The sequence below is a fragment of the Scyliorhinus canicula genome, chromosome 2, assembly GCF_902713615.1.
Source record: "Scyliorhinus canicula chromosome 2, sScyCan1.1, whole genome shotgun sequence".
Lineage (NCBI taxonomy): Eukaryota > Metazoa > Chordata > Chondrichthyes > Carcharhiniformes > Scyliorhinidae > Scyliorhinus > Scyliorhinus canicula.
This window is the reverse complement of record NC_052147.1, coordinates 3,798,925-4,052,977: the sequence shown is the minus strand read 5'-3', so window position 1 is coordinate 4,052,977 and position 254,053 is coordinate 3,798,925. Positions and strand designations below refer to the sequence as shown.

At 50.4% G+C, this 254,053-nt stretch overlaps 2 protein-coding genes across 3 annotated transcripts; one reads left to right on the top strand and one right to left on the bottom strand.

Annotated features, from left to right (window-relative positions):
* Window positions 1-23,008: 23,008 nt before the first annotated feature.
* Window positions 23,009-102,791, bottom strand: mthfd1b (methylenetetrahydrofolate dehydrogenase (NADP+ dependent) 1b). Of its 2 annotated transcripts, none has more exons than XM_038822012.1 (28): window positions 102,703-102,791; window positions 91,689-91,773; window positions 84,418-84,477; window positions 82,080-82,133; window positions 79,669-79,805; window positions 78,693-78,793; window positions 75,899-76,035; window positions 73,555-73,666; window positions 71,129-71,256; window positions 69,351-69,451; window positions 67,832-68,005; window positions 67,582-67,718; window positions 64,015-64,061; window positions 62,862-62,969; window positions 62,704-62,778; window positions 60,228-60,330; window positions 58,291-58,367; window positions 57,440-57,580; window positions 46,361-46,429; window positions 44,438-44,549; window positions 40,964-41,103; window positions 38,168-38,209; window positions 37,416-37,516; window positions 35,603-35,780; window positions 34,437-34,544; window positions 33,017-33,169; window positions 26,550-26,659; window positions 23,009-23,292 (listed from the first exon to the last, which is right to left on the bottom strand). In XM_038822012.1, the coding sequence occupies exons 1-27, from the start codon at window positions 102,738-102,740 to the stop codon at window positions 26,570-26,572; spliced, it is 2,808 nt and encodes a 935-aa protein (XP_038677940.1). In that variant the 5' UTR covers window positions 102,741-102,791; the 3' UTR covers window positions 23,009-23,292; window positions 26,550-26,569. The 2 variants fall into 2 exon arrangements, with proteins under 2 accessions (XP_038677940.1, XP_038677930.1); XM_038822002.1 differs by lacking the exon at window positions 102,703-102,791 and adding an exon at window positions 91,874-92,118.
* A 17,683-nt stretch (window positions 102,792-120,474) lies between these two features.
* LOC119962492 (coiled-coil domain-containing protein 170-like) lies at window positions 120,475-211,767 on the top strand. Its single transcript, XM_038790438.1, has 13 exons — window positions 120,475-120,510; window positions 132,577-132,642; window positions 132,855-132,931; window positions 134,150-134,201; window positions 146,708-146,961; window positions 148,209-148,353; window positions 150,244-150,429; window positions 153,017-153,334; window positions 158,961-159,161; window positions 172,136-172,309; window positions 189,395-189,634; window positions 200,709-200,945; window positions 211,308-211,767. The coding sequence occupies exons 1-13, from the start codon at window positions 120,475-120,477 to the stop codon at window positions 211,548-211,550; spliced, it is 2,229 nt and encodes a 742-aa protein (XP_038646366.1). The 3' UTR covers window positions 211,551-211,767.
* The last annotated feature ends 42,286 nt before the right edge of the window (window positions 211,768-254,053 follow it).

Below are 254,053 nucleotides of genomic sequence, written 5' to 3'. Positions count from 1 at the left end.
AGAGGGCTGCAGCAGCGAGAGGGCGCAGCAGCGAGAGGGTGCAGCAGTGAGGGAGGCGCAGCAGCGAGAGGGCGCAGCAGCGAGAGGGCGCAGCAGCGAGAGGGCGCAGCAGCGAGAGGGCGCAGCAGCGAGAGGGCGCAGCAGCGAGAGGGTGCAGCAGCGAGAGGGCGCAGCAGCGAGAGGGCGCAGCAGCGAGGAAGCGCAGCAGCGAGAGGGTGCAGCTGCGAGAGGCTGCAGCAGCGAGAGGGTGCAGCAGCGAGAGGGTGCAGCAGCGAGAGGGCACAGCAGCGAGAGGGTGCAGCTGCGAGAGGGTGCAGCAGCGAGAGGGTGCAGCAGCGAGAGGGTGCAGCAGCGAGAGGGCGCAGCAGCGAGAGGGCGATGCAGCAGCGAGAGGGTGCAGCAGCGAGAGGGTGCAGCAGCGAGAGGGTGCAGCAGCGAGAGGGCACAGCACCGAGAGGGCGCAGCAGCGAGAGGGTGCAGCAGCGAGAGGGCGTAGCAGCGAGAGGGTGCAGCAGTGAGAGGGCGCAGCAGCGAGAGAGTGCAGCAGCGAGAGGGTGCAGCAGCGAGAGGGTGCAGCTGCGAGAGGGTGCAGCAGCGAGAGGGCGTAGCAGCGAGAGGGTGCAGCAGCGAGAGGGCGCAGCAGCGAGAGAGTGCAGCAGCGAGAGGGTGCAGCAGCGAGAGGGCGCAGCAGCGAGAGGGCGCAGCAGCGAGAGGGCGCAGCAGCGAGAGGGCGCAGCAGCGAGAGGGTGCAGCAGTGAGGAAGCGCAGCAGCGAGAGGGCGCAGCAGCGAGAGGGCGCAGCAGCGAGAGGGTGCAGCAGCGAGAGGGCGCAGCAGCGAGAGGGCGCAGCAGCGAGAGGGCGCAGCAGCGAGAGGGTGCAGCAGCGAGAGGGTGCAGCAGCGAGAGGGTTCAGCAGCGAGAGGGCGCAGCAGCGAGAGGGCGCAGCAGTGAGAGGGCGCAGCAGCAAGAGGGCGATGCAGCAGCGAGAGGGCGCAGCAGCAAGAGGGCGATGCAGCAGCAAGAGGGCGCAGCAGCAAGAGGGCGATGCAGCAGCGAGAGGGTGCAGCAGCAAGAGTGCGATGCAGCAGCGAGAGGGTGCAGCAGCAAGAGGGCGATGCAGCAGCGAGAGGGTACAGCAGCGAGGAAGTGCAGCAGCGAGAGGGTGCAGCAGCGAGAGGGTGTAGCAGCGAGAGGGTGCAGCAGCGAGAGGGCGCAGCAGCGAGAGGGTGCAGCAGCGAGAGGGTACAGCAGCGAGAGGGCGCAGCAGCGAGAGGGTGTAGCAGCGAGAGGGCGCAGCAGCGAGAGGGTTCAGCAGCAAGAGAGGGTGCAGCAGCGAGAGGGCGCAGCAGCGAGAGGGTGCAGCAGCGAGAGGGCGCAGCAGCGAGAGCGTGCAGCAGCGAGAGGGTGCAGCAGCGAGAGGGTGCAGCAGCGAGAGCGTGCAGCAGCGAGAGGGCGAAGCAGCGAGAGGGTGCAGCAGCGAGAGGGTGCAGCAGCGAGAGGGCGCAGCAGCGAGAGGGTGCAGCAGCGAGAGGGCGGAGCAGCGAGAGGGCGCAGCAGCGAGAGGGTGCAGCAGCGAGAGGGTACAGCAGCGAGAGGGTGCAGCAGCGAGAGGGTGCAGCAGCGAGAGGGCGAAGCCGCGAGAGGGGCGCAGCAGCGAGAGGGTGCAGCAGCGAGAGGGTACAGCAGCGAGAGGGCGCAGCAGCGAGAGGGTGCAGCAGCGAGAGGGCGAAGCAGCGAGAGGGCGCAGCAGCGAGAGAGTGCAGCAGCAAGGAAGCGCAGCAGCGAGAGGGTACAGCAGCGAGAGGGTAGCAGCGAGAGGGCGCAGCAGCGAGAGGGTTCAGCAGCAAGAGAGGGTGCAGCAGCGAGAGGGTTCAGCAGCGAGAGAGTGCAGCAGCGAGAGGGCGATGCAGCGAGAGGGTGCAGCAGCGAGGGAGTGCAGCAGCGAGAGGGTGCAGCAGCGAGAGGGTGCAGCAGCGAGAGGGTGCAGCAGCGAGAGGGCGATGCAGCGAGAGGGTGCAGCAGCGAGGAAGCGCAGCAGCGAGAGGGTGCAGCAGCGAGGGAGCGCAGCAGCGAGAGGGTGCAGCAGCGAGAGGGCGATGCAGCGAGAGGGTGCAGCAGCGGGAGTGCAGCAGCGAGAGGGTGCAGCAGCGAGGGAGTGCAGCAGCGAGAGGGTGCAGCAGCGAGAGGGTGCAGCAGCGAGAGGGTGCAGCAGCGAGAGGGTGCAGCAGCGAGGAAGCGCAGCAGCGAGAGGGTGCAGCAGCGAGAGGGCGATGCAGCGAGAGGGTGCAGCAGCGAGAGGGTGCAGCAGCGAGAGGGTGCAGCAGCGAGGAAGCGCAGCAGCGAGAGGGCGAAGCAGCGAGAGGGCGCAGCAGCGAGAGGGTGCAGCAGCGAGAGGGTGCAGCAGCGAGAAGGTGCAGCAGCGAGAGGGTGCAGCAGGCGGCACAGTAGCACAATGGTTAGCACTGCTGCTTCACAGCGCCAGGGTCCCAAGTTTGATTCCTAGCTTGGGCACTGCTTATGTGGAGTCTGCATTATCTCTATGTGTCTGTGTGGGTTTCCTCCGGGTGCTCCAGTTTTCTCCCACAAGTCCCGAAAGAAGTGGGGCGTGATTCCCCAAATCCCCATGATGGCGCCAATCCCTCCACTGCTGGCCTAGCTGGAATGCGCAGAATCGCCGGCGCGATCCCGCGCATGCGCAGATCGGCTGGCGTATTCTAGAGCATGCGCAGATCGGCCGGCGTATTCTAGCGCATGCGCAGATCGGCCGTCGTATTCTAGCACATGCGCAGATCGTCTGCCGTATTCTAGCGCATGCGCAGATCGGCCGGCGTATTCTAGCGCATGCGCAGATCGGCCGACGTATTCTAGCGCATGCGCAGATCGGCCGGCGTATTCTAGCGCATGCGCAGATCGGCCGGCGTATTCTAGCGCATGCACAGGGCGTCCTTCTCTGCGCCGGCCATGGCGGAGCCTTACAGAGGCCGGCGTGGAAGGAAGGAGAGCCAACACGGCACAAGCCTGCCCCGATCGCTGGCCAGGTCACCGTGGCCCCCACCGGGCCGAATCCCCCCCCCCCCCCCCCACAACGAACGCACCAGCTGGCCTACCAGCCAGGTCCCGGCGTGTGGGACCATGTCCGATCCAAGCCGGTGGGATTGGCCACAAACGGACGGCCTCTCGGCCCACAGGGGCCCAGCGAGGGGGTGGGGGGGGGGGGGGGGGCTGCTGCCAACGGCTCCCGACTGGCACGGCGTGATCCCCGCCCCCACCCGAAAACCAGCGCCGAAGAATACGGCAGGCGGCGACGGAGCGGCTGGGCGGATAGACGACGGAGCGGCTGGGCGGGATAGGCGACGGAGCGGCTGGGCGGGATAGGGGACGGAGCGGCTGGGCGGGATAGGGGACGGAGCGGCTGGGCGGGATAGGGGACGGAGCGGCTGGGCAGGATAGGCGACGGAGCGGCTGGGCGGGATAGGGGACGGAGCGGCTGGGCAGGATAGGCGACGGAGCGGCTGGGCAGGATAGGCGACGGAGCGGCTGGGCAGGATAGGGGACGGAGCGGCTGGGCAGGATAGGGGACGGAGCGGCTGGGCGGGATAGGGGACGGAGCGGCTGGGCAGGCGGCGACGGAGCGGCTGGGCAGGATAGGGGACGGAGCGGCTGGGCAGGATAGGGGACGGAGCGGCTGGGCAGGATAGGGGACGGAGCGGCTGGGCGGGATAGACGCCGTCCCTCCGGGGATTCTCCAGCCCAGTGGGGGGGGGGGGGTCGGAGAATCCCACCCGTGCTGTTAGGTGAATTGGACATTCGGAATTCTCCCTCTGTGACCCGAACAGGTGCCGGAGTGTGGCGACTAGGGGCTTTTCACAGTAACTTCATTGCAGTGTTAATGTAAACCTTGTGACAATAAAGATTATTATTATAATTATAGAAGGTTCGTTGTTTAGATGCATCTTAAATTGACAATTTACATACCGCCCACGTGGATATGCCGCTGCACAATGACTGACAGACAGCCTGAGGTAGTGAAAGGCGCTATCGAAATGCAAATTGCTTCTGTTCCGACCAGGGAACTGAAACCATGGATTTGATCAATCCATTTTTGGGAACAGTCAGTTCTTCATTTTCATCCTCACAGGATCACACCATCTTCAACTGTCATCAGCAGGCAAGGTGAAGATTACGTAACAAATCCTACACTTAATTATCCCGATAATAGACCATTCCGGAGAGGTTGGGAATTGGTCAGGAATTGGCTGCAGTTAAATGTTTAAGTTCTTGCATGTTTCTGCTGTAGATGTTAATGGGCAGTTCAGTATCTACAGAAAGGCATCTCGTCCAGGGACAACCAAATAATACACATTCCTGAAGGTGCTGACTCTCACTGGGGTACAGGGTCCCCTCCTCTCCTGAAGGTGCTGACTCTCACTGGGGTACAGGGTCCCCCTCCTCTCCTGAAGGTGCTGACTCTCACTGGGGTACAGGGCCCCCTCCTCTCCTGAAGGTGCTGACTCTCACTGGGGTACAGGGTCCCCTCCTCTCCTGAAGGTGCTGACTCTCACTGGGGTACAGGGTCCCCTCCTCTCCTGAAGGTGCTGACTCTCATTGGGGGACAGACACCCCCTCCTCTCCTGAAGGTGCTGACTCTCACTGGGGTACAGGGCCCCCTCCTCTCCTGAAGGTGCTGACTCTCACTGGGGTACAGGGTCCCTCTCCTGAAGGTGCTGACTCTCACTGGGGTACAGGGCCCCCTCCTCTCCTGAAGGTGCTGACTCTCACTGGGGTACAGGGTTCCCCTCCTCTCCTGAAGGTGCTGACTCTCACTGGGGTACAGGGTCCCCCTCCTCTCCTGAAGGTGCTGACTCTCACTGGGGTACAGGGTCCCTCTCCTGAAGGTGCTGACTCTCACTGGGGTACAGGGTCCCCCTCCTCCTGAAGGTGCTGACTCTCACTGGGGTACAGACTCCCCCTCCTCTCCTGAAGGTGCTGAATCTCACTGAGGTACGGGGTCCCCCTCCTCTCCTGAAGGTGCTGACTCTCACTGGGGTACAGGGTCCCCTCCTCTCCTGAAGGTACTGACTCTCACTGGGGTACAGGGACCCCCTCCTCTCCTGAAGGTGCTGACTCTCACTGGGGTACAGACCCCCTCCTCTCCTGAACGTGCAAACTCTCACTGGGGTACAGGATCCCCTCCTCTTCTGAAGGTGCTGACTCTCACTGGGGTACAGGATCCCCCCCTCTCCTGAAGGTGCTGACTCTCACGGGGGTACAGGGACCCCCTCCTCTCCTGAAGGTGCTGACTCTCACTGGGGTACAGGGTCCCTCTCCTGAAGGTGCTGACTCTCACTGGGACTGACCATTCTTAATGTCCCTGGATGCGGGGTGTGGGCAGCCTAGTTGACCGTGAAGGGTTTGAGAACAGAGTCCACCCCAGACATTAATTCGGGGGTCTCTCTGACAGAAATCAATGGGTGAGGGATTGAAAGTCTGGCTGCTTTTCCTCAAAGTTTCAGAGTTCTGAGGATAATGCTTAATCATTTATATATCAATAGAACTGTCAACAACTTCAAATAGTAAAAACAAAATAAATCTTTACACTTTGGACGCAGAGGGAGCGCACGGCTCTCACAGTCAGTGTTGTGAGCAATCAGCACGCCACTCGCTTCACTCGCCCTCGCTTCCCTCGCCCTCGCTTCCCTCGCCCTCGCTTCCCTCACCCTCGCTTCCCTCACCCTCGCTTCCCTCGCCCTCGCTTCCCTCACCCTCGCTTCCCTCACCCTCGCTTCACTCACCCTCGCTTCCCTCACCCTCGCTTCCCTCGCCCTCGCTTCCCTCACCCTCGCTTCCCTCACCCTCGCTTCCCTCACCCTCGCTTCCCTCGTCCTCGCTTCCCTCGCCCTCGCTTCCCTCGCCCTCACTTCCCTCACCCTCGCTTCCCTCGCCCTCGCTTCCCTCGCCCTCGCTTCCCTCGCCCTCGCTTCACTCACCCTCACTTCACTCGCCCTCGCTTCCCTCGCCCTCGCTTCCCTCACCCTCGCTTCCCTCGCCCTCGCTTCACTCATGGATTTATACCCATTTGGAAACAAATAGACTCATAAGTGATAGAGAACATGGTTTTGTGTAGGGGAGGTTGTGCCTCACTTTGAGGAGGTGACAAAGATGATTGATGAGGAGAGGGCGGTGGATGTTGTTTACATGGACTTCAGTAAGGCCTGTTTGACAAGGTGCCGCATGGCAGATTGGCACAAAAGGTGAAGTCACACTGGTCAGGGGTGAGATGGTAAGATGGATACAGAACTGGCTCGGTCACAGAAGGCAAAGGGTAGCAGGAGAAGGGTGTTTTTCTGAATGGAAGGTTGTGACTAGCGGTGTTCCACAGGGATCGGTGCTGGGGCCTCTGTTGTTTGTCGTGTACATAAACGATTTGGAGGAAAATGTAGCCGGTCTGATTCGTACACAAAGGTTGGTGGGGTGGCAGATAGTGTTGAGGATTGTCAGAAGATACAGCAGGGCATAGATAGGTTGGAGACTTGGGCAGAGAAACGGCAAATGGAGTTTAATCCTGACAAATGGATGTAATCCGGATAAATGTGAGGTAATGCATTTTGGTAGGTCTAATTTACAGGGCAAATATACCGTAAATGGTAAACCTCTTAGGAATATAGAAAGTCAACGAGATCTGGGCGTGCAGGTCCACAGATCTCTGAAGGTGGCAACACAAGAGGACAAGGTAGTCAAGAAAGCAGACGGAATGCTTGCCTTCATTGGACGGGGCATCGAGTATAAAAACTGGCAAATCATGCTGCAGTTGTACTGAACCTTGGTACGGCCGCATTTGGAATATTGCGCACAACTCTGGTCGGCACACTACCAGAAGGATGTGGAGGCTTTGGAGAGGGTGCAGAGGCGGTTTACCAGGATGTTGTCTGGTCTGGAGGGTGTTAGCTATGAGAGGCCGAATAGACTCGGACTGTTTTCATTAGAAAGACAGAGGTTGAGGGGTGACCTGATTGAGGTCTACAAGATTACGAGGGGCATGGATAGAGTGGATGGGCAGGCACTCTTTCCCAGGGTGGATGGGTCAGTCACCAGGGGGCATAGGTTTAAGGTCCGTGGGGCAAAGTTTAGAGGAGATGTGCGAGGCAGGATTTTTATGCAGAAGGTGGTGAGTTCCTGGAACACGTTGCCAGGGGAGATTTGGAAGCAGATACATTAACGGCGTTCAAAAGGCATCTTAACAAACACATGGATAGGATGGGTATAGAGGGATATGGCACACGGAAGTGCTGAGGGTTTTGGCCAAGGTTGATATCATGACCAGTACAGGCTTGGAGGGCCGAAGGGCCTGTTCCTGTGCTGTATTGTTCTTTGTTCTAATGGGACTAAAATTTCACACTGTGGACTTTTTACAAACTATATCCTTATGGCTACTTCTAAAATGTTAAAAACTTTAAAAATGGGTGTGGCCATGTTTGTCTGTCATCCCCGAAGTAAAGGAGCCACCATGACAGTAGCGAAGAAATTGTACCTTGTTATCTCTGAATCATAGAATCCCCGCAGAGCACGAGGAGGCCATTTGGCCCATCGAATCTACACTGACCCTCCGAAAGAGCATTCTGCCCAGGTCCACTCCTATGCCCACCCGTCCCATCCCCGTAACCTGACCTGTACATCCCTGGACACTAAGGGACAATTTAGCGTGGTCAATTCACCTCATCCTTACATCTTTGGACTGTGGGAGGCAACCAGAGCACCCAGAGGAAACCCACGCAGACATGGGGGGGAACATATAAACGCCACATGGATACTCACCCAAGGCCGGAATGGAACCTGGATCTCCGGCGCTGTGAGGCAGCAGTGCTAAATGATCCCCTCTGGGCCGCAGAGACCAAATTCAAAGGGAACTATACAAAGGCCATTTGCATTCCATATCCCAGATTGGTGAACCAGAGTCTACTATTCTGCTAGGACAAAAGGACCACGGCGTTCCTTTTCGTGGTTTATGGCTGGGACTTGGTAACCCTCTTGGGGACCCAGAGGAAGGAGACACAACCTTTGTCAAAGACATCGTGGAGAGGTCTGAGTCATGTGACAGGGACCAAGCTTGTGGAACCAGTAATATTGCCTCGTGGAGCTGCCGAAGTCAGTCTGCCATTTTTACCAGCCAACCAGCAAAAGCACTGAGACGGACTCTGCCCAGGTTTAGAAACCTGGCCCCATTCGCACTGTTTCTATTGGAACCTCTGTACCACCGTCTACCAGACAGATTTGTTTGTGTGTGCCTATTTCATCGTGGAAATCAACGCCGCTGCCAAAGTACAGCAACAGCATCGGTTTTCAGCCTGCTCTGTCACGTTTATATCTCACTGAACTTTGATTCAGGACTCTGCATAAAACGATACATTCTTTTTGTTTTGCTTTTTGCCATGTAAATCTTTCTTTTCTACATTCCTCTTTTACCATATGAGTGCACAGGGGGCAACGTCGTGAGCCTTCTCCTGTGTCTGAGAGTGCGCAAATAAACTAACCCTATGAGTTAATCCTATCTTGAGTTTGTTGTGGAGTTATTGTTAGGAAACTGGATCACATCAAAACTTAGGGTTGGAAAATATATCAAAGGGGAAACAAATCAAAACAGCTTTTTGTTTAAACACATCGAGCAAGAGGAAAAATCAGGGCTGTTTAAATTCAACCCCTTCCTGTCCATAACGCTATATAAATTAAAATCTTTCTAAGTACAGAGAAAGCAGAAAATTGCTGAAGAGAGAGGGGTTGCGGAAGCTTTTCACTTTACACTCATCACGTCAAAATGCAGGGATTCCAAATTTCAAACAATCACAACACGTTGTACAACTGGAGAAAATGAAGCTGATTGGTTGGCAAGTCGACTCTGATTGGCCAAGGCATTGCCATGGAGAAAGCGACATGGAACCTTTGACCATGGCAAAGGTAGAGACAACACGTCTCTCTTTTCAACCATATGCTTTGATAGTATTTTTATTACATTTCTAACATTTTATACATAAGAACAAAAACATACACCGCCCCCCCCAAAACAGTACAAAGAAAAAGCAACCCGCCATACCCCACGCCCCCCGACTATCCTCCACCCGCTCCCCCGCCCCCCCCAGCAGCTGATGGTGACCAACTCTTTGAAGTACAGAATGAACGGGCGCCGTCATTTATCGAAGCCCTCGATCGCCCCCCCTCCAGGCGAAGCAAACGTTTTCATGCCCTTTTGAACAGTATCCAAGTTTTGCATTACCAAGTGTCTGTCTATACTACAGAGAAAGTACTTTCCCTGATGGGGGAATCTCAAGAACGAGGGTGCAAAGTCTTAAAATGAGAGCTGCACTATCGAGGAGTTAAATTGGGAAGCAGAAAGGGTCATGGAAATCTGGAACTCTCTCCCCAAAAAGACAGCCACAACTTGAATTTTCAGAGTGAGATCAGTATGATGATATCGGATACAAGGATCAGTGATGTGGATATTGATTGATTATAGATTATAGAATTTACAGTGCAGAAGGAGTCCATTCGGCCCATCGAGTCCGCACCAACTCTTGGAAAGAGCACCCTACCCAAGCCCGCACTTCCACCCTATCCCCATAACCCAGTAATGCCACCCAACACTAAGGGCAATTTTGAACACTAAGGGTAATTTAGCATGGCCAATCCACCTAACTTGCACATCTTTGGACTGTGGGAGGAAACCGGAGCACCCGGAGGAAACCCACGCACACACAGGGAGAACGTGCGGACTCCACATAGGCAGTGACCCAAGCCGGGAATCGAACCTGGGACCCTGGAGCTGTGAAGCAATTGTGCTAACCACCATGCTACCGTGCTGCCCAAGGTAAATAGCATTGGGGTACAGATCAGCCATGATCCATTAGAATGGTGGAAGTGGTGCAATGGACTTTACATCCTCCACCTGTTGCTATGATTTTGAATGGTGCAGAATCGTGCATGCAACGTGAGAACTGAACGGAAAAGAAAAGGCTGCACAAGGTGTTGAACAAACCATCCTTCTCTTCAACAATGGACAGCAAACACCCACAACAAACTTCTCGTAGGATCTTAGCAACGGGGGTCAATCGAAGGCCGCTGATTAATTGGCAATGGCGACGAATACAAGTTTAAAATTCGTATCATCTGGGTAACAGCGTAAGGTGGGGAATGCCAAGAGATTTCACACAGGGCAAAATGCATTGCGTGGCTGAATCCAAATGTGCGCAGTCCGACCGACCTCAGTCACTATCCCAGGTCAATGGGGGAAGGGGTGAAATAGGCGCCCTTTGCAAGGAGGACCCCAACCTCAGCAAGTAGGAGACTATTCATTCCGTAACTGTTATGTTTGTGGGGGCTTTACTTTTACTCACAGTCGGCCTGTTCCTGTGCTGTACTTTTCTTTGTTCTTTGAGACAAAGGATAACCAGGTTGCCACACTGTAGGTCACTTAACCAATTGTCAGAGTTTATTTACAGAAGCGTTGTTGCTCGCAGTCAAAGACGGAAGAGAGAGAAAATCTCCCAAGTGGTTTTGATGATGTCACCACATAATCATGTGACACACCACACAGGATATTGGTCTAATGAAAACAGTCCGAGTCTCTTCAGCCTCCCCGCATAATTAACACCCTCCAGGCCAGGCAACATTAATAATAATAATCTATAGTGTCACAAGTAGGCTTGCATTAACACTGCAATGAAGTGACTGTGAAAATCCCCTAGTCGCCACATTCCGGCGCCTGTTCGGGTACACAGAGGGAGAATTCAGAATGCCCAATTCACCTGACTTTTGTCTTTTGGGACTTGTGGGAGGAAACCGGAGCACCCGGAGGAAACCCACGCAGACACGGGGAGAACGTGCAGACTCCGCACAGACAGTGACCCAAGCCGGGAATCGAACCCGGGAGCCCGGAGCCCGGAGCCGTGAAGCAACAGTGCTAACCACTGTGCTACCGTGCCGCGTACTCCCGTACAACGAACACACAAAGTTAGTATGCAGGTACAACAAGGCATGTTGGCCGTTATTGTCATGGGACAGGAGTACAAGAACATACAAGATTTGCTACAATTGTAAATGGCTTTGGTGAGACCACAGCTGGAATGCGGCGTGAAGCTTTGCTCTCCAAATCGAAGGAGGAATATACTTGTGTTGGAGGCGGTCTAGCGAAGATTCACTAAATTGGTCTGTGATGGGAGTGATGCTGTTTGATGGGAGGTTGACTGAATTGGGTCTATATTCTCTGGAGTTCAGAAGAATGAGAGGTGATCTCATTAAAACCTACAAAACGATAGGGTGGACACGGATAGATTGCTGCCATTGGTCGGGGAATCTGAAACACGGGGCACAATCTCAGAGTAAGGGAGCCGATTGTTTAAGTCTGAGATGAGGAGAAAGTTCTCCCGCTCAAAGGGCTGTGAATCTTTGTGAATCCCTGGGGTTGTGGACGGTCCATCGTTGAATATATCGAAGGCTGAGGACAGGCTGCTTTTTATTCTCTCCGGAATTAAGGGATACGGGGAGTGGGCGGGAAAGTGGAAGTGAAGCCCAATACCACACACCAGTGTCCTTCAAACTCGGGGGCGTGACCCACAGGTGGGTCGTGGGCGGGCGGCGGGAGGGTCGCGGAGCCGTCCTTTACGGCGCTCCTGATCGCGTGAATCTCCACGCAGCTGCCGGCTTTTAATAACGCCGGCTGCAAGCGGCCTTCAAAATGGCCACGAACATATTAAAAAAAAATCGGCCGCATTGCGCATTTGCAAAACTGAGCGCACGGGTACCGATGACCGGGCACGCATGCGCAGTGCGGCCGTTTTTTAAAAATGGTCGCAGCTTTTTGTTTTACAAGTCCAGGGGTGTTTTATTCATTTTCTTCATGTATTTTCTTCATTAAATTTTTCTTTTTTTCATTTATTTTATTCATTTTTAATTTAAAATTTTTTTTTGCAAGTTTTATTTGATAAAATTTTACAGGAAAAAAATGCCGAACTTTGGACAGATGGAGACTCCATACTTTCCGACACAGGAAGGCTTCACCTTCATCCAACAGATTCCATTGGAGGAGTGTGTACGAGGGCCAAAGGGACCCAAAACCATTTGCTCTATTTTTGTCAGCAGCAAACAAGGTAAGAGAAAATGGTGGGTCGCCAAGGTCAGCCGGCGTGGGTCGCGAAGGTCGGCCGGCATGGGTCCCGAAGGTCGGCCGGGTTGGGTCCCGAAGGTCGGCAGGGTTGGGTCCCGAAGGTCGGCCGGGTTGGGTCGGGAAGGTCGGCTGGGTTGGGTCGGGAAGGTCGGCTGGGTTGGGTCCCGAAGGTCGGCCGGGTTGGGTCCCGAAGGTCGGCCGGCGTGGGTCCCAAAGGTCGGCCGGGTTGGGTCACGAAGGTCGGCCGGGTTGGGTCACGAAGGTCGGCCGGGTTGGGTCCCGAAGGTCGGCCGGGTTGGGTCCCGAAGGTTGGCCGGTTGGTAAAAATGGGTCCCCGGAAAAAAAGTTTGAAGAACACTGCCACAGACGATCCTATTGAATGGCGGAGCAGACTCGATGGGCCGAATGGTTTACTCCTGCTTCTTGTATTCTGAGGAGTGTGCCGCTGTCAATATTGCGTTCAAGAAATGAAATTGATGTTCAGTGTAGGGAATAGTTGTAGCATCTTGTTTTAAAGGCTTTAGTTACACGGCACAATTAGAACCTGAGACAGCTGTGCTCTCTGGATGTGACTTGACAACATTTCAGATTAATCCACACTGTGGCCAGAAGCAGCATTTAGTGTGAAATGTTAGTTAATGAGTCAGAATTTCCAGAAAACAGTCATTTATATGACTGCAACACAGCTGGTTTGTTCAAAGCTGAAGCAAAACTTGTATTCCAATACCACCTTTCACAAACTCGGGACATTCCGAAGCTCTTTGAAGTAGAATGAGCCCATTCGGCCCATCGAGTCTGCACCGACCCTCTGAAAGAGCACTCTCCCCGTGACCCACTCCCCGTAAACCCCACCTCACCTGAACATCTTTGGACTGTGAACACCCGGAGGAAACCCACACAGTCACCCAGGGAAAGAATCGAATCCGGGTCCCTGGCCTTGATGAAGTACTGTCACGGCAGAAACACAGCTACCAGGGCGGTGCAATGGTTAGCACTGCTGCCTCACGGCCCGGGTTTGATCCCAGCCCTGGGTTACTGGCCGTGTGGAGTTTGCACATTCTCCCCGTGTCTGTGTGGGTTTCACCCCCACAACCCAAAGATGTGCAGGTTAGGTGGATTGGCCACGCTAAATTGCCCCTTAATTGGGAAAAATAATAATTGGGCACTTCAAATAAAAAAAAGAAACACAGCAACCAATCCGCACAGAAGATCCTAAATATAGAAATGAAATAGAACAAAGACCAATACAGCTCAGGAGCAGGCCCTTCGGCCCTCTAAGCCTGCGCTGATCACGTGTCCTATCTAAATCAACCGCCTGTATCCTTCTATAGCCCATCTGTTCATGTGCCTATCCAGATAAGTCTTAAAGGTCGCTAATGTATCTGCCTCAACCACCTCCCTTGGCAGTGCATTCCAGGCCACCACCACCTTCTGTGTAAAAAACTTTCCCCACACATCCTCCCTGAACCTTTCCCCCTCACCTTGAACTTGTGCCCCTTTGTAATTGTCATTTCCGCCCTGGGGAAAAAGCCTCCACCTGTCCACCCTATCTATACCCCTAATAATTGTATAAACTTCTATCAGATCGCCCCTCAGCCTCCGTCTCTCCAGGGAGAACAATCCCAGTTTATTCAATCTTTGCACATAGCTAATACCCTCCATACCAGGCAACATCCTGGTAAACCTTTTCTGTACTCTCTCCAAAGCCTCTACATCCTTCTGGTAGTGCGGTGACCAGAATTGGACACAGTATTCCAAATGTGGCCTAACCAACATTCTTTATAACTGTAACATAATTCTCAAGCTTTTATACTCGATACCCCGCCCTATGAAGGCAAGCATGCCAAATGGTTTCTTTACCACCATTTCCACCTGTGCTGCCACTTTTAAGGACTTGTGGACCTGCACGCCCAAATCTCTCTGTGTCTCTCTGCTCCTGATGGTTCTGCCATTTATTTTATAGCTCCCACCTGAATTGGATCGACCAAAATGCATCACCCCACATTTGTCCAGGTTAAATGCCATCTGCCATTTCCCCGCCCAATTTTGCAGCCTATCAATATCCTGCTGTATTCTCTGACAATCTTCATCACTATCCGCAACTCCTGCAATCTTAGTGTCATCCGCAAACTTGCTAATCAGACCCGTTTTCTTCCAAGTCATTTATACATATTACAAAGAGCCGAGGGAATGCTGTAAATTTATATTGAGCCTCTCACAGAATAAACCGTCTCCATGTGCTTCCCAGGAACATTAGCAAACAGAATTGAATATTGAGCCACATAAACAGATATGAGGTCAGGCGACAAAAGCTGGGTCAAAGAGGAAAGTTTCAAGAAGTGTCTTTGAGGAGGAAAGTGAGTTTGAGGTGGAGAGAGGTAGGGAGGAAATTGCCGAGTTTATGGCCAAGGGAACTGAAGGTTAGGCCTCCAAAGATAGTGATTCATGTCAGGGATGCTCAAAGAGAGCAGAAATCTTGGAGGGTTGTGGGAATGGAGGAGATTGCAGAGGTAGGGAGGGGTGAGGCCACGAAGAATTTAATATCGACGCGTTGCTTAACGAAGAGCCAACATCGGTCAGTGGATTTGGGGATGTTGGGGGTCAGGACTTGGCATGAGTTGAGCGATGGGCAGCAGAAATTTGGATGACCTCAAGTTTACCGTGGGAGACAAGTCAAGAGAGCGTTGGAATAGTCGAGTCTACAGGTACAAAAAGCGGATGAGCTGAGACAAGGGGCAGAGTGAGGTTAGAGGTTGGAAATCGGCGGCCTTTGCGATGGTGCGAGTATGAGGTCAGAGTTCATCTCGGGGTCAAATGTGACAGCAAGGTTGGGAAGAGACTGGGTCGGAGTTTGGGGAAGATACAGACAACAACAGCTTCAGTCTTCCCAATATTTCATTGGGAGAACTTTCTGCTGATCCGGGACTGGATGCGAGATCGGCAGTCTGATAATTTAGCCAGAGTGAAGGAACGAGGCGAGGTGGTGGTGAGGTACAGCTGGCGTCAGTGGGGTTGTGTGTGAAAATGAACGCTGTTCTTTCGGATGATGTCACCGAGCGGCAGCATGTGGATAGGAAACAGGAGGGGCCCTGGAGAGAACGTCGGGGATAAGAGAGATAACGTCCGGGAGCAGGAAGGGAAGCCATTGTACTTTCAGAGGAGTCACGGTCCAGATAAGACATTAACCCGATGCATCACCTCCCACTTTAGGTGCACTGAAAAGATTCCGTTGCCCTATTCGGAAACAAAGGGGGGGGGGGGGGGGGGGGGGGGGGGGGGGGGGGGGGGCTAACCCTGGTCCTCATCCCTCAACAAACATGGTCAAAAAAAATCCCATGGCTTTTGTAGGATCTCGTTGTGTACAAACGGGTTGCCACAATTGTTACATTACAATGATGACGACGCAGTGACCTATATTAAACATATTTTTAAAAATTCATTTATGGGCTGTGGGTGTCGCTGGCTGGGCCAGCATTTATTTATTAATCATGATTGTTGTTGAACTGAGTGTCCTGCGGGGCCATTTCAGAAGGTATTTAAGAGTCAACGACATCGCTGTGGGTCTGGAGACACATGTAGGCCAGACCGGGTAAGGACGGCAGATTCCCTTCCCTAAAGGGCATTGGTGACCCTGATGGGATTTTACAACAATCGTACAACCCCGACAGTGCAGAAGGCGGCCATTCGGCCCATCGAGTCTGCACCGAGCCTCTGAAAGAACACCCTACCTAGGCCCAATCCTCTGCCCCAACCCTGTAGCCCAGTACCCAGCCTAACGTTTTAGACACTGGGGGAAATTTAGTACGGCCAATCCACCCTAACCTGCACATCTTTGGACTGTGGGAGGAAACCGGAGCACCCGGAGGAAACCCACGCAGACACGGGGAGAACGTGCAGACTCCACACCGACAGTGACCCAAGGCTGGAATTGGACTATTAATTCCAGATTTTTATTGAATTCAAATTTCACTATCTGAGTGTGGGGGATTCGAACCCAGGTTCCCGGAGCATTACCCCGGGTGTCTGAGTTACTAGTCCAGTGACAATACCACTATGCCTGTGTCTCGTCTGGATTGCAAAGCAGTTTGGAATCTTTGCTTATACAGAATTGTGGAGCATTGCAATCAATGTTCACTCGAAATTGTTTCGGAGCACGCTGCCCATTTATTTAAGTGAAGGGCCCGGTTGAATTTTGTTTGATGTGCATACCTGGCTAAGTGGGTGGCTTGTGCATGGTCTGTGTGGGGGCTTTCGGGTTGCTGTACACAAGCCCATCGTATTGCTGACCGATAAAGCTGCATAACTGCTTCTTCAAGGGTGGGATAGAGGGGCAAATGCCCCCAAAAACTGCCTTGTGGACCAGCAAAAGAGGATCTCTAAAGATATCGATTGTGACGGATATCAGTCTCAAATTTTCCTGGATGGGTTTATTTAGAGGATGTGCACTGCCGATCGACATCCGTCCAGACACCAGGTCCCAGGGACATTCTGTGGAGAGGTCTTAGGGGAACAAAACTTTAATTCAGGTTCAGCAGATGACATTGAGGACACGTCCAAACAGTTCTTCATTAGTTTCAAACTCTGATCTCTACAACGGAATACCCAGCTGTCTGACAGAATGGGAGGTAGCTGCACAGGAGTTCAGGTCTGAATATTCATAAACCAACTCACGCTGGGCCCGACTCTTTGCCAGGAAATTCTTTGTGTGCGAGGACCCGGATAAAGCAAATAATGATGAGGATGTCCGCTGTGTGGCATAGGTCTTGTCAATATCCACAACATGAACAAAGAACAAAGAAACTTACAGCACAGGAACAGGCCCTTCAGCCCTCCCAGCCTGTGCTGATCCAGATCCTTTATCTAAACCTGTCGCCTATTTTCCAAGGTCTACTTCCCTCTGTTGCCGCCCGTTCATATATCTGTCTAGATGCCTCTTAAATTATGCTATCGTGCCCGCCTCTACCACCTCCGCTGGTAAAGCGTTCCAGGCACCCACCACCCTCTGCGTAAAAAGCTTTCCACGCACATCTCCCTTAAACTTTCCCCCTCTCACCTTGAAATCGTGACCCCTTGTAACTGACATCCCCACTCTTGGAAAAAGCTTGTTGCTATCCACCCTGTCCATACCTCGCATAATTTTGTATGCCTCAATCAGGTCCCCCCTCAAACTCAGTCTTTCCAATGAAAACAATCCTAATCTACTCAACCTTTCTTCATTGCTAGCACCCTCCATACCAGGCAACATCCTGGTGAACCTCCTCTACACCCTCTTCAAAGCATCCACATCCTTTTGGTAATGTGGCGACCAGAACTGCACGCAGTATTCCAAATGTAGCCTAACCAAAGTCCTATACAACTGTAACATGACCTGCCTACTCTTGTACTCAATAACCCGTCCAATGAAGGCAAGCATGCCGTATGCCTTCTTGACCACTCTATCAACCTGCGTTGCCACCTTCAGGGTACAATGGACCTGAACTCCCAGATCTCTCTGTACATCAATTTTCCCCAAGACTCTTCCATTGACCATATAGTCCGCTCTTGAATTTGATCTTCCAAAATGCATCACCTCGCATTTGCCTGGATTGAACTCCATCTGCCATTTCTCTGCCCAACTCTCCAATCTATCTATATTTTGTTGTATTCTCTGACAGTCCTCCTCGCTATCTGCAACTCCACCAATATTAGTATCATCTGCAAACTTGCTAATCAGACCACCTATACCTTCCTCCAGGTCATTTATGTAGATCACAAACAACAGTGGTACGAGCACGGATCCCTGTGGAACACCACTAGTCACCCTTCTCCATTTTGAGACACTCCCTTCCACCACTACTCTCTGTCTCCTGTTGCCCAGCCAGTTCTTTATCCATCTAGCTAGTACACCCTGAACCCCATACGACTTCACTTTTGCCATCAACTTGCCATGGGAAACCTTATCAAATGCCTTACTAAAGTCCATGTATATGACATCTACAGCCCTTCCCTCATCAATTAACTTTTTCACTTCCTCAAAGAATTCTATTAGGTTTGTAAGACATGACCTTCCTTGCACAAAACCATGCTGCCCATCACTGATAAGTCTATTTTCTTCCAGATGTGAATAGATCCTATCCCTCAGTATCTTCTCCAACAGTTTGCCTACCACTGACGTCAAGCTCACAGGTCTATAATTCCCTGGATTATCCCTGCTACCCTTCTTAAACAAAGGGACAACATTAGCAATTCTCCAGTCCTCCGGGACCTCACCTGTGCTCAAGGATGCTGCAAAGATATCTGTTAAGGCCCCAGCTATTTCGACCCTCACTTCCCTCAGTAACCTGGGATAGATCCCATCCGGTCCTGGGGACTTGTCCACCTTAATGTCTTTTAGAATACCCAAAACTTCCCCTTTCCGTATGACAACTTGACCTAGAGTATTTAAACATCCATCCCTAGCCTCAACATGCGTCTTGTCCCTCTCCTTTGTGAATACCGATGCAAAGTACTCATTAAGAATCTCACCCATTTCCTCCGTGTCCACGCATAAACTCCCTCTCTTGTCTTTGAGTGGGCCAATCCTTTCCCTAGTTACCCTCTTGCTCCTTATATACGAATAAAAGGCTTTGGGATTTTCCTTAACCCTGTTAGCCAAAGATATTTCATGACCCCTTTTAGCCCTTTTTATTGCGCGTTTGAGATTCGTCCTACTTTCCCGATATTCCTCCAAAGCTTCATCAGTTTTGAGTCGCCTTGACCTTACATATGCTTCCTTTTTCATCTTAGCTAGTCTCACAATTTCACCCGTCATCCATGGTTCCCTAATCTTGCCATTTCTCTCATTTTCACAGGAACATGTCTGTCCTGCACTCTAATCAACCTTTCCTTAAAAGACTCCCACATTTCAAATGTGGATTTACCCTTAAACAGCTGCTCCCAATCCACATTCCGTAGCTCCTGCCGAATTTTGTTGTACTCTGCCTTTCCCCAATTTAACACTCTTCCTTTCGGACCCCTCTTGTCCTTGTCCATGAGTATTCTAAAATTTATGGAATTGTGATCGCTATTCCCAAAGTAATCACTGACTGAAACATCAACCACTTGGCCGGGATCATTCCCCAATACCAGGTCCAGTATGGCCCCTTCCTGAGTTGGACTATTTACATACTGCTCTAAAAAACTCTCCTGGATGCTCCTTACAAACTCTGCTCCATCTACGCCTCCAACACTACACAAATCCCATTCGATGTTGGGGAAGTTAAAATCTCCCATCACAACCACCCTCTTGCTCCTACATTTTTCTATAATCTGTCTGCATATTTGTACCTCTACTTCATGCTCACTTTTGGGAGGCCCAACAATGTTACTGCACCCTTCCTATTTCTTAGCTCCACCCATATTGCCTCAGTGCTCGAATCCTCCGTCGTGCCCTCCTTAATCACAGCTGTGATATCATCTCTGACGAGTAATGCAACTCCTCCACCCCTTCTACCTCCCTCTCTATCCCTCCTGAAGCACCTATACCCTGGGATATTCAGTTGCCAGTCCTGCCCTTCCCTCAACCAAGTCTCAGTAATACCAATATCATATTCCCAGGTACTGATCCAAGCCCTAAGTTCATCTGCCTTACCTGCTACACTTCTCGCTTTAAAACAAATGCACGACAGACCACCTGTCCCTTTGCGTTCATCATCTCTTCCCTGTTGACTCTGACCCTTAGTCACATTAAGTTTATTATCTAGTACCTTACTGGCTTTAGTTGCTGCCTCTTTACTGACCTCTAACTTCCTAATCTGGTTCCCATCCCCCTGCCACATTAGTTTAAAACCTCCCCAACAGTGTTAGCAAAAGCACCCCCTAGGACATTGGTTCCAGTCCTGCCCAGGTGTAGACCATCCGGTTTGTAATGGTCCCACCGCCCCCAGAACCGGTTCCAATGTCCCAAAAATCTGAACCCCTCCCTCCTGCACCATCTCTCAAGCCACGTATTCATACTGACTATTCTTGAATTTCTACTCTGACTGTCCCGTGGCACTGGTAGCAATCATGAGATTACTACCTTTGAGTTCCTACTTTTTAACTTATCTCCCAACTCCCTAAATTCTGATTGTAGGACCTCATCCTTTTTTTTTAACCTATATCGTTGGTGCCTATAAGCACCACGACAACTGGCTGTTCACCCTCCCACTTCAGTATGTCCTGCAGCCGATCGGAGATATCCCTGACCCGAGCACCCGGGAGGCAACATACCATTCGGGAGTCTCGTTTTCGACCACAGAAACGCCTGTCTACTCCCCTTACAATTGAATCCCCTATGACTATAGCCCTGCCAGTCTTTTTCCTGCCCTTCTGTGCAGCAGAGCCAGCCACAGTGCCATGAGCCTGGCTACTACTGCCTTCCCCTGGTGAGTCATCTCCCCCAACAGTATCCAAAACGGTATACCTGTTTTGGAGGGAGATGACCGCAGGGGACACCTGCACTGCCTTCCTGCTCTTTCTCTGCCTTTTGGTCACCCATTCCCTGTCTCCCTCACCAATCCTAATCTGCGGTGTGACCAACTCACTGAACGTGCTATCCACGACCTCCTCAGCATCGCGGATACTCCAAAGTGAGTCCATCCGCAGCTCCAGAGCTGCCATGCGGTCTAACAGGAGCTGCAGCTGGACACACTTCCCACACATGAAGGAGTCAGGGGCATCGGCCGCGTCCCTGAACTCCCACATTGAGCACGAGGAGCAGAACACAGTGCTGGAATATCACCAGCAGTTTTTCTCTGTAGCTTTTCATTATGTTGAAGACCACAAGGGCAGAGGCAACTACTGTAGATATATTTAAGGATAAAGACAGTGAGTGTTCTGAATGGTAGAATAGCTTTGATTGAACTCTGGGATCAATTAGATAGACCAGGGATCTTTCCAACCCTGTACCACTGAGTTGGGCTCCTTTTGCACCCGTGTTAGCAATTAGAGATTAGTTATAAATACACGCACCTCCCATCAACAAACACAAGAACAATTTGATACTTCTTCATTATCTACTCCTTTCATTCTCTTCACACAACCCCACCCTCCTCTCCCAATGCCAGGTCCCACAGCCTCTCTCTCTCTCCCCTCAGGCTATGCAGCACCCTCTCTTCACTGCCCTCTAAAATCCTCTTTCTCTCTCCAGCACACTTTCCCATGCCGGTGCTTGCTGCTCATCCAGAGACTTTCTCTCCAACACTTGCTGTTGTAAGTGCCTGCATGCCCTTTTAAAGGTGTTGGCACAGCAAGAGTCAATATGGCACTGGAGAATAGCACTGTCCACAGTTTGATGTAAAGAGTCGCATGGTAATGGCCTCAGAACAGAAGCAGCAGAGTGCATGACATTAACTGGGATCTGTAAATAATTAAGGATGAACAATAGTGGTTTACGTTTACACATACAAGTGTCGACTTGGGGCTGTTTAGCACAGGGCTAAATCGCTGGCTTTGAAAGCAGACCAAGGCAGGCCAGCAGCATGGTTCGATTCCCGTACCAGCCTCCCCGAAAAGGTGCCAGAATGTGGCGACTAGGGGCTTTTCACAGTAACTTCATTTGAAGCCTACTTGTGACAATAAGTGATTTTCATTGCATTTCATTTTTCAAGACCTCATCATTAAAACATACGAAGATGGATTTAAAAAAAATATTTTTGGGAATATGGGAGTATTTTGATAAGGAGGTTCTGTGTCTCTGCGTCTATGATTTGATTAAAAGCTGGGAGAAGGTTAATTGAGACAGTTTGTCTGGGGCAGTTGAGAGATAAAAGGGTAAACAGTGCTAGAAGCATGGATTTGTAACGAGAGGCTATAGTGAAGAGGATTTACAAGATGTTTTAAAAATTGCATAAGGAGATGGGGAGGGACTTGGCTTTTCAGCTGTGAATAAGTAAATACGGGAAGGTTATTACATTCTATTTGACCCGAAAACAATAGGAAAACATGAAAGATTCAATAATTTTGGAAAGGTCGAGTTCAAAAGAGGTGCTGAAGACACTGAAGTCGGAGCTAAAAGGGGGAAAGGAAACACGTTGAGCCGAGTTGTGAGACGGTGTGGGAAAGATGTCCTGAGAGAAGCTCTGTGCTGAGAGGGGTGAAACCTGAAACAGACAGACCAGAAAAATCTTGTTTCAGAAAGCAGTTTGGTTTCCGAATTTCCTTGGATTTCCACAGCATAGTGGAAGCGTTTGAGGAGTCACGTGGTATATATTTACTAAAATAACATCAAGTTTGCCCTGGGCAACATTATGGTAATAGTTGATGTTTATAGTTAAAAATATCTAGAAGGGAGTTACTGCTAGGTAGTTTACTTGTGTGTTCTAACACCAAGTGGGTATTTTTTGTGGATGCTTTGTAAGATTGTTCGAACTGTGTAACTTTAATGTTGTACTCTTCAATTTATTTTCTCAATAAATCTTTTAATTTTTAAAGTCCTAAAAGTATTATTACTAAAGTTCCATACTTCTGGGATTAGTAGCTTTATTCTCCTAGTTTTTAAAAAGCAAAAAAAAAAGTTATGATCAGTCAGACAACTTTCCCTCTGGGATTTGACTTTCTCAGCAAGCTCGGTCTGCTGTGGTCATACCCATAAATGACACATGGTGTTCAGTGGCAGCACCAGAACACAACAATTAGCAGCAAACGTGGGGAGTAATGGCCCATAATTGGAAGAGCAATCCCTTTCAGAATTTTCAATTTCACACTAACCTATCTTACCGGCATTTTGACCAGTGGCTTTGGGGGCCACCGTCTGACGCACAGGGCCAGGCAAGCCTGCTCTAAACACCATCAGCTTTGAAACAATGAAAAAAAAACCCAGATGCATGGGTGGGGATGGAGGCAATAAAACCAACATTAGTGGAGGAAAAGTTATGAAACCAATTGTTTATTTTGAGTTAGAAACATCAGAACAGTAACAATAAGTTTTACCCGCACTATTTATTGATTGTCAGCGTGAGATTTCAAATTTCTGTTACAGACGTGGTGCATGATCAGTCAGACACAACATGGTAAGGCAGATTCAGGTATCACATCTTGTAGCGCCACAGTGATCTCTAGTGCAGATATCGGTCAAATAAATCAACTGCCCGCTGGTCTTGCAGCAGTCCATCACAAGCTAGATAATTTTCAACCTTCTGGATACTGTGGGATAGAGAAAAGGTGTGAAAATTACCAGCCGCAGCAACACCTAACCCATTTAGAGTATCCTAGCTTTGAATTTGCAATACTTGATTTTCCTTTCGTATTACAGAAGAGGCAAAATGAAGTGGGAGATAAATAACTGGCATTTGTCCTCGTTCTCCTCGGTAGAGAGGCAGTTGAGAGGAGCTTGGATAAAAGGTGTTCAGAGTCATGAAGGGTTTTTTCCTGAATAATAAGAAACAGTTTCCCGTGGCAGAAGGATCGTTAGCAGAGGACAGGCATTCAATATATTTGCAAAAGAACCAGAGGTGGGGCAGCACGGTGGCGCAGTGGTTAGCACTGCTGCCTCACGGCGCCGAGGTCCCAGGTTCGATCCCGGCTCTGGGTCACTGTCTGTGTGGAGTTTGCACATTCTCCCCGTGTCTGCGTGGGTGTCACCCCCACAACCCAAAGATGTGCAGGTTAGATGGATTGGTCACGCTAAATTGTCCCTTAATTGGAAAAAATAAATTGGGTACACTAAATTTATAAAGAAAAACAAAAGAACAGAGCTGACACAAGGAGTCTTTAAAAAAATATACAAAGAGGAATTAACACAAAGCACGACGCCACGGAGATTTATTAACTTTCAAAAAGAGAAACTGGATAAATTTCGAAGGATAAAAATTCACAGGGTTGTGGAGAAAGAGTGGGAATGATTGGCCATCAATAAGACAGCACAGTTAGATGGGCTGAACGTCCGCTTTCTGCACAGTATCGTTCCATGAATCGCAGCAAACCCCAGAGCTCTTCATATATCAATGACTTAATTTCTTTTGAAATGATGTTGGTTCAGGAATGATCCAATAATGACATGGGAGTGTTAAACACACACTCGGTTAAACACTGAAGTGCTCGTCCAGGTGGCAGGCGTATGTACTCGAGTGGGTCTTAAATCCACAACATTACAACAGAGGGAAAAGTGCCCCCAACTGAGGCTAGCTGACTGTTAATCGCAGCATTCAATACTAAATCCAAAAGGTTGGTTTGGAAGCTAAAGGCCCCTGGGTCAAAGAACCAGCAGAAAGTACAATGACCCCAATGACTTCCTCCGGTGCCTGTACCAGGCTATCAATTGGTTTAGTAACCGGCACAATTATTGATTCGGTGCCTTCAAGTTTAATAGCCTCGTGGAACCTGAAAGTATTGCCTTGCTTTCTCTACCTCAGAGGACAGGAGGGGGTCCTGCTTCGGCTTGTCCAATGCACAGTATTAGAATCATAGAACTTACAGCACAGAAGGTGGTCATCCGGCCATTGGAAAGGGCACCATAATTAAGCCCACGCCTCCACCCTATCCCTGTATCACCACCTAACCTTTTGGACACTAAGGGGCAATTTAGCATGGCCAATCCACCTAACCTGTACATAGAACATAGAACAGTACAGCACAGAACAGGCCCTTCGGCCCTCGATGTTGTGCCGAGCAATGATCACCCTACTCAAACCCACGTATCCACCTTATACCCGTAACCGAACAACCCCCCCCATAACCTTACTTTTTAGGTCACTACGGGCAATTTATCATGGCCAATCCACCTAACCCGCACATCTTTGGACTGTGGGAGGAAACCAGAGCCCCCGGAGGAAACCCACGCAGACACTGGGAGAACGTACTGACTCCACACAGTCACCCGAGGCCGGAATTGAACCTGGATCCCTGGCATTGTGAGGCAGTAGTGCTAACCCGGGTAAGTCTACAGATTTAAATCCCCTCTAAAATGCACGGTTCCAGTGAGGAACCGAGATGAGAAAGCAAAGTCAGTCAGCGCAATATTAGAATTCCATAATTGTGTATCATCGAGACGCTGACCTGGGAACAGGCTGTGCTCCTGGCTGAAGAAGCTGCACATAAACCGGAGAGGCAGAGGACAATGCTAAGTAGGGGGAAGATGGCTCATTGATGTATTGCAGAGGCTTGGTGATAAATGTCACCGTACTAGTAACTCAGAGGGTGGTGAGGGCCTGGAACGTGTTGCATGGGGAGGTTGTGGAAACAGATACATTAAAGGCACCTTGACAAACACATGGATAGGATGGGTATAGAGGGATACAGCACAAGGAAGTGCTGAGGGGTTTGGCCAAGGTTGGTATCGTGACCGGTACAGGCTTGGAGGGCCGAAGGGCCTGTTCCTGTGCTGTATTGTTCTTTGTTCAGAGGCCCAGGCCAATTTTAAATTCAATTAATAAATCCAGAATAAAAAGTTTGTCCCAGTAATGGCGACCATTAAACTATCGATTGTTGTAAAAACCCATCTGGGTGACTAATGCGCTTCAGGGAAGGAAATCTGCCGTCCTGGCCTACATGTGACTCCAGACCCCACAGCAATGTGGCTGACTCTTAGCTGCCCCTCACTGAAATGGCCGAACAAGACACTCAGTTCAAGGGCAAATAGGGACGGGTGACAAATGCTGGCTCAGGCCAGCGACTCCCAAATTCCATGGAGGAATTAAAAAATATTCCTCGTTTTAGTTGGGAAAGAACAGAAAGCATTGGTCTGCTGTTTCCGTTGCTGGAGATACAGAGCCATTGCCCTGTCTCAGGAACAAGTTAGGCAGACAGCGCGAGTCCATCTCCACCTTGGCAGATGGACAATCGAAATTCCGTTCTGATAAACCCGGAACTGAAAAGCTAGTCCACAAGGCGGTTCGATTGCTGCGTCACTGATGGACAGCAGGAAGGAAACCCACTGTCCATAACCGCGCCTGCATTCCCAGACCCCAACGCCATTTCCCCACAAACATTCCTAACTTCCCGGTGTCCCAGAGAACCACTCAGTTTGCGTTAAAACAAAAGAAAATTCCTGCGGTTGCTGGAATCTGAAACAAAAACGGAGAGAGAAGGGGGCTAACGTTTTCGTGTCAGGAAGTCTCTTCGCCAGAGCCATCCAGACTCGAAACGTTAACTTGGATCTCTCTCCATAGTTTGCATCAAACCTGTGCTGCCAGTGGTTCAAACAGGTGATTCACCTTCTTAGGGGCAAAACAATGCCAGCCTTGACCAGTGTAAGGAGAGGCGGCTACAACCGTTACACTGTCTGCTTGGGTAGGACTCATCTTTCTGAAGCTTCATGATGTAATGGCTTCAGGACCAACTTCAGGACTTGTCAGCGTTTCAGTGAGATTCTCATTGGAGTGCTGCATTGCTGGAGGTGCCATCAGCAAAGGGGGGGGAGGCGGTGGGGGGAGGGGGGGGGGGGGCATGGCGTTAACCCTTACCTGTCATTTTGGTTTCAATGTTAGAAAAGTCCATTCACTTCTTCCGTCTCTGGGTCCAAATCGATGTCGTAAAAGCAAGGTCTGGTTGGCAGTCCCGGCATGGTGCTCATCTGCATCACACACACACACAGACTGACTTAGAAGATAATTAGGTACAAGCATAAAGGGCCAAATGATTCATCAAAGGGAGACAGTGATGTAGTCGCAATGTCACACCGCTAGTAATCCAGAGGCCCAGGTAACGTTCTGGGGACAAGCTCAAATACCTCCATAGCTGCCCTCTAAGATAGCCTGACCCGACGAGGCCGCGGATGAGCCGGTTATTTGAGGGGGTTGAGGACGGATGCGATCAGTGTGGGAGGGGCCCAGCCAATCACATACACATGTTCTGGTCCTGCCCGAAGTTGGGGAAATTTTGGGGGTCTTTATTCAGCACCATTTCTGTGATCGTGCACTTGGATGGGGGTGTTGGGCTTGCCGTAGGAAACACTGACAGGAACCGGGTAACACAAGTGGATAGCACTGTGGCTTCACAGCTCCAGGGTCCCAGGTTCGATTCCCGGCTTGGGTCACTGTCTGTGCGGAGTCTGCACGTTCTCCCCGTGTCTGCGTGGGTTTCCTCCGGGTGCTCCGGTTTCCTCCCACAGTCCAAAGACGTGCAGTTTAGGTGGATTGGCCGTGATAAATTGCCCCTAGTGTCCAAAAAAGGTTAGGTGGGGGTTACTGGGATGGGGATGGGGGCTGATAGAAAAAAGGCTGCACAATACATAATGGCTGCAGCATCATCACTCGATGCTTCCTTACAGATATTCTCCAACCAGGGCGTGGTAACAAAACCAAGCATTTTACATCCTCCTCCTTCTCTCCCCTCATTCTCCCGCTCCCCTCGTTTCCCCAATTCTCTCCACCCTCCCTTGTTCTCTCCAGCTTCCCTCCCCTCGTTTCCCCTGCCTTCCCCTCTTGCCTTCTTCTCCCCTCGTTCCCCAGCTCCCCTCCCCTTTGTCCCTCTCTATCAGCTGCCAGGAAATTGCACATCTTCAACTGTCTTTGGGGGTGGGGAGAGAGAGAGAGAGAGAGAGAGAGAGAGAGAGAGAGAGAGAGAGAGAGAGAGAGAGAGAGAGAGAGAGAGAGAGAGAGAGAGAGAGAGAGGGGGGCTCCCCCTCCTTACTGTAGGATTGAGGGGGATGGAACAGGGTTTCTCGCCAATATACTCGCAGTAAATAGAGATTCAAAAATCCAACGTACACCCCACACCTTGCAACCTTCACCTGTAAAATTATCCCTTTACCAAATGCCCCACACCCTTCGTTGTGTAGGTCTGGGCGAGACACGAGAGCAAAACTGGAAATGGAAAGGCATTATGCTACGTATTAGACACAGAAAGCAGGAGCCCATTATACGATTAGTTTGGCCTGTATCCGAGAGGTATAAAGATAGTTTTGAACAGCGGATCCAGTTTCTCAGGGATGAATAGGGAATCTCGTGTAGAATAAGTGGCATCAAGTTTAAGTTACGCCATGACTCTTAAAACAGAGAGTGTGACTTTCCTGATCTATTGTCAGTAAAAGGACACCCAGGCTCTCACGTCACTGCCCAGACAGCTGGCTCCCTCGCGCTTCAACAATGCCCATCAATCACTTTGAGCAATGGAATTAGCAAGCTTTTCAGCATCTCTGCTCGAGCCACTACCTGTCTGCCAGTGAAACAGGAGCCTCAGCCCACATCAATTTGTGCAGCGACATTTATATTGTAACTTAACCTCCTGTTTGGTGTCATCTAATTTGCAGCTCTCTCTCCCCCCCCCCCACCCCCCACCCTGGGGGAACAGCATTGTGCTCGGCCAATTAACAAGTTTCTGTTCTGTTTTCTCGGTGTGATAATTACAAGCAATTATAAGTACACGGCTCGGTTCCCAAACCACCCACTCCGGTCAGCTCATTCCTCACTGCCACTGCTCTCAATAAAGTAACGTGCATTCACACAGCCCACGGTGCTTCACAGGGAGCGGAATCAGATATTATACTGAATAATGGAAGGAGATATTAGGACAGATTGCCAGCGAAAGGCCAAGTTTATGGAAGGACACTAAACAGCTGAAGGCATGGGCCTCCAATGGTGGAGGAGGAGGTTACGAAGGTAGAGAGGAGTGGAGGCATGCAGGGATTCAAAAATAAGGATGAGAATGTACTTCGAATTCCACATTCCCATCTACCCCCCCGATAACCTTTGGTTCCCTTGCCTAACAAGAATGTATCTATTTCCACCTAAAATCCACCGACTCCGAGACAGAGTTCCAAATTCACACAACCCTCAGAAAATAATTCTCCTCATCTCCGTCCTAAAAGGGCGACCCCCTAATTTTAAAACACTGCCCCCTATTTCTGGACTTGCCCACAAGAGGGAACATCCTTTCCACGTCCACCTTGTCAACACCATTCAGGATCTTATAAACTTCAATCAAGTCACCCCCTCACTCTTCTAAACTCCAGCGTTAAACTTCCTCTTCGGCGATCACTCGCTAACGGGTTTGATTGCCCACCTGAGAAACTGTGTCGCTGGTCACGGGTTTTGTGGGTCGGTGTGTGGCTGATGAGCCACATCTTTGACTGCACACTTGGCAGGTGTTTCCGGGAGGTGGGATCGGTCCTTGGACTCTATGTTGCTGGGATTCCGTTCTCAGGCTTCTTTCCCTGGCCTCCTCTTGCCGTCTGGTGTCCTCGAAGAATTGTGCCCTTTCAATCAGGAATTTCCTCCAAGTAGGTCTCTTCTGAACAAGGGTCTGTCACAGTTTTTTAGAATTTAGAACAGTACAGCACAGAACAGGCCCTTCGGTCCTCGAAGTTGTGCCGAGCAATGATCACCCTACTCAAGGCATGGGAAATGTTCCACGTTTTGATTCTCTGTTGATCTTGGAGGGAGAGAGGGAATCTTGCCCTGGAGTGGGTTGGTAAAGAATGTTTGAGGTTGATACCGATTATTTGGGATGTTCTGCAAAAGTGTCAAGCAGTTCTTGTGTGTTGTGTGCAGTTCTGGTCACCTCATTATAGGAAGGATGTGGAAGCATTGGATAGGGTGCAAAGGAGATTTACCAGGATGCTGGACTATCAGAGACTATTTCCTCGGGTGGATGTAGCTGTTACAAGGGAGCATAACTATAAGGTTCAGAGTGGGAGATATAGGAGGGATATCCGAGGTAGGTTCTTTACTCAGAGAGTGGTTAGGGTGTGGAATGGACTGCCTGCTGTGATAGTGGAGTCGGACACTTTAGGAACTTTCAAGCGGTTATTGGATAGGCACATGGAGCCCACCAGAATGACAGGGTGTTGGGTAGCTTGATCTTGGTTTCAGACAATGCTCGGCACAACATAGAGGGCCGAAGGGCCTATTCTGTGCTGTACTGTTCTATGGCTTGGAGATTCTCTTCTGGGAGAGTGGAGGTGGCGATGTCCTCTGCATAGAAGTTCCAGAGCGATGTCAGTGTTGTTTTCTTCTTGGATTGCAATCGGCTGAGGTTAAAGGATTTTCTGTCCATCCTGTAGACAATGTCCAGTCCACTGGGAAGCTCGCTCTCAACAAGGTGAGGGATGGTGACGATGAGAAGGGTGGGGGCGATGACACATCCTTGTTGGACTCCAGTCTAACCGTGAAGATTTCTGTCTGATTTCCGTTGGTGAGGAATGTCACCCACATCTTGTCGTGGAGTCGGAGAGGGATGTTGATGAATTTCTTTGGACAGCCGGCCTTTGACAGTTTCTCCCATAGCATTTCCCGATTGACTGAGTCAGAAGCATTGGTCAGATCGATGAAGACCATGCAGAGTGGTTCCAAACCCCAGCGTAAATATATCCAGCCAGTCCAATCTATTCTCATAAGACAACCCACTCATTTAAGTTTCAATCTGTTAAACCTCCTCCGCACTGCCTCTAATGTATTTCATCTATCCTTAAATAAAGAGACCAAAGTCAATATGCAGGTATTGCAAGTGTTTTATTACACTTCTGGTAGGATGTTACGTTATACTGCTGAATTTACTCAATACTGTTATCGATGAGGTTTTCTGAACCTTGATGAGAAAGACTCGGAAGTCGTTCAGTACTAATAAAGATTATTTGGGTAACTATAACAATAATATTGTGAGTTCTTTACTTTAATATTTATACTAGCAATAAAGTTAACAAGATCTAAATACAGTAACTATATTTATCTACACTAACACATGAGCTAATCTACACTCCTATCCTCTAGTCACAATCCACCCAAAAGAGAGCGGGAAACAGAATGAGCTTGTTTGTATACCCCTGTTAGTGCTGCCCTCTAGTGATCATCTGATTCTACTGATTACACATTAACCCCTTATGTACATGCACATACAGAGATCACTACATCCTCCTTTTTTTTTGTGTTGCATATTTTCTGTATGTTGTAAAGAAAATTGAACAAACATAAAATTGATGCAGTTTGCAAATTCATTACATAAAATCAATGAGTTAATCAGTCCAATGGTCACAAGTTCAACCGATTGGGTTTGCGTCTTTTTCTAGTTGATCTCCTAAGTGGACATGGAGTCACTGAAGTTTTAATGTCCTTCCAGTTCGCTGACAGATGGTTTAAAGTGTTGTTGAGGGAGTGAATCATGTAAATGCAACATTGGAAAGACAGGTTTAGGAAGTTGAACCTTTAGCAAGTCTCGCCGATTTTGTCTAAACAGCACACCCTCATCAGACTTTACAATATAGGAGCATGGCGCTGCTTGTCGTATCACTGTTGCAGCGTTCGTTGTCTGACTGTAACTTTTTCTTGTGCTTGTGGTATCGATTCTGTACGTCATCTGCCTTGAAAACCGTTTTGCTTCTTTGCCTTGGCGCAAATACGAATTTGTGAAATTGGTTGGCATGACATTTGGTTTGTCTGAACAATGTCCATGTTATGTTGCTACTTTGGACTGTGGTGTTTCTTTGTCCTTTTTTGTACCATGTTATACAGGTTGTTGCTTTGTTGTTGTGATCTATAACTTTTCCTTGTGGATAACTCGAGTTATTTTGAAAGTTGTTATCGTTATCAGTGTCCTTTGTGGTACCAGATGTTTTATTGAGCTTTGTGATGTGAGGTTTGGGTGGTGATCTGATGTTTCATCGATTTTGGTGACATCAGTCATTTCTGGTTGAGCTTCAGCTTTGATCTCTTGGTGCTCCTCTTCTGGAGTCATTTCACTTGATTTGAATCATCTGTGATTTCTTGGTGCTTCTCTCATGAGCCAATGTCTTCAAGATTTCAGTTTCTTGTAGGTTGTTCAGAGTAAATGAGGTTTTAATTGATATGGTCTCACTGGACTCGTGTGTAGTTTTACTTTGATTGCTATGTTCTTTCGTACAGTCTCGCTGGGATCTGTCAGTCTCGCTGTGATCTTGCACATCTTGTACGTGGATTGTGATCATATTGTCACTGTTCTCACAGATAGAAGGTAGACTTTCATTGTCTGCTTGTTGTTGATTAAATGAGCGGGAAGACTTTCATAGTCTGCTTCTAGTTGCTCAAATAAGGTGGATAGACCTTCATAGTCTTTATGCAGCGTTGTCACTCTGGAGTCCTTAACTGCTTCCATTCTGGAGTCTGTCAACGACCTCTCTGTGGAAGCTTCAATTGCTCTCTCTGTGGAGACGTGCAGTGTTCTCTCGGTGGAGACGATCAGCACGCTCCCTACAGAGTCGGTCAGTACACGCTGTGTGGTGCTGTTTTCTTCTTGGTTGTGTGACAAGTTGCTGTCATCCAATGCATCAACGATCTTCCATTCCACCACGGTGTTGGATTCATCTACCACGAGTAGAGTCGTATCGAGCTTTTCAACCGTGTTGCTGATGCTGTGATTATCATATCCGAATAACTCAGCCATGTCGGAGTAGTATTCCTCAATAAACAAATCATCTTCTTCCGCTTTGGATTTGTTATTGCGATCTTCATGTTCAATTAACAAATCATCTTCTTTAGTTTTGGATTTGTTAATGTGCTCTGCATGTTGGACGCTGTAAACTGCTTGTTCCAAGATGCTGCAAAAGTTATTTTCAACTGTTTGTTGAAATTCAGGCATTGTTCTGCCGTTCGAGGTAAACAATTTGGGTTCTGTAGCTTTAAAACTCTTATTTTTAATTTTCGGGCAGTTGCCCTTTAAGTGGGCGTGATCCAAGTCGTCTAACGTCATGACGCTGGTGACGTCATGCGTAGTCATTGAATGTGCACGCACAAATCGATATTCATCCAGAGCGCGTTCTGTTTTCAACTGAGCATGTGCGTACTGACGCTATTTTTAAGGTTATTCCCCCTTGTTCGAAATAGTTATGCTCTGTGTACCCGAGTGAATCCCTTTGAACATTTAGATCACCCCTCAAACCTTTAAACTGGAGAGAATCAAAGTGCTCCATCTAAACCACCTTCCCACGTGATTTAACCCTTTACGTCCATTCAACACTCACCGTGCCCACTAGGGGGTACAGGAACCCGGCACCAACACTTGCCCGGATGTCCCGGATTGGCAGAACGAATCCCGTTGGCGCTCCCTTCTTCTCTGGCATGTGGGATAAGGACAGATGAGTCTTGGCCATGCAGATTGGTAAATCAGCGAATCCCTGAGTGTGAAGGACAGAAGACCAGTTACATTGCGAGAGTCGCTTTCACTCACTCACTGCGGATCTAAACAGATCCCTGACCCGTACACCAGTCAGGCTCATCACTGGCTCATCACAGGCAGCCTCCGCCATCAGGGAAGTGGCACTAACTATCTGCAAGAACCGTAGGATTCAATGACAATGGCACCATTTGTAACGTGTTGAGTGCATTAGCTAATTCAGGCAGTCTCCATGTCTGTAGTAAAAGAGATGTGCTGCCAACAGATCGAGCAGTAATCACAGCCTTTCGGCCCGTCTACATCCTTCTTTGCTCCTGTTCTCTCTGACAAGCACCACTCTGGCTTGGGTCGGCCCTGGGAGGGACAGACTAGATTGAATCACAGAATTATCGGAGACACAAGATGCTACTAATTTAGCCCAGGGCTGTGAGGACATAGAACAGTACAGCACAGTACAGGCCCTTCAGCCCACGATGTTGTGCCGACCATTTATCCTAATCTTAGATCAACCTAACCTACACCCCTTCAATTTACTGCTGTCCATGTGCCTGTCCAAGAGTTGCTTAAATGTCCCTAATGACTGACTCCACCACCTCTGCTGGCAGTGCATTCCACACATCCACCACTCTCTGTGTAAAGAACCTACCTCTGACATCTCCCCTATACCTTCCTCCAATCACCTTAAAATTATGTCCCCTCATGACAGCCATTTCCACCCTGGGGAAAAGTCTCTGGCTATCCACTCTATCCATGCCTCTCATCACCTTGTACACCTCTATCAAGTCACCTCTCTGCCTTCTTTGCTCCAGTGAGAAAAGCCCCAACTCCCTCAACCTTTCTTCATAAGACATGCCCTCCAGTCCAGGCAGCATCCTGGTAAATCTCCTCTGCACCCTCTCCAAAGCATCCACATCCTTCCTATAATGAGGCAACCAGAACTGGACGCAATATTCCACGTGTGTTCTAACCAGGGTTTTATAAAGCTGCAGCAAAACCTCGCGGCTCTTACTCAATCCCCCTGTTAATGAAAGCCAACACACCATACGCCTTCTTAACAACCCTATCAACCTGGGTGACAACTTTGAGGGATCTATGTACATGGACCCGAAGATCTCTCTGTTCCTCCACACTTCCAAGGATCCTGCCTTTAACCCTGTATTTAGCATTCCTGAATGGTCGCGATCTGTACTTGGTAACGTGTTCAACTAGCCTATACCATTGTGTGTGTGGTCGGTGGGGGTGTGACAGTGCTTGACCAGCTCTCTTACCTGTTTGGTATAAACCTCCACTTTGTACTGTGCCTCAGGGCTGAGCTCCACATCAGCTGCACCATAGATTTTCTGGGCAATGGTTCGGATTTTGTCCACAATGGGGAGCTTTATAAAACAAACAGATCGCAATTAAAGGCTCTTTTGATAAAAGATGCAGATTTTAAAATGCGTGGAGACAAGAGATAAGTGGACACTTCTGACAACGTTCCTTGTCGGGGCTCTGATTTCAAAAGGAACAGGGCGGCACGGTGGCGCAGTGGTTAGCACTCCTGCCTCACAGCGCAAGGGGCCCAGGCTCAATTCCCACCTTGGGTGACTGTATGTGGAGTCTGCACGTTCTCCCCGTGTCAGTGTGGGTTTCCTCCGGGTGCTCCGGTTTCCTCCCACAGGCCAAAGATGTGCAGGTTAGGTGGATTGGCCATGATCAATTACCTCTTAGTGCCCAAAGGTAAGGTGGGGTTACAGAGATAGGGCAGGGGGGGGGGGGGGCTTAGGTAGGGTGCTCTTTTGAAGGGCCGGTGCAGGCCCAATGTAGCCCCAACAAATAGTTACTTAAACAAAACAAACCAGCAGTTGGACCCATTGCTGCTCTTTCTGTTCTAAATTCACAGACTTTCCCCAGTAACCTAACTCCCCATTCCTTTACCACTGGACTGAAATGCTTCCTAAAACTTTGTATCTTACTCCTAACTTCCTCAACAGTATGTTATGGTTGGAAGCAAAGTCAATGCACCGACTGTGTCAACATTGAGTTGGATACAATCTGAAGAAAGAAAATCCAGGCACCGCTTCTTGATCTTCAGCAGTATTGATACCATCACCCAATCCAATCCTTAGTTTAATAGGAAGAGCCATGTCAAGAGGCTGAGCATTGCCCATCTTCTGACCACCTCAAGGCCTCTCCGCCATGTGCAGGGCTCCGGTCTGGAGTACAAGGGCATGCTCACAATGCTGCCTGGTTTTATCGAATAAGGGCTGTGGACCAAGGCAGGTAGATGGAGCTCAAATACAGGTCAGCCATTGTCTAACTGAGTGTTGCCACAGGCTCAAGGAACTGAATAACTTCTGCTTATATGTTGCGACTGAATTTCACCCAGATACTCTTTGCAGCCAAAAGGGTGTTTGCCCAAAGACAACAAAGCAGCAGCAAAATGAATTTGTACCTCCAAAGGGTAGAGGAATTTGAAGTGGCTCTCCTGCTGAGAAGCTCTCTGTACAGCTTTGGCCAATTCCACAGCTCCCAGCCCTCCTTCAGCCCAGTGGGTGCATTTCACAGCATCAAACGCACCCATCTCCTTGGCCGTGCTGCAAACCAGGTCGAGCTCGGCCTTGGTGTCTGTTCTGTCGGACGGAAGGAACAGCTGTTAACACAGTGCAACTCGGATCAAAGCGGCAGAGAATTGGATATTCAAAATCACAGGCGGTATGGTGATTAAGCACTGCTGCCTCACAGCGCCAGGTACTCGTGTTCGATTCTGACCTCGGGTCACTGTTTGTGCGGAGCCTGCGCGCTCTCCCCCGTGTCTGCGTGGGTTTCCTCCGGGTGCTCCGGTTTCCTCCCACAGTCCAAAGATGTGGTTAGGTGGATTGGCCATGCTAAATTGCCCCTTAAGTGTCCAAAAAGGTTAGATTGGGTAGGGGAGTGGGCCTGGGTAGGATGTTCTTTCAGAGGGTCAGTGTTGACCCGATGAGCCAAATGGCCTCTTTCTGCACTATAGGGATTCTATGGATTACAAGTCCGACAAGTCTTGTAGCAGCAAGCTATCAATGAACGTGGCCTGTACAGAACAATAGTCTACACCAGTGTTCTTCAAAGTCGGGGGCGCGACGCGTGGGTGGGTCAAGGGCGGGGTGTCGGGAGGGTCGCGGAGCCGTTGTCCGCGGTGCTCCCGATAGCGTAAATCCCCGTGTAGCAGCCGGCTTTTCATAACACCGGCTGCAGCGGCCGCGAACGTTAAAAAAAAATTCAGCCACATTGCGCATGGGCGCCAATAATCGGGCACGCATGCGCAGTGCGGCCGCTATTTTTAAAAAAAACGGTTGCAGCTTTTTGTTTTGCAAGTTTGTAGTGGTTTTTATTCATTTATTTTATTCATTTTATTTTTTTTACAAGTTCGGGGGGGGGGGGGGTTTATTCATTTTTTTCACTCATTTTTTTTACATGTTCGGGGGTGGGGGGGGGGGGGGGGGGTTATTTGATAAAATTTTACAGGAAAAAAATGCAGAACTTTGGACAGATGGAGACTCCCTACTTTCCGACACTGGAAAGCTTCACCTTCATCCAACAGGTTCCATTGGAGGAGCGTGTACGAGGGCCAAAGGGACCCAAAACCATTTCCTCCATTTTTATCAGCAGCAAACAAGGTCAGAGAAAATGGTGGGTCGTGCAGGCCGGCTAGCGTGGGTCGCGCAGGTCGGCTGGCGTGGGTCACGAAGGTCGGCTGGCGTGGGTCGCGAAGGTCGGCTGGCGTGGGTCACGAAGGTCGGCTGGCGTGGGTCACGAAGGTCGGCTGGCGTGGGTCGCGAAGGTCGGCCGGGTTGGGTCACGAAGGTCGGCTGGCGTGGGTCACGAAGGTCGGCTGGCGTGGGTCACGAAGGTCGGCCGGCGTGGGTCCTGAAAGGTTGGCCGGTTGGTAAAAATGGGTCCCCAGAAAAAAAGTTTGAAGAACACTGGTCTACGCCCTCACCTCCCAGCAGTAGCAGCATTAGCAGCATACACAAGTACATCCCCCCCCTGCCCAGAAATTCTTACAAGTTGACTATTCACATCTTTAAGTTCGGCTAGGACAGGCAGGCAACGCCAGGGTTTAACATGTCATTTGAAGGATGGCACCTCTATCAATGCAGCAACTTATTTAGTGCTGCAGTGGAGTGTCTGTCTCGGTTACTGCTCACATTGTAGAGCAGTCTCCAACTACCCCGCCTCCCCCACAATGCCTTGTCTGTGAATACTCTGACTAAGGGGTGAATGCTTACTTGAAGCCATTGACTGCCACCACCACTGCAACTCCGAACATGTTTGCGTTCTCGATCTGCTTACGGAGGTTACTGCAGCCTTTCGCCAATAAGTCCAGGTTCTACACAAAATAGAGGAGAGCTCACAGTCTGGATCAAGTAATGCTGTCGCTCAGAAAAGATGGGACAGTGAACTTACCAGCAATTCTTTTTTTTTTTAATAATTTTTATTGAATTTTTCAAAATACAAACATTTTAACCCCCCCTACATTCACATTTAAATTATAACAAAACAAAGTCAAACCCCCCTACTTAACAAGAAAAAGAAAAAAAAAAAGCCCCCCCCCCCCGCGAACCGACAGTCAGACCAACTTATCATTTCTAGCAGCGTCCTCGGGCAGGCCTTGCCCGTGCCACCACCGCTACCGTACTTCCTTCGTCTTTGTCCCCCCCCCCCCCCCCCCCCCCCCCCCCCCCCCCCCCCCCCCCCCCCCCCCCCCCTCCCGGGTTGCTGCTGTCACGGCCTCAGTTTCTATCTCTGACTTACCAGCAATTCTGTGACCTGATTATTCCAGAGTCTGTTTAAGGATCAACCCTCTCATTTATAGCACACTGATAGCATTAACTCAAGAACGTTTAAACACTTTAACCTCTGCCCACTTCAAATTGTCCCAATTCCCTTTGCCCATCCCAAGAAACTCCAATTTGTTCACCCTTATCTGCCGAGAGGTCTCAAACCTGCACACGGAGAAATGTAATCCATCAGAATTTACCTCTTCAATATATTCCTTCGGTAAGGGAACGCCTGCTGTCACCTACAATAAAAATGTTAAAACTTGTTTAGAAATATGGCCATGAGACAAAGATTTGTATTTCATTACCAAAGTCCAAATTGCCCCAAAGTACTCTGCAGTCAATCAAGACGATCTCTGAAACGGACTCACTGCTGGAGGAGAAACAACCACCAATTTGAGAATAAAAAGCTCTCTAAAAACAGCAGTGAGATGCTAATCATACCACTTGTTTTTTTTTTTTAAGTGATGTTCAGGGATAAACTTTGGGCAGAAACACTGGGGAGCTCTCTCTGCATCATCTTTGAAATAGTGCAATAGAATCCATCATCAGAAAGACAGCACTCTGATAGTGTGGCTTTCCCTCCGTACTGCATACTAGATTTTCCACTCCAGCTTCTGGTTTAAACCTAGGGCCTTCTGGCTCGGAGACGAGCGTGCTTCCCCCGAGCCATGTTTATAAATGCCATTAAAACCGCTTTTCTGATAAAGCAGCACTTCAGGGTTGAGCTTAACCCCTTCACTGCTGACTGTCACCCTTGCAGGCTGCTCACAAGCCAAGAATTCTATTAAATCTCAAACTGAGCATTCAAACCAAACCCCCTCCCCTTAGCCTCCATCACAAAGGTCACCAAATGTCACCAGGGGCTGGTTTAGCACAGGGCTAAATCGCTGGCTTTGAAAGCAGACCAAGCAGGCCAGCAGCACAGTTCAATTCCCGTATCAGCCTCCCCGAACAGGCGCCGGAATGTGGCGACTAGGGGCTTTTCACAGTAACTTCATTGAAGCCTACTCGTGACAATAAGCGATTTTCATTTTCATTTCATTCCACCTCATTAATATTCACCCATCGTCTGCCTCTTCCTCAGTTCACGTGTCTCTGAAACCCTCATTCACACCTTTATCACCAGCACACCCGACTACCCCAATGCTTTCCAGGCCATTCTCTCAGCTTAATACCCCTGTAAACTTCAAACCATCTAAATCTCAGCTACCCAGCACCATGTCTCAGTCACCCATCACCACTGCGCTCATCGATTGTCGGTCTGGCAATGCCTTGATTTTAAAATATTCAGTCTCCAGTTTCAATCCCTCCACTGACTCATCCCTCCCCTCCCCGGTGACCTCCTCCTTCTAGCCCAGGATTACCCCTGAATTTTCCATTCGTCTGACCTTTCCATCTTGAGCACCACCGCCATGCCCACCTCAGCCTTCCGGTGGCAGTCGTACCAGACTCCACAAACTGCTATTCTCTCCCTGAGTCCCCTCTCCAGCTTTAAGGCACTAATCATGGACGGCAGGGTAGCACAGTGGTTAGCACTGTCGCTTCACAGCGCCAGGGACCCGGGTTCGATTCCCAGTTTGCATCAATGTTTGTGCGGAGTCTGCACATTCTCCCAGTGTCTGCGTGGGTTTCCTCCGGCTGCTCCGGTTTCCTTCCACAAGTCACGAAAGACGTGCAGGTTAGGTGAATTGAACATTGTGTTAATGTAAGCCTACTTGGATTGGATTGGGTTTGTTTATTGTCACGTGTACCGAGGTACAGTGAAAAGTATTTTTCTGCAAGCAGCTCAACAGATCATTCAGTACATGGGAAGAAAAGGGAATTAACCAAAATTCAAGAAAATACATAATAGGGCAACACAAGGTATACAATTTTTAAAAAAAAATTTAGAGTACCCAATTATTTTTTCCAATTAAGGGGCAATTTAGCATGACCAATCCACCCAAGTTGCACATCTTTGGGTTGTGGGGGTGAAACCCACGCAGACACGGGGAGAATATGCAAACTCCACACGGACAGTGACCCAGGGCCGGGATTCGAACCCGGGTCCTCAGCGCCGTAGGCAGCAATGCTAACCACTGTGCCACCGTGCTGCCTACACAAGGTATACAATGTAACTACATAAGCATTGGCATCGGTTTGAAGCATACAGGGTGTAGTGTTAATGAGGTCAGTCATTACGAGGGTCATTTAGGAGTCTGGTGACAGTGGGGAAGAAGCTGTTTTTGAGTCTGTTCGTGCGTGTTCTCAGACTTCTGTATCTCCTGCCCGATGGAAGACGTTGGATAAGTGAGTAAGCCGGGTGGGAGGGATCCTTGATTATGCTGCCCGCTTTCCCCCGGCAGCGGGAGGTTTAGATGGAGTCCATGGATGGGAGGTAGGTTTGTGTGATGGACTGGGCGGTATTCACGACTCTCTGAAGTTCCTTGCGGTCCTGGGCCGAGCAGTTGCCATACCAGGCTGTGATGCAGCCCGATAGGATGCTTTCTATAGTGCATCTGTAAAAGTTGGTAAGGGTTAATGTGGACATGCCGAATTTCCTTAGTTTCCTGAGGAAGTATAGGTGCTGTTGTGCTTTCTTGGTGATAGCGTCGAAGTGAGTGGACCATGTCTTGTGAAACTAATAAAGATTATTATTATTTAAAACCCACCCTCTATGACCAGGCTTTCTGTAGGCATGTTAGGTTGCATCGCAGATCTGGGGAAAAGCCAATAACCATATAAAACCTCTCAGCCGTGCTGCTGCTGCCGTGTCAAAACTTCTGAATTGGGCTGTTCGACCGGGAAAGGCATCGTGAGCTGGAGTGTGCAGCTCGCACTGCCATGTGGCCATTTTCACAATGACCTCAAGTAGCTGCCTGAAATGTCCCCCAAGAGATCGAGTGAAATGGTCAGTATCTCTGGGATCATTAACCATTTATTTCCCTTACACCTCGACGATGTTATTCTACGTTAAAGACAGGGCAAAAACAAGTCTCGTTTGTCGCTCTTACCGTGGGTCCACCGCCGTGCATTTTCAGAGCCCTCACCGTGGCAACCAGCACGACTACATGAGGACGCAGGCCCGAGTACCTGCATTTAATGTTGAAGAACTTCTCCATTCCGATATCAGCGCCAAATCCCGCCTCGGTAACTACGTGCAAACAGAATAATAAAGAGGTCCGTGGATCGTGAGAGATACACCAAATGAAAACAGAAATGGGGAGATACATCAGATCAATGGACATGAGCCGAGGAGTTTATAAACCAATGTCATGTGTGAAAGGTTCAGGGCAGCACGGTGACGCAGTGGTTAGCACTGCTGCCTCACGGCACCGAGGTCCCAGGTTCGATCCCGGCTCTGGGTCACTGTCCATGTGGAGTTTGCACATTCTCCCCGTGTCTGCGTGGGTTACGCTCCCACAACCCAAAGATGTGCAGGGTAGGTGGATTGGCCATGCTAAATTGCCCCTTAATTGGAAAAAATGAATTGGGTACTCTAAATCCGGAATGTGGCGACTAGGGCTTTTCACAGTAACTTCATTGCAGTGTTAATGTAAGCCCACTTTTTACGATAAAGATTGTTTATTTATTTTTTTTAAACGCGTGAAAGGTTCTCCGTTCTGATGTCTGAGGCCGGTTTCAGTAAATAGCAGTGCTGCAGTAGCAGTTTCCAGCCACCAAGTGGAGCTGGTTGCGAGACGTGCTGACGTTCCACAGCATCAAACTGACGGTAAATCTGCCTGGTCTACCCCCTTCTGAACCATCACCTTACTGAGGTACGGAGCAGGCTGGACGGGACGAGTGACCCATTCCTACTTCTTACGTGGTTATGATTTAGAAGTAAGAAGTCTTACAACACCAGGTTAAAGTCCAACAGGTTTGTTTCAAACACGAGCTTTCGGAGCTGCGCTCCGAAAGCTCGTGTTTGAAACAAACCTGTTGGACTTTAACCTGGTGTTGTAAGACTTCTTACTGTGCTCACCCCAGTCCAACTCCGGCATCTCCACATCATGATTTAGAAGAGCGTGTCAAAACACGAAATGGTGCCATTGACAAGTTCCTACCGCCCGATCAGATTCTTTGAGTTTAAGATGGTTAAAGGAGTTGGATAGGATTAAAAACTCGATCATTAAATACTTGGCAGTCATTGAACTACAGCGTTTCTCCCTTCACGGTTAGTTCTGGACCTGACGACCGTTTCCAGCATTCTCATTTCTTAGTTTCATATTTATAACCGTCACGGCTTTTTGCTTTTCTTAAAGGCACCGACAGGGTAGATAGAGGGAAACTATTTCCTCCAGTGAGGGAGTAAGGAACAAGAGAGAGTGAGTGTAAAAATCAGAAAGCCAGCCTATCGCGGGAGCCCGTCACGCGAAGAGCAGTGGGAAACTGAAATGCTCTCCCGCAAAGATCTGCTGGGGGTCAATGCCAAATCCGGAGCATAGATGGATGAGATTTTTGCAGAGGATTCTCTGAAGAAGCGTCACACGGACCAGACACGTTAATTCTGTTTCTCTCGGGGCAGCACGGTGACGCAGTGGTTAGCACTGTAGTCTCAAGGCGCCGAGGTCCCAGGTTCGATCCCGGCTCTGGGTCACTGTCCGTGTGGAGTTTGCACATTCTCCCCGTGTCTGCGTGGGTTTTACCCCCACAACCCAAAGATGTGCAGAGTAGGTGGATTGGCCACACTAAATTACCCCTTAATTGGAAAAAATGAATCGGGTACTTTAAATTTAAAAAGAAAATCTGTTTCTCTGTCCACAGACGCTGCCAGGCCCACTGGGCTTTCCCAGGGGTTGATATCTTTAGTTATTGTTGATGAGATGGTTGGCTGTTTGGGACATAGGAAGCCAAGGCCTGCTTGGTGGAATTGAGGTGCAGATCAGCCATAAGAACATAAGCAATAGGAGCAGGAGGAGGCCATTCAGCCCCTCAAGCCTGCTCTCCCATTTGATAGGATCAGGGCTGATCTGATCCTGACCTCAACTCCATTTTCCTGTCTGCTCTCAACTTCCTGACAGACCAAAACTCTGCCCAACTCAGCCTCGAATATATTCGTCCACCCGGCCTCCACTGCTCACCGGAGAAGTGAATTCCAAACATTAACAACCCTCGGAAAGAAATCCATCCTCATCTGTGTCTTCAATTAATAGAAAGCAAAGAGTGGGGATTAATGGGTGTTTCTCTGGTTGGCAATCAGTAGCTAGTGGTGTCCCTCAGGGATCCGTGTTGGGCCCACAATTGTTCACAATTTACATAGATGATTTGGAGTTGGGGACCAAGGGCAATGTGTCCAAGTTTGCAGATGACACTAAGATGAGTGGGAAAGCGAAAAGTGCAGAGGATACTGGAAGTCTGCAGAGGGATTTGGATAGGTTAAGTTAATTGGCTAGGGTCTGGCAGATGGAATACAATGTTGACAAATGTGAGGTTATCCATTTTGGTAGGAATAACAGCAAACGGGATTATTATTTAAACGATAAAATATTAAAGCATGCTGCTGTGCAGAGAGACCTGGGTGTGCTAGTGCATGAGTCGCAAAAAGTTGGTTTACAAGTGCAACAGGTGATTAAGAAGGCAAATGGAATTTTGTCCTTCAATGCTAGAGGGATGGAGTTTAAGACTAGGGAGGTTATGTTGCAATTGTATAAGGTGTTAGTGCGGCCACACCTGGAGTATTGTGTTCAGTTTTGGTCTCCTTACTTGAGAAAGGACATACTGGCACTGGGAGGGTGTGCAGAGGAGATTCACTAGGTTAATCCCAGAGCTGAAGGGGTTGAGGAGGAGAGGTTGAGTAGACTGGGACTGTACTCGTTGGAATTTAGAAGGATGAGGGGGGATCTTATAGAAACATTTAAAATTATGAAGGGAATAGATAGGATAGATGCGGGCAGGTTGTTTCCACTGGCGGGTGAAAGCAGAACTAGGGGGCATAGCCTCAAAATAAGGGGAAGTAGATTTAGGACTGAGTTTAGGAGGAACTTCTTCACCCAAAGGGTTGTGAATCTATGGAATTCCTTGCCCAGTGAAGCAGTTGAGGCTCCTTCATTAAATGTTTTTAAGGTAAAGATAGATAGTTTTTTTGAAGAATAAAGGGATTAAGGGTTATGGTGTTCGGGCCGGAAAGTGGAGCTGAGTCCACAAAAGATCAGCCATGATCTCATTGAATGGCGAAGCAGGCTCGAGGGGCCAGATGGCCTACTCCTGCTCCTAGTTCTTATGTTCAATGGGAGACGCCTTACTGTGAAACTGTGGCCTCTAGTTTCAGATGTCTCCAACGTGGGGGGGAAATTACCCAATAGAATGGTGATGGAATGGGCCAGATGGGCCGAATGGCCTCCTCCTGTTTCAAAAGCTCAAGCGACAGACAAGGAGGGTTCTCGATGAAGCAGTTGTCCGGCTTGGTGCAGTGGTCGGGCTGGACAAGTTTCCAATCAGTTTACAAAGAATTAAAACAGGTCAGCCACAAATCTGCCATTACTCACCTACAAAACCATCAGGGCCAACAAGTTTCAACGCTATTTTGTCAGCCAGGATGGAGGAATTTCCATGTGCGATGTTGGCAAAAGGTCCGGCGTGAACAAACACGGGGGTCCCCTGTGAATAACACATTAAAAAGGAATCAGTTGGTGTCTGTGCCTGGCTGAAAACACAGATACCCTGGTCTAGGAGAACCCTGACCACACACACACCAGCAGATGGACCGAATGGCCTGTTTCGTGTGCTGGGAGCTAGGCGACGGGTTATTTCCAGAGATCCAAAACCTGGACAACAAACACAAGCAGTGATGTGAAAGCAACAACAACTTATATTCGTACAGCATCTTTGAACATCATTAAAATGCCCCAAGATGCTTCGGAGAGAGTTATCAAACAAAGTAAAAGAATGAGCAATGTAAAGGGAAATCAGACGACGTAACCAGAAGCTTGGGCAATGGGGAAGGTTCTAACTGAGGACAGTCAGATAGAGGGAGAGACGGGGAAGTTTGTCGGGAGGGTAATCCGGAGCTCAAAACCCAGGCTACTGAAGGCATCAAAGCCACCAATGGTGAAGTGATTAAAAATCAGGTATATCGAGGCCAGAATTAAAAATGGGTGGAAATTGCGGGAGGATTGTGAGGCTGGAGGAGATTACAGAAAGGGAGAGGGGGTGAGGCCATGGAAGGGATCTGAAAACAAGGATGATAATTTCAAAATCAACTGGACCAAAGCTAGTCAGCAGACTGCTCACATCATTAGCAGCTTCGTTTCAAGCGCAACGAACGAGGGAAATGACAGGAAAAGACCATCTGACCCATCTACCCTATCCAGTAAAAGATCTGTGACGGGATTCTCTGTCCCGGGATCCTCCATTTCTCTGGCACTGCACACACGCCCCCCCGGGTTTCCCAACGGCGTGGGAGTGGCCTCGCTGGGAAACCCCACTGGCCAGCTGCGGGAACGGGGAATCCTGGTGCCGGTGGGGGGTGCGCTGCTCCAGAATACGGGGCTGGCGGGACAGAGAATCCTACCCAGGATGTCGGAGTAACTTGCACCCACCCCTTGGCATCATACAGCGGCTGCTCTGTATTACTTTGTGCTCAGGGTGTCACCTGTGACTGAGGGAGTAACATTGCCCGATTCAGAAGGTGACGAGTTGGAAGTCCCACTCCAGAGGCACGGGCACCAATCTAGACGGACGCTCCCTCTGCAGTACTGAGGGAGTGCTGCCGGGGCACAGGGGCCTTCTCTCAGAGAGGGATCTCAAACCCAGCTCTAATCCCGCAGCCACTATTTTGAAAAAGGACAGGGGGATTTGTCCCTGGTGAATATTTATGCCTCACCTGGTCATTCACATGACTGCTGTGGGATGTTGCTGCAATTAAAGCATTGACTACACCTACTTCATTGGTTGCAAAGCACCGTGGGACATCCTGAGGTTGTGACAGATACTATTTCTATAGTCTCTGCCCCTCTTGACCTCATCCTCAAAGAAACAACAGTAAAAGATTATTCCACCTTGATCAAAAAGGTACCACCTGCCTTTTTTATCCATTTGATATTCCCCCTTAGCTCCAAGTCACTCACCACCCTGACTTGGAAATATATCAGCCGTTCCTTCACTGTCACTGGGTCAAAATCCTGGAACTCCCTCCCTAACAGCACGGTGGGTGTACCTACACCACAGGGATCACAGTGGGGGTCAAGAAGACAGCTCACCACCATCTTCTCAAAGGGCAATAAGGGATGGGCAATAAATGCTTGTTTAGCCGGGAGGCCCACATGCAGTGAATAAAAAAAGAAAAAGTTACAGTAACAGAGAAAGTTACACTTAACTTGGAATTTTAATTAAACATTACTCTCACCCCCACCCCGTCAATGTGATTTTGGCAGCTTTCTGTTAGCAGATATGAATGAAACGGCACAAACCTCCAATGTCTGCATGAGGTTGGGTTTGATGGCATCCTTCATCAGAACAGCGAGAGCTCCACTGATGCCCTAGGAGAGAAAAATAATTGATCAGAATCTTTATTAGCATGAGGCAGACTTCCAACAAAGGCAGTGTGACTAACTTTCACTGCTACTTACAAACAGATTTGCTTTTAAATATCACGGCTCCTCTAGTTTCAAGTGTTTTTAAAAATAAATTAAAGTACCCAATAATTTTTCTTTTCCAATTAAATGGGCAATTTAGCGTAGCCTATCCACCTACCCTGCACATCTTCGGGCTGTGGGGGTGAGACCCATGCAGATATGGGTAGAATATGCAAACTCCACACGGACAGTGTAATTTCCCAAAAGGTGGACGGGGAGCTGGTAGAAGGGCTGGGGGCCCCGAGCGGAACCCAAGAGATAGCAGAGGGGCTGAAGGCCATGCAGTCAGGTAAAGCCCCGGGGGCGGACGGGTACCCAGTGGAGTTCTATAAAAAGTTCTCTGGGATATTGGGGCCGATGTTGATGAGGATGTTCAATGAGGTTATCATGGGGGATTTTAATCTACATGTCGATTGGTTTAACCAGGTCGGTCAAGGCAACCTTGAGGAGGAGTTTATAGAATGTCTCCGCGATAGTTTCCTAGAACAGTATGTAATGGAACCTACGAGGGAACAAGCGGTCCTAGATCTTGTCCTGTGTAATGAGACAGGATTGATTCATGATCTCATAGTTAGGGATCCTCTCGGAAGGAGCGATCACAATATGGTGGAATTTAAAATACAGATGGAGGGTGAGAAAGTAAAATCAAATACTAGTGTTTTGTGTTTAAACAAAGGAGATTACAAGGGGATGAGAGAAGAACTAGCTAAGGTAGACTGGGAGCAAATACTTTATGGTGGAACAGTTGAGGAACAGTGGAGAACCTTCCAAGCGATTTTTCACAGTGCTCAGCAAAGGTTATACCAACAAAAAGGAAGGACGGAAGAAAGAGGGAAAATCAACCGTGGATATCTAAGGAAATAAGGGAGAGTATCAAATTGAAGGAAAAAGCATATAAAGTGGCAAAGATTGCTGGGAGATTAGAGGACTGGGAATCTTTAGGGGGCAACAGAAAGCTACTAAAAAAGCTATAAAGAAGAGTAAGATAGAGTATGAGAGTAAACTTGCTCAGAATATAAAAACAGACAGTAAAAGTTTTTACAAATATATAAGACAAAAAAGAGTGGCTAAGGTAAATATTGGTCCTTTAGAGGATGAGAAGGGAGTTTTATTAATGGGAGATGAGGAAATGGCTGAGGAAACTGAACAGGTTTTTGGGTCGGTCTTCACAGTGGAAGACACAAATAACATGCCAGTGACTGATAGAAATGAGGCTATGACAGGTGAGGACCTTGAGAGTCTTGTTATCACTAAGGAGGGAGTGATGGGCAAGCTAATGGGGCTAAAGGTAGACAAGTCTCCTGGCCCTGATGGAATGCATCCCAGAGTGCTAAAAGAGATGGCTAGGGAAATTGCAGATGCACTAGTGGTAATTTACCGAAATTCACTAGACTCTGGGGTGGTCCCGGTGGATTGGAAATTAGCAAACGTGACGCCACTGTTTAAAAAAGGAGGTAGGCAGAAAGCAGGAAATTATAGGCCAGTGAGCTTAACTTCGGTAGTAGGGAAGATGCTGGAATCTATCATCAAGGAAGAAATTGCGAGGCATCTGGATAGAAATTGTCCCATTGGGCAGACGCAGCATGGGTTTGTAAAAGGCAGGTCATGCCTAACTAATTTAGTGGAATTTTTTGAGGACATTACCAGTGCAGTAGATAACGGGGAGCCGATGGATGTGGTATATCTGGATTTTCAGAAAGCCTTTGACAAGGTGCCACACAAAAGGTTGCTGCATAAGATAAAGATGCATGGCATTAAGGGTAAAGTAGTAGCATGGATAGAGGATGGTTAATTAATAGAAAGCAAAGAGTTGGGATAAATGGGTGTTTCTCTGGTTGGCAATCAGTAGCTAGTGGTGTCCCTCAGGGATCCGTGTTGGGCCCACAATGTTCACAATTTACATAGATGATTTGGAGTTGGGGACCAAGGGCAATGTGTCCAAGTTTGCAGATGACACTAAGATGAGTGGGAAAGCGAAAGTGCAGAGGATACTAGAAGTCTGCAGAGGGATTTGGATAGGTTAAGTGAATGGGCTCGGGTCTGGCAGATGGAATACAATGTTGACAAATGTGAGGTTATCCATTTTGGTAGGAATAACAGCAAACGGGACTATTATTTAAACGATAAAATATTAAAGCATGCCGCTGTTCAGAGAGACTTGGGCGTGCTAGTGCTTGAGTCACAGAAGGTTGGTTTACAAGTGCAACAGGTGATTAAGAAGGCAAATGGAATTTTGTCCTTCATTGCTAGAGGGATGGAGTTTAAGACTAGGGAGGTTATGTTGCAATTGTATAAGGTGTTAGTGCGGCCACACCTGGAGTATTGTGTTCAGTTTTGGTCTCCTTACTTGAGAAAGGATGTACTGGCGCTGGAGGCTGTGCAGAGGAGATTCACTAGGTTAATCCCAGAGCTGAAGGGGTTGGATTATGAGGAGAGGTTGAGTAGACTGGGACTGTACTCGTTGGAATTTAGAAGGATGAGGGGGGATCTTATAGAAACATTTAAAATTATGAAGGGAATAGATAGGATAGATGCGGGCAGGTTGTTTCCACTGGCGGGTGACAGCAGAACTAGGGGACATAGCCTCAAAATAAGGGGAAGTAGATTTAGGACTGAGTTTAGGAGGAACTTCTTCACCCAAAGGGTTGTGAATCTATGGAATTCCTTGCCCAGTGAAGCAGTTGAGGCTCCTTCATTACATGTTTTTAAGGTAAATATAGATAGTTTTTGAAGAATAAAGGGATTAAGGGTTATGGTGTTCGGGCCGGAAAGTGGAGCTGAGTCACAAAAGATCAGCCATGATCTAATTGAATGGCGGAGCAGGCTCGAGGGGCCAGATGGCCTACTCCTGCTCCTAGTTCTTATGTTCTTATGAGGCAAGGGAGAGAGGGGTGCTGCCCCGACGATGTCACAGGCCACGATTTTGCTGATTCTGAAGCGGTACAAGGACCCGGAGTTGTGTGGGTCCTACAGGTCAATATCCCTATTGAATGTGGACACCAGACTGCTGGCCAAAATTTTGTCCTCTTAGATTAAAGACTGTGTTCCAGACGTGATTGAGGAGGACCACTCGGGGTTCATTAAGGGAAGGTAGTTGGTGGCCAATGCAAGAAGGCTGCTAAATCCGATCATGATGCCCCCAGAAGGTAGGGAAGTGGAGGTAGTAGTCGCAATGGACGCAGAAAGGCAGAGAAGATCGAGTAGAATGGGAATATCTGTGGGAGGTACTGGGCCATTTCAGATTTGGGCGGGGCTTTATTGACTGGGTCAGGTTGTTGTATCAGGCTCCTGTGGCGAGCGTACGGACGAACAGGATAACATCAGACTATTTTACACTACATCGGGGAATGAGACAGGGATGCCCCCTCTCCCCACTGTTGTTCACGTTGCCATAGAGCCGTTGGCAATTGCACGAAGAGCCTCGAGGGGCTGGTCCGGGGGGTGGGGGGGTGAATGTTGCACAAAGTTAATCTGGCCCGACTAGTATATCAAATGAATTTTTCGGAGGTGGGACGCGCTCCCGCTGTCACTAGCTGGGAGGGTCCAGACGGTGAAGATGACTGTCCTTCCAAGGTTCCTGTTTGTGTTTCAGTGTCTCCTCATCTTTATTCCGCGGTCTTTTTTGAAATGGTTAACAAAGTTATCACTGGCTTTGTTTTGGGCGCGCAAGACCCCGCCAGTAAAAAAGGGGATGCTTGAATGGAGTGGGGGAGGGTCGACATGGGAGCGTATGGAGGTGGCTTCTTGCAAGGGCACCAGTTTGGGGGAGTTGATAACGGCGACTCTGCTGTTCCCCCGGCACGGTATTCCACCAGCCCCGTGGTGGTGGCAGCCCCGAGAGTCTGGGGGCAATGGAGGAAGCATCGATCTGGTCTCCAATTTGTAATAATCACTGTATTGCTCCGGGAAGGATAGACGGGGGATTTCGGAGATGGCAGAGGGCAGGGATTGAGAGAACGGTGGATATGTTTATAGAGGGGAGCTTTCCTATCTTGAAGGAGCTGGAGGAGAAATTTGGATTGGTGAGGGGAAAGTCCCATGAGGTGCGGGACTTCCTACGGAGGCAGGTCTCAACCTTCCCGCTCCTACCATCCAAGGGGGGGGGATACAGACAGGGTAGTTTCCAGACTGTGGGTGGGAGAAGGGAAGGTCTCTGACATCTATAAGGAACTCATGGGGTCAGAGGACACGCAGACTGAGGAGCTGAAGCGCAAATGGGAAGAGGAGTTAGGAGAGATAGAAGATGGTCTCTGGGCGGATGCGTTGAGTAGAGTCAACGCGTCCGCAACATGTGCCAGGCTCAGCCTGATACAATTCAAGGTCGTTCACCGGGCTCCACATGCGGAGACGGACATTATTAGCTTGGAGGGACTCAAAGCCCCCGAAGTCGGAGACTTGGCTATCGGACATGGCTAGCTTTCTCTGTCTGGAGAAATCAAGTTCGCCTTGAGAGGGTCGCTGCTAGGGGTCGCTTGCAGAAAATTAATCGTTAGCAGAAAGGGGGGCGGGGGTTGGGGGTTAGTTTAGCTTAGAGTAGGGGGTTAATAAAGGTGGGACCTGTAAGGGAGGAAGCAGGCTTTTTGCACTATGTTTATAAACTCATTTACGTGGTTTATTTTGTCGTTGTTGTAAAACCAAAAATACCTCAATAAAACTGTTTATTAAAAAAAAAGAAAGTGTGAGGAACTTGAAGAACGGCCTATTTGAGAAACAGAACGATTGGTATAACTCCAGGCATAGAGCCAAGACGTTAGCCCCCTTAATACCAGGCCAGAAGGTCTGGATTCAGGATCGAATATCTGAAGGCACAGTCCTTGAATGGACGAACAGCTACGTTCCTATTTCGTCCAAGGGTCATTGGGCATTTTCAGAAGATTCAGGAAAGCCCTGGCCTTGTTGGTGCCCCTGAGAAGATGTGTTTGCTCACCAGACGCTTTGGGATGAAGGACCGGAGAATACATCAATCAACACACAGAATCCTGACCCATCCAATAAACTGGCCCAGGTCATCACCTCAGCTCAACTCCACCAACAAGATCAGGGAGAGTTGCGAAGGCACCTCAAACACTTAACTGGTGAACATCGGATTTTGGGCGAGGTAGTGTCAAAAGTTTACCATTGTTACAAAAGAAGCTGACATTATACTGGGGGGGGGGGGGGGGGGGGGGTGTGTAGTATATTATAATGGGTTAACAGGCGTGGTAATGAGTCAGTGATGTGCATCATGATGCCGCAGTTTCTCTGTAGGGCAGGTGGAACAGTCAGTACCCAAGCAAGATGCCCAATGAGTAGCTCATCATGTATATAGTGTCAGTAAAGGAGTAAACTTTCTAAGTCAGACCAGAGTTATTCACGACCAACATACAAAACAATCTGCCTCTTAACTCCAACGTGTACGACTAACTTCAATGTGGAGAAACCGATCTTCTCCTCTCATTTCCTATTGGTACACTCGTGCTGGGATGCATCTCCCCTCAAGGTCTCCTCTTCATGTGTGGACAAGGATAGTTACACAAAGAGGCCATCCCTTTGCCAGGGCCATCAAAGCCCAGCTCTTACCCAGGTGCCAGCCCAAATCATCAGCTCAGAGAACTTGACGATAAAAGCAAATTACCGCGGATTCTGGAATCTGAAACCGACAACAGGAAATATAGGACAATCTCAGCGGGTCCCACAGTATCTGTGGAGATAGTAGGGAGCTAACATTTCGAGTCTGGGTGACTCGTCAAAGCCGGAGAGAACTGGAAATGGCATCAGGTTTATACTGCAGGGGGGTGGGTGGGCATGGAGTGGTGGGGCTGGGTGGGGGCAGCGATAGGTGAAGGTAGACAAAGATGTAGAAGACAAAATAATATAATAATAAAAATGGGGGTGATTAAGGCTAAGAAGGGTGGGGATGGTGTCACATGAAGAAATTAGAATTACAAAACCCACTGACTCCCATTGCTCTGACTACAGCTCTTCACACCTCACATCCTGTAATGATTCCATCCCATTCTCCCAGTTCCTTCCCTCAGTCGCATCTGTTCCGATGATGCCACTTTCCAAAACGGTGCTGCTGACATGTCTTCATTCTTCCTTAATCGTGGTTTCCCACCCACTGTGGGCGACAAGGCCCTCAACCTTCTCTGACCCGCCTCCTGCATCTCTGCCCGCACCCCCTCTCCTCCCTCCCAGAACCAGGATAGGGTCCCCCTTCTCCTCACTTTTCACCCCACCAGCCTCCGCATTCAAAGGATCATCTTCCACCAGTCCTCCAACTCCAGCATGATGCCACCACCAAGCACATCTTCCCCTCACTCCCCATCAGCATTTCGCAGGGACCGTTCCCTCCGGGATACCCTGGTCCACTCCGTCGCCCCCAACACCTCACCCTCGTCCTACGGCACCTTTCCCAGCAATGGCATAAGGTGTAACATCTGCCCCTTTACCTCCTCCCTGATCATCTCAGGCCCTAAACACTCTTTTCAACTGAGGCAACGCTTCACGTGCACCTCCTTCAATCTGGTCTATTCCAATTGCTGCTCCCAATGTGGTCTACTCTACATTGGAGAGACTCAGAGGAAACATCACATGGTTTGGGCGGGTATGTGTCGACTCAGCATGTCTGATCCTTCAAAGAGATAGCACGGGCACAATGGATTGAATGGCTTCGTCTGCTGCAAGTTTCTCATGTTCTGTACACAGGATGGCACCAGAGTAAAGAATATCGAAACCACCCCCCAACATCGAGGGAAGCCCCCGCATTGGAGGGTTTCGAAGGTAACCGTTTGGAAACGCTCCAATCGGTACCGAAAGGTAGAGCCCGCCTAGAAGGGGGCAAGGACATTAGAGAGGGGTATAAAGGCAAATTCCCCACAGAGCCCGGTCTGTTAAACCCGTGCTCCGGCTCTGACTGACATCTTGCATCCTGACTCCAGCCGTTGAGCACCAGCCGCCGAAACCGTAAGTTCAACGCTCGCTACGCGATCCAAGCCCACTAGACTCCCAAGTACCAGAACGCTTGCTGAAGGCTGCAGTACAAGACCAGGACGAAGGCCTCGTTCTCTGACCTTGCCTGTTCCTGTTAGATAAGTATTCTGTTTGCTTAAGTTTAGTTATAGCTTGGTCTCTTAGTGTGTGCATGAGTATTTATTATAACTGTATAATAAATATTGATCGTTTGAACCTTACTAATCGGTGTACAAACAAATGTTATAGGCTAGAGTGGGGCTAAATGCTGCCATTTCACCCTCTGTACAGACATCCAGGGCGAAATTCTCCCAAACGGGGAGAAATCGTAAACTGCCGTAAAACCCGGGCGGGTTTTACGGCAGCGCGCCCCTTCCCGACGGGGGACCGATTCTGGTCCCCGGTCGGGGCTAGCAGCCCGACGTCGGAGGCTCCGACAAGTCGGGCTTAACGAAAATCGTTAAGCCCGCTTGCCGGAGTTAGCGCCGGTTGACGCGTCATATGACGTCAGCCGCGCATGCGCAGGTGGGAAGACTCCACCCGCGCATGCGCGGGGGACGTCATCGCGTTTTTGCGCGAAACCCGCGCATGCGCGGGCCGGGTTGCCCCTCAGCCGCCCCGCGTATTGATACTGCGGGGCGGCGGAAGGACAAATAGTGCGCGGGCATCGGGCCCGCTGCCCGCGATCGGTGCCCACCGATCGCGGGCCCATGGCACCCTTGGCACGGCCGTGGTTACTGCCGTGCCAATCGGTGCCATGGTTATTTTTTGCGAGTTTGTCACGACGTTTTTACGAACGGCAGGACCAGGTGTGTTTGCCGTTCGTGAAAACGGCGGAAAGGGCTGGGACTTCGGCCCATCTAACAGCTGTGAATCGCTGCCGGCCGTAAAAAAACGGCGGCAGCGATTCGTGTCGGGACTTCGGCGGGGGGGTGGGAGAATAGCGGGAGGGCGGGAAAAATGTCGGGAAGGCCCTCCCGCTATTCTCCCACCCGTCGTGGGGGGCGGAGAATTTCGCCCCCAGTTCTTAGCTGCTGCTTTGTAATGAAATTTCAACTCTTCAAAAAAAAAGTACAACAATTTACCAATTACATCAGAGATAGAATCGTATTACAAAAATCTCACTGCGTACTGAATGTATTTGTTTTCAATCACGCTCACTTTCTGCTCACTCAGACATAATGCAATTGAATTCAGAGACCTGCACAAATCTCACATCAGGACATGGCCCCAAGATTACATTTTGTCAAAGGTAATTGGTTTTGACTGTCTCATTTTCTCGGTCTCTCGCGCTCTCTCTACATAAAAATATAAAATCCACTTGTGCTACCGTGGGGCAGCACGGTAGCACAAGTGGATAGCACTGTGGCTTCACAGCACCAGGGTCCCAGGTTCGATTCCCGGCTTGGGTCACTGTCTGTGTGGAGTCTGCACGTTCTCCCCGTGTCTGCGTGGGTTTCCTCCGGGTGCTCCGGTTTCCTCCCACAGTCCAAAGACGTGCAGGTTAGGTGGATTGCCCTTAGTGACCAAAAAGGTTAGGAGGGGTTATTGGGTTACGGGGATAGGGTGGAAGTGAGGGTTTAAGTGGGTCGGTGCAGACTTGATGGGCCAAATGGCCTCCTTCTGCACTGTATGTTCTAAAAAGCTGCAAATGCAAACATCAAAACCAGAAAAATGGGAAGCATTGGCTATATCATTCTAGTTATTATAGAGCAAACTTAATTGCATCTTAAATGCCCATCCCATTGATGACAGCCAATATCAAACTAGGAGACCCCAAGCACATCCTATAAATCAGATCCCAGGCATACAGACCAGATTGACGATAATGTGCTATCATATCTCTCAAAACTTTCCAGGGAATGATTTACTGTGGATCACAGTTAGCAGGTGTCGGAGGTCAAGTTACAGGAGAGTGAATACTTCTAGGGAGGGGGTACGGGAATTGGGAGAGATGGACGCAACATTTGTGCCAATAACAGGCCATTTAGCCCGTCAATCTCTGTCTGTCCGGAATCTATGTATTATCTTCTTGTCTTGCCACTCCCTTTCTCCACATGATTCACAACCACCATTCCATTCGGTGCTGTTAAATATTAATCATTCGGTGCTGTTAAATATTAATGGAAGGTCCATATTACATTGTTGGGAGGTATATAAAGATGTTCACATTGGAGACAATGGCAGTAACATCTGTAGTCACAGTGGTTAGACTACTAATCGCCAAAGTCACAGGAAGTTGTTGAGACTGTCAAGTTGCAAACAGTTAGAACATAGAACAGTACAGCACAGAACAGGCCCTTCGGCCCTCGATGTTGTGCCGAGCAATGATCACCCTACTCAAACCCACGTATCCACCCTATACCCGTAACCCAACAACCCCCCCCCCCCCCTTAACCTTACTTTTTAGGACACTACGGGCAATTTAGCATGGCCAATCCACCTAACCCGCACATCTTTGGACTGTGGGAGGAAACCGGAGCACCCGGAGGAAACCCATGCACACACGGGGAGGACGTGCAGACTCCGCACAGACAGTGACCCAGCCGGGAATCGAACCTGGGACCCTGGAGCTGTGAAGCATTTATGCTAACCACCATGCTACCGTGCTGCCCAGTTATGTTGTAAACTGCCCATTTAATTCCAAGAATGCATTGGGGTCCAAGGAATAACTAATCAGTATTTCATCCTGGACACAAGGTTCATGTGATTCACATCGCCATGGAGATGGACTTTAAGGGGTTTCTAGGATATCCCTGAAAGTTACAGACACAGCTGGTCTGCCAAGATCCAGAAGAGAGGGAGCATTGAGAAGACAAAGGTCTCTACGGTTCACCACACGGGATAGTGGGTGGGAAATTCGCGAGGATTTGAAACAGTCTTGGGATCCGGGGAAGGCCATTTAGGACGGACAGGAGAAATTCATTTATTCTTAAGGCTGTGGAGGCCAAATCACCGAGTATACTCAAATAGGAAATAGACAGATTTCTAGACTCGAAAAGTGTTGAGGGGTATGGGGTACGGTGCTGACATAGAGGATTAGCCATGATCATATTGAATGGCAGAGCAGACTTGAAGGGCCAAACGGCCTGCTCTTGCTCCTATTTTCTGTGCTTCTATGAAACAAGGCTGGTAGATTTTCCTAGCTTGGTGTAGAGGAAGAATCTCCAGGAAGAACGCTCACCCTGGAAGACAGTTCTGGGGTTAAAGGTTACCAGGCTGGAACCAAAGTGAATTGTTGAAAGCCAACAACCATTTGTACAGGGTCAAGGAAAATCGAATGTCTACTGAAGGGACAACGTAACGTATATCGTGAAGTGGGTTTTTGGGTGTGTTAAAAGAGACAAGTTATGTTTTGCATTTTAAGTATAGGTTGGCAACAAAAATTTAGTGAAGTCATTTGTGCTTTTACGGTAAAAGTCTTAACACCTAAAATCTTGTTGCGTTTATCTTTTGGATATTAACTGGAAGTTCAGATTTTAAAAAAAAGTTATTGGTCTGTACAGGGGATCGGAACAATGGAAATCCAACAATAGGTAAATCAGCAGCAACTGTTGGGCCCCCACCTCATTTCCAATCTCCCGTCAATCTTTTCCAAGGATGTACTCCTCTCTCAGGGCATGTTGGGGGGGGCTGCGAGGTGGAGGTATTGGCCTTTGGATGGGAGGTTAGTCCAAGGTTTCAAACCTTGTGGGCATTAAAACTCCTGTGGCACTGCTCGAGTAGCAGGAGCCTCCTCCAGTGTCTTGGCCAACATTCTACCCTCTGCCAACAAATAAACCAGGTTAATTGATCATGTACTGCCTGGCTGTTTGTGGGGCCTCGCTGTGTGTAAAATGGGTTTCCCACAATCATTGTTACTCTGCTTGAAAGCAACTAGTTGATTGCAAAATGTTGAAAGATTATTACCGGGGCGGGGTTTGACCAGTTTCCGATCCAAAGTGACATTGAATATTGACTTACCAAATCGTCTGTGGTGACTGGCTCTCCTTTCTTGCTAGAAGCAACCACCATCTTCCCCAGTCGCTCCCTCATGTCCTTCAAACTATCGGTCAATGCCAGCACCGCCATGATCTCACTTGCCACTGTGATGTCGAACTGTGTCTAAAATAAGCAAGTAAAAAGCATCCACTCATCAATCCTTTGACTTTCGGGAAGGAAATCTGAACAATCATAACTAGCTTTCATTTTTAAAAAAAAATTAATTGAATTTATCAATGTAATTTAAATTCTGCCAGCTGCCTTGGTGGGATTTGAACCCATGCCCGCACAACATTGACCTGGGCCCATGGATTACTAGTCCAGTGACATTGTCACTCTGCCTAACCCTCGCCATACTTTTTTAAAATATAAATTTAGAGTACCCAATTATTTTTTCCAATTAAGGGGCAATTTCGCGTGGCCAATCCACCTACTCTGCACATTTTTGGGTGGTGGGGGCGCAACCCACGTAGACACGGGGAGGATGTGCAAACTCCACACGGACAGTGACCCAGAGCTGGGATTGAACCTGGGACCCTCGCCATACTTAAGGGGAAGCTAAATCAATACGAGGTTGAGAGGAATAGGATACTCGGATAGTGAGGTGAAGAGGTGTACATCTGTGTGGAACAGTTGGGCTGGACATCCAGTTTCTGTGCTGTCGATGAGATTTATGATGGAACATCCCTTCTTCATGAAACGCTCCATCTATAACTCACCCAGACAGAAATAGACAATTTGCTGGCCGACCCAAGGAGCAGGCTAGTCTCTCTTGAGCCTGCCTTTCACCGTGAGGAGATGTGGAGAAAGAGGGGAGAAACTAAAAGGCTTACCGTTCTCGTGTATCCCTTCTCAGTACTGGACTGGCCAATCGTGATCTTCCTCAGGAACCTGTCGTTCGTATCCATCACTTGAAAACACAAAACCGGCGTGTGAGAGGCACTGACACGGTGAACGAACATGTCTCAGCGCTGACGAAACATCGCTGATCTACAAACGTTAACTCGGTTTCGTTCTGCTCAGTTGCTGCCAGAGTTTTGGAGCATTTCCCATTCTTATTTACGAATGAGCACATCACACTGTCAGGCAGAGTCAGTGGCGGATTTGTAGCTAAGCCAATACTCCTCGCAGTAAAATCACAATTTAGGAGCAAGCAGGATTTTTTAAATATATAAATTTAGAGAAACCAATTCTTTCCGCCCCAATGAAGGGGTAATTTAGCGTGGCCAATCCACCCACCCTGCACATCTTTGGGTTGTGGGGGTGAGACCCACGCAGACACGGGGAGAATGTGCAAATCCACACGGACAGCGACCCAGGGCCGGGATCGAACCCGGGTCCTCAGCGCCACCAGGCAGCAGTGATAACCCGCTGCGCCACCGAGTCGCCCCAGAAATCAAGATTCTATCGCAGACTGCAGCAGCGACAGAGTGAGTGAGGTGAAAAGCCTGGTTAGATTTCTCTGATTAAGCCCCAAATTTTAGCTCTGGCAACAACAACAACTTGTTTTTTTAATAGCACCCGAAGTGTATGAAGTGTAGCACAGGAGTGTATGAAGTGTTATGGGCCAGGGTTTAGAGAACTCCAAAGTGTTTCATGGAGATCACCTGACTCACGACTTTTACTAGAGTGTGGTATGGGGAGCACACGGCCCACTCTACAGGCGTGGTACAGCAGAAATCGAAAAGTATTTTTTAAAGCAAAACAATGTTTATTCTATAAACTCAGTTAACCTTTTTAAAAACAGTGAACATCTTAGCAACCATCAATTCAAATACAACCTCCAAAGACTACAACACTAAGTAATCCTGAAACTTTCCTTTTAACAACCATAAGTCAAAATACCCTTTTTAACAGAGATCAGGTTTAAATTCACTATTGAGAACAGTCAGCACTTTGAAATCACCCAATTGATTTGGAGAGTCTTTAGTTTGCAGAGAGAGATCCTTTTTGCAGCTCCTTGCTTTGCCTGCAGCTATCCAGCTCTCAAAACTAAACTAACCACACCCTGTAGCAAACAGACTAAAACTAAAGTAAAAGCAGACAGACAGCCCAGCCCACCCCCTCTCTGACATCACTGCAGCTATTTAATAAACACCTATTTCTTCAAGGTACACCCACTACAGCTATGCGATAAAAAAAATTTCTTAAAGGTACTCTCTCATGACAGAAGCAAAATCCAATATCGAGCTGCACAAGGAGATATTAGGTCAGGTGGTCAAACAGATAGATTTGAAAGAAGGAAAGCAAGGTGGGGAGGTGGAGGGGTTTAGTGATGGAATTCCAGAATTTAGAGCCGAGGCATTGAATGGTTTGGTGCAGAAGGCCACACCGCCCATCAAGTCTCTGCTAGCTCCCTCCAAAGATGATTTGTAGCTAGTTCCACTGTCCAACCCCTGAAATAAATTCCAAAATGAATATGTGACTAGATACAGAGAGTGCTCAGCTACACATGCCTGGCTACATAAATAAACTAGGATACAGGAAAACCTGCCAGTAAATGGGAAATAGGGGGGAGGTAATAGCCAAGTAAGTGCAGAGTCGCAGTCAGATGATCTGGCGCAGCCAGGAAGGAGTATTGACAAAATATTATTCACAGTTAAGGGTTCAGGAGAGGCAATTGTGCTTCAGGGGGAGGAGGAGATACAGAGAGAGGAGAGACAGACAGAGACACAATTATCACACAGCCAGCTATGTACGAGGCCACCGTATACACAAGAACATGAAGCACATCCAGAAGATTTCACTTGAACACACCGCAGGGTAATACCTCGTTGCCATGTGATGGTGTCAGGTTGAATATCCAGCCTCACAAAGGAAGCTATTTCTTCATTAGTCAGTGAATTGGGTTCAGTTTTGTTAATTCCAAGTTTCTGGGGAAGGGAAATAAAAAAAATTGCAGATCAACTACTGTAATGCATAGCTAGCCAACTGAGCTGGACATGCGATGAATCACGGTGCAGGTACTGATAAATGAGGGACAACTGCTCGCACCCAGAGGGCTGTGCCTGGCTGTAGTACCCTGTCTGACTGGACTGAGATGAGGAGAAGTTTCTTCTTTGTCATTCTCTATCCCAGAGCTCAGACACTTTATTTTCAGGTCAGAGATTGACATGTTTTGGATTAGGGCATCAAGGGGTATGGGGCTATCGTGGCAAGTAGTTTGAGGTCAAAGATCCGCTGGGTGGAACTCTAGGACAAGGCCTGGAAGCGACATAACCAAAAAGACAGCCAGACCTTTCAGGAGTGAACTTAGGAAAAACTTGTACGCAAGTTTGGAACTCGATTCTGGATCAACTTTTTGAGTTTAAATCAGAGATTGATATATTTTTATTAACCAAAGGTGTTAAGGGACCTGGGGCAAAGTTGGGTATATGGGAGTTAGTTCACAAATCAGCTATCTCACTCATTGAATGCCAGAACAGGCTTGAGGGGCTGAATGGCCTCCTCCTGACAAAGGTAGATAAGACAGCAAGTTGTGAAGAGGAGTAGAAATAGGATGGCTACAAATGGATATAAGTAGGTTAAGTGAGTGGGTAAAAAACTGGCAAATGGAGTATGATGTGTGAAATTGTCAATTTACGCAGGAAGAATAAAAGAGAAGCTTATTGTCTAAACGGTGAGAAATTGCAGAGCTCTGGGCTGGGATTTACCAACCCCCGCCGGGTTGGAGAATCCCGGGGGGGGGGGCATGCCGCCCCGACACACCGATTCTCCGGTGCCGATTTCTGGGCGCCCGGAGGATCGCTGGCAGGCCCCATTGAAAGCACCCCCCCCCCCCCCCCCCCCCCCACCCCCACCCCGTCGATTCTCCAGGCCTTGACGGGCCGAGTGCCCGCCGGTGTGGGTAACGTATGGTCCCTCCCAGAGTTCTGTCTGTGGCGGCCGTCCGGGAGAGGGGGGGGGGATGTGGGCAGGGTGGTTCCGTAGGGGCCTATGTTCCTCTGCGCAGAGACGGGAACCCACGTGCATGCGCAAATCTGTGCCGCCGGCATGCACGTGGGCTCCCATCTCTGCGCATGCGCGAACTAGTGCCACCGGCCGTGACGCACATGAGCTGCGGAGACCACTCCGGCGCCATACTAACCCCCTGGGAAGGGAAGGCTAGCTGCCAGGTGAGGCCTGTTGACGCCGGAGTGGCTCGCACCACTTTTCACGGCTGCGTCAGAACTTGGCTGCAGGATTGGAGAATCCCGGCCCTGAGATGCAGAGGGATCTGGGTGTCCTAGTCCATGAATCACAACAGGTCGGTACACAGGTACAGCAAGTAATTAGGAAAACTGATAGAATGTTATTGCTTTTGGTGAGCAGAATTGATTGCAAAAGTATTGAGGTTATGATTCTGTAATACAGGGCATTGGTGAGACCACGTCTGGAGTATTGTGTACAGATTTGGTCTCCTTATTTAAGGAAATATGTAAATGTGTCAGAAGCAGTTCAGAGAGGGTTTACCGTGAATAATACCAGGAATGGGCGGGTTGTTTATGAGGAACGGTCAGACAGACTCGGCTTGAACCTGCTGGAGTTTTGGAAGAGTGAGAGGCGACTTGATTGAAACATACAAGATGCTGAGGGGTATTGACAGGGTGGATGTGGAGAGGATGTTTCCTCCTGTGGGAGAATCTAGAACCTGGGGTCACTGTTTAAAAATAAGAGGTTGGCCATTTAAACAGGAGGTGAGGCGGATGTTTTTCTCTCAAAGAGTCGAGAGTCTCTGGAACTCTCTTCTGCAATGGACAGCACGGCAGCACAGTGGTTAGCACTGTTGCTCCACTGCACCACGGTCCCAGGTTCGATTCCCGGCTTGGGTCACTGTCTGTGCGGAGTCTGCACGTTCTCCCCGTGTCTGAGTGGGTTTCCTCCGGGTGCTCCGGTTTCTTCCCTCAAGTCTCGAAAGACGTGCTTGTTAGGTGAATTGGACATTCTGAATTCTCCCTCTGTGTCCCCGAACAGGCGCCGGAATGTGGCGACTAGGGGCTTTTAACAGTAACTTCATTGCAGTGTTAATGTAAGCCTACTTGTGACAATAAAGATTATTATAAAGGTGGTGGAAGCAGAACCGTTAAACATTTATAAGGCAGAGGTGGATAGATTCTTGATAGGCAAGGGGGTGAAAGGTTATCAGGGGTGGGCGGGATGCAGATGTGAGGTGACAATCTGATCAGCCATGATCTTATTAAATGGTGCAGCAGGCCCAAAGGGCTGAATGGTCTCCTTATGCTCCAATTCTGTTGTTAGATTGGTACCTGCAATCTTCTCAGCTGAACCTGGCTGAATGCGCGGACTCCTTTATTAGAAGGAACCAGGCGATCATACAGAGCCTGCAACAAGAGAAAGGCAGAGCGTCAGACTATTCATTTCCAACGGCGCTGTGTGCAGACAGAATCTTCGAAGGCAACGATACCTTGTCAGATTGCGTGGCCTCGTGGAACATTCGAGCGTCGATGGCGGCAGCTACCAGGTTGTTGGCTGCAGTGATGGCGTGGATATCGCCTGTCAGGTGAAGATTGAACTGCAAAAACAAAAACACTGAGATAGCTTCGGCAGAAAGTGTACCCGAGACAAGATCAGCTCTCCCTCTGCTCAGCGATGTACCTGATCTCAGTTCTACCAGCTGCTCTGTAAGCAGGGGTGTCTGGATTAAATGTTGTGTCCCTTGGTCAGAAATGCCTCCCAGCACTGGGCATTTCACAAAGCTGACGGTCACCAGGGGGGGTGGGAAGGGGGAGGGTTAAACAAAAGGATACAATTTTAAGGAGGGGATGGAGAAGAGGGAAAACAGTGAAGTTAATGAGAAGGAGACAATATTGGGGAGAAAATTAAATGGTGAGGATGAAGATTGCTCAGTGACTTTATAGAGGGGAATAGAAGAGAGTTTAGGAGGCTACTTCGCAGATTTGGGATTACTCAGCACTGGTTACAAGCAGGGCGGCACGGTGGTTAGCACTGCTGCCTCACAGCACCAGGGACCCGGGTTCAATTCCAGCCTCAGCCTCGGGCAACGGTCTGTATTGAGTTTGCATGTCCTCCAGTGTCTGCGTGGGTTTCCCCCAGGCGCAGCGATTTCCTCCCACAGTCCAAAGATGTGCAAGTCAGGTGGACTAACTAAATTCCCCCTTAGGGTGGGGTTACGGAATAGGGCGGGGGATTAGGGTCGGTCCAGGCTCGATGGGCTGAATGACCTCCTTCTGCACGGTAGTGATTCCAAGGGAGTCACTCTGCTTGCACCTCTACCCTCCCAAAGATGAAGGAAGACAAACTCTCCCTGGGGCTATTCGGAGCATCACTGGGAAAACTCCTGCAACCACGATGATCCATTGTTAATGTCTCCTGGGCACTCAAAGGAGGGGGGGGGGGGGGGGGGGGGGGGGGGAGGAAAAAGGAGTTACAGCTACACAAGGGACACAAACAAATTCTGAAAACACGGGGAGTCTTTTATTACATATACTTCTGTAATTAAAATTGAAGCATGGATTTGCCAATTCTTGGAAGAGTGGCTTCACGGGTACAAGAGATGGCAAGCTCCAAGTCAGCATCCTAACACAGGGATATCTTACCTCTTCCATTGGGATAACCTGGGAATAGCCACCACCTGCTGCTCCACCTGGAACACAGCAACAGACAGATTACAGTCAATGGGGCCAGTGGTTTCGTAGCTCTGAGATTATTCGATTAAAAGGAAAGAATTTGTCTTCAGAAGAAATAGAAACAGTATTAGGCTATTCATTCCTTTGAGCCTGCTTCGCCATTTAACACCATGGCCCACATCATCCCAACCTGTACTCATGACCAACAATTCCCTTCGGACATAGAAATCCACGCAGGCTCGGGGAGAACGTGCAGACTCCACACAGACAGTGACCCAAGCTGGTAATCGAACCTGGCGCTGTGAAGCAACAGTGCTAACCACTGTGCTACTGTGCCGCCCAAATTTCTCCTCATCCCAGTTCTAAATGGGTAATCTCTTATCCTTCTTAGGTGTAGATTGACTATGAACGTATTGTAGGGTGGCACAGTGATTAGCACTGCTGCTCCTCAGCGCCAGGGACCCGGGTTCAATCCCAACCTTGGGTGACTATAGTGGAGTTTGCACGTTCTCCCCGTGGGTTTCCTCCGGATGCTCCGGTTTCTTCCCACAGCCCAAAGAAGTGCAGGTTAGGTGGATTGGCCACGCTAAATTGCCCCTTAATGTCCAAAGGTTGGGTGAGGTTATGGGGATGGGGCGCGGGAATGGGCCGAGGTAGGGTGCTCTTTCCAAGGGCCGCTGCAGACTCGATGGGTTGAATGGCCTCCTTCTGCACTGTCGGGATTCTATGAGTGGTGGAACAGACTCGAAGGGCTGTTCCTCTTTCTATGATCGTCCAGATCCTCTGGAATTCCCTCATTGATTGTCTAGGGTTTAGGTGGATCTCAGGTTGACCGATTGGCCAGAACTCTCCCGGTTGAAACAAAAGGTCATGTCACAGTCCGAGGATTCTGTACCCCTCAGCCCCAGTCAGTGATCACTTTTGTAGAATTTTTAATGCAGGAAAACATCCCAGAGCAGATCACCAGAGGCGCGATCAAAACTAGCGCAAAGGGTGAATGAAACGCTCGGGTGAGTTTGCCGTTTCCTTCCTTTAGAACATCCCGAAGCTGGGGCAGGGATCCAGAACGGTTTCTGATTAATCAACACATTACTTTACGGGACCAACACGCACTTGGAATAATCTGACAGCTACTCAGCACATTCACATCTGACACCCAGAACTGGATGCAGGTTGAAGAAACCTTGCTGAAGAAGCTTGGGTTGTTCCGGACATGTTACTCCGTGTGCCTGACACCACCTCCAGAAGCAACTGCTCCACTCGGAGCTCCGGTCGCAGCAGGAGATTCCCAATAAGGCAGCGGGAATGCTTTAGGGATTTCTTCAAAGTGTTCCTGAAGTGGGTATTACTGCTGCTGGAGAGGAAGGAGAACATCAGGAGGGTAATGTCCAGGCGATGTTTTACAACAAAACACCAACATGACTGATCGGAACAACGACCGAAAGCTTTGTCGGTGGCGTCAGCGTTGATACAGATGAGCAGGCCCTGGAGGCAGTGTTCTCCGAGTACGGCCACGTTGTCGATGCTCGAGTGATCAAAGGTAAGTGCACCTTGACATCCTTCGGCTTCGTCACCTTCAAGAACTCAGAGAACGCCAGCGACACCATGAAGGAGCTGAACGGCCAGTCCCTGGACGGCCGGCAGATCCGGGTGGACCATGCCGAGAAGAATCCGGGCGACGGCGGCTATGGAGGAGGCCGTGGGGGGAGAAGGCGGCTACGGCATCTCCAACTACAAGCAATACGAATACAAGGGAAGCGGCAACTCCCGTGGCGGCAGCTACGAACGATACAGCTCCAGATGGGGATCGTGGCCAGCTAGACATTTTCCAGGTCGTCATGATCATCGGCCGCTTAACTGTTTCTGAAGGGACTTGTATTGGGGGCCAACGCTGTCAAATCGCTTGAATTCAATCTTGCTTATTCGGGACGCTGTCTAACTTCTCCCCACCCACACACACCTACTCTAGAATGGCAGAAAAGTGGTTTTCAATCCAACTGGGGGCCCATGTTCTGAAATTTAAGAGCTATTGTTCAAAAGTCCCTTGCTAGTGCACCTTCCTTAATTCCGCCACAATAACTTAACTGTGTAGCGTTTATTCAGTTCTTTAAGTAAAAAAAAAATCACCATTTTTTGTTTTATTATTTGGGTAAGTTGCACTTAGTACGTACTTGCAATTTTATCCTCTGGGTTTTTGCATGCTTTTCCCAGTATTGGGAATCGATGGTGCTGTGCCCTCACATTCCTCGGTTTTTGCTGTGGTGGTTTTAAAATGGCGCATTCACCTTGCGCACCGACTCCATGGTGGAGTCTCCCTCCACAACCTGCCCCAGCCCGCCCGCCTGGCTGGTTGGCTGCAGTAACCTTCTGGGCCGCCAGGGTGTCTGGGCAAGTTGCTTCCTGCATCAAGCCTTACCTTGGTGCTCCGGTTTCCTCCCACGGTCCAACGGTCTGCAGGTTAGGTGGATTGGCCATGCTAATTTGCCCTTAGTGTCCAAAATTGCCCTTTGTGTTGGGTGGGGTTACTGGGTTATGGGATAGGGCGGAGGTGTGGACCTTGGGTAGGGTGCTCTTTCCAAGAGCCGGTGCAGACTCAATGGGCCGAATGGCCTCCTTCTGCACTGTAAATTCTATGATATCAAACTATGAATAACCTGGGATAGCCCCAGTGTTTCTGCCGATTGGGAAAACACTAGCAATTTCGAGATTATCGTGTGTGAACAAATGTTTCTCAAACTTGTGTCTGCTGTTACAGAAAATACCATGCTTTAGCGATTGCCGGGCGGTAACAATCTGGAGGAGGAGGAGGGAGGGGGTTTGCGACACGATCCATCAATTACAATTTTTACTTGCCAGGCATTTTATGGGTCGTGTTTTAAAAAAAAAAAATCAGACAAACTGCTTTCTGTGTAACCTTTAAAGACGGGTGCCAAGCCAGCTGGGTTGCCACTGTGTTCAGTGTTCTGGCTTTGGTTTGGTCTCTGGCTCATCCAGTAATGAAAATTAGCCTGCAGTGAAATATTATGCCATCCTATTCTAGACAATACAGTATCCTTTCTTTAAACTAATATTGGGTTTTTTTTTTTAAATTGCATACTGCTAGGAAGTTGAAAGCTTTATCTATTGAATTTTCATGAGTTAGCATGGACTGTTTTTGCACAAAAAAATGTGCCGCTTTGGAGACTGATGTCAAATGGAAAAATAAAGTGTTGAAATGTTCAAAAAAAAAAAAAAGTGTTCCTGAAGTGATCAAACATCCCCATCGACTCATGAGAGACTCTGGCTTGTGAATGACAAAAATGGAGGCGGTTCATTTGGAAACATATTGAGAGGCGGTGTTGAAAATGTGTGGAGGTGATGTTGAGGCATCGAGAGGCATCCAAACAACCCAGCTACCCAACTCTCCAACCCACTGGACACATTGGACTTAGCAGGAACCTCAGAACCCACTGAGGCAGGGCATTCTCGATCCGAGGGACTGCTGAAGGAGAGGAGGAGGAGGAGGAGGAGGTTGAGGAAGCGAACGATGGAGATTACCTTTGATGCCAAAGGTTGGGCCCTGCGATGGCTGCCGAACACAAGCAAAAACATTGATGTCCAGGTGGGCGCCAATGGCCTGAGCCAGGCCGATCGTGGTGGTACTCTTGCCTTCGCCAAGTGGCGTGGGGGTGATGCTGCAATTAAAAAAAAGTCATTTTAGAAAGGCTCCCAATATCATTTCACTCTCCCCAGCGTCCCCCCCACAGTAAAGGCTTGACTCGGGAGATTTTAAGACCAGTGTACGTACCCTGTGACAACAACATATTTGCCGTCCGGCTGGTCCTTCAGCCGTCCAAGCGTGGAGAGAAGCACCTTTGCCTTTGACTTTCCGTAGAGTTCCACTTCATCCGACAACAAACCCACTTCCTTAGCCATGCAGCCGATGTGCTTTGGTGTGCCAGACCGTGAAATCACAATGTCACTGGTGGGAAATAACGTGTTTTCAAAATTAAAATAAACCCAAACATCAGGGGCTGGTTTAGCACAGTGGGCTAAACAGCTGGCTTGTAATGCAGAACAAGGCCAGCAGCACGGGTTCAATTCCTGTACCAGCCTCCCCGAACAGGCACCGGAATGTGGCGACTAGGGGCTTTTCGCAGTAACTTCATTTGAAGCCTACTTGTAACAACAAGCGATTTTTATTATCTCGTACTCCATGCTTCGCTGCAGCAACCTTGGATTCTCATCACCGCTAACCGAGATTCTGACACATGCTAGTGGTTACCGGCAGTCCTCCAGCTAGTCACCCACGTGATAGTGGCTCAGTGGGCAGCACTCTTAACATCTCAGCATCAGAAGGCTACACGAAACGTCCGCTTTAATCGTTCTGCTTACCCAAGAGTTTCACATGAATCACTGAACGGTTACAGCACAGAGAGGGACCATTCAGCCTAGCCTGCCATCGTCCACCCTCTGCAATCTAGTTATTCCCACGCCCCCCACCCTTCCTCAGAATCCTGCAACGGTTCTCTCTTCCCTTTCAGGTGCTAATCCAATATTCCTTTGCAAACTGGGCTGAACGCACTCCACACACTGACAGGCAACGCTTTCCCGTTCTTAACCGCTCGCTGCACAAAGACTTTCTCACGTTCTTTTGACAATCACTTTCTGTGTCGGTGGTTCCCTATCCATCTGCCAAAGGAGACGGTTTTCTCCCCATCTACGCTGCGGAGACCCGAATTGTTCAAGAAAGGGGAGCAAACACGGCTCGCTAGTAAATACATAGATTTTGTTTGCTTGTACAGAATTCACTGTTTCCACTTTAACTTTGATCAGACATGGAGACCTACACCATCTCAAAGGACAGGAGCAGCAGCTACTTGGATAGCACAATCGCTTCACAGCTCCAGGGTCCCAGGTTCGATTCCGGCTTGGGTCACTGTCTGTGTGAAGTCTGCACATCCTCCCCGTGTGTGCTCCGGTTTCCTCCGGGTGCTCCGGTTTCCTCCCACAGTCCAAAGATGTGCAGGTTAGGTGGATTGGCCATGCTAAATTGCCCTTAAGTGTCCAAAAGATTAAGTGGGGTTACCGGGTTATGGGGATAAGGTGGAGGCATGGGTTTGAGTAGGGTGCTCTTTTTAAGGGCCGGTGCAGACCCGATGGGCCGAATGGCCTCCTGCTGCACTGTAAATTATATGAAGAAAGCAGCTCACCACCACCTTCCCAAGAACATTTATGGATGGGGAATAAATACTGGCCGAGCCAGTGACACTCACATCTCATGGAAGAATAAAATAAATAAGAGCGGAGAGAGCTTGCACACCTACCTGGGTACCGGCTCCACACGGTTAAGCTTTGTGTAGTGAATGGGCCACCCCCTGCCCGGCTTGCTCTTCTCCAAGTAGCGCTTTGCACCCTCCACCGTGTTCTGTTACAGAGTCAAGAATACCATTTCCATCAACACAGGGAAGTTCTGCACTGTGGTCTTTTCTTTTGTAAAGGTCTACCCTGACCACCATCCTCCTCCAATGGTTGTCACAGGAACAGCAGCCTCCCAATACCTCACCCAGCAGCCCACTCATCTTGTGAGCCCAGTGAGGTGCGACAGGCCACCCGAGAGATTAATGTCTGACCAGACACGTACAGACAGACGCAGTACCCCACAGGCTCAGAGGGCTGAAACCAGCCATCAGCTGTACACTGGAGATCCCTTCTGGGACCGTCCGAGATTGTAGGCTCAAAACTTCAACACGTAGTTTACTCAACCACAGAATGAACAGAGCAGGCACAAGCACTTGTCCAGAAGACCATAAAAAAATAGGGACAGGAGTAAGCCATTCGGCCCCACGAGCCAATAATAGACAGGGTTCTGAGGAAGGACCAGGGAGTGGGGCTAATAGTCTAAGAGTTGTACAAGCACAAAGGACTGAATCTGAGCTTGGTGCTTTTATGAACATTCCCCTATACTTCTCTTCAGCTACTGCTCCTTGTTGCTGAATGTACCCATAGCTAAAGAGAAACAATAAACTTCTTGGCCCAGTGCAGATGCGATGGGCCGAAGGGCCTTTCCTGTGCTGTACACTCGGAGCTGTGCCAGTACTCTAGTATTTGCCCTATGCTGGGCAATGATGATGGCAATTGAAATTGTGCGTCAGGGCAGTGCCGATATCTGCACCACAGGAGAGGGAGTAGAGTTCGTCAGAAAGTTGCAGAGAAATTAGCGGCTCGATTAGGAGGTGCCCTGGGTTGCTACAGTACAAACACTGGATACTCCAGAGGATAGGTGGACTGATCAATAACGTCTTGCAAGACAATGTCTATGATAGGTTGTGACTTTTTTGCAAGACAAAGTGTTGTGGGGAACTTTATCTCCACGGCTTTTATTAAACATCAGCACAGAAAACAGGTTCTTTCAGCACAGCCAATCTGGTCTAAACCGGTGTTTACACTCCTCACCAGCCCCCTCCCATTCTATTTAATCCACCTAACCCTTAGAGCAGAACTTCCTAATCTTTTCTCCCTCATGTGCGCTGTACGGAACGATAGCACAGTGGTTAGCACTGCTGCTTCAACAGCTGCCAGTGTCCCAGGTTCGATTCTCGCTTGGGTCACTGTCTGTGTGGAGTCTGCACGTTCTCCCCGTGTCTGCGTGGGCTTCCTCCGGGTGCTCCCGGTTTCCTCCCACAAGTCCTGAAAGAAGTGCTTGTTAGGTGAATTGGGACATTCTGAATTTTTCCCTCTGTACCCGAACAGGCGCCGGGAAGTGTGGCGACTCGGGGATTTTCGCAGTAATCATTGCAGTGTTAATGTAAGCCTACTTGGACAATAAAAGATTATTCTATTCTATGTGTTTATCCAGCTTCCCCAGAGCTATTTGCACCAACCACTCCCTGGTAGTGAGTTCCACATTCTCACTGCCCTCTGGCCAAAGTTTTTAAACCGCTGACTCGTGTCGTCTCTGTGAAGGAGCTAGAGTCTACGGGATTGCCACAAGTAAACCGTGAATTTCACTCTGGGCGTGCATGCTAGCCCTCGCAGGGGTGGCCGATTCTCTCACTGAACCAATCTCTCCCAAAGATCGGATGAATAAGACGAGCGGACTCACGGCCATCAGCATACAGACAGTCATCGGTCCCACTCCACCAGGCACAGGGGTGATGTACGAAGCTACCTGCTTGGCCTCACTGTAAGCCACATCGCCAACCACACGCTTTCCACTTGCCTTTGTGCTGTCTGAAACCAAACAGTGGGCAAAGTTACATCAACATTATCATTGCTACTAGTGAGGGGAGAAGATAATCAGGACTCGCGGGATTCATACAATTAATAACTGACACTCAACTGTGGGGAATGTAAGAAATTGTCATATTTTTTGCAGTAATGTTACGAAAACCTGGGCTAAAATACATAGACAGTATGACTACTACAGTGGTGATTAAGATGCCATAAAAGTGAGATAAACATTGATTTGCAGTTGAAGTGTTCCACTAATAGATCTGGGGAACCATTTACTTGATTACAGATAGCTAGCTAGGTGGAATATTGTTAGGTTTGAAGGACCCCTTGGGTGTAGATACTTTTATGAGGGGGTATTGAGTTTGGTCCTGGCTAAACAAGTCAAGGGATATCTTGCAAGAAGATACAAGAGAATGCCTTGTGCTTTGGGTACAGATGATGTCGTTAATGGGAGGAGCCAGGTCTGTCTCAAGAGTCAGTAGATCGTAGAACTCTCATCTGAACAGAGGTGTTTCAGTTTGGTCCGTAAAGAATCATAGAATTCAAAGTGCAGAAGGAGGCCATTTGGCCCATCGAGTCTGCACCGGCCCTTGGAAAGAGCACCTTACAGCCCATGGCTCCACCGTATACCCGTAACCCCACCTTACCTTTTGAACACTAAGGGGCAATTTAGCATGGCCTATCCACCTAACCCGCACACCTTTGGACTGTGGGAGGAAACCGGAGCACCTGGAGGAAACCCACGCAGACACGGGGAGAAAATGCAAACTCCACACAGTCGGCCGAGGCCAGAAATGAACCCGAGTCCCTGGAGCTGAGGCAGCAGTGCTAACCACTCTGCCACCGTGCTGCCCACTAGGTTCTCTCTCCAAAGATTCTTCACTGAGAAAAGAAAGTAAAACCCTGGTTATTAACTTCATTAATGAGCGGCATTTAATAGATATTGATTTGCTTAATTGGAATATAGTGGCAGGTTTACAAAGTAAGGTTTCTTCTTTTTCATGAGAACTGTTGTTACTGTAAACTGCAAAACGGTTTCCTTATTGCTAATATGGATAATTCTGTGATAAATGAAGGTGCGTTTAAACATTAAAAGATACTTTTTGGTCAGTGTTATCACTTGTGTGGAGCAGCAGCAAATTGAAAATAGTTGGGTTCCCGTCTGGGATCCTAAGACAACCTGTATCGAGGTTCGGTGGCAGAGTGGGGAGCATTCCTGCCCGAGCCAGAAGCGCCAGGTTAGAGCCCCACTCCAGAACAGATGGCCAAGGAAGGTGCGTTCATAACTGGGGCAAATAGGTTGATTCTCAACCTACAAATCCTTCCAACACACACTCAAGAGCGGAGGGGCATTTAAGGGGAAGCTTGAAAAATAAACGAGGAAGAGGTAGGATACACATTTGGTGAGGAATGTGAGGAAGCTCATGTGGAGCATAAACATCAGCTTGGTTTCTGTGTAATTCTATTTAACAGCGTCATTTATTTACCTAGTGCCATCAACTCAGTAAACCGTCCCAAAGTGCTCCATGGGACATTGGCGGGCTGGAGGAGGTTTCAGGGGTGATGAAAGGGAGGCGCCGCTGGGTTGAAGTCAGTGTCGGTCGGTGCGCAGAGAGCGATGGGGGAATGGGACTTGGTGCAACTTTGAGCAGGGGCAGCTGAGTTTCAGGTGAGCTCAAACGCAGAGATACAAATTCATGGATGAAGAAACGTTTACATTTAAGCAACCTACGGCTACTATTGGCCAAGAGCAGGGCTGATCCTTCGGGCAGCCTAGCCAATTTCTCAATCAACATCAAAAAGAGAGATTATCTGGTCATTATTTAACTGCTGTTTGTGGGAGCTTGCTGTGCAGAATTAGCTACTGTGTTTCCTGAATGACAACAGTGACTATGCTTCACAAGAACTTATATGGCTGGGAAGCACTGTTTCCATTCTAGATATGCAAGATCTTTCAGTCTAACGGGCCATGAAGAGGGAGGTTGAGGTAGTTTAGAGAGAGCTCAATGGCCCTGATCACTTCACCAAAAGGCAAGGAGGAAAGAAGGAAGGAAGGAGAGCAGATCTCTGGCTCGAGAACTGCCCCACTCCCGGAGCAACTACCGTCCCCTCTGCTCAAAGACCTGGGGCTCCAGGATTGTCCAGCCCAGTCGCCCGAGGACACGCAGGTCACCAACTCCAGCGGACGTCATCGTTGCTTCGGGGGACCGACAGTGATGACCAAAGAGAAGTAAACCCCCCCCCACCCCACCCCCGCGCACACACAAATCATTTTCACACCCGGTTCCCCCTCACCGGGAATGTGGTTTATTCCACAGTCGATGACGACAGCTCCAGGTTTGATCCAATTTCCTTTCACCATTTCAGCTTTTCCAGCTCCAACCACCAGAATATCCGCCCTCCCAACCTGAAGACAAAGAGATCGGGAGCATGGGGTGAAAAATCATGGAGTTAGCTGCCCCGTTGGCCTGACTCAGGTGACTCCTGCGATCAGACCTGGTCTTGCACGTAGGCAGAGATAGGTGGCAATTTACCGTCGAACCATTTTCAGCTCCCGTCAACAACAAGAACGTACATTTCTATAGCCATTACTGTCGTTAAATGTCTGAAGGTGCATGACAGGAGCGTTGCCAGCAAACATTCACACTTGTGGGTGCAGACACGAGGGGCCAAATGGGGTTGTTCTGCCCTGTAACAATTCCGTGACTCTGAGGCGTACACGCAGATATTAGGACTAAGGACCAAACAAAAGCCTTGGTCAAAGAGGTCACTTTTAATGAGCAACTTGAAATGAAAAATATGAAAATCGCTTATTGTCACGAGTAGGCTTCAAATTAAGTTAGTTACTGTGAAAAGCCCCTAGTCGCCACATTCCGGCACCTGTCCGGGGAGGCTGGTACGGGAATTGAACCGTGCTGCTGGCCTGCTTGGTCTGCTTTAAAAGCCAGCGATTTAACCCCAGTGTGCTAAACAGCCCCTGGGTTTGAAGCAGCAGAGGGAGGGCTGGAGAGGTTTGGGGGGAGTAGTTACCCAGATTTGCGGAAGGCATGGCCACCAATAGCAAATGAAGGAAGTGGGGGAAGACACAAGAACATTGGAGAAGCACGGAGATCACAGACGGGGAGGGTACGGGGGTTACAGGGATCAAGGCATTAGAGGAATTTGAACACTAGGATGAAAATGTTGATGGACTTTATTTTAAGAAGGAAATTATTTATGTGAGAGGGATGGAAAGGGGAAAAATACAAACAGATTCACAAATAAATCCATTAGTCGTGCCAGCTGACGATTGACAGAAATCAGCTTGCTGATGCCACCTTGTGGTGGAATTACTCAAACACTGTTTATCAACAAGCACCAGGGGACTGGAGTCATTGCAGTCCCTCGCCGGCTGAATCATAGCGTCTGGGCTCGCTTACTCACAAGATGGAGTGCCTGGCAGTGGGGTAAACCTCCTGCGATTAATTTGGAAGGTGGGAACAGGCCCAAGGCGGAACCCCACACACTCACGGCTAACCAATTATCCCCAAGCTCACCGGAATCTCGTGGCTCAGGGATTCAGTGCAAGTGTCACAGAATTACCATTCCCTTGAAGGACACTGGGGAAAGGGGGTGGGGGGCTTTGAAATCAAACTGATCGAGGGAAGGAAATTGGGACTGAAAGGCGCGCCCCACCTTTGCCACTGCACCTCCCCACCCCCCCCCCCCCCCCCCCCCCCCCCCCCCCCCCCCCCCCCCCCCCCCACCCCCCCAAAACCCCATCCTCATTGCTTCCTGTGACCTGGATCCCACTCTCCCTGGCTGCATTACCGACAGCCGCCACCATCCCAGGTGGCGCTGCCGGTGATGGAGGGCTTCCAGTATTCCAAGTGGCTGTCAGCTCTTGGGAGAGGGTAGCATTCCAGTCTCCGTGTCCCCGAATCCCGGTGGAGGCCCAAGTGCCGGACTGGCACCCAAGCTGGTCGGGCCTTCCCCAAAGAAGCTACGCGGAGCTTCCACCAGCTCCCCGGGTTGAGAAAGGATCGGGAACAAGAGGGCACAGATTTAAAGTAACAGGTAAAAGGTACAAAAGTGATATGAGGGGAAATCTCCTTCACACGGCGAGTGGTTAGGCTTCGGAACGCACTGCCCGAGTGTGTGGTGGAGGCTGGTTCATCCGCAACAAATGAAAAGGGAATTAGAATGTTATCTGAAAAGGAAGGAAGTGCAGGGCGAGTGGTACTGGGCGAATTGCTCATGCGGAGAGCTGGTGCAGACACGATGGGCCGAATAGCCTCCTTCGATACTGTACCAATTCTGAGATACTGTTAAACTTTGCTGCACATTTCTCTCCCCAACACCTTACAGGGAAACAGCATTACGACAAAGATGGGAATGGTTCAAGAAGGCAGATCACCACCTCCTCAGGTCCGGCAATGGGCAAGAGAGGTGGCCTGCGTCACTCACAACCTTTATCCCTTTGAATCACTTAACCCCAACAAGCCCATCAGTGTCAGGTACAACCTCCTCAGCTCTTCCAAGACAAGACTCTTCACCACTCCCCCCTTCTCCCCCAGCCCCCTCAGCTGAGGATGGGAAGATTTTGTGCACGCAAGTTTATTTAGTCCCCGCTATCGCCGACGGCAGCAGATTCCCTTACCTCTCCCTGGAGGTCAGCCGTCTTAGAATGGCACGTGGTTACGGTGGCATTGTTTGACAGCAGGAGGTCACGCATGGGAGCACCAACAATCTTGCTCCTTCCAATAACGACAGCCCGAGATCCAGCCAGCTTCACACCTGCGATAGAAGAGCATTCAGTGTTAGAAGACAGCCGTGTTTTTACAGAGGGTGGCGAGTGCCTGGAACACGTTGCCAAGGGAGGTTGAGATACATTAACAGCATTCAAAAGGCATCTTGAAAGCAAACAATAGGATGGGTATAGTTTAAATTGCTATCCTCTCATTACCAACCCCCACTGCCATTGGGTGGGTGTGGAGGGGGTCTTTCGGCTTGTCGGAAAATCTAGAACTAGGGGGTCACTTTCTAAAAATAAAGGGGTTCCCCATATAAGACGGAGATGAAGAGAATTTGTTTATCTCAGAGCAGGGGGTGTCTCTGGAACTCTCTTCCTCAAAAAGCAACGGAAGCCGAGTCTTTGAATGTTTTTAAGACACAGCGAGATACATTCTTGGTTAACGAGGGGGGGGGTGAAAGGTTACCATGGGGGTGGGCAAAAACCTGGGGATGAGGTTACAATCAGATCAGCCACGATCTTATTGAACGGTGGAGCAGGCTCGAGGGGCCAAATGGCCTACTCCTGTTCAGTTCCCGATGTTAAGTGTGTTCCAATGTCGGGTCTGCAGTTTTATCGGGAAAAGTGATTTTCCAGCAATTGTTCTTTGTTTTAATTCATTGAGGCGTGAGATACTTCTGGACATTCTATAAGTCCCAAGGGCTCGATTCTCCGCTCTCGCGCGGCATCGGGAAGCCCGTCGTGAACTCGGCCGAGTTTCACGACGGCCTCGGAGGCCGCTCCTCGCACCCTATTCCCCCCCCCCCCCCCCCCCCCCCCCCCCCCCCCCCCCCAAGGGGCCTAGGAGCGGCGTTCCATAAATCTCGGCCGCCGGGCCTTGACGCTTGCGTCAAAGCGGCGCGCCGAGAATGATGTGACGGCGGCGCCTAAGTGACGTCAGCCGCGCATGCACAGGTTGGCCGGCTCCAACCCACGCATGCGCGGTTGCCGTCTTCCCCTCTGCTGCCCCGCAAGATGTGGCGGCTTGATCTCGCGGGGCGACGGAGGTGAAAGAGTGCGTCCCTTGGAGACGCCGGCCCGACGATCGGTGGGCACCGATCGCAGGCCAGTCCCCTCCCGAGCACGGCCGCGGTGCTCACTCCCCTCTCCGCCCCCCCCACAAGCCACAAACGAACCTTTGGCGCCCATGTTCACGACGGCAGTGACCAGGTGTGGTTGCCGCCAGCGTGGACAGGTCGGGAACGTCAGGGCGCTCGTGAAAAACGGCGAGCGGCGATTCTCCGAGCGGGGGGTGGGAGAATCGCGGGGGGTGCCAGGGCGGTGTGCCGTGAGTCACCCGACCCTCCCGCGATTCTCCCACCCGGCATGGGGAGCGGAGAATAGCGCCCCAAGTCTTTCTTCTTTTAATTTTTGTCTTGTCTGCTTGGAATTGTACTCGTGCCAATGTTAAACATTTACCTGCATTATTTTAGGCTCAGTTTCAATGAGGGTCGAGGAAGTATAATAACCAACTGCAGTGACCACTCTCCCATGACCTCTGCTACAAAGTCCCTAAGTGGTTAACAGGCACAGTTAGGATTGGGCTGGAGTCATTAGCTCTGGGTTTGAATGGTCTGTGCACACCTCACCCAGCGTCAGGAATATAGAAACAGCAGGAATCTGGTTAACCGGAGGGTCTGTTTTCAAATTTGAATTAGATCGTGGCGGGCCTGCCTCTCGTTTCCAGAACCATTTTGTAACCCTCAAGACACTGGACTAACAAAAAGTTTTAAAAAGTTTAACAGACCCTCAGTCTCAGCAGCTTTTGAGAGATTTCCATTCGCCTGTGCGTGAATACTGCTGTCTGTGGGAGCTTTCTGTGAGGGGGTTTGCTGGGGTAGATGCTGGGAGGATGTTCCCCCTTGTGAGTGTGTGTGCGTGGGGTGGGAGGGAGAGAAAGAGTCCAGGGCGAGGCAGACACACTTTCAAAATAAGAAATTTCCCAGTTAAGGCGGAGATGAGGAGGAAGTTCTCTCCGAGGGTGGTGGGTCTGAGGAATTCACTTTCCTACAGCACAGGAAGCTGGGCCATTGAAACCATACCAGGGCGAGTTATATTTTTGATCATCAAGGGAATGAAAGGTTCGGGGGCAGGCAGGAAAGTGGAGTTCAGTGCTCGTTAGTCTGAAACATTGTGGCTTTTCTTGGTAAATATTCAGGAGCTGTGTTTGGCTCAATCTCATCCTATTCAAGCCCCCCGTGGAAAGCTTCTGGTCTCCATATTGTGAAAAAAGAATAGAAGCACTGGGGAAGGTGCCAAAAGGACGATGCTGGAACAAATGTATTTGAGCACACGAGGGAGCAGAAAGTAGAGGTTTATGTTGAACAAGTTAGAGGAAGAAGAATGGACTGAAACTCGTGTAGACAATAAGCACCAACATGGAATTTGAACTAGGGGATGACAAGCTCAGGATAAAGAACTAGGATAAGGAGAAATGGCTCATCTTTGTATCACATCTTTGGAATTTTTTTTTTTTTTTACTGCGAGCACTGTAGTTCCTCAGGTGCTGAAAATATTTCAGACTGAGCTCAACATGGCTTGAGAATCAGGGATCTGGGGTCTGTGGGAAAGTTCATGTAACAATGCAGTGGTGGTCTTAGTAGATGTGAGAGCAGGCTTGGCTCCTGCTCCCATCTCCCCACCAATCAAACGCTGTCCCTACCTGTCAGTTTAATCAGCTCCAGGCAGCCACTGGGTGTACAGGGTATGAAGCAATCGCCCAGGTCTCCTCGAGCCAGTTTCCCCGCGTTAATACTGGTTAATCTGGAAAGAACAATTCGTCAGTGCGGTGTTTAGAAAACAACTGCATCTCCCGTGAATCCAGTCCATTGGACCACCTTAAGAATACCTCACCAGGCACCCTTTGTACACGCGCCCTCACAACCTGCAGCTTCTAACCCCGCCGAAACATTCTGAAGTTCTCAGTAATGCACTCGAGTGTCTGATCAGAATTCAGGCATAGAATCCCTACAGTGCAGAAGGAAGCCATTCGGCCCATTGAGTCTGTGCCAACCATCCGAAAGAGGACTCTAACTAGGCCCACTCCCCCGCTCTATCCCTGTAACCCCGTGCATTGATCAAGACCAATCCACTGAACCTGCTACTTGCCATCATTTCTCTTCTTCCAAACGCATTCTGTTGCATAAAGAAGTTCTCCCGCCGCCCACTCTTCCCCCACACCCCAATATCACTTCTCAGCTCAACTAGGGAATGGTCAATAAATGCTGCCAACCTCTCCAGGGGCATTCACATGCCGAGAATGAATTTATGCTCGTCAGATCATCATAACATATCAACCGGGGAAGGTCTGGTCGTTATCACAGTGCAGTTTGGGGTGGGCTTGCTGTGTGCTGATTGGTTGCTACATTTCCGACATCACAACAGTGACTACATTTCGAACAAGAATTTAATTGGCTGTTTGGGGTATCATAAAGTCATGAAGGACTGTAGAGAAACACGGAGTGTTTTGTACCAGAAGTGCCTTACTAATCCCCACTTCAAACCAGGTCTCTTCTTTATTGATTAGCTCAGACATCAACTGCGCCATCTAGTCAAGCACTGACCCGCACTGGCCATCATTGAAGATTCCACAACCTCGAGGGCACCCCATGACTGACAGAAAACCACTCGATTCTTACCCATCAACGTCCTTCTCAGGGGCAACTGCATTTGTTACTTTTTCAACGTCAATTGGGTTAATGGAGTCCAGAGGGAGCTGAACAATGAGTCCATGCATAGTGGGATCCTCATTAATGTGGGTGATGTTACTCAGCACCTGTGCATATCAAAAACAGGCCGATTAGCAAGAGGACCAGAATCCAGCCAACACAGCAAAACATCCAGGAAACATAGAACATACAATGCAGGAGGCCATTAGGCCCATCGAGTCTGCAACTACCCCTTAAGCCCACATTTCCACCCTATCCCCATAACCCAATAACCCCTCCTAACTTTTTTGGTCACTAAGGGGCAATTTATCATGGCCAATCCACCTAACCTGCCGTCTTTGGACTGTGGGAGGAAACCGGATCACCCGGAGGAAACCCATGCACACATGGGGAGAATGTGCAGACTCCGCACAGACAGTGCCCGAGCGGGGAATCAAACCTGGGACCCTGGCGCTGTGAAGTGACAGTGCTATCCACTTGTGTTACCGTGCTGCCCCAAGAGGATCACTGCCCCACAGATTCCCAAACACACTCCCAACAGGATCACTGCCCTCACCTCCAGACTCCCCAAAGCCTGTCCACCATTACAAGGCTCATGTTAGGCGTGTGATGGAATATTCTCCACTTGCCTGGATGAGCGCAGCTCCAACAACACAAGAAACTCAACACCATCCAGGAAAAACCGCCCACTTGATCAGCATCCTGTCCACCACCTTAAACACACACTCTCCCACCACAGACACGCACAGTGTCAGCAGTGTGTGTTTTATACAAGCAGCATTGCAGCAACTTGCCCAGGCCCCTGCAGCAGCACTTTCCAAGCCTGTATCGCTGCACCTGGAAGGAGACGGACAGCAGATACCTGGGAACACCATCACCTCCAGGTTCCCCTCCAAGTCATAGAACGTAGAACAGTACAGCACAGAACAGGCCCTTCGGCCCTCGATGTTGGGCCGAGCAATGATCACCCTACTCAAACCCACGTATCCACCCTTCTCCGGAACCCAACAACTCCCCCCCCCCCTTAACCTTACTATTAGGACACTACGGGCAATTTAGCATGGCTAATCCACCTAACAGTACGTCTTTGGACTGTGGGAGGAAACCGGAGCACCCGGAGGAAACCCACGCAGACATGGGGAGGACGTGCAGACTCCACACAGACAGTGACCCAGCCGGGAATCGAACCTGGGACCCTGGAGCTGTGAAGCATTTATGCTAACCACCATGCTATATCATTCTGACTTGGAAATGTATCACTGTTCCCTCAGTGTCGCTGGGTCAAGATCCGGGAACTCCCTTCCTACCAGCACTGTGGTGTACAGACACCACATGGACTGCAGCGGGTTAAGCCCTTCAGTAACATGACCCTGCAGTTTTGTCAGTGAAGAACCACCTTGAGTTTGTGTTGAGTTAGCTGATCCTCACGGAGGTGCAGTTTGTTGTGTGGCCTCCTGGATTAGGGAGGGGTTAAACCAAACCTGGATCCTGGGAGTGAGGATGGAGCCAGGCGTTGGGGAGTGAGGATGGAGCCAGGCGTTGGGGAGTGAGGATGGAGCCAGGCGTTGGGGGGTGAGGATGGAGCCAGGCGTTGGGGAGTGAGGATGGAGCCAGGCGTTGGGGAGTGAGGATGGAGCCAGGCGTTGGGGAGTGAGGATGGAGCCAGGCGTTGGGGAGTGAGGATGGAGCCAGGCGTTGGGGAGTGAGGATGGAGCCAGGCGTTGGGGAGTGAGGATGGAGCCAGGCGTTGGGGAGTGAGGATGGAGCCAGGCGTTGGGGAGTGAGGATGGAGCCAGGCTTTGGGGAGTGAGGATGGAACCAGGCGTTGGGGAGTGAGGATGGAGCCAGGCGTTGGGGAGTGAGGATGGAGCCAGGCGTTGGGGAGTGAGGATGGAGCCAGGCGTTGGGGAGTGAGGATGGAGCCAGGCGTTGGGGAGTGAGGATGGAGCCAGGCGTTGGGGAGTGAGGATGGAGCCAGGCGTTGGGGAGTGAGGATGGAGCCAGGCGTTGGGGAGTGAGGATGGAGCCAGGCGTTGGGGGGTGAGGATGGAGCCAGGCGTTGGGGAGTGAGGATGGAGCCAGGCGTTGGGGAGTGAGGATGGAGCCAGGCGTTGGGGAGTGAGGATGGAGCCAGGCGTTGGGGAGTGAGGATGGAGCCAGGCGTTGGGGAGTGAGGATGGAGCCAGGCGTCCCAGGTTAAACATTCTGATGTTCAACATCTGGATTCGCACACGAGGAGGGAAACACTTGTAACACATGCTGTGAAGGAGGAAAGGGGAGAGGGTGAGGACTCCCCCACTATCCCAGCAGGAATCAGTGCCCTCAGAGTGTGGGGAGAGAAACATTTGTTGGAGATAGAGTTAGTTGGAGTTTATTCTTGCCTCATCTTCGGTGGCAGATTGTGGCAGCCGTATATGGTTGGCATTCATCCCGATCTGAAAGAAGAAATAAGTATCAACGCCAGAACAAACAGCAAGACAGAAGTGTGAAACATTACTGATTATAAAACTCAAAACACTGCATGGTGCCGTCACGAGCATCTGAACACACTGGCCTCACCGAGCAGCAGAGCCGGGCTTTGTTCTCAAGGATGCCTAGGTGGCCACTAGCCAACCTCAGCTCTTGGAAATACACGGAGTAGAGGCTGGGGGAGAGGGGAGAGAGGCGTCACTGGCTGGCTTTCTATCATACAACCCCGACCACATCAGCCCAGTGGTAGCAATCCGAGATTACATCAAATCCACAGCACAGAAACGGGTTATTCTGCTGAAATGGTGCCGGATTTAAACTGCACAAACGCCCCCGACCACCCTACTTCATCTCACCCTGTCAATCTATTCCTTTCTGCCTTATGTATTTATCCAGCTTTCCCACAAGTGCACCAATGCGATTCACCTCAATTGTTTTCTTTATTCTTTCATGGTGAGTGGCCATCGCTGGCTGGGCCAGTGTTAACTTTCATCCTCAATAGGGATTTTTAACGACCATAGGTTCACAGTCAGCATCACCAAGACCAGCTTTATATTCCACATTGATTCATTTAATTCAAATTTTACCAGCTGCTGTGGTGGGATTTGAACCCATGTTCCCGGAGCATTATCCTGGGCCTCTGGATTACTTACCCAGTGACATGACCACTACACCAGTGTCTCCGTCAAACACCCGAGGTCGCAAATTTCACATTCTAAATAACTCCATTAGTAGGTTTATAAGTGACTAAAATTTATGACCTCTAGTTTTGGTGTTCCCTGTAAATGGGCATCTCTCTTCTAATGTTGACACCAATAATAATAATCTTTATTATTGTCACAAGTAGGCTTACATTAACACTGCAATGAAGTTACTGTGAAAAGCCCCTAGTCGCCACATTCCGGCGCCTGTTCGGGTACACGGAGGGAGAATTCAGAATGTCCAATTCACCTAACAGCACGTCTTTCGGGACTTGTAGGAGGAAACCGGAGCACCCGGAGGAAACCCACGCAGACACAGGGAGAACATGCAGACTCCGCACAGACAGCGACCCAAGCCGGGAATTGAACCTGGGACCCTTGCACTGTGAAGCACTAGTGCTAACCTTTGTGCTAGCATACCTCCCTATCAAACGCTGCCCTCTTTAATTCAGCCACTCCTCAACTTGGCTCTGTTCCAGAGTAAAGATCTTCAGCCTCTTCAATCTTCCACAATGGTATAACCGCTCAGCCCCGGTGCCATTCACATTTTTGAACTTTCTCCAGTCCCTCTGCATCCTTTTCGCAGTACTGAGACCAGGGGCGGGATTGTCCGGGACCCCAGCCACGTGCTTCCCGGCGGTAGGAGGCGGCACGCTGTTACTGGCCGTGGGATTCTGCTCTTCCCATTGAAGCACCCCCCCCCCCCCCCCCAAGCTTCCGGGAAACCGCGGGCCGAGGTGGTCTCAAAGTGTTGTCTAACCAAGATTGTATAAAAGTTTATTATTACGTCTCTGCTTTTTTTTTATAAATTTAGATTACCCAATTATTTTTTTCCAATTAAGGGGCAATTTAGCGTGGCCAATCCACCTACTCTGCACATTTTTGGGTTGTGGGGGCGAAACCCACACAGACACGGGGAGAATGTGCAAACTCCACACGGACAGTGACCCAGAGCCGGGATCGAACCTGGGACCTCAGCGCCGTGAGGCGGTTGTGCTAACCACTAGGCCACCGCGCTGCCCACGTCTCTGCTTTTTAAGTTGGATTTACAGAAGGAATTGGATTATGCGGGAGTGAGACCCAGAGAGGAGGGGGAAAAAAGGGACCCAGATACTCATAGAACAGTACAGCACAGAACAGGCCCTTCGGCCCTCAATGTTGTGCCGAGCCATGATCACCCTACTCAAACCCACGTATCCACCCTATACCCGTAACCCAACAACCCCCCCTTAACCTTACTTTTATTACGACACTACGGGCAATTTAGCATGGCCAATCCACCTAACCCGCACATCTTTGGACTGTGGGAGGAAACCGGAGCACCCGGAGGAAACCCACGCACACAGGGGGAGGACGTGCAGACTCCACACAGACAGTGACCCAGCCGGGAATCGAACCTGGGACCCTGGAGCTGTGAAGCATTTATGCTAACCACCATGCTACCCTGCTGCCCCTAAGACTCGGGGGAAGATTATTGACACCTGTTTCAATAAAAAGCAAATACACTGGAATCAAAGACGATTATGTGTAACAGAGTTGATATTCCTACCTCAGCTGCAGCCTTAAGCTTCATACTGATGTACAGGTTCGAATCATCTCTGCCCCCAACCTAGAGAGGGGAGAAGAGAGTACAGTGGTGGAGGGGGTGAAAGTGGGGCAGAAAGAGTGGGGTAGGAAGGGGAGGCGGGAGGGTGAGGAGATGGAAGGAATTGAAAGGGAGAGAGATATTAATCTGAAGCTGAAAATAAACCCACACACTTTAAAGCACCTGGCGATGGCACTGGATGGGGCCACTGCCTCTTCACCATTAGGAACTGGATTCACACCAGGAGCAGATTGATATAGCAAAAGTTCCCATGTCTGTTGCTTGTTACATCCTAAGATTTGGAGCCCCCCCTCCCCCAACCATACTGCATTTGAACTGGAATTGTGCGGTGTGGAGAGTGGGCGCCCCGGAATGTTTACATATCGCACCTCAAAGAGACAAACCCACCAATTGTGCTGTCCATACCCGAGCAATGAGCACAGTAAAGGCAGGCTCAATCTATCAAAGATCAAAGAAATGTACAGCACAGGAACAGGCCCTTCGGCCCTCCACGCCCGTGCCGACCATGCTGCCCGTCTAAACTAAAATCTTCTACACTTCCAGGGTCCGTATCCCTCTATTCCCATCCTATTCATGTATTTGTCAAGATGCCCCTTAAATGTCACTATCGTCCCTGCTTCCACCACCTCCTCCGGCAGCGAGTTCCAGGTACCCACTACACCTGTGTGTAAAAAAACTTGCCTCGTACATCTCCTCTAAACCTTGCCCCTCGCACCTTAAACCTATGCCCCCGAGTAATTAACCCCTCTACCCTGGAGAAAAGCCTCTGACTATCCACTCTGTCTATGCCACTCATAATTTTGTAGACCTCTATCAGGTCGCCCCTCAACCTTCATCGTTCCAGTGAGAGCAAACCGAGTTTATTCAACCTCTCCTCATAGCTAATGCCCTCCATACCAGGCAACATCCTGGTAAATCTCTTCTGCACCCTCTCTAAAGCCTCCACATCCTTCTGGTGGTGTGGCGACCAGAATTGAACACTAGACTCCAAATGTGGCCTAAGGTTCTATACAGCTGCAACATAACTTGCCAATTCTTATACTCAATGCCCCGGCCAATGAAGGCAAGCATGCCGTATACCTTCTTAACTACCTTCTCCACCTGTGTTGCCCTTTTCAGTGACCTGTGGACATGTACATCTAGATCTCTCTGACTGTCAATACTCTTGAGGGTTCTACCATTCACTGTATATTCCCTACCTGCATTAGACGTTCCAAAATGCATGACCTTACATTTGTCCGGATTAAATTCCATCTCTCCGCCCAAGTCACCAAACTATCTAAATCCTGCTGTATCCTCTGACAGTCCTCGTCACTATCCGCAATTCCACCAACCTTTGTGTCGTCTGCAAACTTACTGATCAGACCAGTTACATTTTCCTCCAAATCATTTATATATACTACGAACAGCAAAGGTCCCAGCACTGATCCCTGCGGAACACTACTAGTCACAGCCCTCCAATTAGAAAAGCATCCTTCCATTGCTGCTCTCTGCCTTCTATAACCTAGCCAGTTCTGTATCCACCTTGCCAGCTCACCCCTGATCCCGTGTGACTTCACCTTTTGTACCAGTCTGCCATGAGGGACCTTGTCAAAGGCTTTACTAAAGTCCATCTAGACAACATCCACTGCCCTACCTGCATCAATCATCTTTGTGATCTCTTCGGAAAACTCTATCAAGTTAGTGAGACACGACCTCCCCGTCACAAAACTGTGCTGCCTCTCATTAATACGTCTGCTTGCTTCCAAATGGGAGTAGATCCTGTCTCGAAGAATTCTCTCCAGTAATTTCCCTACCACTGACGCAAGGCTCCCCGGCCTGTAGTTCCCTGGATTATCCTTGCTACCCGTCTTAAACAAAGGAACAACACTGGCTATTGTCCAGTCCTCCGGGACATCACCTGAAGACAGTGAGGATCCAAAGATTTCTGTCAAGGCCTCAGCAATTTCCTCTCTGACTTCCTTCAGTATTCTGGGGTAGATCCCATCCGGCCCTGGGGACTCATCCATCGTAATATTTTTCAAGACGCCCAACACCTCGTCTTTTTGGATCTCAATGTGACTCGGGCTATCTACACACCCTTCTCCAGACTCAACATTCACCACAGCTCCAGCCAGGCATCTGCAGCAGGACAGAAAAAGCTGCAGATTCACAGTACCAATAGAGTTCACTGCGAATTCCCACAGTGTACTTGACAACACTGATTCCCCCCCCGACCTGCCTCAAGGAAAATCATAAGAAAAAAATAACAGCTGCTTATGGATTTCATTGTAATGGGTTTCCAAAATGCTGATATTTTTCCCACGTGGCAATAATGATAGCGCAGTGCTATTTATTGCATGATGTACTTTGGGGTGCTCGAGGCAATCATCAATGCAAATCCTTCACTGGAAACGGGTGCTCTCTGGAATTCTGTTAGGGCTGGGCAGACTGGATGCAGGAATGAATATTCCCAACAGCCAGCGGGAGATAGAGGAGCAGATAGGTAGACAGATTTTGGAAGCGAGTAAAAACAACAAGGTTGTTGTGATGGGAGAATTTAACTGCCCCAATATTGACTGGGACTCACTTAGTGCTAGGGGCCTGGACGGGGCAGAGTTTCTAAGGAGCATCCAGGAGGGCTTCTTAAAACAATATGTAGACAGTCCAACTAGGGAAGGGGCTGTACTGCACCTGGTATTGGGGAATGAGCCCGGCCAGGTGGTAGAAGTTTCAGTAGGGGAGCATTTCGGGAACAGTGACCACAATTCAGTAAGTTTTAAAGTGCTGGTGGACAAGGATAAGAGTGGTCCTAGGGTGAATGTGCTAAATTGGGGGAAGGCTAATTATAACAATATTAGGCAGGAACTGAAGAACCTAGATTGGGGGAGGATGTTTGACATCTGACATGTGGGAGGCTTTCAAATGTCAGTTGAAAGGAATTCAGGACCGGTATGTTCCTGTGCGGAAGAAGGATAAATACGGCAAATTTCAGGAACCTTGGATAAAGAGAGATATTGTAGGCCTCGTCGAAAAGAAAAAGGAGGCATTTGTCAGGGCTAGAAGGCTGGGAACAGACAAAGCCTGTGTGGGATATAAGGAAAGTAGGAAGGAACTTAAGCAAGGAGTCAGGAGGGGTAGAAGGGGGTCACAAAAAGTCATTGTCAAATAGGGTTAAGGAAAATGCCAAGGCTTTTTACATGTACATAAAAAGCAAGAGGGTAGCCAGGGAAATGGTTTGCCCACTGAAGGATAGGCAAGGAAATCTATGTGTGGAGCCAGAGGAATGGGCGAGGTACTAAATGAATACTTTGCATCAGTATTCATCAAAGAGAAGGAATTGGTGGATGTTGAGTCTGGAGAAGGATGTGTAGATAGCCTGGGTCACATTGAGATCCCAAAAGATGAGGTGTTGGGCGTCTTGAAAAATATTACGGTAGATAAGTCCCCAGGGCCGGATGGGATCTACCCCAGAATACTGAAGGAGGTTAGAGAGGAAATTGCTGAGGCCTTGACAGACATCTTTGGATCCTCACTGTCTTCGGGTGATGTCCCGGAGGACTGGAGAATAGCCAATGTTGTTCCTTTGTTTAAGAAGAGGAGCAAGGATAATCCAGGGAACTACAGGCCGGTGAGCCTTACGTCAGTGGTAGGGAAATTACTGGAGAGAATTCTTCAAGACAGGATCTACTCCCATTTGGAAGCAAATGGACTACTAGAGAGAGGCAGCATGGCTTTGTGAAGGGGAGGTCGTGTCTCACTAACTTGATAAGAGTTTTTCGAAGAGGTCACAAAGATGATTGATGAAGTAGGGCAGTGGATGTTGTCTATATGGACTTCAGTAAGGCCTTTGACAAGGTCCCTCATGGTAGACTGGTACAAAAGGTGAAGTCACACGGGATCGGGTGAACTGGCAAGGTGGATACAGAACTGGCTAGGTCATAGAAGGCAAAGAGTAGCAATGGAAGGGTGCTTTTCTAATTGGAGGGCTGTGACTAGTGGTGTTCCGCAGGGATCAGTGCTGGGACCTTTGCTGTTCGTAGTATATATAAATGATTTGGAGGAAAATGTAACTGGTCTGATTAGTAAGTTTGCAGATGACACAAAGGTTGGTGGAATTGCAGAAAGCGATGAGGACTGTCAGAGGATACAGCAGGATTTAGATTGTTTGGAGACTTGGGCGGAGAGATGGCAGATGGAGTTTAATCCAGACAAATGTGAGGTAATGTATTTTGGAAGGTGTAATGCAGGTAGGGAATATACAGTGAACGGTAGAACCCTCAAGAGTATTGACAGTCAGAGAGATCTAGGAGTACAGGTCCATAGGTCACTGAAAGGGGCAACACAGATGGAGAAGGTAGTCAAGAAGGCAAAAGGCATGCTTGCCTTCATTGGCTGGGGCATTGAGTATAAGAATTGGCAAGTCATGTTGCAGCTGTATAGAACCTTAGTTAGGCCGCATTTGGAGTCTAGTGTTCAATTCTGGTCGCCACACTACCAGAAGGATGTGGAGGCTTTAGAGAGGGTGCAGAAGAGATTTACCAGGATGTTGCCTGGTATGGAGGGCATTAGCTATGAGGAGCGGTTGAATAAACTCGGTTTGTTCTCATTGGAACGACGGAGGTTGAGGGGCGACCTGATAGAGGTCTACAAAATTATGAAGGGCATAGACAGATTGGATAGTCAGAGGCTTTTCCCCAGGGTAGAGTGGTCAATTACTCGGGGGCATAGGTTTAAGGTGCGAGGGGCAAGGTTTAGAGGAGATAGAACATAGAACAGTACAGCACAGAACAGGCCCTTCGGCCCTCAATGTTGTGCCGAGCCATGATCACCCTACTCAAACCCACGTATCCACCCTATACCCGTAACCCAACAACCCCCCCTTAACCTTACTTTTTGTAGGACACTACGGGCAATTTAGCATGGCCAATCCACCTAACCCGCACATCTTTGGACTGTGGGAGGAAACCGGAGCACCCGGAGGAAACCCACGCACACAGGGGGAGGACATGCAGACTCCACACAGACAGTGACCCAGCCGGGAATCGAACCTGGGACCCTGGAGCTGTGAAGCATTTATGCTAACCACCATGCTACCCTGCTGCCCCAAATGTACGAGGCAAGTTTTTTTTTTGTTACACAGAGGGTAGTGGGTGCCTGGAACTCGCTGCCGGAGGAGGTGGTGGAAGCAGGGACGATAGTGACGTTTAAGGGGCATCTTGGCAAATAAATGAATAGGATGGGAATAGAGGGATACGGACCCCGGAAGTGTAGATTTTAGTTTAGACGGGCAGCATGGTCGGCATGGGTTTGGAGGGCCGAAGGGCCTGTTCCTGTGCTGCACTTTTCTTTGTTCTTTGGCTGCGAAGGGTCCAGGACACGGGGGTCACAGTCTCAGTATAAGGGGTAGGTCATTTAGGACCTAGAAGAGGACAGAGCATTGTAGTGAGAGAGAGGAAGCTGCTGCGATTAAACACAGAGTCAACAGCACCGTGAGGAGCAGCACGGCTGACACGCTGGCTGTGGACGTGCTACTGTGATAGTTAAACAGAGCTCGCAATCCGTGTGGGGAACTGAGCTGCCTTACCCTGCCACTTAGCAGCTGTGTGGGTGCGTTCATGCTGTTTCTAACACTGCCTGCTCACGTTAACGTGATGCAGCCCTGTTCTGAATAGGGTGGTGAAGCTGTGGAATTCTCTGCCACAGAACGCTGTGGAGGCCAATCACTGAATGTATTCAAGGAAATGGAATTCTAGACTAAAGGCTTCAAGGGGAATGTGGAGAGAGGAGTGTGGCAGAGGAGGTGCAAGATCACCTATGATCATGCGGAGTGGCAGAGCAGGCTCAATGGGCCGAATGGCCTGTTCCAATTTCCCATGTTTCTCTCCCCTGGAATAAAGGAGCGAGTTAATCTCCCACTGCTAACTGCTTTATTCAAAGTAGGGCTGTGTCAAGTTAACACTAGCAGGCAGCATGAAAAACAGCATGAACACACCCACCCAGCTGCCCAATGACAGGACAGGGCTACTCAATTCACTACAGATAGTGAGCTCAGTATCAACTTTACACTAACGTGTCCCCAGCCAGCCAGCTTCTCACAATGCTACTGAATCACATCCGCTTCCACTCTCACTAACACACTCCTAAACCTTTGCTCCTTTTCCGAAGATTCCCTTTCCTCAGGTTAAGCTTTTGACAGTTTTCCTGGCAAATGACATGTCAGCAACTGTTTCACAGAGCATCTGTTAAAGCCGAGTGGCACACCCACTGTACTCTGCCACACCTGTAAAACCAGAAGGATATAGGAGCAGAATTAGGCCATTCGGCCCATCGAGTCTGCTCCGCCATTCGATCATGGCAGATATGTTTCTCATCCCCATTCTCCTGCCTTATCCCCACAACCCCATGTCCCCTTATTAATCAAGAACACCAGATTTGTGTTTGAGGTGCTGTTACCTACAGAGCTACAGACCAAGAGCTGGAAGGTGGAATTAGACAGAATAGTTCTTTCTTCGAACACAAGAATTTGGGGCAGGAGTCGGCAATTTAGCCTCTCGAGCCTGCTCCACCACCGTTCAATACGATCTCATCATGGCCTCCTGCCCATTCTCCATAACCCTTCAACCCATTACTAATTAAAAGTTTGTCTAACTCCTCCTTAAATTTACTCAGCATCCCCCGCACTCTGGGGTAGCGAATTGCACAGATTCACAACCCTTTGGGAGAAGTAGTTTCTCCTCAAAATCGGTTTTAAATGTGCTGCTTCTTATCCTGAGATTATGACCTCTCGTTTTGGAATGCCCCACAAGAGGAAGCATCAGCTCCACGTCTACTTTACCCATAGCTTTTATCATCTTATATACATGAATTAGATCGCCCCTCATTCTTCTAAACGCTAGATCGTATGGGCCTAAACTACTCAATCTCTCTTCATATGACAAACCCCTCATCTCTGGAATCAATCTAGTGAACCGCCTCTGAACTGCCTCCAATGTCACTGCACCTTTCTTCAAATAAGGGGCCCAGAACTGTGCACAATACTCCAGGGGCGGTCTCACCTTGTACAGCTGCAACAGCACTTCCTTACCTTTCTACTCTATTCCGTTAGCTAGAAACGCCAACATTCAATTCGATTGATTACCTGCTGACTCACACCAATGCGTGACATATCTGCAATAGCGAAACGGACGGGAGTCAAACCGCCTCTCTCCAAGTAATCGCCATTTGACACTCACCTGCAGAATAGCCAGCCCCGGCCGGAAGTCAGGAGCGTGTTCCTTCATCTGAATCACTTCATTCTTCAATCGCTCCCTGACTTGTCTGTGGACAGGAAAATGATGATCACTCACTTGTTCACTGGACCTTTCAGACAGGACTCGAGGCAAATTAAAACGCTTGGATGGGCACTGCGGTTACTCACGATGAGGTTTTCGCACCGGACAGAACACTGGCTACTGTCCTCGCTGCACCCAAATTCCTCAACGGATTTACCGGGTAGGAAAGTAGGTCTGCCAGCCTGGAGCGCCAGCCACGGTGGGCAGCGAGAGAGAGAGTTCCCCTGTGCATTTCCAATGGAAACGCAGAGAACAACACCAGGAGAAGAACGGTGAACTGTGCCAATATTCAGCTTGAAGAACCGGGTGCACTGGACTATGGAGCTTGTTGGAACAGCATTTAGTTGTTTGCTTGGTCATTGCCTGTGAATTCAGTAACAATTTGCAGATGTATTCCTCTCCTCGTGTCCCCCCCCCCCCCCCCCCCCCCCCCCCCCCCTCCACACGAATCCTTCAGCAGCTAATCGCACCATCGATTAGAAAACAAGCAGTACTTCAGGGGAAGTCAAAAACCTATACGTTTTAGGATTACTTAATGTGCTTTAATGAAGTTTTTGCAGAATCAATCAAGGCCACCCAGCCAGGACGAGGTCCAAATTCCTTTATTACAACGGGCCTAATGGGTTGAACTTTAACAGACTAGCAATAAAACAAACATCTCTGTTCAGGGTCACTTTAGATGGAAGAGGCAAAGGGAAACAGAAGGGGGAAGAGTTTCACAACCCTTTCTCTGAAGGGAGCAGGAGAGACAAAAGGCGGAATTCTCCAGTCCGCCAGCCGTGTTTTCCCGGGCGGCGTGCCCTCATCGTGTAGCCACCTAAGATGGACACTGGGCTAACAAAATGGAGAACTGCTAAGACTGCAGGGAAAAAGCAGTTTAGCCAAGACAAGCAGTCTGCAAAGACTGATTAGCATTCTGCACGTAGCAAAACTAGTTTCTGGCCAGGTGGAAGATCTCAAACCAAAGGTGTTAATAGCAAAACGCTTTGCATATTAATGAGGCAATCCAGATCTGGGCACACACAATAGCAACATTTGGTTTTGAATAGATACTTTAAGTGGAGGCCCAGACAAAACGGCACCAGAAGTATCCATCTCAAAAGACCTTAGAGACCGCCCCACACATCGAGAAGGGACTCTCAGATTGGGGGATTAGTGAGACATCGATTGGGAATTGATCCAATCGATGCATGGCAGGTAAAGCCCGCCCTGAAAAGGCACGGACATTGGGGGCCACTATAAAGATAGACCCCGCACATGGTCCTGTCTGTTCTTGCTCCGGCCTGGTCTGCTGCTGTTTGTGCTCTGGCTTGATCTGTTTTGTTGCTCCGGCTTGCTGTTTCGACTTCGACTCCAGTCTCCAGATCCTGTCTTCCATCACCAGACGGGGATGCGCTGCCGGTGGAACCGGCAGACGGGGATGCGCTGCCGGTGGAACCCGCAGACGGGGATGCGCTGCCGGTGGAACCGGCAGACGGGGATGCGCTGCCGGTGGAACCCGCAGACGGGGATGCGCTGCCGGTGGAACCCGCAGACGGGGATGCGCTGCCGGTGGAACCCGCAGACGGGGATGCGCTGCCGGTGGAACCCGCAGACGGGGATGCGCTGCCGGTGGAACCCGCAGACGGGGATGCGCTGCCGGTGGAACCCGCAGACGGGGATGCGCTGCCGGTGGAACAGAAGATCCCGCCGAAGGAGAATTCAGCCCAATCTGTTTAGCGCGTGTCAGACGTGACTCCGTTGGTAGCACTCTCATCACAAACCACATGGTTCCGCGTTCAAATCCCTCGAGCACACAAATCTAGGCTGACACTCCAGGGCAGTACTGAGGGAGTGCTGCACTACTGCACCTTTCAGTGGGCAGCACGATAGCACAGTGGGTAGCACTGTTGTTTCACAGCTCCAGGGTCCCAGGTTCCATTCTCGGCTTGGGTCACTGTCTGTGTGGAGTCTGCACGTTCTCCCCGTGTCTGCGTGGGTTTCCTCCGGGTGCTCCGGTTTCCTCCCACAAGTCCTGAAATACGAGCTGTTAGGTGAATTGGACATTCTGAATTCTCCCTGTGTACCCAAACAGGCGCTGGAATGTGGCGACTAGGGGCTTTTCACAGTAACTTCATTGTTAATGTAAGCCTACTTGTGACACTAATAAAGATTATTATTATTATGAGGGATCAAACCGAGGCCCCACCTTCCCCCACAAGTGGATGGAAACGACCCTCTGGCACCATTCTAACGAACAGTGGAGTTAGTCCCTCGGTCCTGGCCAATATTAAACCCTAAATCAACACCACAAAAACAAAAAACTGATTCCCTGATGATTGCCACATTGCTGTTTGGGTGGGGGTTCTTACACACACTGGCTGCTGATTTCCCTACATCACTACAGTGACAACATTTAAAAAAAAATTACTTTTTCTGAGTTACAAATCCAGGGCTCAGAGTGTGGACAGGGGCGAACCCCTAATCCCAGCTCCTTGCCTGCCCCAAAAACCAATTCAAATTCAAATTGAATCCAATTCATGTTCCCCACAAGAGAGAGACGTACCAGATCTGAGCCCAAAGGCAGAGCAGATACTACACTTGATCTTAGTGCTCATGTACAGACATGTTGACGCTAAACATTTAGCGACTGCAGGGGCCCCACGCCGTCAACTGTGGCTCTGTCTGCCGTCCATGCTCCATGCAAAACATCAGGGTGCACAATCTGACAAGCAGGGGAGTTAGCCCCAGAAACCTGGGCAGTACATATCTCTGCACCATCGTCACATTGCTGTGTGTGGGATCTTGCTGTGTTTCCTACATTACAACAGCGGCCGTGCTTCAAAAATGCTTTGGTGGTTGCAAGGTGTTTTGGGATGTCCTCTGGACGTGGAAAGCGCTACATCAATACAGGTCTTTGTTTTTTTTATTAAAAGGTACAATACAACCCCCCCTTACTTTGTGCGGATTGAGCTCAGTCAGGGGCTGCTTGCTCGGTCTGCATTCTCATGTGCAATGCTCACACACACACACACACATGGATGAATTGCCACGGAGCTGTAACCCAGCACAATGTCTTCAGGGCCAGCAGGGAACAAACCAGGAGGTAGAGAAAGGCTGTGTGGGGTCCACAGTCTTTGCAGGAGGAAAAAGACCAAGGATTTTTTTCAAAAACGAGCTATTTTAAATGCTTGCAAATGAAATGGAAAGCTCCGAAAACGTGACTACACTTGTGATCTGAAAAGAACTAATTTATAATTAAATTTGCTGATGTAATTTTAGAAGAATTGTCATGTGACAATTTGATAATTAAATTTCAGGCCAACAAGGGGTGGACTGTGTTGAGCACCACCCCCTCCCCCTCCAGCCCCCGTATAGCGTAGATACACTGTCTCTCAAAGTCTCTCTGAAGTTCGAGTCTATTTCACCACTTCTCCCAGTACATCACTGACCAACTCAAGGTCATCCTTTTAAAAAACCCCCGTCAGCTGCCGTGGGCCGTTATAATTTCAGTGTGCAGCAATTCTGCACGAGCAATGCTCTGGGGTAGACTTTACTGATCAATGTTATTCACTTCTATTCACCCCCATTGCCAAGCACCCATTGCTCTTAACGTGACAGGTGAACTTCAAACAAAGACGAAACACCATGACTTCTCCCCTGACTGTAATCAACACACAATGACAGACAGACACGTGCAAGAGCAGAGAGAGAGAGAGAGAGACTCGTTCACACACACAGTGCAAGGCTTGAATGATTTCATTCCCTCCCTGTCTGCAAGAGAGTTGGAGACTTTGGGAGACAAAGTAAAGTCACACCATACTCCGTTGAGCACAAGTCAGGTGAATTTAACACGCCATAAGCAATAATCATAGACATAGAACAGTACAGCACAGAACAGGCCCTTCGGCCCTCGATGTTGTGCCGAGCAATGATCACCCTACCTAAACCCACGTAACCCGTATACCCGTACCCCAACAATCCCCCCATTAACCTTACACTACGGGCAATTTAGCATGGCCAATCCACCTAACCTGCACATCTTTGGACTGTGGGAGGAAACCGGAGCACCCGGAGGAAACCCACGCACACACGGGGAGGACGTGCAGACTCCACACAGACAGTGACCCAGCCGGGAATCGAACCTGGGACCCTGGAGCTGTGAAGCATTGATGCTAACCACCATGCTACCGTGAGGCCCCCCAAATCCTCAGGCCACGAGTAAAATTTTAGCAACCCAACAACTTGTGGCTCAACGGACGTGCAGCTGTCTGACTTCTCTCAACATCTCGGCAGGGTTACTGATTCACAGAGCATAACTAACAGTGAACAGAGAGTCCTATACTTAAATCTGTATGGTTCCTCATTTACTGACCCGCACAGCGATAGACTAATATAACCCCACTCCCTCACACTCAACCCACCTGAAGTTGGATCCAGAAATCGGCTCAGTAGTTTAAAGCAAAAAGTGATGCTCATTTTATCAACTTTTTATTGCTCTTTGGTGTTTTTAAAATCATTCCCAATCCACAGGCTTACTACAATTCTTTGCATTATAAAGCTCGTCTTTTAATCTAATTCTTCCAATCAAAACTTAACTTCTGGAGTAATCCACAAGTGGGTCTTTCTTGCTGAGATGCTGCTTGTTAAAGGCAATTTAAAAAAAATTTCATTTCCAGGATGTGCGCATCACTGGTTCGGCCAGCATTTATTGGCCATCCCTAGTTGCCCTTCAGAAGGTGGTGGTGAGCTGCCTTCTTGAACCGCTGCATTCCCTGAGGTACAGGTACACCCACTGTGCTGTTAGGGAGGGAGTCCCAGGATGTTGCCCCAGTGACAGTGAAGGAGCGGCGATATATTCCCAAGTCAGGGTGGTGAGTGACTTGGAGGGGAAGCTCCAGGAGGTGGGGTTCCCAGGTATCTGCTGCTCTTGTCCTTCTAGATGGTAGTGGCCGTGGGCTTGGAAGGTGCTGTATGAGGAACCTAGGTGAGTTACTGCAGTGCATCTTGTAGATGGTACACACGGCTCCTACTGTCCGTCAGTGGTGCGGGGTTTGAATGTTTGTCGGAAGAGGAGCAATCAATGGGGCTGCTTTGTCCTGGAGGAGCTTCTCCAACAACATGTTGGAGCTGCACTCATCCAGGCAAGTGGACAGGCTTAGTGGGATTAGGTGAGTTACTCGTCGTAGGATTCCTAGTCTTTGACCTGCCCTAGTAACCACAGTATTAATGTGGCTCGTGCAGTTTAGTTTCTGATCAATGATAACCCCCAGGATGTTGATTGGAATATATTTTGTTAATGGAATATTTATTAGTTGAACATTTTGAATCATTTCTTCAGTTACTGCAGTGTTTGCAGCACCTGCCCTGCCATATCTGTCTAAACGTCTCATTTAATTTCTTACTAATTTAGTAAATAGCCAGAAGTGGCAGCAGGGTCACGTGAATTGATGTGAAGTGCCGGCTAGGGACATGTCTTTGCCCCCAAAGTAGAGAGTTGCTTAGCTTTTGCAGCTGTTGGCAAGCAAGGGAAATTAATTGTGAAGATCAATGTTTTCTTTTGTTTAAAGTAAGAGATTGCCAGATACTCAAATAGACAATTTACCTATCGGATAGGATCTCACAACAGAATCTGGAGAGAGCTGCACAGGAGAGTCCAGAACAGAGCAGTGCTGGCGTTAAGAGCGCCAGGGCTTCTGGTTAACAGCCCTGAAAAATAACTCAGAACAAAGAAGTACAAAGATGATTTCTTCAGTTATAGTTTTGTCAATTGTGACAATGCAAATAAAGAGGCAAAGCCCATGTGGGCTATATGCAGGGAAGTACTGGCAAATGAGAAGTTTTAGAATCTGAAAAATAAATGATGAAAAAGTATTTTTGAGGTTGAGAGCCCAGAGTCAGTTATTAACTTACCGCTGACTCCAAATGAAAAGACTACACTGCTGTAGCTGACCATGATACCACATTGAAAACATGCCAAAAATCCATGAGGTTGTCAGCACCTTGGAATAGCTTCTCCCAGGAGTATCCAATGCTGAGTAAAACAAGCATTTTGTTGCTATTGCCCTTCAGAACAACCTACATGTGCGAGGTTGGATTTTCCGTATTCTAAAGATGAAGACAGCACAAAGGAACTGGCTGAAGTCTGCAGCTGATAACGCGCATTGCCCTCTCCTCCTTTGAACCAGATCCAAGTGAGATCGTGAGGACAAAGCAGGCTCTCCTTTTGCATGAAAAGGTAAGTGAACAAGGTGCGTGTCACGAGGGTCGGTCGGGTGCCAAAAGTGGTTCCCGGGAGAAAAAGTAAATATATATATTTTTTAAATTTTAGAATACCCAATTCATTTTTTCCAATTAAGGGACAACCCAACTTTGGGTTGTGGGGGCGAACCCCATGCAGACACGGGGAGAATGTGCAAACTCCACACGGACAGTGGTCCGGGACTGGGATCGAACCGGGGACCTCGGCACCGTGAGGCAGATGTGCGAAAATATGAAAAATACTGCTGTAGGACATCCCAAAAGTGCTTTACAGTCAATGAATTACTTTTGAAACAGCAACATTTTTCGAATGTAGGAAATGCGACTCCCAATTGGGGCACAGCAGGATGCCACAGACAGCAATGTAATCAATTTCAGTGGCGTCGGTAGAAATATCAGCCAGGGCCCCCACGGAGAACTTATTTTTTTCCTTCAGAACGGCGCCATGAAATCTTTCACATCCACCCAGGAGGTTGGCTGGGGTTCAACGACCATCTGAAAGATGGGACCTCTCGACAGTGCAGCACTCCCATCAGCGTCGGGCTGGGAGGGTCAGCCCACCTGGAGGTACTCGGGAGTAGGGCCAAAATCTACATTTGCTGATCAGGAGGCGAAAGAGTGAGTTACGTTTGGCCCAGGTCAGCACTGTCGTCCTGCAAGAATCCACTCGGTGTCGGTCACACAATGCGAAGAGCTCAGGTTTAACCACGATTCCATCCTTCCCTCTGCTCTGCTTCCACTGAGGCGCACATTCTGACACTTGGGTTAGGCTGGCTGCTCTTGTTTTTGTCTCAAAGTGTGGTGGGTTCAAAAACTACTTCCAAGCTGGGCTGAGGGTTAGGGGTACCGAGGTATATAATTCCTATATGCAGAGTAGGAGTGTCAGCGTTAACACAAGTTGGCGACTCTCGGTGGTGGATCAAGTACCGAAGACACGTTTTTTCAGAGCACTTTGGTTTAAAAGAGTAATTTCCCCCTTCCAAAGTGGTGTGGCACGGTAGCACAATGGTTAGCACTGTTGCCTCACGGTGCCAGGGTCCCAGGTTCGATTTCCACTTTGGTCACTGACAATGCGGAGTCTGCACGTTCTCCCTGTGTCTGCGTGGGTTTCCTCCGGTTTCCTCCCACAAGTCCCGAAAGATGTGTTGTTGGGTGAATTGGACATTCTGAATTCTCCCTCCGTGTACCCGAACAGACGCCGGAATGTGGCGACTAGAGGCTTTTCACAGTAACTTCATTGCAGTGTTAATGTAAGCTTACTTGTGACAATAATAAAGAATTAAAAAAAGAATTGGGCTGCTCGTTTTCTTCACTTAATCAATTGTTCCTCAGCAAAAATAATATTTTTCTGGGAACAAAAGGTTTGATATTGGTTGGGCTACTATTTCTGCCTTCCTAATCCAAGCGACATTGGCAAGTCTGGACTCGGAGTTAATTTTTAACCGCATTACTAACGACGCAGTCTTAACTTCGCTCAACAGAATTGCTTTAATTCAACAAACTGCGCCCGTGCTAATTTCAATACTGCTGATTTGCAAACAGTGCTGGAGGGTGCACGGTAACAAGACACAGAAGAAAAGTGTTACCCTGCATTGTCTGAAAGAGCCAGTGTATGTAACCTTGTTTAAGCAGCACCTTTGTAATCCATGCCTGTGGTTCAACAACAGCAAAAGTTCAGGGTCATTTGCTCGATCTTGATACAGTGCAAGTGCAGTGCAGTGCAAGGTGGAGACTGAACTGCCTTTCAGAGAAATTAAACGGCCTATCTAACTGGATGTTAAAGATCTCGGAGTACTAAAGAACAACTGAGTTCCTCCTGGCGACATTTGACACTGCGGATCACGTTTAGAACCTGCACATTTAGAAAATATCCTCGGTACTCCACAGAGCAAACAGGAGAGACTAGGAGCTGGTGACTTTGGGACATAGGAACAAAAGGAAATAATTTAGCTTTCTGAGCCGATTTCACCATTCAATGAGACCATGACCGATTTGCCATCTAACTCCATATACCCACCGTTCCCCATAACCATTAATACCTTTGGTTAACAAAAATCCATCAATCTCATCTCTAAAATTAACAACTGATATGGCAGCAATTCAAAGATGAACATCTCCCATCATTTGGGTCTGCAATTGTTTCCTAATTTCACCCGATAAGTTCTGGTTCAAATTTTTAGTCTATATCCCGAATCCGAGACTCCCCAACCAGTGAGAATACGTTTATCCCTCTCGCTTCTCCTTCTCAAGAAAGCGCCACAGCGCCGGTACTTCCTCAGGAAACTACGGAAATTCAGCATTTCCACATTGACTCTTACCAATTTTTCACAGATGCACCTTAGGAAGCATCCTATCTGGCTGCATCACAGCCTGGTACGGCAACTGCTCGGCCCAAGACCGCAAGAAATGTCAGAGAGTCGATGAACACAGCCCAGTCCATCACACAAACCTGCCTGCCTCCCATCCACTGACTCCATCTACACCTCCCGCTGCCTGGGGAAAGTGGGCAGCATAATCAAAGACCCCTCCCACCCGGCTTACTCACTCTTCCAACTTCTTCCATCGGGCTGGAAATACAAAAATCTGAGAACACGCACTCAAATACAGCTTCTTCTCCACTGTTACCAGACTCCTGATTGACCTTATGGACTGAACTGATTAATACTACACCCCTGTATGCTTGACCTGATGCTGGTGCCTATTTATTTACATTGTGGACTTTGTGTTGCCCTATTATGTATTTTTTTGTTATTTTCTTTTCATGTACTAAATGATCTAATGAAGCTGCTCGCAGAAAAATACTTTTCACTGTACCTCAGTACACGTGACAATAAACAAAATCCAATTGCCCCCACTTGTCTGTCCCTTAAATATCTCAAAAAGTTTGATCAAATCACACCTTTGCCATCAAAATTCCAGATAATACAGCCCTAGTTTGTGTGATCACTTCTTGTAATTTAATTGTGGTTAATTTGACTTGGTTTCAAAGCATTTCTGACTAGGTGAACGTGCTGGTTGTCCACTGAAGGGAGGCTCACCAGATGTGCACCATGGAATCTCCTTTTATCAGATCAGAGATTAAATGGTACTTTGCTGTGCTCGTTCGCATCCCATTGCCCTTCCGGTGCACGCATTTTATCCCCAAATGCAAGTTCAAGCGTGAGTTTTCTGCAGCTTGGGCGCACTGCCCTGCTGTCAACCCCTCCTTATCTGTCTGCATCAGCAAACTCGGAACCTTTGTTCAAAGGTGACTTTGAAATTCCTACACTTCTAAGGACGTCAAGGCTGCTTCATCACCAAACTAAACTGTTAAACGCAGCTATAATAAAGGCACAACATGCTGGAACGGTTCCGCAGGTCAGGCAGCAGTTGTACAGAGAGGGAACTCCGTGTGACTCTTTTCATTTCCCACATCTGCAGTATTTTGCTTCTATTTTAGGGTTAAACTCAGCTGCCTGGGCCCAGCGGTGGACTTCTCTTCCTGAATCTCTCCACCTTTCTTTCATTCTTAAAAACTATCTCTCTGGTCCAGGCTTTGGCCATCTTTGCAAATATCACCTCGGGTGTAAGGTTGTGTTTGATACCCCCTGTGGAATGCCTTGTGATGTTTTACTATAAAGGGCTATATAAATGCAAATCATTGTTGCTGTGACTGTCTCCCCGATCTCCCATCCGTTGATTGCTGGATTTTCTGCTTGAGTTACAGTCTGTTTCTTCATCACTTTAAAGTCTTATGGTAACCTAATTTGCAACACCGTGCGCCCCTCCGCCTTCCACCAACCCCAGGCGAGGGTGCCACCCTGGTGAGCACCCTCACCAGAGCAGCACAGCACCCCACCATTCTGATCGCCTCCTTGCTCTTCATTCCATTGGACATGCAGCTAGCAGTATGTTCTGATGGCTTTGAGACTCACTCGCCTTCCACTCCCATTTTTAAGTGTGCTCGAGTCCATCCCTGTCCCAAGTTGCCACCACCTGACCCATGTCAAGGGTTTCACACCAGTGCCTCCCCCCTCATGGTTTCCCTCTACCTCCTCTTTATTACCAGGACATTTCTACCATACCCTGCGGTGTAACCTGGACCATGGAACCACTCACAGACAACCTTTCAACTGTGGGCCAGACCTGAGCCCATCATCTACCTCTCCGTGGAGCCCCATCGCCCAGGCAGCACCCACACCCAGGCGGCACCCGCACAGCACCTACACCCGGGCAGCACCCACACCCAGGCGGCACCCGCACAGCACCTACACCCGGGCAGCACCCACACCCGGGCAGCACCCACACCCGCACAGCACCTACACCCAGGCAGCACCCGCACCCAGGCAGCACACACACCCGGGGGGGCACCCTCACCCGGGCAGCACCCACACCCGGGCAGCACCCACACCCGGGCAGCACCCGCACCCGGGCAGCACCCACACCCGGGCAGCACCCACACCCAGGGGCACCCACACCCGGGCAGCACCCACACCCAGGCTGGCCAGGGGCGGGGCCTGTCCCAGGCAGTCCCGCGCTCGCTGGGAGACCCTATCGAGCGCCCCATGCCGGCGGGGAGGAGTCGCAGTTTCACCGCCTCAACCTGCCGCTGGTGAAGTCCCGCTGGGCGGCAGGGGGAGTAATGGAGGGGGCACCCCCTGCCGCCTCAGCAGCCCCAGCCCCGGCCCACACTCACACTGCCAGGTCCTTGCCGCTCAGTACTTTGGCCTCCATCCGGGACCGCGCTGCCACCGGGACCGCGCTGCCACCGGGACTGAGCGCCGAGCGGGGAGGGAAGCAGGCGGCCCGCGCGCACTGACCCCGCCCACCCGCTCCGCCAATCCCCGCTTCCAGCGGCTAACCCCCGCCCACCCGCTCCGCCAATCCCTGCGTCCAGCGGCTAACCCCGCCCACCGGCTAACCCCGCCCCCCACCCAGCTCTCCGCCAATCCCCGTGTCCAGTGGCTAACCCCGCCCACCGGCTAACCCCGCCCACCCAGCTCTTCGCTCACCCCGCGTCCAGCGGCTAACCCCGCCCACCCAGCTCTCCGCCAATCCCCGCGTCCAGCGGCTAACCCCGCCCACCCAGCTCTCCGCCAATCCCCGCGGCTAACCCCCGCCCACCCGCTCCGCCAATCCTCGTGTCCAGCGGCTAACCCCGCCCAGCCGCTTACCCCGCCCACCCTCTCCGCCAATCCCCGCTTCCAGCGGCTAACCCCGCCCACCCGGCTCTCCGCCAATCCCCGCGTCCAGCAGCTAACCCCGCCCACCCGGCTCTCCGCCAATCCCCGCGTCCAGCCGCTAACCCCGCCCACCCGGTCCTCCGCCAATCCCCGTGTCAAGCGGCTAACCCCGCCCACCGAGGCCCCGCCCTCCCCAGGCCGCACCTTCAGGCTTTGCCGCTTCCTGGTCCCTTCCCAAGCCCCGCCCTCCCCAGACCCCACCCTCCCCAGACCCCGCCGTCCCCAGGCCCTGCCACTCAGGCCCCGCCCTCCCCAGACCCCGCCGTCCCCAGGCCCTGCCACTCAGGCCCCGCCCTCCCCAGGCCCATGCCACTCAGGCCCCGCCCTCCCCAGGCCCCGCCGTCCCCAGGCCCTGCCCCTCAGGCCCTGCCCTCCCCAGGCCCCACCCTCCCCAGGCCCTGCCACTCAGGCCCCGCCCTCCCCAGACCCCGCCCTCCCCAGACCCTGCCACTCAGGCCCCGCCCTCCCCAGGCCCCGCCGTCCCCAGGCCCTGCCACTCAGGCCCCGCCCTCCCCAGACCCCGCCGTCCCCAGGCCCTGCCACTCAGGCCCTGCCCTCCCCAGGCCCCACCCTCCCCAGGCCCTGCCCCTCAGGCCCTGCCCTCCCCAGGCCCCACCCTCCCCAGGCCCTGCCACTCAGGCCCCGCCCTCCCCAGACCCCGCCCTCCCCAGACCCCGCCGTCCCCAGGCCCTGCCACTCAGGCCCCGCCCTCCCCAGGCCCCGCCGTCCCCAGGCCCATGGGGGAGAAGGTGGCGGCGCCCATGGTGCGCACGTTGTGGGGGCGGGGCAAGATGGCGGCGCCCACTGGCCGCACGTGGCCCCGGGAGCAGAAGATGGCGGCAGCCATTGTGCGATCGGCTGGAGGAAGGGAGAGAATTCGGGCGCGATAGCAGCAACTGCGCGGGCCTGGCACACTGCTGCAAAGTGGCCCTTCTTGCCGCAGGATTTGCAGGTGGTGGCGCGGGCTGGGCAGCGCTGGCGGGGGTGCTTCTGTTTGCCTCAGAAGTAGCAGCAGAGTGCGCGGTGTGGGGGGCAGCGCAGGCATATTGGGCAGGAGTGGCTCCCGTCAGGGGGGTCGATTGCGGGGTCCACGAGGGATAGGATGGGTGGGCCTCGCGGCGAGCGGGGTAGGACTGTACATTACGAGAAGCAACCGTCATGGAGAGCGCTAAAGCTTTCAACTCCGCTAGGTCGAGCGCAGCCACTTCCAGCAGTCGGTGCCGGATGGGGTCCGATGCAATCCTCGTCACAAACGCATCACGCATGAGGAGATTGGAATGTTCTGTGGCTGTGACGACCTGGCAGCCGCAGTCCCGTACGAGAGGGATAAGGGCCCGCCAGATGTCTTCAATCGACTCACCAGGTAGTTGTACGCGAGTGGCGAGTACGTGCCTTGCGAATAGAGCGTTCGTCTGTCCATGGTGTCTGCGTAATTCGGCGCATCCTGTATCAGCAGGAACACGCTGGAGCTCAACCTTGAGTAGGGAACCTGGATTTTCTGAGCTTCCGTCGGCGTGAGGGTCGCAGCGTTGATGTAGGCCTCAAAGCACGCCAGCCAGTGATTAAAGTCCTTTCTGGCGTTTGGCGAGTGCGGATCCAGCTGCAAGCGATCTGGTTTGATCCTGATGTCCATGATGCGGAGAATCTAACTGTAATAAAGTGATGCGCTATCAATCGTACTGTTGCACGTTTTACTATGGGCGTAAAACGCGTTTATTGGAGTGTATTAACACGCCTCCGAGTTCGACGTGTGCTTAACACTACTAGGCTCTGTTCTATGTAATTATTTAGCTCTGGAGTCGCCAGTTGCCGTATAGGCAACGTCACAAGTATTCCAAGGTCAAGTTCAAAGTAATAAAGACGATACACCGATTAGTAAAGTTCAAACGGTCAATATTTATTATACAGCTATAATAAATACTCATGCACACACTAAGAGACTAAGCTATAACTAAACTTAAGTGAACAGAATACTTATCTAACAGGAACAGGCAAGGTCAGAGAACGAGGCCTTCGTCCTGGTTTTGTCTGCAGCCTTCAGCAAGCGTTCTGGTACTTGGGAGTCTAGTGGGCTTGGTTCGCGTAGCGAGCGTTGAACTTACGGTTTCGGCGGCTGGTGCTCAACGGCTGGAGTCAGGATGCAAGATGTCAGTCAGAGCCGGAGCACGGGTTTAACAGACCGGGGCTCTGTGGGGGATTTGCTTTTATACCCCTCTCTAATGTCCTTGCCCCCTTCTAGGCGGGCTCTACCTTTCGGTACCGATTGGAACGTTTCCAAACGGCTACCTTCGAAATCCTCCAATGCGGGGCTTTCCTCGATGTTGGGGGGTGGTTTCGATATTTGTTACTCTGGTGCCATCCTGTCTACTCCACCAATTAAGTGCTACATTGAGATGGAAATGTTGCCATTGTGTGTGTCTGGATCTGGGCCGCCTCATCAGGATGTTAAGCGCTTTGCCATTAACACCTTTGGCTTGGAGATCTGCACCTGGCCAGAAAACTGGTTTGCTGCTTGCAAAATGCTAATTAGTTGAGAGCAGGCTGTCTGTTCTTACTAAACAGGCTTTCCCTGCTGCCTTCCATTTTAGTTTGGCTCAGTGTCCATTTTGCGTGGCCAGCATGGCTACATTCCCTCCTTGTGATCCTCACAATCATACTATTGTGAAGGATCACCTATGTACTTTGCCTTCCTTGTGTTCTGACCTCTTGCCAGTTCCTGTTCTACTCTGTACCTAAACTATGGGAAGAAGAGAAAATTTTTTTTTAACTAACATCTCTACTTGGCCCTATGTCAAAAGGGACATGCATTACTACAACTGGGAACCTCTACCTATCACTATTAACCTTAACCTTAACTTAAACATTTCATCACTCTAAAATCTTAACCATTCACACCACAACATCACACTTCCCAACTCGGCAGTCGAGTATGGAACAATATAATACATGGCTGAATTTTTATTTACAGAGTGTTGTAATCAGTGAGGGGTTGAGGGGTTTGGTGGAATCCGAAGATGGGGGATTGAACTCTATAGATGGGTGAGGTGCTGGAACGAGAGGCTCTCCTCTTCCATTTCCTCAACCTGAGGGTCTGCACTAGGATGATGAGGATCGCGATCACCAACAGTGATTCGATTATATAGGACATGGAGTACCACGTCATGAATTTAGTACACCAGGTCTGAACCTCGCTGATCAGAGCTGAGCACTGGGGGTTTGCTGTAATTGAAGCATTTACGGTGGGGGTTGTGGGGGAAACGTGTCTTGTTTCCACACATATACATATGACATTAAACAGTAATAAGTGGGCTTCCATCATTTTGCTGTTCTTCTTCTTTCTCTTCCTTCTTCCTCCGGTATTGACAATCCTGGCCTCGACCTCTGTCTCGTCCTTTGAAACCTTTGGGATCAAGCACAGTATCTGTCAATACACAGTTTAAGACCTTTACTTGTTAGTGCATCTGTCTTTCAAAACCCAATTGACCCTTTAAAATGACTGGCTAAGTCACACCCTGTGACTCCCCTCATTTTTTTTTCAAAAAGCGAATTTAAAGACCAGCATACACCTAACAATCCTTCCTTCTGCGAGCCGTCTCGCAGGCTTTGCTGATTTACCATCCGAATGTTCCCGGATGTAAATAGCATGTGGGATGGCGGCCGAAGGGCTACCTAACGTAAAATGAAAACAAACTTTGAAATAAACATCCGAATGAGTTGCGTATGGGCCGCGACGGGTACGAGTTGGATGGGATCCCCGGGTAGGGCGTGCTGTGCCATACCCGAGCTTGGCTGACCAAGGGTTGGTTCTCAGACAGGGCGGGTCCTCAGTGCCGTTTGTCCACTGCCTGAGTAACCTGGAAAGAAACGGGTACGAATGTGTTGACCATGACTTGCAGCCTCTATTTCGCCGAATAGAGGGGCACCTAAAAACAATGGAGCCAAGATGCTCCGTTCTGAAAACAGGGAACAAGTCGTGAACCGTGTCGGTTCACCAGAGGATACAACTGAAGTTCTCAGAAGTATCTGCGGACAAACTATTTGGCGTGTGGCCTTACAACTTTGGAAAAGATCTCCAATCAAACCGAAGTTCTCAAAAGTTTCGGCAGACAAGCTAACGTGTATGTGAGGTGGTCACAATCTTTTCCGCTGAAAAGAAGATGTCCATCCTCCAACTGAAACATTTATATTGCTGAAAACAAACAAACATAAAACGAAGACAAACATACGTGCAGGTTCCATCAGAAAGGACATCGTTTCCCTCAAACGATTCCTATCTTACATCATCTGGACACCTCACTTTGATTCTGCCTCTGTGAACAGGGTCACAAAGGGGTTGCCGTGTCGGGAGTCAGACACCGTGTCGTCCTGCTCTCCCGGATCCCACACCCTTGTGTGGATCAGGCATGCTATTTTCGAATTGTGTGACCGGGGGTCACTCTCGTCATTGCGGACAAGTCTGTATGAGTTGTCCCTGTGCCATTGTGTAGTGTCGAGTGTGTTGTCGGGGTAGTCGGGGTCGGGTGGTGGTTCTGGGTTTTTAAGGTAAGTGACTTCCATGGGGTCACTGGAGTCGGGGTCGTAGTTGGAGCAGTGTGGGCTGTATGGCTGTGTGCTGTCGCTGTCTTCAGAGTCAGTGTCTGTCCTGCTGTCTCTGTTGTGGCAGCTTGTGGACGTGTCGGGGCGTGGTCTGTAGTGGTCTGTGGGCGGAGTCGTGGGCGAGTCCGTTGATGAACTGGTCTGTGAGGGGGATGGTGGAGAAGTGTCTCTGGTGGGCGGGGTGAAGTGTTCTGCTGCATCCAGCAGGACATGGTGAGCATGGTTAGACTGTGTCCCATATGCCTTAAGCTGGTTAATATGGAACCACGCGGTCTTCCCATTAGGATATTTTATCCTGTAAACGGAGGGGCTAATTTTGTCCGAAATTGAGTAGGGACCGGAATATTTTGGAGCCAAAAAACTGCTGGGGTTATAAACAGATAACATTACCTGTTGCCCAACCTGGAATTCTGTGGTGTGGACGGTTTTATTGAAACAGGCAGTACGTTGCTGTCGGCGTTTCCCTAGCTGGACTGCGGCTGCGAGCTGTGCAGACCTCACAGTCTCAACTAGATCTTTAACTGCCTTTTCATGTGTGAGGGCCGTCACTTCGGGGCTTGTCATGTCCAGTCCTAAAAGGAATTCTGTACCTTTCATAGGGCGTCCGGTCATGAGTGTATGTGGTGTGTATCCTGTAGATGTGGAGACAGTGTTCCTTATGAACATGAGTGCAAATGGGAGCACTGAATCCCATGTGGAATTGTTCTCTTGAACCATTTTCCTAAGGGTAGTTTTTAGGGTCCGATTCATGCGCTCCACAATCCCGCTGGACTGTGGATGATACGCAATATGGAAGTTTTGTTTGATACCGAATATTGTCAGGACGTTCCTCATGACCCGTCCTGTAAAGTGAGATCCCTGGTCCGAATCGATACTTCGGGGTAAACCCCATCTCGTGAAGATGTGGTGGGTCAGGATCTTTGCAGCTGTCTTAGCTGTGTTTGTTCGTGAGGGAAATGCCTCTACCCATTTTGTAAAGGTATCTATCACCACCAGAACGTATTTATAGCCATTCCTACAAGGGGGCAATGGACCTATAAAATCGATCTGGAGGTTTGTCCAAGGGCCGTTAACTGGGCGAGTATGCCGAAGTTGTGCCTTCTTAGAATACCTCTCCGGGTTATTCTGAGCACAAATCAGGCAATCCTCTATGTAGTGCGTTACATCATTCCTGAGATTAGGCCACCAACAGAGTTGCCTGAGGTGCCTCGTTGTTGCATCAATTCCCTGATGCCCGTGTCCGTCATGGAACAAGGCAATCATCTGATTCCTGTCTTGCTTCGGGACCACATAAAGTTGATCCTTAATGATCACACCCTCATGTGTGGTCAGTGTGTGTTTAAAGTGCTCGTACGCAGGCACAAAGTTTCCCTTGAAAACCTCCCTGAGGTCTCCGTCCTGTTTCTGTGCTGCCACGAGATCTTTAATATCCGTCTGTGAGATGTGGACTGCGCTCACAGGGGCGCTAGCTGGTGCGCTAGCTGGGGGGGTCCATAAGTGTCCTCGCCTGGAACCTGCCTTAGCCAGTGCGTCGGCCTTTACATTCCCAGGGGGGGATGACCTATGGTGACTTCTTACTTTTATTATGCCGAAGGTCCTGTCCTTCGCTTTTGCTAAAATATGCTGGAGTAAGGGGGCTGATGGAAGGGGTTTTCCGTCTGCGGAGACAAAACCTCGTGTCCTCCACAGGGGCAGAAAATCTGTTAGGCTATTGCATACATATAAGCTGTCTGAATATATGTCTGCTGGGCTGGGGAAAGAATCGGGGTGGTCCACTATATACGCTATGGCTGCTAGCTCTGCTGCCTGCGCGCCTAAGTGACCTGGTAACTTAAGAGCTATCTCTTCGAGAGCGCGCCCCTGCGCGTCCTCTACATAGATGCCGCATCCTGTGATACGCTCACCATTTAAAACTGTGGAGGAACCGTCTACATAAATCCTCAAGGGTCCACACGTGTCTGTGGGCTGGGGGCTTTGTTTTGGGTTCCCTATCTTCCTGGGGGGTGTTTTTGCTAAAAAGGGTCCTGTGTTATGCAGGGGAGCTACAATTTCACAGTCATGGGGCTGTCCGGGGTATTGGAGGTTGTCTGCTAAGTATGTGTGTGTGCGTGTCCGTTTTACAGTAATGTCCCGTCCTTGTAAAAGTAGGGTCCACCTAGCTGCCCTAATCTGGCTAACTGAACCGTCCTTCAGTCGACCGTCTAGTAGTAGCTGTGTGGGTGTATGTTCGGTTAGAATGGTGATGGGGTTTAGTCCGGTGATGTATGAGAAATACTGCACTGCCCAGAAGACAGCAAGGAGGTGCCTCTCACAGGCTGAAAATCCTTGTTCTACCGGGTCTAACAGTCGGGAGGCATAAGCCACTGGTCTTAGCTGCTCGTGCCGTTCCTGAAGCAACACGGCCGAGAGGGTTAGATCTGTGCTAGCTACCTCGATTGCGTACGGTGAAAGTTGGTCGGGGACTAGCAGCGCGGGTGCTGCACTAAGGGCTCGTTTTAACTCTTCCACAGCGCCTGTATGCTGCGGAAGCCATTCCCAGGGGGCTCCTTTCTTAAGGAGGTCTGAAAGTGGGGCGGCTTTTGTCGCGAATCCGTCTATGTGGTTCCGACAATAGCCAACCAGTCCTAAAAACGACCGGAGGGCTGAAACATTCTGGGGAAGGGGCAATTTGACGATCGAATCAATTCTTTTGAATTCGATCTCGCGTTTGCCGTGCGTGATGACTGATCCCAAATACATCACTTTACTTTCCAATATTTGGGCCTTTTTCGGGTTAACTTTACAGCCAATTTCAGTTAAGAGTTCCAGGAGTTCGGCCAGAAGCGAAATGTGCTCTGCCTTTGTGTCTGTCTGCAGTAGTAGGTCGTCTACATACTGTACCAGACATTCGGGTCGGGAAAATTTTTCTAATCCACTTGCCAGCTGTCGGTGGAAAATGGAGGGTGAATTGTGGAATCCTTGTGGGAGGCATGTCCACGTGTACTGCTGGGTTTTAAAAGTGAATGCGAATTTGTATTGGCACGCTTTTGCCAATGGTATTGACCAGAATCCATTACTGATGTCCAATACCGTGAAGTACTTGGCGTTGAGACCCTGCTTGAGCATGGTCTCGGGACTAGTAGCTACCGTTGGGGCTACTGCGGGGGTTACTTTGTTGAGTTCCCGATAATCGATGGTCAGACGCCATGATCCATCGGGCTTCCTCACTGGCCAAATAGGGGCATTGTTGGTGGAGGCTACCGTTCTCAGTACACCTTGGTCCAACAAGCTACCTATAACCTTTTCTATTTCCACCTCTGCCTCGAGGGGAAATCTATATTGCTTTTGCGGTCGGGGGTCCTGTCCGGTAACATGAACTTGTCCAGTCATTCTGCCACAGTCATGACGGTGACTTGCAAATGCTGTCCTGTGTTTGTTTAGTAGGGCCTTAATTTGTCGGTCGGTGTGGAGTGTAGTCAGGTCGAATGAGTACTCTCCCACTGCGCTAATCCGATTAGCGTAGTCTCCTACTGTGAGGGTGGCTGGGGCTCTGTCTGATCTAGCCATTCGCCAGACACACTGGTTCACTGGGTCGAACGACAAGCTATGAGCGTTCATAAAATCTATCCCCAGGATGTGCTCTGCTGTCCGGGGAAGATTTACTAGAACTACGGGGTGCCTTGTGCTAATGTTCCCTAGCTGGATCGCTACGGGTGCTGTGATATGTCCCTGCTGCGAGTGTCCGGTGAACCCGCTAAGTGTGATGGTGGAGGTGGTCGGCCACGTGTCTGAGTGTGCCGTGGTTGTAGAGTTAATGGTGGTGCGGGATCCTCCTGTGTCCCACAGTAACTCTATGGGCTTCCCTTTGACTTTTGCTGTGACTACGGGCCTCCCTGATGAGTCCCATAGTGTGTCACAGACCCAAGTGGGGGAGCCCGAACACCGTCAGTTCGTCTCGTCCACATTGGTGGGTCCTGACTGTACTGCTACATTGTGGATGGGTTTTGCTTTGTTGCGGTTCAGAGTGCCTGTCTGCTGGCCTCTCTGAGATCGCTGGGGTGCATTACACTCTTTTGCCCAATGCCCTAACTGTCCACAGTTATAGCATTCCTGTCCTTTCTGTTGAGGGCTGCTCTTGCCTTCATTTACCCATGCGGGCTTCTGGTGCTCTCTGACTGCTTGGATATCTGCAGCAGCCTGAGCCTCTTCTGGGGATCTAACCTTTCCTTTTGCCTGAAGCGATTGCTCCCAAGCGCGGGACAATCTTTTCAGGACCCATTTTTCGTTATGGGCCTCTTCTGAGGGGTCGTAACTATTGCAAGCGCTCTGTCCTGCTTCTGTTGCGTGTGAGATAATTGTGCGCGTCCACTTAACCATGTTTTCGCGGGTTAAATGCGCTCTATCTAACTGTCCGAAAACTGCGCTGAAATGAATCCACAGCCTTCCTGCGAATGCTGTGGGGTGTTCGGATCTCTTCTGTCTGCACTTATTCAGTCCTTCTACGGGGTCACCTCTATTGTACCCGATGGCATCTAAAATGGCAGTGTGCATCTCCTCTAGGCTGCCTCCTGCCACGTTCTGTGGGTCGGGGAGGGCTGCTACTACCAGCGCCGGCTCTAGGGTTGCTGGCGCCCCGGGCAAGCTGAACTTCGGCGCCCTTGGGGGGGGCGGGGCCGGGGCCGGGGGGGGGGCGGGGCCGGGGCCGAGGGGGGGGCGGGGCCGGGGCCGAGGGGGGGGGGGCGAGCGGGGGGGCGGGGCGGGGGCAGGGCCGAGGGGGGGCGGGGCCGGGGCGGAGGGGGGGGGGGCGCGGGGGGGGGGGGGGGGGGGGGAGGGAGGGGGGCGAGGCCGAGGAGGGGCGGGGGGGGCGAGGCCGAGGAGGGGCGGGGGGGGCGAGGCCGAGGAGGGGCGGGGGTGGCGGACCCGAGGGGGGTCATCCAAATAATCTGCTATTGTGGGTGGAGAAAACAGCAAACTACCCTTCTTTGAACCATCTAGTTCTAACCCTGTTTCACAGGTATGGAAATTCCAGGATTCCAGATGATGGTCCCACTCCCAGACCAGAGAATACATAGACAGGAGTTGACACTGAATGTTTCACTGTCTTTCACGTATAAATTATAACAACCAACTCTTGGACTAAGATCTCACAGGTTGTTCCCCTGGCAATGAAGGAAATTACTGAGAGTAAATAACTGCAAATGGAAATAGTCAACTCCCACCATTCACGGGAATTCCACTCCCACTAGATCTCAAGGTTAAATTGCAAATGGTGAACACAGTTTATAATGGGACGGAATTGAAAAGGCTCAAGGCAAAGTAAGCACAGGGTGGAGAAGCACGCAGTCAAGGGTAAGAGCAAATACCTTCAGATGGGAGGGGGGTGGGAAGAGAGATGTGAAAGAGAGAATAAACAGGACTTCTTTCCTCAGTGAACTGGGTCGTGCACAAATCCAAGAGACAACCAATGTGGTTTGAATTAGCACAAAACCATTGCAGTTAATTGTTCCCTGTTGCATTCTCCATGTCGTCACATTCTCACAATCCTGTTGTTCTACGGTCTATCATTCCTGTTTACGAACCACCATGTGATTCCTCCGCACTCCATCATTCACTGATCTGATCATCGTAGCAGTGAAAAGGAGACAAATATTGACAGGATAAATTAGGTTACTTTCTTTTACTTCATGCCTGCAACTGCCTGACTCCAGGAAATATCCACAGTACACATCAAAATGTTATTATTACTGCATGCTTTCGGCACATTTAATGTGGGTTACACATTATCTGACCTCACTGGCTCCATCCTCCCCGGGTTACACACTGTCTGATCTCACTGGCTCCATCCTCCCCGGGTTACACACTGTCTGATCTCACTGGCTCCATCCTCCCCGGGTTACACACTGTCTGATCTCACTGGCTCCATCCTCCCCGGGTTACACACTGTCTGATCTCACCGGCTCCAACCCCGCGGACCCGAAGGGGGGGCGGACCCGAGGGTGGGGCGGGGGGGGCGGACCCGAGGGCGGGGCGGGGGGCAGACCCGAGGGCGGGGCGGGGGGGACTGAGGGGGGGGGGGGGTGGACCGAGCCGGGGGGGCCGCCCTGGGGGCGGGCGGCCACCGCGCATGCGCTGGTTGGCACCGGCCCAACTGCGCATGCGCGGGACCCGAGTCTCTGGCGCCCCCGAGCACATAGCGCCCCGGGCGACAGCCCGAGTTGCCGGTGCCTTGAGCCGGCCCTGGCTACTACGCTCTGGTCTAAGCTCAGCACGGTGAGCTTAACCTGCTCTCTCTCATCCAGGCCGTACATGGTAGCCTGCTGTTTTACTTTAGCGAAAAACTGGTGGGGGTCTGCGGTGGGGAGGAACGGAGTGATCTTTTCACAAGCGTCCCTTAGCTGGGTTACTGTTAAAGGGGTGGTGTAAGTTATGTCTGGGGCGCCTTCTGATTCGGCTTTCCTCTGTGTGGTTACGGGATTCATGGGTGCGGTTATGATCTGAGCTGTGGGGGGTTGGGGTGCCTGTCGTTTCTGCTGAGCTGCGGGCGCACATGTTCCCTGAACATAACGCTGCGCTGTCTCGCTTAATTCCTGCCAATCTGGGGCGTTTTCCCCATCTAACTGAGCTCCAAAGGTGCTTTGGAAGCCATTCTGCACCGAAAGCAGAGATTGCAATTCCGCAATCTGTTTCCTGCATTTCGCGTGGTCAACTGTGCTTTGTCTTTGTTCGGTCGTTGCAGCATGGAGTGCTCTCAAAGCTGCTTTGAGATCAGAACATTGCCTCTGCAATGCCTCCACCTGCTTTTCCGATTCCTGTCTTATCAGAACGGCACGTTGCACGTCCTGATAGGCTTTCTCATACTGGGTCTGGGAACTGCTCAGATGAGCTAGACAAGACTGATGAGCCCTCTTGGCATCATCCACCTCTCTATCCTTCTCTGCCAACTTCCCTTTTAATGCCAGGTTTTCTTTCTCGATGTCCCTGACATCGACCTTACTCATCCTATTCCTCTCTTCTAAATCTGTCCGGAGCGTCCTGATGACCTCCTCTGCGCCTCGCAACTGTGCCAAACAGGACACAATCGCCATCGGCTTGCGTGCTTTACCTAAACTCTTTTTGTGTATTTGAGAGAGGTTCTCCCACCAAGTATGACCTATACTTCCGGGACCTGTCTCCTCATTTGCACAAAACTCTTTCCAAAGGGGCCATCCCTTTCCCTGCAGATATTTGCGGAGTTCCAGCTCCCACGTGGGACACTGGCCTACTCTGCTACTGCTGCTGGTCGCTGCGACCACAAACTTTGCTGGATCCATCAGACGTTCCATTGCCTGCATGGCCATTTCCTCTGACTCTCTTTTTATAATTTGGAACAGGGGGTTGCTGGGGTGGTGTTTCGAGAAACGGGTACGGCTTACGCTATGTTCCGTTAACAAAACTACCGAAAGTTTGTCGCAACAAAAAGCTTTCAGTTTTACCTTACAGCCCTGTTAGTACGCATGCACTAAACACACTTCCGAATTTCGCTTATTATTTTGAACACCTTGAATACTTGTGATCTCTTTCTTTCTCTGCAATTTGGAGTTCTAATTCAAATTTCAGGGTCCTGGACACTGTGGTGTTTCCACTTACAACAGGGTCCCGGCGGATGTCGCCACTAAATGTTGCACGTTTTACTATGGGCGTAAAACGCGTTTATTGGAGTGTATTAACACGCCTCCGAGTTCGACGTGTGCTTAACACTACTAGGCTCTGTTCTATGTAATTATTTAGCTCTGGAGTCGCCAGTTGCCGTATAGGCAACGTCACAAGTATTCCAAGGTCAAGTTCAAAGTAATAAAGACGATACACCGATTAGTAAAGTTCAAACGGTCAATATTTATTATACAGCTATAATAAATACTCATGCACACACTAAGAGACTAAGCTATAACTAAACTTAAGTGAACAGAATACTTATCTAACAGGAACAGGCAAGGTCAGAGAACGAGGCCTTCGTCCTGGTTTTGTCTGCAGCCTTCAGCAAGCGTTCTGGTACTTGGGAGTCTAGTGGGCTTGGTTCGCGTAGCGAGCGTTGAACTTACGGTTTCGGCGGCTGGTGCTCAACGGCTGGAGTCAGGATGCAAGATGTCAGTCAGAGCCGGAGCACGGGTTTAACAGACCGGGGCTCTGTGGGGGATTTGCTTTTATACCCCTCTCTAATGTCCTTGCCCCCTTCTAGGCGGGCTCTACCTTTCGGTACCGATTGGAACGTTTCCAAACGGCTACCTTCGAAATCCTCCAATGCGGGGCTTTCCTCGATGTTGGGGGGTGGTTTCGATATTTGTTACTCTGGTGCCATCCTGTCTACTCCACCAATTAAGTGCTACATTGAAATGGAAATGTTGCCATTGTGTGTGTCTGGATCTGGGCCGCCTCATCAGGATGTTAAGCGCTTTGCCATTAACACCTTTGGCTTGGAGATCTGCACCTGGCCAGAAAACTGGTTTGCTGCTTGCAAAATGCTAATTAGTTGAGAGCAGGCTGTCTGTTCTTACTAAACAGGCTTTCCCTGCTGCCTTCCATTTTAGTTTGGCTCAGTGTCCATTTTGCGTGGCCAGCATGGCTACAGTACTAAAGACTCGAATTGGTACAGTAGAGGCTTTATTACAGTTAGATGTTTGTCCTCCGACTGCAGCTGGTAGAATGGCTGATCAGGAGAAGTCATGCATATTTATATGGCTCCTTGTGGGCGGAGCTAGCCGGCAAGGGCTACCGGCGAAACTGTAGTATAGGTACTACTGTACATCCCCTAATACGGCACACACACAATTACACAGTGGATCACCACACACGTAGACTAGATAGACACTAGAGGGAGCACCAGAGATATGACACACAGACACTCAACCAATAGGTCAGTAAGATAGGACACGACCAATGGGCATTCACGATACACACAGAGGTGACACTACCACAGGGGGGCATTACACCAACCCATATATAAAGGACACAGCGCACATGATCTTCCTCTTTCCAGTGGAGACACTCAGTGAGTACAGACACAGGGTTGATTCAACATCACACCCACCACGTAGATTGTAGCAGACTGGTTCGTCAGTCTGAGTAGCGATAGAAGGATTAACAGGAGAGTCGAATCCAAGTAGGAGAATTGTTAATAGTTTAATAAATGTGTTGAAGCTATCTCCACGAATGAATCTCTCTTTGTCAGAGTGCACATCAAGGAAGAAGCAGAGTGGGTGCTATCTCACTGGACACCCTGCTGCAGGGGAGAGGGCTCCATGGTGGGCAGGACTTTGATGGGCAGCCTGCAGGAAAAGGCTGACGGCCATGTCACTCGGTCTGGCCCGCCTGGCAACTTGCTGTCAGACAGCCAGGAGGAACCTGGCCGGAGATTTCATGCAGAGCTTGGTGAGCACCCTTTCCAGTGTGGCCAACAACATGACAGAACTGGCAGATCCATCCAGAATGCAGCAGCTGGGGGGGGGGGGGGGGCGACTCAGCTTCCGTTACACTGCAGGCACAATCCACCCAAGGTCAGAGTGCCGTCCAAACACAGCTCATCAAATCTAATAGTAATAATAATAACCTTTATTATTGTCACAAATAGGCTTACATTAACACTGCAACAAAGTTACTGTAAACCTCTTCCTGTAAACTCAGTAAATGCACCCACCCAAATGTTTCTGGAAAACCCGTGACAATGCCCATCCCTTTGCCCTGTCAGTCACACTCCTGCCCTGCCAGTCACTCTCCTGCCCTGTCAGTCACACTCCTGCCCTGCCAGTCACTCTCCTGCCCTGTCCGTCACTCTCCTGCCCTGTCAGTCACTCTCCTGCCCTGTCAGTCACTCTCCTGCCCTGTCCGTCACTCTCCTGCCCTGTCCGTCACTCTCCTGCCCTGTCAGTCACTCTCCTGCCCTGTCGGTCACTCTCCTGCCCTGTCAGTCACTCTCCTGCCCTGCCCGTCACTCTCCTGCCCTGTCAGTCACTCTCCTGCCCTGTCCGTCACTCTCCTGCCCTGTCAGTCACTCTCCTGCCCTGTCCATCACTCTCCTGCCCTGTCCGTCACTCTCCTGCCCTGTCAGTCACTCTCCTGCCCTGTCAGTCACACTCCTGCCGTGTCGGTCACTCTCCTGCCCTGTCAGTCACACTCCTGCCCTGTCAGTTACTCTCCTGCCCTGTCCGTCAATCTCCTGCCGTGTCAGTCACTCTCCTGCCCTGTCTGTCACTCTCCTGCCCTGTCCGTCACTCTCCTGCCCTGTCAGTCACACTCCTGACCTGCCAGTCACTCTCCTGCCCTGTCCATCACTCTCCTGCCCTGTCAGTAACACTCCTGCCCCGTCAGTTACTCTCCTGCCCTGTCCGTCACTCTCCTGCCGTGTCAGTCACTCTCCTGCCCTGTCCGTCACTCTCCTGCCCTGTCCGTCACTCTCCTGCCCTGTCCGTCACTCTCCTGCCCTGTCCGTCACTCTCTTGCCCTGTCCGTCACTCTCCTGCCCTGTCAGTCACTCTCCTGCCCTGTCCGTCACTCTCCTGCCCTGTCAGTCACTCTCCTGCCCTGTCCGTCACTCTCCTGCCCTGTCGGTCACTCTCCTGCCCTGTCCGTCACTCTCCTGCCCTGTCAGTCACTCTCCTGCCCTGTCTGTCACTCTCCTGCCCTGTCGGTCACTCTCCTGCCCTGTCCGTCACTCTCCTGCCCTGTCAGTCACTCTCCTGCCCTGTCCGTCACTCTCCTGCCCTGTCCGTCACTCTCCTGCCCTGTCGGTCACTCTCCTGCCTTGTCCGTCACTCTCCTGCCCTGACAGTCACTCTCCTGCCCTGTCGGTCACTCTCCTGCCCTGTCCGTCACTCTCCTGCCCTGTCTGTCACTCTCCTGCCCTGTCCATTACTCTCCTGCCCTGTCAGTCACTCTCCTGCCCTGTCCGTCACTCTCCTGCCCTGTCCGTCACTCTCCTGCCCTGTCGGTCCCTCTCCTGCCTTGTCCGTCACTCTCCTGCCCTGACAGTCACTCTCCTGCCCTGTCGGTCACTCTCCTGCCCTGTCCGTCACTCTCCTGCCCTGTCGGTCACTCTCCTGCCCTGTCCGTCACTCTCCTGCCCTGTCCGTCACTCTCCTGCCCTGTCCGTCACTCTCCTGCCCTGTCCGTCACTCTCCTGCCCTGTCCGTCACTCTCCTGCCCTGTCGGTCACTCTCCTGCCCTGTCCGTCACTCTCCTGCCCTGTCCGTCACTCTCTTGCCCTGTCCGTCACTCTCCTGCCCTGTCCGTCACTCTCATGCCCTGTCCGTCACTCTCCTGCCCTGTCCGTCACTCTCCTGCCCTGTCCGTCACTCTCCTGCCCTGACAGTCACTCTCCTGCTGTGCCAGTGTAGTCACCATTATTTCGCTTTGGGTTTTCACAATGCGCCCAATTCCACAGCCAGGATCTAATTGGCAGTGGCTATCAGAATGAAAGGATTTACCTGTAAACAGTTACGTTGGATACCCAGGAAGTAGACGTGGGCTCTCAAAGTGTTATCAACTAATGGAATGGTGGTCATAGTGAGGGAGGAACTTGCATTTATATAGCACCTTTCACGAACTCGGGATGTCCCAAAGCGTATTTGAAGTGCAGTGAAGAACAACATCCCATAAACAGAAGCAGCAGTGAGCCATTCAGCCCCTCGGCCCGCTCCACCATTTGATAAGATCATGGCTGATCTGATTGTAGTGTTATCTCCACTTTTCTGTCTCCTCCCCCATCACCCTCGACTCGCTTGTCAATCAAAACTCTAACTCATTTTTTAATAAATTTAGAGGACCCAATTCATTTTTTCCAAATAAGGGGCAATTTAGCATGTCCAATCCACCTACTCTGCACATCTTTGGGTTGTGGGGGCAAAACCCACGTAGACACGGGGAGAATGTGCAAACTCCACACGGACAGTGACCCGGAGCTGGGATCGAACCTGGGACCTCGGCGCCGTGAGGCAGCACCAAAACTCCAACTCAGCTTCGAATGTATTCAATGACCCAGCCACCACTGTTCCCTGGGATCACTTTCTTAATGCAGGAAAATCAGCAGCTGGTTTGTGCACAGCAAGCGCGCACAAACAAAGGTCTGATATTGGCTGGTAAATCTGTTCTTCACATTCCAGTTCCCTGAAATGTTAACTCTGTTTCTCTCTCTGCTGAGTATTTCCAACATCTGCAGTATTTTGTTTGTGTCTGCAGTTCCCCAGCTCTGCTTTCAAGTCGATGCCTTGGGATTTTTTAGATTTACTGGAGAGGGCACAGGGGACCTGGGTTAAACAGCTCATCTTAAAGTTCACAGGCCTGCAAGAAGGAAGCAAATGCCTGAGGGAGATAGGCAATGGGGTGGTGTTGGCTGAATGGGCATCACACAACGATACTCAGACTTCTTCTTTACAACCATCATTTTATTTGTTGTAGCAGCCATTCTCCAGCATTGTGCAATTCCTTGTGGCAACAATCGTCCGACTTTTTCTTAAAGTGAAATTACATCTCCCTTCATTCCAGTCAGTGAAACAAACACAAGCGAACTGGACTTTGACTAAATTGAGCTGAAGCCTCCGTGTCAATCCGGCCAGAGGTGGCGATTGTACAATGTTCAGCACCATTCGCGACTCTAGGAGACTGAAACAGCCCATGTCCGAATGCAACAAGACCTGGACAACTTTCAGGCTCGTCTGGTAAGTGGCAAGTAACATTCATGCCACACATGTGCCAGGAAATTACCATCTCCAACAAGAGAGAATCTTAACCATCGCCCCCTTGACATCATTGGCATTATCATCGCTGAATGTCCCACTATCAACATAAGACCATAAGACATAGGAGTGGAAGTAAGGCCATTCGGCCCATCGAGTCCACTCCGCCATTCAATCATGGCTGATGGGCATTTCAACTCCACCTACCAGCATTCTCCCCGTAGCCCTTAATTCCTCGCGACATCAAGAATTTATCTATCTCTGCCTTGAAGCCATTTAGCGTCCCGGCCTCCACTGCACTCCGCGGCAATGAATTCCACAGGCTCACCACTCTCTGGCTGAAGAAATGTCTCCGCATTTCTGTTCTGAACTTACCCCCTCTAATTCTAAGGCTGTGCCGACGGGTCCTCGTCTCCTCGCCTAACGGAAACAGTTTCTTTGCGTCCACCCTTTCTAAGCCATGTATTATCTTGTAAGTTTCTATTAGATCTCCCCTTAACCTTCTAAACTCCAATGAATACAATCCCAGGATCCTCAGCCGTTCATCATATGTTAGACCCGCCATTCCAGGGATCATCCGTGTGAATCTCCGCTGGACACGCTCCAGTGCCAGTATGTCCTTCCTGAGATGTGGGGCCCAAAACTGGACACAGTACTCCAACATCCTGGGGCTTACCATTGATCAGAAACTGAACTGGACCAGCCATATAAATACTGTGGCTACCAGGGCAGGTCAGAGGCTGGGAATCCCACAGCGAGTAACTCACCTCCTGACCCCCCAAAGCCTGTTCACCATCTACAAGGCACAAATCAGGAGTGTAATGGAATACTCTCCACTTGCCTGGATGAGCGCAGCTCCAATAACACTCAAGAAGCTCCAGACCATCCAGGACAAAGCAGCCCCACTTGATTGTTACCCATCCACCAACGTTCATACCGTCCACCACAGACGAACAGTGGCAGCCGTGTGTACCATCTACAAGATGCACTGCAGCAACTCACCAAGGTTCCTTAGACAGCATCTTCCAAACCTTCAACCTCTAACATCTAGAAGGACAAGAGCAGCAGATACCTGGAACCCCACCACCTGGAGGTTCCCCTCCAAGTCACTCACCACCCTGACTGGGAAATATATCGGCCGTTCCTTCACCATCGCTGGGGCAACATCCTGGAACTCCCTCCCTAACAGCACAGTGGGTGTACCTACACCCCAATTCAGTGGTTCAGGAAACAGTTTAACATCGCCTTCTCAAGGGCAACTATATTTGGACAATAAATGCTGGCCTTTGTCAGCAACACCAAGTCCTGTTAAAGAATAAGAAAAAGAAATGGCCATTGCTCTGACAACAGGCTGTCAGATATTGTTTATTGTTCGTACTGTTGGGGAAGCTGCCATAGTTCGATGTCGAGATTAACAGTTGATGCCACCAGAAATGGAACTCTCAGGGAGAAGTTCAGTGTGTGGGTAACGATCTGATTGGGGGGCTACATGGTCTACCTCATGTTCCTCATGGTTCACCTGTGGAGTAAGTGGCCATATTCACCCCGGCATGTCTTCAAGGGGCCACATCGACCCGGCCTGTCTTCAGTTTGTTGGATGCGTTGTGAGTTCCAGTGGAGAATATGGCATTCCAGACGGGTGTATGTTTTTTTTTGAAGTTTTGTGTCAACTTATGCCCGTTGACACAAAACTTTGTTCGCAGTCAGTCGATGGTGTTCTTTCAGGAGAGGGCATCAGGATGTTCAATGTGTGTGAGCACAGGAAACCACTCGAGCCGTGTTGGTCTCAACGCCCCAGAATGAATGTTCAGCCTCATGTCTTCCCAGAGGTGGACATCTCCCATGTTCGTGTGGTGGTTTCTGATCCAGGTTGTGCGGAAGAACTCTTCTGCTGCGAAGGTCAGGGCGAGTAGAGCAATCTGTAGTTTGTTGTCTCTGCTGCCCAAGGTGATTCCCACCAGTTGCCATACGAGATTTACTCTCATTTCTTGGCATGGAGACAGCGACCTTCTTGTGGACCTTCTGTTGAGTTTTCCAACTTGAAAGCCTGTGAACTAATCCTGTAAATAAGGAGGCCAAACCGTGGCCTCCACACTCCTGATACAAGCCGTACACGCCCACTGGGAAATTGTTCCATGTGCTAGTTTGCTCTTGAGTGGATTGACTTCCTACATAATCTCACAATTCAAAGTTTTTCCTTGTCAGGTTTTGCTGCTGTTATAACCTTAGACCTGACCTCCAAGTTTTTGGAACAAACCTGCTGGGGACTGACACCATTTTTTTAGTGTAGACAATGTTTGAGATACAAGACACTTGCTCGGTGGACAAAGCCACAAGGTTCCACAGGTTTTGAACAAACAAAAAATAAATTTACTGTCCAAGGTCAGAAAGATAAAACAATTTACAATATCTATCCTAAACTCTTAACATTCAGAATTAACATGAGGTACAGTCAGACTGTGGTGGAACACATCACACTGTACAATAAAATAGCAAATGCAACCAAGACAGATTCCCTGGATTTCTCAGCAGCCCATTCAAACGTCAGTAAACACTGTGAGTCAACCAAACCCTGTCTCTCTCACAAGGGAACCCAAACATTTCACTTTCAAAGATCAAGCCTCTGAATCCACTCCCAGTCGGACGGCCTCAACAAAGAGTCCAACGTTATCTCTGTTTCTCTCTCCACAGATGCTGCCAGACCTGCTGAGTTTATCCGGCATTTTTTGTTTTTATTTCAACTTTCCAGCATCTGCGGTATTTTTCTTTTATTTGGTGTGGGAATGAGGTGGGTTAAGTGGGCCAACTGTCTGTGGGGGCAGCACGGGCAGCACGGTAGCATTGTGGATAGCACAATCGCTTCACAGCTCCAGGGTCCCAGGTTCGATTCCGGCTTGGGTCACTGTCTGTGTGGAGTCTGCACATCCTCCCCGTGTGTGCGTGGGTTTCCTCCGGGTGCTCCGGTTTCCTCCCACAGTCCAAAGATGTGCAGGTTAGGTGGATTGGCCATGATAAATTGCCCTTAGTGTCCAAAAGTTGCCCTTAGTGTTGGGTGGGGTTACTGGGTTATGGGGATAGGGTGGAGGTGTTAACCTTGGGTAGGGTGCTCTTTCCAGGAGCCGGTGCAGACTCGATGGGCTGAATGGCCTCCTTCTGCACTGTAAATTCTATGATAATTAGATTTTGATATGTAATGGGAAAGAGCAAGGCACAACGTAAGAGCAGGGAGGTTATGCTAGAACTGTCCAAAACAACAGTTCAGCCACAGCTGGAGTGCTGTGTAAAGTTCTGGTCGCCATGTTACATGCAGGATGTGACTGTTCGAGAGAATCTACGAGGATGCTGACAGAAATGGAGAATTTTAGCAAAGAGGAGAAATTGGAGAAGCTGGGTTTGTTTTTCATGGAGATGGTTGAGGTTTATGACATACTGAGGGGCGTAGATACAGTGGAATGGAAAGACCTTTTCAATTACAAGAGAGGTCAACAATCAGGGGGATAGATTTAATGTAATTGGCAGAGGACGAGTGGTAAATTCAGGAGAATTTCCTTTAGTCAGAATCTGGAATTCAGAAGAGGCAGAAAATGCTTGGATATGCAACTTGAAATGTCATAACCCACAGGCTAAAGACTAAGACTAAGATTAGACTCTTCAGCTGTAATTTGGCTGGCACAGATTCAATGGGCTGAACAGCCTCCTTTTGTGCCGTAACTCTCTACGATTCGATCAATAATTGTACAATCTCTATGGTTGTCTAATGTTTCGGGAGCGGTACAAACTGGACCTTGATCTTTGAGCTCCTTGTGATGATGTTGCCTCAGCCTTCACCTCGGGAAGGGTATGAAAATAAAACTTGTTTGTTCAGGACGGTTAATTCAACAGAGTCTGGGACCCAGCCAGACGCATTATCTCGTGAATGCTGACACAGATTCCAAAGATTTATTTCCCCAGAATAACGTGCTATCTCCGTTGGATAGTCAATAAAAGCTCCACGAATTGAAGTGACGCCAAATACATAAAAAATAACCTGTAACCTGTCAAGAGACACAATCGTTGGCGTGAAAGGCAGAATGAGAGTAGATTCCAAAAAGTCATAAAATACACGATCAAACGGCTGAGAGTTAAACTATGGGGGGCATTGGCATCATCCAGACCACGGAAAGAATTATATTTCACTCAAACCCCCCATGGCTCCCAGACAATCAGAATATTGCACAATACTAACATTGTTAACACAGACGTAACACATTAAAGCTGAGTTGGTAGTTTTTTTCAATAAAATATTTTTATTCTCCTTTTTCACATTTATCAGATTTACAACAAATAATTAACAATAACAACCAATACAATCCCCCAGCCAACAATCCCCTCATCCCACCCACCCTCAAACAGCTCCCAACATTTGGAATACAAGACACCATTGAAATAGAATCATCAGTAATTGATACATTCCAACCTCCCACGTTCGATGTCAACCAATTCATGAAAATGCATGAGGAAAAAGGCCCATGAGTTGCAGAACCCTTCCATCCTCCCCCTCAACTCGAACATTACTTTCTCCAGCAGGTCCCCCCGCCACCCCCGGGCATACGGCGGAGGAGCCGGCCTCCACTCCAACAGGACCCACCTTCGGGCGATCAGCGAGGTGCAGGCTAAGACATCTGCCTCCACACCCGCCTCCAACCCCGGCCGATCCATAGAAGCCATAGAATATGGCTTCTAAGGGACCTGATTCAAGTCTCACTTGCACCAGCTTTGAGATTACCCTAAAGACCTCCCTCCAATACCCCTCAGGTTTTGGGCAGGTGATACCCCACCCCCAACAACCCTCACCCCAAATGCAGTGTGAAAGTGCAGGTGACTCCTTTCCCTGGCACACGGCACCTCACGCCTGAGGAAGGGTGTGAGAAGTTAAAGGAAGCCGATGAAGGAGTTGAATGAAGACAGTTGAGCAGATGAAAGCGAAACACATTCTCTGATTTATGTCTAAATCTAATGCAATTCCTACAGTCATATGTTTAATGGTAACTCCTTACAGCCCCATCTCCTTGGGAGATCTTGAGCCTCTGAGTCAGCTCTGGGTTCGAGTCGTTGAAGGTCAAGGAAGGTGTGTTCATAACATGGCCAAAAGTTTGATTATCAACTTGCAAATCTTTCCAAAATCTGCCAATGTCCGGGGGGCAAGAGAGGGAGATTCCTGACCAGACATGGGATGGAAGGAAAATTGGAACCTCTGCCATCACTATCCATAGCTCTCTGGGCAATAGTCACAGCAACTTGGATTCCCTGAGTGAACACACACACACACGCACACACACACACACAACGCCCTGAGTAAACCCATCACACACTGCAATGACATCCTTCTACCAGGCGAGGGGTGTATAATCACAATTTTTCAGCAGAGGAATTTAAGATTAAAGTAAGGAACATGATTGGCTTTAGCTGCCCGACAGATTGGAGGGTGGCTAATGTAACCCCACTCTTTAAAAAAGGGAGGTGGAGAGAGAAAACAGGGAATTATAGACCAGTCAGCCTGAAGTTGGTATTCGGGAAAACGCTGGAGTTCATGCTCAAAGATTTTATAGCAGAGCATTTGGGAAAACAGTGGCAGGATTGGAGAGAGTCAGCGTGGATTTACAAAAGGGGAAACAATGATTGACAAATCTACTGGAATTCTTCGAGGATGTAACTAGTAGACGTGGTGAGGGGGAGCCAGTGGATGTGGTGTATCTGGACTTTCAGAAAGCTTTCGACAAAGTCAACATAATATATTCACGTAAAATTAAAGCGCATGGAATTGTGGGTAGTGTATTGAGATGGGTAGAAAAACAGTTGGTAGGAATTAACGGGTCTTTTTTATCAGAGCCTGTGATTAGTGGGGTACCGCAGGTATCGGTGCTGGGACCCCAGCTATTCACAATATAGATTAATGAATTGGATGAGGGAACTAAATATCCGAGTCTGGATTCACTAAGTGCCGGTGTGAACAGACAATATGTGGGAATTCACAACAAGAAAATCGGTGCGAACTCCTCATCAATTCCGTTACCGGTAAGGAACTAACACCGGCGCCACGGGAACCTCCCGTGGGTCACGGCGAAACCGACGGGAGAATGACCGGGTCCCAGGTACGCGCAGGGCTGACAACCAGCACGGGTCGCGCAGTAGAACATGGCGCTGGCCATGGCTGAACCCTAACCCGCCCACCATAACCCCCCCAGCCCAACCCCTGGCCACTCCCCACCAGATCCCCCAGCCCACCCCCTGGCCACTCCCCACCATGACCCCGCAGCCCACCCCCTGGTCACTCCCCACCATGACTCCCCAGCCCACCCCCTGGCCACTCCCCACCATGACCCCGCAGCCCACCCCCTGGCCACTCCCCACCATGACCCCGCAGCCCACCCCCTGGCCACTCCCCACCAGATCCCCCAGCCCACCCCCTGGCCACTCCCCACCATGACCCCGCAGCCCACCCCCTGGCCACTCCCCACCAGATCCCCCAGCCCACCCCCTGGCCACTCCCCACCATGACCCCGCAGCCCACCCCCTGGCCACTCCCCACCAGATCCCCCAGCCCACCCCCTGGCCACTCCCCACCATGACCCCCCCAGCCCAACCCCTGGCCACTTCCCACCATGACCTGGCAGCCCACCCCCTGGCCACTCCCCACCATGACCCCCCCAGCCCAACCCCTGGCCACTCCCCACCATGACCCCCCCCAGCCCACCCCCTGGCCACTCCCCACCATGACCCCGCAGCCCACCCCCTGGCCACTCCCCACCAGATCCCCCAGCCCACCCCCTGGCCACTCCCCACCATGACCCCCCCAGCCCAACCCCTGGCCACTCCCCACCATGACCCCGCAGCCCACCCCCTGGCCACTCCCCACCATGACCCCCCCCAGCCCACCCCCTGGCCACTCCCCACCAGATCCCCCAGCCCACCCCCTGGCCACTCCCCACCATGACCCCCCAGCCCACCCCCTGGCCACTCCCCACCATGACCTCCCAGCCCACCCCCTGGCCACTCCCCACCATGACCCCCCAGCCCACCCCCTGGCCACTCCCCACCATGGCCCCCCAGCCCACCCCCGGCCACTCCCCACCATGACCCCGCAGCCAACCCCCTGGCCACTCCCCACCATGACCCCCCAGCCCACCCCCTGGCCACTCCCCACCATGACCCCGCAGCCCACCCCCTGGCCACTCCCCACCAGATCCCCCAGCCCACCCCCTGGCCACTCCCCACCATGACCCCGCAGCCCCCCCCCTGGCCCCTCCCCACCAGACCCCCCAGCCCACCCCCTGGCCACTCCCCACCATGACCCCCCCAGCCCAACCCCTGGCCACTCCCCACCATGACCCCGCAGCCCACCCCCTGGCCACTCCCCACCATGACCCCCCAGCCCACCCCCTGGCCACTCCCCACCATGACCCCGCAGCCCACCCCCTGGCCACTCCCCACCATGACCCCGCAGCCCACCCCCTGGCCACTCCCCACCATGACCCCGCAGCCCACCCCCTGGCCACTCCCCACCATGACCCCCCAGCCCACCCCCTGGCCACTCCCCACCATGACCCCCCAGCCCACCCCCTGGCCACTCCCCACCATGACCCCGCAGCCCACCCCCTGGCCACTCCCCACCAGATCCCCCAGCCCACCCCCTGGCCACTCCCCACCAGACCCCGCAGCCCACCCCCTGGCCACTCCCCACCAGACCCCGCAGCCCACCCCCTGGCCACTCCCCACCATGACCCCGCAGCCCACCCCCTGGCCACTCCCCACCATGACCCTCAGCCCACCCCCTGGCCACTCCCCACCATGACCCCGCAGCCCACCCCCTGGCCACTCCCCACCATGACCCCGCAGCCCACCCCCTGGCCACTCCCCACCATGACCCCCCAGCCCACCCCCTGGCCACTCCCCACCAGACCCCGCAGCCCACCCCCTGGCCACTCCCCACCATGACCCCGCAGCCAACCCCCTGGCCACTCCCCACCATGACCCCGCAGCCCACCCCCTGGCCACTCCCCACCATGACCCCGCAGCCCACCCCCTGGCCACTCCCCACCATGACCCTCAGCCCACCCCCTGGCCACTTCCCACCATGACCCCGCAGCCCACCCCCTGGCCACTCCCCACCATGACCCCCCAGCCCACCCCCTGGCCACTCCCCACCATGACCCCCCCCCAGCCCACCCCCTGGCCACTCCCCACCATGGCCCCGCAGCCCACCCCCTGGCCACTCCCCACCATGACCCTGCAGCCCACCCCCTGGCCACTCCCCACCATGACCCCGCAGCCCACCCCCTGGCCACTCCCCACCATGACCCCCCAGCCCACCCCCTGGCCACTCCCCACCATGACCCCGCAGCCCTAGCAAAAGCTCCCGCCCCTCGGCCAGCGGCATGGATCCTGGCTGAGTGTGGCGGCGCTGGACACTCTCCGCCGCCGGCACACCGGATTTCCGACTGATGGGACCACACGTGGCCGGAGCCGTTGGGAACTCGGCCCATCGGGGGTGGAGCATCGCGGGTGGGCCGGATGATGAAGCGCCAACGCCGTTAAAACTGCGCACGTCATGATGACGCTGGTTTGGAGGGGGCGGAGCATAGCGGGCTGGCATCAAACCAGCGCCAGCCCGGATTCCGGCCGTCAGGCTACGGAGAATCCAGCCCCATTTCTCCTGATTTGCAGATGACACAAAGTTGGCGGTGCCGTGCGTGATTGCCTCTTGGTTGCCCTCCCCATCCACCCTTGAAGGCCCATCCCCACGGAGGGTGTCCCACCTGCAGCCAGGGTTCCCCACCCCCCCTCAGTGGAGGGTCCCTCCCCCCCCCCCGGCGAGCACTGGGGTGGCAAGCCCGGTGCCCCTGGGCTCTTTGACTGTGAGCAAAGATGGCGATTTACCTCAGCTCCCCACAGAAGCCCTTCTGCCAGGTTCATGTTTTAAAAAAAGGAGTATTAATCGGCGCCAGTGTGAGCACTCACTGGGGAGGCTGCTGAATGATGGGAGGCCGTTGGATATGGGGTGGCTTCCGGTAATTGTATGGAAATGGGCTTAAATGGTGATAATTGGTTTCTCGCCAGGGTATGGGGCGATCCTGATTCTGCCTATGGGAGCGGGCCGGTTGCATCACCAACTGTTTGCCGCCTGGCACGGTTGCCATTTTCAGCCTCTCCCACTATTCACCTGCCTGGCTTCGCTCGAGCGAGAGGGCAACGCGGCCGGAGAATCGCGTCCTGTATGTTCTCAGGGAGGAGTTAGATACAGCTCCTGGGGTTGAAGGGATCAAAGGATTTGGGGGGGGAGGGGAAAGCGGGGACAGGTTACTGAGTTGGAGGATCAGCCATGCAGGCTCGAAGGGCCGAATGGCCTCCTCCTGTTCCTATTTTCTGTGTTTCTAACATTAAAATAGGGATGGAATCGCATTCACACGGCAAGGTTCAATTTTCCTTGAATTCTTGCTGAAGTTAAGAGTCTCCAGCTGCGACCTAACTCGTCTTCGTTAAATATCACCAAGGTGTCATTAAGCGCTGGGCTTTCGAGTTGAGTGCTGTGACGGTGAACAGGTTGGAGGGCAGCGATGGTACCAGAGCGATGAGCAGAACTGCTGCCCAACTGATTGACCCAGGTTCAGTTGACAGTCCATGACCTTTAAACCAGTCTAATCAGCAACTTTAGCTGTAGAACTAAACTTAAAGCAGCGCTGGGCAATTTTCCGGACTCAGGTTTTGGTTACAAACCAATTGATCGCTTCCATGTTGAAATTTGCCACAAAAGTACAAAAGATAATCATTGACTTCTTCTGGGACGGAAGGCTGTGCTGGGTCGATGCTGTGGGTTTGAGTCCCCCACTTGTGACATTATGTAGAAAGTCTAGTACATAAAGGGTTAATGTAATATCATAATCAACCACTAGGTGGAGCTGGGAAGCAGACCTGTAAATAGGACTGATTCTTAGGCTTCTGGGAAAGAGTAGAGAAGGAGAGTCGGTGAGAGAGACAAGGTGCAGAACACAGTACAATTTAAGATAGCGTGTGTGAGACAAGTGTTAGTATCGTTTAGATTGTAGTTTAATTAGAATATTGTCTGCTTTAGGAATAGCGATTGAACTGTATAATAAGTGTCATAAATGTAGCTTTGCTTATTAAACAGCTGTTTGTGGTCTTTGTGTACACTACAAGTCAATCCTGAGGATAAGCAACACAAAAAAACACCACATCACTTAGAGAGGCTGATTGGGCACTTGTGTGACTTCCACCTTCAGACCCCTGCAGCAATACCTTTACACTGAGCCCCCCCCCCCCCCCCCCGCCTTCCTGGATGGTGCCCCCTCCCCCCCCCCGCCTTTCCTGGTTGGTGCCCCCCCCGCCTTCCTGGATGGTGCCCCCCCCCCACCCCCCCGCTGCCTTTCATGGTTGGTGCCCCCCCCCCCCCCCCCCTGTACACCACCGCGATTATTCCAGGTGGCTGGTGGAGAGGAGGCCTGTGGCTGCCGGGGCGATCAGAATCGGTGCTCAGCCACGATGGCACACCAGGCCTGGGGGATGCTCAGGTGTGTGGCGGACTCCTGTCTGAATGTATTCCTGCTCAAACGGAGCTTCACATCAGCCCCAGTCCCAACCCCGATCCCTTCCTCGGGAGCCGCTGCCCTACAATCGGAGTTGCCTGATGGCAGGGCCCTGTGTTCCCGTTGGCGTTGCTTGGAGCCTTTTCCTTTATGACCTACACACCTTTCACCTTTCACCTTCTTGCCCTCACCCATCATCCAGAAATGTCCAGACGTGCCCTGTTGTCATCCGGCGGTGGAGGTGTCCGGTGGAGACCCCTCTATGTGGGAGTCCTCCCCTTACCACCGGGATTTGGATTGGAGGGTGCTGCACCATGCAGTCCCATACAACCATGGGTTGTGTTGATTCACAGACTCCCAAGATGCTTGCGGCCTTGTGTAGTCCGGGAGCCACGCATATCTTTTTTTAACAATAAATTTCGAGTACACAATTACTTTTTTTCCCTATTAAGAGGCAATTTAGTGTGGTCAATCCCCCTAACCTGCACGTCTTTTGGGTTGTGATGGACAGTGACCAAGGGCCGGGATTCGAACCCGGGTCCGAAGCACCGTGGGCAGCGTTGCTAACCACTGTGCCGTGTGCCGCCCTGGGCCACCCAGATCTAAGTGATGCTAGGCTGCACCCCCTTTTTAGATTTCTGAAAAATTAGTTTCTCTTTGGTTGCACTTCAGGCCCACACTCCTGATCTTGAAGCACCTGGAGTGGAGGGTGGTGGGGTGCGAGGACGGCCTCCTCGTGGGCCTGCTCCTGCTCCTGGGCCTGGCCAAGCTGGCCATCAATCGATCCAGGCAGTGGACGGTCAAGGAGGTTGTCCGTCCTGACAATCTGTCCCTTTTCTGTCGATAGGTTTACTGCTGGGTGTCCATGGAAAGATGGTAAAGTCTGTCCAGTGGCACCAACGAGGCATTCCATGCCCAGTGGGCACGAAGGGATTGGAGTGTCCTGTTGACCCCTTTCGTCTCATTTTGATTTGATGATTTGAAGTGTCCTTTGAGATTCTGTTTACTTTGATGCAGTGTCCCTTTAAGCTACTTACTTTTGTAACTTATCCCTTAATTTATTGATTTAATTTATTTGGTGAGCCAAAAGAAACTGAGGTTGGAGCCTGGCCATTGTCAGGGATAATTGCCCAGCTCTCCGGTGACAGTCTGTTTGTGCAGTTTCTGTAGCAACCTGACCAAACACTCCCCACTTCTCTGTCTCAGCGACACATTCAGAAAAACTCTGCCCAGCGACAATCTGACTGGCATCTCGGCCAGCCACTTGTGCCCCCAGACACAACAGCTAGCACCAATGGACTAATCCAGGGGAGGGGCAGGTGGGAGTCAGGGCGGGATGGTCTATCTGGGAGGTGGGAGCTACTTAGCCATATTGGAGTTCAGTTTCCTGGGACTGCAGCTGGAGACTGTGGTGGGCCCCGGTTAGATGCAATTTTGATGTTTGAATATATATTTCCCTCTTATAAAGGTGAAACCCAGGATGTCGAACACATATAGATCATTGGATTATTCAACCAGTGTAAAACTAATGGATGTAAGTGTTGACAGTAAGTTTACCTGGAAGTTAATAAACTTTCCCTGTAACCAACGCCTTCAAGTATTTTAACTTATTGGCACAATGCAGGTGGCCTGGGGGAGACTCTGGCTTGCAGTGTGGCATGCTCCATGGGGCGATCCCAGACTGCGTTGCCCATTGCCACACACACCCAAAGTCAGCAGTTGACTTTATCTTTCTTCCATTCACAGCTAGAGGATCAACTCAAAATGTACCAGGAGGAGCTGCTGAAGAAGGACGAGGAGATCAGAACATTGACCCGGCTGAGGTGAGAGTTAGAGAGCTCCCGGTGAATCAGCCCTTGTCCAAAAATACACTCCCAGGCGGCACTCCCAGAGCCCGCCTCTCCCCCCGTCCTCTGCCGGGTCTGCCAGGTGGAGGGCGTTGTTTCTGGGATGATTGTCTATGGCACTGCCTGGTGTAACTGAGATTCGGAGCTGAAGAGGTCCCAGATTCCAGACTCACCCTCAGGTGGTGACTCTCAGTCCGGGCATTGTTAGTGTCACAGGCTCACCCAGGCAATGTTCCTAGATGCTGGAATAGGTTGGGGGAATCAGGAAGTGAATTACTCACTGCAGAACACCCAGCCCCTGCCCAGCTCTCGTAGCCACAGTATTAATTTGGCTGGTCCAATTTCCAGCCTGGATGTTGATGGTGGGGCATGCAGTGACAGTAGTGGTGATGATGATTGGATTCCGTCTTGCTGGGGATGGTAATTTCCCGGCACTTGCGTGGCGCGATGGCTACTTGCCAGCCCGGTCTTGCCACATTATGGAAGTGGACGTCTCTGAGGAGTTGGTGCTCTGTGAATGGTGCTGGACATCATCAGTGAACATCCCCACTTCTGACCTTACGATGGAAGGAAGGAAATTTAAACAGAAAATGCGAGAAATGTTTAGCAGACGTGGTAGCAACTGTGAGAAAGAGAAATAGAGTTACCGTTTCAGGCCTACGGCGAGCGATTCTCCCAAATGGAGCCCAAGTGTTTGCGCCGTTTTGAATGCCGTCGCGTTTCACGACGGCGTGAACCCGGCCTGAGTGCGACCTATTCTGTCCCCCACAGGGAGCCAGCACGCCGCTCCAGCCTCTTTTCCCAGCGGCAAATGGGCGCCGCGTCAACCCGCGCATGCGTGGGGGACTTCTTCCGCGCGCCGGCCCCGACTCAACATGGCGTTGGTGTTCAGGGGCCAGCCGTGCAGGAAAGTAGGCCGGGGGGGGGGGGGGGGGAAGGCCAGCCCGCCAATCGGTGGCCCCGATCGCGGGCCAGACCCCATCAGAGCCCCCCCCCCCCCCCCCCCCCGGGGACGGAGAATGGCCCCCATAATCTTTTACTAGATGTTCTGATGAAGTAAAATGCCGTGGAGGGAGAAGAATAAATCCTGAGAGAAGTCAGATTGATATAATCACCCTGGAGCAGAAATCCTGAGATTATTCTTCAATGTTCTCCAGGTGTGAACGGTAATGATTTGTCTGTTTCCCTTCACAGGGGGATTGATGATACAGCCTCCGGCATCACAGATAACCTGGGTTCCTCAAAGGTACGTGTCCATCCAGCTACATGACAAGTATATCCATCCAGAATCAGCGATTGTCTACGACAATCTACGGCCATTGTCTACGGCCATAGGTGTCTCTCTCTATTCGACATGGAAACAAATGGTCACATACGAGCAAGGAGCAGGGGGAGGCCATTCAGCCCCTCGAACCTGTTCCCCCATTTAATAATATCATGGCTGATCTGAAGGGAACCTCAACTCTGCATCCTGCCCACCTCCTGATAACCTATCACCCCCTTGCTTACCAAGAATCTATCCACATCTGTCTTAAACACATTTAAAGATTCTGCTTCACTACCTTCTGAGGAAGAGAGTTCCAGAGAATCTCGACCCTCTGAGAGAAAACATTTTGCCTCATCTCCTGTTTAAATGGGTGACCCATTATTTTAAACGGTGTCCTCGAGTTCCAGATTCTCCCACAAGGGAAAACATCCTCTCCACAAACCCCTCAGGGTCTTGTATGTTTCAATCAAGTCACCTATCACTCTTCTAAAACTCCAGTGCATTCAGGAATAACCTGTCCAACCTTTCCTCATAAAACAACCCGTCCAATCCTGGTATTAGTCTGGGAAACCTTCCACTGTCCATGTGGAGTTTGCACATTCTCCCCGTGTCTGCGTGGGTTTCACCCCCACAACCCAAAGATGTGCAGGGTAGGTGGATTGGACACGCTAAATTGCTCCTTAATTGGGAAAAAAAAAATTGGGTACTCTAAATTTTAAAAAAAAGTCAAGTAAACCTTCTTTGAACTGCTTCTAACACATCCTTCCATAAATAAGGAGACCATACTGTAGACAATACTGCAGATGTGGTCTCACCAATCCCTGTATAACTGAAGCATAACCTCAATACTTTTATGATCAATTCCCCTCACAATAAACAATAACATTCTACCAGCTTTCCTAATTACTTGCTGTACCTGTGTCCCGGCCTTTTGTGATTCATGCACTAGGACACCCAGATCCCTCTGCATCTCACAGCTTTGCAATCTCTCACCGTTTGGACAATAAGCTTCTTTTCTATTCTTCCAACCAAATGGACAATTTCAAATTTTCCAACATTGTATTCCATTTACCAGATCTTTACCCACTCGTTTAACCGATCCATGTTCTTACGTCCTCTTCACAACTTACTTTCCTACCTATATTTGTGTCATCAGCAAATTTAGCAAACATCCCTTCATCTAAGTCATTTATATGAATTGTGAACAGTTGAGGCCCCTGTCACAGAAATCTGATCAGCCCTCAACAAAGGTTAGATGCTGAACCCGACGTGTAACGTTGTTTTAAGTTTTAAGACTGCGCAGAAAGATAGATCCATTCTGGGAATGATAATATAAGAAATAGGACTTGGTTATTTTATTAATAAATCTTTATTAAAACAAAAGAAAAGAAAACAATGTTTAAACTTTCATTCACAACTCCAACACTACCAGATTACAGATTACATATAATTTCTTAACCTTAACATTAGTTCCCATCAAACAACACTGTGCATAGAAATACAGGGCGCAATTCTCCGCACTCACGACGGTGCGGAGAATAGCGGGGTTCGTAAATTTTTACGGCCACGCTAGTCCGACGCCCTCCCGCTATTCTCCCCCCCCCCCCACGCCCGACTCCCGATACGAATCGCTGCCGCCGTTTTTTTACGGCGAGCAGCGATTCCCAGCTGGCTGATGGGCCGAGTTCCAAGCCCTTTACGGCCGTTTTTACGAACGGCAAACACACCTGGTCTGGCCGTTCGTAAAAACGGCCGTAAAGTCCCGATCTTGCCAACCATGGCACCGATTGGCACGGCAGTACCACGGCCGTGCCAAGGGTGCCATGGGCCCGCGATCGGTGGGCACTGATCGTGGGCAGCGGGTCCGATTCCCGCGCACTCTTTGTCCTTCCACCGCCCCGCTGTATCACTTCGCGGGGCGGCTGAGGGGCATCCCGGCCCGCACATGCGCGGGTTTCGCGCAAATGCGCGATGACGTCATCCGCGCATGCGCGGGTTGGAGTCTTCCAATCCGCGCATGCGCGGCTGACGTCATGTGACGCGTCAGCCGGCGCAAACTCTGGCAAGCGGGCTTAATGAATTTCGTTAAGCCCGCGATGTCGGAGTTCACGGCCGCGGCATGCTAGCCCCGACCGGGGACCAGAATCGGTTCCCGGTCGGGGGAGGGGGAGGCTGGCGTCAAACCCGCCCAGATTTGACACCAGCCTTACGATTTCTCCCTGTCTGGGAGAATCGCGCCCACAGTTCTCATTCCACTTACATATCCAGGCACAGGCAACACTTGCATTTCGAAAGCAATCTTTCTTCTGTGAAGTCATCTCTTTCAGAATCCTTTCTCAAAAGATTTCTCTCTCTATGGCAGTTCTTTACTGTGATCTGTTTCACGGCTGCTCACAGCCTTCTGCTCGCAGGTTTCACGACCTGCCGAGGTGACCTCTATAGCCTGCTGCTTCTGACTGTCCAAAATCAGCATTTCCTGTCGCTCTCACTAAACTCCGCCCAACTCCCCTAACACAGATTCCTCCCTGAGGTGGTCAGACTTGAATCTATTCTGGTTATATTGGCTGATGACCTGCTCGTGTGCTATGCCATTCATATGCAATTAATTTCCATTTATCAGCCATGAGGTCATCAGACTCTGTTAATAGGATAATGGCTGGTCATGCAGGAATGTCCCGAAAGACAATGGATCTCAAGTATCTCAAGTATCAAGGATCTCATTCCTCATGCAGTCCCTAACGACTTTAAGTCTGAACGGGACCACGCGACTCAGCCAGATGTAGGCGGATCTCTTTGAGTTCGGGCTAACAGCATTTTCCTTCAATCTGTTTAAGCCTTTAAATTGCCTGCTTCATCTTGGACCCCATTTCTGGACCAAAATTCATGACAACCCAGCACTGATCCTTGAGGCACTCCACTCGGTACATCTTTACAGCCTAAAAAAACCCCAATTCATGCCAAATCTGGGCGCCCTGTTAGCTCGCCAATCTCCAATTCATGCTAATATGTTACTCCTACACCATGGGTTTTTATTTTCCGCAATAACCTTTGATGTGGCCCCTTATCAAATGCCTTTTGGAAATCTAAGTACAACACATCCACCGGTTAGTCAACAGCCAACCGCCGTTGAGGGGAGCAGTGGGGCAACTCTCGTCCTTCAGCTCAGGTTGAGTGCGCAACTAGCCATAAAGAACAGAGCCACTCGGCCAGATAGCCAGCAGCAGCAGCCAGGCTGCCAGCCAGGAGCACGCGCGGCTGTTGAGGGTTGAGCATGGCCACCTGAGTGGGAGCCTAGAGGTGAGCAGAGCAGCCATTGAGAGGTGTGAAGATGGCCAAGGAAGCGGTGGCATTGTGTTCGCGGAATTGGGCAGCAGCGGCCAGTGGGAGTGGGATGACTGGACCAGAGCGAGAGGCCAACCAGGCAGAGCTGAGAGTGAGAGGGCTGGGCTGGGCAGCTACCAGACTGGGCAGCGAGGGCGTGAGAGCAGAGGCCAGATAGCCAGCAGTGGCCAGTGGGAGTGGGATGACTGGACCAGAGCGAGAGGCCAACCAGGCAGAACTGAGAGTGAGAGGGCTGGGCTGGGCAGCTACCAGACTGGGCAGCGAGGGCGTGAGAGCAGAGGCCAGATAGCCAGCAGTGGCCAGTGGGAGTGGGGTGACTGGGCCAGAGCGAGAGGCCAACCAGGCAGAGCTGAGAGTGAGAGGGCTGGGCTGGGCAGCTACCAGACTGGGCAGCGAGGGCGTGAGAGCAGAGGCCAGATAGCCAGCAGTGGCCAGTGAGTCACCAGCAGTGATTTGTAGATTTTTTTGTATTTTTGTGGCTTGTATTGTGTGAGTGGGGTCAGCAGATCATTGATGCCATTGGGGGTAGGACTGAATGTCATTGGGAGCAGGGCTTCATGTCATTGGGGCCCGGGCTTGATGTCATTGGGGGCCGGGCAGGGCTTGATGTCATTGGGGACATGGCTTGATGTCATTGGTGGTGGGACTTGATGTCATTGGGGATGGGGCTTGATGTCATTGGGGACACGGCTTGATGTCATTGGGAGTGGGGCTTGATGTCATTGGGGACACGGCTTGATGTCATTGGGAGTGGGGCTTGATGTCATTGGGAGTGGGGCTTGATGTCATTGGGAGTGGGGCTTGATGTCATTGGGAGTGGGGCTTGATGTCATTGGGAGTGGGGCTTGATGTCATTGGGAGTGGGGCTTGATGTCATTGGGAGTGGGGCTTGATGTCATTGGGAGTGGGGCTTGATGTCATTGGGAGTGGGGCTTGATGTCATTGGGGACACGGCTTGATGTCATTGGGGACACGGCTTGATGTCATTGGGGACACGGCTTGATGTCATTGGGGACACGGCTTGATGTCATTGGGGATGGGGCTTGATGTCATTGGGGGTATGGCTTGATGTCATTGGGGGTATGGCTTGATGTCATTGGGGACACGGCTTGATGTCATTGGGGATGGGGCTTGATGTCATTGGGGGTATGGCTTGATGTCATTGGGGGTATGGCTTGATGTCATTGGGGGGGGGTTAATGTCATTTGAAAGGGGTTGAAGTCATTGGAGATGGGGCATGATGCCATTTGGGGTGGCAGCCACATCATTAGAGGGTGGGCCCTGACACGGAGACCCCCTCAAATAGGGAGAGCATGGGTCTCCCAAAAGTGTAAGTCTGCCTCTGGCTTCTCCTTCCCTTCCATTTCCTGGTTCATAGCGGCTTCTGGGGCGTTATTTGAATTCTCTGTGGTGAAGACTGATGCAAAATATCTCTTCCATTAATTTATCATTGCCTTGTTTTCCATGATCAATTATCCCGACTCATTTTCTGTAGGATCATCGCTGACTTTGTTAACTCTTTCCTTTTAAAAATATTTACAGAAACTCTAACTTTGGTAGAGAGACACCTGGGTGGGATTCTCCCATAATGTGGCCAAGTGTTGACGCTGTTGTAAACGTCGGACCGCTTTACGATGGCGTCATCTGGCCACTAGGAGCAGCGATCCAGCGCCGGCGAGGGGGCCCAGCCGGCACTGGAGTGGTTCATGCAGCTCCAGCTGCTGATACATGCCCCAGCAAGGTCGGCGCAGGTCCGTGCATGTGCGCCACGGTCGGCGCGGGTCCGTGCATGCGCGCCACAGTCGGCGCGGGTCCGTGCATGCGCGCCACAGTCAGCGCGGGTCCGTGCATGCGCGCCACGGTCAGCGCAGGTCCGTGCATGCGCGTGGGTTGCCGTCTCCGCGCCGGCCACATGGAGGATACCTCCAGGGGCCCGGCGCGGAGGAACATAGCCCCCCCCCGGAATCAGCCCATCCGTCGATTGGTAGCCCCCGATCGCGGGCTTGTCCATTGTGGAGGCCCCTCCCCCGGAGTCGGATAGCCCCTCCCTCTCACCAGGATGGCGAGGTCCCTCCGGGTAGGACCACACGCGAATGATGCCGGCCGGAATCGGCTGAAATCGGCGGGCATTCGGCCTGTTGAATGCGGATTCGCTACCCCCCCCCCCCCCCCCCCCCCCGGACCCGGCGCGGGATTGGAGAATCCCGCCCATCATTCCCCATCGAGCATTCGGTATGGAGCAAGACCAGGATGCAAGAATTACCTCAGAAAGTGTATGGATTGAACGGTTGGCATTGTTCTGCGGGCCATTCTCGCCATTGGGAATTCTGACCACTCTAATGCCACAGGAACAAATCACCTCCTCAGTCTGAGGCTCTCCCCCTGGATTATTGTGTCCACCCCTCCCCCCTGTGATGCCACTCCCCCACATCCACCTGGACCTGACGCTTGGCTCCATGTCATTCCCACCCACCCACCGGAAAATAAGGAGCATGATGTGAAACATTTCCACGGGGAGCTCTTTCCATGAATGATTGACGGAGAAAAGCACAGAGTGTTGAGCTGAGCTGTTGGGATGGAGGGTTTGTGACCTCCGCATTGCCTGTTATAGATTATAACCCTCACTGCACTAGGAAATGATTCATTAGGCCGGAGCATGATGAACCATTTCAGGGAGATACGATAAGATGCTGTATAAATACAAGCTTGATTGTTTTTGAATGATATATGGGCCATTCGGCACGTCTCACCTGGTACAGACACCTATAGGACTCCTTAAGCACAGTCTTTCTCTAAATTAACATTGAGAGGTCCAAACACATCGACCTTCTGATCCTGCCACAGATTCCATTCCCTTTCACCTGACTCTGGTGCCCTCCCCGACTTCCTCCTTGGCCCCAGAGGCCCGTTCAACCTTCAGCTGGGTTTCAGGCCCATGGCAAGGACCCTCCAGCAATGGGCCCCTTCAGCCCTGTGGCTCAGCCGCTCGGCTCCTGCTCCCAAACTAATTCTCCAGGCCCTCCAGATTCCATTCCTCCAGCTCTGCCCTCCCATTCTCGATGGGCCAACATACTCTGGCATTTAGGAGGGTTCGACCTGATTGAAAAGGAGAAAGTTCTGGTTCTGGGTGGTTACAGGCTCCAGAGCTCAGGGTTCTCAACCATGGTCTTGGCCGATCGTTTCGGACTGAGGTGAGGGGAGATTTGTTCACTCAGGGAGGGTTGTGAATCTTTGAGATTTTCTCTTTCAGAGAGTTTGTGGACACTCAGTCACAGGGTTCATTGCAGACAGAGGTTGATAGATTTTTGACGATTGGTGGCCATGGGAATGGGTGAGGAGCGTGGAGTAGATCTAGAATCCAGGCATTAACGGGCTAATTGGCGGAGCAGGCTCAATGCGTCATATTGCTGAGGCCTGCTGTGATTTCTGAACTTCTTCCCCTTCTCTCTGAATGAGCTCTGAATCTCAGACAGACTGCGGAATCTGATGGAGGGGGCTTTCCCCTCCGACACCAAACAGATCCCACCGCTTCCACAATCCTCATTAAACCCTGCATCACCTGTGGGATCAGCTTCCTTGCAAAAAACACCTTTGAAGGGAACTCCGACAATGATTCCTGCCATATGAAATGAAATGAAAACAAAACTGCTTATTGTCACGAGTAGGCTTCAATGAAGTTACTGTGAAAAGCCCCTAGTCGCCACATTCCGGCACCTGTTCGGGGAGGCTGGTACGGGAATTGAACCGTGCTGCTGGCCTGCTTTAAAAGCCAGCGATTTAGCCCAGTGAGCTAAACCAGCCCATATTATAAGTACCAGCTGACACAGCCTCACCTCATCATCAGGATTCTATGCCACGTGTCTTTGATCATCCTGCACCCTGCCATTCACTGCACAATCTGTACGAACAGATCAGCGGGCGGCAAAACCAGTCTTTAGGGTTGGCCAGGAATGGAACAAACTGAATTAAATTAAACCCCAATTTTCAGCAGTTGTTTTCCATGCTCACCACTAGGAGATGCTGCATCATCACAAGTGGATCCACACAGGGAGCAGATCTCATATTGAAGTCATTGCTCCCTTAACAAGGCACTTACACAATTTATTTCTCCTTTCATTCAGACTAGTTTTCCCTGATTCAGACGGACCATTCTGTACTGACCTCCAGATGCAAAATATTTTTGAATAGGTTTTTATCAAACTTGTACTTTATATACTGTCTCCATCAAACACTCCCAGGACAGGTATAGCACGGGGTTAGATACAGAGTAAAGCTCCCTCTACACTGTCCCCATCAAACACTCCCAGGACAGGAACAGCACAGGGTTAGATACAGAGTAAAGCTGCCTCTACACTGTCCCCATCAAACACTCCCAGGACAGGTACAGCACGGGTTAGATATAGAGTTAAGCTCCCTCTACACTGTCCCCATCAAACACTCCCAGGACAGGTACAGCACGGGGTTAGATACAGAGTAAAGCTCCCTCTACACTGTCCCCATCAAACACTCCCAGCCCAGGTACAGCACGGGGGTTAGATACAGAGTAAAGCTCCCTCTACACTGTCCCCATCAAACACTCCCAGGACAGGTACAGCATGGGTTAGATACAGAGTTAAGCTCCCTCTACACTGTCCCCATCAAACACTCCCAGGACAGGTACAGCACGGGGTTAGATACAGAGTAAAGCTCCCTCTACACTGTCCCCATCAAACACTCCCAGGACAGGTACAGCACGGGGGTTAGATACAGAGTTAAGCTCCCTCTACACTGTCCCCATCAAACACTCCCAGAATATCTGCCGATGAAGAAGCAGCAAGTTGAAATGTGAAGTGCGTGTTCCCTTGAAAGCGACACAGGCAAAGTGTGGACTGGAGAGGTCGTCGCAGGGAGAGAACACTCTTGTCTTCTCTGACTAACACCCTGTGAACCAGACCCGCTCCATTCCTTTTGAAATCTGTACCAGAGGCCAATCTTAAATCCCAAATGGAAACTGAAGCATGTTGAAGGCAGGATTGTAATCCTGATGGATCACACAGCATTGCTGTGTATAATCTGAAATCAAACGGCAGTAAATGTTCACTGGGATGAGTAATCCTTTGTGCAATGTTCTCTCTTTCCTTCTCTTCTTGTTGCTGTCCTCTTCTCTCCTGAAGGTCTGTCCATTAGATTGGTTTGTGGGATGAGAGGCTTGCCCTCAGAGGAGACATTGAATCGACAGATATTCCATTTACTTTGGAAGAATGAAAGGTCGTGTCATTAAAACATTTAAAATTGTTCAGGGGCTCGAGATGCTGACAGGATGTTTCCTCAAGCTGGGGAATCTGGAACACGGGTTCACAGCGTCAGGCTAAGAGGTCAGCCATCTGTGACAGAAACGTCCTCACTCGCAAGATTGTGAATCTTTGGCATTCTCATTCCCAGAGAGTTGCGGAATGCTCATTGACTATATTCAAGACGGGGATCCAAAGATTTCAGGACTTTGAGGGAATTAGGGGATACAAAGGTTTAGTTGATGAACTAACAGGGTAAGTGGCAGCATGGATACAGAATTGGCTGAGTGAGAGGAAACAGAATCGTGGGGAACAGTTGCTTTTCGGAGTGGGGATTCCCAGGGGTTAGAGATCCTGCTATCTCTGATAGGCATTAGTGACCGAGACAACTTGAAATTTGGAAGCATTCTGAACTGTGAGGAGGATAGAATAGAACTTCTTGAAAATTCATTTCCGGGATGTGGGCATTGCTGGTTAGGCCAGCATTTATTGTCCATCCCTAATTGCCCTTCAGAAGGTGGTGGTGAGCTGCCTTCTTGAACCTCTGCAGTCCTTGAGGTATAGGTACACCCACTGTGCTGTTAGGGAGGGAGTTCCAGGATGTTGCCCCAGCAACAGTGAAGGAACAGGGATATATTTCTGAGTTGGGGTAGTGAGTGACTTGGAGGGGAACCTCCAGGTGGTGGGGGTCCCAGGTATCTGCTGCTCTTGTCCTTCTAGATGGTAGAGGCCGTGGGTTTGGAAGGTGCTGTCTAAGGAAACTTGGTGAGTTACTGCAGTGCATCTTGTAGATGGTGCACACGGCTGTTACTGTTCATCGGTGGTAGAGGGTTTGAATGTTTGTGGATGGGGTGCCAATCAAGCGGGGCTGCTTTGTCCTGGATGGTGTTGAGCGTCCTGAGTGTTGTGGAAGCTGCACTCATCCAGGCAAGAGGAGAGTATTCCATCACACTCCTGACTTGTGCCTTGTAGATAGTGGACAGGCTTTAGGGGGTCAGGAGGTGAGTTACTCGCCGTGGGATTCTCAGCCTCTGACCTGCCCTGGTAGCCACAGTATTAATATGGCCGGGTCCAGTTCAGTTTCTGATCAATGGTAACCCCCAGGATGTTGATTGTGGGGGATTCAGCGATGGGAATGCCATTGAATGTCAAGGGGCGATGGTTAGATCCTCTCTTGTCGGAGATGATCATTGCCTGGCACATGTGTGGCAGGAATGTAACTGGCCATTTGTCAGCCTGAGCCTGGATATTGTCCAGGTCTTGCTGCATTTGGACATGGACTGCTTCATTATCTGAGGAGTCGTGAATGGTGTTGAACATTGTGCAGCCATCCACAAACATCCCCACTTCTGACCTTATGATGGGAGGGAGGTCATTGATGAAGCAGCTGAAGATGGTTGGGCCTGGGACACTAACCTGAGGAACTCCTGCAGTGATGTTCTGGAGCTGAGATGATTGACCTTCAAAGATCACAGCCACCTTCCTTTGTGTCGGGTATGACTCCAACCAGCGGAGAGTTTTCCCCCTGATTCCCATTGGCTCCAGTTTAGCTCGGGCTCCTTGATGCCAGACTTAGTAAAATGCTGCCTCGATGTCTAAGGGCAGTCACTCTCACCTCACCTCTGGCAGTCAGCTCTTTTGTCCGTGTTTAAACCAAGGCTGTAATGAGGTCAGGAGCTGAGTGACCCTGGGCAGAACCCAAACTGAGCGTCCGTGAGCAGGTTATTGCTGAGTAAGCCTCCTTCCATCACTTTGCTGATCAGTTGACTGATAGGGTGCTAATTGGCTGGGTTGGATCCTTCAAAGGGACATTGGCTGGAGGAATGGGTGGACAGGTGGCAGAGTAAATTTAATGGAGTGAAGTTCAGGTGATTGATTTTGGTATAAGAACGAGAGACAATATCAAATAATGGGTACTATTCTACAGGGGGTGCAGCAACACTTAGATGCATTTGAACAAATCATTGAAGGTGGCAGAACAGGTGGCGAGGGCAGTTAATAAAGCAGAAAGCATCCTTGGCTTAGAGAACAAGACAAGGAAGTTATGTTGAACTTGAATAAGGCACGAGTTCAGCCTCAGCTGGTCCTGTTCTGGGCTTTAGGAAGGATGTGGAAGAATTGAAGAGAGTGCAGAAAAAATTCACCAGAATGGTTACATTGAAGCCTTACAGTACAGAAGGAGTCCATTCTGACCATGAGGTCTGCACCCACCCTCTGAGGGAGCACCCCACCCAGGTCCACGCCCTGGCCCTATCCTCGTAACCCACCTAACCTTTTGGACACTAAGGGGCAATTTAGCACGGCCAATCTGCCTGACCTGCGCATCTTTGGACTGTGGGAGGAAACCGGAGCACCCGGAGGAAACCCACGCACACACGGGGAGGATGTGCAGACTCCGCACAGACAGTGACCCAAGCCGGGAATCGAACCTGGGACCCTGGAGCTGTGAAGCAACAGTGCTAACCACTTTGCTACCGTGCCACCTCAGGTATGAGGAACTACAGTTAAGAAGAGAGGTTGGAGATGTTGGGCTGTTCTTCTTGGAGATAACAACACCGAGAGGAGATTTGACAGAGATTTGTTCCAAACCATGAGGGGTTTAGACAGTCGAGAGAGGGAAAATCTTTCTTTTGGTGAAAGGGTCAAGAATGAGAGAGTTCTTGGTTAGCACTGCTGCCTCACGTTGCCGAGGACCCGGGTTCGATCCCGGCTCTGGGTCACTGTCCGTGTGGAGTTTGCACATTCTGCCCGTGTTTGTGTGGGTTTCGCCCCCACAACCCAAAGATGTGCCGGGTGGGTGGATTGGCCACGCTAAATTGCCCCTTCATTGGAGAAAATTAATTTGGTAGACTAAATTATTTTTAAAAAAAGAATGAGAGTTCACATTGAAGGTTAAAAGCAAATTACTGCGGATGCTGGAATCTGAAACCAAAGGGAAAATGCTGGAAAATCCCAGCAAGTCTGGCAGCATCTGTAGGGAGAGAAAAGAGCTAACGTTTCGAGTCCGATGACTCTTTGTCAAATCTTTGTCAGATTGAAGGTAATCACCAAAGAAGCACTGATGACGTGAGGAAAACATTCTTTATGTCTCGGGTATTTAGGATCTGGAATGCATTGACTGGGGGGTGGGGGATGGAGGTAGATTCAATCTAGGCTTTCAACTTTCCAATTCCAATTCTCTTCCCACACCTAGGGGTCACTAACTTTCGTCTGTTTCCATAGCTACTAAATCCCGCCACAGGTCAGTAGTCTGTCGCCAGGGGGGTTTGAGGTGCGTCGCTCCATGTCCTCTAAAGCCAACCTGGAGTCTCTCCCGCTCTAACCACCAGCCATTGGCCTGTTGGGAAGGATTTTCCAGGTCGAAACTCCGCCTGTTCCGGCTGCAGTATTAACGCACCTTCCTCGGACATCAGGTCCTGGGGTGGGACTTGAAGGCAGAGCTTCTGATCACATTCCCCGCTGTGCCACAGGGTCACCTCCTTGGCTTTCAAAAGACAATGAGATCATGATCTGAAAATGAAGTATTTGCCGGGCTGTGGGGAAAAGGAGGGTCAGCTGGAAGAGGTGATTTGTTCCAGGGGAGAGCCAGCATGGACACAGCAGCCTGAATGGCCTCCTACTGGGCTGTAACCATGATTAAATAATAAAGGAAGGTCTATCAGGAAAGATAACAAATCACCAGCCCGGAAATTGTTATTCAACCGTGACGTGCCTCCCCTTCATGAAATAAAGAAAGGTTATTGGAATTTACCAATATAAATATAACTTCTATTTCTATAGCGCCTCAGGAAATCGCAGCCAGTGAGGTGTAGACTCTGTGGGTACTGGATGATTGTAAGGCTGGTACTGACTCTGCTTCAATATCCGGTGCAGGTCACAGAGCTTCGAGATAGATTGACAGCAAAAGAGGCTTCATTGCTGCATCTGAGAGAACTTGAGAGGTACAAGGAGAACGATGCTCGACAGGCCTCACTCACCCAGTCCCTGAACGATCGCATGAGGCGCACCCAGGAATTGTCAGGCACAATGGCCAGTGTGAAGTCTCAAACAAACTACAGCATCCACAGCCTCCAGGGAGAGAACCTGGAGCTGAGAGAGAGGATATCTGAACTGGAGGAAAGACTCAGGTGCTGACTCTCGCTGGGGTACAGGGTCCCCCTCCTCTCCTGAAGGTGCTGACTCTCGCTGGGGTACAGACTCCCCCTCCTCTCCTAAAGGTGCTGACTCTCACTGGGGTACAGACTCCCCCTCCTCTCCTGAAGATGCTGACTCTCACTGGGGTACAGACTCCCCCTCCTCTCCTGAAGGTGCTGACTCTCACTGGGGTACAGGGTCCCCCTCCTCTCCTGAAGGTGCTGACTCTCACTGGGGTACAGAGTTCCCCTCCTCTCCTGAAGGTGCTGACTCTCACTGGGGTACAGAGTTCCCCTCCTCTCCTGAAGGTGCTGATTCTCACTGGGATACAGGGTCCCCCTCCTCTCCTGAAGGTGCTGACTCTCGCTGGGGTACAGGGTCCCCCTCCTCTCCTGAAGGTGCTGACTCTCACTGGGGTACAGACTCCCCCTCCTCTCCTAAAGGTGCTGACTCTCACTGGGGTACAGACTCCCCCTCCTCTCCTGAAGGTGCTGACTCTCACTGGGGTACAGGGTTCCCTCCTCTCCTGAAGATGCTGACTCTCACTGGGGTACAGGGTCCCTCTCCTGAAGGTGCTGACTCTCACTGGGGTACAGGGTCCCCTCCTCTCCTGAAGATGCTGACTCTCACTGGGGTACAGGGTCCCTCTCCTGAAGGTGCTGACTCTCACTGGGGTACAGGGTCCCCTCCCCTGAAGGAGCTGACTCTCACTGGGGTACAGGGTCCCCTCCCCTGAAGGTGCTGACTCTCACTGGGGTACAGGGTCCCTCTCCTGAAGGTGCTGACTCTCACTGGGATACAGGGTCCCCTCTCCTGAAGGTGCTGCCTGTCACTGGGGTACAGGGTCCCCTCCCCTGAAGGTGCTGACTCTCACTGGGGTACAGGGTCCCCTCCCCTGAAGGTGCTGCCTGTCACTGGGGTACGGGTCATCTATTGTTGGCCCACAAGCTCTGCTGGATAAGCCCTCACCCTCCGGATCAAATAACAATCTCATCCAGGTCATTACCTCTTTTCCTGAGCCCTGTGCGAGAGTGGTTACGCTGACGAACCCTTCGTTGCTCCCTCAGATTCTCTCCTGTCTCTGACAGAGGTTTGATGCCGTGATCAGGGTCTCAGGATGGGTGAGGGTCAAGTGTGAGTTGAGAATTTGGACAGTGACGTTTTGAGGAGGGGTCTCCTGTGCCAGTGTGTATGATGGTCATGCCCGCCAACATGAGACTGTTGCTGATTCCCCACACAGGCTGCAGCTGAGCGAGAGGGAGCAGACGGAGCAGAAGGCAGTGAGTATGGAGAGGCGACTGACCGCTGGCATCGAGAAACTTGCCCGCAGCCTGAACTCTGACCCCGAGGGCCAGCGTGATCCACTTGACTACCTGGCCAGCAAGGTAAGCCTGTAAATTTAGTGCAGTGATGTAAGTGTGGCAGCATCCTGCAGGGTTTTCACCTTCAGGAACTGGTGGAGGCCATTCCGCCCCTCGACTCTGTCGTACTGGAACAAGCAGAGGGATGGTGGCAGCTGAAGTGAAGAAGTTAATGACCCTTCCATTCTTATTTAGGAACCAGGAGAGGCAGGGGTGCTTCTGTCTGGATTTCCAAGCTAACCCACTGCTTCCTCGATTGAGATACCACCCCCCTCCCACCATTAAACCCATCCCCTTCCAAAGACCCCCTCCCCACCCTAGCTTGGGGGGGTCAGTAATGGAACCCCTCCCCACCCTCCCAATAGAATTGCAAGCTCATAAAGTTCAGCTGTGATTTGACTTTCATGCCGAGATCTTGCACACCACGAAACATAATAAAATCTCTGGCACATTTCTTCAGCAACCCCCCCACCCCGATCAGAAAACCTGCCACTGCCACTGCTGGTGTCAAAGAAACTTGGTGAAACACAATAAAAAAATTAACCTCCATGTTTAGTTGGTCAGATTCACGTGACTTTACACAAACAACTTTTATCTCGTGCCTTCAACTAGTACAGTCGACAAGGGGGAGCCAGTCGATGTGGTATATTTGGACTTTCAGAAGGCGTTTGACAAAGTCCCGCATCAGAGATTATTGTGCAAGATTAAAGCGCATGGGACTGGGGGAAATGCATTGAGATGGATAGAAAACTGGTTGGCAGAGAGGAAACAAGAGTCGGGATTAATGGGTCCTTTTCAAGTTGGCAGGCAGTAACCAGTGGGATACCACAGGGATCGGTGCTGGGACCCCAGCTATTCACAATATATATTAATGGTTTGGATGAGGGAACAAAATGTAACATCTCAAAGTTTGCAGATGATACCAAGTTGGGTGGGAGGGTGAACTGTGATGGGGATGCAGGGATCCTACAGCAAGATCTGGACAGGTTGGGCAAGTGGGCAAATCAATAGCAAATGCAGTATAATTTGGATAAGTGTGAGGTTATTCATTTTGGAATCAAAAATAGGAAGGCAGATTACTACCTGAATGGCTGTAAATTGGGAGAGGGGAGTGTGCAGCGGGACCTGGGTGTCCTTGTGCACCAGTCGCTGAAGGTAAGCATGCAGGTACAGCAGGCGGTACAGAGGCTAATGGTATGTTGGCCTTCATTGCGAGAGATTTCGAGTACAGACTGATTTCAGGGATGGCGGGACTGTCATATGAGGAGAGATTGACTAGGTTGGGATTGTTCTCGCTGGAGTTCAGAAGAATGAGGGGGGATCTCATAGAGACGTATAAAATTCTAACAGGACTGGACAGGGTAGATGCAGGGAAGATGTTCCCAATGATGGGTGTGTCCAGAACCAGGGGTCACAGCCTGAGGATTCAGGGTAAACCATTTCGGACAGAGATAAGGAGACATTTCTTCACCCAAAGAGTGGTGAGCCTGTGGAATTCATTACCACAGGAAGTAGTCGATGCTAAAACGTTGAATATATTCAAGAGGCGGCCGGATATAGCACTTGGGGAGAATGGGATCAAAGGCTATGGGGAGAAAGCAGGATTAGACTATTGAGTTGGATGATCAGCCATGATCGTGATGAATGGTGGAGCAGGCTCGAAGGGCCAAAAGGCCTCTTCCTGCTCCTATCTTCCATGTATCTATGTGGTCAACCGCCCTGACGTGCTTCACACTTGTCGCTATAATCCAGTTTGAATGGGACCGCGCACGTTATGAGTTTTAGTGTCTCTGGCCCCAGCACGTTTGAACACTTTTCCAATGACCCTTTTCTTGATTCCAAGTGTGGATGGATTGTTCCTGTGCCGGACCTGTCATGTTTTTAATGGACGACATGGATGTTCTTTGGATTTAGGCTTCCGAGCTGTTCCAGGAACACCGTCTGTGGGAGACGAGGATAGCGACGCTGGAGGAGACATTGGCCAATCAGGAGCTGGAGTTCAGGGCTGGTCGGCAAACCCTAATGAAGCTGGTTGCTGATGCAGGCAAAGCGCAGCAGACGGCAGTCACGTACAGTGTGGACATGAAAGCTACCAGAAAGGTTAAAAAAAACTTTGTACATAGAATTACTTGAGTGTTCAGCAGAAACAGACCATTTGGCCAACAGGTCTGTGTCAGTGTTGATATTCCACATAAGTCTGCTCCACTGAATTACAACCTACCCTATCAACATATCCTTTGAATCCCTTCTCCCTAGTGTTTTTATCTGCTATTCCTTTACTTACATTTCTGCTATTCACCTCAACTTGAGATAGCAACTTCCACATTCTCATCACTCTCTGGCTAAAGAAATCCGAATTCCCAATAGGGTTTACTGTTTTATATTTATTTCCCCTGCTTTTGGACTCTTTCACATCTTCTCTATATCTTCTCCATCAAACCCTTTTAATATCTTAAAGAATTCTATTATGTCACCCTGAGTCTTCTTATTTTTAGAGAACAGTACCCCAGTCTGTTCAACTTCTCCTGATTGGTATAACCTCTCAATTCTAGGATCATAAAACTAAATCTTTGTTGTACCTTCTCCAAAGGCCCTTTTTGTTTATAATGAGAACTGTGGAAGAGAGAATCTAACCATCTCCCCCTAGACTAGACATTCAATAGCATTATCGTTGCTCAATCAACATCCTGGGGGGTGACCATTGCCCTGAAACTGAACTGTACCAGCCTCCCCGGACAGGCGCCGGAATGTGGCGACTAGGGGCTTTTCACAGTAACTTCATTGAAGCCTACTCGTGACAATAAACGATTTTCATTTCATTTTCATTTCATTGCATGTAAATACTGTGGCTACCAGAGCAAGCCAGAGGCTGGGAATCCTGACTCCCCTCGAGGAAATGGAACCTAGCCTTGCGACCTCGCTCACACAGCATCCAGGAAAGAAGCCTGTGTGCTCATTATTTTTAGCTACTGTTCTTGTATGTTCATATGACCGTTTATCGCTTCGATGAGTGAATAGAGATTGCCTTTTTGGAGCACGGTTCAGAGCTGAGAAACATGTTTATTTAGTAAAAGACAACCCAAAATAGTTATATATTTACAGTATTAAATCCTTCCAAGATGGAAGTCACAAGAGAAATAAGCTAAACTTTTGGGAGTAACTTTTATATAATGCAACTTTTCTTTGCCCACAGGTGATAAAGATGGGGAGAGGGACCATTATCCCGTGGAGGTCCAAATGGACTGATTTCTTCTCTCGGAGACTGTCAAACTTACTCCCTAATTCAGACATTGCAGAGTGTTCCTGTCACATCCAAGGAAGCTGTTACTCGGTCTTTCTGTTCCTCAAACGGGCTTCTGCTCGAATTTCATGTTAATTGACATTCTCAGCACAGCAGGAGGCTCAGGCGGTTGGCCCCCGCTGTCCGTGCTGGTTATCTGAAGGAACCTTTCAATTAGTCCCCTTCCCTTCTCCGTTTCTCCTTCTCAAACACTCACCCTATTCCTTTTGAAGAGCTATTGCGGATTCAGGTTCCATTCTCCATGTCTCAATGGCTCCGAATAAAAAAGTAGTTTGACTTAATGAGCTGTGTCCATCATAGAATCCCTACAGTGCAGAAGGAGGCCATTCGGCCCATCGAATCTGCACTGACCCTCGGAAAGAGCACCCGACTCAAGCCCACGCCTCCACCCTATCCCAGTAACCCCACCTAACCTTTGGACACGAAGGGGCAATTTAGCGTGGCTAATCCACCTAACCGGCACGTCTTTGGACTGTTCCTTTGCTGAAAACGTGATGACATTTCTCCCAGCATCTCCCTTCATCCTGGCGTGGATGAGAAAACCCTGTGCAGGAAATACGGAGGCGGTTCTGCGCATGTGCCAGAACAGGCTGGCCCTCCTGCGCATGCGCCAACTCGTGCCGGCCGGCGGAGGCCCTTCGGATGCCGATTGGTACGGCGCCAATGCTTCCAGTGCCACTCCTTGGCACCGGTACAGCCTGCCCCACCGGTTAGCGGAGAATCCCGGCCAAGGTTCTGAAGGGGGCTTGACAGGATGGGCACTGACAGGCCATCCCCCCCCCCCCCCCCCCCCCCCCCCCCCCCCCCGAGGTCGGGGAATGCAAGAACCCAGGGGCACAGCCTCTGGGTAAGGGGGTCGATCATTTGGGAGTGAGATGAGGAGAGGCTTCTTCACTCAGAGGATTGTGAGCCTTTGGAATTCTGCATCCCAGAAGGTTATTTAAGGCTCAGGGAATAAAGTGTATGGGGAGCAGGCAAGGGAGTTGAGTTGGAACCGATGAGCAGTCATGATTGGACTGAATGCGGAGCAGGCTCAATGGCATGAATAGGCTCCTCCTGCTCCTGGTTCATATGTTCTTGTAATGTTGGCAACGCAGCAGTCAATTTGTGCACAGCAAGCTCCCACAGACATCAATGTGATAATGACCAGTGTCTCTAGTATCTCTTTTAATGAGTGTCGATTGGGAGATGAATATTGGCCTCGAGACTGGGGTAATTTCCTTGTCCTTCTTCAAATACTGCCCACCTGATAGAGGCCGCCTGGGTTGACATCTAGGTCTCCCCTCCCTCAGTACTGCACTGCGAGTATCGGCCCGGACGTTGTGTCTCGACCTGAACCCACAGCCTGCTGAGTTATGACTTGATATTTGTTCCTTGTTTGCCTAGGAGAGGGACGAAGCTTTCCTTCTGAAGAAGAGGGTGGAGCAGGAGAACAAGATCCTTCGTGAGCGGCTGGAGGACTGCCAACGAGCTTTGGGCACCACCTGCCAGGAACAGGCCCTCAATGAGAAACACGTGAGTGACCTGGATGACCGTCTGCGCAGCAGCACCTACCAAACCAGAGCTGCCAACGTGCTACACCAGAGTTTCATTGACCAGCTGGCTGCATTGCTGAGCGATGGCTTTGACAGTCTTCCCGCCACAGAGGAAGCTATCAAAACCAAAGTGAAGGAAATCTGCGGGAATTACCAGACCCAGAAAGTCGTGAGTATCAAGGGGTCAACATGAAGGGTTCGCAGGATACGTAGAATCATGGAATGTACGAGGTGGGGGGGAGGGGGGGGGGGGCACAGGGCAGGGTGGGCCATTCGGCCCTTCAGGCCTGCTTCGACCAATTAGTATCACTATTGTGCTCTTCCCCCTCAGAATCCTGAAAACTTTACCCTTGAAGGTATTTATCAATCCCCGCTGGGTCACTGTCTGTGCGCGTTCTCCCCGTGTCTGCGTGGGTTCCCTCCGGGTGCTCCGGTTTCCTCCCACAGTCCAAAGATGTGCCGGTTAGGTGGATTGGCCATGCTAAATTGCCCTTAGTGACCAAAAAGGTGATGAGGGGTGATTGGATTACGGGGATAGGGAGGAGGTGGGGCCTTAAGTGGGTCAGTGCAGACTCGATGGGCCGAATGGCCTCCTTTTGCACTGTATGTTCTGTGTTCAATGTTTACTCTTGTACTTGAATCCTCTTGTAATGAAAGGCCAATCCATTTGCCTTCCTAATTGTTTGCTGCACCTGTATGTCAGCTGACAGTGACTGGTGAAGAAGGCCTGCCCGATATTATGGGCCAGGGTTTAGAGAACCCCAAAGTGTATCATGGAGTTCACCTGACCAACAACTTTTAATAGATTGTGGTATGGGGAGCACACGGCCCACTCTACAGGTGTGGTACAGCAGAAATGGAAAAATATTTTTTAAAGCAAAACAATGTTTATTCTATGAACTCAAGTTAACCTTTTTAAAACATACAGTGAACATCTTAGCACCCATTAATTCAAATACAACCCCCAAAGAATACAACACAAAGTAACCCTTTAAGCTTTCCTTTTAACATCCATACGACTTAAAACACCTTTTACCAGAAGCACATCATGTTAAAGTCACTACTGTTATTAGTTTTAAATCACCAGGATCAATTTACAGTCTTTAGGTTGCAGAGAGAGATTCATACACCTTCTGGCTGTGACTGCAGCTATCCAGCTCTGAAAACAAAACTAAAACACACCCTGCAGCCTAAAGCAAAAGTAAAAAGCTGACAGACAGCCCAGCTCCACCCACTCTCTGACATCACTGCAGTCATAAACATCCATTTCTTAAAGGTACTCGCACCACAGGTGCTTATATACATACCCATTTATAAACACCTATTTCTTAAAGGTACTCTCACACGACACTGATCCCTCTGGACATCAACACTTCCCAATCTCCCACCTGTAACGCTCTGTATTTCTGCTTTTCCTACCAACGTGGATAACTCCACATTTACCCCCGTCATATTCCGTCTGCCCTGTTCTTGCCCACTCACTCAGCCTGTCTAAATCTCCTTGAAGCTTCATCACAATTCATTGTCCCAGCTAGTCTTCCGTCATCAGCAAACTAATCAGCTTTTCTAATCTCTCAACGTAACTGAAGTACATCCCTGGGTTGTTCAGGGGTCTTCAGGGATCGATTATTCATTTCCTGGCTGCTGCTGACAGTAAGTATTGAAGGAAGGTCGACATGTGGGCAAATGGGCCTCAACCAACCGTTAAATGCTGCATGTAAAAGTTGCCTGAATCTGGTGTGGAAAGGTGCAAGAATACCCCTCCTCAGCTCACGTTAAAAGTTTTACAGGCTGCTGTCCTCACCTCCCCAGACTGCTGTCACTATGTCTAGTCCCGCCAAACATAACCGAGAGGATCTGATTCCAGGTATCACTTACAGTACAGACGAAGGATTAAAGAAGATAGGTTTGTTTGCTTTGAAAAAGGGGCAACTTCAAGGTAACATGGCTGAAGTTTTCAAGGATTTGAAACGGATTTGCAAATTTGATGTTCTTCACTGGGGTAATCAAATCAGCGCAGTTAATCTCCAAATAATCTCCATTGAGTCTCACCTAACATGGATTCTCCCCACTCAATGTTATCCACCTTGGAGTACGCCCAAATCTTATTAATTTCTTGTTATCTTTTTATTGCAAAGAGAACTTCAGGATATTCCTCCATTCTTACATCTCTACTCTCCACAGGCACTCTGCTACCTCACCGAATAAAACCACCATGGTTTCATTCTGCCCCAATCGAGGACAGATCCGCGAGGGTGAGCTTGTAGTTGCGAGTGTTTGAGGGGACTGAGTCTGATCAGCAGCGATCTCTCCGCAGCTAGCTGGTTCAACAGGGCACAATCAGATATTCCGCAAAGCACGAGGGGTAACCAGCAAAGCAAAAATCTTCTTGAATAAAAACAGGGAATGCTTTTAATGTACAGCAGGGCTATGCGCAAGGACCTCCAGTGAAGTGTTAATCAAATCATTTCTCCAACAGCTCTTTGCGGGCCAGAACGTTCCTCTTTGTTCTCTTTTCAAACTCGCGATTATGGGATGGCGTCGAAGCACAGAGACGGCACGCAACACAATATCCACAATCTTTTAAGACCGCTGAACACATGTGTTAAATAGTATCAATTCTGGTGCAACTTTGCGCTTCCAGCTTTAGAACAATTTGAAAACTCTTAAAAATACCAGAAGTATATGGCGTCCAACTGCTGGGTTAATGACTGCAAGCGGAAAATTGACAAGAAACCAAGGAAACAGCATGGCACCACAATTACAATAGACAATTCCGACAAAATCAGCAAATTTATAATCGAGTGACTCAATCAATTACTGTATCTCACATCTTCCATCCAATAATAATGTGGGATTAATAATCAAATTAATACTTTAATTGCTTACCAAATTACATTCTGGAATCAATTTTGGGATGGTTTATATTTGGATAACAGATACGCGGGAGGGTGTTACAGACTGGAGTCTAATCGAGGGGTTCGGGGTGGTTTATATATAGAATAACAGATACCTGGGAATGAGTTACAGACTGGAATCTAATCGAGGGGTTTAGGGTGGTTTATATATTGAATAACAGATACCCGGGAATGAGTTACAGACTGGAATCTAATCGAGGGGTTCAGGATGGTTTATATATAGAATAACAGATACCCGGGAGTGAGTTACAGACTGGAATATAATCGAGGGGTTCGGGGTGGTTTATATATAGAATAACAGATACCTGGGAGTGAGTTACAGACTGGAATCTAATCGAGGGGTTTAGGGTGGTTTATATATTGAATAACAGATACCCGGGAGTGAGTTACAGACTGCAATCTAATCGAGGGGTTTAGGGTGGTTTATATATAGAATAACAGATACCCGGGAGTGAGTTACAGACTGGAATCTAATCGAGGGGTTCAGGGTGGTTTATATATAGAATAACAGATACCCGGGAGTGAGTTACAGACTTGAATCTAATCGAGGGGTTTGGGGTGGTTTATATACAGAATAACAGATACCCGGGAATGAGTTACAGACTGGAATCTAATCGAGGGGTTTGGGGTGGTTTATATATTGAATAACAGATACTCGGGAGTGAGTTACAGACTGGAATCTAATCGAGGGGTTCGGGGTGGTTTATATATAGAATAACAGATACCCGGGAGTGAGTTACAGACTGGAATCTAATCGAGGGGTTTAGGGTGGTTTATATATAGAATAACAGATACCCGAGAATGAGTTACAGACTGGAATCTAATCGAGGGGTTTGGGGTGGTTTATATATAGAATAACAGATACCCGGGAGTGAGTTACAGACTGGAATCTAATCGAGGGGTTCGGGGTGGTTTATATATAGAATAACAGATACCCGGGAGTGAGTTACAGACTGGAATCTAATCAAGGGGTTCAGGCAGATTTCTTTATCACAGGTGCCTTTATTCTGCACCACTTTCTGTTTTCTCATCACATCCGACCTTGCGCCTCCAGTCTGCAAATTACACAAATTAAATAAAAAATTTTCATGTACCCATTTAAATACTTCCATAGCTCCCTCTCCATCCTATCACTGTAATCCCCTCCCCTCCTCTCCAACCCCCACCCTCTATGCCATCGAATTCTGGCCTTTTAAGCATCTCTGATTTTCATCACTCTGATGTTGGTGGTTGTGTCTTCAGCTGCCTGGATCCTACACTCTGGGACACCATCCCTTAATCTCCCGCACATACTACACTCTGGGACACCATCCCTTAATCTCCCGCAGATACTACACTCTGGGACACCGTCCCTTAATCTCCCCCACATACTACACTCTGGGACACCGTCCCTTAATCTCCCGCACATACTACACTCTGGGACACCGTCCCTTAATCTCCCGCACATACTACACTCTGGGACACCATCCCTTAATCTCCCGCACATACTACACTCTGGGACACCATCCCTTAATCTCCCTCACATACTACACTCTGGGACACCATCCCTTAATCTCCCGCAGATACTACACTCTGGGACACCGTCCCTTAATCTCCCCCACATACTACACTCTGGGACACCGTCCCTTAATCTCCCGCACATACTACCCTCTGGGGCACCATCCCTTAATCTCCCACACATACTACACTCTGGGACACCATCCCTTAATCTCCCGCACATACTACACTCTGGGACACCATCCCTTAATCTCCCGCACATACTACACTCTGGGACACCATCCCTTAACCTCCCACACATACTACCCTCTGGGACACCATCCCTTAATCTCCCACACATACTACCCTCTGGGACACCGTCCCTTAATCTCCCTCACATACTACACTCTGGGACACCATCCCTTAATCTCCCGCACATACTACACTCTGGGACACCGTCCCTTAATCTCCCGCACATACTACACTCTGGGACACCATCCCTTAATCTCCCACACATACTACACTCTGGGACACCGTCCCTTAATCTCCCGCACATACTACACTCTGGGACACCGTCCCTTAATCTCCCGCACATACTACACTCTGGGACACCATCCCTTAATCTCCCCCACATACTACACTCTGGGACACCATCCCTTAATCTCCCACACATACTACCCTCTGGGACACCGTCCCTTAATCTCCCTCACATACTACACTCTGGGACACCATCCCTTAATCTCCCGCACATACTACACTCTGGGACACCGTCCCTTAATCTCCCACACATACTACCCTCTGGGACACCATCCCTTAATCTCCCACACATACTACACTCTGGGACACCGTCCCTTAATCTCCCGCAGATACTACACTCTGGGGCACCATCCCTTAATCTCCCGCACATACTACACTCTGGGACACCATCCCTTAATCTCCCACACATACTACCCTCTGGGGCACCATCCCTTAATCTCCCACACATACTACCCTCTGGGGCACCATCCCTTAATCTCCCACACATACTGCACTCTGGGGCACCATCCCTTAATCTCCCGCACATACTACGCTCTGGGACACCATCCCTTAATCTCCCACACATACTACACTCTGGGACACCATCCCTTAATCTCCCGCACATACTACACTCTGGGGCACCATCCCTTAATCTCCCACACATACTACACTCTGGGGCACCATCCCTTAATCTCCCGCACATGCTTCCCCATTTAAGATGCTTCTTAAAACCCATGTCCCTGACTAAGGTTTTGGTCATCTGTCCTATTGTCTGCTTATGTGGCTCTGTGATAGGTTTGATTTGATAATGCTCCTGCAAAGCCCAACTGGGACTTGTTACCTTGTTAAAGGTGCTTTATAAATGCCCGTTGTTTTTGTTGAAAGAAAATGAAGGATCTCAAGGAGCAGATCACAAAGGTGAACGAACAGTTGGAGCATCAGAGTGAAATCTACCATCAGGCACTGGGCCGTGCTCGACGGGCGGAGGAAAAGCTAAGCGAACGGGAGGAGACCGTCAGGCACCTTGAAGGACGTCTCGCTGCCGAGGACCTGCTGAAAGGGGGCCGCCAGTTCGAACTGAAGAAGGTCAGCTGATGTGAGACTTTTCTCATCAAAGTCTGTTCAATTCTGTGCACCCCAGCTCAGGAAGGACTGATTCACAAGAGTGATACCAGGGCTAAAAGAGTAAAATTCTGAGCACAGCTTGACTGGATAAAAGCAAATTACTGCGGATGCTGGAATTTGAAACAACAACAGAAAATGCTGGCCAATCTCAGCGGGTCTGACAGCCCCTGTGGAGGGAGAAGGGAGCGAACGTTTTGAGTCTGGATGACTCTTTGTCAAAGTCTGAGTAGAAATGGGATCAGATTTATATTGGATTGGGAGGGTGGGGGCGTGGGGTGGTGGGGCTGGATAGGTGCAAGGTGGACAAAGGTGTCATGGAAATAAGACAAAAGGAAAGTAAATGGAGGTGATTAAGGCTGAGAAGGGGCGGAGAGCGGCACGTGGGGCAGCACGGTAGCATGGTGGTTAGCATAATCGCTTCACAGCTCCAGGGTCCTAGGTTCGATTCCCGGCTTGGGTCACTGTCTGTGCAGAGTCTGCACATCCTCCCCGTGTGTGCGTGGGTTTCCTCCGGGGGCTCCGGTTTCCTCCCACAGTCCAAAGATGTGCAGGTTAGGTGGATTGGCCATGATAAATTGCCCTTAGTGTCCAAAATTGCCCTTAGTGTTGGGTGGGGTTACTGGGTTATGGGGATAGGGTGGAGGTGTTGACCTTGGGTAGGGTGCTCTTTCCAAGAGCCGGTGCAGACTCGATGGGCTGAATGGCCTCCTTCTGCACTGTAAATTCTATGAATAAAGAGATTAGAATGTGTGAATGGCTGAACAAAGGTGAGCAGTGTGTCAGAGGGCAACTAGAAACAGTTTGCCCAAGTGGGGTGGGGGGAAGGGGGCAATGGTGAGGGAAAAATAGATCGATGGAAGAAATGAAAATATAAATAATAATGGGGTGAAGGTGGAGGAGAGTGTTCACAGTCTGAAGTTGTTGATCTCAATGTTATGTCCGGAAGGCTGTAACGTGCCTGTCCGGAAGATGAATTACTGTTTCTCCAGCTTACATTGGGTTTGACTGGAACGTTGCAGCAGGCCAAGGATTGACGTGTGGGTGTGAGAGCAGGACGGTGAGTTGAAATAGCAGCGACAGGAAGGTCTGGGTCCTGCATGCGGACGGACCGGAGGTGTTCTGCAAAGCGGTCACCCAGTCTGTGTTTAGTCTCTCCAATGTAGAGTAGACTGCACTGGGAGCAGTGAATGCAATAGACCAGATTGAAGGAGGTGCACGGTAAGTGCTGCCTAATCTGAAAAGTGTATTTAGGACTGGGATGGTGAGCAGGGAGGAGGTAAAGGTTAGGTGTTACACCTTCTGTGATTGCATGGGAAGGTGCCATGGGAAGAGGCTGAGGTGTTGGGGGTGATGGAGTGGACCAGGGTATCCCGGAGGGAACGGTCCCTGCGAAATGCTGATGGGGAGTGAGGGGAAGATGTGCTTGGTGGAGGCATCATGCTGGAGTTGGAGGAACTGGTGGAAGATGATCCTTTGAATGTGGAGGCTGGTGGGGTGAAAAGTGAGGACAAGGGGGACCCTATCCTGGTTCTGGGAGGGAGGAGAGGGGGTGCGGGCAGAGATGCGGGAGGTGGGTCAGTGATGGTTGAGGGCCTTGTCGCCCACAGTGGGTGGGAAACCACGATTAAGGAAGAATGAAGACATGTCAGCAGCACCTCTTTGGAAAGTGGCATCATCGGAACAGATGCGACTGAGGGAAGGAACTGGGAGAATGGAATGGAATCATTACAGGATATGGGGTGTGAAGAGCTGTAATCAAGGGAGCTGTGGGGGTTTGTAATGGTTTGTAATGGTCAGTGGGTTTGTAATTCTAATCTTTTCATGCGCCACCATCAGCCCCCTTCTTGGTCATAGTCACCCCCATTTACATTCCTTTTGTCTCCTGTCCTCAACATCTTTGTCTATCTCCACCTATCACTGGCTCCCCATCCAGCCCCACCGCTCCACGCCCCCCTCTCTGCAGGATAAATCTGACCCCATTCCCAGTTCTCCCCAGCTTTCACAGTCATCCAGAATGGAAACGCTGGCTCCCTTCTCTCTCTCCAGACGCTGTCAGACCTGCTGAGATTGGCCAGAACTTTCTGCCGTTGAATTGATCAGACTTGTATCCCTTCAAGTTAAGGGTGATCAAATTAAGATTATTAAAGGATGCGATAGGACAGATAGAAATTGTTTCCTCTAGTGGTGGAGTTTGTTTCCATCATTCCTGAAGTGTGGGAATCACTGACAAGGCCATCAATTATTGCCTATCCCGATGTGCCCTTGGGAAGGTGTTGGTGAACCGCCTTCTTGAACTGCTGCAACCCCTATGGGTCGTAGCTTTTTTTTTTGATGTAGTTTTTTTTCATACAAAGCAGTTTGCTCGGCAACCTCAGAGACAGTGAAGTGGAGGCCACATCGTGGTGTGTCTGGAGTCGCAGGCCAGGCCAGGTAAAGGTGGCAGATTCCCCTCCCTAAAAGACATTGGTGAAGCCGGTTTTGAAGACAAACCAGTAGCTACATGGTCACCATGAGTGAAACAAGATTTCCACTCCAGATTTATTTCATTAACTGAATTTAAATTGCTCAGACTCTGTGGTGCCAATTATCAGTGAGGCTGTGGGGCCTGCAGCTGAAGCCAAGCTCACCGCTCTCCCGCAGGAATCACACGGCAGGATCTTCCAGTTGCGACAAAGCCAATGGACCCTCTGCCTGGCTCTCCATACCCATCGAGCACGGGCTGCACAATCCCGACCATAGATTCTGATCATACAGGAGGAGGCCATTCACTCCTGAGATAGACCTGGCTCGCTAGCCTTGCAAGAGTCAATGCGATCTCGCGAGACGATGCGATGTAAATCCCGCCCATAATCTGCATATTAGGATGAGGCCGTAGCCTCCCAAAGTGAGGCTAACTCATCGCCTCAGACACCTCGGGCAAGCGCCATCTAGCACTGCTCTCCACAAACACGGACCAGACGGTATGGCACTCGTGGGTGTCTCCCAGGAGATTGGGGGCTTGCCAGCTGCATGCCCTTTGGGCATGGTGGTACCCTGGCACTGCTGGTATCACCTGGGCACCCTGGCAGTACCAGCCTGGGCACCCTGGCGGTGACACCTGGGTGCCAGCCTGGCAATGCCAACATGGCCAGGTGGTACCAGCAGTGCCAGGGAACTGGAGCTAAACGACACAGGAGAGGTCACGGCCGCCGCGCTGTGGGAGGCACTCAAGGCGGTCGTTCGGGAGGAGTTCATTTCTATTTGGGCACGCAAGGAGGCAGCAGTGCGGGCAGAGATGACGAGACTGGTGGACGGGATTTTGAGGGTGGTTAGGAGATACTCGGAGGCGCTGGAGGCAGGGTTGTTGAAGGAGAGGCAGAGGCTCCAGATGGAGTTTGAGCTAGTATCTACGGGCAGTTATGAGGGCCAGAGGGGCAGAATATGAGTACAGGGAGAAGGTGAGCAGGATGTTGGACCATCAGTTTCGGGAGCAAGAGGCGGTGAGGGAGTTTGTCAGAGTTGGGGATCATAAGGGCAAGGTGGTGATGACCCGGAGGGGGTGAATGGCGTGTTTGAGGTGTTCTACAGAAGGTTATACGAGTCGGAGCTCCTGGCCGGTGGGGAGGGCAGGTGGTGGTTTTTGGATGGGCTGGAGTTTCTCAAGGTAGAGGAGGAGCTGGTTGAGGGACTGGGGGCCCCAGTTGGGTTGAGGGAGGTGATGAAGACTATGGGGAGATGCAGGCAGGGAAGACCCGTGTCCAAATGGGTTCCCAGTGCAGTTTCACAAAAGGTTGGGGAGAACCTGGGGATACTGAGGTGAGGGCCTACACGAAGCAACGGAGAGGAGGGATCTCCCCCCCCCCCCCCCCCCACACATTATCGCAGCTTCCGTCTCCCTGATATTAAAGCAGTGTGGGTCGCAACGTCTGATACCTTAACTGAACAAAGCTGCTGGTGAAGGTGCGTGCCTCGCAAATTGAGGATTGTGTCCTGGGGGTGATAGGCGAGGATCAAACAGGTTTTGTGAAGGGGAGGCAGTTTCCAGCAAGCGTGAGGAGGCTGCTTAATGTAATCGTGATGTCTTCGGAGGGGCAGGAGGTGGAAGTAGTGGTGGAGATGGATGTGAAGAAGGTGATTGATCGTGTGGAGTGGGAGTATCTGCTGGAGGTGTTGGGGCGGTTCGGGTTCGGGCAGGGATTTGTAGAAGGTGCTGGGCGCGAGTGTGCGGATGAACCGAGTGAGTTTGGGGTACTTTGGGCTGCATCGAGGGACGAGACGGGGTGTCCTCTCTCCCCATTGCTCTTCACCTTGGCGATAGAGCCACTGGTGCTTAGGGCGTCGAGGGACTGGAGAGAGATCGAGTGGGTGGGTGGGGGGGTTGGGTGGGGGGGCGTCGAGCATAGAGTCTCACAGTATGCAGGCGACCTGTTGCTGTATATTTCAGACCCTTTGGATTGGATTGGATTTGATTATTGTCACGTGTAGCGAGGTACAGTGAAAAGTATTTTTCTGCGTACAGTTCAGACAGATCATTCCGTACATGAAAATACACAGGGAAAACATAAAATACACCATGTTAATACATAGACACAGGCATCGGATGATGCATACAGGAGTGTAGTACTACTCAGTAGAGAAGATGTGTGATGAGATCAGAATAGTCCAGAAGAGGGTCATTTAGGAGTCTGGTGACAGCGGGGAAGAAGCTGTTTTTGAGTCTGTTTGTGCGTGTTCTCAGACTTCTGTATCTCCTGCCCGATGGTAGAAGTTGGAAGAGTGAGTAAGCCGGGTGGGAGGGGTCTTCGATTATGCTGCCCGCTTTCAGTGGGGGAACATGTGGTGAACAGTGACCACAATTCCGTAAGCTTTTGGATACTCATGGAAAAGGAAGAGTATTGTCCTGGGGTTAAGGTGCTAAATTGGGGGAAGGCTAACCACAGCCAGATTAAGCAGGATTTGAAGGTTGTTGTTTGGGAGAAGCTGTTTGAGGGTAAATCCACATTTGGCATGTGGGAGTCTTTTAGGGAGCAGTTGATGGGAGTGCAGGACAGGCATGTGCCGGTAAAAAGGATTGGACAGGAAAGGCAGGATTCGGGAACCATGGATATCCAGGGAAATTGCGAGTCAAGTCAAAAAGAAAAAGGATGCAAACATGAGGTCTAGGCAACAGAAAGCAGATGGAGCACTTGAAGAATGCAGGGAAAGTAGAAAAGAGCTCAAAAAGGGAGTTAGGAGGGCAAAATGGGTCACAAAATGTCCTTGGCAGACAGGATTAAGGAAAATCCCAAAGCATTTTATACATCTCTTAGGAACAAGAGAGTAGCTAGAGAAAGAGTTGGTCCACTCAAGGACAAAGGATGGAAATGATGCATGGAAGCTTACAGGGGAAGTAGGTGAGGTCCTTAATGAGTATTTTGCATCGGTATTCACAAAGAAGAGGGAATGCTGATTGGTGGTGTCTCAGAGGGATATGCAAACGCTTTAGAACATGCCATAATTATGAGGGAGATGTGTTAAAAAGTATTAAGGTAGACAAATCCCCAGGGCCAGATGTCATCTATTCCAGATTCCTGAGGGATACAAGGGATTAAATCTCTGGGCCTCCAACAGAAATCTTTGTGTCCTCGTTGGCCACAGGTGAGACCCCAGAGGATTGGAGGATAGCCAATGTTGTCCCGTTATTTAAGAAAGGTAGCAAGGATAACCCGGGTAATTATAGGCCAGTGAGCTTGACTTCAGTGATAGTGAAAATGTTGGAAAAGATTCTCAGAGTGCCGGCTGAAACGGAGAATTTCCTGCCATTTTACGACTCCAAAATCGGCGCTGAACCCTCATCGATTCTGCGACCAGTGAAAGGCAAGCAGCGGTGCCGGGTAAAACTCCCGGCTCCTGTGCCAAAAACAGCCGCAGAATGGCTGGGTCCATGGCCGCACATGCGCACAATGACGACCTGCAGCAGTGGCGCCGTACAACATGGCGCCAGCCGTCAGCGGAACCGACCTGCCATTTATGGCTCCACAGGCCACCCCCTGGCCACCCTCCACCTGTACCCCAGCCCTCGCAGGAAGCCCCCCTCACCCCCAGGCTACCGGAATGGCTCCCGGCCGAGTGTGGCGCTGGACCAACTGTGCGGTCGGGAGCTCGGCCCATTGAGGGCCTCCCAATGACCCGCTAACGCTTTTCCAACGGTGTGCGGCACGCGACGCGATGATGCCATTTCGGAGACTCGAAAACCGGCGTGCAACCTGCGTCACCTCCGATTTGGGCGTCGGAAGGGATTCTCTGCCCGATTGCCGAATACGATATTGCCGTCAGCTAATGGAAAATCCCGCCCAGGATCTCTGCATGTTCAGAAGTGAATGGTCTTATTAGCGACAGGCAGCATGGTTTTGTACGAGGCACCTCATGTCTCTCTAACTTAATTGAATTTTTTGAGGAGGTGACAAAAATGATTGACGAGGGAAGGGCTGTGGATGTTGTCCACATGGACTTTAGTAAAGCATTTGATAAGGTCCCTCATGGCAGGCTGATGCAAAAGATTAAATCACACAGGGTCAGGGGTGAACTAGCTGGATGGATTCAGAACTGGCTTGACCATGGAAGACAGAGGGTAGCAGTGGAAGGGTGTTTTTCCGAATGGAGGGCTGTAACGAGTGATGTTCTGCAGGGATCAGTCCTGAGACTTCTGCTGTTTGTAATGTAGACAAATGACGTAGCTAGTCTGATTAGCAAGTTTGCAGATGATACGAAGATTGCTGGAGCTGCGGATAGTGATGAAGATTGTCAGATATAGTAGGCAGGGCAAAATTGGGTGGAGAAATGGCAGATGGAATTTAACCCAGACAAATGTGAGGTGATGCATTTTGGGAGATCCAATTCAGGTGGGAGCTATAGAATAAATGGCAGAACCATCAGGAGCAGAGAGACACAGAGAGATCTGGGCGTGCAGATCCACAGATCCTTAAAAGTGGCAGCACAGGTGGAAATGGTGGTAAAGAAAGCATATGGCATGCTTGCCTTCATAGGGCGGGGTATCGAGTATAAAAGCTTGAGAATTATGTTACAATTATATAGAATGTTGGTTAGGCCACATTTGGAATACTGTGTCCAATTCTGGTCACCGCACTACCAGAAGGATGTGGAGGCTTTGGAGAGAGTACAGAAAAGGTTTACCAGGATGTTGCCTGGTATGGAGGGTATTAGCTATGTGGAAAGATTGAATAAACTGGGATTGTTCTCCCGAGAGAGACGGAGGCTGAGGGGCGACCTGATAGAAGTTTATAAAATTATTTTGGGTTTGGATAGGGTGGACAGTTGGAGGCTTTTTCCCCAGGGCGGAAATGACAATTACAAAGGGGCACAAGTTCAAGGTGAGGGGGAAAGGTTCAGTGGAGATGTGCAGGGGAAAGCTTTTTACACAGAGGGTGGTGGCGGCCTGGAACGCACTGGAGACTGTTTTGTTGCTGGGCTGAAGATGCCGTTTCCATAAGACCATAAGACATAGGAGCAGAATTAGGCCACTCGACCCATCAAGTCTGCTTCGTCATTCAATCATGGCTGATATTTTCTCATCCCTATTCTCCTGCCTCTTCCTCCCCATAACCCCTGATCCCCTTGTTAATCAAGAACCTATCTATCTTTGTCTTAAAGACACTCAGTGATTTGGCCTCCACAGCCTTCTGCGGCAAAGAGTTCCACAGATTCACCCCCCTCTGGCTGAACAAATTCCTCCTCATCTCTGTTTTAAAGGATCGTTCCTTTAGTCTGAGATTGTGTCCTCTACTTCTAGTTTTTCCTACAAGTGGAAACATCCTCTCCACGTCCACTCTATCCAGGCCTCGCAGTATCCTGTAATCAATAAGATCCCCCCTCATCCTTCTAAACTCCAACGAGTACAGACCCAGAGTCCTCAAACGTTCCTCATATGACAAGTTGTTCATTCCAGGGATCATTCTTCTGAACCTCCTCTGGACCCTTTCCAAGGCCAGCACATCCTTCCTTAGATACGGGACCCAAAACTCCAACACTCCAAATGGGGTCTGACCAAAGCCTTATACAGCCACAGAAGTACATCCCTGGTCTTGTATTCTAGCCCTCTTGACATGAATGCTAACATTGCATTTGCCTTCCTAACATCCAACAAGTACAGACCCAGAGTCCTCAAATATTCCTCCTACGACCAGCTCTTCATTCCAGGGATCCCTTGCAATAGTTGCCCAGTGTTGCAACATCGTTGTTTAGTGTTGCCTCTAGATTCGAAAATGTTCGAGCTCGAGAGACACAACAGATATCGTCAGCAGAGATGAACTTCCGAGACAGGATGGGAGGTGTTTGTAGTTAAAATAGTCATTCTATCTAGAAAGTTAACTTTACTACCCAACAGTAAAAGCACAACTTTTAATTAACTTGACTTAATTTGTGCACTGAATCGTTTCCCATCAAGTTGTACAAAACTCTGGTGCGGCCGCATTTGGAGTATTGCGTGCAGTTCCGGTCGCCGCATTTTAGGAAGGATGTGGAAGCATTGGAAAGGGTGCAGAGGAGATTTACAAGGATGTTGCCTGGTATGGAGGGAAGATCATATGAGGAAAGGCTGAAGGACTTGAGGCTGTTTATGTTAGAGAGAAGAAGGTTATGAGGGGACTTAATTGAGGCATACAAGATGATCAGAGGATTAGATAGGGTGGACAGTGAGAGCCTTTTTCCTCGGATGGTGATGTCCAGCACGGGGGGACATAGCTTTAAATTGAGGGGAGATAGATATAGGACAGATGTCAGAGGTAGGTTCTTTACTCAGAGAGTAGTAAGGGCGTGGAATGCGCTGCCTGCAACAGTAGTGGACTCGCCAACACTAAACGCATTCAAATGGTCATTGGATAGACATATGGACGATAAGGGAATAGTGTAGAGGGACTTTAGAGGGGTTTCACAGGACGGTGCAACATCGAGGGCCGAAGGGCCTGTACTGCGCTGTAATGTTCTATGTTCTATGTTCTAATATAATTGGGCAGCAGGGTAGCATGGTGGTTAGCATAAATGCTTCACAGCTCCAGGGTCCCAGGTTCAATTCCCGGCTGGGTCACTGTCTGTGTGGAGTCTGCACGTCCTCCCCCTGTGTGCGTGGGTTTCCTCCGGGTGCTCCGGTTTCCTCCCACAGTCCAAAGATGTGCAGGTTAGGTGGATTGGCCATGCTAAATTGCCCGTAGTGTCCTAATAAAAGTAAGGTTAAGGGGGGGGGTTGTTGGGTTACGGGTATAGGGTGGGTTTGAGTAGGGTGATCATGGCTCGGCACAACATTGAGGGTCGAAGGGCCTGTTCTGTGCTGTACTGTTCTACGTTCTATGTTCTATAATTCATCTGGGAAAAGTTGAGAGCTGCAAATGAGAGGTGGGAGAGCTCCTCAGATCCACAAGTAGTTTTCAGACAAATAGGCTGAATCGACTCCTCTGAGTTGTGTGAATCAGTGAATGGCGGGTGAGTGAGGACACACTTTCCCTAATGCAGACTGTGAAGTTGATCTCAGAACAAATATAAATAGCTGTCTGATTTTTATGAAGATACGAGCATTAAAGAGCTGACTCTCAGACACAGCTTTATTGACCGCCTACACGCATTAAGTAATGTTTTTCTTTGAAAATTAAATCCTGGAATATAATATTGAAATCCTGTTTTCGAAATTAACCAACCCACTTGCTCTTTTATCGTGTTGAACTTTCTTGCCTTTCAATTGCTCCAACTATAAACAAATTAAGTATTATGTCTGAAAGCTCATTACTGTGAGTGGGGATTGAAAATCCAAGGGCAGGTTTTCAGCAAACTAGCAGAGCTTTCAATTTGAATTCTGGGATTTTTTTCGTTTGTTAAATGTTGAAAATGAAATTGTATTAATACAGCTCCGTTCACACACAGCAGATATCTCAAAGCGATTCCAGGACATCCTGAAACACAGAGGGCGAAATTCTCCCATTGGGACACTAAGTGCCGATGCCGGAGTGAAAACCGGAGTGTTTCACTCTGGTGTTGGAGGCTGCTCCTCGCCCCCCCTATTCTCCCACCCCCAGGGGGCCTAGGAGCGGTGCCGCGTCAATTACGCAGCTGGTGCCCCCGTAAGAAATGGAGGATTGATCTTGCGGGGCGGCGGAGGAAAAGAGTGTGTCCTTTAGAGACGCCGAACCGCCAATCGGTGGGCACCGATCACGGGCCAGACCCCTACTCTGAGCCCCCCTGGCGCTCGATCCGCCCCCCCCCCCCACCCCCACCGCCAGACAGGCCGCACACGCAGCGTTCGCGCGCTGTTCACGCCGGCAGCGGCCAGGTGTGGTTGTAGCCGGCGTGAACCCGTCGGATTGGGCAGGCTGCTCGGCCCATCCGGGCCGGAGAATCACCGCTCGCCTGCTACAAACGGCGAGCAGCAATTCTCCGAGCGGCCAGCCATAAATCTGGAGGGGGGGGAAGTGGAAGAATCGCGTGCGGGTGCCAGGGCGGCGTGGTGGGAAGCGCCAGGCACGCCCCTGATGTCGGAGAATTATGCCCAGAGTTAGTGACACCTGCAGCACAAATATGTTGGGAAAGTGTTAAAGCCACTTTCTCATCAAGAAGACTAACCAATAAAACTGTTTGATTGCAGAGGGCAGTGTAGAGGGAGCTTTACTCTGTATCTAACCCCGTGCTGTACCTGTCCTGGGAGTGTTTGATGGGGACAGTGTAGAGGGAGCTTTACTCTGTATCTAACCCCGTGCTGTACCTGTCCTGGGAGTGTTTGATGGGGACAGTGTAGAGGGAGCTTTACTCTGTATCTAACCCCGTGCTGTACCTGTCCTGGGAGTGTTTGATGGGGACAGTGTAGAGGGAGCTTTACTCTGTATCTGACCCTGTGCTGTACCTGTCCTGGGAGTGTTTGATGGGGACAGTGTAGAGGAAGCTTTACTCTGTATCTAACCCCGTGCTGTACCTGTCCTGGGAGTGTTTGATGGGGACAGTGTAGAGGAAGCTTTACTCTGTATCTAACCCCATACTGTACCTGTCCTGGGAGTTTTTGATGGGGACAGTGTAGAGGGAGCTTTACTCTGTATCTAACCCCGTGCTATACTTATCCTGGGAGTGTTTGATGGGGACAGTGTAGAGGGAGCTTTACTCTGTATCTAACCCCGTGCTGTACCTGTCCTGGGAGTGTTTGATGGAGACAGTGTAGAGGCAGCTTTACTCTGTATCTAACCCCGTGCTGTACCTGTCCTGGGAGTGTTTGATGGGGACAGTGTAGAGGGAGCTCTACTCTGTATCTAACCCCGTGCTGTACCTGTCCTGGGAGTGTTTGATGGGGACAGTGTAGAGGCAGCTTTACTCTGTATCTAACCCCGTGCTGTACCTGTCCTGGGAGTGTTTGATGGGGACAGTGTAGAGGGAGCTTTACTCTGTATCTAAGCCCGTGCTGTACCTGTCCTGTGAGTGTTTGATGGGGACAGTGTAGAGGGAGCTTTACTCTGTATCTAACCCCGTGCTGCACCTGTCCTGGGAGTGTTTGATAGGGACAGTGTTGGGGGAGCTTTACTCTGTATCTAACCCCATGCTGTACCTGTCCTGGGAGTATTTGATGGGGACAGTGTAGAGGGAGCTTTACTCTGTATCTAACCCCGTGCTGTACCTGTCCTGGGAGTGTTTGATGGGGACAGTGTAGAGGCAGCTTTACTCTGTATCTAACCCCGTGCTGTACCTGTCCTGGGAGTGTTTGATGGGGACAGTGTAGAGGGAGCTTTACTCTGTATCTAAGCCCGTGCTGTACCTGTCCTGTGAGTGTTTGATGGGGACAGTGTAGAGGGAGCTTTACTCTGTATCTAACCCCGTGCTGCACCTGTCCTGGGAGTGTTTGATAGGGACAGTGTTGGGGGAGCTTTACTCTGTATCTAACCCCATGCTGTACCTGTCCTGGGAGTATTTGATGGGGACAGTGTAGAGGGAGCTTTACTCTGTATCTAACCCCGTGCTGTCCCTGTCCTGGGAGTGTTTGATGGGGACAGTGTAGAGGGAGCTTTACTCTGTATCTAAGCCCGTGCTGTACCTGTCCTGTGAGTGTTTGATGGGGACAGTGTAGAGGCAGCTTTACTCTGTATCTAACCCCGTGCTGTCCCTGTCCTGGGAGTGTTTGATGGGGACAGTGTAGAGAGAGCTTTACTCTGTATCTAAGCCCGTGCTGTACCTGTCCTGTGAGTGTTTGATGGGGACAGTGTAGAGGGAGCTTTACTCTGTATCTAACCCCGTGCTGCACCTGTCCTGGGAGTGTTTGATAGGGACAGTGTTGGGGGAGCTTTACTCTGTATCTAACCCCGTGCTGTACCTGTCCTGGGAGTGTTTGATGGGGACAGTGTAGAGGGAGCTTTACTCTGTATCTAACCCCGTGCTGTACCTGTCCTGGGAGTATTTGATGGGGACAGTGTAGAGGGAGCTTTACTCTGTATCTAACCCCGTGCTGTACCTGGCCTGGGAGTGTTTGATGGGGACAGTGTAGAGGGAGCTTTACTCTGTATCTAACCCCGTGCTGTACCTGTCCTGGGAGTGTTTGATGGGGACAGTGTAGAGAGAGCTTTACTCTGTATCTAAGCCCGTGCTGTACCTGTCCTGTGAGTGTTTGATGGGGACAGTGTAGAGGGAGCTTTACTCTGTATCTAACCCCGTGCTGCACCTGTCCTGGGAGTGTTTGATGGGGACAGTGCAGAGGAAGCTTTACTCTGTATCTAACCCCGTGCTGTACCTGTCCTGGGAGTGTTTGATGGGGACAATGTAGAGCGGGCTTTATTCTGTATCTAACATGTTGCTAATGCTGGAAATCTGAATTAAACCAGGATATGCTGGAACTAATGAAAAGTCATTGATCTGAAGATTATGTGTTTCTCTCTCCACAGATGCTGCCCGTCCTGCTGCGTATCTCCACCATTTTCATGTTGTCTTTTGTCTGATTTCAGCACCTGAGGTTCCTGCAGCAACTGGCTGAGAGAATGAAGCTTGAGAACGACACCCTGGTGCATGACTGGGAGAGTCAGAGCCAGAGGCTGCTGGCCAGGGCTCAGCAACTCACTGAGATTGAGGCGGGGGGACTCAGTCACAACCAGGAGCTGCTGCACACTCTGCAGAGGAAGGTTGGTGTTGATTACAGCCTGTGGCCTGGCCCTTCACTGCAAAAATAATGCTTTGGAAAGCTTAGAACGCTGTTACGTCACGAGAAGTCATGGAAAATCACACAATTAAGACACCTACATGAAATGAGTGTGTTAACTACAATCCAAACCATGTCCGAAATATAATCTCAATCTGGAAATTCATTCATTCATAGATTTAAGTACATTCGGCAAGAGTTTTACTCTGTATCTAACTTAGGGGCCTCACGGTAGCATGGTGGTTAAGCATCAATGCTTCACAGCTCCAGGGTCCCCGGTTTGATTCCGGCTTGGGTCACTGTCTGTGCGGAGTCTGCACGTCCTCCCCGTGTGCGCGTGGGTTTCCTCCGGGTGCTCCGGTTTCCTCCCACAGTCCAAAGATGTGCGGGTTAGGTGGATTGGCCATGCTAAATTGCACGTAGTGTAAGGTTAATGGGGGGATTGTTGGGTTACGGGTATACGGGTTACGTGGGTTTAAGTGGGGTGATCATTGTTCGGCACAACATCGAGGGCCGAAGGGCCTGTTCTGTGCTGTACTGTTCTATGTTCTATGTTCTAACCCCGTGCTGTACCTGTCCTGGGAGTGTTTGATGGGGACAGTGTAGAGGGAGCTTTACTCTGTATCTAACCCAGTGCTGTACCTGTCCTGGGAGTGTTTGATGGGGACAGTGTAGAGGGAGCTTTACTCTGTATCTAACCCCGTGCTGTACCTGTTCTGGGAGTGTTTGATGGGGACAGTGCAGAGGGAGCTTTACTCTGTATCTAACCCCGTGCTGTACCTGTCCTGGGAGTGTTTGATGGGGACAGTGCAGAGGGAGCTTTACTCTGTATCTAACCCCGTGCTGTACCTGTCCTGGGAGTGTTTGATGGGGACAGTGTAGAGGAAGCTTTACTCTGTATCTAAACCTGTGCTGTACTTGTCCTGGGAGTGTTTGATGGGGACAGTGTAGGGGGAGCTTTACTCTGTATCTAACCCTGTGCTGTACCTGAAATTGAAAATCGCTTATTGTGACGAGTAGGCTTCAATGAAGTTACTGTGAAAAACCCCTAGTCGCCACATTCCGGCGCCTGTTCGGGGAGGCTGTTACGGGAATCGAACCGTGCTGCTGGCTTGCTTTGGTCTGCTTTCAAAGCCAGCGATTAGCCCTGTGTGCTAAACAGCCCCAAACCTGTCCTGGGAGTGTTTGATGGGGACAGTGTAGAGCATATATGTCAAACTCAAGGCCCGCGGGCCAAATCCGGCCCGCGGTGGAATTATCTTTGGCCCGCGAGATAATATCTAATTACTTTTTTTTTGGTTTTTTTAAAATTTAGATTAGCCAATTATTTTTTCCAATTAAGGGGCAATTTAGCGTGGCCGATCCACCTACTCTGCACATTTTTGGGTTGTGGGGGCGAAACCCACGCAGACACGGGGAGAATGTGCAAACTCCACACAGACAGTGACCCAGAGCCGGGATCGAACCTGGGACCTCAGCGCCGTGAGGCGGTTGTGCTAACCACTAGGCCACCGTGCTGCCCTAATAATATCTAATTACTATTAAAGCTGGCCCCAGCAATTGAAGCGCCTATGGCGTATGATATGGCTGATGCCGAGTTTATTCAGGTATAGTGTGAATCACAAAGTGTTGGCCTGTGGAAAAATGTTTTCATTAGAAATTACTCTGGAAAAGCTCCAGATAAAGCAATAAGAAATAAATGCAACTAATTTTTTTATTTATTTAATATTTAATGTTGTTTTTATAGGCAATAACCTAAGCTTTATTAGTTCCAGGTTCAATAAGTTCATTTCAATAAGTTTTGCAAAAAAACATTGAACCAGTCCGGCCCTCGACTTGTCCCGTTTTTTAAATTTTGGCCCACGGTGTATTTGGGTTTGACACCCCTGGTGTAGAGAGAGCTTTACTCTGTATCTAACCCCATGCTGTACCTGTCCTGGGAGTGTTTGATGGGGACAGTTAGAGGGAGCTTTACTCTGTATCTAACCCCATGCTGTACCTGTCCTGGGAGTGTTTGATGGGACACTGTAGAGGGAGCTTTACTCTGTATCTAACCCCGTGCTGTATCTGTCCTGGGAGTGTTTGATGGGACACTGGAGAGGGAGCTTTACTCTGTATCTAACCCCGTGCTGTATCTGTCCTGGGAGTGTTTGATGGGGACAGTGTAGAGGGAGCTTTACTCTGTATCTAACCCCGTGCTGTATCTGTCCAGGGAGTGTTTGATGGGGACAGTGTAGAGGGAGCTTTACTCTGTATCTAACCATGTGCTGTATCTGTCCAGGGAGTGTTTGATGGGGACAGTGTAGAGGGAGCTTAACTCTGTATCTAACCCCGTGCTGTACCTGTCCTGGAAGTGTTTGATGGGGACAGTGTAGAGGGCGCTTTACTCTGTATCTAACCCCGTGCTGTATCTGTCCAGGGAGTGTTTGATGGGGACAGTGTAGAGGGAGCTTTACTCTGTATCTAACCCCGTGCTGTACCTGTCCTGGGAGTGTGATGGGGACAGTGTAGATGGAGCTTTACTCTGTATCTAACCCCGTGCTATACCTGTCCTGGGAGTGTTTGATGGGGACAGTGTAGAGGGAGCTTTGCTCTGTATCTAACCCTGTGCTGTACCTGTCCTGGGAGTGTTTGATGGCGACAGGGTAGAGGGTCTTTTACTCTGTATCTAACCCTGTTGTATACTTGTCTTGGGCCTGTTTGATAGGACAGTGTAGAGTGAGGTTTACTCTGTATCTAAGCTCATGCTGTATCTGCCCTAGAAGAATCCAGTTCTGTAGGTAACATTGTTAAGGTACTGGACCAAATCTCAGTGTGTGTGTTAGAAAACTGAATGGGAAACGTCAACAACTTTTCTATTTGTAAACTCTGAGGATACTTCCCCCCCCAGGAGTGATTCCACTGACAATAGATACCTTTTATATTAAAACAAACTTTATCCTTCACAGAGGAATAATTACATTAACATCACAGAAAATAGTTTTCAATTAAGCTTTAAACAATTCTTCACAATAAAAGTCAACATTTAACTTCTTACTTATACCTTCTCTATCTCCAATTAAAAAAACCCAATACAGATCAAACGCCACTTGTAAATAAAGTAGGCAAACTGTGAGATATTTGCTGGCCCCTGTGTAAAGAATTGCTTTCAGCAAATGAGAGATTCTGTCAGACATGAGCTGCGTGCCCTTCTGTATTTTGCAGATTGAAAGCTAAAGTGCCTGCTACAGACCTGGCTCCTCCCATTAGTTACATCATCTCTATCCCACTAACTGTCTTGAGATTATTTTATTACAGACAAGCGCCTAATTATCTAAATCCCAGGGAACCTTCTTTCTTCAGGCAAAAGTCCATTATGCCTATATCGGTAAACAATTGAATGGTTGCAACCAATGATTATGCCACGTTTACAACATCTTAATTGCATCTTTCATAGGCAGACAGCCTGCCCGAATGTTAAACCAGGATTTATAAAACCATTACTGCAACAGATATTTAATATAAATAACAATCTCCCACATTCACCACAATTTCAGCCACACTCAATAACACCCTTCTGCTCATATCGAGAGCCATCTCTCGCCACTGTCCAGTGGAGCACAGAATATGATGGTTTCGGAGATCAGTGGCACAGAGGTTTCCTCAGGACAAGCTAGCTAACTTCAGCAACGCCTCACAACAACAGAGAAAGATCTTAAACAGTGTACAGGCCCCACAGCAGCTCGCTGGACTGGAAAGAATGAAATGCTGCAAATCATTTTCCTCATTTTCTACCGACAGCCGGTTAACAAAAGATAATCTATTTGGTAAAAGATGCTGCAGCCTCTCAACAAGATTCAATCTTCTCCTTAGCAACTACTTTGTTGCACAAGAACATTGAGTACTTTTAAAAATAATCATTTTCCCCCTCCATCCTCGTCAGTACAATCTCTAATTTTCAATTATTCCTGTGCAGTTTGAACAGTACTATTTCTGATCTGGGCCACAGCCGATACCAAGAGCAGGGGCGGGGGTGGGAGTGTCAACACATCCCGAAAGAGTCACACTCAGTACGACAGATGCATGGGTGACATTTAATACACTATTGACCAGAGAAGGAAATGTCATTGCATTTTCCGAGTAACCCTGATAAAGGTCTCTGGTTTCTAAATCCATAATCATCAGGGGTATCAAGTCACTCGTTGTGGTGGATAAATAACACATTTTTTAACGTTGTTGTTGCTGGGGTTCTGTGATATCTCCTGCCTTTGAGGAGGGAGCCAGCATCAAGTGTGAAAAGGTTTTCTGCTCTTAAAGATAAAGTTTTAAGAGACTGTTTTGCACCTGCAGCAGTGTGGGGCTCTGAGTGCGGGACACCGAGTGTGGGGCTCCGAGTGTCGGGCTCCGAGTGTGAGACACCGAGTGTGAGACACCGAGTGTGGGGCTCCGAGTGTGGGGCTCCGAGTGTGGGGCTCCGAGTGTGAGACACCGAGTGTGGGGCTCCGAGTGTGGGGCTCCGAGTGTGAGACACCGAGTGTGAGACACCGAGTGTGAGACACCGAGTGTGAGACACCGAGTGTGGGGCTCCGAGTGTGGGGCTCCGAGTGTGAGACACCGAGTGTGGGACACCGAGTGTGGGACACCGAGTGTGGGACACCGAGTGTGGGGCTCCGAGTGTGGGGCTCCGAGTGTGAGACGCCGAGTGTGAGACACCGAGTGTGAGGCTCCGAGTGTGGGGCTCCGAGTGTGGGGCTCCGAGTGTGAGGCTCTGAGTGTGGGGCTCTGAGTGTGGGGCTCTGAGTGTTGGACACCGAGTGTGGGGCTCTAAGTGTGGGGCTCTAAGTGTGGGGCTCTGAGTGTGAGGCTCCGAGTGTGAGACACCGAGTGTGAGACACCGAGTGTGGGGCTCTGAGTGTGAGACACCGAGTGTGAGGCTCCGAGTGTGGGACACCGAGTGTGGGGCTCCGAGTGTGGGGCTCCGAGTGTGGGGCTCCGAGTGTGAGGCTCCGAGTGTGGGGCTCTGAGTGTGGGGCTCTGAGTGTGGGGCTCTGAGTGTGGGACACCGAGTGTGAGACACCGAGTGTGAGACACCGAGTGTGGGGCTCTGAGTGTGGGGCTCTGAGTGTGGGGCTCTGAGTGTGGGGCTCTGAGTGTGGGGCTCCGAGTGTGGGGCTCCGAGTGTGGGGCTCCGAGTGTGGGGCTCCGAGTGTGGGGCTCCGAGTGTGGGGCTCTGAGTGTGGGGCTCTGAGTGTGGGGCTCTGAGTGTGGGGCACCGAGTGTGGGGCTCCGAGTGTGGGGCTCCGAGTGTGGGACTCCGAGTGTGGGGCTCCGAGTGTGGGGCTCCGAGTGTGAGACACCGAGTGTGAGACACCGAGTGTGGGACACCGAGTGTGAGACACCGAGTGTGAGACACCGAGTGTGGGGCTCCGAGTGTGGGGCTCCGAGTGTGGGGCACCGAGTGTGAGACACCGAGTGTGGGACACCGAGTGTGAGACACCGAGTGTGAGACACCGAGTGTGGGGCTCCGAGTGTGGGGCTCCGAGTGTGGGACACCGAGTGTGGGACACCGAGTGTGGGGCTCTGAGTGCGGGACACCGAGTGTGAGACACCGAGTGTGAGGCTCCGAGTGTGGGGCTCCGAGTGTGGGGCTCCGAGTGTGGGGCTCTGAGTGTGAGGCTCTGAGTGTGGGGCTCTGAGTGTTGGACACCGAGTGTGGGGCTCTGAGTGTTGGACACCGAGTGTGGGGCTCTGAGTGTTGGACACCGAGTGTGGGGCTCTAAGTGCGGGGCTCTGAGTGCGGGGCTCTGAGTGCGGGCTCTGAGTGCGGGGCTCTGAGTGTTGGACACCGAGTGTGAGACACCGAGTGTGAGACACCGAGTGTGAGGCTCCGAGTGTGAGGCTCTGAGTGTGAGGCTCTGAGTGTGAGGCTCTGAGTGTGAGGCTCTGAGTGTGAGGCTCTGAGTGTGGGGCTCTGAGTGTGGGGCTCTGAGTGTTGGACACCGAGTGTGGGGCTCTGAGTGTGGGGCTCTGAGTGTTGGACACCGAGTGTGGGGCTCCGAGTGTGGGGCTCTGAGTGTTGGACACCGAGTGTGGGGCTCTGAGTGTTGGACACCGAGTGTGGGGCTCTAAGTGTGGGGCTCTGAGTGTTGGACACCGAGTGTGGGGCTCCGAGTGTGGGGCTCTGAGTGTGAGGCTCTGAGTGTGAGGCTCTGAGTGTGGGGCTCTGAGTGTGGGGCTCTGAGTGTGGGGCTCTGAGTGTTGGACACCGAGTGTGGGGCTCTGAGTGTTGGACACCGAGTGTGGGGCTCTGAGTGCGGGGCTCTGAGTGCGGGGCCCTGAGTGTGGGGCTCCGAGTGTGGGGCTCCGAGTGTGGGGCACCGAGTGTGGGGCTCCGAGTGTGGGGCTCCGAGTGTGGGCTCCGAGTGTGAGACACCGAGTGTGAGACACCGAGTGTGAGACACCGAGTGTGAGACACCGAGTGTGGGACACCGAGTGTGGGACACCGAGTGTGGGACACCGAGTGTGAGACACCGAGTGTGGGACACCGAGTGTGGGACACCGAGTGTGGGACACCGAGTGCGGGGCTCCGAGTGCGGGGCTCCGAGTGCGGGGCTCCGAGTGTGGGGCTCCGAGTGTGGGACACCGAGTGTGAGACACCGAGTGTGGGGCTCTGAGTGCGGGACACCGAGTGTGGGGCTCCGAGTGTGGGGCTCCGAGTGTGGGGCTCCGAGTGTGGGGCTCCGAGTGTGGGGCTCCGAGTGTGGGACACCGAGTGTGAGACACCGAGTGTGAGACACCGAGTGTGGGACACCGAGTGTGAGACACCGAGTGTGAGACACCGAGTGTGAGACACCGAGTGTGAGAGTCCGAGTGTGAGGCTCCGAGTGTGAGGCTCCGAGTGTGAGGCTCCGAGTGTGAGACACCGAGTGTGAGGCTCCGAGTGTGGGGCTCTGAGTGTGGGGCTCTGAGTGTGGGGCTCTGAGTCTGGGGCTCTGAGTCTGGGGCTCTGAGTGAGGGGCTCTGAGTGCGCGACACCAAGTGTGGGATACCGAGTGTGAGACACCGAGTGTGAGGCACCGAGTGTGAGACACCGAGTGTGAGAGTCCGAGTGTGAGGCTCCGAGTGTGAGGCTCCGAGTGTGGGGCTCTGAGTGTGGGGCTCTGAGTGTGGGGCTCTGAGTGTGGGGCTCTGAGTGTGGGGCTCTGAGTGTGGGGCTCTGAGTGTGGGGCTCTGAGTGTGAGACACCGAGTGTGAGACACCGAGTGTGAGACACCGAGTGTGGGGCTCCGAGTGTGAGACACCGAGTGTGGGGCTCCGAGTGTGAGACACCGAGTGTGGGGCTCCGAGTGTGGGGCTCCGAGTGTGGGGCTCCGAGTGTGAGACACCGAGTGTGAGACACCGAGTGTGGGGCTCTGAGTGTGAGACACCGAGTGTGGGGCTCCGAGTGTGAGGCTCCGAGTGTGGGACACCGAGTGTGGGGCTCCGAGTGTGAGGCTCCGAGTGTGGGACACCGAGTGTGAGGCTCCGAGTGTGGGGCTCCGAGTGTGAGGCTCCGAGTGTGGGACACCGAGTGTGAGACACCGAGTGTGGGGCTCTGAGTGTGAGACACCGAGTGTGAGGCTCCGAGTGTGGGACACCGAATGTGAGGCTCCGAGTGTGGGGCTCCGAGTGTGAGACACCGAGTGTGAGACACCGAGTGTGGGGCTCCGAGTGTGAGACACCGAGTGTGGGGCTCCGAGTGTGGGGCTCCGAGTGTGGGGCTCCGAGTGTGGGGCTCCGAGTGTGAGACACCGAGTGTGAGACACCGAGTGTGAGACACCGAGTGTGGGGCTCTGAGTGTGAGACTCCGAGTGTGGGGCTCCGAGTGTGGGGCTCCGAGTGTGGGACACCGAGTGTGGGGCTCCGAGTGTGAGGCTCCGAGTGTGGGACACCGAGTGTGAGGCTCCGAGTGTGGGGCTCCGAGTGTGAGGCTCCGAGTGTGGGACACCGAGTGTGGGACACCGAGTGTGAGACACCGAGTGTGGGGCTCTGAGTGTGAGACACCGAGTGTGAGGCTCCGAGTGTGGGACACCGAATGTGAGGCTCCGAGTGTGGGGCACCGAGTGTGAGACACCGAGTGTGAGACACCGAGTGTGAGACACCGAGTGTGAGGCTCCGAGTGTGGGGCTCCGAGTGTGGGACACCGAGTGTGAGACACTGAGTGTGAGACACTGAGTGTGGGACACCGAGTGTGGGGCTCCGAGTGTGAGACACCGAATGTGAGACACCGAGTGTGAGGCACCGAGTGTGAGGCACCGAGTGTGGGGCTCCGAGTGTGGGGCTCCGAGTGTGGGGCTCCGAGTGTGGGGCTCCGAGTGTGGGGCTCCGAGTGTGGGGCTCCGAGTGTGAGACACCAAGTGTGAGACACCGAGTGTGAGGCTCCGAGTGTGGGACACCGAGTGTGGGGCTCCGAGTGTGGGGCTCCGAGTGTGGGGCTCCGAGTGTGGGGCTCCGAGTGTGAGACACCGAGTGTGAGACACCGAGTGTGAGACACCGAGTGTGAGACACCGAGTGTGGGGCTCCGAGTGTGAGACACCGAGTGTGAGACACCGAGTGTGAGACACCGAGTGTGGGACACCGAGTGTGGGGCTCCGAGTGTGAGGCTCCGAGTGTGAGGCTCCGGGTGTGAGGCTCCGAGTGTGAGACACCGAGTGTGGGGCTCCGAGTGTGGGGCTCCGAGTGTGAGGCTCCGAGTGTGAGACACCGAGTGTGAGACACCGAGTGTGAGACACCGAGTGTGAGACACCGAGTGTGGGACACCGAGTGTGGGACACCGAGTGTGGGACACCGAGTGTGAGACACCGAGTGCGGGACACCGAGTGCGGGACACCGAGTGTGGGGCACCGAGTGTGGGACACCGAGTGTGGGGCTCCGAGTGTGAGACACCGAGTGTGGGACTCTGAGTGTGGGACTCTGAGTGTGGTATCCGAGTGTGGGACACCGAGTGTGAGGCTCCGAGTGTGAGGCACCGAGTGTGAGACACCGAGTGTGAGACACCGAGTGTGAGACACCGAGTGTGAGACACCGAGTGTGAGACACCGAGTGTGGGGCTCTGAGTGTGGACACCGAGTGTGAGACACCGAGTGTTGAGGCTCCGAGTGTGAGGCTCCGAGTGTGAGGCTCCGAGTGTGAGACACCGAGTGTGAGACACCGTGTGTGGGGCTCCGAGTGTGGGGCTCCGAGTGTGGGACACCGAGTGTGGGACACCGAGTGTGGGGCTCCGAGTGTGAGACACCGAGTGTGAGACACCGAGTGTGAGGCTCCGAGTGTGAGGCTCCGAGTGTGAGGCTCCGAGTGTGGGGCTCCGAGTGTGGGGCTCCGAGTGTGGGACACCGAGTGTGAGGCTCCGAGTGTGAGGCTCCGAGTGTGAGGCTCCGAGTGTGAGGCTCCGAGTGTGGGGCTCCGAGTGTGGGGCTCTGAGTGTGAGACACCGAGTGTGAGGCTCCGAGTGTGGGACACCGAGTGTGGGGCTCCGAGTGTGGGGCTCCGAGTGTGAGGCTCCGAGTGTGGGACACCGAGTGTGAGGCTCCGAGTGTGAGGCTCCGAGTGTGGGGCTCCGAGTGTGGGGCTCCGAGTGTGGGACACCGAGTGTGGGCTCCGAGTGTGGGGCTCCGAGTGTGGGGCTCCGAGTGTGAGGCTCCGAGTGTGAGGCTCCGAGTGTGGGGCTCCGAGTGTGGGGCTCCGAGTGTGGGGCTCCGAGTGTGGGGCTCCGAGTGTGAGACACCGAGTGTGAGACACCGAGTGTGAGGCTCCGAGTGTGGGGCTCCGAGTGTGGGGCTCCGAGTGTGGGGCTCCGAGTGTGGGGCTCCGAGTGTGAGGCTCCGAGTGTGAGGCTCCGAGTGTGAGGCTCCGAGTGTGAGGCTCCGAGTGTGGGGCTCCGAGTGTGGGGCTCCGAGTGTGGGACACCGAGTGTGAGGCTCCGAGTGTGAGACACCGAGTGTGAGACACCGAGTGTGAGGCTCCGAGTGTGAGGCTCCGAGTGTGAGGCTCCGAGTGTGGGACACCGAGTGTGGGGCTCCGAGTGTGGGGCTCCGAGTGTGGGACACCGAGTGTGAGGCTCCGAGTGTGAGGCTCCGAGTGTGGGGCTCCGAGTGTGGGACACCGAGTGTGAGGCTCCGAGTGTGAGGCTCCGAGTGTGGGGCTCCGAGTGTGAGGCTCCGAGTGTGGGACACCGAGTGTGGGGCTCCGAGTGTGGGGCTCCGAGTGTGGGGCTCCGAGTGTGAGGCTCCGAGTGTGAGGCTCCGAGTGTGGGGCTCCGAGTGTGAGACACCGAGTGTGGGGCTCCGAGTGTGGGGCTCCGAGTGTGGGGCTCCGAGTGTGGGGCTCCGAGTGTGAGGCTCCGAGTGTGAGACACCGAGTGTGAGACACCGAGTGTGAGACACCGAGTGTGGGGCTCCGAGTGTGGGGCTCCGAGTGTGAGACACCGAGTGTGAGACACCGAGTGTGAGACACCGAGTGTGAGGCTCCGAGTGTGAGGCTCCGAGTGTGAGGCTCCGAGTGTGAGGCTTCGAGTGTGAGGCTCCGAGTGTGAGACACCGAGTATGGGGCTCCGAGTGTGGGGCTCCGAGTGTGGGGCTCCGAGTGTGGGGCTCCGAGTGTGAGACACCGAGTGTGAGGCTCCGAGTGTGAGGCTCCGAGTGTGAGGCTCCGAGTGTGAGGCTCCGAGTGTGAGGCTCCGAGTGTGAGGCTCCGAGTGTGAGACACCGAGTGTGAGACTCCGAGTGTGAGGCTCCGAGTGTGGGACACCGAGTGTGAGGCTCCGAGTGTGGGGCTCCGAGTGTGGGGCTCCGAGTGTGAGGCTCCGAGTGTGGGACACCGAGTGTGAGGCTCCGAGTGTGAGGCTCCGAGTGTGAGGCTCCGAGTGTGGGGCTCCGAGTGTGGGGCTCCGAGTGTGAGACACCGAGTGTGAGACACCGAGTGTGAGACACCGAGTGTGGGGCTCCGAGTGTGGGGCTCCGAGTGTGGGGCTCCGAGTGTGGGGCTCCGAGTGTGAGACACCGAGTGTGAGACACCGAGTGTGGGGCTCCGAGTGTGGGCTCCGAGTGTGAGAGCTCCGAGTGTGAGAGCTCCGAGTGTGGGGCACCGAGTGTGGGGCTCCGAGTGTGGGGCTCCGAGTGTGGGGCTCCGAGTGTGAGACACCGAGTGTGGGACACCGAGTGTGGGGCTCCGAGTGTGAGGCTCCGAGTGTGAGGCTCCGAGTGTGAGACACCGAGTGTGGGGCTCCGAGTGTGGGGCTCCGAGTGTGGGGCTCCGAGTGTGAGACACCGAGTGTGGGGCTCCGAGTGTGGGGCTCCGAGTGTGGGGCTCCGAGTGTGAGACACCGAGTGTGAGACACCGAGTGTGGGGCTCCGAGTGTGGGGCTCCGAGTGTGGGACACCGAGTGTGGGGCTCCGAGTGTGGGGCTCCGAGTGTGAGGCTCCGAGTGTGAGACACCGAGTGTGAGACACCGAGTGTGGGGCTCCGAGTGTGAGGCTCCGAGTGTGAGGCTCCGAGTGTGAGACACCGAGTGTGGGACACCGAGTGTGAGACACCGAGTGTGGGACACCGAGTGTGGGGCTCCGAGTGTGGGGCTCCGAGTGTGAGACACCGAGTGTGGGGCTCCGAGTGTGGGGCTCCGAGTGTGGGGCTCCGAGTGTGAGACACCGAGTGTGGGGCTCCGAGTGTGGGGCTCCGAGTGTGAGACACCGAGTGTGGGGCTCCGAGTGTGGGGCTCCGAGTGTGGGGCTCTGTGGAGTGTAAGACACCCAGTGTGAGACACCGAGTGTGAGACACCGAGTGTGAGACACCGAGTGTGCGGCTCTGAGTGTGGGGCTCTGTGGAGTGTGAGACACCCAGTGTGGGACACCCAGTGTGTGACACTGTATGATATATAATATAATTTGCAGTGCAGAAGGAGGTCATTCGGCCCATCGAGTCTGCACCGGCCCTTGGAAAGAGCACCCTACCCAAGCCCACACCTCCAACCTATCCCCGTAACCCAGTAACTGCACTGAGGGTAATTTAGAATGGCCAATCACCTAACCTGCACATCTTTGGACTGTGGGAGGAAACCGGAGCACCCGGAGGAAACCCACGCTGACACGGGGAGAACGTGCAGACTTCGCGCAGACAGTGACCCAGCCGGGAATCGAACCTGGGACCCTGGAGCTGTGCTAGCCACTGTGCTGCCCAAAAGTTTGGCTCGAGGGATGACTTTCAAATGATGTCAGCGAGGGGGTAGCACGGTGGCGCAGTGGTTAGCACTGCCGCTTCACGGCGCCGAGGTCTCAGGTTCAATCCCGGCTCTGGGTCACTGTCCGTGTGGAGTTTGCACATTCTCCCCATGTCTGCGTGGGTTTCACCCCCACAACCCAAAGATGTGCAGGGTAGGTGGATTGGCCACGCTAAATTGCCCTTTAATTGGGAAAAATTAATTGGCTCGTCTAAATTTATATAAAAAAAATAGATCACAGCGAGATAGCTGCTCTGCTACGTACAAAACCCTGAGCCAGAATCAGGTGGTCTATGAATATTTTAGCACCAGGTTCCCCATGAACATTGTTGCGTTTATATAGAGAGGCGGCGCCCACTCGGCCGCGCTCCAGTCCAGTATCGGGTGGCACTCCTCACCGACCGGAGTCGGCTATCCCAGGCCAACAAGTGATCCGCGGCGCTAGGGTATCGTTACTTTTAGGCGGGATTCTGACTTAGAGGCGTTCAGTCATAATCCCACAGATGGTAGCTTCGCACCATTGGCTCCTCAGCCAAACACATACACCAAATGTCTGAACCTGCGGTTCCTCTCGTACTGAGCAGGATTACTATTGCAACAACACTTTGTAATCATCAGTCGGGTAAAACTAACCTGTCTCACAATGGTCTAGTCTGGGGCACCCAATGTGGGGCACCCAGTGTGGGGCACCCAGTGTGGGGCACCCAGTGTGGGGTGGTCAGTGTGGGGCACCCAGTCTGGGACGTCCAGTCTGGGGCACCCAGTGTGGGGCACCCAGTGTGGGGTGGTCAGTGTGGGGCACCCAGTCTGGGACGTCCAGTCTGGGGCACCCAGTGTGGGGCACCCAGTGTTTGGCACCCAGTCTGGGACGTCCAGTGTGGGGCACCCAGTCTGGGGCACCCAGTCTGGGGCACCCAGTGTGGGACACCCAGTGTGGGACACCCAGTGTGGGGCACCCAGTCTGGGACGCTCAGTCTGGGGCACCCAGTGTGGGACACCCAGTGTGGGACACCCAGTGTGGGACGCCCAGTCTGGGACGCCCAGTCTGGGGCACCCAGTCTGGGGCACCCAGTGTGGGACACCCAGTGTGGGGCACCCAGTCTGGGACGCTCAGTCTGGGGCACCCAGTGTGGGGCACCCAATGTGGGGCACCCAGTGTGGGGCGCCCAGTCTGGGACACCCAGTGTGGGGCACCCAGTGTGGGACGCCCAGTGTGGGGCACCCAGTGTGGGGCACCCAGTGTGGGGCACCCAGTCTGGGACGCCCAATGTGGGGCTCTGTAGTGTTGACTGTTAAATCAACAAAATATTGTGAGTGGATTCTCGTGGGCACACGGTGCCATGTCCCAGACGATGATTATTGCATCACAGAATCAAACATCGAAGCTTGAGCAGTTTGCCTGACCTCTCGAAGTGCCAACACCATAGAGGCAGCAGCCAACAATAAAACACTCACACTCTTTGTTTCCTATATGCCAACCAATTGTTTATCCATCTCAATACACTCCTCCTAATCCCAATAATGGCAACCTCTTATGTGGGACTTTGTCGAAAACCTTCTGAAAGTTCAAGCAAACCACATCCACTGGCTCCCCTCATCAATTTTACGAGTTACATCCTCAAAGAATTCCAGTAGATTTGTCAAGCATGATTCCCCTTCTTAAATCCATGCTGACTCTGTCCGATCCTGCCACTGTTTTCTGAGTGCTGCGCTATAAAATCTTTGATAATGGAATCTACAATGGACTCTAGCATTTTCCCCAGTACTCATGTCAGACTGACTGGTCTATAAATCCCTGTTTTCTCTCGACCTCCCTTTTTAAATGTGGGGGGTTACATTAGCCACTCTCCAATCTGCAGGAATTGTTCCAGAGTCTAAGGAATCCCGGAAGATGATCACCAATTCACCCACTATTCCTAGAGCCACTTCCATAAGTAATCTGGGATGTAGATTATCAGGCCCTGGGGATTTATCAGCCTTCAATCCCAACTATTTCCCCAACACCATTTCCCTACTAATGTTGCTCTTCTTCAGTTCCTCCCTCCCATGCCGACACTATAGTTAAGAAAGCCCACCAACGACTCTACTTTCTCAGAAGAATGAGGAAATTTGGCATGTCAGCTACGACCCTCACCAATCTCTACAGATACACCATCGAAAGCATTCTTTCTACACCTTGCTATAACTGTAACATTGTATTCTGCAGTCTCTCCTTCCTTCCCTATGTACGGTATGCATTGTTTGTACAGCATGCAAGAAACAATACTCATCACTGTAAACTGATACATGTGACAATAATAAATCAAATCAAAAATCACTAAACCGTGCAGTCCCCAACATTTCTGGTACTTTATTTGTGTCCTCATTTGTGAAAACAGAGCCAAGTATGTATTCAGTTGGTCAGTAATTTCTTTGTTCCCCATTATAAATTCCCTGTTTCTGACTGTAAGGGACCTACATTTATCTTCACCAATCATTTTCTCTTCAAGTACCTGCAGAAAGTTTTACACTCAGTGGCCGCGATTGACATGAATGAGGACAGAGTCCCCTAGCGCGAGATTAACTGGATGTTTCCAGGCACTCGGAGTGCCAAGAAGCACCCCACTATCTAATGCCCATCTTGGTAGATCGGGGGCCTAAGGGGAGAACCCCTTGACGAGGCCTCACTCGCCCAGTTTTCTGCCCTGAGGTGTCCCTCTGTCCGGTGTCCTGATGTCTCGAGCCCCGGCGTGACCCCCCCAAACACCCCCAAGCCTCAACTCACTATAGGGAGGTCCCTGGACCCTCCCGCACCTCCCCACACCCTCCACACCTGTGCAGGGTACACCCCAGCTCGATCACCACTGTGCAAAAAGAGGCAGCTTAGCACCTTGATAGTGCCAGCCTCACACCATGCCCAGGAGGCACTGCCAGGGTGCTCAGGTGGCACTAGCAGTGCCAGGGTACCACCCTGCCCAGAGGCCATGCACCTGGGGGCCCCCAATCACCTGAAAGACCCCCATGAGTGCCGTTCCATCTGGTCCCCACTTGTGGAGATCGATACTGAACTGCACTCGCCCAAAGTCCCCAAGACGAGGGGGTTAGGACCCCACACGCAGTCCTTGAATGTTTGCCATTCCCAATCCACCGTCATCCATTTAAGTAACGTTCCCCAATCCATCATAGTCAACCCGCCTCATATCATCATATTTACCTTTATTAAGATTTAGGACCCTAGTTTCAGAATCAACCACATCACTCCCCACCTTGATGAAAAATTCGACCATGTTATGGTCACTCTTCCCCAATAGGTCTCGCACAACTAGATCAGCAATGGTTCCTTTCTTATTACACATTTTGTAAGGAAGACTCATCACTCATTCAATGAATCAGGTGGCTGTTAAATGTTGAAAACTACTTGGAAAAAACAGTACCAAGCCTGGCTAGCAGCACCATTACTGACCAAGTTGCCCGAGCTGTCAAAGACATATCTGTCAGTCAGTCACCTGCTGACCCCCCCCAAAGCCTGTCCGCCATCTACAAAGCACAAGTCAGGAGTGTGATGGAATACTCTCCACTTGCCTGGATGAGCGCAGCTCCAACAACACTCAAGGTCGACACCATCCAGGACAAAGCAACCCGTTTGATTGGCGCCCCCATTTTTTTAATTTTTTAAATAAATTTAGATTACCCAATTATTTTTTCCAATTTAGCGTGGCCAATCCACCTACTCTGCACATTTTTGGGTTGTGGGGGCGAAACCCACGCAGACACGGGGAGAATGTGCAAACTCCACACGGACAGTGACCCAGAGCCGGGATCGAACCTGGGACCTCAGCGCCGTGAGGCGGTTGTGCTAACCACTAGGCCACCGTGCTGCCCGATTGGTGCCCCCATTGACCACATTAAACACTCACCTCTTCGCCACTGACACACAGATACACAGCAGCAACTCTTCCAGGCTCCTTTGATATCATTTTCCAGTTCTGTGACTGTCATGATATGCAGACATGCACATAATGAGATACAGACAGGCAGCTAATGAACACAGAGGACAGGACATAGCCAATCAGCAGGTAGAACACTGGGGGGTGGTTTCCTACTATAAAAGGCACGAGGCACTCATACTCCGCCTCTTTCCACTGGGGACATCTACAGAGTGAGTCAGGGTGTACGTATCACATAACACCTACAGCACGTGGCTAAGAGCTAGCCTGGTTCAGTCAGACAGATTAATCACATTCGGTTAGCAGAGAGTCGAACTCACAGAGAACTGTGCCAACTGTGTGATAGGTTCAATAAATCAAGTTGAACTAACTTCAAGGTCTGGAGTATCTTTCAGTTATAGCTGCATCCAGTTGCAGCCCATGTTATCTCTGTGCTTAACACAACAGTGATCTCTACCATCTAGAAGGACAAGTGCAGCAGATACCTGGGAACCCCACCACCTGGAGCTTCCCCTCCAAGTCACTCACCATCCTGATTTATACTGTGGAGTAAGAATCTTTTGTCATTTTTCATTCTCTCTCCACAGTATAAATATTTCCCACTTTCTCTGTCTGTTAGCTTTTGAGAAAGTGTCACCCAGACTCGAAACATTAGCTCTTTTCTCTCCCTACAGATGCTGCCAGACCGGCTGAGATTTTCCAGCATTTTCTCTTTCGTTTCAGATTCCAGCATCCGCAGAAATTTGCTTTTCTAGAAAAGTTGGCAACATGGATTAACTTGATTCAGACAATTTGTTTATGTGAAAGGCAATGATAGGACGAGCTGGTTGTACCGAGTGGCAAGTTTCTGTGTTGGCCATTTTGAAAATATTCCGCCATGTGTCAGTCACGTCATCACCTTTCTGTCTGACAGGTGACTTATCAGAGAGAGAAGCTGGGGAACAGTAAACAACAGATCGAGATCCTGACTGCCAAGCTGGAGCGGTTAGAGGCGAGGACACCGGGATTGGAGAGTATGGCTGGACATGGGGAAAGGGGCAAGGCCCTTTCAAAACTGCAGCAGCAAGTCCAGAGGCTTCAGGAAGAGCTGAATGAGGCAAAAGCCACCAACCGCAGTCTCAGAGCAAAGTGTGCTGACGTCACCACACTTAAAGTGAGTCTCATCGACATATATGGTCAAGGGATCTTACAGAGAGAGAGAGGAGCCTATAGAGAGAGAGAGGATCCCGCAAGGAGAGAGAGAGGATTCCGCATAGAGAGAGAGAGTGGATCCCGCAGAGAGAGAGAGAGAGTGTATCCCGCAGAGAGAGAGAGAGTGGATCCCGCAGAGAGAGAGAGTGGAACCCGCAGAGGGAGCGGATCCTGCAGAGAGAGAGAGAGAGAGTAGATCCCGCAGAGAGAGGATCCCGCAGAGAGAGAGAGAGGATCCCGCAGAGAGAGAGAGTGGATCCCGCAGAGAGAGAGAGTGGATCCCGCAGAGAGAGAGGATCCTGCAGAGAGAGAGAGAGGATCCCGCAGAGAGAGAGGATCCTGCAGAGAGAGAGAGAGGATCCCGCAGAGAGAGAGGATCCTGCAGAGAGAGAGAGAGGATCCCGCAGCGAGAGAGGATCCCGCAGAGAGAAAGAGTGGATCCCGCATAGAGAGAGAGAGAGAGAGGATCCCGCAGAGAGAGAGAGAGAGAGTATCCCGCAGGGAGAGAGGATCCCGCAGAGAGAGAGAGTGGATCCCGCATAGAGAGAGAGAGTGGATCCCGCAGAGAGAGAGAGGATCCCGCAGAGAGAGAGAGAGGATCCCGCAGAGAGAGAGAGATAGTGGATCCCGCATAGAGAGAGAGAGGATCCCGCAGAGAGAGAGAGGATCCCGCAGAGAGAGAGAGAGTGGATCCCGCATAGAGAGAGGATCCTGCAGAGAGAGAGAGAGAGTAGATCCCGCAGAGAGAGGATCCCACAGAGAGAGAGAGAGGGGATCCCGCAGAGAGAGAGAGTGGATCCTGCAGAGAGAGAGATGATCCTTCAGAGAGAGAGAGAGGATCCTGCAGAGAGAGAGAGAGGATCCTGCAGAGAGAGAGAGAGAGAGGATCCTACAGAGAGAGAGAGAGAGGATCCCGCAGAGAGAGAGAGAGAGAGAGAGAGAGAGAGAGAGGATCCTGTAGAGAGAGAGAGAGGATCCCGCAGAGAGAGAGAGAGTGGATCCTGCACAGAGAGAGAGAGAGGGTCCCGCAGAGAGAGAGAGAGTGGATCCTGCACAGAGAGAGAGAGATTATCCTTCAGAGAGAGAGAGTGGATCCTGCAGAGAGAAAGAGAGAGGATCCTGCAGAGAGAGAGAGAGTGGATCTTGCAGATAGAGAGAGTGGATCCTGCAGAGAGAGAGAGATAGGATCCCGCAGAGAAAGAGGATCCAGCAGAGAGAGAGTGGATCTTGCAGAGAGAGAGAGTGGATCCTGCAGAGAGAGAGAGAGAGGATCCTGCAGAGAGAGAGAGGATCCTACAGAGAGAGAGAGTGGATCCTGCAGAGAGAGAGAGAGAGAGAGGATCCTGCAGAGAGAGAGAGTGGATCCTGCAGAAAGAGAGAGTGGATCCTGCAGAGAGAGAGAGAGAGAGAGGATCCTGCAGAGAGAGAGAGGATCCGGCAGAGAGAGAGAGGATCCTGCAGAGAGAGAGAGTGGATCCTACAGAGAGAGAGGGAGGATCCCGCACAGAGAGAGAGAGAGAGGATCCTGTAGAGAGAGAGAGAGGATCCCGCAGAGAGAGAGGATCCTGCAGAGAGAGGGAGAGGATCGTGCAGAGAGAGAGGATCCCGCAGAGAGAGAGAGGATCCTGCAGAGAGAGTGGATCCTGCAGAGAGAGAGAGGATCCTGCAGAGAGAGAGGATCCCGCAGAGAGAGAGAGGATCCTGCAGAGAGAGAGGATCCCGCAGAGAGAGAGGATCCTGCAGAGAGAGAGAGAGTGGATCCTGCGGGAGAGAGAGTGGATCCTGCAGAGAGAGAGAGTGAGGATCCCGCAGAGAGAGAGAGAGAGAGGACCCTGCAGAGAGAGAGAGAGAGAGAGAGAGGATCCTGCAGAGAGAGAGAGAGAGAGGATCCTGCAGAGAGAGAGGATCCCGCAGAGAGAGAGGATCCCGCAGAGAGAGAGAGGATCCTGCAGAGAGAGAGAGGATCGTGCAGAGAGAGAGAGAGGATCCCGCAGAGCGAGTGGATCCTGCAGAGAGAGAGAGGATCCTGCAGAGAGAGAGGATCCCGCAGAGAGAGAGAGGATCCTGCAGAGAGAGAGGATCCCGCAGAGAGAGAGGATCCTGCAGAGAGAGAGAGAGAGTGGATCCTGCGAGAGAGAGAGTGGATCCTGCAGAGAGAGAGAGAGGATCCCGCAGAGAGAGAGAGAGAGAGGACTCTGCAGAGAGAGAGAGAGAGAGAGAGAGAGGATCCTGCAGAGAGAGAGAGAGAGAGGATCCTGCAGAGAGAGAGGATCCCGCAGAGAGAGAGGATCCCGCAGAGAGAGAGAGGATCCTGCAGAGAGAGAGAGGATCCTGCAGAGAGAGAGAGTGGATCCTGCAGAGAGAGAGAGGATCCTGCAGAGAGAGAGAGAGAGAGTGGATCCTGCACAGAGTGAGGATCCTGCAGAGAGAGAGGGAGAGAGTGGATCATGCAGAGAGAGAGAGGATCCTGCATAGAGAGAGCGAGGATCCTGCAGAGAGAGAGAGAGAGAGCATCCTGCAGAGAGAGAGGATCCTGCAGAGATAGAGAGAGCATTCTGCAGAGAGAGGATCCTGCAGAGAGAGCGCGAGGATCCTGCAGAGAGAGGATCCTGCAGAGAGAGGATCCCGCAGAGAGAGAGAGAGGATCCTGCAGAGAGGGAGGATCCTACAGAGAGAGAGGATCCTGCAGAGAGAGAGAGAGAGGATCCGGCAGAGAGAGTATCCTGCAGAGAGAGAGAGAGAGGATCCTGCAGAGAGAGAGAGAGAGGATCCTGCAGAGAGAGAGAGAGAGGATCCTGCAGAGAGAGAGTGAGGATCCTGCAGAGAGAGAGAGAGGATCCCGCAGAGAGAGAGGATCCTGCAGAGAGAGGGAGAGGGCCCTGCAGAGAGAGAGAGGGGATCCTGCAGAGAGAGAGAGAGAGAGGATCCTGCAGAGAGAGAGAGAGGATCCTGCAGAGGTTGAGAGGGGATCCTGCAGAGAGAGAGAGAGTGGATCCTGCAGAGAGAGAGAGTGGATCCTGCAGAGAGAGAGAGGGGATCCCGCAGAGAGAGAGGATCCTGCAGAGAGAGAGAGAGGATCCCGCAGAGAGAGAGGATCCTGCAGAGGGAGAGAGGGGATCCTGCAGAGAGAGAGAGGATCCTGCAGAGAGAGAGTGGATCCTGCAGAGAGAGAGAGAGATGGAGGATCCTGCAGAGAGAGAGAGAGGATCCTGCAGAGAGAGAGAGAGAATCCTGCAGAGAGAGAGGATCCTGCAGAGAGAGAGAGAGGATCCTGCAGAGAGAGAGAGAGAGAGGATCCTGCAGAAGAGAGAGGGGATCCTGCAGAGAGAGAGAGTGGATCCTGCAGAGAGAGAGAGAGAGAGAGAGAGAAAGGATCCTGCAGAGAGAGAGAGAGGGGATCCTGCAGAGAGAGAGAGTGGATCCTGCAGAGAGAGAGAGAGGATCTTGCAGAGAGAGAGAAAGAGAGGATCCTGCAGAGAGAGAGAGAGAGAGCGAGGATCCTGCAAAGAGAGAGAGAGAGGATCTTGCAGAGAGAGAGAGAGAGGATCATGCAGAGAGAGAGAGAGAGGATCCTGCAGAGAGAGAGAAAGAGAGGATCCTGCAGAGAGAGAGAGAATCCCGCAGAGAGAGAGGACCCTGCAGAGAGAGAGAGAGAGGATCCTGCAGAGAGAGAGAGAGAGAGGATCCTGCAGAGAGAGAGAGAGTGGATCCTGCACAGAGAGAGAAAGAGGATGCCGCAGAGAGAGAGAGAGGATCCTGCAGAGAGAGGGGATTCTGCAGAGAGAGAGAGTGGATCCTGCAGAGAGAGAGAGAGAGAGAGGATCCTGCATAGAGAGAGAGAGAGAGGATCCTGCAGAGAGAGAGAGAGAGAGAGAGGATGCTGCAGAGAGAGAGGATCCTGCAGAGGGAGAGAGGGGATCCTGCAGAGAGAGAGAGTGGATCCTGCAGAGAGAGAGAGAGTGGATCCTGCAGAGAGAGAGAGAGAGAGAGGATCCCACAGAGAGAGAGAGTAGATCCTGCAGAGAGAGAGAGAGGATCCTGCAGAGAGAGAGGATCCTGCAGAGAGAGAGAGAGGATCCTGCAGAGAGAGAGGATCCTGCAGAGAGAGAGAGTTGATCCTGCAGAGAGAGAGAGAGAGAGAGGATCCTGCAGAAGAGAGAGGGGATCCTGCAGAGAGAGAGAGAGAGTGGATCCTGCAGAGAGAGAGAGAGAGAGAAAGGATCCTGCAGAGAGAGGGGATCCTGCAGAGAGAGAGAGAGAGAGAGGATGCCGCAGAGAGAGAGAGAGGATCCTGCAGAGAGAGGGGATCCTGCAGAGAGAGAGAGTGGATCCTGCAGAGAGAGAGAGAGAGAGAGAGAGGATCCTGCATAGAGAGAGAGAGAGAGGATCCTGCAGAGAGAGAGAGAGAGGATCCTGCAGAGAGAGAGAGAGGATCCTGCAGAGGGAGAGAGGGGATCCTGCAGAGAGAGAGAGAGTGGATCCTGCAGAGAGAGAGAGTGGATCCTGCAGAGAGAGAGAGAGAGAGGATCCTGCAGAGAGAGAGAGAGAGAGGATCCTGCAGAGAGAGAGAGGATCCCACAGAGAGAGAGAGTAGATCCTGCAGAGAGAGAGGATCCTGCAGAGAGAGAGGATCCTGCCTAGAGAGAGAGTGGATCCTGCAGAGAGAGAGAGAGAGAGAGGATCCGGCAGAAGAGAGAGGGGATCCTGCAGCGAGAGAGAGTGGATCCTGCAGAGAGAGAGAGAGAGAAAGGATCCTGCAGAGAGAGAGAGGGGATCCTGCAGAGAGAGAGAGTGGATCCTGCAGAGAGAGAGAGAGGATCTTGCAGAGAGAGAGAAAGAGAGGATCCTGCAGAGAGAGAGAGAGAGCGAGGATCCTGCAAAGAGAGAGAGAGAGGATCCTGCAGAGAGAGAGAGAGAGGATGCCGCAGAGAGAGAGAGAGGATCCTGCAGAGAGAGAGAGAGAGAGAGGATCCTGCAGAGAGAGAGAGAGGATCCTGCAGAGAGAGAGAGAGAGAGAGGATCCTGCAGAGAGAGAGAGAGGATCCTGCAGAGAGAGAGAGAGAGAGAGAGGATCATGCATAGAGAGAGAGAGAGAGAGGATCCTGCAGAGAGAGAGAGAGGATCCTGCAGAGAGAGAGAGGATCCTGCAGAGGGAGAGAGTGGATCCTGCAGAGAGAGAGAGTGGATCCTGCAGAGAGAGAGCGTGGATCCTGCAGAGAGAGAGAGAGAGAGGATCCTGCAGAGAGAGAGAGAGAGGATCCTGCAGAGAGAGAGAGGATCCCACAGAGAGAGAGAGTAGATCCTGCAGAGAGAGAGAGAGGATCCTGCAGAGAGAGAGGATCCTGCAGAGAGAGAGAGCGGATCCTGCAGAGAGAGAGAGAGAGAGAGAGAGAATCCGGCAGAAGAGAGAGGGGATCCTGCAGAGAGAGTGGATCCTGCAGAGAGAGAGAGAGAGAGAAGGGATCCTGCAGAGAGAGAGAGGGGATCCTGCAGAGAGAGAGAGTGGAACCTGCAGAGAGAGAGAGAGAATCTTGCAGAGAGAGAGAAAGAGAGGATCCTGCAGAGAGAGAGAGAGAGCGAGGATCCTGCAAAGAGAGAGAGAGAGGATCCTGCAGAGAGAGAGAGAGAGGATCATGCAGAGAGAGAGAGAGAGGATCCTGCAGAGAGAGAGAGAGTGGATCCTGCAGAGAGAGAGATGATCCTGCAGAGAGAGAGAAAGAGAGGATCCTGCAGAGAGAGAGAGAATCCCGCAGAGAGAGAGGATCCTGCAGAGAGAGAGAGAGGATCCTGCACAGAGAGAGAGAGTGGATCCTGCACAGAGAGAGAGAGAGGATGCCGCAGAGAGCGAGAGAGGATCCTGCAGAGAGAGGGGATCCTGCAGAGAGAGAGAGTGGATCCTCCAGAGAGAGAGAGAGAGAGAGGATCCTGCATAGAGAGAGAGAGAGAGAGAGGATCCTGCAGAGAGAGAGAGAGGATCCTGCAGAGAGAGGGGATCCTGCAGAGAGAGAGAGTGGATCCTGCAGAGAGAGAGAGTGGATCCTGCAGAGAAAGAGAGAGAGAGAGGATCCTGCAGAGAGAGAGAGAGGATCCTGCAGAGAGAGAGGATCCCACAGAGAGAGAGAGTAGATCCTGCATAGAGAGAGAGAGGATCCTGCAGAGAGAGAGAGAGAGAGGATCCTGCAGAGAGAGGGGATCCTACAGAGAGAGAGAGAGTGGATCCTGCAGAGAGAGAGAGTGGATCCTGCAGAGAGAGAGAGAGAGAGAGGATCCTGCAGAGAGAGAGAGAGAGAGGATCGGGCGGAGAGAGAGGATCCCAGAGAGAGAGAGAGTAGATCCTGCAGAGAGAGAGAGAGGATCCTGCAGAGAGAGGATCCTGCAGAGAGAGAGAGAGAGAAAGGATCCTGCAGAGAGAGAGAGGGGATCCTGCAGAGAGAGAGAGTGGATCCTGCAGAGAGAGAGAGAGGATCTTGCAGAGAGAGAGAAAGAGAGGATCCTGCAGAGAGAGAGAGAGAGCGAGGATCCTGCAAAGAGAGAGAGAGAGAGAGGATCCTGCAGAGAGAGAGAGAGAGAGGATCATACAGAGAGAGAGAGAGAGGATCCTGCAGAGAGAGAGAAAGAGAGGATCCTGCAGAGAGAGAGAGAGTGGATCCTGCAGAGAGAGAGAGAGTGGATCCTGCAGAGAGAGAGAGAGAGGGGATCCTGCAGAGAGAGAGAAAGAGAGGATCCTGCAGAGAGAGAGAGAATCCCGCAGAGAGAGAGGATCCTGCAGAGAGAGAGAGAGGATCCTGCAGAGAGAGAGAGAGTGGATCCTGCACAGAGAGAGAGAGAGGATGCCGCAGAGAGAGAGAGGATCCTGCAGAGAGAGGGGATCCTGCAGAGAGAGAGAGAGAGAGAGAGGGTCCTGCATAGAGAGAGAGAGAGAGGATCCTGCAGAGAGAGAGAGAGAGGATCCTGCAGAGAGAGAGAGAGGATCCTGCAGAGAGAGGGGATCCTGCAGAGAGAGAGAGTGGATCTTGCAGAGAGAGAGAGAGAGAGGATCCTGCAGAGAGAGAGAGAGAGGATCCTGCAGAGAGAGAGGATCCCACAGAGAGAGAGAGTAGATCCTGCAGAGAGAGAGAGAGGATCCTGCAGAGAGAGAGAGAGGATCCTGCAGAGAGAGAGAGAGAGGATCATGCGCAGAGAGAGAGAGGATCCTGCAGAGAGAGAGGACCCTGCAGAGAGAGAGAGAAGATCCTGCAGAGAGAGAGAGAGGATCCTGCAGAAAGAGAGAGTGGATCCTGCAGAGAGAGAGAAAGAGATGATCCTGCAGAGAGAGAGAGTGGATCCTGCAGAGAGAGAGAGTGGATCCTGCAGAGAGAGAGAAAGAGATAATCCTGCAGAGAGAGAGAGAGGATCCTGCAGAAAGAGAGAGTGGATCCTGCAGAGAGAGAGAAAGAGATGATCCTGCAGAGAGAGAGAGTGGATCCTGCAGAGAGAGAGAGTGGATCCTGCAGAGAGAGAGAGAATCCTGCAGAGAGAGAGGATCCTGCAGAGAGAGAGAGAGGATCCTGCAGAGAGAGAGAGAGAGTGGATCATGCAGAGAGAGAGAGAGAGAGGATGCCGCAGAGAGAGAGAGAGAGGATCCTGCAGAGAGAGGGGATCCTGCAGAGAGAGAGAGTGGATCCTGCAGAGAGAGAGAGAGGATCCTGCAGAGAGAGAGAGAGAGGATCCTGCAGAGAGAGAGAGAATCCCGCAGAGAGAGAGGATCCTGCAGAGAGAGAGAGAGAGTGGATCAGAGAGAGAGAGAGTGGATCAGAGAGAGAGAGAGTGGATCCTGCAGAGAGGAAAAAATGTGAGAGAGCGGGCCGCAGAGAGATGAGAGCATTCTGCAGAGAGAAATGATTTCCTGCAGAGAGAGAGAGGGGGATCATGCAGAGAGAGGGGATCCTGCAGAGAGAGGAGAGGAGGCATTATGCAGAGGAGAGGAAAGGATCCTGCGAGAGAGAGAGGGGATCCGCAGGAGAGAGGATCAGCAGAGAGAGCACGAGGATCCTGCAGAGAGAGAGGATCCTGCAGAGAGAGGTATTCCCCGCAGAGAGATAGATAGGAGGATCCTGCAAGAGAGAGGATCTAAGAGAGAGAGGGGATCCTGCAGAGAGAGAGAGAGGATCCTGCAGAGAGAGAGAGAGAGGATCCTGCAGAGAGAGAGAGAGGATCCTGCAGAGAGAGAGAGTGGATCCTGCAGAGAGAGAGTGGATCCTGCAGAGAGAGAGAGAGAGGATCCTGCAGAGAGAGAGAGAGTGGATCCTGCAGAGAGAGAGAGAGAGGCTCCTGCAGAGAGAGAGAGAGAGAGCGGATCCTGCAGAGAGAGAGAGAGAGGGTCCTGCAGAGAGAGAGAGAGGATCCTGCAGAGAGAGAGCGGATCCTGCAGAGAGAGAGAGGGTCCTGCAGAGAGAGAGAGAGGGTCCTGCAGAGAGAGAGAGAGGATCCCGCAGAGAGAGAGAGAGAGCGGATCCTGCAGAGAGAGAGAGAGGATCCTGCAGAGAGAGAGAGAGAGAGAGGATCCTGCAGAGAGAGAGAGAGTGGATCCTGCAGAGAGAGAGAGAGGGTCTTGCAGAGAGAGAGAGACGATCCTGCAGAGAGAGAGAGGATCATGTAGAGAGAGAGGATCCTGCAGAGAGAGAGGATCCTGCAGAGAGAGTGGATCCTGCAGAGAGAGAGAGAGGATCCTGCAGAGAGAGTGGATCCTGCAGAGAGAGAGAGAGGATCCTGCAGAGAGAGAGAGAGAGGGTCTTGCAGAGAGAGAGAGAGTGGATCCTGCATAGAGAGTGGATCCTGCAGAGAGAGAGAGAGAGAGGATCCTGCAGAGAGAGAGATTGGATCCTGCAGAGAGAGAGAGAGAGAGAGAGAGGATCCGGCAGAGAGAGAGAGAGGGTCCTGCAGAGAGAGAGAGAGAGAGTGGATCCTGCAGAGAGAGAGAGGGTCCTGCAGAGAGAGAGAGAGAGAGTGGATCCTGCAGAGAGAGAGAGTGGATCCTGCAGAGAGAGAGAGAGAGTGGATCCTGCAGAGAGAGAGGGTCCTGCAGAGAGAGAGAGAGGATCCTGCAGAGAGAGAGTGGATCCTGCAGAGAGAGAGAGAGAATCCTGCAGAGAGAGAGAGAGGATCCTGCAGAGAGAGAGAGAGAGAGAGGATCCTGCAGAGAGAGAGAGAGAGTGGATCCTGCAGAGAGAGAGAGAGAGGATCCTGCAGAGAGAGAGAGAGAGAGAGTGGATCCTGCAGAGAGAGAGTGGATCCTGCAGAGAGAGAGAGAGAGGATCCTGCAGAGAGAGAGAGAGAGAGGATCCTGCAGAGAGAGAGAGAGAGTGGATCCTGCAGAGAGAGAGAGAGGATCCTGCAGAGAGAGAGAGAGGGTCCTGCAGAGAGAGAGAGAGAGGGTCCTGCAGAGAGAGAGAGAGGATCCTGCAGAGAGAGAGAGAGAGCGGATCCTGCAGAGAGAGAGAGAGGATCCTGCAGAGAGAGAGAGAGAGGATCCTGCAGAGAGAGAGAGAGAGTGGATCCTGCAGAGAGAGAGAGGATCCTGCAGAGAGAGAGAGGATCCTGCAGAGAGAGAGAGAGAGGATCCTGCAGAGAGAGTGAGAGGATCCTGCAGAGAGAGAGAGGATCCTGCAGAGAGAGAGAGAGAGGGTCCTGCAGAGAGAGAGAGAGGATCCCGCAGAGAGAGAGAGAGGATCCTGCAGAGAGAGAGAGAGGATCCTGCAGAGAGAGAGAGGATCCTGCAGAGAGAGAGAGAGAGGGTCCTGCAGAGAGAGAGAGGATCCCGCAGAGAGAGAGAGAGGGTCCTGCAGAGAGAGAGATGAGCAGCACACGCTGGTCCAGCCTACAATGTCCACATTCCATCAAAGACTTCAGAAAAATACACACGTGTACCTACATGCACGCACGTGTACATGGAGAGAAAATCTCCCACCAGGAGCCAGAGATGGCGCACCAAATACTGTCCAACTCTGCAGCTGGTGGAGATGGTACTGCCGATGAGAATGGGCAGCTGAGTGGCTCATTGGGCAGGGGAGGGATATTAATCCACCGTGCCCTATGGAAGGCAAGCAGGGGATAGGATTCTCCCAGCCCAGGGCCGGGCCGGAGAATCCCCGCCATCGGGCCACGCCTCCCCCAACGCCGGCACGCCATTCTCCGCAGAGAATCGGCACCATTGGCGCCGGCGTGGTTGGCGCGGCGCCGGTCGGGGGCCGTCCCGCCGATTCGCGGCCCAGGGTTGGCCGAGCGGCCGTCGTGAAAACACCAAGGCTCCACCGGCGCCGTCCACATCTGCTCTCAGCCGGCGGGAACTCGGCGTGGAAGGGTCGGGGTGGGGGGGGGGGGGGCGACCTGATGGGGGGAGTGGGAGTCCGACCCCGGGGGAGGGGGGGGGCGACCTGATGGGGGGAGTGGGAGTCCGACCCCGGGGGGGGTGGCGACCTGATGGGGGGGGGGGGGGGGCGACCTGATGGGGGGAGTGGGAGTCCGACCCCGGGGGGGTGGCGACCTGATGGGGGGGGGGCGACCTGATGAGGGGAGTGGGAGTCCGACCCCGGGGGGGGTGGCGACCTGATGGGGGGGGGGGGGGGGGGGGGGGGGGGGGGGCGACCTGATGGGGGAGTGGGAGTCCGACCCCGGGGGAGGGGGGGGGGGGCGACCTGAGGGGGGGAGTGGGGGTCCGACCCCGGGGGAGGGGGGCACCGATCGGCGGGCCGGCCTCTCTGGCTGGGGGCCTTGTTTTTTCCGCGCCGGCCCCTGTGGCTCTGCGCCATGTTGTGTCGGGGCCGGCACTGCGCATGCGAGGATCCCGCGGCGCCCCGTTCACGACAGGATCAGCAGCTGGAGAAGCGGGAACCGCCGTGCTGGCTCCTGTTGCGGGCCAGAATTAGTCGCCGGGTCGGCCCGTTCTCGCCGCCGTTAAACGCGGCGGCGTTCACTACGGCGTGGACACTCTGCCGCGGGATTAGAGAATCCCGCCCAGGATTCCAAATAAACCCTTTCCGCCGGTTATCTTCCCACAGGCAACCACCAGGGGGCAGAGCAGGACGATCGAGCAGCTGAGCGAATCCCTGGAAAAACTGGAGGCAATTAAGGAGAAGGCAGCCGGGAAGGTGCTGACCCTGAGGTCAGAGCTGGATCAGGCACAACACGGGGCCTGGGAAAGGGATGAGCAGACACAGAACACGCTGACAGCTCTGGGGAATGAACTCCACTCCACAAAGAGGGCGCTGGAGGAGGTAGCACGGAGAGAGAGACAGGTGGGTTTTGGAGGGTTTGCGTTGTTTTCATGCCCCCCTCCCCTCCCCCACAGCTGACGATTGCAGAGCTCCACAGGTTAACCTGCCGGCCCCTGCAAAGTCGGTTCCTGTCCCCGCACCTTTCACACATTCAGCCTGTATCGTTCGTGATGTGGCAAAGCTTCAAATTTAAAATGATCATCCTTCCTTTTTCAATCAGTCCATTATTGCTCTGGGCCATCTCTCTGCAGGATCCACTCTCCCTCTCGTCTCCTTTAGATTCTCCTCAGAACCGACCTCTTTGTCCACTTTTTGGGTTGGGGGCAAGATGGTGGCATAGATAAAATGTCACTGGACAGGAAACCCTGGGCCCAGGCTAATGCTCCAGGGTCATGGGTTCAAACCCCACTACGGCAGCTGGTGGAATTTCAATTCAAGTCTTAAATCTGGAACATAAAGCTGGCCTCAGTAATGGTGACCGTGATACCTGTTGTGTTCTGCTGCTTTGGATAACACAGGCTGCTACTTGATGCAGTCTCAACTAAAGGATGCTCCAGATTCTGAAATGAGTTCACCGTGTTTATTGAACTATTAACACAGTTCTCTAATGAGTTCGACTCTCTGCTAATCTAACTGTAGTAACTCAGTCTAACTGTACCAGCTTGCTCTAAGCCACGTGCTGGGGTGTGATGCTGCTGATCAACCCTGTCTAACTCTCTAGATGTCTGTCTGTGGAAAGAGGCAGGGTGTGAGTGCCTCATCCCTTTTATAGTGTCTATGTCATGCCCCCTTGTGGTGATGCCACCTCTGAGTGTCCTGACTGCCCATTGGTTGTGTCCTATTCTGAGTGTTCATTGGTTGCATGTTTGCATATCATGACAACACTATCAGTGATCATTGTAAAAACCCATCTGGTTCAGTAATGTCCTTTAGGGAAGGAAATCTGCCATCCTGACTCGGTCTGGCCTACACGTGACTCCAGACCCACAGCAATGTGGCCGACTCTGAAATGTCCTCTGAAAGTGCCCAGGTAATTAAGGATGGGCAACAAATGCTGGCCGTGCCAACGGCGCCCACATCCCATCACCGAATTACAAATAGCTCCTCATGTGACTGAGTCACATTTTGTTTGATAATGCTCGAGCGAAGCACCTGATTGGACCTGTTTAACTTTGAAAAGGGGCCCAGTTGCTGTTGTGCCAGAAACCAAAGGGTTCGATTTTGCTGAGGGGGAGAAATTAAAAATTGGCGTCAGCAAAAGTGACCACGAAGCTCTCTGCTTTCTGTAAAATTGTCGGAACAGACGCATTAGGAACAGGAGGAGGCCATTCGGCCCCTCGACCCTGCTCTGATCTGATTGTAACTTAAACTTCATTTTCAAAGATTCTGCGTCCTCTGCCTTTCAGAGAAGAGAGTTCCAGAGACTCTCCACCCTCTGAGAGAAAACATTCCCTCATCTCCGTCTTAAATGAGCAAATGATTCGAAAAGCTAGCGATTCGAAACAAACCTGTTGGGCTTTAACCTGGTGTTGTAAGACTTCTTACTGTAAATGAGCAACCTCTTATTTTTAAACTGTGACCCCAGGTTCTAGATTCTCCCACCAGAGGAAACATCCTCCCCACATCCACCCTGTCAATACCCCTCAGCATCTTGTATCTTTCAATCAAGTCGCCTCTCACTCTTCTAAACTCCAGCAGGTACCAGCCCGAGTCTGTCCGACCGTTCCTCATAAATAAACCCACCCATTCCTGGTATTATTCACGGTAAACCCTCTCTGAACTGATTCTGACACATTTACATATTTCCTTAAATAAGGAGACGAATACTGTAGACAATACTCCAGATGTGATCTCACCAATCCCTGTGTAACTAGATCATAACCTCAATACCTTTGTAGCCAATTCCCCCTCACAATAAACAATAACATTCTGTCAGCTTTCCTAATTACTTGCTGTACCTGTGTCCCGGCCTTTTGTGATTCATGCACTAGGACACCCAGATCCCTCTGCATCTCACAGCTCTGCAATCTCTCACCGTTTGGACAATAAGCTTCTCTTTTATTCTTCCTGCTAAATATGACCTTCCAGCTGTATAGAACCTTAGTTAGGCCACACTTGGAGTATAGTGTTCAATTCTGGTCGCCACACTACCAGAAGGATGTAGAGGCTTTAGAGAGGGTGCACAAGAGATTTGCCAGGATGTTGCCTGGTATGGAGGGCATTAGCTACGAGGAGCGGTTGAATAAACTTGGTTTGTTCTCACTGGAATGACGGAGGTTGAGGGGCGACCTGATAGAGAGCTACAAAATTATCAGGGCATAGACAGAGTGGATAGTCAGAGGCTTTTTTCCAGGGTAGAGGGGTCAATTACTAGGGGACATAGGTTTAAGGTGCAAGGGGCAAGGTTTAGAGGAAATGTAGGAGGCAAGTTTTTTACACAGAGGGTAGTGGGTGCCTGGAACTCGCTGCTGGAGAAGGTGGTGGAAGCAGGGACGATAGTGACATTTAAGGGGCATCTTGACAAATACATGAATAGGATGGGAATAGAGGGATACGGACCCTGGGCAGCATGGTCGGCATGGGCTTGGAGGGCCGAAGGGTCTGTTCCTGTGCTGTACTTTTCTTTGTTCTTTGTAAATGGACAATTTCACATTTTCCCACATTATATTCCATTTCCCAGATCTTTACCCACTCACTTAACCTATCTGTGTCCCTTTGTAACCTCCTTACGTCCTCTTCACAAATTACTTTCCTACTTATCTTTGGCAACCAGCAAACTTGGCAAGCAGACCTTCAGCCCCTTCATCCAAATTATTTATATAAATTGCAAACAGTTGAGGCCCCAGCACTGATCCCTGTGGCTCACCGCTCATTATATCCTGTCAGGCAGAAAATGACTTATTGAAGCCAACTCAGTTCTCTGTTAGCCAGCCAATTTTCAATCCATGCCAATATTACCCCCTATAACATGGATTTATATTTTAGACCATAAAACCATAAGATATAAGACCATAATTAGGCTGTTGATCCCATTGAGTCTGCTCCGCCATTCGATCATGGCTGATATGTTTCTCATCCCCATTCTCCTGCCTTATCCCCACAACCCCATGTCCCCTTATTAATCAAGAACACCAGATTTGTGCTTGAGGTGCTGTTACCTACAGAGCTACAGGCCAAGAGCTGGAAGATGGAATTAGACAGAATAGCTCTTTCTAATAAGAACTAGGGTTCTCCGTAACCCATTACCAATTAAAAATCTGTCTAACTCCTCCTTAAATTTACTCACTGTCCCAGCATCCCCCACACTCTGGGGCAGCGAATTCCACAGATTCACAACCCTTTGGGAGAGGTTTCTCCTCAAATCTGTTTTAAATTTGCTGCCCCTTAATCCTGAGACAATGACCTCTCGTTCTAGAATGGCCCCCAAGAGGAAGCATCAGTTCCACCGTCTCCTTTATCCAGACCGTCTACCATTTTAATATCTTAATTTGATTCCCCCTCATTCTTCTAAACATGCAAGAGTATCGGCCTAAACTGTTCAATCTCTCTTCATGCGACAAACCCTCATCTCTGGAATCGATCCAGTGAACCTCCTCTGAACTGCCTCCAACTACATCTTTCCTCAGATAAGGGGCCCAGAACTGTGCACAATACTCCAGGTGGGCTCTCACCAATGCCTTGCATAATTACACTTACTTACCTTCATATTCTATCCCTTTAGCTATAAATGCCGCTTTCTTTATTACCTGCTGCACCCGCGTGCTTGTTTTCTGTGACTCATGCACGAGGCCCCCCAGATCCCTCTGCATCGGAGCTCCCCAAAGTCTCTCCACATTTAGATAATAAGGTGCTTTCCATTTTTCTGACCAAAATGCATGACCTCACACTTATCCACGTTAAACACCACTTGCCAACGTTCACACACGTCTTCTACCCCCTCAAAGAGCCGGCTCATCCTCACCCTTGTAAGGTGCGCTCTATACACCACCTTCAGCTGTATCAGCCCCAACCTCGCACACGAGGTGGAGGCATTCACTCTCCAGAGCACCTCACACCAGACCCCCTCCTCCATATCCTCTCCCAACTCTTCCTCCCACTTTGCCTTGATCCCTTCTAGCGGCGCCATCTCCTCCTCCAAAATAGCCCCGTAAACCTCCGACACTACCCCCTTCTCCAGTCCCCCTGTCGGCAGCACCTCCTCCAGCAATGTGGAAGCCGGCTCCACTGGGAAGCTCTGTATCTCCTTCCTGGCAAAGTCTCGAACCTGCAAGTATCTAAATATTACCCCCTGCTCCAGCCCATACTTCGCTCCCAGCTTCTTCAATCCTGCAAAACGACCCCCAAGAAACAAATCTTTTAGTGTTCTAATCCCCTTCTCCTCCCATCTCCGAAAATTTCCATCCCACTTCCCTGGCCCAAATCTATGGTTACCCCGAATCGGCATTTCCCTTGATCCTGCCCCCAACCCAAAGTGCTGTCGAAACTGCCTCCAAATTCTCAACAAAGCTATTACTACCGGACTCCCTGAGTATCTCCCCGGGGCGGTCAGGTGCGGTGCTGTAACTAGCGCCTTTAATCCTGACACCCCTACCCAAACTCTCCTCCATTCTAACCCATTGGGAGTCAACCTTTCTGACCCAGCTCTGCACCTTCTCCACATTCGCCGAGTCATTGCAGTGTTAATGTAAACCTACTTGTGACATTAATATAAATTATTGATGCTGATATTTTCTGCAATAACCTTTTATGTGGTCCCTTTTCAAATGCCTTCTAGAGATCTAAGTACAGTACATCCACCGGTTCCCCTTTATCCACAGCACATGTTACTTCGACAAAGAACCCCAATTTGGTTAAACCTGATTTCCCTTTCACAAAACCATGTTGACTCTGCCTATTTACCTTGAAGTTACCAAAGTGCCTGCTATAACTTTTGAAATGATAGCTTCTAACATTTTCTTTGGGCAGCACGGTAGCATGGTGGTTAGCATAAATGCTTCACAGCTCCAGGGTCCCAGGTTCGATTCCCGGCTGGGTCACTGTCTGTGTGGAGTCTGCACGTCCTCCCCGTGTGTGCGTGGGTTTCCTCCGGGTGCTCCGGTTTCCTCCCACAGTCCAAAGACGTGCAGGTTAGGTGGATTAGCCATGCTAAATTGCCCGTAGTGTCCTAAAAAGTAAGGTTGGGGGGGGGGGGGGGGGTTGTTGGGTCACAGGTATATGGTGGATATGTGGGCTTGAGTAGGGTGATCATTGCTCGGCACAATATCGAGGGCCGAAGGGCCTGTTCTGTGCTGTACTGTTCTATAAGCTTCTATTTTCCCTATGGCAGATGTATTTAATTTGTGTATTTATCGTATATCCTGTTTTTCATGTGTGGCGCGATCTGACTGGACAATACTTTTCACTGTACCTCGGTACACGTGACAATAAATCTAACTCTAATTATGGTCGACTAACTGTCCTATATCTTCCTACTTTCTGTCTCCCTCCCTTTTTGTATAAAGGAGTTACATTTGCCATCTTTAAATCTAATGGAACATTCCGTGAATCTAGGGAATTTTCAAAAATTAAAACCAGCAGATCAACAATCTCATTACTCACTTTTCTCAAGACTCTAAGATGAAGACCATCTGGACCTGGTGACTTGCCAGCCCATATCTCCAACAATTTGTTCAGTACCACTTCTCTGGTGAAGGTGAATTCCTCTATCCCTTTCATTTCCCCATTTACAGATATTCTGGGATGTTACTTGAATCCTCTATGGTGAAGACTGATAACAAATACCCGTTCGGTTCATCTGCCATCTCCTTATTTTCCACTATTATTTCCTCAGACGCACTTTCTACAGGATCACTTTATTCACTCTTTTCTTTGAAATTTTTTAAAATAAAAACTCTTATTATCCATTTTCATAATTCTAGCTAGCTTTCCCTCGTACTCTATTTTTCCCCGCCTCATTGATCTTTTAGCCATTCTTTGCTATTTTTTACATTCTGTCTAATCTTTTGACCTGCTGCCGATCCTTGGCTGCCTTCACAGGGCAGCAGGGTAGCATGGTGGTTAGCATCAATGCTTCACAGCTCCAGGGTCCCAGGTTCGATTCCCGGCTGGGTCACTGTCTGTGTGGAGTCTGCACGTCCTTCCCGTGTGTGCGTGGGTTTTCTCCGGGTGCTCCGGTTTCCTCCCACAGTCCAAAGATGTGTGGGTTAGGTGGATTGGCCATGCTAAATTGCCCGTAGTTTAAGTTTAATGGGGGGATTGTTGGGTTACGTGGGTTTAAGTAGGGTGATCATTGCTCGGCACAACATCGAGGGCCGAAGGGCCTGTTCTGTGCTGTACTGTTCTATGTTCTATGTTCATTATGAGGTCGCTGATCCTATCTTATTGCACTCCCAGGTCTTGTATAGCCTGTTCTCTGGCCAACTCCAGAAGGTGGTGTGCGAATAAAAACTATCTCAAAAACATTCTATAAACTCCTTGTCTGGGCTACTTTTGCACAACTAATTTTTTCAATCTATATGGAGATTAAAATCCCCCAAATTATCACTATACAGGCTCTCATTATCTCTTCCTTTATACTCCACCCTACCATGTGGTTACTGTTAGGGGGCCTGTACACCACTCCCACAAGTGCCTTCTTGATTTTACCATTTGTCAATTCTACCCAGACCTCTTCTACATTTGGTTTCCTGGACTTAGGTCATCCCTTTCTGTTGTACTAATGCCACCTTTAATTAACAGGGCTATCCTTTTACCTGTTCCTAGATTTTTGTCCTTCCGAAATACCATGTGTATTTCGGCCCCAATCTAACCTCTCGCCCCATCTGCTGATTTACTCTTGGATTTGATATCTCTGATCCTTCCTGACACGGTCTGTTCATCATTTCCATCTTAATACCTTTCTCTCTTGACTTGTTTCTGCTCTTTATGTGCCACATCTTCTCAAATTTGATCCCTTGCCCCCACGATTCAGTTTCAAACCCTCTCTACTTTCCTCGTTATGTGACGCACTAGAACACTAGCTCCAACACGGTTCAGGTGCAGACTATCCCCCACGGTACAGATCCCACTTTTCCCAGTATTATTGCCAGTGCCCCTCGAACCAGAACCAATTCTCCCACACCAATCTTTGAGCCACGCCTTCATCTCTCTGATCTTATTTGCTCTCTGCCAATTTGCATGCGGTTCAGGTAATAATCCTTTGAGTTCCTGCTTCTTAAGTTGATGTCTGGCTCCTTAGAGTGACTATGCAGAACCTCTTTCTTTGCCTTGCCCATGCAGTCTGTACCTACATAGACCATGGTGTCTGGATCCTCCCCTCCCACGGCAACGTCCTCTCCAGCCCTGAGCAGATGTCCCTGACACTGGGCAGGCCGGACTCTCACTCTTTGTGACAAAGAACAGCGTCACTCTCCCTCACTATACTATCCCCCACTGCCACAACAATATATTTTACTGCCCCCGTTGGAATGGCTCCCGGTACCACCATGCCCAGTAAGGTCATCCACCCTGCAGCCACCACTCTCACCCTAACCAACTGAAAGAACCTCAAACCTGTTGGATAATTCATAGACCCCCTCAACAGGATTTGGGTTTTGTTTATTGCCACGTGTACCGAGGTACAGTTAAAAGTATTTTTCTGCGAGCAGCTCAACAGGTCATTAAGTACATGAAAAAAAAAGAAAATACACAATAGGGCAATACAGTGTCGAAGGCAGCCATGCGGCCCATCGCCTCTGTACTAACCCTCTGAAACAGCGCCCTACCGAGGCCCATCCCCCCCACCCCCACCCCAATCTCATCACCCCTTAACCCCACCTAACCTTGTTTTAACTTGTTAGAGTATCCAATTCATTTTTTCCAATTCAGGCGCAATTTAGCGTGGCCAATCCACCTACCCTGCACATCTTTTGGGTTGTGGGGGCAAAACCCGCGCAAACACGGGGAGAATGTGCAAACCCCACCTGACCTGCGCATCTTTGGACACGAAAGGACAATTTTCTTCAGCACGGCCAATCCACATAACCCCACCTAACCTGTACGTCTGAAAATCCTGAGGATTCCGCACTCCCTGCCCTCTGGGTCTCCTTACCCACCTCACTCACTAACCCTAGCCCCAACCCTAAACCCCTTCCCACCCCAGGAGTCCCCAACCACTGAACAAGTCAGAAGACCCTATCCCAAGGGGTGTGACCACCTCCTGGTACAAAGCTAACCTTCCCCTCCCCCACCGCAGTGGCTGAAGTTTGGCCCTCAGCTCAATGAAATGAAAAATGAATGAAATGAAAATCGCTTATTGTCACAAGTAGGCTTCAAATGAAGTTACTGTGAAAAGCCCCTAGTCGCCACATTCCGGCGCCTGTTCGGGGAGGCTGGTATGGGAATGTCCCTGAACTGAAGCTCCTCTGACTGTAGACTTCTGTGTCCTGGTTCACATGGTACCCGGGAGTGCCCACATGCTGCCAGCCTTGACACATCAATCTTCCATCATTCTTAATATATTTTAATTAACGACTTCAATATTTCATTCAATTATTTAGTTTCCTTTGGTACATATTTTATTCACCTTGTCACCAGTTCTTGTACTCACAAAACAGCTAGCTTCGTCCCCTGTCGCAGAGTGAGATCACCACCCCAACAAAGTTCAGGTGTAGACTATCCCTGACGGTGCAGATCGGTATTCTGGTTTAGCACAGATTGTTGGTTCAGCACAGTGGGCTAAACAGCTGGCTTGTAAAGCAGAGCAAGACCAGCAGCGCGGGTTCAATTCGACAGGCGCCGGAATGTGGCGACTAGGGGCTTTTCACAGTAACTTCATTGAAGCCTACTCGTGGCAATAAGCGATTATTATTATTAAATATTGCAGGATGAAAAAGTTAGAAATGGCAAAGGAGCAGCTCCTCCTCCCCCCCTCCCCCCTCCCCCCTCCCCCCCCTCCCCCTCCCCCCCTCCCCCCTCCCCCTCCACCCCCCACCCCCTCCCCCCCTCCCCCTTAAAGGGCAATTTAGCATGGTAAATCCACCTAACCCCCACATCTTTGGACTGTGGGAGGAAACCGGAGCACCCGGAGGAAACCCGCGCAGACACGGGGAGGACGTGCAGACTCCGCACAGACAGTGACCCAAGCCGGGAATCGAACCTGGGACCCTGGAGCTGTGAAGCAACTGTGCTAACCACTGTGCTACCGTGCTACCCTGTTAGCTGAGACCCCAGGTCAGAAAAATGTTTCCTGAATTAAATAACCTCGAGCACTATGTTCGAAGTCATACTCGAGTCAGCTAACGCATGGACAATCAATGTCCTTTTGTAATAGTAGTAATTGCTTATTGTCAGGAGTAGGCTTCAATGAAGTTACTGTGAAAAGCCCCTAGTCGCCACATTCCGCCGCCTGTCCGGGGAGGCCGGTACGGGAATTGAACCCCCGCTGCTGGCCTTGTTCTGCATTACAAGCCAGCTGTTTAGCCCACTGTGCTAAACCAGCCCCTGGGGAAGAAAATAAGAACATTAGATCATAAGAAATAGTGGTAGAATGAACTCATTTGGCTCACCATGCCTTAACTCCATTTTCCTGCCTGCCCCTACGGCACCCCACCTACCCACCCCCTCCACATAACCCTTGCCTCCCATGTCGATCAAAAATCTATCTAACTCAGCCATGAATATGATAAATGAACAACCTCTGCCGCTCTCTGAATGAGGCTCACTACCCTCTGAGAGAAGCAATTCCTCCTCATCCCTGTCCTAAATGGAAACCCCTAACATTGAAAGTCTAATGATGACCATGAAACCATTGTCGATTGTCGTAAAAACCCATCTGGTTCACTAATGTCCTTTAGGGAAGGAAATCTGCCGTCCTTACCCGATCTGGCCTACATGTGACCCCAGATCCACAGTAATGCCTCTTAAATGCCCTCTGAGGGCAGCATGGTGGCGCAGTGGTTAGCACTGCTGCTTCACGACACTGAGGTCCCGGGTTCGATCCCGGTTCTGGGTCACTATCCGTGTGGAGTTTGCACATTCTCCCCGTGTTTGCGTGGGTTTCGCCCCCACAACCCAAAGATATGCAGGCTAGGTGGCTTGGCGACGCTAAATTGCCCCTTAATTGGAGAAAAAATGAATTGGGTACTCTAAATGTAAAATTTTTTAAAATATCCTCTGAAACTGCCTAGCAAGCCGGAATTACGGATAGCCGTACGGGGTAATTAGGAATGGACAAGAAATATTGGCCCTCCCGCTCACATCCCATGAACAGATTTTTAAAAATCACCACGTTGCCGTATTTGATGCCAGCCTTGCTTGCGATGCTCATATCTGAGAATGAATTTGAAACAGTAATGATGCCTGCTCACCCTCGGCCAAGTCTGATGTCAATGTTTGTTTTTGCAGTTGGTGGATTTCCGTGAGTTTGTAACGAGAGCTCTGGGATTTAACACAAACAGCATGGTTGTTCCCGATGAGAGGATCTACCTTCAGTTGAAGGGCCTGGTGCAGGCCCAGCGAAGCCTCAACCAGCGACCTTTCCACTCGGACAGCTCGCTGCAAGGGAGCAATGACAGAACCGGCGTCAGATACATGGGGTCCCAGCCCGCGCGCAGCCCTTCACCAAACTGGGGCCAGCGCAGGTCTTAACTCAGCTCTCTGCTGAGGGCCTGCATCAGGGCTCCCCAGTGAATTTCATTCCAACATAGTTCACAGCCTCTGTAAACCCCCAGCCACTCTCTCAACCCCCAACAGCCCCTCTCCCCAAAACACTCCCCTGATAATATGGTGCGTGGAGGATTGTGTGTCGTTGGGACATCACATGTGCACGGATTATGGGAAGTGTCCTTGCGAGTGTATGCTACTGTAGGAACTGTTAACGAGATTTGACCAAGGCCCATTTAATTCACATTCTACCATACTGGTGTGATCTGAAGAAATAGGAGCAGGAGGAGGCCACTCGGCCCCTTCAGCCTGCTCCACCATTCAATAAGATAATGGCTGATCTGATTGTGGCTTTAACTCCACTTTCCTGCCATCCTCCATGAACCCCATCCCCCTGTCAATCAGATTCCTGCCTCACCCGACCTTGAATATATTCAATGACCCAGCCCCCACTGCTCGCTGGGAAAGAGAATTCCAAAGATTAATGACCCCCCCTGCCCCCCGAGAGAAGCAATCCCTCCTCATCGCCAACTTAAATGGCAGACCCCTTATCTTCAAACTCTTCCCCCTCGTTCTATACTTTCCCGTGAGTTGGAAACATTCTCTCAGCATCCACTGTGTCAAGACCCGTCACAACCTCATAGGCTTCAATAAGATCATCTCTCATTCCTTCTTGACTAACCTCCAGCAATGAGCCTACAGCAGACCCAGGCATGAGGTGAGGTCAAACCCCGATGGCGAGCAGCCTTGGAAAGCGCAGATCCACGGTCACCCGTTCGTTCTGAGTCCGCAAACTTCACCACGTCATGTCTCAAATTGTTCCCGTCACGAAAATGTTATTTTCTGAAATAAATCTGTCTGTTTGTGTAATCGGTCTCAGTTCTTCACTTCTGTCCACTCAGTGAGTGTATTGGGCTGTGACTGACCACTGGGCCAAGACCTGCGCTCCCCTGACAGGCACACATGCAGCGGGGCCCTCTGCAAGGCGGTCAGTGGCTGGAATCCTGGCTGACCACCTTCTTCCTTCTGGGCAGAGAATTGAGGATATGTGAGGCTCCTGTCACAGCTCAGCTGCCTCAACACAGACCGCGTGTCAAAGCTGGGGTTTTTGTTGGCGGGTGTGCCTCGGTACCGGAATACACGGGGCAGGGGGACAGAGGGATCATGGTAAACTTCACAAAGGACAATCAGCGACAGTGGGTTGACAGCTGGAGAAGGCACAGAACAGATTTACATGGACGATACCACAACGGAAAAGGTTTAACTATCCTCTGCAGCTCTTTCCTTTTCTTCATTTACGGGATGTGGCCATCGCTGGCTGGGCCAGCACTAATTGCCTCTGAGAAGGCGGTGGTGAGCCGCCATCTTGAACCGCTGCAGTCCCCGAGGTGTAGGTACATCCACTGTGCTGTTGGGGAGGGAGTTCCAGGGTTTTGACCCAGCCACAGTGAAGGAAGGGCGATATATTTCCAAGTCACGAATATGTGTGCCTCTTCTAGCAAAGAGAAGGCTGAGTGGAGAACTAATAATGATAATCTTTATTATTGTCACAAGTAGGCTGACATTAACACTGCAATGAAGTTACTGTGAAAAGCCCCTAGTCGCCACATTCTGGCGCCTGTTCGGGTACACAGAGGGAGAATTCAGAATGTCCAATTCACCCAACAACACATCTTTTGTGAATTGTGGGAGGAAACCGGGGCGTCCGGAGGAAACCCACGCAGACACGGGGAGAACATGCAGACTCCGCACAGACAGTGATCCAAGCCGGGAATCGAGCCTGGGACCTTGGTGCTGTGAAACAACAGTGCTAACCACTTGGGCACTTGATAGAAGTCTTTAAGATTACTAAGGACTTCGATAGAGTAAACATGTTTCCTCTTGTGGGAGAGTGGCTCTAAGTGGTTAGGCAATAATAAATGGAATTTATTATTTGTGGGCAGCACGGTAGCACAAGTGGGTAGCACTGTGGTTTCACAGCGCCAGGGTCCCAGGTTCAATTCCCTGCTGGGTCACTGTCTGCACGTTCTTCCCGTGTCTGCGTGGGTTTCGTCCGGGTGCTTCGGTTTCCTCCCACAGTCCAAAGAATTGCAGGTTAGGTGGATTGGCCAGGCTACATTGCCCTTAGTGTCCAAAAAACATTCGGAGGGGTTATTGGGTTACGGGGATAGGGTGGAAGTGAGGGCTTAAGTGGGTCGGTGCAGACTCGATGGGCCGAATGGCCTCCTGCATTGTATGTATGTTCTATGAGTAGGGATTTCAGAAGAAACCTCTTTACCCAGAGAGCAGGTGAGAATAGAATGTGGAACTTGAGGTGAATAAATGTACTAAGCTGAAGGGGAAAGCAGACAGAAATGTGAGGGAGAAACAATAGAAGAAGGTGTATTTTTAAAATAAATTTCGAGTACCCAATTCTTTTTTTCCAATTAAGGGCCAATTTAGCCTGGCCAATCCACCGACCCTGCACATCTTACACGGAAAAGAGAAGAATGTGCAGACTCCACACAGACAGTGACCTGGAATCGAACCTGGGACCCTGGAGCTGTGAAGCATTTATGCTAACCACCATGCTACCGCACTGCCCCAAGAAGAATGTGTAAACTCCACACAGACAGTGACCCGGGACCGAGTCCTCACGATAGAAGCGTATGTTGATAGGGTGAGATGGTGTAAGGTGGGAGGAAGCTCACGTGGAGCATACACACCAGTACAAAGCAGTTGGGCAGAATGGCCTATTTTCCTGCGGTAAATTTGACGCAATTCTTTGTCAGGAAGCCTGTGTGTTGTAACCTCAGTTTTTAGTTCAACCTGTTGAAGGCTAATTGTACCAACTACATTTCTTTAGAAAATAAAACCATTTTGGCAAGTTTGAATGAAACTTCTGTGTGTTCCTGAAGCCATTTATTGAATCATCGAATGGATACAGCACAGAAGGAGGCCATTCTGCTCTCTGTTTCCATACTGGCTCTCTGCTGGAGCACTTCACCTTGTGCCATCCCCCTGCTGTTTCCCCATAGCCTCAGTAAATACTCTTTAGAAAATCATCCAGTTCTCTTTTGAAAGCCTCAATTGAATCTGCCCCCACCACACACCCAGGCAGCCTATTCCAGATCCTAACAACTCGCTACGGACATGCTGCTGAAGCTTTCCGCCTTGGACTCACCAGGACAGTTCGCAAGAATACCAATAGTAAAGGGAACAACAATTTATACTGCATGAAAAGAGAGTGCTGATTGGTTGGCTAGCGGACTCTGCTTGTTAGAGATGTTGCATTGAAGAGTGCACCAGGGAACAGTTAACTGCCAAACTTGTATTCAATTTCAAACCAGGCAAGTCAACTCTGATTTGTCAAGGCAAAGTCATGTGAGACAGCAGTGCTAACCCGGGCCCTTGGCACTGTGAGACAGCAGTGCTAACCCGGGTCCCTGGCACTGTGAGGCAGCAGTGCTAACCCGGGCCCTTGGCACTGTGAGACAGCAGTGCTAACCCGGGCCCTTGGCACTGTGAGACAGCAGTGTTAACCCGGGTCCCTGGCACTGTGAGACAGCAGTGCTAACCCGGGTCCCTGGCACTGTGAGACAGCAGTGTTAACCCGGGTCCCTGGCGCTGTGAGACAGCAGTGTTAACCCGGGTCCCTGGCACTGTGAGACAGCAGTGTTAACCCAGGTCCCTGGCACTGTGAGGCAGCAGTGCTAACCCGGGCCCTTGGCACTGTGAGACAGCAGTGCTAACCCATGTCCCTGGCACTGTGAGACAGCAGTGCTAACCCGGGTCCCTGGCACTGTGAGACAGCAGTGTTAACCCGGGACCCTGGCACTGTGAGACAGCAGTGCTAACCCGGGCCCTTGGCACTGTGAGACAGCAGTGTTAACCCAGGTCCCTGGCACTGTGAGACAGCAGTGTTAACCCGGGTCCCTGGCACTGTGAGACAGCAGTGTTAACCCGGGTCCCAGGCACTGTGAGACAGCAGTGTTAAACCGGGTCCCTGGCACTGTGAGACAGCAGTGTTAACCCGGGTCCCTGGCACTGTGAGACAGCAGTGTTAACCCGGGTCCCTGGCACTGTGAGACAGCAGTGTTAACCCGGGTCCCTGGCGCTGTGAGACAGCAGTGTTAACCCGGGTCCCTGGCACTGTGAGACAGCAGTGTTAACCCGGGTACCTGCAACTGTGAGACAGCAGTGCTAACCCGGATCCCTGGCACTGTGAGGCAGCAGTGTTAACCCGGGTCCTTGGCACTGTGAGACAGCAGTGTTAACCCGGGTCCCTGGCATTGTGAGAGAGCAGTGTTAACCCGGATCCCAGCACTGTGAGACAGCAGTGTTAACCCTGGTCCCTGTCACTGTGAGACAGCAGTGTTAACCCGGGTCCTTGGCACTGTGAGACAGCAGTGTTAACCCGGGTCCCTGGCACTGTGAGACAGCAGTGTTTACCCGGGTCCCTGGCACTGTGAGGCAGCAGTGTTAACCCGGGTCCCTGGCACTGTGAGACAGCAGTGTTAACCCGGGTCCCTGGCAGTGTGAGACAGCAGTGTTAACCCGGGTACCTGCAACTGTGAGACAGCAGTGCTAACCCGGATCCCTGGCACTGTGAGGCAGCAGTATTAACCCGGGTCCTTGGTACTGTGAGACAGCAGTGTTAACCTGGGTCCCTGGCACTGTGAGACAGCAGTGCTAACCCGGGTCCCTGGCTCTGTGAGACAGCAGTGTTAACCCGGGTCCCTGGCACTGTGAGGCAGCAGTGTTAACCCGGGTCCCTGGCACTGTGAGACAGCAGTGCTAACCCAGATCCCTGGCACTGTGAGACAGCAGTGTTAACCCGGGTCCCTGGCACTGTGAGACAGCAGTGTTAACCCAGGTCCCTGCCACTGTGAGACAGCAGTGTTAACCCGGGTCCCTGGCATTGTGAGGCAGCAGTGTTAACCCGGGTCCCTGGCACTGTGAGACAGCAGTGTTAACCCGGGTCCCTGGCACTGTGAGACAGCAGTGTTAACCCGGGTACCTGGCACTGTGAGACAGCATTGTTAACCCGGGTCCCTGGCACTGTGAGACAGCAGTGTTAACCCGGGTCCCTGGCACTGTGAGGCAGCAGTGTTAACCCGGGTCGCTGGCACTGTGAGGCAGCAGTGTTAACCCAGGTCCCTGGCACTGTGAGACAGCAGTGTTAACCCGGGTCCCTGGCACTGTGAGACAGCAGTGTTAACCCGGGTCCCAGGCACTGTGAGACAGCAGTGTTAAACCGGGTCCCTGGCACTGTGAGACAGCAGTGTTAACCCGGGTCCCTGGCACTGTGAGACAGCAGTGTTAACCCGGGTCCCTGGCACTGTGAGACAGCAGTGTTAACCCGGGTCCCTGGCGCTGTGAGACAGCAGTGTTAACCCGGGTCCCTGGCACTGTGAGACAGCAGTGTTAACCCGGGTACCTGCAACTGTGAGACAGCAGTGCTAACCCGGATCCCTGGCACTGTGAGGCAGCAGTGTTAACCCGGGTCCTTGGCACTGTGAGACAGCAGTGTTAACCCGGGTCCCTGGCATTGTGAGAGAGCAGTGTTAACCCGGATCCCAGCACTGTGAGACAGCAGTGTTAACCCTGGTCCCTGTCACTGTGAGACAGCAGTGTTAACCCGGGTCCTTGGCACTGTGAGACAGCAGTGTTAACCCGGGTCCCTGGCACTGTGAGACAGCAGTGTTTACCCGGGTCCCTGGCACTGTGAGGCAGCAGTGTTAACCCGGGTCCCTGGCACTGTGAGACAGCAGTGTTAACCCGGGTCCCTGGCAGTGTGAGACAGCAGTGTTAACCCGGGTACCTGCAACTGTGAGACAGCAGTGCTAACCCGGATCCCTGGCACTGTGAGGCAGCAGTATTAACCCGGGTCCTTGGTACTGTGAGACAGCAGTGTTAACCTGGGTCCCTGGCACTGTGAGACAGCAGTGCTAACCCGGGTCCCTGGCTCTGTGAGACAGCAGTGTTAACCCGGGTCCCTGGCTCTGTGAGGCAGCAGTGTTAACCCGGGTCCCTGGCACTGTGAGACAGCAGTGCTAACCCAGATCCCTGGCACTGTGAGACAGCAGTGTTAACCCGGGTCCCTGGCACTGTGAGACAGCAGTGTTAACCCAGGTCCCTGCCACTGTGAGACAGCAGTGTTAACCCGGGTCCCTGGCATTGTGAGGCAGCAGTGTTAACCCGGGTCCCTGGCACTGTGAGACAGCAGTGTTAACCCGGGTCCCTGGCACTGTGAGACAGCAGTGTTAACCCGGGTACCTGGCACTGTGAGACAGCATTGTTAACCCGGGTCCCTGGCACTGTGAGACAGCAGTGTTAACCCGGGTCCCTGGCACTGTGAGGCAGCAGTGTTAACCCGGGTCGCTGGCACTGTGAGGCAGCAGTGTTAACCCAGGTCCCTGGCACTGTGAGACAGCAGTGTTAACCCGGGTCCCTGGCACTGTGAGGCAGCAGTGTTAACCCGGGTCCCTGGCACTGTGAGACAGCAGTGTTAACCCGGGTACCTGCAACTGTGAGACAGCAGTGCTAACCCGGATCCCTGGCACTGTGAGGCAGCAGTGTTAACCCGGGTCCTTGGTACTGTGAGACAGCAGTGTTAACCCGGGTCCCTGGCACTGTGAGACAGCAGTGCTAACCCGGGTCCCTGGCTCTGTGAGACAGCAGTGTTAACCCGGGTCCCTGGCTCTGTGAGGCAGCAGTGTTAACCCGGGTCCCTGGCACTGTGAGACAGCAGTGCTAACCCAGATCCCTGGCACTGTGAGACAGCAGTGTTAACCCGGGTCCCTGGCACTGTGAGACAGCAGTGTTAACCCGGGTCCCTGTCACTGTGAGACAGTAGTGTTAACCCGGGTCCTTGGCACTGTGAGACAGCAGTGTTAACCCGGGTCCCTGGCACTGTGAGACAGCATTGTTAACCCGGATCCCTGGCGCTGTGAGACAGCAGTGTTAACCCGGGTCCCTGGCACTGTGAGGCAGCAGTGTTAACCCGGGTCCCTGGCACTGTGAGGCAGCAGTGTTAACCCGGGTCCTTGGTACTGTGAGACAGCAGTGTTAACCCGGGTCCCTGGCACTGTGAGACAGCAGTGTTAACCCGGGTCCCAGGCACTGTGAGACAGCAGTGCTAACCCGGGTCCCTGGCTCTGTGAGACAGCAGTGTTAACCCGGGTCCCTGGCTCTGTGAGGCAGCAGTGTTAACCCGGGTCCCTGGCACTGTGAGACAGCAGTGCTAACCCGGATCCCTGGCACTGTGAGACAGCAGTGTTAACCCGGGTCCCTGGCACTGTGAGACAGCAGTGTTAACCCGGGTCCCTGCCACTGTGAGACAGCAGTGCTAACCCGGATCCCTGGCACTGTGAGACAGCAGTGTTAACCCGGGTCCCTGGCACTGTGAGACAGCAGTGTTAACCCGGATCCCTGGCGCTGTGAGACACCAGTGTTAACCCGGGTCCCTGGCACTGTGAGACAGCAGTGTTAACCCGGGTCCCTGGCACTGTGAGACAGCAGTGCTAACCCGGGTCCCTGGCACTGTGAGACAGCAGTGTTAACCCGGGTCCCTGGCACTGTGAGACAGCAGTGTTAACCCGGGTCCCTGCCACTGTGAGACAGCAGTGCTAACCCGGATCCCTGGCACTGTGAGACAGCAGTGTTAACCCGGGTCCCTGGCACTGTGAGACAGCAGTGTTAACCCGGACCCCTGGCGCTGTGAGACACCAGTGTTAACCCGGGTCCCTGGCAGTGTTAACCCGGGTCCCTGGCACTGTGAGACAGCAGTGTTAACCCGGGTCCCTAGCACTGTGAGACAGCAGTGCTAACCTGGATCCCTGGCGCTGTGAGACACCAGTGTTAACCCGGGTCCCTGGCACTGTGAGACAGCAGTGCTAACCCGGGTGCCTGGCACTGTGAGACAGCAGTGTTAACCCGTTTGCCTGGCACTGTGAGACAGCAGTGTTAACCCGGGTCCCTGGCACTGTGAGACAGCAGTGTTAACCCGGGTCCCTGGCACTGTGAGACAGCAGTAACTAAGGTTCTATACAGCTGCAACATGACTTGCCAAGTTTTATACTCAATGCCCCGGCCGATGAAGGCAAGCATGCCGTATGCCTTCTTGACTCCCTACTCCACTTGCGTTGTCACGCAGATAGACACACACACATTGACTCACAGACACACACTCACACTTATATACACATGCACAGACAAATAAATTGTATTTGTTCAAAAGTCACAGTATTTAAAACAAAATATTTAAAGCAAAACGTTTGGCGATGTTGGCAAAGGCAAGATCCATGCATCCAACACCTCCTTTTGGATCTCAATGTGTCCCAGATTATCTACACATCCTTCCCCAGGCTCATCATCCACCAGGTCCTTCTCTTTGCTGAATACTGATGCAGCAGCTGGATAGCATAGTGGTTCTCGCTTTTGCTTCACAGCACCAGGGTCCCAGGTCAATCCCCGGCTTGGGTCACTGTCTGTGTGGAGTCTGCACGTTCTCCCTGTGTCTGAGTGGGTTTTCTCCGGGTGCTCCGGTTTCCTCCCACAAGTCCCGAAAGACGTGCTGTCAGGTGAATTGGATATTCTGAATTCTCCCTCTGTGTACCCGAACAGGCGCTGGAGTGTGGCAACTAGGGGCTTTTCGCAGTAACTTCATTGCGGTGTTAATTTAAGCCTACTTGTGACAATAAAGATTAATTATGATATGCAGAGCACTGAATTAGTACCTCACCCATTTCCTCTGGCTCCACACAGATTCCCACCCCTGTCCTTAAGTGGGCCAACCCTTTCCCCAGCTACCCTCTTTATATATTTGTAAAAAGCCTTGGGATTTTCCTTGATCCTGTTTGCTAATGACTTTTTGTGTCCCCTTTTAGCCCTCCTGACTCCTTGCTTAGGTTCCTTCCTACTTCTCTTGTATTCCACACAGGCTTCGTCTGTTCTCAGCCTTCCAGCCCTGACAAATGCCTCCTTTTTCTTTTGGACTAGGCTCACAATATTCCTCATTATCCAAGGATCCCGAAACTTGCCATACTTATCATTCCTCCTCACAGGAACATGCCGTTCCTGCATTCCTATCATCTGACATTTGAAAGCCTCCCACATTCCAGATGTTGATTTACCTTCAAACATCTGCCACCAATCTAGATTCTTCTGTTCCTGCCTAATATCGATTTAATTAGCCTTCCCCAATTTAGCACCTTCACCCTGAGAACTAATCTTATCTTTATCCAAAGGTACCTTAAAACCTTCTGAATTATGGTCACTGTTCCCGAAATGCTCCCCCACTGAATCTTTTACCGATATTAAGGTACATGCTCGTACCGTCCCCAATTTCAATAGAATACACCCGATTTCAAATTAGTGTAACCCAGAAACCCAGGAGATTAACTAAAAATGGGCAGCATGGTAGCACAGTAGTTAGCACTGTTGCTTCATAGCGCCAGGCTCCCAGGTTCGATTCCCGGCTTGGGTCACTGTCTGTGCGGAGTCTGCACATTCTCCCCGTGTCTGCGTGGGTTTCCTCCGGGCGCTCCGGTTTCCTCCCACAAGTCCCGAAAGGTGAATTGGACATTCTGAATTCTCCCTCCGTGTACCCAAACAGGTGCCGGAATGTGGCGACTAGGGGCTTTTCACAGTAACTTCATTGCAGTGTTAATGTAAGCCTACTTGTGACAATAAAGATTACCATTATTCAAAAACGAATTCTTAGGTAGGAACAATGTTGAAGTTTCAACTCATTTATCCATCTGTTAGGTATAGAGGGCGAAATTCTCCGCCCCCCACGACGGGTGGGAGAATAGCGGGAGGGCCTTCCCGACTTTTTTGACGCCCTCCCGCTATTCTCCCACCCCCCCGCCGAAATCCCGACACGAATCGCTGCCGCCGTTTTTTTACGGCCGGCAGCGATTCACAGCTGTTAGAAGGGCCGAAGTCCCAGCCCTTTACGACCTTTTTACGAACGGCAAACACACCTGGTCCTGCCGTTCGTAAAAACGTCGTGACTACCTGGAAAAAAATAACCATGGCACCGATTGGCACGGCAGTACCACGGCCGTGCCAAGGGTGCCATGGGCCCGCGATCGGTGCCCACCGATCGCGGGCAGCGGGCCCGATGCCCGCGCACTATTTGTCCTTCCGCCGCCCCGCAGTATCAATACGCGGGGCGGCTGAGGGGCATCCCGGACCGCGCATGCGCGGGTTTCGCGCAAAAAAAGCGGTGACGTCACCCGCGCATGCGCGGGTGGCGTCTTCCCACCTGCGCATGCGCGGCTGACGTCATATGACGCGTCAGCCGGCGCTAAGTCCGACAAGCGGGTTTAACGATTTTCGTTAAGCCCGACTTGTCGGAGCCTCCGACGTCGGGCTGCTAGCCCCGACGGGGGACCAGAATCGGTCCCCCGTCGGGAAGGGGCGCGATGCCGTAAAACCCGCCCGGGTTTTACGGCGGTTTGACGATTTTTCCCGTTTTGGGAGAATTTCGCCCAGAATGTTGAAGAACCAGCTGGCAGGAAAGCTTTTCAATTTTTAACATGACTAATACCCGAAAAAGCCATCGACTAAGGTGAGCACACAAAAGCGTTCTCAATGAGCATAAAAGAAAAGCTGAAGGAAATTGGAATTAAACTCCATAGAAATGACTTTTCCTGCTCTTACTTAAAATCTGTGCAATGTCGAGACCACGTGCAGCAGGAGAATGTGTTGGAGATTCGGTGGCAGGATGATGGTGATGGCTGAGGAAGGGTTTGATCGATGGAAAAGATCTCAGACGTATGTGCTAATTCATGATTATAAAATATTAAAGCATGCCGCTGTTCAGAGAGACTTGGGTGTGCTAGTGCATGAGTCACAGAAGGTTGGTTTACAAGTGCAACAGGTGATTAAGAAGGCAAATGGAATTTTGTCCTTCATTGCTAGAGGGATGGAGTTTAAGACTAGGGAGGTTATGTTGCAATTGTATAAGGTGTTAGTGCGGCCACACCTGGAGTATTGTGTTCAGTTTTGGTCTCCTTACTTGAGAAAGGACATACTGGCACTGGAGGGTGTGCAGAGGAGATTCACTAGGTTAATCCCAGAGCTGAAGGGGTTGGATTATGAGGAGAGGTTGAGTAGACTGGGACTGTACTCGTTGGAATTTAGAAGGATGAGGGGGGATCTTATAGAAACATTTAAAATTATGAAGGGAATAGATAGGATAGATGCGGGCAGGTTGTTTCCACTGGCGGGTGACAGCCGAACTAGGGGGCATAGCCTCAAAATAAGGGGAAGTAGATTTAGGACTGAGTTTAGGAGGAACTTCTTCACCCAAAGGGTTGTGAATCTATGGAATTCCTTGCCCAGTGAAGCAGTTGAGGCTCCTTCATTACATGTTTTTAAGGTAAAGATAGATAGTTTTTTGAAGAATAAAGGGATTAAGGGTTATGGTGTTCGGGCCGGAAAGTGGAGCTGAGTCCACAAAAGATCAGCCATGATCTAATTGAATGGCGGAGCAGGCTCGAGGGGCCAGATGGCCTACTCCTGCTCCTAGTTCTTATGTTCTTATGTTCTTATGATGCACAGTGTGGACCATTTGCAAGATTCACTGCAGGAACTTCTCAAACCTCCACAGACAGAACCTTCCAAACCCACGACCGCTACCGTCTGTTGTGTTCATTGTTTTTGTTGTTGCAGGTTAGTGTTAACAAAGAACAGCAAGCTGTGTTTAATAAACAAAAATGACTTATGACACTACACTGAATTAGATTTGAACATGTTACTAAGGAATTAGTTAAGTAAAGATTACACTACGCATCTACAGTATTAAACTATGTTATCAGTCACACCTACTCTGTCTCTACTGCTCTCACTCTCTCCCAGAAGTCAAGGAGGCATGTGACATTTATATGGTTGCTCTACAGCACCATCTGGTGACGAGAGTAGTAACATCACATTAACCCTTTATGTACTCTACAATATAGCCACATATTGTGACATCATCTGGAAGGGCAGAAGATACCTGGGAACCCCACCACCTGGAGGTTCCCCTCCAAGTCACTCACCATCCTGACTTGGAAATATATTGGCCGTTCCTTCACTGTCGCTGGGGCAACATCCTGGAACGCCCTCCCTAACAGCACAGTGGGTGTACCTACACCACACAGATTGCAGCGGTTCAAGAAGGCAGGTCATCGCTACCTTCTCAAAGGGCAATTAGGGATGGGCAGTAGATCTTGGGCCTGTCCAGCGCAGCCCACACTGCACAAACAAATAGCAAAATATTAAAGAACACATGCATAGAATTAAACATACCTAGCTGTGCCCCCGAAACTGGATGCCGAGTTATGTTGATGCTTTTCTTTATAAACATTCTGAACTAAATCTTATAATAAACTCTCTTAAAAACCACATCGCTGGCAATCCCAGCATCTGCCATCATTTTATAGGGTTTCAAATGAAGAACAGAAATACACACAGCTCCAAGCTTGTTTTGGACCCAGACCTATCACGCCACTTTGTTTTGAGAGCCTGCATTTGGGAAGATGAGGAATGGTAACCACCCCCCCCCCCCCCCCCCCCCCCCCCCCCCTCCGCCGCTAATTGAGACCATACACAAAGAGAATTATCCAGGGTGCAAGTGTAATGTAGGCCATTGGGAATTGGCCGCTCCCTTTACGCTGCGGCCCAATGTCGCTCGGTTATAATTGACTGGCCGTGCTCGTTAAAATGGCGCCCACGAGAATGAGGGGCCCAGGCTAAAACCAGGATGCTGTTCGTCATTGGGAAAGAAGTCAGCCAATGTATGAACGTTGACGCTGCCCGAGAACTGTCAGGTTGGCTGTCAGGGTACCATAGAGGGTGCTGCGCCTTGTTGCTGTGTCGGAGCCGTGTTTTCAGCCGAGTTGTTAAACCGTGACCCTGCCCGCCCTCTCTGTAAAAGAGGCCATGACACCGTTGGCAAGTGGAAGAAGCTTATTCTCACTCGATGTCTGTCCAATACACATCTCTAAAACCAAGAACGCGAAACAGATTATCCCGTCATTGTCGCTTTGCCTTTTTGTGGAATCTTGCTGTGCTTGTTTGTTGAGGTTTGGACATGACAACAGTGATTACACTGCAAAAGGCACTTCATTGCCAAGTGTAAAGTGCTTTGATGAAACTGCTTCCCCACTCATTGTGCTAAATATTCCCCAGCCCCAAGACTCTGAGTCCCACTCCACTATCACATTGTTTTATACAAAGCTGAAATGTGAGAGTTAAATACAATCACATTACAACCAAACAACACATTAACATCATGGATCCAAAATGTTCCCATAAATCTGTCACCAGACGCCTGCATTATACAGCCCTGTGTCCCTGCAGGATTTTCTCTCTCGTCAGTGCACTGATACATCTCTTTAATTCCTTTTCTTAACGTAGTCCAATGAATTTCTTGTTACAGAGGGCAAGTTACAAACCTGAAATTTTAAACATCTTCTTTCGGAGCTTCTAAACGAGCAGGAGAAACATTAACTTTCTTCAAGATATCCACAGCTGCATTTACTTGGGCAGGGGAAGAACAGGGAGTTCCCCCAGCCCATCCCCCCTTATATCTGCTCAGACATTCCTCACACTCAAAGGACCAGAAGATGTAGAAGCAGAAGTAGGCCATTCGGCCCATCAAGTCTGCTCTGTCATTCAGTGAGACCATGACTGATCTGATATAATCCTCAACTCCACCTTCCCGTCTTATCCCCATAAACCTCGATTCCCCTCCTAATTAAAAATCTGTCTATCTCAGCCTTGAACATAATTAACGACCCAGCCTCAACAGCTCTCTGCGGTTAAAGAATTCCACAGATTCACTCCCCTCGGAGAGAAGAAATTCCTCCTCATCTCTGTCTGAAATGGGCGACCCCCTCACTCCGACACGATGTCCTCTGGTCCTAGACTCTCCCACAAGGGGAAACAACCTCTCAGCATCTACTCTGTCAAGCCCCCTGAGGATCCATTCGCTCTCAATAAGGTCACCTATCATTCTTTTAAACTCCAATGAGTACAGGCCCAACCTACTCAACCTCTCCTCATCAGAAAATCCCTCCCTACCTGGGATCAAGCTCGTGAACCTTCTCTGGACTGCCTCCAATGCCAGTATATCTGTCCTTAGATACGGGGACCCAAACTGTTCACAGTATCCCAGCTGTGGTCTAACTGGTGCCTTGTCTAGCTTTATGAAAAAAAAATGAAAATTGCTTGTCACAAGTAGGCTTCAAATTAAGTTACTGTGAAAAGCCCCTAGTCGCCACATTCCGGCGCCTGTTCGGTAAGGCTGGTACGGGAATCGAACCATGCTGCTGGCCTGACTTGGTCTGCTTTAAAAGCCAGCGATTTAGCCCAGTGTGCGAAACCAGCCCCTAGGACTTCCCTATTTTTAAACTCCATTCCCTTTGAAATAGCGGGCAACATTCCATTTCCCTTCCCAATTACCTGCTGAACTTGCACACTAACTTTCTGTAATTTTCGCACAAGGTTCCCAAACCCCCTGAGCTGCAGTTTTCTGCAGTCTTTCTCCATTTAAATATTCAGCTCCTTTATTCCTCTGACCAAAGGGTAGAACTTCACATTTTCCGACATTATATTCCATCCAGGAGGTTTTTGCCCAATCACCGAACATCTGTAGGCTCTTTGGGCGTTGTTCTCGCTCAGTGGAATTTTGTACAGTAAGAAGTCTCACAACACCAGGTTAAAGTCCAACAGGTTTGTTTCAAACACTAGCTTTCGGAGCACTGCTCCTTCCTCAGGTGAATGAAGAGTGAATACCTGAGGAAGGAGCTGCGCTCCGAAAGCTAGTGTTTGAAACAAACCTGTTGGACTTTAACCTGGTGTTGTGAGACTTCTTACTGTGCTCACCCCAGTCCAACGCCGGCATCCCCACATCAGTGTAATTCTGGGTGCAGTTTGTAGGGTGATTCTCGCTGGGTGTTTGGGCGATCCAGATCGGTGTTTACCCACACTTTGTCATTAGTTTGGATCTCGGGTAGTTTCTCACTGAAAACTCCCACAGGTAGACCGTTTCTCTGCAGTGGGACACCGAAGGTGTTGGCTACACCGGCACCCCAGAGATCGGGACGCCATTATTGAAGGATGGCCTGATCTCAGTGAGGTCAAGGGTCCCCCACAACCCCTCACCGGCGGGCCCGGTGAATGCCGGAAGCCGGGAGACTGCCACTCCAAACGGTCTGGGCATAGTCTAGTGAGTTTAATGACTCATTTAAATATGCTGATCTGGGTCGCGCCCAGTGAGAGCGTGACCCAGATCGCATCAGACGGTGCAGGTCAGGAGCATCGCGCACGGCTTAGTACCCAGCGCAAACCTGCTTTTGCCATCTCCCACTATGCACCCGATGTAATGGCATCAGCGTCGGGCGCAATGGGGAAATCATGCTCTTCTTGTCATCCTCAAACTTGGCAATAGCACACTCACTTCCCTCATCCAAGTGATTAATACATATTTGAAATAATTGTGGCCCCAGCACTAATCCCTGTGGAACTCCACTAGCTACAATGAAAATTCCCCTCTTATCCCGACTCTCTGTCTTCTATTGGTTAGCCAATCCTCTATCCACGCTAATACACTCACCCCAAAACCATGGCTCTTAACTTATTAAGTAGCCTTTTGTGCGGAACTATACCGAACACTTTTTGGAAATCCAAATATATTACATCTACTGGTTCCCCTTCATCTATCGTGCTCTTGACCACCTCAAAGAATTATAATAAATTTGTCTGGCATGATTTCCCCTTGATGAAGCCATGCTGACTCTGCTAGATTACATTATGTATTTCTAAATGATCTGTTATTACATTCTTTATAACGGACTCTAATATTTTCTCAATGACAGATGTTAAGCTAACTGACATATGCTTACCTGTTTTCTGTCTCCCTCCCTTTTTGAGTAAGTGTGTCACATTGGCAGTTTTCTAGTCCTCTGGGTCCTCCCCTCACACTCATCACCTCACACCACTCTCACACTCATCCCCTTACAACAACCTCCTCTCACCCATTTTGTCTCTCGGTTTTTCAGCCCATCCTTCAATTCCTTTCTCCCGCTGGTCCTTATTTCTGTGTTCCTCCAATTCTGGCCTCCTGCGCTTCTCATCCAACATTGTGGGGCTGGTTTAGCACAGTGGGCTAAACAGCTGGTTTGTAATGCAGAACAAGACCAGCTGCACAGTTCAATTCCCGTACCAGCCTCCCCGAACAGGCACTGGAATGTGGCGACTAGGGGCTTCATTGAAGTAACTTCATTGAAGCCTACTTGTGACAATAAGTGATTATTATTTGTGCTAAACTCTCAACTGTCTGTATAGCCCTGAAATGTTCTCCTCAATCTTCGCTACCTTCCTCTACTCCCTTTCACTCACCCACTTGACTCAGCCTTTGACCATCTTCTCTGAGAGTTCCTTGTGTAGTTTGGCATCAGATTTGCTTTGATAACACTCCAGCGAAGCATCAGGCGATACTTTTATTATATTCATGTCCAATCATACATAGAATTCTGGACCTTCCTCCAGATATTTAATTGCTTTCCCGGGTCCCATTTCTGCTTTCACTTGTTATCCTCTTCACCCTCCGCTGGTACAGGGCCTTAGGTTATTTGAGGTTTCTGTCCTCCAACTGTATCTCTCTCTCACATCTTCTGTTAGCTCTGTCACTCCATTCACGTTGATTAACTCAAGCTATCCTGAATTGAACCAATGGCTACAGAGAATCTTCTCAACATCCAAAAACTCCTGAGGAGGTAACAAGGAGAATTCCCCCAGTGGTGAGTTGTTGTGATCTGGAAGGAGCAGCCTGTAATGAGGGGGGGGGGGGGGTGGGGGGGGGGGGGGGGGGGGGCAGATTCAAGAGGAACTTTCAAAAGGGAACTGGATAAACAGTTAAAAAAGAAACATCGCAGGACTGTCGCGAAATTGTGGAGGGGGGGGGGATTCATTGAAAATTATAGAGTCAGAACAGGTTGAGCTGTAAGATTCTATTCAGTGTGAGGGTTTGCACACGCTTGGAGAATCAGGCGGTGTGCTTCTCTCTGCCCAGCTTCTATTCGCCTGCTCCCTCTCGTAGCTTCTCTCGACCTGCTGTCAATCCACCCCGTCCCGCAATGATGTTCTCCAAAACTGAATATTGACTGTCTTTCTCCTCCAGCTCCTTATTGCACGAACTGCCCACAGAGTCCATAGTCATAGAGTTTTACAGCAGAGAAAGAAGCCCTTCGCCCATCGTGTCTGTTCCAGCCATCAAGCCCCCATCTGTCCTAATTCAGCTGTGGCCTAACCAACATTTTACACAGCTCCATCATAACTGAGCTAAACCACAATTGATTCCAATTATTTCCCAACCACTGATGTTAGACTCACTGGCCAGTAATTACCTGTTTTTTCCCTAATTCCCTTCTTGAATAATGGCACCACATTAGCTGTCTCCCCTCTATTGCTTTGTTCTATAGACTCTGATGTAACCCATCACCTGGTCTCGGTTCTATTCCTGATGGTGTCCATAATGGGCAGGATTCTCCGTCCCTCCGTACCTGTTTTCCAGTGTGTGCCCCCCCCCCCCCCCCCCCGGCAGCGGGATCCCCCGTCCCAGCCGCCAGCCAATGGGGTTTCCCACTGCGGGCACCCCCACACTGTTGGGAATGCCGTGGGCGTGAGTGCGCTGTCAGCGAAGTGGAAGACCCCCGCTGATGGAGAATCCAGCCCATGTCTCATTGATAATTGGGTGGAATTTCACTCACCTGGTTCCACGCTGATCTAGCTGATCATAGCCAGAGAATCACTTGCACTGGCTTCTCTTCCCATGCCCGCACTAAGAGCTGAATTTATCTCCTTACCCTCCACCTGCCAACCTATTGCCTGTCATCTTGCCATCTCCCTGCCTCATTGTCCTTTCTGTACACCTTCTGCATCGTTGTTTTTACATGAGTACATTCTAAAGTATAAAAACTGCTCCTAACTCTCATATTATCCATCACCTTGAGTGTTCTGGTATAATCCCGGGTCTCCTGGATGTTGTTCTGAATAGCTAACTCCACTAATTGCCTATTTTACCACCTCTGCAATGATTGAACAAGCTGACATTGCCTCGGGCCTTAGGAACACCATGTATTTGTAGATATGACAAAATGGCTTCTCACCAAAATAATGTTCGTGCATATTTAGTTTCAATTTCTCCATTGTTGACATATCCTCCGGCACTTTTTCCAGCAACTTTAGTGATCCCAATGACCTACCTTCTCTCTCACTCCTTTTTCATATTAATAACATTCTTCACTCTTTCCCTACCCCCACCCACTCCTCACCTCAGAATTTTACTCTTTACTCCTCGACCTATTTCCAATCCGCATGCCCTCAATGGTCACATTCTCCAGCCTTTCCTGCAGTGAATTACACCACAGCCTCTTCTAAAACCCCTTCGGTCAAAATCAACTCTTCACTTCTTTCTTCACTCAACTAATAGCTTTTTCTCCTCACCTTTGTCTTCAACCTTTCCTCATTTATTTACTATTTCAGCCTCACTGTCACTTCTATCCTCAAACGGCACTCTCACATCTGAAACTGCCTCTAGGTAGCTGGACAATTCCTGGACAATTGGGGCTCATTCTGGGGTAGGTGGGACCTCTACAAACGGGATGGTCTACACCTGGACCAGAGGGGTACTAATATCCTCGGGGGGAGGTTTGCTAATGCTCTTCAGGAGGGTTTAAACTAGTTCAGCAGGGGGATGGGAACCTGAATTGTTGCTCCAGTACACAAGAAGCTGAGAGTAGTGAGGCCATGAGTAAGGTTTCAAAGTTGCAGGAGTGTACCGGCAGGCAGGAAGGTGGTCTAAAGTGCGTCTACTTCAATGCCAGGAGCATCCGGAATAAGGTGGGTGAGCTTGCGGCATGGGTTAGTACCTGGGACTTCGATGTTGTGGCCATTTCGGAGACATGGATAGAGCAGGGCGAGGAATGGTTATTGCAGGTGCCGGGGTTTAGATATTTCAGTAAGTTCAGGGAAGGTGGTAAGAGAGGGGGAGGGGTGGCATTGTTAGTCAAGGACAGTATTACGGTGGCTGAGAGGACGTTTGATGATGATTCGAATACTGAGGTAGTATGGGCTGAGTTAAGAAACAGGAAAGGAGAGGTCACCCTGTTAGGGCTTTTCTATAGGCCTCCGAAAAGTTCCAGAGACGTAGAGGAAAGGATTGCAAAGATGATTCTGGATAGGAGCGAAAATAACAGGGTAGTTGTTATGGGGGACTTTAACTTTCCAAATATTGACTGGAAACACTATAGTTCGAGTACTTTAGATGGATCTGTTTTTGTCCAAAGTGTGCAGGAGGGTTTCCTGATGCAGTATGTAGATAGGCCAACGAGAGACGAGGCCATATTGGATTTGGTACTGGGTAATGAACCAGGACAGGTGTTAGATTTGGAGGTAGGTGAGCATTTTGGTGATAGTGACCACAATTCGATTACGTTTACTTTAGCGATGGAAAGGGATAGGTATAAACCGCAGGGCAAGAGTTATTGCTGGGGGAAAGGCAATTATAATGCGATGAGGCAAGACTTAGGATGCATCGCCTGGAGAGGAAAACTGCAGGGGATGGACACAATGGAAATGTGGAGCGTGTTCAAGGAACAGCTACTGCGTGTCCTTGATAAGTATGTACCTGTTAGGCAGGGAGGAAGTGGTCGAGTGAGGGAACCATGGGTTACTAAAGCAGTTGAAACACTTGTCAAGAGGAAGAAGGAGGCTTATGTAAAGATGAGACGTGATGGTTCAGTTAGGGCGCTCAAGAGTGACAAGTTAGCTAGGAAGGCTCTAAAGAGAGAGCTAAGAAGAGCCAAGTGAGGACATGAGAAGTCTTTGGCAGGTAGGATCAAGGATAACCCTAAAGCTTTCTATAGGTATGTCAGGAATAAAAGAATGACTAAGGTAAGAGTAGGGCCAGTCAAGGACAGTAGTGGGAAGTTGTGCGTAGAGTCAGAGGAGATAGGAGAGGTGCTAAATGAGTATTTTTCGTCAGTATTCACACAGGAAAAAGACAAAGTTGTCAAGGAGAATACTGAGATACAGGCTACTAGACTAGAAGGGCTTGAGGTTCATAAGGAGGAGGTGTTAGCGATTCTGGAAAGTGTGAAAATAGATAAGTCCCCTGGGCTGGATGGGATTTATCCTAGGATTCTCTGGAAAGCTAGGGAGGAGATTGCTGAGCCTTTGGCTTTGATCTTTAAGTCATCTTTGTCTACAGGACTAGTGCCAGAGGACTGGAGGATAGCAAATGTTGTCCCATTGTACAAGAAGGGGAGTAGAGATAACCCCGGTAACTATAGACCAGTGAGCCTTACTTCTGTTGTGGGAAAAGTCTTGGAAAGGTTTATAAGAGATATGATGTATAATCATCTGGAAAGGAATAATTTGATTAGAGATAGTCAACATGGTTTTGTGAAGGGTAGGTCGTGCCTCACAAACCTCATTGAGTTCTTCGAGAAGGTGACCAAACAGGTGGATGAGGGTAAAGCAGTTGATGTGGTGTATATGGATTTCAGTAAAGCATTTGATAAGGTTCCCCACGGTAGGCTATTGGAGAAAATACAGAGGCATGGGATTCAGGGTGATTTAGCAGTTTGGATCAGAAATTGGCTAGTTGATAGAAGACAAAGAGTGGTGGTTGATGGGAAATGCTCTGACTGGTGTCTAGTTACTAGTGGTGTGCCACAAGGATCTGTTTTGGGGCCGTTGCTGTTTGTCATTTTTATAAATGACCTGGGGGAGGGCGTAGAAGGATGGGTGAGTAAATTTGCAGATGACACTAAAGTCGGTGGAGTTGTGGACAGTACAGAAGGATGTTACAAGTTACAGAGGGACATAGATAAGCTGCAGAGCTGGGCTGACAGGTAGCAAATGGAGTTTAATGCAGAAAAGTGTGAGGTGATTCATTTTGGAAGGAATAACAGGAAGGCAGAGTACTGGGCTAATGGTAAGATTCTTGGTAGTGTGGACGAGCAGAGAGATCTCAGTGTCCATGTACATAGATCCCTGAAAGTTGCCACCCAGGTTGAGAGGGTTGTTAAGAAGGCGTACGGTGTTTTAGCTTTTATTGGTAGAGGAATTGAGTTTTGGAGCCATGAGGTCATGTTGCAGTTGTACAAAACTCTGGTGCGTCTGCATTTGGAGTATTGTATGCAGTTCTGGTCGCCACATTATAGGAAGGGTGTGGAAGCATTGGAAAGGGTACAGAGGAGATTTACAAGAATGTTGCCTGGTATGGAGGGAAGATCATATGAGGGAAAGCTGAAGGACTTGAGGCTGTTTTCGTTAGAGAGAAGAAGGTTAAGAGGTGACTTAATTGAGGCATACAAGATGATCAGAGGATTAGATAGGGTGGACATTGAGAGCCTTTTTCCTCGGATGGTGATGTCCAGCACGAGGGGACATAGCTTTAAATTGAGGGGAGATAGATATAGGACAGTTGTCAGAGGTAGGTTCTTTACTCAGAGAGTAGTAAGGGCGTGGAATGCGCTGCCTGCAACAGTAGTGGACTCGCCAACACTAAACGCATTCAAATGGTCATTGGATAGGCATATGGATGATAAGGGAATAGTGTAGAGGGACTTTAGAGGGGTTTCACAGGACGGCGCAACATCGAGGGCCGAAGGGCCTGTACTGCGCTGTAATGTTCTATGTTCTATGTTCTATGTTATTGTGAAGGATTATGTTTCTATGAAATACTGGGGAACCTGGGTCCATCCTGGAGTTTAATCCAGCTCCAATGTGTGGAGTCTAGTATTGCATCTTTCTGATTTAAGAAAGGAGATAAAAGAAGTGTTAATTTCTGATCTATAAGCCATGTCTCATTGTTGGCTTTTGGAATTCTACTGAATCATCAATGTTCCTCTGGACTTGCTGCTTCAAAGGTCCAAAGGAGTCATCCTGCAAATTCTTTCTCCTCTTTGAATCCCCAGATGTGGGCGTCGCTGGTTAGGCCAGCATTTATTGCCCATCCTTGGTTGCCCTTCAGAAGGTGGGGGTGAGTTGCCTTCTTGAACTGCTGCAGTCCCTGAGGTGTAGATACACCCACTGTGCTGTTAGGGAGGGAGTTTGACCCAGCAGTGAAGGAATGGCCGATATATTACCAAGTCAGGATGGTGAGTGACTTGCAGGGGAACCTCCAGGTGGTGGGGTTCCCAGGTATCTGCTGCTCTTGTCCTTCTCGATGGTAGTAGTCGTGGGTTTGGAAGGTGCTGTGTGCGGAGCCTTGGAGAGTTGCTGCAGTGCATCTTGTAGATGGTACACACGGCTGCCACTGTTCGTTGGAGGCAGAAGGTTTGAATGTTTGTGGAAGGAGGAGCAATCAAGCGGGGCTGCTTTGTCCTGGATGGTGTCAAGATTCATGAATATTGTTGGAGCTGCACTCATCCAGGCAAGTGGAGAGTATTCCATTGTACTCCTGACTTGTGCCTTGTAGATGGTGGATAGGCTTTACGGGGTCAGGATTCCTAGCCTTTGACCTGCCCTGGTAGCCACAGTATTAATATGGCTAGTCCAGTTCAGTTTCTGATCAATGATAACTCGTAGGATGGTGATTGTAATAATAATAATCTTAACTAGTAACACAAGTCGGCTTACATAAACACTGCAATGAAGTTATGTGAAAATCTCCTAGACATCACATTCCGGCGCCTGTCCGAGAGGGAGGATTCAGAATGTCCAATTCACCTACCTGCACGTCTTTGGGGACTTGTGGGAGGAAACCGGAGCACCCGGAGGAAACCCACACAGACACGGGGAGAACGTGCAGACTCCGCACAGACAGTGACCCAAGCCGGGAAACGGACCTGAGACCTGTGCTGGAACAATTTGGCTCGGGGTTTGGCAAGTTCTGGAGCGCACGTCTTCAGTACTACTGCGGAATATTATCAGGGGCTAGCCTTTGCAGTATCAAATGCCTTCAGAGGGGCATGGTAGCACAGTGGTTAGCACTGTTACTTCACAGTTTCAGAGTTCCAGGTTCGATTCCTGGCTTGGGTCACTGTGTGGAGTCTGCATGTTCTCCCCGTGTCTGCGTGGGTTTCCTCCGGGGGCTCCGGTTTCCTCCCACAGTCCAAAGATGTGCTGGTTAGGCGGATTGGCCATGATAAATTGCCCTTAGTGTCCAAAATTGCCCTTAGTGTTGGGTGGGGTTACTGGGTTACGGGTATAGGGTGGAGGTGTGGACTTAGGTAGGATGCTCTTTCCAAGGGCTGGCATAGATTTGATAGGTTGAATGGCCTTATGCACTGTAAATGCTACGATTCTAGCTGTTTTGTGATATCATGTGGAGTGAATCGTATTGGCTGAAGACTGAATCTGTGATGCTGGGGGCCTCCGGAGGAGACCGAGATGGATCATCCACTCGGCACTTCTGGCTGAAGATTGTTGCGAATGCCTCAGTCTTGTCTTTTGCATAAATGTGCTGGGTCCCTCCATCATTGAGGATGGGGATATTTGTGGAGCCTCCTCCTCCAGTGAGTTGTTTAATTGTCCACCACCATTCATGGCTGGATGTGGGAGGTCTGCAGAGCTTAGATCTGATGTTTGTTGTGGAATCGCTTAGCTCTGTCTATTACTTGCTGCTTATGCTGTTTGGCCCACAAGTAGTCCTGTGTTGTAGCTTCACCAGGTTGACACCTCATTTTTCGGTCTGCCTGATGTTGCCCCTGGCATGCTGTCCTGCTCTCTTCATTGAACCAGGGCTGATCCCCTGGCTGGGTGGTAATGGTAGAGTGGGGGATATGCCGGATCATGAGGTTGCAGATTGTGGTTGAATACAATTCTGCTGCTGACGATGGCCCACAGCGTCTCATGGAAACCCAGTTGTGAGTTGTTGTGTTTGCCATTTCTGGTACCTGGGTTGATGCCGGCTGATCCATCCGATTTCATTCCTTTCTTGGTGTTTTTAAAGTGGTTGAATACAATTGAGTGGTTTGCTCGGACATTTCAGAGGGCATTTCAGAGAGAGTCAACCACATTGCTGTGGGTCCGGAGTCAAATGTAGGCCAGATTAGGTAAGGACGACAGATTTCCTTCCATAAGGAAATGTTAAGGACATTAGTGAACCAGATGGGTTTTACCACAATGGTTTCATGGTCATCATTAAACTTTTAATTCCAGATTTTTATTGAATTTAAATTCCATCACCAGCCGTGGTGGGATTCGAACTCAGGTCCCAGATCATTAACCTGGGTCTCTGGATTACTAGCCCAGCGATAATATCACTATGCCACCGCCTCCCCTGACAGAGTCGAGACAGTGGGGAAAGGATAGTCCGAGCAACCCACCACGTGTTTCGCAGTGGCAAAAGCCCCCCACCCCATTGGCCAGCGGTGGGTCCTGAACATCCCGCTGGCATAAAGAGCTGGGGAGTTCCGTCCTGGGAGGGTGTTTTCCTTGGTCAGGGAATCTCAGACACAGAGGAGAGTGGGTCAATCCTTTCAGACTGAGGTGAGGAGACATTTCTTCACCAACTTGTGAATCTCTGGTATTTACCCCAGAGGATTGTGGGTATATCGTTTAGTATATTTACAAATGACACCCTGTGCGACTGCTAAAAAACTATCCCCCATTCGTCAATCCCTCTCTATCTGTCTGTCACATGACTGCCCATACTACCATACTATCCTCCAACTGGGTGGGACTGCACTCACCATTCTTGTCTATCTAATCGTAGCCAGAGATCAATTGCGGTGGCTTCTCTTCCTGTCCCTGCACTGTTTATTCTGGTGCCCTCCTACTCACGGTTCTCTCCAGGGCCCCTCCTGTTTCCTATCCACATGCTGCCGCTCGGTGACTTCATCCGAAAGAACAGCGTTCACACACAACCAGCTCTACCTCACCACAACCTCACCCCGTTCCTCCGCTAAATTATCAGACTGCTTATCCCACACCAGTCCCGGCTGAGCAGAAGGTTCCTCCAATCAAATATTGGGAAGACTGAAGCTGTTGATCTCAGTCCCTGCTCCAAACTACGACCCCCCCCCCCCCCCCCCCCTCCCCGTCCGCTGACTCCCTCCCTCCCTCTCCCTGGTGACAGTCTGTGATGAAGCCACAACCTTGCTGTCACATTTGACCCTGAGACGAACTCTGACCTCATACCCGCACCATGACGAAGACCACCGATTTCCGATCCCCGCAACATTGACCAACTCTGACCCTGCCTCAGCTCAATTGCCGCTGAAACCCTCATCCACATCGTTGTGACCTCCAGACTTGACAATTCCATTGCCCTCCAGGACGGTCTCCTTCATTCTGCCCTTTCGTAAACTCCAGGTCATCCAAAACTCAGTTGCGCCATGTCTTAACTCACTTCAAGTCCCATTGCCCTATCACCCTCTCAGAGAATCATGGGATATGGACAGGAAAGTGGAATTGAGCTACAAGGTCAGCCATGAGCGTATTGAATGTCAGAGCAGGCCTGAGGGGCCACGTGCTTCATTCCTGATCATACCTCTTATTTTCTTTTCTGTCACATTCCACCTCTCTCTTTACCAGAGCCGCATAGTTCCCTTCTTCGCTTAAGAATACCCCACAGTCTACAGTGTGAGGAAAACAAAGGTAGTATATTTGTGTTGGTAAACATTAGAAATAACTGTGGTTTTAAGTGTGTTTACTTTAATGTTTCTGTGTCTGGAAGGGTAAAACCTATAGTTAGATTCATGCTGGACAAAGGTGTTTGTATATGTGTGGGGGTTGGTTAAGTCTCAATTCTGATTATATTGTGCTTAGAGCGGGCTACATCGTAAAGAGTAAATAAACCAGCAGTGGTCGCTTAGAAACTCAGGTCTTGTAAGGTGGAGAAGTTTTTAAATTTTGTTAAGAATCGGGGAAAATTAAGATTTAGGAAATTACATTTGGATCAAATAAAATAGACAGGGCGTTGATGAGGGCAATTGTCTGAAGAGATTTTGAGATGCGAATTAGCATATTAGTGAGAAAAGCAAGTGTTTACTTATGTGACTAGAGGAAACAATGGGTGTAGAAATGGTAATAATAATAATAATCGCTTATTGTCACAAGTAGGCTTCAATGAAGTTACTGTGAAAAGGTAACTTCAAAGAGGCGAGATAAGGAAAATTTACACGTATATCTTAAAGCCGACTCCACAGGGTGGATAACATCAAAGGGAAAGAATGATTTTTCCACAGAACATTGGCTGGGGAATGAGATACAGACACAGCTAACATCACGATCATACCCAGCTACAGAAACTGTGTCTCATGAAGAAGCAGCAAATTTCACCTTCTCTGAAACTGTAGACAGTTTTCCCAAGCTTGGTAAATGACCTGTGCATGGGAACTATCTGTTGGGTTTAGCTCATAGAGTTATATAATATTGGATGCTGGTTGTGGATAAAGAGGTGTCTCAGAGTTCAGGGGACATAGGCAGTTGGGAACTAAAGGGTAACTTCATATAATACTGCGTGTATAGCCACCTGTGCAATTAAGTGTTGCAGTGTATTATATTCCTCCTTCTCGTGTTTTCTTTTTATTTGAAATGAACGATATTCTTTATTAATCAGTCACACAGTGACTAGGCTATGCCTCCCTGCTTCACATCTTTTCCTCACATTCTACCAAATTGAAAACATAGACCACTAAGATCCGATCTTCCAAATTACCTTCTGGGTTTTGAGCTCGTCTCGCATTTAACATCAGCGGAGTTGTTAACAGCTTTGGTTTAGCTAATATTATGGGCCAGGGTTTAGAGAACCCCAAAGTGTATCATGGAGTTCACCTGTCCCACAACTTTTAATTGATTGTGGTATGGGGAGCACATGGGTGTACTGCAACAGAGATTCACAGTACTTTTAAATTAAAACAATGTTTATTTATGAAACCAGCTAACACTTTATAAATCCACAGTAAACATCTGAACAACTATCAGCACCAATAAATCCCTCAAAGAATACAGTACTCTATAAGTAACTCTTAATCTTTCCTTGCAACATCCACAAGACAAAAAATAACCCTTTTTACAGAGTTAACTTCTCTACAGAAACAGGTATTATTTTGAAAACACCAAAGGATCTGGAGACAGTCTTTAGATTGCAGAGAGAGAGAGAGACTAATACACCTTCTGGCTGTGACTGCAGCTATCCAGCTCTCAAAACAAAACTAAAACACACCCTGTAGCAGACAGCCAAGCTCCACCCACTCTCTGACATCACTGCAGCTATCTGATAAGCACCCATTTCTCCAAGGTACACCCACTACAGCTATTCTATAAAACACCCATTTCTTAAAGGTACTCTCACATGACACTAATTTGATTACTGTTGGAGATAGGTAGTGAGAGGGAAGGCAGCTCTCACAGCAATGCTGGAAGCAGTTGGTTTTGTAGGGCTTGAAAGAGACTATCTCTCCCAGCCTTGCTAGAAGAAAAGCCATACTATGGAGTAACGGTTGAGAGAACAGATGCCGGAAATCTAAAGTTCAGCTGGTTAAAGGAACTAGAGAAATGGAGAGAAGTTTCCAAGAAGTCTGGAGGTAACAGAACATAGGAAATGGGGAACCAGAATGAATTACTGTTCAGTAAAGTCGCATTGAAAAGGCATTAGATCGTGAGAGGCCAGGAAGATATCTGCAGTGGTGCTTAGGCTTGTGAGAAATTACAAGGCAGCACGGTAGCACAGTGTTTAGCTCTGTTGCTTCACAGCTCCAGGGTCCCAGGATTGATTCCCGGTTTGGGTCACTGTCTGTGTGGCGTCTGCACGTTCTCCTCGTGTCTGCGTGGGTTTCCTCCGGGTGCTTCGGTTTCCTCCCACAGTCCAAAGATGTGCAGGTTAGTTGGATTGGCCATGATAGTGTCCAAAAAGGTTAGGTGGGGCTACTGGGTTACGGGGATAGGATGGGGGTGTGGGCCTAGGTAGGGTGCTCTTCAGAGGGTTGGATGGTGCACACTCGATGGGCTGAATGGCTTCCTCCACTGTATGAAGTTAATAGGACTGTCATTGATGGCCCCAGGTGGACACAGAGGGAGTGCACGGCTCTCACAGTCAGTGTTGTGAGTGATCAGCACACACCTCATCTCACTCACACTCGCTTCACTCACCCTCACCTCACTCACCCTCGCTTCACTCACCCTCGCTTCACTCACCCTCGCTTTCCGGGCGAATCACTTCAGTTATACAGTGAGGAGAAAACCTGCCTGAATGGAAATCAGCGGAATGTGGCAGCCCTACACGGGGAAATGGACAACAAAATGTCTCCTGGGCCTCACTCAGAACCCAGATAGGCCTAATCGTGCCCCTGGACCACAGTTAGACACTACTGCATCAGATATAGAAAAGCTTCCCGAGAATGAGTCCAGGGTTGAGAAACTTCAGTTGAATGGAAACATTGGAGAAGTCGGGATGGTTTTCCTTGGGGAAGAGTAGGCCTGGAGGAGATACGATCAAAGTATTCAGAACCGTGAAGTATCTGGACAGACTGGATTGAGGAGGAAACTGTTCCCATTGGTGGAAAGGTTAAGAACGGGATGACACAGATTTAAGGTACTTGGCGAAAGGAATAATGACGACGTGAGGAGAAGGTTTTTCACACAGCGAGTGATGAGCATGCGGCACTGCCAGAGGGCCCATCTTTCCAATGGGACATTAAACCAAGGTCCTGCCTGTGGTTCTGGTTGGTAAAGGTCTACTGACGATATAATGATCGAGATGGCCGACATCAGCTCCTCCCACTTCATTTGCACATTCTGCGCTTTATTGCTTTAATTGAATGGGTTCTATGAGGACGCGAAGTCTCACATGTCTGCTACAGATAACACCCTCAAATTACAGTTATTTCTGGAGTCCAAAGTAGACGAATAACAATGGCTGTTCTTGTTCACATTGTCATCTCTCAAGGAGATATTTTATTTGTTCTTTACAGAGCCACATCCTTTCACTGAGGGATGTGACTTTGTAGAATAATATCGCGCAGCAGGAGATAATTCATGCTGCTGGTCATGGGATGAGATATCTAATTAGTCCAACTCTCTCATGCTCTTCCCCCTCCCCCCTTTCTCCGTGCGTTTTACAATTCCTTCGGAACGTTACTCAGACTGAGGTGTCCCTCCTATCATCTGCTGAGCTGATCATAGGAACACTCAATTTGCTTCAACAATGCCAGGGATGGCGCGGTGGCACAGTGGTTAGCATTGTTGCCTCACGGCACTGAGGTCACAGGTTCAATCCCAGCCCCGGATCACTGTCTGTGTGGAGTTTGCACATTCTCCCTGTGTCTGCGTGTGTTTCACCCCCACAACCCAAAGCTGTGCAGGTTTGGTGGATTGGCCACGCTAAACTGCCCCTTAATCGGAAAAAGAATCAAGGCCAAGACCAGGAGGGAGCTGCCAAGCCTCCCACAACGAATCAGTCACTCTCTGGTGCGGTAGTGAGCATCAAGACTCTGACACTTGGGACTGTCCTGAGGGCCGTCACTCAGCTGCTCCCAGTTTCTCACGGCGATTAAAACAGGAGGAGGCCATTCTGCCCCTCGCATCTGCCGTTGGATTTCTTGAAGCTCTTTGGGTCAAAAATGAAGAAGAATTATTAATGTTCCTCTGACTTCTCTCCCAGGTGTTGCTCATTGCTATGAATCTGGGAGCCATGATGTGGAGATGCCGGCGTTGGACTGGGGTGAGCACAGTAAGAAGTCTTACAACACCAGGTTAAAGTCCAACAGGTTTGTTTCAAACACGAGCTTTCGGAGCACGGCTCCTTCTTCAGGTGAATCTGAATTCATTCACCTGAAGAAGGAGCCGTGCTCCGAAAGCTCGTGTTTGAAACAAACCTGTTGGACTTTAACCTGGTGTTGTAAGACTTCTTACTATGAATCTGGGAGACTCCAAAGCAATCCGGACGGGAGAGGGTAGTGATGACACTGAGTAAGACATTTCGGAATCTTTTGTTACAATTTCTGTTAAGGTTATAACTGGACGGGAAGATCCCAGAATAGAACCCTGGGTGAAAAGACTGTAGGTTAAATTCTCCATTTGAGAGACGAGGTGCTGGCGCCAGGACTGAACCGCGATTGTTCTACGTTGACAAAAACGGCCCCGGAGTGATTCAGGACCCGTTAATGGGCCAGCAGCGGAGCCACGTGAAATTGGAGGGATTCCCATGCGTCTGATTCGCCGGGGTCAGGACCAGCACTTGAGAGGCTGAGAAGCTGCAGGTCCACATCGGCACTCCACTCCCCACACACACACTCACTCCAAGCAAGAAGGTGCCACCCCATTGCGCTGAAGACCTTGAGACCCTGCCTGATGCTGCGTCTGTGCTTTACTCTTCAGAATGCCACATGGACCAATGATCTCCAGCTTCCAAATTCCGCTCTCCCTCCGTTGCTTCAAGCTCTCACTTTCAGGTTTTACACCTCTCCCTTCAGGGTCAGTTTGCCTGAAAGGCTTTTACACAAACTCAGAAGACCAGCCACCGATTTCCACAATCATTTCAAATAATGTCTCTAAACTCTAGTAGAATCATAGAATTTACAGTGCAGGAGGTGGCCATTCGGCCCATCTAGATAGAACATAGAACAGTACAGCACAGAACAGGCCCTTCGGCCCTCAATGTTGTGCCGAGCCATGATCACCCTACTCAAACCCACGTATCCACCCTATACCTGTAACCCAACAACCCCCCCCCCCCCCCAAACCTTACTTTTATTAGGACACTACGGGCAATTTAGCATGGCCAATCCACCTAACCCGCACATCTTTGGACTGTGGGAGGAAACCGGAGCACCCGGAGGAAACCCACGCACACAGGCGGAGGACGTGCAGACTCCACACAGACAGTGACCCAAGCCGGGAATCGAACCTGGGACCCTGGAGCTGTGAAGCATTTATGCTAACCACCATGCTACCCTGCTGCCCCCTAATCTAGTCTGAACTAGCCCTTGGCTAGACCACCCTATCCCCGTAACCCAGTAACCCCACCTAACCTAACATTTCTGGACACTAAAGGAAATTTAGCATGCCCAATCCACCTAACCAGCACATCTTTGAACTGTGGGAGGAAACCGGAGCACCCGGAGGAAACCCACGCAGACACGGGGAGGACGTGCAGACTCCGCACAGATAGTGACCCAGCCGGGAATCGAACCTAGGACCCTGGAGCTGTGAAGCCACTGTGCTAAACACTGTGCTACCGTGCTGCCTTGTAATTGCTCACAAGCCTAAACACCACTGCAGATATCTTCCTGGCCTCTCACGATCGAATACCTTTTGAAATTGGATGAGCATTTGAGGCAAATACACTTGTAAGATCACAGGGATAGATCCCAGAGCCAGCATGGGATTGATGGGACAAATGGCCTCCCTCTGTACAATGTGGGCTGCAAAGCTGAACAGGAGGAGCTCGGAGGGTTTGAATATACTTGGACCGGGCAAGGTGAAATCCTGTGCGAGAAGTGCCAGATGTTTCACACGAGGGTCATGAATGCAGAAGCGATGATCACTTAAATGATAAGAAAATGGCTTGTCTGGGAAATGAGCCAGATCTGGGGCCTCTGGACTGCCACGTGGAGCAGGCCCAACAAGACCCGGTGACAGTGAATATGAAACTGATCAGATGTTGGGGGTGTTATCGAGGGTCAGTATTGAGCTGAGGTGAGGATAAACCATCGCTGCGAACAGACTCAGACATTGGGTACAGCTCATACCTCCACAGGACAGAGCGATCTCTCAGCCAATGAGGAAAGAGAGATAAAGTGGAAGGTTTTTGGGATGGGAGGGATTGGATTAGGGGGGATTCTGTGAACTGAAACTCCAAACACCTATTGGAGACTGTTTCCCCCTGGATGAAACTGACATCCAGGAGCTCCCACATGCTGCAGCTCAGGCACATCACCCGTCCAATCATCCTTAATGTGTTCTAATTAACTATTTAAATGTTTTATTTGAGTATATATATACCTTTGTTTTTCGGTAATTTATTAACCTAACCATCAGTTGCTCGACTATTTTGAACCTTAGGAAAAGAATAAATCATTGTCACTGACCAGATACTCACTGAACAACCAGCTCCTTCTCCTGTCCCAGGCTATGGCCACTTCCTGAAAGATGAGAAAGTTTGAAAAAGTTATGGGCCAGGGTTTAGAGAACCCCAAAGTGTATCATGGAGTTCACCTGACCCACACCTGTGGTATGGGGAGCATACGGCCCACTCTACAGGTGTGGTACAGCAGAAATGGAAAAATATTTTTTAAAGCAAAACAATGTTTATTCTATGAACTAAAGTTAACCTTTTTAAAACATACAGTGAACATCTTAGCAGCCATCAATTCAAATACAACCCCCAAAGAATACAACACTAAGTAATCCTTTAAGCTTTCCTTTTAACATCCATACGACTGAAAAACAAAACCTTTACCAGAAGCACATCAGGTTAAAGTCACTACTGAAAACATTTACAATTCTGAAGTCACCAAATGATCAAGAGATAGTCTTTTGATGGCAGAGAGAACAGCAGTACACCTGCTCTGTCTGGCTTCCGCTCCAACACTGAAAACGAAACTAAAACACACCCTGCAGCCTGCTCAAAAATGAAAGTAAAAAGCTGACAGACAGCCCAGCTCCACCCACTCTCTGACATCACTGCAGTAGTAAACACCCATTTCTTAAAGGTACTCTCACTACAGATCCTTATATACACACCCATTATAAACACCCATTTCTTAAAGATACTCTCACATGACAAAAAGAAAAAGAGCATCTCATCCTCTTTCTTCCCTTACATCCAATGCTCTATTCTAAGCTGCACTTCTTACAGTAAACCTGACCTGACCCACCTCTTTCCTCCTTTGCACTGAATTCCCACTTTGTATCAAACTCCCAAATAAACTCACTCGGCCTCTGCCTCACTCTGCCCAAAGACTTGCCTCCTCCTCTGGAACTTGCGCATTGTTGAAGAAAGATTCATGCTGCTGAAATTTTTTCATCTTGCTCCCATCAGGACTGATGTAAGAATACCAAATTTCAACGGGAACAGCAATTTACACTGCACGAAGAAAGGGTGTTCATTGGTTGACACGCTGACTGATTGGTGCAATGAATGTCGGTATTTCAGATATACTGCGTTATAGGTATTTGGTGCAGTAAGGGTAAAAGCCTAAGTTAGTGTGTATGACTGCTGCAGTCACGTTTACAAAAATCCTGATTTGAAAGGCAGCAGACACCTTTTGGAGACAGAGGTGCAATTAAAGCATCATAAAAGTAAGATCATAATTCATTCCAGGCAGGGATGTTGCTTTCTGAAGTTGGGCGAATGGAATTTTGTTTATATTAAGACTCCCTGGGCAGTAGATAATTAGAGGCATTGTGTTCATCTTTGTAAGATGATGTCATTAATGGGAGGAGCCAGGGGCTGAATCAGTTTCTGGAGTTTCAGTTCAGTTTGATCTGCCTGTCACAGACCAATAGCTGCACTCCCAGCAGTTCAGTTAAAGATTTGATTGGGGACAGGGCTGTAGCAATTCCTCAGGGTGGCAGTATGAACAATAAGCTGTGAAAGGCAAGAATCTGCCAGCTGGGTCCTGAAGGATATCACTTTCTCAAAATCATCTTAGTCATCTCCTTAAATCAAGTATTCATGTGTTGGCGAACTGTACTTAAAAGTGGATTTTGACCTAAGATGGGTTTTGTTTGAGTGAAGATAAAGATAGCAGTTAAGATTGCTTCATTGTATTGTTAAGCATGGTTTAATGGGTAATTGGAAGCAATTTTTCTTTCTAATGCTAAACTAAGTAATACCACATTAGTAACGAAGTTTGCTGTAATATACCGTATGCCTATTTATGGGTGCAATCACTCCTGAAGCCAAGTATCCTTTCCCCAAGTCTTGCAAATTTAATTAAATATTGGGTTTCTGTCCTAGCAGCTGTTGGGGTCTGGACTGCGATCTAATATTGGTCAAAGAGTTGACATGGAGCTATCGTCTCCCCATGCTCTTGTTTAATTCAAAACGGTGCAATTCCTGAACATGTTCCTTTAACTTGCAGAGGGCAGGTACCTGAAATGAAATGAAAATCGCTTATTGTCACGAGTAGGCTTCAAATTAAGTTACTGTGAAAAGCCCCTAGTCGCCACATTCCAGCGTCTGTTCGGAGAGGCTGTTACAGGAATCGAACCGTGCTGCTGGCCTGCTTGGTCTGCTTTCAAAGCCAGCGGTTTAGCCCTGTGCTAAACAGCTCCATACCTGCATTTGATTGTATGTATTTGGTATTCTTGCATCTGCCCTGATAAATGCAGAATGAAAAATGTCGACAGCATGTCTCTTTATTTCAGCAATATTCTCGAACTCCTCTGCCGACTGGCCTGGTTCTGAGTTTAAGATTCCGTCGCCTTGTCTTAGACTCCCCTCCGTAACATTCGAGCTTGGGCCAGAGGTTTGATCTTGACTAAGAACTCCTCCCTATCCTCCCTGTCTCATGAAATCAGCTCTGTTCCTTTGGCTGGTTTTAGAGGAGATCCTTCAAATGAGGCCAATGGCAATATTTACATTCTTGGCTCACATCTTTTGCAAGCATTACTTGAAGCCATCTTTTATCGGAGCTTGATTAAGGAGTGTTTTGGAGGGACCTCTTTCAGATTTTGATTCAGTCAGATACAAAACAAGAAAGTATATCATCTTGATGTGCCTGAAGTTTAACGATTCACTATGAAGATAAGAATCAGGAAGAACCTAGATTCATATTTATAATTAAAGGCAGATTAGTGCAAAACTTTGAAGTGAGTTTTAAGACTCCAAATTGATTTGGGGATTGAGATTAGATCAGGGACAGCGGGACCAATATATGGATATATACAAGGAAGTTCACATGACATGGTAACAAATCTATCAGCAAGGTTCTGAGTTGTTAATTCTTGCAGTGACTCCCATCATAATGAGTTGGATCTTGTTTCAGACAGGGAGCATCTGAGGACAATAGATTGTTGCAATAATATTCATTCAACCAGGCAATCTTCCCTTCTCCATTCTTCCAGCTGCTGACACAAGAAGAGGATGAGGTCATTCAGCCCCTCAGTCCTGACCCATCATTCCAGTGCGTCATGGTGTATCAGCTGTGTGACACACCTGGTGCTGCCATTGCCGCCTCTAGCTCGGAACGTTGTGTGTTCAAGTCCCATTCCAGAGTCTCGGACATTCAATCCAGGCTGACGTTCCCTGAAGGAGTGCTGCACTGTCACAGGCACCCTCTTTGCAGATGAGATATCCTTTCAGGTTCATTAAAAGGACAGAGTTTAGGGGCAGCACGGTGGCGCAGTGGGTTAGCCCTGCTGCCTCACAGTGCCAAGGCCCCAGATTCGATCCCGGCTGTGGGTCACAGTCCGTGTGGAGTTTGCACATACACCCTGTGTTTGCGTGGGTTTTGCCCCCACAATCCCAAACTAATCCCACTGACCTGTTCTTTCCCCATAGCCCTTTATAAATCCCAAACTAATCCTTCTGACCCGCTCTCTCCCCATAGCCCTGTATCAATCCCAAACTAATCCCACTGTCCCACTCTCTCCCCATAGCCCTGTATCAATCCCAAACTAATCCCACTGCCCCACTCTCTCCCCACAGCCCTGTATCAATCCCAAACTAATCCCACTGCCCCACTCTCTCCCATAGCCCTGTATCAATCCCAAACTAATCCCACTGCCCCACTCTCTCCCCACAGCCCTGTATCAATCCCAAACTAATCCCACTGCCCCACTCTCTCCCCACAGCCCTGTATCAATCCCAAACTAATTCCACTGCCCCACTCTCTCCCCACAGCCCTGTATCAATCCCAAACTAATCCCACTGCCCCGTTCTCTCCCCGTAGCCCTGTATCAATCCCAAACTAATCACACTGCCCTGCTTTCTCCCTATAGCCGTGTATCAATCCCCAAACTAATCCCACTGCCCCACTCTCTCCCCATAGCCCTGTATCAATCCCAAACTAATCCCACTGCCCCACTGTCTCGCCATAGCCCTGTATCAATCCCCAAACTAATCCCACTGCCCCACTCTCTCCCCATAGCCCTGTATCAATCCCCAAACTAATCCCACTGTCCCGCTCTCTCCCCATAGCCCTGTATCAATCCCAAACTAATCCCACTGCCCCGCTATCTCCCTATAGCACTGTATCAATCCCAAACTAATGCCACTGCCCTGTCCTATCCCCGTAGCCCTGTATCAATCCCAAACTAATCCCACTGCCCCACTGTCTCACCATAGCCCTGTATCAATCCCAAACTAATCCCACTGACCCGCTCTCTCCCCATAGCCCTGATACAATCCCAAACTAATGCCACTGCCCCGCTCTCTCCCGATAACCTGTATCAATCCCAAACTAATCCCACTGCCCCGCTCTCTCCCCATAGCCCTGTATCAATCCCAAACTAATCCCACTGCCCCGCTCTCTCCCCATAGCCCTGTATCAATCCCCAAACTAATCCCACTGCCCCACTCTCTCCCCACAGCCCTGTATCAATCCCAAACTAATCCCAGTGCCCCACTCTCTCCCCATAGCCCTGTATCAATCCCAAACTAATCCCACTGCCCCGCTCTCTCCCCATAGCCCTGTATCAATCCCAAACTAATCCCACTGCCCCACTCTCTCCCCAGAGCCCTGTATCAATCCCAAACTAATCCCACTGCCCCACTCTCACCCCACAGCCCTGTATCAATCCCAAACTAATCCCACTGCCCCACTCTCTCCCCACAGCCCTGTATCAATCCCAAACTAATCCCACTGCCCCACTCTCTCCCCACAGCCCTGTATCAATCCCAAACTAATCCCACTGCCCCGTTCTCTCCCCGTAGCCCTGTATCAATCCCAAACTAATCCCACTGCCCTGCTTTCTCACCATAGCCCTGTATCAATCCCCAAACTAATCCCACTGTCCCGCTCTCTCCCCATAGCCCTGTATCAATCCCAAACTAATCCCACTGCCCCGCTCTCTCCCCATAGCCCTGTATCAATCCCAAACTAATCCCACTGCCCCGCTATCTCCCTATAGCACTGCATCAATCCCAAACTAATCCCACTGCCCCACTCTCTCCCCACAGCCGTGTATCAATCCCAAACTAATCCCACTACCCCGCTCCCTCCCCATAGCCCTGTATCAATCCCAAACTAATCCCACTGCCCCACTCTCTCCCCATAGCCCTGTATCAATCCCAAACTAATCCCACTGCCCCACTCTCTCCCCACAGCCGTGTATCAATCCCAAACTAATCCCACTGCCCCACTCTCTCCCCAGAGCCCTGTATCAATCCCAAACTAATCCCACTGCCCCACTCTCTCCCCACAGCCGTGTATCAATCCCAAACTAATCCCACTGCCCCACTCTCTCCCCATAGCCCTGTATCAATCCCAAACTAATCCCACTGTCCCGCTCTCTCCCCATAGCCGTGTATCAATCCCCAAACTAATCCCACTGCCCCACTCTCTCCCCATAGCCCTGTATCAATCCCAAACTAATCCCACTGCCCCACTCTCTCCCCACAGCCGTGTATCAATCCCAAACTAATCCCACTGCCCCACTCTCTCCCCATAGCCCTGTATCAATCCCAAACTAATCCCACTGCCCCACTCTCTCCCCACAGCCGTGTATCAATCCCAAACTAATCCCACTGCCCCACTCTCTCCCCATAGCCCTGTATCAATCCCAAACTAATCCCACTGTCCCGCTCTCTCCCCATAGCCGTGTATCAATCCCCAAACTAATCCCACTGCCCCACTCTCTCCCCATAGCCCTGTATCAATCCCAAACTAATCCCACTGCCCCGCTCTCTCCCCATAGCCCTGTATCAATCCCAAACTAATCCCACAGCCCCACTCTCTCCCCATAGCCCTGTATCAATCCCCAAACTAATCCCACTGCCCCGCTCTCTCCCCATAGCCCTGTATCAATGCCCAAACTAATCCCACTGTCCCGCTCCCTCCCCATAGCCCTATATCAATCCACAAACTAATACACTGCCCCGCTCTCTCTCCATTGTCATGTATTTGATGGAGTCATAGAGTCCAATATGGCACAGGAAGAGTATGTTTAAATGTATTTATTTTCCAATTACGGGCCAATTTAGCGTGTCCATTCCATCTACCCTGCGCATCTTTTTGGTTTCTGGGGCGAGAACCATACAGACACGGGGAGAATGTGCAAACTCCAGACGGGCAGTGACCTGGGGCCGGGATCAAACGTGAGCCTTCGGTGCCGTGAGGCAGAAGTGCAAACCACTGTGCCACTGTGCCAAACCCAGAAGAGTATATTCAGTCCAATGCACCCAGTCTGGCCCACGATTCACAATCCAAACAGTCCTATTCTCCCGCTCTATCCAATCAGTTCTGTTTCCCGCTCTGTCCAATCAGTTCCATTCCACACTCTAACCAATCAGTTCTATTCCCCGCTCTATCGAATCAGTTCTTTTCCCCGCTCAATACAATCAGTTCAAATTCTCGCGGTATCCAATCAGTTCTATTCTCCGCTCTATCCAATCAGTTCTATTCCCCGCTCTATCCAATCAGTTCTATTCCCCGCCTTATGCAATCAGTTCTATTCCCCCCTCTATCCAATCAGTTCTATTCTCCGCTCTATCCAATCAGTTCTATTCTCCCGCTCTATCCAATCAGTTCTATTCTCCGCTCTATCCAATCAGTTCTATTCTCCCGCTCTATCCAATCAGTTCTGTTCCCCGCTCTAACCAATCAGTTCTATTCTCCGCTCTATCCAATCAGTTCTATTCCCCGCTCTATCCAATCAGTTCTATTCTCAACTTTATCCAATCAGTTCTATTCGCCGCTCTATTCAATCAGTTCTATTCCCCGCTCTATCCAATCAGTTCTATTCCCCGCACTATCCAATCAGTTCTATTATCCCGCTCTATCCAATCAGTTCTGTTCCTCGCTCTATCCAATCAGTTCTATTCCCCGCTCTGTCCAATCAGTTCTATTCCCCGTTCTATCCAATCAGTTCTATTCCCCGCTCTATCCAATCAGTTCTATTCCCCGCTCTATCCAATCAGTTCTATTCCCCGCTCTATCCAATCAGTTCTATTCCCCGCTCTATCCAATCAGTTCTATTCCCCGCTCTATCCAATCAGTTCTGTTCCCCGCTCTATCCAATCAGTTCTATTCCTCGCTCTATCCAATCAGTTCAATTCCCCGCTCTATACAATCAGTTCTATTCCCCGCTCTATCCAATCAGTTCTATCCCCGCTCTATCCAATCAGTTCAATTCCCCGCTCTATCCAATCAGTTCTATTCCCCGCCTTATGCAATCAGTTCTATTCTCCCGCTCTATCCAATCAGTTCTATTCGCCGCTCTATCCAATCAGTTCTATTCTCCACTCTATCCAATCAGTTCGATTCTCAGATCTATCCAATCAGTTCTAATCCCTGCTCTATGCAATCAGTTCTATTCCCCGCTCTATCCAATCAGTTCTATTCTCCGCTCTATCCAATCAGTTCTATTCTCCGCTCTATCCAATCAGTTCCATTCCCTGCTCTATACAATCAGTTCTATTCCCCGCTCTATCCAATCAGTTAAATTCCCCGCTCGATCCAATCAGTTCTATTCCTGCTCTATCCAATCAGTTCTATTCCCCGCTCTATCCAATCAGTTCTATTCCCCGTTCTATCCAATCAGTTCTATTCCCCGCTCTATCCAATCAGTTCTATTCCCTGCTCTACCCAATCAATTCTATTCCCGCTTTATCCAATCAGTTCAATTCCCCGCTCTATCCAATCAGTTCTATTCCCCGCTCTATCCAATCAGTTCTATTCCCAGCTCTATCCAATCAGTTCTAATCCCGGCTCTATCCAATCAGTTCTATTCCCCGCTCTATCCAATCAGTTCTATTCCCCCTTCTATCCAATGAGATCTATCCAATCAGTTCTATTCTCAGTTCTATCCAATCAGTTCTATTCCTCGATCTATCCAATCAGTTATATCCCCGCTCTATTCAATCAGTTCTATTCCCCGCTTTATGCAATCAGTTCTATTCTCCCACTCTATGCAATCAGTTCAATTCCCTGCTCCATCCAATCAGTTCTATCCAATCAGTTCTGTTCCCCGCTCTATCCAATCAGTTCTATTCTCCACTCTATCCAATCAGTTCCATTCCCTACTCTATAAAATCAGTTCTATTCCCCGCTCTATAAAATCAGTTCCATCCAATCAGTTCTATTCTCCGCTCTATCCAATAAGTTCTATTCTCCCGCTCTATCCAATCAGTTCTGTTCCCCGCTCTATCCAATCAGTTCTATTCTCCACTCTATCCAATCAGTTCTACTCCCCGCCTTATGCAATCAGTTCTATTCTCAACTTTATCCAAGCAGTTCTATTCCCCGCTCTATCCAATCAGTTCTATTCTCCCGCTCTATCCAATCAGTTCTAATCACTGCTCTATCCAATCAGTTCTATTCTCCACTCTATCCAATCAGTTCTATTCTCCACTCTATCCAATCAGTTCTATTCTCCCGCTCTATCCAATCAGTTCTAATCACTGCTCTATCCAATCAGTTCTATTCTCCACTCTATCCAATCAGTTCTATTCTCCACTCTATCCAATCAGTTCTATTCTCCCGCTCTATCCAATCAGTTCTATTCTCTGCTCTATCCAATCAGTTCTATTCTCCACTCTATCCAATCAGTTCTATTCTCCACTCTATCCAATCAGTTCTATTCCCCGCTCTATCCAACCAGTTCTATTCCCCGCTCTATCCAATCAGTTCTATTCCCCGCTCTATCCAATTAGTTCAATTCCCCGCTCTATCCAATCAGTTCCATTCCTCGTTCTATCCAATCAGTTCTATTCCCCGCTCTATCCAATCAGTTCTATTCCCCGCTCTATCCAATCAGTTCTATTCCCGCTCTATCCAATCAGTTCTATTCCCCGCTCTGTCCAATCAGTTCTATTCCCCGTTCTATCCAATCAGTTCTATTCACCGCTCTATCCAATGAGTTGTAGTCCGCGCTCTATCCAATCAGCTCTATTCCCCGCTCTATCCAATCAGTTCTATTCCCTGCTCTACCCAATCAATTCTATTCCCGCTTTATCCAATCAGTTCAATTCCCCGTTCTATCCAATCAGTTCTATTCTCCACTCTATCCAATCAGTTCTATTCCCCGCTCTATCCAATCAGTTCTATTCCCCGCTCTATCCAATCAGTTCTATTCCCCGCTCTATCCAATCAGTTCTATTCCCTGCTCTATCCAATCAATTCTATTCCCGCTTTATCCAATCAGTTCAATTCCCCGCTCTATCCAATCAGTTCTATTCCCCGCTCTATCCAATCAGTTCTAATCCTAGCTCTATCCAATCAGTTCAATTCCCCGCTCCATCCAATCAGTTCTATTCCCCCTTCTATCCAATGAGATCTATCCAATCAGTTCTATTCTCTGTTCTATCCAATCAGTTCTATTCCTCGATCTATCCAATCAGTTATATCCCCGCTCTATTCAATGAGTTCTATTCCCCGCTTTATGCAATCAGTTCTATTCTCCCACTCAATGCAATCAGTTCAATTCCGTGCTCTGTCCAATCAGTTCTATCCAATCAGTTCTGTTCCCCGCTCTATCCAATCAGTTCCATCCAATCAGTTCTATTCGCCGCTCTATCCAATAAGTTCTATTCTCCCCGCTCTATCCAATCAGTTCTATTCCCCGATCTTACAAATCAGTTCTATTCCCCGCCTTATGCAATCAGTTCTATTCTCCCGCTCTATCCAATCAGTTCTATTCTCCACTCTATCCAATCAGTTCTATTCCCTGCTTTATCCAATCAGTTCTATTCTCCGCTCTATCCAATCAGTTCTATTCCCCGCTCTATCCAATCAGTTCTATTCTCCCGCTCTATCCAATCAGTTCTATTCTCCGCTCTATCCAATCAGTTCTATTCGCAGCTTTATCCAATCAGTTCTATTCTCCGCTCTATCCAATCAGTTCTATTCGCAGCTTTATCCAATCAGTTCTATTCTCCGCTCTATCCAATCAGTTTTGCTCCTCGCTCTATCCAATCAGTTCGATTCTCAGATCTATCCAATCAGTTCTATTCCCCGCTCTATCCAATCAGTTCTATTCCCCGCTCTATCCAATCAGTTCTATTCCCCTCTCTATACAATCAGTTCTATTCCCTGCTCTATCCAATCAGTTCTATTCCCCTCTCTATACAATCAGTTCTATTCCCCGCTCTATCCAATCAGTTAAATTCCCCGCTCGATCCAATCAGTTCTATTCTCCCGCTCTGTCCAATGAGTTCTGTCTCCACTCTATCCAATCAGTTCTATTCCCCGCTCTATCCAATCAGATCTATTCCCCGCTCTATCCAATCAGTTCTATTCCCGCTCTATCCAATCAGTTCTATTCCCCGCTCTATCCAATCAGTTCTATTCCCCGTTCTATCCAATCAGTTCTATTCCCCGCTCTATCCAATCATTTCTATTCCCTGCTCTATCCAATCAGTTCTATTCCCCGCTCTATCCAATCAG

Coding starts and splice junctions, on each gene's coding strand:
- LOC119962492 (XM_038790438.1), top strand. CDS start 120,475: ATGCAACAAGACCTGGACAACTTTCAGGCTCGTCTG. Junction 159,162..172,135: donor GCCAGTTCGAACTGAAGAAG/GTCAGCTGATGT, acceptor GTCTGATTTCAG/CACCTGAGGTTCCTGCAGCA. Junction 172,310..189,394: donor TGCACACTCTGCAGAGGAAG/GTTGGTGTTGAT, acceptor TCTGTCTGACAG/GTGACTTATCAGAGAGAGAA.
- mthfd1b (XM_038822002.1), bottom strand. CDS start 92,019: ATGCACAGGGGAACTCTCTCTCTCGCTGCCCACCGTGGCTGGCGCTCC. Junction 34,545..35,602: donor AATTCCTCTACCCTTTGGAG/GTACAAATTCAT, acceptor TGTTTTATAAAG/CTCCCCATTGTGGACAAAAT. Junction 33,170..34,436: donor TGGAGGTTTATACCAAACAG/GTAAGAGAGCTG, acceptor CTTCACACTCAG/GGATTCGCTGATTTACCAAT.